Raw genomic sequence first — 278,980 nt, forward strand, 5'->3', positions numbered from 1 at the left:
AAGTGACAAAGGAACAGGAGGAAGCCGAGTGGAACACAAACTATTGAGACCATTTCACCGGTCATTTCCACAAATTAACTGGGAGAAGGAGAGGAAGCATGGGAAGAATCTTGTTCTGCTGATGTTTAGCAGTTCGTAGCAAAAATATTGATGTAGACCTCAGCTGGGTAATGATAAACGGCTTCAGTGCAGCATGCAGAGTGGCACCATCCCTTGGGTTATTACATTCCCTGAAATATAAATATATGTTATTGATTACAATAGATGAATCCAAATAGATTCAATTGAAATAACTATATGACGCAATACATTTTTTACATATATTTTGTGTGCTTTGTTCTTCATGGGGCTTGATAGTCCTACAAATTAAATCACTTCCTGACCAATAGACAGGATGCTGTTTAAGCCTGCAACTGTGCTGTGTGTGCCTGCAGGCAATGAACGTCTTTTTTTAAAGTAAAGCTGTAGTCTTAATACTGCTGAAACAAATATAACTTTTTAGGTTTTATTGAGAATCTTCAATCTATTTATTATGTGCTCAGCAGTAGGGAGGGGCATTGATTAGGGGAGAAGGGACATTGATTGGTGGAGAAGGGGTATTAATTGGGGGAGAAGGGACATTGATTGGGGGAGAAGGGGCATTAATTGGTGGAGAAGGGATATTGATTGGGGAGAAGGGGCATTGATTGGTGGTGAAGGGGTATTGATTGGTGGAGAAGGGGCATTGATTAGGGGAGAAGGGGCATTGATTGGGGGAGGGGGGCATTGATTGGGGAGAAGGGGCATTGATTGGTGGAGAAGGGGCATTGATTGGTGGAGAAGGGGCATTGATTAAGGGAGAAGGGGCATTGATTGGGGGAGGAGGGGCATTGATTGGGGGAGAAGGGGCATTGATTGGTGGAGAAGGGGCATTGGGGGAGAAGGGGCATTGATTAGAGGAGGGGGCATTGATTGGGGAGAAGGGGCATTGATTATGGGGGGTTGGGGATTGATTGGGGTGTGGGGGAGAGACTTCAGACAAAAGAGCTGAATATCTGGAAATACTAAAATGAAACATGGCAAAGCAGCAGAATCTGAAGGAGACAGCATATCCCTTTCTGGAGGGGCAGGTTTGCTTCGTGCTTTTTAAAAGTGTGGAGAGTTTATTTCTCTCTGTGCGTTTTATTTGTGCTGTGTATCAGGAATTCTGTGACTGTACTGTCTAATCCCTGAACACTTCCACGTACAATTCTCAAATGTTTTTTTTTAATGCATGATTATTTTTGGAGAATTCTGAACACAAAACATTTCCATGTTTAGTTCGGATTTAAGTTGCTGCAGCATTAAAAGTCCAGATGAAGATTTGCAGCAAACATTATCAACTGGACCTAGCAGGACTTTTGCCTTTTTTTTTGGGGGGGGGGGGAGGAGGAAGAAATCAGATGGTATCAGATGGTTCAATAAATCAAATTGATTTCATTATATCTTACAAGATCCTTTAGGGAAGATAAACAAATATGAGTGTAGCAGGTGTTTCATAGGGTGTGCAAGCACCAGCTGGACCAGTTCACTTGAACTCCCATTGTAAAAATGCTGCACCCTCAACAGCTGCTTTGTATTTCTCAGCTGAGGTTGAGATAACTCTATCTCTCTGCATCCTTTTTAATGAATGATGCAATAGATGTGAGAAGTGCCCTGAAGTTAGAAGTGGGAGTAGCCACCTTACTCCTTCCGCTCGTTTGTCCATTCAATAAAATTCTGTCTGGCTTCTTCATCCTCCATACTAACCTCATCCTCCTTGGTATCCTTGAATCCTTCAGCCTCTGTCTTGAATCTACTAATCACTAACCTTTCAGAATATTTGCAGCTGTTTGAGTAACAAAATCTCTCTTTTACATTCTAAACAACCAGCCCCTGTTTCTGAAACTAATCACCTTGTTGCATGCTCCCCAGTCAGAGACAGTAAGCATTACCCCCATCAAACCATCAGAAAACATTGTGTCTCAAATCAATCATGTATTTTTTCAAAATTCCAGAAGATACAAGCCTTTCCCATTCTGCATTACCTAATGGATAGTTGCAACTCAACCTTGCTATTGGAAGCAGATATTTCTTAGGAGATCCAGGACTATCCTTCATAACTGCAATAAATACAGTCTATTCTAATCCCTTTAATATTAAGAATTGTTGGCCCTCCTAATTGCTTTCTGAGTATGGATATCAACTTACCTTTATTCAATTATTGAGCAAAAAAATTCCTCAGAATATCAACATTCCCCCATTCCCCAGTTTCCCATCATATTAAAAGGCACCTCCTATTTTTCCTATCAAAGTAGATAAAATTTCTGTATTTTAATAAGGAGTACAATATATACAGTGTGTCTGTGTATGTATATAAGTACAAAATGTGCAGTGTGTGTGTAATGTGTGTATTTACAGGTAGTCCCTGACTTGCGACCTTTGCAACTTGCATTCATCTGCACATATGACCAAATTTGAAAAAATATAAAATTTACGCAGTTTATTTTGTATTTGACAAAAACAACAAGGATACAGGGCATGTAAGAGCATGTGCGTACTTACCTTGTTAGTCAGTATCCCGGGGTCCATGAGCTGAACGTGGCCATTTTGATTCCTGGGCGAGTCCTCCGTTGGCACATTCATAAGAGTTAAGGGTGCAAATTCAATGTCATCAGGGCACTTAAATCTCATGCATGTGCCAACTGAACTCCAATATGTGAACCCACCACACATATGCCAACTGAATTCTTCAACATACGCAAAGGAATCAAGATGGCTGCTCCCAGCCTACGGACACTGGGACGCCGACTAACAATGCAAGCATGGACCAGAATGTGGAAAGATTTGCCACGTTTGATCAACAAATTCAGGAAGCTTTAAGTTGTTATCATCAAATCCTCAATGAAAAGAAAATTGCTTTGAGACTCTTCACGTGCAGAGGCAAAATTCCAACTTGCATCCATTTCGAGATACGACTGATTTTTCAGTCCCAATTACAGTCGTAAGTCAGGGAGTACCTGTATTTGATATTTGTTTATGTGTAGGTACACTCACAATGTACAAATGCACTGAAGTTCCTGCGTGTTTGTGTGTATATACAGTATATATAAAGTACACACACACACACACACACACACACACACACACACACACACACACACACACACACACACACACACACACACACACGCTCATACACACACACCATATGCACTGAAGTTCTTGCAACTGAGCAGGTACTTTGTTTAAAAAAATACAAAAACATCTAAACAAAATGATAAAAGAGAAAATAAATAGATTAACATAGCACAAAAAAGTGACTTTGCAATAGTGCAGACAATTATTTGTATCAGAGCAGTCCCTGATTAATGTAACTAGGGGAAGTCTTGTACTATCTGGCATTTACTCAGCCTATCTGTTTCCCTTGTGGATCCTCAATGTTCACTTTTCCATTTAGGATTTTAATCTGATCAAACTCTGATTCATACCATTTCCTTTTCTAAGTGACCAAAATAAAATTTAAATATTTTAACCCAAGCACTAGTCCTCATGGTGGTTCACCGGTGGTAGCCTGGCAACAACAAAAGTATTCATTAATCAATACTCATTCTGTGTAAAAATAATTAATCAACTCTATCCTACATGTTCTCACTTTGTGCAATAACCTTTTATCTGAAACGTACTCATAAAGGCAAAGGAGGAAAAACCCAACACCCAACCCCAACCAACCAATTTTCCCCTGCAGCCGCTGCAACCGTGTCTGCCTGTCCCGCATCGGACTTGTCAGCCACAAACGAGCCTGCAGCTGACGTGGACTTTTACCCCCTCCATAAATCTTCGTCCGCGAACCCAAGCCAAAGAAGACTCATATTTCTTAAGGACCCAAACATATTGTATCTTCACATCTTCAAACTGCAGTCCAAAATGATCCAATGAATTTATTAAACAATGTTTTCCATTTCTAAAAGTGTGCTTGTACTGCCAAAAATTATTACGATTTTACAAGTTCCTTGTAATCATCTCCCTGATAGTGACTCCAACACATTCCCTACAATTAGTCATTGTCTAATTAGTCTTCAGTTTTTATTTTTTCATTCTCTCCTTTCTTACATCGCACAGTTATTTGTTGATTTCCAATTCATAGCAATTGTTCTAAAAGCTGGGAATTTTGGACTTTCAAACCAATGCACCTAATATCTGGGATGTAGGGAAGTGGGTTTCAGAGATTTTCCACTTCACAAATGCAAGCAACTAGGGAAAGGCTTCACACTCTTTAGATTAGCAAGTAGATCCTGTGTTGTGTAGAGATGTACCTTACTATTTTCAACTATTGTGTGTTTCTGCCATCTAGAGGTAAGATGTGTTTATTTGGTCACAGTGTAGCGATGTGCTATACACAGAGCTAGAACAGACGTGCTCAGTCAGAGCTGTAGTTCAAACAGGTTTAATCAATATTCACTCGACTGGCTTTTACACACTTCCAGTTCCCAGCACTCTCGCCAGAAGTGACATCACCTGCTAATACAAAAGATTCTTCACGCGGATTTTGCTCCGCGATGAAGAGGAGGGGAAAGACCAGCACCATTTTGAGAGCGGATCTCCTTAGTCGCATGCGGCCACCATTTTCGTCAGTTTGACCACGTATTTAGAGGGCCACCACATGACCTCCACCCCCCACCCCCCCACCCTGTCCTTCCTAGAACCAGTGCTACAGTCCCCAGTGGCCAAGATCTGAATGAGTCTCTGGTTGGGCGGTCTGCCCCTGCGCTGAGGTGATTGGACCTCCACCGGTTGAGTCAAGTCTACATGGCTGGCTTGAATTGGTCTATCGTTAAAAACCTCCTTTACCCCCAATGTCCAGGATGTACGTGGACCCCTTATTCTTGATCACCTTGAATGGCCTTTTGTACAGCCGTTGTAACGGTGCCTGATGCACCCCCCATCACCCCCCCCCCAATTCTGACAAACTCAAACTCACAGTTCTGTAGGACCTTGGGTACATAGATCCAGTTTCATCTAGGTTGCTGAGCCACTCATGAAACCTGACCAGGACTGCTGCAGGTTCTTCTTTCTGCCCCTACGGGCTGGTATAAACTCGCAGGGGATGACCAGGGGTGCTCCGTAGACCAGCTCAACTGACAAGGTGTTCAGATCTTCCTTGGGGGCTGTGCAGATTCCCAGAAAGACCCAGTTGGGCCCCTTCAGGTAGGCCATGACCGCCGACTTCAGGTGACTGTGGAAACGCTCTACTAGCCCGTTTTGCTGCGGATGGTATGCAGTCGTGTGGTGTAGCTGTGTTCCCCACAGGCTGGAGGTGAATTGTGTGCCTTTGTCGGATGTTATGTGGGCCAGTAGTCTGAAACGTGCCACCCAGGTTGTGATCAGTGCTCGGGTGCAGGATTCGGCAGTCGTGTCAATGAGTGGGGTTGCCTCTGACCATCTGGTGAAGTGGTCCACTATGGTGTGGAAATACCGTGCTCCCTGTGATACCAGGACGGGACCCACAATATCCATGTGGATATGGTCGAACCTTCTGAAGGTGGGTTCAAACTGCTGCGGCAGGGCTTTGGTGTATTGCCTTCTGGCACTGTGTGCACGTTTTTGCCCAGTTGCTGACCTGCTTCCAGAAGCCATACCATACGAACTTGCTGGCAACCATCTGGACAGTTGTCCTGATGGAAGAGTGAGCGAGGTTGTGGATAGAGTCAAACACTCAGTATCTCCAGGTTGCCGGTGGCCACATTGCACAGGAGAGTGTCGCCGCCAGGTCCTAATGGGATGCCTGCAGCTGCAGCCCTGAGATTGTGGTTCTATAGCTAGGTTTCTTGCAGTCCTCACTCTGTGCTTTCGCTAATGCTGCATAGTCCACACCCTGGGAAAAGGCCTGAATTGTTGGCCTGGAAAGTGCATCCACCACAACATTGTTCTTCCCCGAGACATGTCTGATGTTTGTTGCCATACTCAGAAATGTAAGACAGATGTCGCTGTTGGCAGGAGGACCAGGGATTGGACCTCTTGGCAAACGTGAAGGTCAGCGGCTTGTGGTCCGTGAAAGCGGTGAATGCCCTGCTCTCTAGGAAATAGCTGAAATGGTTGATGGCCAGGTACAGCGACAACAACTCCTGGTCAAAAGTGCTGTACTCCAGTTCGGGTGGCCTCAGTGGTTGCTGAAGTATGCCAGGGACTGCCATGTTGTAGGCATCGACAGTGAGAGGGTTGGAACATCTGTCCTGGGGTGCGCAAACAGCGTGGTGTCTGCCAAAGCTTCCTTTGCCTTCATGAAGGCAGTCACGGAGGACTCATCGCGGGTAATATCCTTGATCTTTCTCTTCATTAGGGTGAACAGAAGGTGCAGGATTCAGGCTGCTGAGGGGGTTGGCTGTAATAGAAATTCACTATGCCGATGAACTCATGCAGGCCTTTGAATGTGTTGAGCCTGGTTAATTGGCGGATTGTGTAGACTTTGGTAGTGGCGATGCGTCGTCTTTGGTGATCCTGTGACCCAGGAAATCGATTGAGTCCAGCCCGACCTGGCACTTGGCCAGGTTGATGATGAGACCAAAATCGGACTGTCAGGTGTGGAGTGCGAGAGGAGGGACAGATGCTATTGACGACTGCAGCTGGCAATCAGGATGTCATCTAAGTAGATGAAAACAAAGTCCAGGTCATGCCCCATGTGTCCATCAGCTACTGGAAGGTCTGTGTAGCATTCTTCAGGAACTCAAACAAGCCAAGTGGGGTGATGATGGTGGCCTCATTCAGCCAGCAGAAATCACCGAGGGTCTCCAGCCCCCTTGGGCACCATGTGAAGGGGGGAGGCCCATGGGCTGTCGGATCGCTAGATGATACCCAATTCCTCCATTCTCTTGAACTCCTCCTTTGCTACACAGAGCTTGTCTAGGGGGGCAGTCTGCAGGCTCTGGGTCAGTATATAGTGCTGCACCCCAAGTTTGGGCATGGTTTCCGTGAATTGTGGGGCTACCACTGACTGGTAGTCTGCCAGGGCTTTGGAGAACTCGTCCCCCGAGAGTATGACAGAGTCTAAGTGTGGGGCTAAGAGCTTAGCTTCACGTCAAGAGAATGTTTAGAATGCTTTAGCGTGAACCAGTCATTTCCCCTATAGATCCACCAGCAGGCTGTTGACTCGAAGAAAGTCTGCCCCCCAGAAGCAGTTGGTCCACGGCAGCTATATGAAATCCCACATGAAACAGCTAGTACTAAGCTGCAGCTGGACTGTGCAGGTGTCGTAGATGTGTATCGTGCTGCTGTTTGCCGCTCTCGGGGTGTGTCCTGCCTTCCTGTTGTGGATGTCATGCCCTGTCAGGGGAATGACACTGATTTCTACTTCGATGTTGACCAAGAAGCAGCAACCAGACCTGTCTGTCTCAGATATACAGGGGTTGCCCTGGTGGCCAGCTGCCATAGCCATTAGGGGCAGCTGGCCCCGGAGTTTCCCGAAAACGTGGGTGGGCAACAGCGGTGGGCTTCTGTGCCCCATCTTTAGTGGTAGAAACACCTTTGCTTGTTGGGTTGCGGATGTTCTGCTATTGGGGGTGGTTGGGGTTTCAGCTGGTGGTGGTTCCTAGTAACCTATGTGAGGGGCACCGCAGTTTCCACAGCATGTCTGCTTGAGCTGCCACCTTATGGGGGTCACTAAAGTCTGCATTGGCTAGCAGCCAGAGTATGTCTTCTGATAGTTGTTCCAGGAATGCCTGCTCAAACATGACATAGAAAGAGTGGCCTTTCATTCATTCATTAGCGCTGACAGGGATATCTCCCCTAGACCGTCTAGGTAGAGCAACCGGGTGCCCCGTTCATTTCATGAGAGGCTGAAAGTTCTTATGAGGAGTTATTTGAATGCTGTGTACTTGCTCTCTTCCGGAGGCATCTGTATAAATTCTGCAACCTGGCTCGTTGTTTCCTCATCAAGGGAGCTGACTAGGTAGTAATAGTGCATGGAATCTGACGTTACTTGCCAGATGTTGAACTGTGCTTCTACCTGGTTGAACCACACACATGGTCGTGACATCCAGAAAGTCGGCAGCTTCAGTGAGACTGCAGGTACCAATGAAGCGCCATACATCTTTAGTCCGAATATCGTTCGGGCTGACGGGGTCACCAATTGAAGTGATGTGCTACACACAGAGTTAGAAAAACTCGGTCAGAGCTGTAGTTCAAACTGGTTTAATCAACGTTCACTCAAGCAGCTTTTACACACTTCCCATTCCCAGCGCTCTCACTGAAAATGTTGTTGCCACTGATACAAAAGATATTTCGTGCACACGAGTTTTGCTCCACAATGAAGAGGAAGGGAAAAGCCCGGCGCCATTTTGAGAGCAGATCTCCTTAGCCGCATGCGGCCGCCTTTTCTGCCAGTCCGACCGCTTACTTAGTAGGGCGCCACAACAGCTTTATTCCACAGACAGAAAGTATAAGATACTAGTGAAGATTTTTCAGAGGATTTCCTGCAATTGTTCTTTTTTTACCACTTATTTTATGTTTGCAGAGGAAGCTGTAATGAAGAGGCAGTGTCCACCACCGGGTGGCACTGCTGCGGTCCTGTTCGGAGGACACACCACCTGTCAATCAAGGTCAAAGACACCCCAAGCCATCAAGGTGACCCTTATGATTGGCCCACCTAAATCACCAGGTGCTGCAGTCCAGGCAGCCTGCCCAGACTCAGCCCTGACCTTCACCCAATTGGCCCAGGTGAATCACCTCAGTTCACCCCTGCTGAGCCCCTGCACTTGGCTTCGAGCCATTGGCCACAGCAACCAACTGACCGTTACGATTGGCCCCCCCAGCTTTGCCTCCAGAAATATAAAGGACCATGTGCCCCTTCGTTCTGTCTCTTTGGACTCCTCGTGGCATTTAAATAGCACCTTTCACATTGGGTTGGGGTGAGTCTCAAGGCCAGGTAGCAAGAGCCGTGTCTGTACTGGTCACAGGATGGGGACACATAGTATCACCTTGATCTTGATTATTGAATGTGCATGCTCTTGTAATTTCCCCAGTTTCTGTTGGTTTCTCCCTCGTCCTCCAAAGTATATATTCACCCCCTGCGTATTTTGTGTGTGTATGGGCGTGTAGAAGTTGGCTTAACAAATGGACCGCTGTCTCATTTCCAACCCTGAAATAAATGTGAGCTTTCTATCTCTATTTTGGTCTGGTTCTTAACCTGTGGGACCCACACGAACCTAAACAGAAGCATAGGAGGACAAGAATAGGAAGCTATGCCAGATAAATGTGTGGCTGAGAAGTCATTGCAGGGGGCAAAGGTTCAGGTTTGTGGATCATTGGGATCTCCTTTGGGAAAGGTCTGATCTATATAATAAGGGCAGGTTTCCCCTGAATTGGAGGTGGAGGTGCAGGCAGATTTGCTAGAGCTGTTCAAGTGCTGTTGGGGAGGGTTTAAACTCGCTAGGCAGGGAGATGGTAATCTTAGTATTAGGACAGATAATGGAGCAGCTAGTGATATGGTAGATGCTATGTGGTGGATGGTCCATTAATGCAATAAGTTGGATGGGTTGAAATGTGTGTACTTTAATGCAAGGGGTATTGAAAATAATGGCAATGAATTTAAACCATAGGTAAGTTCATTAGATTTAGATTTCAGATTTATGGTTAGAGTACGTACATGGCATCACATACAACTCTGAGATTTTTTTATCTGTGGACGACACAGAATTACCACTTATTGGTAGTGAAAAAAAACTGTATACATGTAAACAAATAAAGAACTGTAAACAGATAATGAATATAAACAAACTGTGCAATAAGGAGAGAATAAAAAAATCAATAAAGTGCACAAGTAAGAGTCCTTAAATAAGTCCATTTTTGAGTTTGTTGTTGAGGAGTCCGATGCAGGATTGGCACCAGAGTGAGTTTTAGTGAGGGGGCATTGGGAAACTGCAGGGTGGGGGGGACACACTTCACTCTAAAGCTCGTTGTGGGGGGGAATTGCGGGTAGTGATTACCTGCCTCCATGCACTGCTATGGATGCCCCTCTGATGACATCACCCACAACCCCTGGTGCCGCTACTGCTGGGGCACTTGGATCCGCAGACAATGAATGAATGAATCTACAAAATGGAACTATAGAAGCTTTCATGAACATGAGAGTTCAATGTTATAAATACAAGTTAATGCAAAAAGAAACATTAGAATATTCACCTGTGAATATTCCGATTGCATCGGAATGGAATATTAAAAACTGGTAAACTAAATTACGGAAGTATATTTTAAAATATTTGATACAATATTGAAGCTTAAATTGATTTAAAATAGAATTTCTATTTGATATTCTAGTTTGTGTTTTTAATCCCAGATTTTAAAATGATGTGTTGTTTCTGCAAAGAGAATGTGTCCATTACAAATTTTATGGTTATAGACCTGATGGGTCTGGAGCTTCTGTCAATTAGTGAGCTAGGAGCAAAACTGATGGAAAAGGAGAAAGGGTGAAAGCAACATGGCTTCACATGTGTTTATCATAAAATAAATTAAACACACGGCTTAGCTTTAGAAGAGCTGCAGGCGGCAAGTGTTGGTGCTGAATCTTCTAAGAATGGTGTCCTTCCACTCATTTGTGCATTGTCGGATTAGGACCCTCTCAAACACTAGCTGAATCAACCAGCCCTTTCCTTTGTGGAGTATTACGCATCTGAGGTCTGAAAATAAGTTCCTCAGAGTGGAGAATGAATTCTTACATGTTGCTGTGGAGACACCAAATGTTACAGCACATTTAAAGGCTTTCAGTACACTGGACATTCTGATCAGATGTGTGTGGTACTTTGAGAGGATGTGCTGTATGGTCCAATCTCCCTCGATTGGCTGTGACTGTTTTTGCGACCCGAAAAATTGTTTAGCAACTTCAAACTCTGTCTCAATTACAGGCAATTGTGACAGGTCCATAATATGTTTCACAGGCTTTACATCAAGAAATGTAGCACTTTCTGGATTCAGTGCAATAAGTGCACGAGCCAACTGTGAGTTGCACTCACTGAGTCTGTGATCTCACTCTCTCTCTCCAAGCAATGGTGTTGTAGCATACTCTCCAAAGTTGCTCATCCCTGTGTCCTGTAGTTCCCATAATGACGTAATCATCCATAGTTGTGTGCACTTTGTGTCTCTGTTTGATCACGGTTCTTAGCGATGCACTGGAGCTGTGGCCATAACCCACACCTTATTAAACTCCTTGTCACAATGGAGCCTCCATACACAAGCATTGGACTAGCCACGATATTTAAACATGTCATCAAATCAGTGTCCTCTTTATACAGAAGAAACCAAAAGGGCAAGTACTGTGTGCATTAACTTGGCAATGAATGAGAAACTGGCCTGGGTCATCACACACAGCAGGCCCACAACTTCCATTCGTGCATCCATGCTATAGACCAGGAAAGAGTCAATCCCACTAGTCAAAAGTGAAGAGATGTCATCAAAGGAGTTTAGAATGACACAATGGAAAGATGTCCTCTCTATCTCTGTTCCAGAATGCATTTAAGATGCACACCCTTATAGCAATTGTGGGCTTCCTGAAGTATTTGTAGAAGGCATCACACACATGAAAGAAGTCCGCTATAGCTCACTCTGCTGACTAAGTGTAGCACATAAGGTATCTCACGTCCAAATATCTCTTGTAGTAGCTTCTGGATGCCACCATGCTTCCCAGACATCAGAGCAGCCCCATCAAATACCTGGCTTAGAGTTTTTGATGTGTCCAGTCCAACTTCATTTAGCTCTGCCAAAATGGTGTCTGTTAATGTCTGTGTGTCACCTTTGCCAGGCGGTCTGTGACTTCATATGATTCATTTACAAACTGAATAATAATTGATATATTTTCACACTCATTGGGGTCACTGGTTCCATCTACTTTCAAAATGTAATAGGAGTCTCCTATTTCCTCCACTATAGCCTCTGTCACCACACTGTTGAGTGTACTTATGAGTTCATTTTGTAAGTCGTAACAGGTGCACGTGGCATTGTGAGGGATCATTTTCACAACATCAGCCAATTCAGGATCCTTTTTAACCATACTGTCCAGTAATGAGAGAAAAAGTCCACTCCCCTCACCCCCCCCCCCACCCCAGTATGTTATCAAAACCCTCTATTTTCCCTTGTAAAGGCAATTGGTTTTCCATCAAAAATCTGAGAATATTGATGACAGAGGAAACATTAATACCTGCTCTTTTGGAGGTGGTCTGTGTTGACGTGTTGAAATGTCTTTTCCAGTACTGACACACATCTCCCACTCCTTCCACAGTGTATACCAAGAGATAGACTCCTTTGAGGATTCATGTTTATGAAATCCCTCTCCCTCTCCAAAGCAGGTTTTCAGTTAAGAAAGCCCACACTCACAATGGCATCCAGTGTCCGAGACCTCTGAGTGGTGCTGGGGAGTCAACAGCAAAAACAAAATGCTGCATCAGCCATGATACTGTATTAAAGCTAATCTTGGTTGGGAAACAAACAAAGACAAATGAACACTTCCTACCACTGAAAATGCTGGCAGGGAACCTCTGTAAGATGATCTGGTTGGGCTGGTCATCTACAGCTAAGGGTCATCTTTCACAGCTAGCACTTACTTCAGCATCATAGCTGCTGCTCACAGGACTAAGAGCCTCTGGCTTAGAGGTGGCTGTGCTGGCCACTGGTGGAGCTGTGGGATGCTTTGAAGAGGAAAATATATCTAGCCATCTTCTTACATCCATTTCCTTTGATTTCTGTTGGGTATGTTTCTTTAAGGGAAGAACAGTAAGCACACTTTCTTCAAGATTAAATGTGGCACGTGCACATGAGCATTACATGCCTTAGAATGCAACTTCCCTTCTGATTTCACGAGCATAAGTATTTTTCCTTTCTGTTTGTGTTTCATTTAAATTCATTTAGCAAATAGGTAAGTTTTAATATTAAAAATGTCTTTTAATGAAAAGTGTTTGGGTGTTTTGTGTTGAAGGCTTAGCCTGTGGGAGTGCGGGTGGACATGTAACTGTGCGTGGTGGGGGGGGGGCACAAGACCTCAGATGGGAGAGTAATGCTCACGGATGCCCCCATCACTAGTCCAATGGTGGAGGGACAGTAGCTCTTCCTGAACCTGATGATCCAAGCCTTGTGGCACCTATACCTCTTTCTTGATGGCAGCAGCGAGAACAGAGCATGTGCTGGGTGGTGTGGATCTTTGATGATTGCTGCTGCTCTCCAACAGCAACGATCCCTGAAGGTGTTTTCAATAGTCATTAAGTTATGATGTTACGTCCATTCTTTGGCTTGGCTTCGCGGACGAAGATTTATAGAGGATAAAGTCCACGTCAGCTGCAGGCTCGTTTGTGGCTGACAAGTCCGATGCGGGACAGGCAGACACGGTTGCAGCGGTTGCAAGGGAAAATTGGTTGGTTGGGGTTGGGTGTTGGGTTTTTCCTCCTTTGTCTTTTGACAGTGAGGTGGGCTCTGCGGTCTTCTTCAAAGGAGGTTGCTGCCCGCCGAACTGTGAGGCGCCAAGATGCACAGTTTGAGGCGATATCAGCCCACTGGCAGTGGTCAATGTGGCAGGCACCAAGAGCTTTCTTTAGGCAGTCCTTGTACCTCTTCTTTGGTGCACCTCTGTCTCGGTGGCCAGAGGAGAGCTCGCCATATAACACGATCTTGGGAAGGCGATGGTCCTCCATTCTGGAGATGTGACCTACCCAGTGCAGTTTGATCTTCAGCAGTGTGGATTCGATGCTGTCGGCCTCTGCCATCTTGAGTACTTCGATGTTGGAGATGAAGTTGCTCCAATGAATGTTGAGGATGGAGCGGAGACAACACTGGTGGAAGCGTTCTAGGAGCCGTAGGTGATGCCGGTAAAGGACCCATGATGTTACGTCCATTACAGAGACTTGGATAACACAAGGACAAGATTGACTGATGCAAGTTCCCGGATTTAGATGTTTCAAGAGTGATGGGGTGGGAGATAAAAGAGGACGAGGGGGTGGCATTGCTAATCAGGGATTGTTTCACAGCTGCGGAAAGGGAAAACAGTGGAAAAATTGTCCACTGAATCATTGGGGTGGAAGTCAAAAACAGATGGGAGCAATCACTCTATTGAGAATATTCAATAGGCCTAAAATAGCTGCAGGGACGCTGACTAAAACTCAAAAATGCTGGAGAAACTCAGCCAGTTTCACAGTGTCCCTAGCAGACAAAGATTTATAACCAATGTTTTGGACCAGAGCCCTTCTGCAAGGTTGGAAGGTATGAGGGAACTTCGAGAAAGGGCCCAGACCCGAAATTTTGGTCAGAATCAGAATTAGGATTATTGTTATGAACAACATGTGTCCTGAAATTTGTTGTTTTGTGGCAGCAGAACAAGGTGAAAAAAATTGCAATGACATAAATACAAGATTTTTAAAAATGAAAAAGTGCAAAAAATAAAAAGTGGGCTAGTGTCGATACGTTAATTTCCCAAACAGAAATTTGATGGTGGAGAAGAAGCTTTAGTTTATAATGTTGAGTCTTCAGGCTTCTGTACCTCCTTCCTGATGGTAGCAATGAGAAGAGGGCAGGGCCTGGGTGGTGAGGGTTCTTGATTTTAGAGGCAGCTTTCTGAGGCACCACTTCTTAAAGATGTCATTAATGGATGGAAGACTAATGCCCATGATGGTGCTGGCCGAGTTGTGTAAGGTAAAACATCATGAGATGGGAATGTGTAGGGAGTTACCCTGTACAGGGCAGTAACAAGAAGGGGAGGTGTCCTTGTACTCCTGTTAGGTAAAACATCATGAGATGGGAATGTACAGGGCTGTAACAAGATGTAAATGCATCCTTGTACTTACAAGATAAGAGAGACATTGATGGATTGAGAGGCAGGAAGCTAGCAGGGAAAGGATAGCAACAGTTTTAGTCATTGGACAAGTAATGATATGATGATGTTCTAAGCACATATCCAAGGGTATAAAAAATCACCATTTTGCTGATAACGGCAGAATGCATTCTCCGACTAACTTTGTTAGTCGCAAGTGTTACAATCCGGTAATAAAGAACAAAGAACCCTGATTTCGACTCAGTCTGGTGTTTGTCTCACTCATTCATGAACAAAGCAGACCTAACAGTTGATAACCATCTGTAGTCTATTCTTGTCTCCATACCTTACGGTGATGCAATTAGTCAGTATTGTCTCCACAGTACACCTGTAGATGATTGCAGGAGTCTTTAGTAGCATACCAAATTTCTCAAACTCCTAATGAAATCTAGCTGCTGGCGTACCATCTTCATAATTGCATGGACATGAAGGTTCCATGACAAGTGTCTAGAGTGTTGATACTCATGAATCTGACATTTCTTACCCTCTCCACTACTGACCCCCTGCCTCCACCCCCCCCCCCCACCCCCCGCCCAGTGAGGAGTGGTTTGTGATCTCCTGGCTTCCTCTTCCTGAAGTCCACAATCATTTCCTTTGTTTTTCTGATGTTGAATGAAAGGGTGTTATGACACCACTCAACTAGCTGATCCATCTCACTATGATACATTTCCTCATTGCCATCTGTGATTCTGTGGTGTCATCGACAAATTTGATGGTATTGGAATTGTGCCTGGCCCCACAGTGATGGGGTGAGCAAAGCAGAGGGTTAAGCATGCATCATTGAGGTGCCCTGTGTTTATTGTCAGTGAGGAGGAGATCTACACTGACAGTGGTCTTCCAATGAGGAATTCAAGTATCCAGTTGCTAAGGGAGGTGCAAAGGCCAGGTTTTGAAGCTTTATAACCAGTATTTAGAGGATGATGGCATTGAAAGCTGAGCTATAATCAATGAAAAGCAGCCTGATGTAGATATTGCTTTTGGTTATATATTTTACATTTAATGGATACTGTGAGACCTGCTGAGATCCTCCAGCATTTTTGTGTTTTTATTACAATCTCAGCATCTCCAAACTTCTACGCTTCATTCTACAGGGACACTGAGGAGCAGATAAGTAGACATATTTTGGAAAGTTGCAAAAATAATAGGGTGTCGTTATAGGAAATTTCAACTTTATTGACTGATATCTCTTTAATGCAAAGGTTCAGATGGAGGAGAATTTGTCAGGTGTGTTCGAGAAGGATTCCTGACATGGTATGTGGAAATGATGACTAAAGGAGAGGCCATAATTAACCAGGTCAGAGCATTTCAGTGAAAGTGACCACAACTCCCTGACCTTCAGCTATGAATTAAGGATGTGTTTAATTGGGGAAGGGCTCGTTATGATAGGATGAGGCAGAAACTGGGGAGAGTAAATTTAAATTCTTGAGAGACATTATCTTAGATCTTTCCTGGACCCAATGCACTAATGGCATTGTGAAGAAAGCATGTCAGCTTCTCTACTTTCTCAGGAGTTTGCAAAGGTTTGTTATAACATCAGAAACCCTGGAAAATTTCTCTAGATGTGTGGTGGAAATTGTGCTAACTGGCTGTCTGGTATGGGGAGACCAAACCCCTGAGCATAATGCTTACAAAAGGTAGTGGACACAGCTCAGGACATCACTGGCAAAACCCTCCCCACCATCAAGAATATCTACAGGGAATGCTGCTGTGGGAGAGCAGAAACAATCATCAAGGATCCACACCACCCAGCACACGCTCTACTCTCACTGCTACATCAGGAAAGAGGTCTAGGTGCCACAAGACTCACACCACCAGATTCAGGAACAGCTGCTACCCCTCCACCATCAGATTCCTCAAAGAGAAACTCAATCAGGGACTCGTTTAAGGATTCTTACTTGTGCACTATTATTTCCCTCTCGGTATTGCACACTTTGTTTACATTTCTTTATTTGTACATGTGTTCCAATTTTTTTTTGCACTACCAATTTGGTAATTCTGCCTCACCCATGGGGGAAAGCACAGATGTTATGTGGAGGATTTTTAGGGACCATTTTGCATCTGGTTCTGGATGGGTTTTTCCCACTGAGATAGGGAAAAGATGGTAGGATAAGGGACCTGTGGTTGACAAAAGAGATGAGAGAGCTAGTAAAGAGGAAGGTTAAGAAAGAGGAATTGCTGGAATTTATTAAAAATATTAGGATAGAAAAGTCAAGTTTATTGTCATTTGATTGCACAAGTGCAGCCCAATGAAACAGAGTTCTCCGGTCCTCAGCAAACAGACAAACAATATATATGCAGGGTAAGTATTCATATATACAAATGAATAAATTAATATTGGTTCATGAATAGGAGAGTCTTGGATGGTTGGTGTGAGCAGTTCCTTTTTTCCTGTGGGAAGAATCTGTTCCTCAGACTGTTGGCACTGGCTCTGATACTCCTGTATCTCTTTCCTGATGGGAGTAGCTGAAAGATGCTATGTGCAGGATCAAAGGTCCCTCAATGATTGTGGGCACCCTCTTAGATCACGTCAATAGAGGGGAAGGAAGTTTTCAGTGATCCTCTCTGCCTCTTATAGTCCTTTGGATTGACCTCCTATCCATTTCTCTGCAGCAACCATACCACACAGCGATGCAGATGACCAGCACACTCTCAGTAGAGCTCCTGTAGGAAGATGACAATGGTGATTGGTAGCATTGCCCATTTCCATCTTCTCAGGCAATGCAGTCATTGTTATGCCTTCCTGACAAGTGAAGAGTGCTCAGGATGGGACGGGATATGCCCCAGGTTATTACAGGAAGGGAACAAATTGCAAGAGCATTGACGATAACTCTTGTATCTTCTCTGGTCACAGGACGTACCAGAGGATTGGAGAATGGCAAATGTAGTCCCCTTGTTTAAGAACGGCAAGAGGGAGAATTCTGGGAATTAAAGACCAGTGAGTGTTATGTCAGTAGTGGGGAAACTATTGGAGAGGATTCTTAGGGCATTTAGAGAAGCATAGTCTTCTCAATGATAGTCAGCACTGCTTTGTGAGAAGCAGGTTGAGCTTCACAAGCCTAATTGAATTTTTGAGGGAATAAAAAAGGAAATTTATAAAAGTAAGCCATTAGATGTAGTATATTTGAATTTGAGTTAGGTGTTTGATAAGACCCCCATGGTAGGCATATTCAGAAGTCATGAGGCATGGGATCCAAGGAACCTTGGCTCCTTGGATTCAGAATTGGTTTGCCTGCAGAAAGCAGAGAGTGTAATTAGATAGAATGTATTCTGCCATGAAGTCCGTGACTAGTGGCGTTCAGCAATGATCTGTTCAGGAAACACTCCTTTTTTTGATTTTTATAACTGATTTGGATGAGGAAGTGGAGGGCTGAGTCTTTAAATTTGCAGAAGATACACAGGTTGCAGATGTTGTGGATAGTGTTGAAGATTACAGCAGGATATTGACAGGATGCAGAGTTTGACAAAGCGGCAAATGGTGTCAATTTGGATAAATGTGAAGTGATGCACTTTGGAAAGGCAGAGTATGTGGTCATTGGCAGGATTCTTAATAGTATGGAGGAACAGAAAAATCTTTGCGTGCAAGTCCATAGATCCCTCAAAGTTATCACACAAGTTGATAGGGTGGTTAAAAAACTAGTAAGTGAATTGAGCTCAAGAGCCATGAGGTAATGTTGCAGCTCTATTAAACTCTAGGTAGATGGATCTTAGAGTATTGCATTCAGTTTTGATCACCTCATGGCAGGAAGGATGTACACAGTTTGGAGAAGATGCAGAAGAGATTTACCAGGATGTTGTCTGGATTGAAGAACATGTCATATGAAGCAAGGTCTTTTCTCTGAGAGTGATGAAGGATGAAAATTGACTTAATAGAAGTATATAAGATAATGAGGGGTTTAGATAGGGTAGATATCTAGCACCTTTTTTTCTAGGGCGACAATAGCAAACACCAGAGGACATGTGTTTAAGGTGAGTGGAGACCCATTAGTGGAGATGTCAGATGAAAGCTTTTTACATAGAGACTGGTGGGTGCCTTGAATGTATTGCCGGAGGTGGTGGTGACTGGTACAATAGGGAATTCAAAAGACTCTTAAGCCCTTTCACACTTGCATCCCAGTAAATCGGCTGTTCAGTGACCCGGGATAGGAATGAGGGTTTGGCCTTTCACTCTAGACCACTCCTAACTGGACACTGAAAGCTTTCACACTTGCAAGGGTTTATCCCTTGTGTTTGGCCTGTCCTACCTTTAATAGGGAGTGCCTGCGATGCAATTTCCCATTTCACACTTGCTTTATCTCAAACCAGCGTCTGCAGATGCTGGGGATTGTACTAGGGTTCGAGGCCGGCAATCCCAGGCATTTGATGATGTCATCTGATGCCAGCATTGAGCAGATTTTGCTTTCACACTTGCCACTTTAAAGGCCAATTAGCGTTCAATTCCTGGGATCACTGGCAAGTGTGAAAGAGGCTTTAGATAATCATATGGTTGCTAGAAAAATAGGTTCTGATTCTGAGGTAGAGAAAGATAGATTGCTGAATGGTAGAGTTCCATAGAGTAGCTCAACATTGTAGGCCGAATAGCCTGCATTCTGCTGTAATGTTCTATATTTATTGGTTGAAGGACATTGTGGCAGTTTATCCTGTGTTACTTTGTAAAATCCAGTAACAATTTTGACTAATTCTTAAAAGTCCTCCTTAGCATTCACTGATTCCCAGTTCTAGCCTCTCCTTCCAATCAAAACTCAGCAATCCAGGGTTGGATTCTACTTCATTTGTAAGAAGAATAGGCTAACTTCTCGGTGCAAATATGTACATGTATATATACACAGAGTAACATATAACCTGTATCTGCAAATGGATTGTGTTGATGTTTACCCTTGGTCTTAAAGCTACAGCTATATGCAAAGCATTTGAATGAAATTTGAAGGAAATACTACAGCACTACATATTTCAATGCTTTAAAGTATAATTATGCCCAGACTCATTTGATCATGCTAAACATGTCATACAGTTGATTCAGCTTGCAATATGATCTGATAGAATTAATTTTTGAGATATCACAACACACTGATACGACTATAAACTGATTTTAGAGCTACTGATATAGTATAAATCACTTGGGTATATAGTTTTTTAAAAAACTTTATCCTTGTTTTTCATTTGGATGGTTGGAAGTTCAAGTCTCACTCCAGAGATGAGCACAAAATGTCAATCCTGTGGAGCCCTGAAGGAGTGGGACTTCCAGGAGATCTTTACATAAAGAGTACTTCTGCAAAATTGCTGGGTTGAGACAGACCTCTACATTTTCCACTTTACAACAAAGAGAGTTTCTTATCTTTTTTGTTTGTCTGTAGCTTATTTAGGGACATCCAGAGATTATGGAAAGCTCTATACACATTAAAGTCTTTCTCTCTTAAATTTTTCTCCATCAGCAAAACAATCTGGGCAAGCAAAGCAGTGTTGAACAAAAAGATTATTATTATAAATGTTATTTTGCAGATGAAACATTAATTTGAAGTCACTTCTACTTTTTCTGGAGGATGTAAAAATCATATCTCATTATTGTGAAGGGAAGGCATGTTACCTAATGTTGTGAACAATTTTTACCCTCTAATCACAATTTCTAAGGGGATATGGTGGCACAAAGGCTGAATTACTGAAATTAACATTTATTATCAGTGGTTCAGAGCAGCCTGATTTCTGGACCACTGATCCAGAGATCCCAACATCATAGCTGAGGAACTTAAATTTAAACAATTACATAATTGTATTGAGGAAAAAAGGAGCATATTGTAAAGACTAGTTTGCTGCAAATTGTATCCTTCGGGAAAAGTAATCCATCATCCATGCAGTCTGGCTGAGATGTGACTCTTGTCACAGACTGGATGACTTGTAGGTGCTTCCTCATTTGAGAGTCAGATAGGTAAGTACAAAAAATGCTAGCGTTTTCAGCAATATCTGCTCAGAATCAGAATTTATTATCATGAAATTCAGTGTTTTGTGGCAACATCACAGAGCAAACATTCGTATTATAACCATCTTACAACATTATTATAAAAAATTTAAAAAAGAATAGTGCACCAAAAGTAAGGCAGTACCTTTGGTTCATTGATTATTCAGGGACTTGAAGGCAGAGAGGAAGAAGCTGTCCTAGTGCCACTGAGTGCTCATCTTTAGGCTCCTGTACCTTTTTCCCTAATGGCAGCAGAGTGAAGAGGGCATGGCCTGGGTGGTGGGGGTCTTTGGGGATAGAGGCTGCTTTTTTTAAGATACCGCCTCATCTAGATGTTCTCAGTGGAGCGAAGTCTGGTGCCTGTGATGTTGCAGGTTGAGTTTACAACCCTCTGGAGTTTATTCTTGTCCTGAGAGTTAGTGCCTCCATACCAGACAGTGATGCAATCAGCCAGAATGCTCTCCACGGTATACCTGTAGAAGTTTACAGGAGTCTTCGGTGACATACCAAATCTCCTCAGACATCTCACAAAGTATAGCCGCTGGTGAGCCTTCTTTAATAAATATAATAAAAAGAAGAACCAATTTCTGACTGCAGGGTCTTTTTGAGTGGATTTTGCAATTTTCATACATTACAACACAAATTGCATTTTCTTTCCTGTTGTCCGTTTTGTGAAATCTTTAGCTTAATGCCTGATGTACACCTTGAGTGGCTAATTGAGATGGATCATCCCAACTAGGCACAATGGAAATACTGAGAAATCTACCAGTATAGAGTTGGTTCAGTGGCACATCTAATAGAGTTCCCGTGATCCAGGTACAGTCCTGACCTCCGGTGCTGTTTATGCAGAGTTTGCATGTTCTCCTGGTGAACACAGTTTTCTCCCAGCTGATGATTTCCTCACACCTCCCAAAAAACATGCAGGTTAGTTGGCCAATTAAAATTTCCCTGAGTAGAAAGATGAGTAGTAGAATTTGGCAAAAGTTGATGGAATGCGGGAGAATAAAATGATAAGTAAAGGATTATTGTTGGATGGTCAATATAAGTTCAGTGGGCCAATGGATTTGTATTCAGAGCAGCATATTTGGATTCCTTCATTGACTACTTCATCTTTTCCAAGGATTAGCAAACTTAATTTCAAGATCCGGACAGATATCTCTGGACCATTACAAGGAGCATGGGATTCTATAGAGCTGAGACTGTCGGGAGCCAGCTGGAGGTGTGTATAAAAAGCAAATTAAGGGTTAAATAGAACAGTGATTGGTATAAGGAGTAATTAAGATAAGGGGTAGTGACAAATAAAAGGAGGGGTAGCTCAAGCAGAGCAGCCAGTGAGTGAGTGGCTCAGGATAGGAGTGGGACTTAGAGGCTTTGGCTCATAAGGCTTCGGTGAGCAGAGGACGAGCTTGATTCCAATAAGGTATGATCTTTGAATTTAATTAGGTAGAGTTAATGGAAACAGCAGCTAGGACAGTAGAATGCTCCGATTGCAGGATGTGGGAAACCTGGGACAGCACAATTGTCCCTGATGACTACATCTGCAAGAGGTGCATCCAGCTGCAGCTCCTGGGAGACTGTGCTAAGGAAATGGAACTGGATGAACTCAGGATAATTTGGGAGGCACAGACAGTGATAGAGAGAAGCTTCAATGAGACAGTTACCCTTAAAGATCAAGGAGATTGGTAACTGGGTGTCTGTAAGGAAAGGAAAGGGGAAGAGGCAGATAATGCAGACCACCCCTGTGGCTGTTCCCCCCAAAAAACATGTGTACTGTTTTGGAAACTGTTGGGGGAGGGACAATCTACCAGGGACCAGTTGTGGTGGTCACATCTCTGACACAAAGGCTGGCCCCTTGGCTCAGAGGGAAGGGAGGAGAAGAGGAGAGTTATGGTCATTGGTGACTCATTGGTTAGGAGAGCAGATAGGAAGTTTGGTGAATGAGATCAAGGCTCCTGGATGGTATGTTGCCTCCCAGGCGCCAGGGTAGGAAAAGTCTCTGATTGAGTTCATAGCATTCTGGAGGGGGAGGTGAGCAGTCAGATGTTGTGGTCTACGTGGGGACCAATGACATCGATAGAAGTAGGGATAAGGTCCTGAAGAGGGAATATAAGGAGTTAGGAAAGAAGTTAAAAAGCAGGACCTCAAGGGTGGTAATCTCAGGATTTCTGCCTGTGCCAAGCACCAGAGAGGATAGGAACAGGATGTTGTGGCAGATGAATGAGTGGCTGAAGAGTTTGTGCAGGGGGCAGGGGTTCAGATTTCTGGATCATTGGGATTTCTTCTGAGGAAAGTCTGATCTGTACAAAAAGGATGGGCTGCATCTGAACTGGAGGGGGACCATATCCTCGTGGTCAGGTTTTGCTAGAGCTGTTGGTAAGAGTTTAAACTAGTTTGACAGGGGGATGGAAATCAAAATGTGAGTGCAGAGATTAGGGTAGAAGGAAATAAGCATGATGCTATGTGTTCTGAGTTGGGGAGGAAGGACAAGCAGGGGACAAAACATAAAGGTAGCCAGTTAGAGGGGTTGAAATGTGTCTATTTCAATGCTGGGAGTACTAGGAATAAAGGAAATGAACATGAGCATGGATCAGCACGTGGAACTACAATGTTGTGATTGTTACTGAAACTTGGCTGGAGGAAGGGCAGGATTGGCTGATACAGGGTTTAGGTGTTTTAAAAGCAATAGGATGAGAGGTAGAAAAGTGTTGGTCAGGGATAGTATCATGGCTATGGACTATAAAGGGAGTATCCACTGAGTCGGTGTAGGTGGAAATCAGAAATAGGAAGGGAGCTATCATTGTGCTGGGAGGAGTGTAAAGACCCCAAAATAGCTCTTGGGACACCGAGGAGCAGATAAGCAAGAGGATTTCGGAATGATGCAGGAAATAAAGAGTTGTAGTTATGAGTGCCTTCAACTTCCCTAATATTGACTGGCACCTCATGACTGCAAGAGGGATGGATAAGTATGAGTTTGTCAGGTGTGTTCAGGAAGGATTCCTGACACAGTAGGTGGACCAGCTGATGAGAGGAGAGGTTATATTGGATCTAGTTCTGGGTAATGAACCTGGTCAGGTGGCGGACCTCTTAATGGGAGAGCATTTTAGTGAGAGTGACCACAAATCCCTTTGCTTTTATCTGTTTCCATAACTATGTTGAATCAGACAAAATAAGAAAATAATTAACTGGGGAAAGGTTAATTATGAAAGAATGAGGAAGGAACTAGCGAGAGTAAATTAGAAACAAATGTTCATGGGTGAAAGCATGGAAGTAATGTGGAGGAAGTTTAGGGATCACGTGCTGGGTTCAGGATAGGTTTGTCCCACTGGGACAAGGAAAAGATGGTAGAAAAAGGGAACAGTGGCTGACAAAACAGGTGAGGCAACTAGTCAAGAGGAAGAAGGAAGCACATGTTAAATATAGGAAGCAGGAAGGGCTCATGAGAAGTATATGATAGCCAGGAAAGAGCTTAAGAAAAGACTTAGGAGAGCTTGAAGGGGGATGAGAAGGCCTTGGCCTGTAGGATTAAGGAGAACCTCAAGGAATTCTATGCATTTGTGGAAAAACAGAAAGATAACGAGAATGAAAGTGGGGCCGCTAAAGGATGAGGGAGGCAACATGTGCCTGGAGGTGGGGCAGGTCCTAAATGAATACTTTGCATCAGTATTCACAAGAGAAAAAGACATTGATCATGGTGAGGTTGGAATAGAACAGGCTTGTGTGGCTGGACAATGTGGACATTAAGGAACAGAAAGTGTTGGATCTTAAAAACATCAAGATTGAAGTCCCCTCTTTAGCTGTAGGGGAGATGCTGGAGGATGTCAATGAACAGAGGGACCTTGGGGTTCAAATCCATACATCCCTCAAGGTACTGCAGAGGTTGATAGAATAGTTAAGAAGGCCTACGGGATGCTGGGATTCATTAATACAGGTACACGATACTTTATCGGGACATCTAAAATCTGGAAAGCTCCAAAATCCAGCAAATGTGGACCGGTGGTTGCAGGAGGCGGCCGGGGCACCGCGGTCGGGGGAGGCGGCCGGGGCACCGCGGTCGGGGGAGGCGGCCGGGGCACCGCGGTCGGGGGAGGCGGCCGGGGCACCGCGGTCGGGGGAGGCGGCCGGGGCACCGCAGTCGGGGGAGGCGGCCGGGGCACCGCGGTCGGGGGAGGCGGCCGGGGCACCGCGGTCGGGGGAGGCGGCCGGGGCACCGCGGTCGGGGGAGGCGGCCGGGGCACCGCGGTCGGGGGAGGCGGCCGGGGCACCGCGGTCGGGGGAGGCGGCCGGGGCACCGCGGTCGGGGGAGGCGGCCGGGGCACCGCGGTCGGGGGAGGCGGCCGGGGCACCGCGGTCGGGGGAGGCGGCCGGGGCACCGCGGTCGGGGGAGGCGGCCGGGGCACCGCGGTCGGGGGAGGCGGCCAGGCGACTGGAAGGGGGTGGGTATGGATACGGCAGCACAATTCGGGTGGGCTTTCCGAAATCCAGAAAAATATAACATTTGGAACACACTATCCCCCAAGGGTTCCAGATAAAGGATCATGTACCTGTAGGAGGATTGAATTCAGGAGAGATCATGTTGCAACTCTACAAATCTCTAGTAAGACCACACTCAGAGTATTGTGTTCACTTCTGGTCACCTCATTACAGGAAGGATGTGGAAGCTATGGAGAGGGTGCAGAGATTTACCAGGATGTTGCCCAGATTGGAAAACAAGTCTTATGAGGCAAGATTAGTAGAACTGTGACTTTTCTCTTTGGAGTGTAGAAGGATGAGAGGAAACTTGATAGAGGTCTACAAGATTATGAGAGGCATAGATAGGATGGACAGCCGGCACCTGTTTCCCAGGGCAGGAATAGCAAACACCAGAGGACATAAGTTCAAAGTGAAGGGAGGGAAGTTTAAGGAAAACATCAGGGTGTAGTGGCCTATCTGACGGTACTACCTTATGCAAGTGGCAATAAATGACACTGGAGACATTATAGTCAGGAATCAGTACCTTTATTGTGCTTAACCACAGCTTTTATAGTTCCCTCTGTGCATTTCACTCTGAGCCTTCTGGGATGCAGTAGTGTCGTCACTTTCCAGCCTCAGGTGTTGGGTGCCATAAAAAGCGCGGTTTTCCTAATTGCTGGTGCCTGGCTTGTAGCTGGAGGACTAGGATATTGTTGAAGGCTATGCGCTCTGTTAATGCGCTTGCTAAACTGCTGTGGCTGTGCGTGATTCTGTTACTCGCATGGGGCTCCTGCTACACCACCCCTTCCAGCAGATTGTTCAGACTGGGGAGTCCTCTGGGACGTTTCAGTGGTGACGAGATCAGTCTTGAAAGGTCAGTGTGTGCCGGTTTCATTCGTTCAATTGTGAACATACACTCTTGGCCCCCTATGTCCAATATAAATACTACACCTTCTCGCCTGATTACCCTAAAGGGCCCCTCATATGGGCATTGAAATGCTGAGCCTTTCTGACCTTTTCTAACCATCACAGTCAGTAGGTCGTAGATGTTTGGAGCTCCTGTGAAAAACCATGGGATAGGGTTGTTTTGCCCTATTGCTGTCTCTCACAAGACATAAAATATCCAAGTCAGCTGTCTAATTTATGTCACTACCAAAATGTATGTCACCTGGAATGGATAGTGGAGTTCCATAGATCGTCTCAGCAGTTAAAACTGGCAATCCTTCCTTTGGTGCTGTACGTATTCCCAATAGCACCCACGATAATTCGTCCATCCAGTTCGGCCCCTGCAGTCTTGCTTTAAGTGCCGACTTTAAAAGCCAATGGAACTGTTCCACAAGTCCATTTGACTGAGGATGATAGACAGTTGTGTGGTGTAATTCCACAGAAGTTTGATATCTGTGTCCAGAGGTGGGAAGTAAACTGCGTACCTCTATCTGAACTGATGTGACTAGGTATAACAAATTGTGCAACCCAATTAAAAATAAAGGTCTGTGCACACGTCTCCATGTCTGCTGCCTGCATAGGGATTGCTTCCGGCCAATGACTAAAACAGTCCACAAGAGTAAATAAATATCTCATCCCCTGACAGACTGGCAAAGGTCTAACTACATCCACATGGACGTGCTGAAATTTTGTATCCACCGTGGAGAATCTTTCAGGAGGTCTGTGAATTTTAACGTTTTGGCACTGAAGGCAAGTTTTGGTCCACAGGGTGACACCTCTCTTTAGACCGTGCCACACATAATGATTTGACACTTGTTCAACAGAAGATCTAATGAAAGGATGCAAAGATTATGTATATCATCGAAGATCTTCCTGCGCCAGCTAACCGGTAGAATGGGTCTAGGGTGTCGCAAAGGAGTGTGGGATCGCTTGCCTCAGTAGTGATTTCCTCAACCTGGAGACTTGTAACGGCGGTTTTGTAAGCTTGTACCTCCTCATCCCACTGCTGGTCTTCCGCCAACTGTGCCGTGTTGATTCCACCTTGGACTGCAGACAGTCGGTTTCAATAAGGCATCTGCCACCGGATTGGAAAAACAGGCAACATACCAAATGTCAATAGTGAACTCAGAGATGAATGACAAGTGGCATTGCTGCCTCACGGACCATGGGTCATACTCGTGGCCTGCACGAGGGATTTATGATCAGTAAAGGCCGTAAACACTTGACCCTCCAGCATGTATCTGAAATGGCGCACCGCCAAATACAGTAATTCCCGGTCAAATGTGCTATATCTCATCTCTGTAGGTCGAAGATGTCTGCTATAGAACACAAGTGGCACCCATTGTCCTTTTACGTGTTGTAACACTGCACCAATTGCATGGTCGGATGCGACTGTAGATAGCGAGAGGGGTGCTTCATGATCTGGGTGGGCAGGACCTGCTGAGTTTCTCCAGCACCTTTGTGTATTGCACTGCAACCCCAGCATATGCAGATTTTTCTGCTTAACATTCATCGAAATCAGGCTTGGTTGCTAGAGTTAAAAGCTCCATGATGTGAAATTTTGTTTAGCAGACTGCAAATTGTGCTCATTAATTATTTTTAAAATTTCACCTTCCTATTTTAAATGTTATTAAGCAGCAGGAAATACTTCATAGTCATCTTTTAGACTAAGTTTCCAGACTTTGCCAGTGTTAATAAAAATGCTCTTTGTTTCAAGTGGTTGTTGCTAAACTGTAATGCTTAATATGGTTAAAATGGGGATAATTATTAATAAATTCAATCAGAATTTCACATCTCAGAATGACAAAATCAATACCAATACCAAAAATGTGTGCTGCAGAGTTACAATGGCTCTTTGTTCAATTACACTCACACAATGGGCATCTAAATGTAGGCTCTCTATTCATGATGTTGCATTTACTGGTAAGTGGAATATCTTGGATAAAATCCAAAATATAATAAGACCCTGAAATGTTTCATCCTTCATATTCCTGAGCAGACTACCTGTTTCTACTCCGTATTAATGCCCCTTTTAACCCAGTTTCAACATGTTGTGCACATCAGTTTTTCTAGTTTGAAATAATCAAATCATGCATTCCACTACATTGCTTGGATTTATCCTTGAATGCTTACAGATCTGTCAAGAATGATCTGATTTCATTACCATAAAGTTATATATTCATTTTCTGCATTCTTTCTTTTAAATTGTTCCATTTATTCCCAATTTTAAATTAATTCATTTACTGTAGTCCAGTATTTATCTACAGTGCTTAGGAAGATAATTATGTGTGGTTTTGAAATCCTTGGATCATATCAGCTGTTTGACATCTGTAGCCTTTAAAAAGTTTTGCAAAAGTTCCATCACAACATTTTTTTTCTTCAAACTTCATTTAAGATAGTGTTGTGAAATATCATCTAATAAATGCATGGTGCTTTCATAAATCTTCAAGACTTTGGTTTCTTTTTGTCAATTTCTTTTTTTTTTAAAAAGTAGCTAATTTACTAAAGCTAATGTGTTAAAGAGTACGCATAATCTATACATACTACAAAGTTTGGAAGAAAATTATGTTGTAGAACCTCCTAAAATTGTAATTAGCAGTAGTTGTGGCATAATTAAATACATTTTCTAATTCAGGATCATGGGTCCAAGTGCAACTAGCAGATTATATGGCAAACGTTATAACTAAATAAGCTTACTGTACATCTCATTTAAAAGGCAGGTTGTTCTTTGAGTGTTTAAGTAATTTGTGCAAAAAAAAACTTGATTTAGATGCTCAGCTTTTGTCCTATTATTAATAAACTATATTTCTGGTTCCTTCTAATACTTGAAAGCCAACTTAAATTACTACACATCCTTTTGTTTGCATAATCCTCTCAGTACCTGACTTCTCGTCTGCAACAGAGAAAGGTATGAACAGCTGAGAATCATTAATTCCTACATTATATATGCCTGCCTCTTATTTGCGACCATGCTTGTACTTGTATCTGAATGTTCTCTCTTCTGTTATTGAGGATGCATCTCACTCATTACAGTAGAAAAGGAAAATATCCTTGAGGGAAGGAGTACCAAGGACATGCAAACACATGAATCATCTGATCCTATAGTGACTCCAGCTCCAGAGGTCACTTCAACCCATCAAAATGGCAAAGTTCTTAAAAAAAAAGATACCTGAATTATTATTTAAATACAAGGTGGCTGAATTATTAGTGAACGGTGATTAGACATTTATGTCAGCATTCCTTTGGGTATGGCACACATTCCAAATTTGGCCTCACCAATATATTACACAACTTCACCATAACATTCCAACTCATTTTCACAATGTCAATGTGCCAGAACCACTCTTTATGACCTATCTACTTGTGACGCATGAATCAGCAAAACCGAGATCTGGATATGTTTATCAATGCATCAAAAAATTTCAACCTGAACATCACGTGGCGGTGAGTGGGAGATTTGAGCTAGTGGAGTTGTTCTAGTGAACCGGTGTGGACTTGAAAGGCCGACATGGCCTGTTTCCGCTCTGTAAATGGTTATATGGTTAAATGATGTCACGTTCAGGGAATTACATATTTGTATTCCAAAATCCCGCTGTTCTACCGCACTCCTCAATGCAGTACCATTTACATTGGAAAGACAAACCAAGGTAGGAGGTACAAAAAGCATCATTTTATTTTTCTGCATTAAATTCCATCTGCTATTTTTCAGACCATTTTTCCAGCTGGTCCAGATCCTTTGATAAGCCTTCCTCGCTGTCCACTACACCTCTAATTTTGTCCCATCCTCAAACTTGCTAATCCAATTTACATTATCATTCAGATCATTGATATAGATGACAATCAAACATGGACACAGCACCAATCCTGGAGGAACACCATTAGTCACAGGCCTCTAGTCAGAGAGAATCATCCACTATCACTTTCTGGCTTTTCTGTTAATGCCAATGTCAAATCCAAATTATTAAAAATCATGTTGACAACATCCATTCAACTTTCCTGGCAACATCCTCAAATTTCTAATAAGAATGGTTAAACACAACCAACCACGGACAAAGCCATGTTGACTATCGCTAATCGTCTGTGCAAATACTTGCATATCTGACGTCTTAGAACACCTTCCAATAACTTAGCCACTTCTGACATCAAGCGCACAGGCATATAATTTCCCAGATTATTTTTCAATTTTTTTTAAAACAATGGAACAACATGAGCTAACCTCCCATCCTCCTGCACTACATCTGTAGCTAAGGACATTTAAAATATTTCTGCCAAAGCCCCTGCAATTTCTAAACTAGACTCAAGGTCCGAGGGAATACCATGTCGGTTCCTGACATTTATCCACCCCCTTATTTGCCTTAAGACAGCAACAACCTCCTATTTCATCTGTATAGGTCTCATGAGCTCACTGTTTGTTTGCCTTACTTCCATAGACTCTGTGTTGATCTCCCCATCTCTTTTGGTTCCATACATAGCCAGCCAGTCTGATCTTCAAAAGGACTAATTTTGCCTCTTTTGTTCATAATATTCCTAAATCCCCGAGGATTTTCCCTCAGCTTATTTCTCTCTCTGCCAAAGCAACCGCCATGTCTTCTTTTAGCCCTTTTGATTTTTTTTTCTTCCATTTTTATACTCCTTAAACACCTCATGTGCACCTATTACTTATACCTGCTTTACACCTCTCTCTTAACCTGATCCCAATATCCCTCAAAAACCAAGGATTCTTATGCCTGTTAATTTTGCCTTTAATGGTCAGGAATTTATAAACAGTATTCTCATAATTTCTCCTTGAAGGCCTCCCACTTATCAAGCACTTTCTTGCCAAAAAACAACCTGCTTTCCAGATCCTTTCTTATTTCCACAATTAGAGGGCCAGTATTCTTATCCATAAGTATCATTAAACTAAAGGCATTGTAATCACTTGACCCAAAGTGTTCCCCTACACACACTTCTGTCACCTGTCCAGTCTCTTTCCCTAATAGGAGATCCATTCTCTCTACTTGATACCTCGATATATTGAATTAGAAAACTTTCCTGAACACATTTGATAAACTGAGCCATCCAACACTTTTACAGAATGGGAGTTGCAGTCATAATGTTAAAGTTACCTACTATCACAAATTCATTTCCTACAGCTGTCTGCTATATCTCTGTAGATTTGCTCCTCCAATTCTCATTGACTATTGGGTGTCTATAATATAACCCTATTAATGTGGTCATACCTTTCCCATTCCTTGGGTCTACCCATATAGCCTCAGTATACGAGCCTTCTAGTCTGTCCTGTCTGAGCACTGCTATGAAATTTTCTGTGACTAGCAATGCCACCCCTTCCCCTTTCATCCCACCCCCTCTATCACATCTGGAACATCGGAACCCTGGAACACTATGCACAACCCTTTGATTCCTGTCTTTGTAAGCAGTCTTAACATTTTTTTCCACACTGATTCCACCAACAACTCTGCAGATAAGGCAAAGAAAACCAATTCAACAGCCAAACTTTGGAAGTTTTTATAAGTATAAATTAAATAATTAAGGTGCATGAAAAGAGCAGAGCAACGATTATCAAACCTTCATCTTCACATAGGTTAAAGGAATTGGTAAATATAGCTATCAGAATTATTTAGAGACTGCATATGGGATAGTTTCCCAAAGCAATGCATCAAGATTCTTTGAATATGCTAATATGAAAATGCAATTACTCTAATATAGAGCAAATCACACATTTATCCCGGATAATACAGAAGTGTTATAACACAGTTTAGGAACCCCTGACCCATGACATTTACCTCAACTATTTATTATGTTAACAAACTCTATATTCTAATCACTTGGTAGATGTTTCCCTGAATTCCCCATTGGATGTATGATTAATTTAGATTTATGGAAACTGGAACGCAAAAGAAAACTGTAGATACACATAATCTGAAGTAACAACATAAAATGCCAGCAATACTCAGCAAATCTGGCATCACCTTTTGGAGGGAAAAAACATGACTATTTCAGTGACCCTTCACCTCTGTTTTTCTATTCAAAAATACTACATAATTGGCTGTGCTTGTCATTTTCTGTTTATATATTTATCACAAATATGGTTTCAAAGGTGGTTCCAGAAGGCTAACTGCAAACTGCCAATTTCTCTGCAAGTTAGAAATGTCTGATTTTATAGCTACCTGTCACTACACACACTTTGTATGATTATTTAATTTCCTTGAATAATCATCCCAACATAATTAAACTATTGGAAAATGAACTGTGATGAACACCATGAATGAATATTTTATTAGTATTACTAGCTTGAAAAATGCTTTAAAAATGAAGGGATTTGCAAGAGATTTGCAAGTCAGAGCACAATAACCTGGGAAGACGCTGTACTTGGTTCTCATCTCGTTTGCAAGTTGGAATCTTCTTCCTCATGTCAAAGGTCTCAAACCTTTTCAATGTCTTCGATCAGGTTGGATCACCTCTGCCTCTCTATTTCTAAAGAATGATGTTCAACATGCACTTAATAGGTATTCCATATATTTCAATTCAATCCCATTGGAATTGAGAGTCCGCTCTTTTTTTTAAACATGTCTCTACATTTATCTGTTTGCCTCCACGGGAGTCCTTACTAATATTTAAATTTATTTTGAACAATATATTATGTTTGTTTCTTCCGATTAAAATATATAGCCTGAGCTGTAATGAAACTAATTTAGTAATTAATCATCCATTCTGAAAATTATTAAACCTTGTATATTTCAAAAGTTCTATTTCCATATCTTCCTGTTTAGCATCACCAAAAAAAATTGAAATTGTACTTCTAATTCCCAAGAAACAATGGTTTGATTCTGGATTTCAATAATAATGCCTGCAGACCCCAATTCTCAATCCCTGTCAGTCTGAGGAATGGTGATAATCTCTTTATCGTAAAGTTGCATCCATAAACATAACAATGTTATCTGGCACTCCACTGCAGTTTTGAGGGAGCGCTATACTGTCAGAGGTGATACCTAAAACTTAGACCCTATTTTTAGTTATGCAAAATATCCCACAGCATGAACTCCAATGGAGTCATCCCATGTGTCCTAGCCATAATTGAAAGATAATTTAAAATAAAACATAAAATAGTAGAAGCAGCAGGATTATTGCATGTGGTGCCTTTAAAGTGATCTATCAATTTTATAAGATCCAGGGTGTTGCATTTCCTGCCAACTATTTGGCATCCCTTGATTCATTAATATTCAAATATTTATCATTTTGACATATAATTTATCTACCAACTATTTCCAAGTCTTTGAGGTTCAGAATCTTTAAGGTTTAATACCCTTTGCTTCAATAAGTTTGTCCTCAACTTAATCTGATTCCCTTGTTCAAGATTCTTCAATCTAATGAAAATACAGGTACACAATCCTTTATCCGGAAATCCAAAATCTGGAAAGCTCCAAAAAACAGGCATTTTTTTTTTCCTGGTGCTGGTATAGTGGAGGGAAAGAGAGAGAGAGAGCAGCATGAATAGGTTGGGCAGGGGCGGGGAAGAGACGGCAGCGTGACTCGGGCAGGTGAGGGGGGAGAGACAGCAGCGTGACTCGGGCGGGCGGGGGAGGAGAAAGAGATGGCAGCGCAACTCAGGAAGGTTGGGGAGAAAGATGGCAGCGTGATGCAGGCAGAGGGAGGAGAGAGAGACTGCAGCGTGAATCGGGTGGGTGGGCGAGCGGGGAGAGAGATGGCAGCATGACTTGGGTGGGCGAAGGGGAAGAGAGGCACCAGTGCGACTGGAAGGGGCTGGATACGGCAGCACAATTTGGGTGGGCTTAAATCTGGGGCAGCTGGCTTTTATTCAGAAAGCTGAAAAAATCCGAAATTTGGAACACACTGTCCCCCAAGGGTCCCGGATAAAGGATTGTGTACCTATATCATATACCTATACCTCACTGAATCTTGCACATCAATGTGTTGTCTTCAAACTATAGGCAATTATTTACAATATAATCTGAATGGACAATTTCTTTACACCAGGAATCAATCTAATGATTCCACGTTTCAATGTCTTTAAGACATGGATAACAATATAGTGGCCCACGGCCCACTCTGTCGGCCGACACAGGAAATGGCCGTCGGACACGGCGATCAAGCAAGCAGCATGCGGGATGAGACCCGCTCCCATAGGCAGCAGTAATAGCAGTCGAATCGACCAATCACTGTCAGCAGATCAGAGGGGGTCCAATCTGGACCTGCGGATCCAAGACAGCCAATCGGCAGCCAGCTCCGCTCAAGCCGCACCCAAGTGGTGACGCAGCCAGCTGCCTATAAAAGGCAGACCTGCATCTTAATAAAGTCAGTGTCAACTACACTCCCTTCGTGTGAGAGTCTTCTTTCTTTAACCTCGAGCTACACCAGAACATTTACCATCACTGAGTAAGATTACCAAGTCATTGTCACTTGTGACATCTTGCTATGTGCAAACTGACTGCTGTGGTTCCTGCATTACAAAAATAACTGTAAAAGTATTTTTTAGCCTTGAAGGGATGTGCCACAACCCAAAATGGTAAAGGAAGTGTTGGAGAAAAACTAAGAAGTCTCTTTTTCAAAGTTGCACATTAATTTGATTTTCCACAGACCCTGCTGCAACTAAATGCAGAATTTTACTATGTGGTTTAAAAAAAACCTTATGCAAAGTAATGAACAAGTAAACAAACATATAGTACTCATTTCAATTTCATAATGGTTCATTTATTTTTTTTAATACATTCAAGAAGTTCCCAATAACCCAAACACCCTAATTAAATTCAGGTGAAGTTGTTTCCATTGTCAATCTTCAGTAACCTATTAGTATTTTGCTATGTCCTACTGCACCAGAGCCAGGTGAGATCAAAAAGAAAAACGCTATGCAGATCTTTGCAAAAGATGTTTTTTTTTTGTCAGTTTGCAAAGTGCATAGCCAATCTTCAATGTTCAAAGACAAGTCGTGAGCAAAAGGTTCCAAGGTTGCCAGGCGTATTTAATCATCTGTACAACAGGTTTGTAAAACATTTTAAGAAATGCAACTTGCAAGAAAAAAATATCATTTTCTTTCTCGTAGAAATTCCTTTGTTTTTAAGTCATTAGAAATTGGAATCCTTAAAAATCCTATGAAAGCTCTACATGTAACAGTAAAAATGTAGACTCTTCTGCATAATGTCTCTATAAACTCCTTACACTGTTTATATAATTAGACGCATCTTCCTGATCTGAAAGATAATAGTGCAACATTTAGCTCTGCTCTTGTAATTTGGCCAAAATTTCAGGACTCCGTTTAACATTTAAATGCAGCCTTCATAAACAGATGTTACAGTGACGTGAGCTTCACCATCAACAGCCTTTGGCTCCAATCATTTTGCTATTTTCTTCAAGATTTTTTTTAACTTGGAGGATTTTTTTACTCTGTTGGTATTATAAATCTGATCTTGGGATGCCGATTGTTTCATGGACGTGCTTTTCAGATCCTTCAATGCTCTATTTTCACTCAGGCTGTCAAGCTCTAAGATGCGTCGATCCTGTGATGCTGATAGTTGTCCCATGCTCGACGATTTCTCCAGGCCATTCTGAAGGGGGCGACTGGCCTTCAGAGAGCTCAGAATCAGACTCCTGGTGTCGGCTGGATGCAGGGACTCTGGCGTTACAGTTAACCGCTCTCCTGCCACCGGTGAATCAACAATCGATAGGTCATCTAGGGAGTTCTTAGACGTTCTGAATGAAGGATTACTGGCAGCCTCACAGTTTGAGAAGGAAAACAATTTCTTTCCATTCAGTGATCCAAAGGAAGAGTCACAGTCTGAAGTGGTCTCCTGCATATCCCTGTGTAACAAAACAGAACAGGCAAGCTCACATTTTCTTGTTTGCAAATTGGAGGCAAAAAGGAAATGATGGGGCCAATTTTTCAAAGGACTGTGCGAAAGAAACAGCAATACAATTTTGTTTATTCTACTTAAAGTAAGGGACTATTGCTGAGGTGTACTTGGGGAGATACACTCACCTTGGACTTGTTATTTAAAAGTGCAGGAGATGACAGTGATCACACTGATGAAGCCAAATGACTACCTTCGGTTCCAAACATTTTTGCATTAAAGTGCAAATGTAAATAATCCCAGTTCACCCATACAATGATGTTTAATAAATTAAACAATTAATAGCACTAAGCTGTTTTCAATATCTCTATTTTGGGATTAATTCATGTATGTGTTTTGATATGGGCTTGTGTTAGAGAATGAACATTAAATTTAGTTAAAGTAGATCAAATCCCCTTTGGTAAGGAAACTCCTTGTGTACTTTAAATATTCCACAGTTTGGAATCAGCACAAGCGCTCATTACTTATTTTTCCAATTACATTCGAACTGAATTCAAAATATGTTAAAAATCCAATTTTCAGATAATTCAGATGAACAGTTCCACCAAGCAACCTGAAGGACATACCTTAAAATCTATTCTTGCAATTGGGTGGCAACATCTTTGATAGTCATGAACCATTGTTTGTGACTAATATAAACTATAATTTAGTGCCAATGCCACAACCCTCTCATAACCGAACAATATACTGAACAACCTCCTGCAGGACAAAATGCAATTCAATTTGGTTCAATCCATTCCACAGCACAAAATAATCTATTTACCATTTCTTGTCAGCTGTGAAGAAAATGGCATCTTCTTCCTCTTCACTACGATGAAGGGTGGTACTGCTGTTCATTACAAAGATATCAGTACTGGAGGAAGATGAAACACCAGACGTGACCACATTGGGCCGTCGACAACGATTGCTGCCTTTTGCCAAGTTGTAAGTCAGTTTCCCTTGACCAACCGCTGAAAACAATATGCACAATTACAAAGTTTATATTCACATGTGATTCCAACTCAAAAAAAAGTCAAAATGAATTATTACATGATAATTCAATATATTTATTGGACAATAAAATAATTTACAATTTGAGAGTAAAAAACGTTTTTATCTAGCACCTTGCTTCTTTGTCTAAATATTCCGAATGGTAAAATATTAGGTCTTCAACAGGCTCAGAAATGTCAAGGGAAGTAGATTGGTCAGTAGGACTAGGCTAGTGGTTCTCAACCTTTTCTTTCCCCACTCAAATACGACCCTAAGTAATCCCTTACTAACCATATAGCACCTATGGCATAGGTGGTTAGTATGGGATTACTTTAGGGGGGTATGAGAGTGGGGGGGGGGGGTGGGAGATAGGTTGAGGCCTACTGGACTAGGCATATTAATATTTCGGCATAGACTAGAAGAGCTGAAGGGCCTGTTTTCTGTGGTGTAATGTTCAATACTTGTAATGAAAATGAACAGAGTCCAGCTGCCCTTCTCCTGCTCTTTTGTCTGACTAAAATTTGGAACTGAAAAATGAGGGACTCAGCCAATTGGTTGATTTCCTTTTTCTGCCTGGTCAGGAAATGAGATCTGTAACTTACCATGTAATTGGGAAATGATGGGTGGCGTGTCTTCATCCAAGTCATCTACCCCGCCAGCTATTGGGTATGGTGGGACAGGCACACGTGGCATCACCACCCAGCTGTGCTCTGCGTACAGAACGGAGCTGAGGCTGGACATTCCTGCATTGTGCACAATTGGAAAGCTGCAGATCTTTTCTATCTGCTGCCAGCGATGCAGTCGCTCACGTAGCGCCGCTGTCACCTCAGCCAAAGCTTGCCTGAAACATGGTTGAAAATGAAACAAGTATTGTAAATTGTCTGATTAAAACAACTTAAAATTTCTTCTGTTCCCCTCCAAACTGCAAGGTTTCCAATAGTTTGTGTCCAGTGTATATGGGGAAATAAAAACAAACCCACTAACTACAGCTGGAAAAAAATGTAGTTAATTAAGTTATACTGAAGAAAGCTGCCGTCAGTAATTCTAACCACTGTGTAAAAAAATAGATGTGGTTCTTTCGAGTCTTTCGTTGAAGAAACCCACCAAAATATGGCTGCAATTTGGTGACACCAGAGCCCCAGCAATGACATTAACTCAGAAATCACATGGCAAGCTGCTCCTGTAGAGTTCAGTGTGCATAAAACAGTATAGCCAACTCAAACACAAAAGCAGGCTCATCCTCATTAATCCTAATTAACCTTAACATCTAGAAATGTGTCCCAGAACCATAAACCCATCAACTCCTCGATAGTCCTGCTTACCAAAACATGAGCCAATGTCCCATAATTCTCCACTGGCATTGAAATGGTGGTGGCACTCTGATCTATATACTTACGAGGGAAAGGAATTTCAGTTCTCAAGAAAAGATGAGGCTGAATTGTTTACAAACTGACAATTGAATTATCTATTGCCGTCTCATTCTGATGTAACCGACTTGTTTTTATCCACTTCCATTCCCTTGTGCACTCTTCCCTCCCCACCCATAGCCCACAACCACCCCCCCCTCGGCAGCTTCCAATGTAGTTGCAGGAGGTGTAATACCTGCACCCACACCTCCTCCCTCATCACGGTCCGAGGTCCCAAACAGTCCTTTCAGGTGAAGCAACACTTCACCTGTACCTCCAAAGAACTCATTTACTGCATCCAGTACACCCTCTGTGGCCTTCTCCACATCAGATAGACCAGTCGCAGATTAGGAGATCACTTCACACAGCACCTCCTCTCCGTCCACAACAAAAACGACCCTGTAGCCAACCATTTCAATTCTGAGTCATACTCTCAAGCTCACATGTCCGCTCTCCAATCCCAGGGCATGAACATTGAGTTCACTGCATTCCACTAATCAGCTTGCTTTTTTCCCCCTCCCCCCCACTAACTAGTCATTCCAGTTCCCACTTCCTTTCTCTCTCCACCTAGCCTAGACTCCCCCCCCCACCACCACCTATCATCTTCCACTCTCAGCAAACCTCCCCCCCCTTCCCTTTTGTTCGGACATCTCTCATGCTCCCCTACACCTTGATGAAAGGCTCAAGCCCGAAACGTTGATGACGTATCTTCACCTTTGCTACATAAAGGCACTGTTTGACCTGCTGAGTTTCTCCAGCATTTGTGTGTTTTTCCACTCAATCCATGTTGTGTGACAAAATATTGTAACCAATAGATACAGCAAAGGCTATAACTCTCAACAACTTTCTTAAACAGCTGCACTATTAGGCAACTTACTTTCACTTGGTACAACAATGAGATCTACCCAATAAAATTAAACATTGTTCAGGCTTGTCTTGTCTACAACAATAAGACAAATGCAAACTGGTTGAATCCCACCCCAACAGCCTATTGTCAATCATCAATAAAGTGCTATAAGTCATTGCCACTAAGATTCTGCTGCAAATCAAGAATTTAGTGACATGTTCATGACAATAAATTCTGATTCTTTTCTTTCTTTGCTTGGCTTCGCGGACGAAGATTTATGGAGGGGGTAAATGTCCACGTCAGCTGCAGGCTCGATTGTGGCTGTCAAGTCCGATGCGGGACAGGTAGACACGGTTGCAGCGGAAAATTGGTTGGTTGGGGTTGGGTGTTGGGTTTTTCCTCCTTTGTCTTTTGTCAGTGAGGTGGGCTCTGCGGTCTTCTTCAAAGGAGGTTGCTGCCCGCCGAACTGTGAGGTGCCAAGATGCACGGTTTGAGGCGATATCAGCCCATTGGCAGTGGTCAATGTGGCAGGCACCAAGAGATTTCTTTAGGCAGTCCTTGTACCTCTTCTTTGGTGCACCTCTGTCACGATGGCCAGTGGAGAGCTCGCCATATAACACGATCTTGGGAAGACGATGGTCCTCCATTCTGGAGACGTGACCCACCCAGCGCAGCTGGATCTTCAGCATCGTGGACTCGATGCTGTCGGCCTCTGCCATCTCGAGTACTTCGATGTTAGGGATGAAGTCGCTCCAATGAATGTTGAGGATGGAGCGGAGACAACGCTGGTGGAAGCGTTCTAGGAGCCGTAGGTGATGCCGGTAGATGACCCATGATTCGGAGCCGAACAGGAGTGTGGGTATGACAACGGCTCTGTATACGCTTATCTTTGTGAGGTTTTTCAGTTGGTTGTTTTTCCAGACTCTTTTGTGTAGTCTTCCAAAGGCGCTATTTGCCTTGGCGAGTCTGTTGTCTATCTCGTTGTCGATCCTTGCATCCGATGAAATGGTGCAGCCGAGATAGGTAAACTGGTTGACTGTTTTGAGTTTTGTGTGCCCAATGGAGATGTGGGGGGGCTGGTAGTCATGGTGGGGAGCTGGCTGATGAAGGACCTGTTTTCTTCAGGCTGACTTCCAGGCTTTGGAAGAAATTCTGATTCTAAAAACTGGTAATTACCATTAATTTGCTCACTGATGTTCATTCTGGGTTTGGCTAAATCACATTTGGCACTTTGGTCTTAGCAGGAATAAAGAAGATGAATTCCAAAGAGTGTGAATAGGCTTGACCAGCAGGTTTTGACTGAATCTGATATCAAGGAGACAATGGATATGGAAACAGGAGAAAGTCAATATCATGGGAACCACATCTAGAACCAAAGATAATCATTGCCATTGCTACAAACCAATGTCTCAGCTTCAGAACATCACCGCCACAGTATCTGAGACCGAACCATCATTAATAAGCCATCCTCATCACAAGGTCTAAAGTTGAAAGGTCTTGCGTTCCATTCACAACATAGTGAAGCAGATCCCAATAGCATAGTAAGCAAAACCTGGTCTACATTCTAGCATAAGCTGGGTCACAAAAAGTAACGTCTGCACATTAGTGTCATATGTTGAGTGTCTCAAACAATTACATTACCATTGTTAAATTCCCCCACCATCAATAACTTGGGGTTATGACTTAAAACAACAGAACCAGCTTTTCAAATAATGTGACTGCAAAAGAAGATCAAAGGCTGGGTATCACATAGAGTCTGATCCCCTAAGCTCTTTCACCATCTGTGGAACAAAGTCTTCTAGCTCCAAAACAATATTCAAGAAGTTCAGGGTAATCCAGAAAAAGCAGTGTTCCATCCTCCATCTTGAAGTGTGGTCCTGGAGCCAGGATGATTGACATCCATCTTTCCTTGTGCTTTGTGTGATTTCAACTGCAAGAGCGTTTACCCATTCTTCCAAATGCTACATGGCATCCATAGCATCCAATCTTCCCACACCTGTAGAAATTAGGTCTTTGGTCCATGCTTGGAATCAAATTATTCAGGTGAAACCCACTCTCCATCGCTAAAGCGTTGATTGGAGAGCAAGGGCTGCATGATAGTATTGTCAAAGATTTTCCCATCACTTTGCTGATGACTGAGAGAAGACTGTGGGCAATAATTTTCCAAATTTTACTTCAAACTCCCCAGCATCTTATGTTTTTAATAATTTTCCAAATTAGATTTTGTACAGAAGAAAGGTGGCAATGTAGCATGTGGTCAATGCCAGATTCTGACATACTAGGTGACAGAACTGATAGTTGTGGAAGACAGTCCTCGATACCACATCTGGGATGTGGTCTGGTCCCATAGAGTTTGCGACATCCAGTGCTCTCAAGAGATGTCAAAAGGAACCAAAGTTAACGACAAGACCTCACTACAGATCGTACATTCCATCATTCTTTCACACTCCCAACAGCCTTTTGTCTGTCTTTTCTACCTCATCCTGCTCCCATTAACTAGACAGCTATGTTGACAGTTTATCCCCATGGTTACCCTAGTTTTACCCCATCAAAGACATCCCTAACCCTGCCCTCCCTGCAGTTGAATGAGTTTGTTTTGCATCCTTCCTAGAAGGCCCTTGTCAAAATGTCTGACCTTAAATGTTAGTTCCATTTCTCTTCTCACAGATGTTGTTTTGTTGATTATTTCTAGCATTTTTTTTTGTTTTAATTTAGTTTGTTCATAATTAGTTCAAAAATTGTAGGATAAAATTATTCATTCCCAAATTTATTTTCCAGGAAATTCCACAATGCACATTATTACTGATTTCTGCCTCAAATCAATTACTACTTAAATTCAACAAACAATACACAATGGCTGCGGTTATTTAAAAAAAATTCAAGGTATTCGGTGGCTTGATGATTAGAAACTGACATTGCAAAAATCCCAAACAAACAAAATTTTCATAGCAATTCAGGAAGAGTAGCCTGGATTTCACTTATAGTAAAAACACACAGAAATGCTGGAGGAACCCAGCTGGTCTCGCAGCGTCCATAGGAGGTAAAAATGTTTCAGGCCTGAGGCCTTCTTAAAAGTGTAAACAAAAAGCAAGTAGGTACCTTAATTAGAGATTAATTAATTCTCCATTAACAATGGCGTGAAGCAAGGCTGCGTTCTCACACCAACCCTCTTTTCAATCTTCTTCAGCATGATGCTGAAACAAGCCATGAAAGACCTCAACAATGAAGACGCTGTTTACATCCGGTACCGCACGGATGGCAGTCTCTTCAATCTGAGGCGCCTGCAAGCTCACACCAAGACACAAGAGCAACTTGTCCGTGAACTACTCTTTGCAGACGATGCCACTTTAGTTGCCCATTCAGAGCCAGTTCTTCAGCGCTTGATGTCCTGTTTTGCGGAAACTGCCAAAATGTTTGGCCTGGAAGTCAGCCTGAAGAAAACTGAGGTCCTTCATCAGCCAGCTCCCCACCATGACTACCAGCCCCCCCACATCTCCATCGGGCACACAAAACTCAAAACGGTCAACCAGTTTACCTATCTCGGCTGCACCATTTCATCGGATACAAGGATCGACAACGAGATAGACAACAGACTCGCCAAGGCAAATAGCGCCTTTGGAAGACTACACAAAAGAGTCTGGAAAAACAACCAATTGAAAAACCTCACAAAGATGAGCGTATACAGAGCCGTTGTCATACCCACACTCCTGTTCGGCTCTGAATCATGGGTCCTTTACCGGCATCACCTACGGCTCCTAGAACGCTTCCACCAGCATTGTCTCCACTCCATCCTTAACATTCATTGGAGTGACTTCATCTCCAAAATCGAAGTACTCGAGAAGGCAGAGGCTGACAGCATCGAATCCACGCTGCTGAAGATCAAACTGCGCTGGGTAGGTCCCGCATCAGACTTGTCAGCCACAAACGAGCCTGCAGCTGACGTGGACATTACCCCTCCATAAATCTTCGTCCGCGAAGCCAAGCCAAAGAAGAAAGGGGAAGAATGGGAGGGAGAGGAGTCCAGACCACAGCAAAAAGGTGTTAATTCAAAATGATGAGAAAAGATGAGAATTGATTTTGGCTTTGTGAAAAGAGACAGAAGGAAAGGGGGGGGGGGAAAGAAAGAGAGACAGTCAGACAAAATTAGAGGGAAGAAGTCAGAGAAGAAGGAGGAGGGGGTGAGGTTTCTTAACAGACTCTGGAGAAGTCAATGTTAATGCCATCTGGTTGGAGGGTGCCCAGACAGAAGATGAGCTGTTGTTCCTACAATTTGCAGGTGGCCTTAGTTTGGCAGTGCATGAAAGCATGGCAGACATGTCAGCAAGGGAATGGGATGGAAAATGAAATGGGTGGCCATTGGGAGATGACTATTATAGTGGACAGAGCCAAGATACTCAATGAAGAGTTCTCCTAGTCAGCACTCAGTCTATCTGATGTAGAGGAGACCACAACGGGACACCGGATGCAGTAAATGAACCCCACAAATTCACAAGTAAAATGCTGCTTCACTTGAAAAGACTGTTTTGGGCCCCACATGGTGGTGAGGGAGGTAGAGTGGGTAGAAGTGGAATATCTCCTCTGGTCATGAGGTAGGTGCCAAAGAGGCATTGTTGAGAAGGGAAGAGTGGACAAGGGAGTCATGGAAGGAGTGGTCCCTGTGGAAGGTGGAGAGGAGAATAAGTACCTAGTGGTGGAGTCACTAGGTGGAAATAGCAGAAGAGAATGTGTTGGACTCCAAGACTGGTGGGGTGGTTGGTGAAGACAAGGGGAATCCAGTCCTTGTTGCATGTTGGGGTGGAGGGGGCCAGGGCAGATGTACGGATAATGGAGGATATGTGGGTAAGGGTTGAGTTGATGATGGTGGTGAGGGAAAGCTCCATTGTTTGAAGGACATCTCTGATGATCTGACATGAAAGACCTCATCCTGTGAGCAGATGTGGCAGAGACAGAGGAATTGAGAGAAAAGAATGTGGGAGCTGGTGGGTTTGTAGAAAATATCTGTTGAGAGTTTGTCTCCTGGGATTGAGAAAAGGGAGAATGTTGCTAGAGATGGACTAAGTGAACTTGAGGTTAGGGTGGAAGTTGGCAGCAAAGTCAACTTAGCCGCCAATTTACACCCTGACCTCAAATTTACTTGGTTCATTTCTAGCAACACTACAGACTCATCTACAGACAAACAATGCTAGGCAATGGCCAAGCCACATTTAATCAGTAGACGGCACAGTTAGCATAGCAGATAGGGCAACGTTGTTACAATGCCAGCAATCGAGACCAGGGTTCGAATCCCATGCTATCTGTAAGGAGTTTGTATGTTCTCCCCATGTTTGCGTGGGTTTCCTCCGGGGGGTTCTGGTTTCCTCCCACAATTCGAGGGTTGTAGGTTAATTGGGTGTAATTGGGTGGCACAGGCTCATTGACTGAAATGGCCTGTTACTGTGCTGTATATCTAAATTACAAAAAAAACTTAAGTAACAGGAAAACCCTGTGTTCCAGGGAAGTTGCATTCCTAGAAAAGTGATAACCACGAATCTCCGTATCGCGAAGATGCATTATGTGCACGTATTGAGAAATTAGAGTGGAAACAAAAATTGTTTATTTACATTATTTTACCATAAATTTCATTACGAATTAATTTTACTCTGTATCTCAAATTTAAGGGTTGTATTTTGTGAATTTTGTAAGGGCAAATTTATGTTACCTGAATGGCTGTAATTTGAGGGTCACTTGTACCTAAATACTTAGATACATCTATACTTAAATATTGATGAAGGAATATAGCTCTGGGGTGGGAAATGGATGCAGATTCCAAACCAGGCAGCAGTCCTTCATGGTGTAAGATCAGGAAAATACCTTACTTGAATGCTACAAAGCTGACAATTCAGTTAAGTGAGGAAGTAGAAACAAAAGAAAACTGCATTTCAGGCAAGAAATTCAGGGCAAGGCAGGGAAGACTCGATGGGCTGAATGGCCTATTTCTGCTCCTATGTCATGGTCTTATGGCAAAGACAACACACCAGGTCTTCAGCTTCTCCAGGACCATCAGCATTTAGTGTATTTATTTTTAAAACCGACTATGGGTCCTCCTTGGAGTTTGTCTCCTGCAAAGTCAAAAATCAGCAGCGGCTTTGTTAGCTCACTCTGATTGTGCGTCTCACAGATGCATGTTCACCTTTCATCCCAAACCTTTTCCGATAAATTGAACGTATATGATGTGGGTTCTTCACCATTACTTGTCCATCCCTGTCCTGGTGTCTAATTTTACTATATTTATCTCCATCCTTAATCTGAAACACTGCTATCAAACTACCCCTTCAACTTCTCTGTTTGAACAATGACAGCCCAATTTTTCTTGCTTGCATTTCCTCAGACAAAGTAATATCCAAATGCATCCACGCTATACATTTTGAATTGGTTCAAAATCCTTCCTAAAACACGGAGCTCAGAACGATGAACTGGATTCCATTTGTTTCTTTAACATCTAGTCGATTTACCTTTTGCATATTTGCAAATTCCATGCCTCCCATAAATCCCAATACTGGACTAAATTTATCATTAAATTCAATTGCTGCTCTAAAAAAATGCAGTGTATTTACGCATGTTTTCTTTTAATTTTTAACTTAAGAGATACAGCACCGTAATAGGCCCTTCCACTTGAGCCACTCAAATACACCAATTAAGGTACAAACCTGTATGTTTTTGGGGGGTTGGGAGGAAACCGGAGCACCCAAAGGAAATCGACTTGTTCACAAGGAGAAGGTACAGACTCCATCCATTAAAAGCCACATGTCCTTCCACAACCAACAGAAATCCACCAGTTAAATAGTCCCTTTTTTTATCTATACATTTGTTAATTAAGTAAGGACCCAATTTCATAGCGACATGTCTCTTTCCAGGAGTCTTTAAAACTCATCTCTGATTTTGATGATGTTAAACTTCAATGAGATCAGTGGAGGTCTGCCAGACACTTTATTTTAGAAAACATAAATCTTGGATTCTCGGTTGTCCTCCTAACAGTGGTCATGAATATTTTATCTTCCCCCATGTGCCCATCAATATTTATACAAATGGATAATTTGTCACCATTCTTGTAAAAACTTTCTGCATCATGATATTCTCAACAAATCCACTAGCCATGCCTTAAGGCATGATCACTGCATCACCAATGTAAGGCTGTGCACTTGGAACAAGGAAGTCAAAAGGCGAGCAAACAAGAAACTTACTTTGCAGACAGGATTTTATGATCAACCTCATCCAGGGAGGAACTGTGGGCAACATGGAATGTTCCAAAGACAGTGTTGCGTTTCTTCTTAATTCTTTCTGCCTAAAACCAGTGGAAAAATGTTATACACTCTCACGAAACAACACAGATTTTAAATTATTATTTTTGCAAAGAGATGAATGTGAGTATTACATTGCATTAACTGTACAGGCTTGTCTTGAAAATGCTTTGTTATGAAAATATAGGCATTCTATTATACTCATTGCCTACCTTTTACCTTCATTCCATAATGGTCAATTTCACTGAGCTTCAAAATGCTTCATTTTTGTTCAATTTTATTTTACATGGTCTGTATGAAGAAAACAGTTTAATTCAACAATGGTTTAGACATACCTCCTCCTTTACACCATTGAGCTGTAGCTCAGCACTCTGTTTTTTAATGTTGTAGTACTGAACCTCCACTTCATGCGTAAGCTGCAACCACTTCTGGAGAGTTTCTGGCATTACCCAGCTACTGCGATGCTCTAGTTCCTTCTCTGCATTCTTCAGCGCCATACGAACCTACAAATCGTATGGTAAAATTGGTTACATCCAATGGTACATGAGTTTAGTAAAGATTGAAAAAGCTTGGCATTTCTCCTTCATCACTCAACAGCAACACCATCAATAGCATGCTCGGTGGATCACAGCATGGTATGGGAGTTGCTCTGCATAAGATTGGCAGAATGGGTGAATAACCCTTAGAACAGTGGAAAGAAAAACTTTGAAAACCACTGTTTTAATCATACCTAATTGACTCATTATGTCCAGACTCATTACTCCAAAGGAAATAGGCCAATTTCTTCTCAAGCAAAATATTTCAGTAACAATTGGGTCTAGAGTAGTGATTCTCAATCTTCCCTTCCCACTCACATTCCACCTTAAGCAATCCCTTACTAATCACAGAGCACCTATGGCATAGGGATTACTTAAAGTGCTATGGGAGTGGAAAGAAAAAGGTTGAGAATCACTCCCATTAGAACATAACGTGGACTTCCTTCTCCTCCATCGACTTCAGCTACACCCCACCCCTCCCCCACCACCACTGCCCATGAAGGGTGCTTCACATCCAAGGCACTCTCTTCTCCCTTGTCCCATCAGGGAGAAGACTGTGCAATCATGAACAGGCAGACTGAACACTAAAGTGCTAGAGGAACTCAGCAGTTCAGACAACATCTGTGGATACTGACATATAGTAGCTTTCAGGCCAAACTCCTTTAGGAATAGAAAGAGATGCCCAAATAAAGGAGGAGCACAGGCTGGAAGCAAATAGGTGAATATAGGTGGGAGCGGGAAGTAAAGAAAGGAGCTGAGAGATGTTGGAGGAAAGGGCAGAGGACAGACAATGATGCACTCATGTAGGAGGAAGAAAACAGGCTTACTTCCCAGCAGTCATTAGGCTACTGAACAAATCCCTTAACAGTACTCTCATGCTACCCTTTGTTCCATTTGACTTTTCTCATTGTAAATGTCATGTGCTCTTGCTCTGCTATTTTGAACACTCATGTGAATGGTAAAGTTAACATGCTACATCGCTCTTGGAAGACCCCCCACTACCAGATATAAAGTAATAATAAACCCGAATCCTGAAGGGAACAAGTGAACACAAGAAATTCCATTGCTTCATTCCCATTCTCTTTCACCATCCATTCATCAACTTTGCCAGCCATCACACAACATGGTCCATGACACAGTCATACATGGTAGGAATAGCACTTGTGTACCTTAATGACATGAAAAAGTAAAAAAGCAATATCTCCCTGCTTCCCACCACCACTTCTTTTGTTCAAAGGAAATATAGTTGTGAACAGAAATTGAGCAATGTTGATGAGAATTTAATGATAGAGTGCTAATGATTCTCCTGACCACTAGAGGGAGTCAGAGACTAGTTTGTGGCAACTTCTGTTGATACCAAGATAGATGCCTCCACATGGTCGCATTGTTGTTTTAAAAGAACCTGTTTATTACAATAAAAGAAACATCACATGGTACCAAGAGTGGAAGAAACACCAGGAGTGTGCAGATGAGAACCAGTCAATAGCAGTAGAGAAATGGAAAGTGTGAAGGTCTCTAATGCTGTAAATTGGATTGGAAATGGGGCCCATGAGCGGAGGTTATTCAAAGACTCATTCTGTACCTACAAGCCATTGGACTCGATACCAAATCTGATGCACGGAAGATTGCACTGCTACTTACCATGGCAGGACTTCAAACACTAGAGGTTTTCAACACATTTGTTTTTGCTGAGGCAGATGACCAGAGCAAGTTCGACATAGTTGACAAGATGTTTGATGAACACTATTCACCAAAGAGAAATGAAACCTTCGAGAGGTACATGTTTCGCATATGCATGCTGCTGCAGGGAAAGAGCTTTGATACTTTTTTTTAAACAGACTTGAAATTAAAAGCAAGAACATGCAATTTTGGATTGCTACAAGATTCAATGATCCGTGATCAAATTGTGTTCAGGATTATTGATAAGAAAGTGAGAGAGAGGTTGCTGCAAGAGACAGAGCTTACCTTAGCTGGAGCTGTGAAGATAATCTATGCCAGTGAATTAGCTCTGCAGTACTCAAAAAAGTTTGGTGACAGTGCGAAAGCCAGTAAAAACAAAGGCACAGCCATTGCCACAGTGTGTGTCCACACACATAAACAAAAAAACGAGATATGGGAAACAACATAGAGGTGGAGAGACATTCAAATGCAAACGATGTGGCACTCAGCATTCACCAAAACAATGCCCAGCCTATGGAAAACTCTGTAATAAGTATAAAGGGCAGAATCACTATACAAAGCAATGTTTTTCCAAAGGGAAACAAAACAGAATTGAAAGTGTGCACACTGTTCACACCATAGAAGAAACTGCCCTGTGATACACTTTTCATGAAATTGCCCTGTGATATACTTTTTATTGGCATGGTAGTGCAGAAAGACTATAAATCAATAGACACTAAACAGCCAAGCGTGAACAGAGCCAAGCCGGACAAGGGAACTGTGTCACTGCATACAAATGAAGCAGATATTCCTTTCAAGCTGAGCAGAGGGGCAAAGGTCAGTTTGATCTGTGAGCATGACATCAGGGCAATGAAGATAAAGCTATACATCCATGCAAATCCTGTTCAGCTCCAAGCCTACAGAACATCGACACGAAAGGTACATGTAAACTCAAGGTGAAAGATAAAGATAAAGAGAAACACATCAGGTTCACAGTAGTCCCAGATGGACATGAATCGCTGCTGAGTGGCAAAGCATGTGAAAACTTAAGTCTAGTCAAGAGGGTGTACACACCAGAAAAATCTATGGTGTTAGATGATGCGTTATCCAGGGTAATGATGCAGAATGAAGAACACAATGAGAGTTCTACAGAGATTGATATCAATCTCCACGTGAACCGGGTCACTGAATCTCTTCCCATATCTGATATGAAAGCCAAGCAGATCACAGCTGAAACAGAAAAAGACCCAATTCTACAGAAGGTCATCAAGAATCTGAATGAAGGATGACGAGAGGTGAATGTCAGCCATATCAGAACATCAGAGATAAGTGTTGTCAATGGGCAGACAGAGTAGAATTATCATTCCTCAATCACAGCAACAAGAGATGCTGAAAAGGGTGCTTGAGAGGCATCTTGGAATGGAAAAATGCAAGAGGGTCAGAACTGTTGTTTATGGGCCGGGGATAAATGCTGACATTGACAGGATAGTTTCAAGCTGTGAGACCTGTTTGAAACATCATGTAAAACAGGCAAAAGAACCCATGATAATACATGACTTACAAGCAGAACCATGGAAGAAAGTTTGGACTGATCTGTTCCACATGGATAGAAAGAATTACTTGCTGGTTATTGATTACCTGTCGAACTCTCCAGAGATTATGATGCTTCCTGCTCTGCCTGCTACTTGTGCAATCAAATATATGAAATCGATCTTTGCAAGACATGGAATTCCTCAAACTGTCAACAGTGACAATGGATCATGCTACATGTAAATAATTCCACAACTTTGCAGAAGAGTATGATTTTCGACATGTGACTTCAAGTCCTCTGTATCCACAGTCAAACTGTAAAGCAGAGAAAGGAGCTCACATAGTTAAACAGATGCTCAAGAAAGCACAAGACAATGACTCAGATCCTTATCTAGCTCTACTGAATAACCGAGCTTTACCACTTGAACATGGCATGTCATCCATTTAGCTCCTGATGAGACGTAGACTATGTACAACACTTCCCTGCTCTATAGTCTCAAACAAGAACAGAGATGTCAAACGGAAACAAAAGCATCTGCAAAGAAGACAAAAAACAAACTATGACAAGTCAGCAAGAAGCTTAGGGCCAATGGCACAACATGACACAGTGAGACTCAGAGATTCCTACACTTGAGACAAAAAGGCTAATGTTCCGGAGGAAGTAAATCGAAGAACCTACACTGTCAGAACAGAGGATGGTCAAATATTGAGAAGGAATCAAAAGAGCCTGCTGAAAACGCAAGAGACACTGCAGGAACAGACAAATGCATAAGATCCAGCCTGTACAGCAACAGAGGAAACACGACCAGTGCTAGACATTAGAGGACCAGTAGAGCCAACACAAGCACCTGTGTTAAGAAACTCCACACGTTATAAAAGCATCAGCAGACTGAATCTCTAAAAGAGCTGCACACTTAAAAAGTTTGTGCTTTTAATGTTGTGCTTACGTTTACGTTGAACTTTAAATTGAAATGTTAGTGTGTCAAGTTGTTAGATTAACAAGCTCAAGGAAAGGGGTTGTAATGATATAGTGCTAACGATCCCCCTGACCACTAGAGGGAGTCGGAGACTAGTTGCTGGCAGCTTCAGTTGGTATCAAGATGGATGTCTACACATGGTCATGCGTGTACTTTAGCTAATAAAGTATAGTTGTTTTAAAAGAACCCGTTTCTTGATTACAATAAAAGAAAGATCACAAAGATTACAAGATTTCTCTGAGAATCTAGAATTTAAAACATTTTTGAAACAAAGCATTTGGAGGAAGAATATTTTCTTTGATGGCAAATTGCCACTAAGAATGAGGGGAAAAAAAGAGCAAAATTTCTTTCTGCAATTACACTGCTATATTTTATTTTATGGAAAGAAACAATTATTCAAAGCAAAGAACCATACAAGGCCGCAGAGTAGAATTGTTTTGTTCAAGCAAAGAACCAACAAATACAATTTTATGGATGGCAATTTTTGCAAATCACATTTTGGATAAATATCACTTGTGTTATATCATTGCACCATCTGAGAAGATATCTGAGTCAACAATTCTGGCTCATTTTAGTATACAGGTAGTCCCCAACTTACAATGGTAATGGGGACAGAAGGATTGGTTTTAACTCTGGTTTGGTCACCTCGGGCTGCCACAGGGAACGGTGACCTCAGGCTGTTGCAGGGAACAGGGAGTTCGGGCTGCTGCCAGAAGCGGAGACCTCTGTATACAGTACTTTCAATACAAAATATGAACTTGTACAGTAATTTTAATGAAGATTTTTTTTAAATTTTGGTCGTATTTGTGGATGAATGTAACTCACGTAGATTTGGAGTCAAGGACTACCTGTAGTTCATCACTATGCAGAAATTCATTGAATTCACCAGATATTTTAGATGCTGCAGAGTACCGTAGTAACTTTTGCCTCCATTTGTATGAGGAAGTAGAGACTTTGTTTGTTATCTGACTAATTATCCTTTAAACGTCATATTTGTACCTGCTTCTAGGGCTTCTTCTGGCAGCTCATTGTAGATACAGATTACCCTCTGAGTGAAAAAGTTGACCCTCAGATCCCTCTTTAATCTCTTCCCTGTAGCCTTGAACCTATACTCCCTTGTTTTAGAATCATCTACCCTGGGGAAAAAAAACTGCATTCACTTTATCCGTGCCCATCGTGATTTCATATATTTCTATAAAGTCACTCCTCCAGTTCCTAGGCTCCTCTGAATAAAGACCCATCATAACCATCCTCTTTCTCCCTGTAACTCAACCCCTCAAGCCCCGGTAAGGCTCTGATGACTCTCTTCTGCACTTTCCATCTTAACCTATGTGGATGAGTGCATGACCACGCACACATACCATAAGTACCTCAATCAAAACCTGTGGATGAACCAAAGGATTCGCAACCTGCTGAGGGCTAGATCGATGGCGTTTAAGACTGATAATCCATATCTCTATAGGAAGTCCAGGTACAACCTAAGGCGGCTATCTTAATAGCAAAGAGTGAAGTTAGAAACAGAATTGTCATCTATGGGACGGCCATTACATCCGACAAGGCAATTACGTCTAACATCATAAATGGCTATGATGCTTCACTACCTGATGAGCTGAACTCTTTATGCTTGCTTTGAAAAGGAGAATTCAACTGTACTAATGAGTATCCCTGAAGAAGCTGGCGACCCTGTGATATCTGTTGAGATGCCAACTTCAGAACATTTTTCAAGAGGGTGAATCCTACCTTGATGGCAAGGTACTGAAAATTTATGTCAACCAACTAGCCAGAGTATTTACAGACATTTTCAATTTCTCAATGCTGCAGTTGGAGGTTCCCACCTGGTTCAAAAGGGCATCAATCACATTGCTGCCCCAGAAGAGAAGGATGAGCTGCCTCAATGACTATTGCCCAATGGCTCTCACATCTACTGTGATGAAAACCTTTGAGAGGTTGGTCATGACCAGAATTAACTTACACCTAAGAAAAGACCCAGTGCAATTTGCCTACTGCCACAGTCATTCAACAGCAGATGCAATCTCACTGGCTCTCCACTCAGTCCTGGATGACCTGGACAACAGAAATACCTACATTAGCCAGTTTTTCATCAATTACAGCTCAGCTTTCATCACCAACATCCCCTCAGTGCTGGTCTGCAAGCTTCAAAACCTTGGCCGCTGCACCTCCCTCTGCAATTGGATCCTTGTCTTTCTCATTGGAAGACCCAAGTCAGTGTGAATGAGAAACAACATCTCCTCAATGACAATAAACACATGCGTAGCTCAAGGATATGGGCTTAAGCCACTGCTCTACTCTCATGACTGTGTGGCTAGACACAACTCAAATGCCATCTACAAATTTGCTGATGACACCACGGTTGTGGGTAGAATCACAGTCGGCAATGAAGGTGAGATAGATCGGTTGGTTGAGTGATTTCAAAACAAAAACCTTTCACTCAACATTAGAAAAACTAAGGGCTTCATGAAGGGGAAACCAGAACACAAACTAGATCTCATTGAGGGGTCAACAGTGGCGAGGGCAAATAACTTCAAATTCCTGGCTGTCAACATCTATGAAGATCAATGCTGGGGCCATCACATCGATGCAATCATGAAAAAGGCTTGCCAATGCCGATATTTTGGTAGGAGTTTGAGGAGATTTAGTATGTGTCCAAGGACTTGCAAATTTTTACAGCTGTACTGTGAAAAGCATTCTGACTGGTTGCATCACTGTCTGGAATGGAGGTGCCAATGCACATGACAGAAAAAGGCTACACTGTGTTGTAAACTCGACCATTAGTCCACTCCATTAATGACATCTTTAAGAGCCCATGCCTCAAAAAATAAATCAGCCTCTATCATTAAGAACCTTCACCACCCAGGCCATTCCCTTTTCTACCATCAGGAAGGAGGTAGAGGAATTGAAAACACATTCCTAACACTACAAACACAGCTTCTTACTTCTGCCATTGGATTTCTGAATGGACAATGAACATATAGGTTGATTAGGCAGGGCATAACAAATTATGGCTCGAAAGGTTTTCATAGCTGAAAGGTGGTAGTGGGACGAGCTCCACTGCTACACAAATTCTCTTCAAGTGTCTCAAACAGCCTCTGACAACTAAGTCCAACTCCTGGCCTGCATGTGTGGCATAGTTCTTATGCCTGGCGAAGCTGTTCTCACTGACAGGAGAAAGGCTAAAGTAGGCCACTGATGCCATGAAACCAGTTGCTCCGGACAGATGAGGCTTGTTAACCACGGATGGTAACGCATTGAGGAGAGAGAAAACTCCGATTTGAAGCCTCCGCTGCCTTGTGACTATACCCACCCAATCCTGAAGCCGGCTGACTGCTGTACCCAGCACCAGCACAGCAACTCCTGCGATGCTGCTGGCACCAAACTATATCGACTTTCATCGTTCCTTTGGACCTGTCATTAGCATTGAGAGAGTGGTGGTGGAGTCCCACTACATGGGCAACAGACGGATCTGCATATTAACTCTGCCCTGGCTTGTGCCCTGGAGAAGCCATTCTAGCTCAGTGACTACCAGAGGCGCAGTACCCACAGACGGCCACAACCAACAGAAGCCACACAAAGACACATTATGGAGAGAAGGCTGGGCATTGGGGCGGAAAAATAGATCAGCTCGTTATTAATTGGAGAGGCAGACTCAATGGCTGAATAGCCTATTTCTGCTTCTAATTCTTATGATGTCATAGACAAAACTTTTTACTCTTTTTTGCACTAATTATTTAGTTTTTTAAATCTTGTTTTGACAGAGTTGTAATAAATGGCAATTTTTCATTTGTAATGCACAACACCCGCTGCTGCAGCACAACAAATTTTAAAACATGTTCACAACAATAAACTTGATTCTGATTCTAATGACATCCATGATCCAGCTAAAGATTAATTTCATAGAACTTCAGTTAGACAATAACCAAGATATTTGATATAATATTCTAGAAAATCACATAGACATTAAAAGGTTACTATTAGATTTGAGAAAGTGTAATTATCAACAAAATAACAGGAATGGGGAACAACACGTAATAGACAGCCATGAACCTATCAGCCCCCTTTATACACAATTTGACCTATCCTATCTTCATCTTGTTAAAGGGGTTCACGCCTGAAACAGTGACTGACTATTTATACCCATGGATAGTGTCTGACCTGGTGAGTTCCTCCAGCAATTCTTTATCTGCTTTACTTTCAACCAATTGGATGAAGAACAATTTACACAAATTATACAAGACACACAACTTGGATGTTTCCCCCCATGAGAAATCCCAAAGGTGTCCTCTGAGCACAGAATCCTGTCAGAGAACCCTTCATTAATTCATTTACTGCAGATCACTTTATATGAATTAGAGTTTTAGTGTCTAGGAATGGAGCAATCCAACTGCTGATCATTCTGAAGTAACGCAAAATTAGCTCTTCACTACATGATGCTTCAGTTACACAACTGAATAACTCAAAGTCCAAATGGAATTAACAGATTTAAAAGGAATACAAACAATCCCATAAAAACTCAGAATCTCAGTCTGCAGCACTCCCATTTTTTCCACTCATGGATGAGAATATTTCTGGTTTCTCTTTGTTTGCTTGGAGATATGTTTTGTGGACCTATGTCTTCAATGGCCCCAGGCAACAAATAATATTCAAGCCACCGGTTTCAAAATGATGCGTCCTGCTTCACAGTCTTAATAGAAAACTAGTTTGTAAGTAAATCTGTCCAGAGGCTGTCAGAAAACAAGACGTTACCAGTTATATGACAAAAAAAAGTTCTACCAGAAGGAAGTAACTTTCCCCATTCTGCACCTGTTTGGAATTCACTCAAATATTATCCCACTGGGCACAAAGGAAAAAATACAGCAACGTTTCACAATTGTGTACATTCTTGTGGATCAGAACATGACACAACCTTTTACCTGCTAAATCTTCCCATAATGTGACAGTGATTATTAAGTTGTAAGAAAACTCTGTTCATGGGTAAATATCTAAATGTGTTCCTTCTTCTAAAAGAAATGTACTCTAGTACTTTACAATAAAACATTAAAGAAGCTCTTTTTTCTTTGGCTTGGCTTCGCGGACGAAGATTTATGGAGGGCTATGTCCACGTCAGCTGCAGGCTCGTTTGTGGCTGACAAGTCCGATGCGGGACAGGCAGATACAGTTGCAGCGGTTGCAAGGGAAAATTGGTGGGTTGGGGTTGGGTGTTGGGTTTTTCCTCCTTTGTCTTTTGTCAGTGAGGTGGTATAATAACTTACAAAGTACATCTCAGATCATCTGCTCTCCAATTACTCTGAAATACCGTATATGCCATTATATAGCATGACTCGTGCATAGGATGACTCAAAATTTCAACCTAAAATGTTGGTTTTGAGTGATACACTTTGAATAAGACAACCCTCCCCCAAATCTTGCATTTACCACTGACCAGTGGATGCTGTTGAAAACAAATCACAATATTTTAATAACAAATTAATTTTCAAACGTTTAAATTTTATTTGGATATTTTATAATAAACCACTGTTGGCTCCTGTATTAAGCCATTTACAGAGCCAATGGCAGTCGGAGGAACGCTGAGACTTCGCAAATGTGCGAGATTGCATAGGAGCTAGGGAAGGTGGCGGCAGTGTTGCCACTTTATCGTCAAGGTAAGAATTTTAGTCTCTTTGTATAGGATGACCCCGATATTAGATGAAAAATTTAAGTTTCATGGATCATCCTATACAATGGCATATATGGTAGACTGGCTCACTAAGTGATACACATTCCCTTAAAACTCAGTGAGGCCCATTGCCTGCACTCCTATAATCTCACCAAATACCATTCCACAGTCATTATCAACTCATGTTTTCACACTCTTTTTAAATTCATTGGATATATTTCTCTATAATCCTTTTAAACTCACCATACTATTCCCCATACTATTTTTAAAACCACTTAGGTCCTATTACCACACCCTCTTTAATTTTACCATGGGTCCCATATCCTACACTCCCCTTAAAATCACTTCCATCCGGCACTGGTCGTGGCAGTGTCTTCCACCCGACACTGGCCCTGGCGGTGTCTTCCATCCCGCATTGGAGGTAGTGGCAGTATCTGTGTCATGAGGGTCCTTGAGGATAGAGGTAACTTTTTGAGATACTACCTCTTGTAATGGCGTGAAGACTGATACCCATGATAGTGTTGGCCAAATTCACAACTCTCTGTACCATTTTCTGTCCTGTGCACTATGTTTTATTTACCTCTGACAGGAGGTAAAGTTCTCTTCAGTCTACCCTATTTATATCCCTTACAATTTTAAGCACCTCTGGCAAAGCAGACCATAGTGCACACACAGTACACCCAACACACTAATGACATATATACATAGTGGTCCAAAATAAATATAAATATATATATATGTATAAATAATTGATTTGATTCTAAAATAGATCATGTCTCACTACCTGTGGGAAGAAGCTGTTTCCCTGCCTGGCAGTCCTGGTTTTCATGCTCTTGTACCCCTTCCTTAAAGGTACTGCGGCTGGATGGTAATGGTCTTCAATGATTCCCTGAACCCTCTTTAACCACCGTTCCTTGTAGATACCATTGATAAAGGGAAGGGTGACCCCAGTGATCTTCTCAGCAGTATTAATCACCCTCACATTATCCTCTGATCCGATGCTTTGCAGTTACCAAACTACAATGATGCAATCAGCCAGGACACTCATTATTAGGATATAGGCCAGTAGCCTTGCCCTCCTTAACTTCTTAGGAAGTTTAGATGGTGCTCCAGAAATAACAAACATGGCCCCTCCAGTTTCTCCTCATAACTGAAACACTCCATCCCAGGTAACATCTAGGCGCATCTCCTCTTCACCACTTCACATATTCTTCCCAAGGTATTGTGATCAGAACTGCACAAAGCATTCCGACTGAGGTCTGACCAAGTAGGAGAACAACCTTCTCACTCCTGTATTCAAAGCCCTGATTAATAAATGCCCATATCCCATGTGTCTTCCTAACTATCTGCTTTTCCACCTTCAAGAACCTATGGACTTCCAGTCTCTCTGTTCCTCAATAGACTCTACCACTCCTGGTGTCTGTAATGCAATAATCTGCCCCTTCAACTTACCTGCAGATGCAGCCTGTGATGCAGAGAGCTCGCACCATTATTTAATGTGGGTGATTTAAAATTCACCTTTAGATGATATATTTCACAAGCTTTAACTATGTTACAATACAGGTTTAAAACTGCACCTGGACGAGCTCCTCTTCTGCATATTTCAACCTGCTGAGCTCGGTTTCTGAGCCTTCTCGCAGTTCTCTGAGCCGCTGTGCCTCTCGCTTGGCATCGTTTATTTCTGTTATCATTTTTTGTTCTAAATTTTGCTTCTCCACTTCAACAGTTCTGTTCTCTTCTTGGGCTTTTTGAAGTCTTTATCAAGGCAAGACAAAAAAAAGGCAAGACAAAAAAAAGATGGGTATGAAATGCAATCTTTCTCGGAATCAATGTTCTCAGCTGATTGAGCTACACCATCCTCCAAACAATGGATGTGGGAATCATGAATATATAACTGAACACGATGCATAGAAAGGATAAACAATAAACAATTATATTAAGAACTTATAGGAGCAGGAAATGGCCCCATGCTCTGACCCACCACTCAATATGATTATGGATGATCTCCCTCAGATCTCATCTCCATTTGTGAACCATACCCCACAATTCATTGACCTATCAAACAGATATCTACTTCTGTGAACACCTCCCTCCTAAACAACTGCTGCCTCAACAACCATCTGGTGTAGAAACATCCAGAGATTTGCCATCCTCAGTGAGCAGTCAGCTTTAAATGCTTTCCCCTCATCACGTAAAAATGTCTCCCCCATCCTCATTGGAAATTCTCTCACTGAAGGAAATGTCTCAAAATCTATTCCGTCTTGCTCTCCGAGGGCCTCCAGTTTTCAATATCACCCTGAAATTCCCAGAAATACAACAGTGGAGCAGGACTGGTGCCAGCATGGTCCCTCGGTTAAGGTGTAGCTTCTCAGCGCAAGGTGCTGATAGAAAGTATCTGCTTGGAAGGAGATGAAGTGAGTGATGAGTAGTGTTCGTTTATAGTATTGCCATCTTTTCACTGGGTTAGATAAGCACATCATAATGTTTTCTCAGTTTAGTCACTGAATGAAATCTGACCTAACCACATCCATAATCCAACATGCCAAAAATCATGTGATAATGTGAATGCTTAAGAGGCACCAGGCATTTTTGGGCATCTCATGATCAGAACTAAAAATGGAAAAGGAACATAGAAAAAGCTCAAGTTTTAAGATTTACACTTGAGATTTTGTTTGTTCCTTTCATAGGTGACAGGGAAAATCATGCTTTTCTCCGAGTGTCACTTGTAATTATCTTTGGGAAGGAAATGCTGGACATTTTGGTTGTGTTCCAATTTTCAGTCTGACCTCACCTCTCTTGAAATTCCATCAGAGTTTCCTCAGCTCTGTGGAGACTGTCCAGTTCTTTCATCATCTTTGTAATGTGTTCTTTGGAATTCCTGTTTTGGGCATATGCAAACCAACATCCACCAATACCAACTACCATCGAAATAGCAAGAATGAAGTCCTTCAACCAATTGTGACGAGGACCTGAAAAGCAAAAATCACTTTTGTAAGGCAAAGTTCCATGAGTCATTATGTAAATCAAGTCATTATGTAAATCATGGTTCATGAACTACAGGCGGCTCTTTGACATATAATGTGCGGCTCGCAGAAATAGATTGGCTGAGACCATCCAACCTCCCGACGCCTCATCTGCAGACTCTCGCCTAGGGCCCAGTCGCCTACCCATCGGAGCTCCCGATGCCCTGGCCACCCTCCCTCCGAGCTCCCGACACCCCAGCCATCTGCCCATCCAAGTTCCCAATGTCCCGGCCACCCAACCATCCAAGCTCCAGATACCTCTAACTCTGTTAGGAAATCTGCCCTTGAAATGGTCAATTTCATACACTTAAATGGCAAGACCCACAAACAGTTCAAAAAGTTTATTGAAGAACTGGAACTTGAAAATATACCTAGTGATGTCTCTTTCTACTACAGTGTGAGGTGGCTATCAACCAGCCATGTCTTGAGTAGGTTTATGGATCTGTTGGACCCTATTATTACTTTTCTTGAAGAAGATTCTACACTCAACTGGAAAATGAGGAATGGATGCAAGAATGAATGATCTACAAACTCTCAACTTGGAGCTCCAAGGATAGGATTTTTTTCTGATCTTACTCAATTTTCCGCTTTCAAAATAAGAGAATTTCAAAGAGAGAAACTTCAGTCACTTTTCCAATCTCTAAAGGAGCGTAAATACATTCCATGATATTGAAATAAAAGACCATAAACTGGAAAAACACAATAAAGGGCTGCTTGATAATTTCCTAGCCATGTTTGAGTACTTGTAGAAGCTGAAGTCTTGCTTCCCCTTACTTGTAAATCCATCCATGGTTGATATGATCAATGATGGCTATCCTTTTGTCAGTGCTCTGGTCACAGATTCATCTGATATGGAAATTGAACTAATAGAATTAGAAGAGGTGCTGGGTCTAAAGATGATCTATAAATCCCAGTCTACAATTAAGTTATGGAAGTAGGTTCCAGATATAAAATATCGAGAACTGACTCACTTCAATTTTCAGATTTCAGATCAACATACTGCTATGAATCACTGTACTTTGTAATGAAGTCGAGGCATTGTGAAATTCTTACAAATCAACATCTGACAGAGCTCATTTGTACAGCATTGACAATATATCAGCCGGATTTTCAACAACTCATAGCCAAGCTGGAGACTCAAAATAATCAGTTAGGATTTTGAAAATATTTGGTATGCATATGTTTTAGTCGCATTAGGCTTGCGATGAGTGAAAGAACCCCATAGAGTCCAGTTGAACCAACTGGCTTTAATAGAACTCTCACACGCGCTTAAATGCCTTGGAACCTGATGATGCTTGCAACTCTCAGAACCTTTATGACATTAGCTGCAAGGCTGTGGGCTTGCCCTGCACCCAAAGCTCTCACATCTGCCCGTGGATTTGCCCGTGACTCTGTGAGCCTGTTTGCCTGTTGCATGGGTGAGTCGCCACGTTAGAAGGTGTGGAGTCCATGGCCATCACCTCTTTAGTCCGTTTAGGGGTCCGACCTTGACGACGTGGGAGTGGCACAGTAACAGGGTGTTCCAGTTCAAGGTGCGCCAGCTTGATGCGGTCAATGGTGAAGGTCTCCTCATGGCTGCTCACATCGAGGACGCACATGGTTCTGTTCTGATGCATCACCTTGTACGGGCCCTCATACGACTGCTGGAGTGGAGTCCGATGCATGCCTCCGCGGATGAAGATGTAGTCGCAGTCCCTGAGGTCCTTGAGGACAAAGGAAGATGTCAGGCCATGGCACAAGGTTGGGACAGGAGGTAGTGTTCCTACCTCCTCTCAGAGACTTGTGAGCATTGCCACGAGTGTCTCCTCTGTGCCATGGGCCGCTGGCACAAACTCACCTGAAACTGTCAGTTGAGTGCTGTATACCAACTCTGCTGAAGACATGGTTAAGTCTCCTTTGGGACCCATTCAGATACCAAGAAGCACCCATTGGAGATCATCCTCCAAATCTGGGCCTCGGAGGTGCACCATTAGGGCTGACTTCAGGTGCTGGTGGAAACAATCTGCCAGCCCGTTGGACTGCGCATAGTATGCCATGGTGTAGTCCAGTTGGGTCCCAAGCAGCTGTGCAAGTGCCAACCATAAGCTGGACATGAACTGCAACCCCCCCCCACCAATCTGAGGTGATGTTGATGTTGCCAGGCAGGCAAAAATGTGCAACCCAGTTTGCAATGAGTGCTCTGGCACAGGACCCTGTGGATGTGTCAGTGAGGGGTACATCTTTTGGCCACTGGGTGAACCTGTCAACCATGGTGAACAGATGCCTTGCCCCTGGGAGACTGGCAGTGGACTGACTATGTCCACATGGACATGCTCAAACCTCCTGTGCGTCGGCTAGAAGGGTTGAAGGGGGACCTTCACCCTTCACATCCCATTGGACTTTAGAAGTCTGGCAGTGTATACATGTCCTAGCCCAGAGCCTGACCTGCTTGTGTAGGCTGTGCCAAGCAAATCTACCCGCCACCAGTTGAATAGTTGCCTGAATAGACAGGTGCACCAAACCATGTAGTGTGTTGAAAACGTGATGCCACCAAGCAGCTGGAATGATGAGCCGGGGTTGACCGGTGGACATGACACAGAGAAGCTTGCTGCCTGTTGGGCCAATGGGGATGTCCTCAAGTTGCAGGCCCAAGACTGAGGTCTCCGTCCAGCTGCTGTGTATATGACAGCTGCTGTCATATATTCTGAGATGTATGACAGGTGGGATTGCTGCTGTGCCAACCATCCAACCATCGATCCAACACTTTGATGAATGTGAAGGTGAGAGGTTTGTGGTCCGGGAAGATCATAAACTCCTGCCCCTCCAAGTAATACCGAAAGTGCCAGATGGCAAAGTAGAGGGCTAGCAGCTCCATGTTGAAGCCACTGTGTTTCAGCTCCAGGAGCCCCAGGTGCCAGCTGAAGAATGCGAGTGGTTTCCATTGACCCTCAATTAATTATTCTAGTATGTCGCCAACTGATGAGTTGGAAGTGTCAACTGTGAGGCTGTGGGAATATCCACCAGTGGGTGTATCTAGGGGGTGGCATTTGCAAGGGCGTCCTTGGCCTGTTTGAAAGCCATCGTTGACTCTGCATCCCAGGTGATTTCTTTGGCCTTGCCGGACATCAGGCCGAACAGGAGTTGCATGATTTGGGCTGCTGACCGAAGGAATCGGTGGTAAAGGTTGATCATGCCCACGAATTCCTGTAGGCCCTTAACTGTACTGGGCCTGGAAAACTGACAGATGGCCTCGACTTTCATCGGCAAGATAACCACTCCATGCCAGTTGATGCAGTGCCCATAACCCCAACTGGCACTTCATGGAGTTGATGGCCAGGCCACATTCACTCAGGCAGTGGTAGAGTTGGCGCAGGTGTGTCAAATGCTCTTGGTGAGAGTGGCTGGCGATCAGGATATCATCCAAGTAGATGAAGACAAAATCCAAGCATGCCCCACTGAGTCCATGAGCCACTGGAATGTCTGTGCTACATTCTTAAGTCTTCACGGCATCCGCAGGTACTCGAATAGGCCAAACGGGGTGATAAGGACCGTCTGCGAACATCACTGGGTGGACAGGAATCTGGTGATACCTGAGGACCAGGTCGATCTTGAAGATGTGTGCCCCATGCAAATTGGCCAAAGAATCCTGTATGTGGGGCAATGGGTAGCGGTTGGACGTGGTGGCATCGTTGAGCCTTCTGTAGTCGCCACATGGCCTCCATCCTCCAGCCGACTTGGGCACCATGTGCAGCAGAGAGGTCCATAGAGGTCCATAGGCTGTCTGAGTGCCAGGCAATCCCCATCTCCTCCATTTTCCTAAACAACTCCTTGGGAGATGGAATTTTTTGGGTGGAGACCTGGCATGTAGTGGTGGTCTTTGGGTGGGAACATGGTGCCGTAAACCATGCTTAAGGGTATCTGTGGAGAACTGTGGCATAATAATGGTCGGGAACCCCGTTAGTACTCTGGCAAATTTGTTACCTGGCAAAGTCACAGAGTCCAGGTGTGGGGCCGGTAACTTGGCTTCGCTGAGCAAGAACGTCTGGAAGGTCTTGGTATTCACTAGGCACCGTCCCTTGAGGTCCACTAGGAGGCAGCGCGCCCGGAGGAAATCTGCACCTAATAAAGGGTGTGACACTGCTGCCATTGTAAATGACCAAGTGAAACGGCTGGAACCAAACTGTAGTGGGATGGTTTGCATGACATACGTTCGAATACAGTTGTTGGCAGTGGTAAGTGCCAATCCTGATTTCTCGGCATGGGTCTTGTGGCTCGAGATGGGCAAGATGCTAACCTCTGCCCTTTTGCTGGTTAAAAATGCCAACAGTCCAAACTGGGGTCACTCCCTGCTGCAAGCATCTCCGGATTCATTGGTAGCATGGGGAAGGCCCAGGTTTTAGGGCGTGACACATCAACTTGGTCAATGGAAGCCCCACCATGCTGCTTGGTGTGCCACAGGATATCTGCACGGACCGCTACTTTACGTGCATCACAAAATTGTCATCAGCGATGAGGAGGCTGGTATATTCTGGCATCTGCTCAAGAAAGACTTTATCGAACAGTAAACGTGGCTTATGGCCACCTGCTAGTGCTGCATTTTGTTCATTAAGGCCATTGGCATGCAGTCACCAAGGTCGCCCTTGTGCAACAACCATGCTGGGTGCTCACAGCAGGAGAGGCCAAAAGAATGGATCAGGAATGCCTTAATTGTTTCATACCTGTCCACAACGAGTGGCTGATGTAGGAAGTTGATGATGCGCCTGCTATTTTCTGGTCAAGTGAACTGACCACATAGTAGTACTTCGTGGCATCCAAGACGATTTGCCTGACCTGGAACTGGGCTTCAGCCTGTTCAAACGAGACCTGCGGCTGTGAGGTCCAGAAAGTCGGCAGTTTCAGAGCAACTGCATTTTGCGTGCTTGGGTTGATCATTGTTGGGTCCAAATGCTGTTTGGACAATCGGGGTCACCAATGTAGTTACACTAGGCACGCAGTGAGCGAGAAAACCACAGAGTCGAAAGTGAGTTGAACTAATTGACTCACACATGTTTAAATCCCTCAGAACCCATGATTTTCCCAGGACCTTTATGACATCAGCCCTGCACTAGAGCTCTCACAGTCAGATCTGCCACGGGCTTGCCGCGACTCCGTGAGCCGGTCCACCTGCTGCGTGGGCGAGCTACCACGGTGTGTACTTTCTCTTTGCTAAAATGAATACAACTTAGCAGTTTAAAAACTGCACACATTAATACATATTATTAAGTGCATGTATTTCTTAATATTAATATAAAGTATCATAAAATATGCATGTAAGAGTAAAAACGTGCATGTAATATTTTTTTCATGTCTTGCGGCTCTCAAACATCTAAAATTCATTGTATGCAGTTCTTATGTTAAGCAGATTTGGCCACCCCTGATATAAAGCATCTTAGACCATTCTATCAACATTGCATCTGGCTTTTCAACAGCATTTTTTTTAAAATCACAAATTCTCACAGTTCTTATTCTGAACTCATGAGATATTTACATTCAAATGCAATCCTTGAATAATTACTGCATCATCAACCATATTTATTTCACTGTCTTGCTACAAAGCCAAGAAAATTTCCTGTTTATTTCCTTTACAACACAAGACTTGGATATATTCAAACTATATTTGCCCACAACCTCAAATAATCAGACTTAAAAGAGATTACCATCCTTTATCTAAAGAAAACTAGCATGAACGCCTATGTTTCAATTCCGTGAATGGTGACGCTGGGTAAGCTGTCAATTCATATTCAGCTGCACAATCACCTTGGGAAAGGGGAAAGGTGGTCTTCCTAAACCACTCCAAATGAAGGGTTAATCAATCAGAGCAATTCAGCAACAATTGTGATGTAGGATTTGTGGGAAACAAACTGGGCCTATTAACTTGTTTGCATATAATTTGGTTTTTTTTATTTACACTCTTTGAATAAAATTCTAGGACTGCTATGGTGAGATTTAACTCTATGGTTTCAAAATTCCATCAGGTTCTGCATTACTCATTCATCAGTAGAACAAAAACACTTAAGTTTGTTAATGTTGTGAATTTGATATTATGCCTAATGCTTTAGCAGTGACTCTACCTACCAAGGTTCATTGCCTATTTACCGTGCTCACTATCAATCCTAGTGTGTTGATCTTGCTTGTTATCAATCCTAATGCATTGATCATCCACATCATAACTCCCAGTGCATTTACCCTGCTTGACATTGTCCCCAGCACACTGACCTAGCCCATCATCACTCCCCTTGCACTGACCCTGCTCAGCGCCGTTCACAGCCCATCATTCATGTGTTGCCCTTGACCAACAACACTCACCACGCATGAAATTTGACCATCTTCACCCCCCCCCAGAAATTGCTTCATCACTTGCTACTCACTGACGCCCATCTTTCATCAATCCCCACACATTGATCCTGCTCACGATAATGGTCAAATTGAAAATGTGTAACATTTCATCTGCAAGTGAAGTCCTTAGCAAAAGGCCTGCAATCAGGCGAATGATTGTTATTACTGCTGCTAGGTTCATATTCCAACTAAGAGATGCTGTAATTTTTAGTCTGTACTATACTAATCCCAGACTACAGCATTATCTGGCAATTTGGGTCATTATTAAATCTATGTAGAGGCATTGAGATAATCCAAAATTCTCAATGCTCACTGTATCCAGTGGAGATTATCTTCCATCTGTTTAAATTTTAAAATTATGTGCATTGTGCACAAGAATCTCCAATGTGATTTCCTGTTGTTTCAGCCTCTCTTCCAGAAATAATCAGGTAAATCAGAGTAAAGAGTTGGATAAGCGTCTCTAAAAATGAGCTTTCCTGACTTGTTCACTACTTGAACTCACACAGTAACAGCCTCAGTAACTATTTTAATCTGGAATCTTCCAAAGTCCATTTGGTCAATGTACTACCATGACAGAAACAAATGCTCATTAAGCATCTATTCTTCCAAAGTCATATTGGGGCATTAGTTCAAGTTACTCAAGAAAATTTTCTTTGGCAATATCTGTTCCTTTCCCCTATAAGGAAATGTAGTGGCTTGGGTCCAGTAGGGTGGAGGCACTCTGTGAACCTAGAGGATGTAAGAGGAAACAACCCTACAAGGTTTATATTGGTACATGATCCTTTATCCGGAACCCTTGGGGGACAGTGTGTTCTGAATTTTGGATTTTTCCGGATTTCGGAAAGCACACCCGAATTGTGCTGCCGTATCCACCCCCACCCCCTTCCAGTCGCCCGACCATCTCCCCCGACTGCCGGTCCATCGGCCGCCTGGACGTCTCCCCCGACAAGCCAGTCCCTCGGCCGCCCGGCAGTCTCCCTGGCCGTCAGTCTCTTGGCCACCTGGCCATCTCCCTGACCTCAGTCCCCCGGCCGCCTCCCCCGACCGCCTGGCAGTCTCCCTCGGCCACCTCCCCTGACAGCCCACCAGTCTCCCCCGGCCGCCAGTCCCTCAGCCACCCGCCAGTCTCCCCAGGCCACCTTTCCCAACCGCCAGCCCCTCGGCCGCCTCCCCTGACCGCCAGTTCCTCGGCTGCTTCCCCCGACCGCCGGTCCCCACTTGCCGGATTTTGGAGCTTTCCAGATTTTAGATGTCCGGATAAAGGATCGTGTACCTATAATAACATTTTCTGCTCAAAGAAAGGGAAAGTGCAGGGTTGTTTCCTCTTACATCCTCTAGGTTCATGTTTCCTTTATATTCTCAAAAAGTCCACTGGCAATAGACCCCTAATGACAAAGCAATTATGCATTTTGGTTCCAAGGTCTTTTAAAACTATCCAGTGCTTCTACAAACTATTTCCTGGATCAGAGCAAAAGATCACTGTTATTATTAGCAAGTGATTAAATGTACTCTTCAATGAATAGAACTGAACAAAGTACCAGGAGCAGAATTATTACCTTTGCAATTTATGGCTATAGATTTATGCCCTGAACAGGTCACAAGGATCTGATTTACTTCTGGACTATGGAGGCCAGGATTAAATAGATAAGATCAATCCATTACATATTACAAAGAGGGGTAGCCATTGTTGGTTTTAATATTCTAATCAAATCCATCTCAAACAACTAACAACTTTTGAAAAATAAAAGGACTCCAGTTTCAATGTAAAAATTTATAAATAGCATTTTAGACACATTTCCAAATTTATAATACCCTGTTTCCCTTGCAGGGATGTCAGCATTTATACGGAAGTCTGAGCAGTTTTCATTTCCTCATTTAATTATCTCCTTCTAAATATACAAATATCAACATAATTATTCATCACAAAATGAGTATGTGTTTGTGTGTATGTCTTCTATTAATGCCACACACATACTAAATCATATAAATTATAATAATCTTCCCAATATGCCCCTTTGTCAAAATAGACATTCCATTTTCTTTGGATAATCAATTTTGAGGACTTGGACGCGGATGGGTATTGAGAGGAAAGAATATTATATTGAAGCCGGAGTATTTATAACATTTGAGTGAATGAAGAAATAAATTTAATGTGCCTAATAATTCTTTCCTTTGCTATTATCAAGTTAAGATATTTTTGATTGATAAAATAGGTCTGAGTTTGATGATACCTCGCAGGAGTGAATTGGAATTATTGATTCATAATAGAAATGTAAGTAAATTTATTTCTGTAATGGATAATTTACTTCAAAGGAAAGCCCCCAAAATAGGGGTGTATAAATCGAGATTAAGATAGAAAGTGAATTTAAAACAAACAAATAAATGTAAAAGATTGGATGGAATGATGTAAGGATAATATGACCAAAATTATAAACGTTAGGTAAAGGTAAAATTATAAACCCAATATAATTTTTTGCATCAGTTATATTTGATTCCACAAAAAACTAAACAGATTGAATCCTGCATCATCAGATTTATGTTTTAGATGTGGATGTGAGATTGGATCTTTTTTGCATTCTACTTGGCAGTGTCCTAAATTTCAATATTTCTGGTTGGAAGTAGTAACTTTTTGGAATGAATTAAGGGGGTTAAGTTCCCACAGGATCCAATGTTATTTTTATTGATTAATATTATGGTTATAAGACCCAAATTAAAAATAACTATGTATCAAAATGAATGTGCATAAATTGTGGTAGCAGTTTCTAGGAAATGTAGAGCAATATCATGGAAGTCAGATACAAATTTAGGCATGGAAAGATGGCATGCAGAACTTTTTAGCTCAATACCACTTGAGAAGATTACTTACAGTTCACAAAATTAATATCATGTATTTTGGAATGCATGGCACTCATATTTACAAAATGTGAATTTGTATGTTTAGTAGACTCTCTGAAGACCTCATTTCTTGGTAACCTCCAATATTAGAATTTATGATTTAAATGCTCTTTTCCCTTGGCATTCTCCAGTCCTTCTTTTTCTATTTTCTATCTTTTCTTTTTTTTAGGGGTTTGGGGAAGGGGGGGGGGTTTATATATCACATGTATAACATTTTGAAATAATCTTTTAATGCAATGTAATTATTATTGTGGTTTAAAATTTGTAAATAAAATATTAAAAAGCAAAATAAATCTTCCCAATGTTGGAAAACTAATTGAAATTTAGTTCATGGCAAAATGCATTACCCTTCTACATTATTACATCAGACCTTTAAAGCAGAGTTTGGTGGTTTTCTGTCTATTATCCTCACAATCAAGTCCGCATGGAGCCGGTATGGTGAAGGGCCTGTTTCTGGCCCATATAATTTCATGACTCTAATGGTCTGTTTACCTGGTCGGTTTCTGTGGTTGTCAAAAGCCAGGCACAATCATAATTGCATCTGCATGAGCAAGAGTACTTTGATTTGCAGGAACTAAATTGGCTACATTGCAGAGCAATGCATTTAAAGACTGTTGTGTAACTGAATTGCAAACATTAACACTTTAAAACTATTAAACAAATGAAGAGCAAGTTACAAAAGTGCAATTTAATAGAGCAGCACTTTGATATTAATAATGCTATGTGGGTGTCTACACTCCTTTCTACTGCAGAAAAATAGCATGGTTACGGTTTATTTGTTCACATTAACTACCGAGGATGCCATTAAAAAGTTTCCTGTAGAGCACACTGAAAATTGGTTAGATATTCTGTTGCAATCCACTAATAGATAAGCAATAACTGGGCTATTCTCCAGCACAGGCTGAACTACAACATTTAGCTCTGTAGAATGTTGGGCCTAGGACACTGTGCTAAAAGATTCCTCACGAAGTTCAACATGGCATTATCAATATCTGCAGACCAATAAACATGTGTGTCCCACATGCATCAGGTCAAAACTCGGAACAAATGAATTGAATTATTTAGTGTCATGTCTATCAAGCTACAGTGACAAACCTTATTTTATAGGCTCTCGATCTAGACAATAAGTAATGCAAGAATTAAAAAAACTAAAGTGCAGGGTATAGTGTTACAAGATAAAAGTTCAGGGTTACATGAGAAAAGTGCAATTTAACAGTATAACAGTGATAAAAGCAGGAAAGAAACTGTCATTGAATCTAGAAACTTGAGTTTTCAAACTTCTGTGGCGGGGAAGGGGTTAGAAGAGTATGTGGCATGGGTAGACAATATGTTTCTCAAGGAAGTAGCAGGTAAAGATGGAGTCAATGGAGGGAGAAGTAGGTTTGCCTGAGGCTTGAACTGCATTCAGAAGAAATTGCCTGTCAGGAGAAAAGTAGGTAGGCCTCCATTTAGTTTAATTGTTAATTTGGATGTTATTTTGTTTGTTCCTGAGATGCAGGCATCAATGGTAAAGCTGGCATTTATTATCCATCCCCATCTGCCACTGTACTGAGGCAATTAAGAAACAAATCTCTGACTGAGTCAGGACAGCAAATTTCCTTCCCTGCAGGACATTAGTGAACCAGTTTGTTTAAATAACAGTGCAGTAATTTCATGGCTTAATCTTCAATTGCTAGCTGTACTTAATTCCTCAAATTTAAATTCCCCAGATACTATGGTGGGGTTCAAATTTGTGCCTCCAGGTAACTGGCTGCCAGCCCAGTCATTGAATCACAATGCAACCATTTATGTTGGGTCCTACCTAGTCTCCACCTCAGACCACACTGAAAGAAATAATGCAGGCCAGAGGGTAGTGTGCAGCAACCTTGGGGCAGAAAAATCAGTCCAGTGTTCCAGGACTGTGCTGAGCTGAAGTAGACAATTTTATTGCTCTATATAGTTTAGTTGTCAGGAAAACTGGATGTTCTAAAACACACTTTTACAAATGAAGTTACTTTCTTTTAGAAATATTCACTTCAATTTTAAATTGCTCACTCAAAACCAGCACTAACTGTTAACAGAAACTCCATCTTGGGCCATGCCTGGTGCATTCTCAATGACTGACAACTCGGTAGAAACTCAGGAGAAATGGTGTCCATAATCTCCCATCATCACTACAGAGGAAGACCTGAAGAAATTCTAGCCCATTATAAGTGAAAGATCCAACACCATTAAGGAACAAGACATGTAGCAATTGTGCTAGAATTACCATAAGCCAGATCATTTTCAACCTCTCTCAGGTGAGGTTACATGGAATTAATCTAAACACAGTCCAGAAATAGGCCATTCAAATCAAACAACCTACACCAGGGTTGATGGTTCTCTTCCCATCTTTCTTCATTTCTTTTCTATGAATTTAACTCTAATTTACAAATATTTATCTGGCTTCACCTTGACCAATTGCGAAGATTCGAGTGATCATGTTGCATAAAACTTGCAACAGTGGGAGTAAAATTAGCACTGTTTAAGGGTCTGAATTTATGAACAATAAGTCCATCTTGACATTTAATCAAAGAGCCAGTCCTCAAGAACAGGAGGATCCGGGTTTAAGGCAAAATATAAAGAAGGGGCAGGAACAAGCCATTCAGCTGCTTAAGCCTGTTCCACCATGGAGCATCTCATTGTAAACTCAATACTTCACATCTGACATCCCACCAGTAATTTCTCAATCCCTTGCTTACATACATCTATCTTTCTTTCTTTGGCTTGGCTTCGCGGACGAAGATTTATGGAGGGGGTAAATGTCCACGTCAGCTGCAGGCTCGTTTGTGGCTGACAAGTCCGATGCGGGACAGGCAGACACGGTTGCAACGGTTGCAGGGGAAAATTGGTGGGTTGGGGTTGGGTGTTGGGTTTTTCCTCCTTTGCCTTTTGTCAGTGAGGTGGGCTCTGCGGTCTTCTTCAAAGGAGGTTGCTGCCCGCCAAACTGTGAGGCGCCAAGATGCACGGTTTGAGGCGATATCAGCCCACTGGCGGTGGTCAATGTGGCAGGCACCAAGAGATTTCTTTAGGCAGTCCTTGTACCTTTTCTTTGGTGCACCTCTGTCACGGTGGCCAGTGGAGAGCTCGCCATATATTAAGCTATGACCACTAGTTCTAAATTCACAACATCTGCCGTATAAAGAACTATCTGAATTTTGTATATTTAAGTTGAGTCCCTCCTCACTCTCTATTGGTCACATGCTTAGCTTGCCTTAAAACACCCACTCAGTCCTGCAAACCTTCTCTGAACTGCTTGTCTCCACCTACATTTCCCACTGCCTGGAAAGGCAGCCAGCATACTGAAAAACCTATCATACCTCGGACATACTCCCTCCTCCTGTCAGAGAGAAGGCTCAAGAGAGTGAATGCACACAACAGTCTTAAAGACAGTTTCTTCCTCACAGTCATCAGTCTCATGCATGAACCCCACAACATGCTGCCCTTGTTTGATGTAAATGGATCTTCTTTTTCCATTAAAACTCCATTCTGTAAATTATGTTTTTCACTTGACTTCATGAATGTTAGAGATAACTTGCTAGATTGTACTATGTCAAAAACAAACATTTTTCCTTACATAAAGTGACCAATACTGTGCACAATTCTTAGATGTAGTCTCTCCAATGCCTGTGTATGTGATATTTTGTGAGCTTTCCTGAATGCTTGCAACTAGCTTTTGACAAATCATGTATCAGAATCATCTTCAATCAATGTACAAAGCCAGCAGATGTTAGCCTTAGCAACAGGAAAGACATATGACAACCAACCACGGCTTCCTTCAGTTATATAGGTTGAAAAAAAAAGAGGCCCACTCCAGGCTGGTATCTGCCAACCCAAACGGAGGTTTAAGCTTGGCAATAAAAAAGAATATCTCTCATTAGTCAGTAGGACTTATGCAAAGAGTGGTGATAACAGGTCAACACATAAAAGACTATCGAACATGTTTAAGGAAGTGCACATTTTTGTCCAATACTCACGAATGGGAGCTCCAAAGAGCACAGCATCCAGTGCCTTCAGCTGAAGCTTCTGCCTGTGGCTTCGGTCAGTGATTTTCAAATTAGTTACCATAAAAGGAACCTCATTCACAGCTAGCCTGCAAGACAACACTGCAGTTTTAGAATTACGATGCCTATGAAATATTCAAGAGAACATTGTGGTACAACTTGCTAGTCCATTAGCTTGTTTGCTCTTCTCTTTCCTCATGCTGTGATTTTCAGCGTGCATAACCAGGCCTTCAATCTGTGACTGGTCTTCAGCCAAGATGGATTTTAACAAGTTAATGGAGTGGAGTGCACCATTGCTGGAATTAAGGAACTATCAATACATTAATTATCATTGAAAATAAGTTGATCTTTCGGAATATGATCACACAGATGTATTTTACAGAAGAATCATGAAGTGGCAATCAAAATTCAATACCTCATAATAACTGGAAGGCAAGAACTGCATACGAGGATGGGAAGAAGATCTTCAAAATTCGAGCAGGCACCTGAGTGGGTGGGTGGGGGGGGCTAGATTACAGTCTAGATTTCCCAAAGTTCTATTTTATTCCCCAATCTGCATTCATCACAGCCATTATCTCCAAAGTTCTGTCTGACGTTTTCCGAACTGGCAAAGAGAGACCCGCCATATTCTACTATGTCCTCCCACTCCCATTTATGAACTAACAAATTTTGTTATGAACTAAGGAACAGCAATAGAAATTTTACCAGACAATGGTAAATACAAAATAATAGTTTTTATTAAACTATTAATAACATTTCTTACTTAACTCTAAACTTAACACTACTTTGCACAAATGTAAAATGTATTTGTATGTGGCCAAATCCCAAACTATTAGTTTAGGCATAATTCTAAAAAGTCCATTTTAAATTTCAGCATCAAACACCTTATGTTGAACTTTAAGATTTTTAAATTGCAGTTCAGAGGTAATTATGAAACATTTTGAAACAACATGTCTTCAGACTTCTTTAAACTCTCAAATTTTCTTGATGAGGTGTTTTTCAGAGATATTTCTTCATATGAGTGCTTTCACAAACTCCCTCTCATCTTGCCTAAGAGTTACAGAGTCTATTTTCCACAATGATTTCTTTCTTAATCGAAAGTAACCATTTTTCCATGGCCACGTGAGGGTGCCCTCTTTTCTTAGAGGCAGTCGGAGTGGTTATTTCTTTTAAAATACCATTCTTGGTGTTCCTCCTTTTATTAAAGAGAGCACAAGGCAGGTTTCCTTCTCTAAAGGAAATATTGCTGCTTTCTCAATCCTGTGTCTCACAGGATGGCCAAGTCTCATTTAACTGACTCAAAAATGTCTGATTTCGACATACAGATTTTTCATGTCATATGGTATGACATCACAACATTGTTTGAAGTTTTTCCTGATTTTTTTAACATCTTTATGGTAAAAAAACATGATTTAATCTTTATCCGCACAAACAGAATCAAAGTAATTGTCATTCTTTGATGTTTCTCTCTTCCAAAACATTGCTTCCGAGCTGACTGGGATTGACCAGGAAAATGCTTCTCAAGTAAACAGCCCATTGCTCTTTTTTCAAGAATCATGTATCTGTTGATAATGAGGCCAGCTCCCACCTTCAAAGAATCTCTCTGTTTTTAAAATGCAAATATGTTGTCTTTGTGACCATGAACCCAATCCCACAAAACTTTACTAAAAAATTTACACACACACATAAATCATACACAATTTCATCATACTATCAACTTTCAAGTTTTCAACTTTGAACCATAAAGTTTATTTCTAAATAACAGGTGCATGGATCCTAAAAGTGACAATCAGGTGAACATAGTGATGGTTTTTAACTGAAGAAAGAAAATAGTTTGTGTTGTGCTTCTACCATTTCCCAGGTACCCCAAAAACGTCACGTCAATCAAGTTTTAAACTGTTATTTTCATGCTGTAAACTATACTAATTTGCACACAGCAACATCTCATAAACTGTGATCAATACAAGTTGTATGAGGGTACTAGGTACACAACAAAGTATTAATTGAATGACAAGAACTGAGCTTCAAAACAATCCCATGGGGTCTTAATTCCATGTCACGTGGACTATTGCACAGCTGAGGAGCAAGCACCAATGTAAGACGGGTGAACAAAATGGACGTTCTGTTTTGTAATCCATTTTAATACAATTCTATGTAATTCTTTGATTTTATTTAATAAAACTGATGTTATAAAGCTCATATTTTAAGTGAAAAATTAACACGACAATTTTATGCAATTTTTGCTAGTTGCACGTAAATTCTTAGTTTTATGGCTGTTCATCATTCACTAAGAAGAAAATCAGTGATCAACTTGCAGCAAAACCTACCTGGGTAGACCTGTTCCTCGAATTTTGTTTTCCTGGAAAATCTTTGCATATTGTGGTAGTTCCACAAAGTAAATTAACCAGTCCATTGTTTCATCCACAGTCCAATTGTGTACTGCAAGTTAAACAACAAACATAATGAGGCATAAATAAATGTCCGAGATACAAAGTAACTACAAATGAGACGCTCAGAACCCTTGTAACTTTGTAAAATAAAACATACCCTATTAATATTGTACAGGAAAGGAAACCCTTTGAATGATACAAGTGGAAATTATGCTAACTGATAAAGCTATGTTAATTATCATTGAGTGCTTATAAAGAAAAAGAAATATTCTACTGATTTTGGAAAGAAAGCAAATAAATGAGAGAGAGAAATGAATTTGTTGGAAGCTTCAAGTACTACAGATATTCAAAATCTGAAAAAGAGTGCTGAAAATTACCAGCGCTTAAGGCAGAATTTGTGAAAAAAACAAGCAAATGGAATTCTTGATATGAGGTGGAACAGATAGTTCTCTGAAGTTGCTGAATTCAATATTGAATCTCTGCTTTGTCCTAAGATGAGATATGGCTCCTTGGTCTTACAATAGAACAGTGTCAGAGGCCAAAGACAGAGCTTGGAATGGGTGTGGAATGGAGAATTATACTGAGAGACATCTGGAAGTTCTTGATGGTCATTCTTGTGCAATGCACAGGGGAGATGAACAAAACAATCAGCTAAGCTGCAATTAGTGTCTCCAAAAGAGAGATTGGCCAATTGTGAGCACTAAATGTGGTGTATAAACTAAAAATGTACAAGAATGGCATAGACAGTCAGAATCTTTTTTTCCTGGGATAAGCATGTCAAATGCTGGATGGCATGCATTGAATGTGAGAGGGGAAAGTTTAAAGATGATTAGGGCAAGTTTTTTCTTCCATAGAGAGTTTTGGTGCCTGGAATGAATGCCAGGGAGAGTGGTGGAAGCAGATATGATCATAGCATTTAATAGACATATCAATATGCAGGGAATGGAGGGGTATAGATCATGTGCAAATACTGTTCTATGAATCAATACTTCATTGGGAGGAATTGTTTGGCTCCCTGAGTGGGTAAGAAGGGAAGAGGTAAAAGGGAAGGCACTACATCTCCTGTTGTTGTATGGGAAAGTGCCATGAGATGTGGATTGGGGGTTGGTGGAGATGAAAGGATGAAACAGACAGTGACAGAGGGAATGGGCCTTTCAGAAGGGAAGGAAAAGGAAACTGTGATCACCAGTGGCATCTCATTGAAGAGAGTGGAAGTTCCATGGAACAGCCAGGTTGATACATGGACAATGAGGATAAGGGAAGCTCTACTCTTGATTGAGGTGGGAGGAGAGAGTGAGGACAAAGGGCAGGGAATGAAATAGATGCATTGACAGCTCTGTCAACCATGGTGGAGCAGAAGAGAGGGTTAAGGGGAGGAGATCTCAGAAGCACTGATGTGGAAATAACTGTTTTCTTACAGAGATGTTGGAGCCATAGCAGATGAGGCAGTCAAGCTGGAGACAGACATCTTTAGGAAATGAAAGAAGAAAGGGTGTATCAGCGGGCTGGGAATAGTAATCATAATTCAGTAACTTTAAATATGGAAAAAATAACAAAGAACATAAGCCAACATTCTTATCTGGAGAATGGAGAACTTTGCGAAGAAGAGGACACTAAAGATTGAAGTAGATGGGATCTGAAGCAAGAAATAAATTGGTGAAGGAACTGAGCAGGTCTCAGCATCTGTGGAGGCAAAGGGTTGGTTGACATTTCAGGCCAAGTCATGGCATTCAGACTCAGGAGCTGTTTCTGATTTTACACATGAGGAAAGTGATTAAAAAAAAACTGAAGATGAGTGTGTAATATTGAATAGAATAAATGCAATGCAGAAAGAAATATTAAGGGTTAGATAAATTAATCTCTGCCTATTAACATAAGAAATGGAAAAAGGGCGAAACAATTCAGTCTGCTCTGCCATTCAATAAAATCACAGCTGATCATGACCTCAGTATAATTTTCTTGCACCAAATTCATATCCCTTCATTTCTTTAATATCAAGGAATCTTTTATTTTCTATTTTCATTATACTCAGCATCTGACCCTCCACAAACTTCTTGGTCCCAGAACATATTCCCTGTATATTTGGAGTTAATCAAAAAGTTAACAACCTGCAGATGCTAAAAAATTATCAAAGAAATAGAAAATAAATGAGCCCCAGAAACATCATTTAATCTTCCAACAGGACACATTGCAGCTCAACAAGAAATCTGCTGATGCTGGGGTCTAATGCAGTCCACAAAGTTGCAGGAGAAACTCAGCAGGTCACGCACCATCCACGGAAAGCATAAGGTAGTCGACATTTTGGGCCTCAATGCTCCGGTATACAAAGGCCTCAAGTCTGAAACATCAACTGCCTTCTGCTTTTCACCAATGCTTCATGATCTGCCAAAACTTCTCGACACAATGCAGTCCTTAATTTCTGATTACATTTTCAGACAGCCTACTTTTCAGTTTTGTATCAGAAACTGGACTTCTCCATTGGGTCTTGGATAATTTTGTTTTTTTTTCTTTCTCACATCTCCTTCCAACCTGTCATCTGTGAAGAACTAACCTTCACCACTCTCTCACCCTTCGTCAGCACCTCCACACTTGTTTCATTTCTTCTCCTTTGTCTTTACCCTAGGACAGACATTTCCTTTATTCTCTCCACCCATCCTTTTTTCTTGCTTTCTAAATCTTATCAGATCTAATGAAAGGTCATCGATCTGACGTTAACTGTTTCTCTCTGCATGGTATTTACAGCATTTTCTGTTTATGATTGTGAAATTTCAAATCACACTTTGCTATTACTGAAGTACAAATGACAATGATGAATGTGTAACAAGTGAGAGACGATGGATCCTGCAAAGACAATATGAGAAAGTGGTAGTTGGAGGGTAAAAGGGATAGAGAGTGACATGAATAGTATTGCCTTGAATGCATGAAGCGAGGGCTTTGATATTACTGCTGCTTCAGGAATACAGCTGCAGTAATTAGATGATTTTGGTCAAAGGAAAAAGTTCTGACAGTTCACCTCTGCAAGAAAAGTTGCCTTGATTCTCAGGAGATATGGCAGGCATGCACACACACAGCTTAAACTAAAGAGTGGCAACTTCCGTTGGCAGGAAATGGCTTTGTGTAAAACCTCAGTGCAGATATGAACCAGCAGAGGGAGGCCAATTCCTTGAAAAGCTGTGTGTGCTTTGTTTAAGGTCAAATTCTTTCCCATTCTTTTTCTTAAGTAGAGGAGTAGAGGGTGCCTTTCATTCCATATCTGTGGAGGGGAACATGCGCATGTATGATTTTTTTTTTAATATGGGGTGAACACTGCACACTAACCACCACAAAGGCATGCCAACAATATGGGGGCTCCACTGCAGGTACTTTACACACACCTCACCACAAGTACATATAGACAGGAATATATATGGTTTTGCCCATACTCTGTTTCTCAGATACATTTCCTTGATCCCTTCCTGTTTTAATTCCACCACCCTCTTCCCCCTCTCACTGTCACTAACTGAAATATTAAAGACACTCACTAAAACTTCAAAATTAAAAAGACTCATCTAGCTTACAATTCAGTATCACAATTTACTGTTCAGCTTCAAAACATGTGAATGTGACATAATGGTAGGTTACAATATGTCATTTTAAATAATTGCAGCAAACCTATCACCTGATTTTTATTAATTATTCTTTTTACTGTGGGTTTGATGAACCAAAGACACTGCTTTATTTTGACTTTTCATGCACTATTTTTTATTTATTGTTGTAAGGTGATTTATATGAATGTTTGTGCTGTAATGTTGCCACAAAATAATGAATTTTGCGACTTGTTCGTGACAATAAACTCTGATTATGGATTTCACTGACCATTTTGGGAAAAAAAAATCATTTTATTTCTGTAACCTTAGATTATAACATTTGCATTTCCACAGCTTCTTTTTGTGATCTGTTGAGCGTGAGAAAGAAGAGGCTTAACTTTTCAGTTGCCTGGAGATTGCTATGGCCATTGTTTTGATCATTACATAACCAATAAAGCAAGTTCAAAAAATTTGAAACAGTTTCAAGTTTATTTCTACACAGTAGAACAGAGCAGTTACATCATAAACATATTTTCTGAGGCCAGCACAGCCCCGAGTTCAGATTCCAATTTGTTTTTCTCATTAATCACATGATGTAAAGCTCTGTAACAGTTGTTATAATGACACAAAGCACAAAATCCTGCCATAAAGCACAAGCCTTTTTGTGATTTTATTTAATACCTGATTTAGATCTTCCCAAAACTTTTCCACTTTCTCACATGCCCAAATTCCATGTACTGTTGTTCCCGTTTCCTTCTTAGAGCGAAAACATCTGTCTGATACTGTTGGGTCCCATTTATTTAACTTTTGGGGTGTGGTGTACAGCCTGTGTAACCAATTATATTGTATCATGCGTAACCTCGTGTTTATTGTATTTCTCATAGTTCCTGAGCATAGCTTTTCCCATGTTTCATTCTTTATCTTTATGTTTAGATCTTGTTCCCATTTTTGTTTGGGTTCACAGCTTGTTTCCTTGTTCTCTTTCTCTTGCAGTTTGATGTACGTTTGTTATAAATCTTTTAATTATTATTGTGTCTGTAATCACAAATTCAAAATTACTTCCTTCTGGTAACCTCAGCCTGCTTCCCAATTTGTCCTTCAAGTAGGTTTTCAGTTGGTGGTGTGCAAACATGGTACTGTGAGTTATACTATATTTGCACTTCATTTATTCAAAAGATAATAATTTATTTCCCGAAAAACAATTTTCTATTCTTTTGATCCTTTTCCTCTCCCATTCTCTAAAGGAAAGGTTATCTATTGCGTCAATATTAATTTTGGTAGTTGATTATTTGTTTTATTCCTTTCAACATGAATCTTCTTCCAAATGTTGAGCAGATGGTGCAGTACTGGTGAATTCCTATGTTGCACCAGCTTTTCATCCCACTTATATATGTTCAGGTACCTTCTCCCCTATTTTATCTAGCTCTAATCTGGTCCAATCTGGTTTTTCCCTTGTTTGATAAAAATCTGATAGGTTTCTTAATTGTGCTGCTCTATAATAATTCTTAAAGTTTGGTAGCTGTAAGCCCCCTTGTTTGTACCATTCTGTTAATTTATCTAGCGCTATCCTCGGTTTCCCCCCTTTCCATAAGAATTTCCTTATTATTTTCTTTAGCTCCTTGAAGAATTTCTCTGTTAGGTGAATTGGTAACGATTGGAATAGGTATTGTATTCTTGGGAAGATATTCATTTTAATGCAATTTACCCTTCCTATCAGTGTTAGTGGTAAGTCGTTCCAATGTTCTAAGACAAAATCCAGAGATCTTTCTTCTAAGTAATATAAGAAGTAAAAAACTTGGACTCGATTTGGATGGAGCACAAAAAAAATTTATTATGATAGCCTTAGCTGTAGCAAAAAAATGTATTATGTCAACCTGGAAATTAGAAGATAGCCTGAGAATATAGCAATGGTACATAGAAATGAATAAATGTATCCCATTGGAAAAAATAACATATAATTTAAAAAATAACATCAAAGTATTCGAACAAATTTGGGAACCGTACATGGAACACAACAGAGAAGTCCTACCGCGGACCTCCACCACCTAAAATGACAGAAGGAGAAGAAGACGAAATGAACTGTAAAAGTAGAAGACACAAATTTCTTGTTTATTTTCATTGTGTGATGACATTGTTTTATATGTTGAACGTTGAGTGGGTGGGGAGGGGGGTGAAGGAGGGAGGGAAGGGAGGGGGGAAAAGGGGAGAAAATGACACTATATTTAAGAGGGAAATGTTTGTGTGTATTTTGGTCAGTATGGTTCATAGTGTGAAAAATAAAAAAATTTAAAAATAAAAAAAATAAAGCACAAGCCTGATATGCTGCTTTCACACTAAATAAACAATGCTCTATTTTCATGACCAAACCTTCCTTACAAAACATATTCTCCACAACTAGTTGGACTTTTTTTTTTAAAGTAACTTATCCTTCCAGCATGAACAGTTTTTTCACTTTGTGCTGCAGGCTGCTCTAAACAGCAATATAGTGGTAAATGAGCTTTCAAAATTGTCAAAGAATATCCAAGGTTTTGCTTCTGTTCAAACTAAGTTAACACATTAACTTATTCCAATTCAAACATATTTTGCAAAAATTTGAGGCTAATAATTTTTTTTTCTTGAATGAAAATATTTATTATGATGATCCAAGTAATGGAAATTCACCCTTATGGAATTCACAATTCACTACCTAAAAAAATTGAGATCAGGAATAAAATTTCACCCTTACTGAATTTATCCTAGAAAAAAAACAAAGTAAATACAACTTGTAAAAGAAACAAGATATTTTGTCAATTGTTAGCATTAATAGAAAATCATGGTACAGATTGTTTTCCAGAAATACAATCCTCCTATTTCTGTTTCTTTTGTATTTCTTTTAAGATTTTAAAAATTCCAATGTTTTAAATATTGTGCAAATTAAGTATTGTGTCCCTGGTTATTTGCTGCAATCCTAATTTTAAATTGGTGGTAACATGCAAAAACTAGGCTTGGCACCCAACCTCCCACCGCTCCTGCCCTTGTGCCTTCCCTTCCACTAGGAAACTTTCTTTCTTTGGCTTGGCTTCGCGGACGAAGATTTATGGAGGGGGTAAAAGTCCACGTCAGCTGCAGGCTCGTTTGTGGCTGACAAGTCTGATGCGGGACAGGCAGACACGGTTGCAGCAGCTGCAGGGGAAAATTGGTTGGTTGGGGTTAGGTGTTGGGTTTTTCCTCCTTTGCCTTTTGTCAGTGAGGTGGACTCTGCGGTCTTCTTCAAAGGAGGTTGCTGCCCGCCAAACTGTGAGGCGCCAAGATGCACGGTTTGAGGCGATATCAGCCCACTGGCGGTGGTCAATGTGGCAGGCACCAAGAGATTTCTTTAGGCAGTCCTTGTACCTTTTCTTTGGTGCACCTCTGTCACGGTGGCCAGTGGAGAGCTCGCCATATAACACGATCTTGGGAAGGCGAAGGTCCTCCATTCTGGAGACGTGACCCATCCAGCGCAGCTGGATCTTCATCAGCGTGGACTCGATGCTGTCGACCTCTGCCATCTCGAGTACTTCGACGTTAGGGATGAAAGCGCTCCAATGGATGTTGAGGATGGAGCGGAGACAACGCTGGTGGAAGCGTTCTAGGAGCCGTAGGTGATGCCGGTAGAGGACCCATGATTCGGAGCCGAACAGGAGTGTGGGTATGACAACGGCTCTGTATACGCTTATCTTTGTGAGGTTTTTCAGTTGGTTGTTTTTCCAGACTCTTTTGTGTAGTCTTCCAAAGGCGCTATTTGCCTTGGCGAGTCTGTTGTCTATCTCATTGTCGATCCTTGCATCTGATGAAATGGTGCAGCCGAGATAGTTAAACTGGTTGACCGTTTTGAGTTTTGTGTGCCCGATGGAGATGTGGGGGGGCTGGTAGTCATGGTGGGGAGCTGGCTGATGGAGGACCTCAGTTTTCTTCAGGCTGACTTCCAGGCCAAACATTTTGGCAGTTTCCGCAAAGCAGGACGTCAAGTGCTGAAGAGCTGGCTCTGAATGGGCAACTAAAGCAGCATCGTCTGCAAAGAGTAGTTCACGGACAAGTTTCTCTTGTGTCTTGGTGTGAGCTTGCAGGCGCCTCAGATTGAAGAGACTGCCATCCGTGCGGTACCGGATGTAAACAGCGTCTTCATTGTTGGGGTCTTTCATGGCTTGGTTCAGCATCATGCTGAAGAAGATTGAAAAGAGGGTTGGTGCGAGAACACAGCCTTGCTTCATGCCATTGTTAATGGAGAAGGGTTCAGAGAGCTCATTGCTGTATCTGACCCGACCTTGTTGGTTTTCGTGCAGTTGGATAATCATGTTGAGGAACTTTGGGGGACATCCGATGCGCTCTAGTATTTGCCAAAGCCCTTTCCTGCTCACGGTGTCGAAGGCTTTGGTGAGGTCAACAAAGGTGATGTAGAGTCCTTTGTTTTGTTCTCTGCACTTTTCTTGGAGCTGTCTGAGGGCAAAGACCATGTCAGTAGTTCCTCTGTTTGTGCGAAAGCCGCACTGTGATTCTGGGAGAACATTCTCGGCGACACTAGGTATTATTCTATTTAGTAGAATCCTAGCGAAGATTTTGCCTGCAATGGAGAGCAACGTGATTCCCCTGTAGTTTGAGCAGTCTGATTTCTCGCCTTTGTTTTTGTACAGGGTGATAATGGTGGCATCACGAAGATCCTGAGGCAGTTTTCCTTTGTCCCAACAAAGCTTGAAAAACTCATGCAGTTTGGCATGCAGAGTTTTGCCGCCAGCCTTCCAGACCTCTGGGGGGATTCCATCCATACCTGCTGCTTTGCCACTTTTCAGTTGTTCGATTGCCTTATATGTCTCATCCAGGGTGAGGACCTCATCCAGCTCTAGCCTTAGGGGCTGTTGAGGGAGCTGGAGCAGGGCGGAATCTTGGACTGAGCGGTTGGCACTGAAAAGAGATTGGAAGTGTTCTGACCATCGGTTGAGGATGGAGATCTTGTCGCTGAGGAGGATTTTGCCGTCTGAGCTGCGCAGCGGGCTTTGGACTTGGGGTGAGGGGCCGTACACAGCCTTTAGAGCCTCGTAGAAACCCCTGAAGTCGCCAATGTCCGCAGAAATAATATAGCATTCAATTCTCTCCTGAGCTGATTACCTGAGCTGGCTTCCTCCAGCAGAAGACCCCACATGGTAAAAATCAAGGCAGGATCTAATTCATGCATGGATGTTTGATACTTAAAAGGCCCTTCTTGCTTGAAAGGAACACTCACATGGATCCTGAATTCTCGGAGTAAAAAAAATTATAGTCCAGGAGACAGGATGATATACAGTAATTTCCAATCATTATGTTTATTGGATAGAAACATTTAAAATAAACACTAATATTTCTGATTAAATTATGAGCCTCGGAAGAGAATTCTACCACCTTACTATTCAAATAAATTTGTCTCATTCGTGACTGGAGTCAAAGTCAATACTCCATGGAACAAGTCCTACGGTCAAACTCATGCATGCCATTCAAATTGGAAGACCTCATGCCCAAAACATTGGTTATATATTTCTGCCTCCTATGGACTCAGCAGGTCTTGCAGCATCTTGTTTCTGCAGACTTTGTTGTTTCATGATCTTCTGGGCTAGTCCCAATGCCTTCACTGGGTCAATATCCTTCCAATAAATCCTCCTTACCAACATATCTGTCCAAATATTCAAGTTTATTATCATCTGACTATACATATACAACCAGATGAAACAACGTTTCTCCAGACCACAGTGAACACATAGCACATAATAATCATGCATACAGTATACCGTTCATCAATCTCCCAGCCTGTGGGAAGAAGCATCTCCCAGCCTGGCAGTCCTGATTTTGATGCTCCTGTGCCAAAGATGCCATGTGATGGATAGTAGGAATCCGTGATAATTCTTTGAGCACTAATTCATTTTCAATAGAGGAAACAGAGATTCCAGTGATATTCTTAGCTGCTTTAATGATTCTCTGTGTTAACATCTGATCCCAGGCTTTGCAGCCTCCATGCCAGACAATAGGCCTTTTTATAGTGGGGAAAAAAAACAAGCATAAATGTGGATATTCTCTGCCTTTACAATGCTTAACTTTCCAGCTTAAAACCTCCACGTGCAGGTCCAGCATACAAACTCCGATCCTTCCTGAGGTTAATCTCAAGGGACTCACCATACCTCTCTCCATAAAGGCGCTGAAACTGCAAGCGGCTGTGAAGGGGTGGGCTGATGACATCGCGATGACGTTGTCAGCCTGCAACCCGGGAGCACCATTTTTAAAACCCCATATGCACGTACAGCCCTAATTACGGTGTGCAGGATATCTGGCTGCGCTCTATTTGCATTATATGTTATTCCATAATTTGCTTAATTAAACGAGAATAGTAATGTCAAGTCTTACTTCTATTATCTCAGACCTCAGCCAGTTTCTCAGTCAGCATGTTCCAATCTCTCCAAAGTCTCATCATCTTAAAACTGAGGATTGATACTGCACAACACAGTGAAATCATATGTTATGCAATCTCATCATATCTATCTCATGATAAATACAATTTGAAGTTCAAGTTTCTTGTCACATACACCAAGGTGTAGTGATCAGTTGTTTTGTGAGCAGACGTCTCATACACAGTCGACCAAATACGACGCAGTAGAGCAGCGCAGAGTTACAATGAGAGATTAGTTGGTATGAATAAAGGCATCATCATTTTACTGTCCTGAGGTTTATTCAAGAGTCAGTTGACAGCAGGCAAGAAACTGTCCTTGAATTTAAGGGTGCATGATCACATATTCATACATGTTCTACCTGGCAAAGAGGAGGGTAAAGAGATTGTGCTTGGGATGGGATGTCTCTTTTCATATGCTGGGTTTTTTTTTCCTCAAGGCAACAAGAAATATTGATAGAAGGGGATGCGTTCACAATAGTCTGCAGTTTCTAGCAGTTTTCTGCCTTTCATTTTTATGGCCTTCTCCATGTGTGAGCCGAAATTGAACCTCTACGAAGCTCTTATCTGTCCATGGCTTGCCTGCAGCCAACTTCCATTCCAGATTTAATTAGTTGGGTTTTTTTAAACCAACTTACTGATATCAAATTCCAGCTACTACTTTTAGTCTGTTCTTTATCTTACTGATATCACTTGCAGATTCTTTACGTCTTCTAAAGAAGGTAATCTCTCTTCTATTTTGGTTTATTCTGCAATCTTGACATGAACCTCTCGGAAATAGTGTCCTTTCAGAAAGAGCACCTGAAATGGCCCCAGCAGCAATCCCCAACCAGCTCTAATCTTGAAAAGCCACTCTCCATCCTGCTCTTTCTCTTTTATCCCTTGTAACTACTTTTAAATCAGTTTACTACTCTTTCGCTATTACTGGAACAGTTAAGCTTCTGAAACACATCAGCTTTTTTTCACCCCGACAGCTCTTCCACGTCCCCACACCTCAAGACTACCAAAGATCTGTCTGCTCCTCTGACTCAACTGCTTTTATGGTATGACTTATCCTTTTCTCTTATTATGTGTTGTGTATTTTATGTAACTGGCACAGTACAGTAAGTAAGATTTGCATCTGAACTTACATACATAACACTGGGCAACATTTTTTTTAAATAAAGGGTTGTTTCCCGTGTGACAGAGTATATAGGTATGTTTTTGAGAGATAAATTGGGAAAGGTTTGTTAGAGTAGGTCACATACAAACACTTTAAAACAGATCTTATTTAAAATATTGGAACACTGCCCTATGCTAGACATGTCAGGGCCTACAGTCTTTGCAAGAGTTTTGGAGGGTGCCCAAGAGACTTCACTAATGGATTGTTGTTTACAAAAAGGTAACAGATGAAAGATCTTGTCGGATCCGCAGATTGTCTGGAGCTGTTCTAAGAGGATCATGTGATTTGGCAAGCAGAGAGAGTCAAACAGGCTTTTTTTTCTCAGAGAGAGAGAGGCAGACAGACAAACATCACTTCTACAGTGTTACACCCAACAACAGCAGCTGGGACTGAAACAGGACAAGCTGGCAAGCTTGTGAAAATCCCATTTGGAAGACTGGTTAAGTGCTTAGTTCAGCCTGGTCAAAGCCCTTGTGGTTCATGCAAAAGGAGAGGACTGGCTAATATTTCACTTGGATAAGAGAAACAAAAAAGCACTCTGTGGTGACCGGAAAGAAAGAGGTTATTATCTGGAGAACCCTGAAGGGGCAAATTTCGTCAGCAAGACGCTGAAGTGGCTGATGAAAGTAAATCAGCTGTGCATGTCCTGGAACAACAAATCTCTCTCTGAAAACCGACAAGAACCTTCCTGAGCGGTAACCATTTACCTTTCAAGCACCAAAGCCTGGTGAAATTATAAATGTTAAATTCTGTGTACAGTATAAGAAATACCATACAACCAGTGAACTTGGAGGAATGAGAAGTGTTAGGTCTGCTTTGTTCATGAATGAGTGAGACAAACACCAGACTGAGTCGAAATCAGGGTTCTTTGTTCTTTATTACCGGATTGTAACACTTGCGACCAACCATGTTAGTCGGAGAATGCATTCTGCCGTTATCAGCAAAATGGTGATTTTTTATACCCTTGGATACATGCTTAGAACATCATCATATCATTACTTGTCCAATGACTAAAACTGTTGCTATCCTTTCCCTGCTAGCTTCCTGCCTCTCAATCCATCAATGTCTCTCTTATCTTGTAAGTACAAGGATGCATTTACATCTTGTTACAGCCCTGTACAGGGCAGGGTAACTCCTTACACATTCCCATCTCATGATGTTTTACCTTACAGAAGTGAGATTGGACTGTGAACCAAAGAACTTTTCTGAACTTACAAACACATTACATTCATGCACGCTTAGGATTAGAAGGGGGTTAAGTTAGGTTAGTTAAGTCAATCATGATAAGTTAAAGTGTGATTTTGTTTTCATGTTTAAAGATAACTTTTGTTTATGTAACCATTTGTCTTGGTGAATATCTATTGCTACTTGGTTTATGGGTCCTCTGGGCTCATAACACCCGAAAAATAATTATGATAGACAACTTCAAGCTGAACTCAAATTTCAGATTTGCTTTATCACGGAAGAAGTTGGAGAAACATTGAATTAACTTTTATTGAATTTAGCATGTTTAATTCCATAATGATGCTGACACATTACGTTAGTTCAACTGACCCAAAAATGTTTTGCTGCGGATTTTCATTGGTACCCAGCACCTGATGCCTCTCGTGTCAGCCAGCATTGGTGGATTCCAGTTGCACTGATACTACTTTTCCATGGTCACAATGCCCTGGTGAAACCTTTCACCATGTTTGTCACTGACTGCACCAAGATCAGCAAGGAAGAAGTCCAAGTGCAAATCCAGAAAATGAATCTTCAATGACATGTTAAACTTCATGGTTTTGACGTAGACTTAAAATGACAGGAAATCACAAAAATAGATTATAGCTAAAAAACGGTATACGATAGGAAAGTTTTAAGGTGATTTTCATGATCTGCAGCTCAAAATCTATAAAATACATCAAAGGTGTTCAGGAAGTAAAATCTCCGTTGTCCAGTGTAATGTACAATCCTTATCATTCCATGCAGTGCCTCATTACAGACTTTCCAAAAAGTGCACATTTTTTCAACTTATCCATCATAGCTGCTTCCTTCAGATAAGATTTCCACCTAATTTGTGCTATCACAGTCAGCCTTCAGAAAATACATAACGTGATGCCTAATTTGCAGAAAAATTGTACTCCTTTAGGGAGTAAAAAAAGTGGCCAAAGAAAACCACAAATCATTGATGATGCTGGAGGAACTCAGCAGGTCAAACAGCACTCATGTGTAGAAATTGTCAGTCAAGGTTGAGTCAGGACCCTTTCTTGAGCAGTCCCAAAAAAAGTCACGGGCCATTTCTACTGATGGATGCTGTTTAATCACAGAGTCCCTCCAGCAATTCTTTGTTTGCTCAGTGATGAAGAGAACCCAGTGTCAGCTTATTTCAATCATTCAGACGGGCAACTGAGATGTAATTACAAGGATAAAAGGATCAGCAAACTGCTACCCAGTGCAGAGTGTGAATACTTTCAATCACAAAATGGTTTTCTGGGCAGATAGAGGAGGGTGTGGAAACACAGAATATTTATTTATATCTGATGTCGAAAATCATTCCATTTTTCAGAGCCAGCGTGAGGTTTGTTCATATTTCAGTCAGTGACTTCCATCGAAGCACGTACTCTCTGGTTAACTCTATCATTTCCAGAGTTCATTAAAGGAATGGAACCCTGATTATCACTTTCTGATTTAATGAAAATGTAAGTCCAGTATGACACAAATCAAGTTGACCAATATTATCTTAAAATTATTCACGAAAGATACGAATATCTATCAGAGACATGGATTTCACATTCAATCACTTCACCGGTGATGTTTAACTACAAGCCATCAGAACCAAATTGATCCTGGTACAAGAGACAAATTACATGACCTTTTCATATCATTATTTTCAATTCCAAAATATTTATTTTTGTCTCCAACAAAGTTCCCTGCAATTTTGTTAAAGCTGCTGAGTCACGCTGACCAAGTAGTGAAAGGTTTCAAGCAGACTATTACTATTCTTCCTTGGGGAATCCAAAAAGTAACAGAGGTCATTTGGCCTCTGGGGTGTGACGGGCAGAGATGGTGATGGGGGAGGGGAGTTGGTCATACAAACCAATTCTGCCCTCATTGATGTATACATGCTCAATTGCCTGTGAGGGTCACTGAGCAGTAATCAGGAGTTAATTAAAAAACTGGTTCAAACTAGTTTATATATTCCCACAGCTACACCAGCTGAGATGAAATAACACAATGCAAACCTGTCCTGAAGTTCCCCTTTGGTGTTGTGGCTTTGTCTAATATATTAAACGATCGAGTACCAGCACAACCAACAACACATTGGGGAAAATGCATAACAAGCCAACTATATTAAACATTAACTTAATAAGAACTTTCATGCATTAAAATCATTATCTGGACTTGTATTAGAAATTCCATTCTCTTCATTTATCATTGATATTAGGATCAAGGAATATGTGGGCAGGGGAAGGAAAATAGTGTTGACACGCAAGACCTTCCTGAATGATGGAGACTTGGGTAAGAACCGTCAGGTGAGTGGAATTGCTCACGATTAATATGCAAAAGCATTTCCACCGAAAAGGAGAAATCCGACATTTTGTTGAGTTGAATCAGCCCAAGTGTAAGATTACACATCACCAGATTCAAGAACAGTTTCTTTCCTGCCATCAACCCACTCTCGAATTAACATCACATAAGTGAAATGATGTTGCCTTTGCCCTGCACTATTTGATCTCTCTATAAGTCTATACTTCTGTACTATTTTATTTGCTGTGCTATGTATGGAATGTCCATCTGGACTGTTGCCAAACAAACTTTCTCACTGCACCTTGGTACATGACATAAAATATGAATTTGACTTTCAAAATGGATTCCATCCTTGTTTTCACTCCATATCCATGCAATACAGATGAATGGGTGCATTTGGCTTAGGCATCCCGATACCAGAGTCAAAGGCCTCATAGAGGCCATGCCCCAGCAACATTCTGACAGAAGGCAAAGCTGGCATGCTTTCTGTCAACATTGTTGTAGTTTGTAACAATACAGAAAGACTTGAAAAGAATCAAGATTGCTTTAAATAATTACAAACGTACAAAATAATACCCAATGAGAACACCTTAAAGGACAATGTATCAAAATCTTCTTTCCATCGAAACGTTGACTGACCATTTTTGCCCACGGATGCTGTCTGATCCACTGAGTTCCTCCAGCAGCTCACTGTTGGCTGAACATTTCCCTTCCCACTGGCTGACATAGGATTGTATTAAAAATTTCACAAAGACAGGTGCCGAAAGACAGGTGAACCTTTACTGCTCATCCTGTACCATGCTGGAAAAAGCAGGTCTGGGCATAATGTAGTGCTTACTCTTGAACATGTAAGGTACAATTTATACCCATTTTTAAAGCCACGCATTCAGCACACACTTTCCTATGTTCCAACCAACACTCTCCTTCTCAGGGCCATTGCAGATAATAAATAGCTTTCCCTTATCTACTCCAGACTCCACGATCTGCACTGACCTCTGCAAGGTATTACCGGGCCAGCCTCATCACAATATGACACAGTCTCTCTGCACCAATCCCATCCAACTTACTCTGAACCCCTTTTGGCTAAAACCCCAAGCCCTGCCTTTGTTGAGGAGTGCAAGACAGCACATTTCCAAGCCCTGTTTGAGTCTTATGATTTTTGATGTGGTGAGCTGTGAATGACACCATTATTGTTCCACGACATTAACACCATTCCAGCACATCCTTTAGGCAAATCTATGCAAAGTGAAGTCATCAGAAATAAAATATTTGCTTTTCTACGTTAATTCTTATTTTTGAAATTGTCTATGAAATAATGCAATGTTTGCCATAATATTTTAATTTTTTAAAGTTTTCTGATCCTGCCAAATGAGACTTTTTAAAATCATTTCAGCAGGAATGAGGTCAGATACTATGCTAAATGGTAAGTCTCCAGGTGAAGATTGTTTTCCATCTGAATTTTATAAGAAATTTAGAGATTTGCTAATACCTCCATTAATGGAGGTATTGAAACAATCAATGGAAGTCCATTCTTTACCAGAGTCTTTTTTCTAATGCAATTATAGCAGTAATACCTAAGAAAGATAGAAATTTGTTAAAGACTGAATCTTATAGACCAATTTCATTATCAAATGTTGATTATCAAATTGTAGCAAATTTTAGCAAATAGGTTGACTAAATACTTACCAAATTTAATTCATTTAGATCAATCTGGATTTGTTAAACGATGGTATTCTGCAGATAATATTACTAAGTTAATTAGTTTAATTCATATTTCCCAGAAGAAATCTGATTTAGCAATGGTTTTATCATTAGATATTGAAAAGGCATTTAATAGATTAGAATGGAATTATTTATTTAGGGTGTTAGAAAAATATGGATTAAAACTTTATATAAAAATCCTTCTGCTAAAGTGGTCACCAATGAACATATATCTTCTGCTTTTTCATTAACTAGATCAACTAGACAAGGATGTCCTTTGTCTCCAGCTTAATTTGTTTTAACAATAGAACCTTTAGCACAATTACTAAGACAAGATATTGATATTAAAGGAATTGAAGTTAATACTGATGAATTTAAGGTCAATTTATTTGCTGATAATGCTTTGATTTATAAAACAGATCCTGAAAATTCTTTGCGTTCATTGTATATGAGATTAAATGAGTACGGTGAAATATCAGGTTATAAAATTAATTGGGATAAAAGTGAAATTATGCTTTTGGTTGAGGGCGATTATGGTCAATGTAAAGAGATTGTCTAATTTAGGTGGTCAAATAATAGAATTAAATATTTAGGTATTAAAATTGATAAAAAATTTAGATTTTATATAAATTGAATTTCTTACCATTATTTAATAAAATTAAAGAGGATTTATTTAAATAGATGGTATGATTTACCTATAACTTTAATAGGTAGAGTGAATTGAAATGGAATGTTTGATTTAGATAAATCTTTAATGTGGGCTAAGATATAATTAATTAAAATAATGAAAACTCTACACAAGAATTTATTTTATAAAAGGAACACCAAATTATTAACTGGTCTTAAGGGCCCACCTATATTGAAACACTTAATTGAATTATGTTATAAAATAGATTATGAGTTAGGCAGGAAAGGTATGATTTCTTGTTATATAAAATAAACTCTTTCCTTTTACTGCTAATTATCAATTTTTAAAGATATGGAATCAAATGGCGATTAGAACAATAGATGACTGTTTTGAAGCTGGTTATTTTCTTTTCAACAAATGAAAGAAAAATATAATGTTCCAAATAATACCTTTTTTTGTTATTATCAAGTTAAAGCCTTTTTGATTGATAAATTAGGTCAAAGTTTAAGATTACCTTGTCACTGAAATAGAAATGTTGGTTACAAAAGGAGGTATCAATAAATTTATTTCAGAAATGTGTAAACTACTTCAAAGGAAAATGTCCAAATCAGATATTCATAAATCAAGATTAAAGTGGGAAATGGATTTAAGTAGAACAATAGATCAAAATAATTGGAGAATGTTATGTAAAGATAATATGACTAAAATTATTAATGTAAGATATAGATTAGTACAATGTATATTTTCGCAGATCAAAAATTAAAAAGATTTAATATCTTCAGAGTTATGTTTTAGATACGATAGAGATAGTACACTGCCAAGTCGAATGAAAAAAAATTAAAGTATTTTGGATACAAATTAAAGTATTTTTGGAGAAAATATTGAACGTAAAACTTCTGTGGATCCAGTGTTTTTTTTTGTTGGGAAATATTAAAATGTTTAGTTTAAAATTAAGATGAACTAAGTAACAAATTGAATTTTAATGATTACCTTTAGCTGTTTCAAGGAAAAGTGTAGCTATTACTTGGAAGTCGGATATGGATTTGGGAATGCAAAGATGGCATATTGAAATGAGATCTTGTATTCCTCTTGAAAAAAAGTCTACGTGATAAATATCACTTTTTTTTTGAAAATACGGAGCCCATATCTACAACATGTTGATTTTAAAATTTAATCTCTCAATAGCTCATCCTGGTGTGGTTCTCAGTTTCATGAAAGTTGATTTGAATTTATATACCAATTTGATAATCTCCTTTTCTTCTTTCTTTCTTTTAGGGGCACTTGGAGGGAGTGGAAGGATTAGGTTTATATACCACATCTATTTTCTTACACATATATAATCATTATTAATGGAAATGTATTGAGGTTTTAAAATTTAAATGAAATATTCAAAATAAAAGAAATGTGGTCAGAGTTGAAAGGAAACATCTTAAGTTGTTGTGCAAAGCTGTCGTTATGCTTTTGCCTTTAGATATTTTGGCAAGAACTCTTTTATTACAGTCCGTGGTATAAAACTCAAAACCAGTTCATAGAGATATCTAATAAAAGCTGCTGCGCTGGTCACCTCAAAGATCAATTGCACTGGTGAAATTGGTGGCCTTCGGCCAAAATTTCAATTCCCGCTCCAATCCCTTGTCCATGGTCGGCTATGCACTGCCAAACTGAGACCACCTGCATATTGGAGGAACAACATCCCATCTTCGAACCGTCCAGCCAGAAGGCATCAACATCAACTTCTCCGAGTCCATGAACACCCCACCCAAGTCTTTCCCCAAGTCTCCTTTCCTCTAGCTGTTTCTCTCTTTCCTTTTCACTCCATCTCCTTTACCTCAGCTCTGCATTCAGATACCCCCTCCCCTAATCAATTCTGACCTTTCCTCTCCATATCCAATTAACACCTTTTGTCTGTTCGTCTGTACTCCTCCCCGACCTTTCTTTTAATTCAGACGCCTGCCTGCTTTTTACTCATAATGAAGAAGTGCTCAGGCCCGAATATATTAAACGATCGAGTACCAGCACAACCAACCAACACATTGGGGAAAATGCATAACAAGCCAACTATATTAAACATTAACTTAATAAGAATTTTCATGCATTAAAATCATTATCTGGACTTGTATAAGAAATTCCATTCTCTTCATTTATCATTGATATTAGGATCAAGGAATATGTGGGCAGGGGAAGGAAAAGAGTGTTGACACGCAAGATCTTCCTGAATGATGGAGACTTGGGTAAGAACCGTCAGGTGAGTGGAATTGCACATGATTAATATGCAAAAGCATATTTACTAGGTTTAATTTTAATGCAAGAGAAGGGCCACATGGTGGCATCAAAAATATTAAGTTTTTAAAATTCCCATCCTTGAATGTACTTTCTCAGTGCATTTTGGGTAATGAATCTGAGGCACATCACAACATGGTTGACAGTGCTGCCTAGCATTCTTACAACAAAGTGTAATTAATCTCTTAAAAGAGTCAATACCGATCAGCCACAAAAGTATCCTACCTTGTGATCTTTTCCAATGGTTCCACAGATCTCTCACAGTGATATGCTTGTCTTCCTTATGGAATGTATTGCCTTTACTGGTAGGATCTTTGTCTTTCATATCTTCTTTGATGAACTGCAGAAAATAAAACAAAAACAAAGATGGACATTAAAGCAGATAATGTGGGGCAAAAATACAATACATCGTTCTGGACATTCTATTAGATTATGCTCAGGTGAAGTAAGGTACTTAAACTGCAAGTCATTGACAAGATAGTTACATAAAGGAGGGATAATGCTGGGTTTAATGAGAATCAGCCAAAATAGGGAAAGGTTCCAATAAATTTGCATCACTACTATCTAAATATAAGTGTTTGTTGAGTTTATTGTTACAAAATATGCAGTCTTTGAACAATGTGATTATATTTGTACATATATGGAGCAAGGATGGGTGGAAAGTATTGTAAACTCCAAATAAACACCCAGCATCTTATAAAGACAACTCAAGAGGGTTCTTCTTGCATTTGGAATGAATTATACCACCAGTGTCAAAAGTAAATCATAAATGATGCTGAAATTATATGATAAATTGGTCAAGCCTCATCTGGAATGAGGACATAGTACTTATTACTTTTATAGACAAGATCATTCTGAGTGCAAGCAACAGTGCAAATTGATTGATATGCCAATCATAGTTTTTAAAGATTGAAATAGATTAGGTTTAAATAAATCAAGTCCGATTTATGTTTAGTTTCAACCACAATGCAGAAGTGACAGAACATTCTGTCATCAACTCATATGCCTCCACTGCCTTAGAGTCATCCATGGGGAAATAAGATGACAGTTGTTCCTTCTTGATTTCATTAGACATTAGTATCTTTGGTTTTATGTCATTGTGAATCAAATTCCCACAGCGTTGTTAGAGAACAGGGATCGATGAGGCCAATAAAATTTGCAGATGGCGAGGACTTGTTCAGCAGACAAAAGTGCTGGAGAAACACAGTATTCATAGAAACTAAAAGGCAGTCAAAGTTTTGGGCTCGAGCCCTTCTTTTCATGGGCCGAAAATCATACAGACACCTGAACAAAAAAGGTGAGGGGGGGAGGGAGGGGAAGGAGGAGGAACACAGGCTAACAGGTGAGAGGTGGATGCAGTTGCAAGGGTAGAAGTTAACAAGTGATAGAGGAAAAGGACAGAAGGCTGAGACAATCGCTCTTTGATAGGAGAAAGGAGAGGAAGGGATGGAGAGATGGAGGAAGGGAGATAGAGGGCTGATGGAAAGAGAGAGACCAGGTTCAGGGATTAATGGAAATTGGAGAGGTTGATATTGACACTGTCTGGTTGCCAACTGCAAAGACAGAATATGTGTTGCTCCACCCCTCATGAGTAGAGGTCTGTTTATGAGCAGAGCAGAACTGTCAATCCAATCCACTGCTTCTCATCCACACATGTAAAAGTTACTCTCTCTCAAACATTTAACTAACTTCCTTTTGATGGCACAAGTCAACCTTAGCAGAGAATTCCTGCTCCTATCCACTCCCCAAGTTTCCCTCACATCGTATTCATATCTTCTGATGAAAATCTATGTCTCCCGGTCATTGAACCATCCACTCACAGAATCCATCATCCTCTACTGACCCTCTCTAAACCTGCCATACGCTCCTGCACCTCCTTCAAAGAAACATCAAAAGAAATAACTACCTACAGTCTCTCCTTTTTAACCACAGAGCCATCTCTGGAACCATTGTAACAGTTTTTGTTTTCTGCACACCTTTAATGACAAAAGGGATTAGGAGCTGGATTAGGCCACCAAGCTCTTCGAACTTTCTACTGGCATTCAATATGATCATAGCTGATCTATTCTGGCCTCAACAGCTCCTCTGTGCCATTACCATCAATTCTTCGATCTTTCAAATATTGATTTATCTCCACGTTAAACGTATCTAATGATCTGGGCTCCACCACCCCCAGGGGCAGATAAATCCACAGAATCACTATCCTCTCAGCTCCTCAATTTCATAAGACCAGCTGTTTATTTTGCAACCATGCCCCTTTGTTAATCTCTCTTCCACAAATGAAAACATCTTGACCTGAGTCCTACCAAACCTCCTATTCAGCTGCAAGGAACCTTGTATGATGGACATTCACATTCTCTAAAATGCAGTGACCAGAATTACAAACATTATTACAGATGCAGTCAAAACAGATTTAACATAACCTTTGATTCTCTATGCCTTTAGTTAATGAACCCAAGGATTCTCTATCCTTTAATACCCACTCCGTCAAGATGCAATAACATTTTCCAGGATTATTATAACTGCACAGCCAAGTGCCTGCATACTTGATGACTGGCTAATTTGGTTCATATTGTTTCTTCTTCCTTCAGTTAAAATGCATTACTTCGTATTTCTTTTTGTGAAATTGCATTTACCAATGGACTGCCAATTCATTCTGCCAACCTTTATAGAGTCAGGGAGGTTTAATAGCACAGAAATAGTCCCATTAGCCCAGTTTGTCTATGTCAGCCAACTTGTTTACCCAAACTAGTCTCATTTGCCTGTGTTTGGCCCACATCCTTGAAATTTTTCCTATCTATATACCAGGCGAAATGTCTTTAATGTTTAACTATTCTGAAAATTGTGATTGAAAATGTACCAGGCCTAATCACACACAATTATATCTTAAATTGGAGGACATTGCACAGCAACACTAATAAAAACAGAATAATTAATTGGCCAAATCTGTGGAGCACTTCAGATCAGGCCAATGAGGAAAATCCTACAACCATAAATCTCAGTAAAAATCATTTAAAAACAGGACCTTGTTCTTCTTTGGCTTGGCTTCGCGGACGAAGATTTATGGAGGGGTATGTCCATGTCTGCTGCAGGCTCATTGGTGACTGACAAGTCCGATGCGGGACAGGCAGGCACGGTTGCAGCGGTTGCAAGGGAAAATTGGTTGGTTGGGGTTGGGTATTGGGTTTTTCCTCCTTTGTCTTTTGTCAGTGAGGTGGGCTCTGCGGTCTTCTTCAAAGGAGGTTGGTGCCTGCTGATCTGTGAGCCGCCAAGATGCACGGTTGGAGGCGATATCAGCCCACTGGCGGTGGTCAATGTGGCAGGCACCAAGAGATTTCTTTAACCAGTCCTTGTACCTCTTCTTTGGTGCACCTCTGTCTCGGTGGCCAGTGGAGAGCTCGCCATATAACATGATCTTGGGAAGGTGATGGTCCTCCATTCTAGAGACGTGACGCACCCAGCGCAGTTGAGAAAATTAGGAATGCACATACATTCTCAACCAATTGAACACATAAGCACACACTGTCAATAAAGTATTTCAAAATTTCCAAAACATGTGACAATATACAAGATACCATATTAAAAATGAAATACTTTGGAAGATGGATTGATTGTTGTTTATCCAAGTAGAATATAATTGCAGAGTCTCTATCAGGCTAAAATTTTTCATTTTACACCAGGGGAATCATATTGTCTCCTGAACAATTCAGATTATGAATCTCGGTTTTCAAATTAGAATTGGAACAACACTATTCACTCCAAGTTTTACAAATAGTGCATTAAAAATAGACATTAATCATAGCCTACAACAACTCAGTGGAAAAGTATATCACTCAGAATGCATATGAGCAAGTGGATATCCTTGGATTCTAGTTTCTTCAGAATATGAATATGTCCTGAGAATCCACTTGTTCCACTTAAAATTCTCTTCTCCCCTGTCAAGCCAACTCGCATATACCACAACTGTCCAGCAAGTTTATCAGAAGCATAACATAAAAGTCAATCAGGTATCTTGTGAACCATTGAAGCCGAGATGTAAAGTATTGAAATGTAGGTAAAGCATAAGATTCGGTTTGATTGTGGCATTACCCTAAGTTCGAATACATGGTAGCACTCTCTTTCAAGCCCATCCCTGTGAATTACTCTTGATACTAGATCTATATTTACTAGGTTTGGATGAACCATGCAGCTTGTATTACCTTCAGAGGTGAAAGAGAGGTGACTATGTTGACGATTGGAGTTATGTGCAGACAAGAACTTTAAGTGAAGGGTACATTCACATTGCAATTATGACAGACGCAAAGGGCTAAAGTACGGAATAAATCAACTTCAACAATCAATTAAAAGACAGTTTTGCACGAGGATTGTTCTAACTAGTGTTTGAAAACAGTATTCAAGGTGTAAAAATAAAAAATGCTTTTCAGAGTGTCCAACACATCCCAAGGCAATTAAATGAAGCATCAGCGCTGTCTCCGCTCCATCCTCAACATTCATTGGAATGACTTCATCACCAACATCGAAGTACTGGAGCTGGCAGAGTCCGCAAGCATCGAATCCATGCTGCTGAAGATCCAACTGCTCTGGGTGGGTCACGTCTCCAAAATGGAGGACCATCGCCTTCCCAAGATCATGTTCTATGGCGAGCTCTCCACTGGTCACCGAGACAGAGGTACACCAAAGAAGAGGTACAAGGACTGCCTAAAGAAATCTCTTGGTGCCTGCCACATTGACCACCGCCAGTGGGCTGATATCTTCTCCAACCGTGCATCTTGGCGCCTCACAGTTTGGCGGGCAGCAACCTCCTTTGAAGAAGACCGCAGAGCTCACCTCACTGACAAAAGACAAAGGAGGAAAAACCCAACACCCAACCCCAACCAACCAATTTTCACTTGCAACCGCTGCAACCGTGCCTGCCTGTCCCGCATCGGACTTGTCAGTCACCAACGCGCCTGCAGCAGACGTGGACATTTACCCCTCCATAAATTTTCGTCCGCGAAGCAAAGCCAAAGAAAGATCTGTTTTTTTGTCCTTCTGATACCCCATTGGCCCGAGCTTCGATGCAATACCCTCAGAAAATTGCCCATCTTTAATGGGCAATTAACTCATATCCAGCTCCTTCCTCCAATCTTAGGGTGAGCAGTTCTTGCACCTCCCTATTCCCACAGTTTGCAGAAGCCATTTTTAATATTTGTTTGTGTACGTACCTTTTTTCACCAATTTAAACTACTTTAAAATTACACCAAAGAACAATTGATTTTATAATTCACAGTCTTTATGACCCTCTCCCAATGTGCCTGCTATTTTTATATTAACTTCAAAGGAGGAATGGAGGAATCTGCGTTACCTTAGGACACCAGCACGTCCGCAGGATACTTCCCCACGAGGTTTAACGCGCTCACACAAATAATTGCATCATTTCTATCCTAGAATGCAATTGCCTGGTTGCAACACCAGTGTCTGCAGACACTAGGGATTGCACTAGCGGTCGAGGCAGTCTATCCCAGGTGTGAGATGACTTCATCTCACGCCGGCGTTGAGAAGAATTTCCTTTCACGCTTGACCCTTTTTATAGGCCCATTGGCTGTTAATTCCTGGGACCACTTGCAAGTGTGAAAGCAAACTATTAATTCGCCTGCATACTTAATTTTTGCATTTTAATTAAACTATTAATTTGCCTGCATACTTAATTTTTGCACTTTCATAAACCTCCTATTGTGTGTATTTCCTTTTTTTATCTAAATGAAGCTTTATGTGATATAGGAACATTTATGCAGCAGAATTGGCTGCACATTAAATTTATTTTATGAAGCAAGTCAAGATATCATGAAACACATGGGATTTACTAAATCAGCACTAAATAAAGCATGACCCAGGCTCACTGCAAAGCAAATTCTCGAGCCTTAATTTAACAGGTGCAAGAGATCGGGATCACACAGAACAAGAGTATAAAGAAACACAATAAAGCCCTCAGGCTTCTTTCTGGTTCTAAAGCAGGTGGAGTCCCAAATGCTACACTAGGAATGACAGTTTTGTTGACATTTTGAGTTCAATCAGTTGTTTAGATAAAGACAGTTAATATCATGGGCTAAGAACAGCAGCAACACCATTGTTCTGCAGTAAAGTCAGTCTTCCTGATGTTCCTTGTTCACTGGCCTGATCTAAACAAGATGTGGTATCAAATCTCATGAACAATTTTGCCACCTTAGATGAGGGCAAACTTTAACTCTTGAGTCCACAAATATCAAAACCAATCTTGTGGGCACTTCTGACAGTGAGTGTCAGCATTTGGCTTTAAAGTCATTCACAATTTAAGTGCTAAAACAAAACCCCTGTTATCCTGCAAAATGCAACAGTTCAGAAGAGCGGCACAGTGGTAATGTTTCAACTCTGGACGTACCTCTCTGCAAAAGAAAGACATCGATAATGAAATTCAGCATCACCACCAATTCACCAGCTTATGCTATTGTTCTTGTGGGAAAGGGTATTGAAGGTACACAATCTCTGACCTTGGACAAAATTCGTAGTGTCATGGGGCAGTAGTGCTCCTTGTCATTCTATCTGCTTCTCAGACCTGGACTACCTGCAGCAGACATCTGAAGTTAGTGGAAAAATACTACCAAATTCCAAGGAAGGTTAAATGAATCAACATCTCCCGTATCCAGGCCTTAGCTACGCTCAGTGGGCTCTGTTAGACAGGCCATGATGTTCGCATGCCTGACATCCGACTCTTGAAACAGTTACTCTGTGAGCTAGGCTTTTCGAAGAGAATAGCAGACTGACAGGAACAGATGATTCAAGGATGTGGTCAAAGCTTCAAGAAAAATTGCAACAACCCTCTTTACTCCTGAGAATCTCTTGCCCAAGGGAATTCAAGTCAACCTGTGGTGGGAGAGAATTGAGAAAAAATAAAATTTCATAAAATACTCAAGCATGAGCTGGTGAATTGACAGTGATGTTGAATTTCATTATTGATGTCTGCCTTTGAAGAGAGGTAGCTCCAGAGTTAGGAGTTGCATACCAAATTTTCCAGTTTCTTGACATGAACCTTTAGCGCTGAAGGGCAGTGTGGTGCAGCAGGAGCAGGTTGACAGAGGACCTTCACCTTTGGCTGTTTAATGCAAGGCTAATCTTCTTGAATGCTTCATTGAGAGTGCTGACGATAGCTTGGAGTTCAGCTTCAGAGTATAGGTCATCAACATAATGCAGCACATTACTGATACTTGGGATTCTAACGTTCTGACAAGTAATGATCATAAGTTATACATCAAGATGGACAGAGCAGCTCTTCAGCTGCTGGGAGAAGGTACTTCAGAAGGACCCTGGTGATAACTTTCCTTTGACAGACAGGAGGCAGCTTCCTTTTAAGCTTCCCACGGTCAGACTTGTCTCTTTTCTTAGCTAATCGTGATTAAGACATCAGCAATGTTACAACCTCCTCTTCCTAGACGTGGGCAACGAGGCTTAAGATTTGAGAGCAAATCTCTTCAGTGGCAAGTTGTAAGATTCTAGCAAGAATGTCAGCTGCTGCTAGGTCCTAGTTGTTTATTGGGCACAATATGGATTTGATGAGATATTGTCATAAAAGAGTGGCAGTGCTGGGCAGGAAGATTTTTGTGCGGTGGAGTCAGTCTACACAAATCAATGTGTTCGTCACAGAGGACTTCAAAGAGCTTTGTCCAGCAGCTGTTGACATTTTCTCTGTTCCTGATGAATTTATCTTAGCTCTCGTTGAGAACCAGCCTTTGGTGTTTAGGCTGTGGATGACTTTTACAACGCTGAAGGACACATGTGTGTCACTCATTCAATTTAATAGGGATGGAAAAAAGGAGTCCATCTCTCCATAAAGCATCTGGGTAAGCATTCTGAGTGTGCAGTGGTATACAAGAACAAAACCAGAAAATGCTGGGGACACTCAGCAGGTCAGGCATCATCAGCTTTGTGGCCAAAAAACAGCAATCTGCTGGAGGAGCTCAGTGGGTCAAGTGGCAAAGTGAAATAAAAAGAAATGTCAAAGTTTCAGGTCAGAACCCTTTTATTAAGTTCCTTCAGAAACAGGAAGAGGGCATCATAATCATATTTATTTTATAGGAACAGAATCAAAGTTCAATACAGTACTTGCACAACAGCTATGACTGCAAAAGCCCATTCTTTTCCAGCATGTAGGCACACCTGTAAGCATTTAAATAATTTGAACATTTCAGGCATGCCCATCTGACAGGCAGTGATGAATCAGTCTTTGGATGCAGTGCAAATCCAACCCAATAAATAATGTGTCATAAGAACTGAGAAAAGGGAGGTGTCCAATACACAAAAGTGCTGGAGAAATTCAGTAAGTCACGCAACATCTACAGGAAGTAAAAGGTAGCCAACATTTTGAGCCTAAACCCTATGAGAAAAAGCAGGCAGGATTTTCTTAAAATAGATAACTGCAGACTCTCCTGTTTAAAAGGGAGGAGTACGAGCCTATCTGGCTCTTCAAGCCTGGTCATTTACCAAGACCATCACTGATCTTGTTCCTCAGAGCTATTTTGCAGCACAGCCCCTCAATTGGTTTACTCTCCAGCAATCTGTTGATCTGTGGTTTAAATAGACACAATTACTGAGCCTCCACAACCCTGTGAAGCATAGATTTCCACAGATCACCATCCTGCCTATCCAAAGCCCTACAAGCTGCATGTTTCAATGAGACCTTTTCTCATTCTTCTAAGCTCAGGAGAAAACAGTGCCAATCCACTCAATCCCTCCATCATGACACAGCACTCTGGAACCTTCTCTAGTTGGGTACTAGTGCCAAGCACATGCAGCATAGACTTTCAATCCACTGGTGCACTTCTGGCACAAACTTAACTCCTTCTTTAAGCCTAAACAAAATCTCAATGAAAATGTTTTAATCTTTGTCATAAAAGTGCACCACGGAACAGAAATTTCAAAATACGCAAAATTGAAAACCCAAATATTGATAGAGTTCCACAAGAACAACTCGGTCTTAAAAATAAAAACAGAAAATGCTGGTAAAAGCAAAGAAATGCGAGAGGAACTCACAAGGTCTCACAATGCCCATATGAGGTGAAGAGCCTGAGCCCAAAATGTCAGTTATATAACTTTACTTGCTATGAACGCTCGAGACCTGCTGAACTCTTCCAGCACTTCTGTGTTTTTACTACCATCACAGCTTCTGCAGACTTTAGTGCTTCATAGATAATTCTGTAAACTTTGCACAATCAGGAAGCAAATGTGGAGAGAAAAAAAAACTGACAATTCAGCCTCAGGATCTCTCATTACAAATAATGGATAAACAGGTTTTAAGATACAATGGAGGGGTGAGGGACAGAGAATGGAAGGAAAAAGGAACAGTTATATAGTGTGACAGATTATTTTGTGTTTTTATTGTTTTTGGGAGATAAATTGGGGCAAGTTTTTTTAGTGCAGGTCACATACAAATATTCAAAACAGATCTCATTTAAAATAGTGGAGCTCTGCTCAAGCCAGAAAGGGCAGCTCCAGGGGGCCGTTGCAAAAACTTTGGGTAGTTCTCAAGAGACTTCACTAATGGATTGTTGTTTTGAAAAGCAACAGATGAAAGAGGTTGGAGGAGAAGTTCGGAGCTACAGGTTGTCTGGGAGCAGAACCTGCTATTCTAAGAGGGTCATGTGGTTTTGCAAGCAGAGAGAGAAAAAAGAGAGAGAGAGAGAGATTAGTTCTGCAATGCAACAGTCAGCAGCAGCAGCTGGGATTGGAACAGGACAAGCTGGAAAGCTTGTGGAAAACCCCATTTGGAAGACGGTTTGTGAGTGCTTAGTTCAGCCTGGTCAAAGCCCTTGCGGTTCATGCAAGAGGAGAGGACTGGGAGCCTAATGTTTCTCTTGAAATAAGAGAAACAAAAAGGAACTCTGTGGTGACCTGAAAGAAAGAGGTTATCATCAGGAAACCCCTGATGGGACAAGTTATTTTGGCAAGACACTGGTGTGGCTGATTAAAAGGGATCAGTTTATGACCAGGAACAAAACTCTCTCTGAAAAACAACAAGAACCTTCATGAAATGTAACCATCTACCTTTCAAACACCAAAGCCTGGTGAACTTCATAAATGTTAAATTCTGTGCATAGAATAAGAATTGCCTGCAACCAGTAAACTTGAAGGAATGAGTAGTGAGATTGGACTGTGAATCAAAGAACTTTTCCAAACTTACACACACATTACATGCACGTGCACTTAGAATTAGAAGGGGGTTAAGTTGGGTTAGTTATGTTAATAATGATAAGATAAAGTTTGATCCTGTTTTCATGTATAAAGATCATTAAAAGCAACTTTTGTTTAAGTAACCATTTGTCTTGATGACTATTTATTGCTGCTGGGTTTTAGGGTCCTCTGGGCTCGTAAAATAATGCAAGAGAGATGAAATAATATTAGGGGTAATGCTGCAGTGTAAGGCAGGAAAACCTGAGAGAAAAGTGGATACAGAATTATTATCTTAAATTGTAAGGAGTTTGTATGTTCTTCCTGTGTCTGCATGGGTTTCCTCTGGATGCTCCAGTGTACTCCCACATCCCAAAGATATATGGGGTTAGAAGGTTAATTAGGCACGTGGATGTATTTGGTGGATGAAGGCTCATGGGCCAGAAGGATCCATTACCATCCTGTATCTCTAAAATAAAAAAAGTAATAAAGAAATTACAAAAGACATTTGGAATAAATGCCAAAAAGAGTGATAATATCGATGATAACAAGTTTATTGTCATATACATTCTTCTTTGGCTTGGCTTCGCGGACGAAAATTTATGGAGGGGGTAAAAAGTCCACGTCAGCTGCAGGCTCGTTTGTGGCTGACAAGTCCGATGCGGGACAGGCAGACACGATTGCAGCGGTTGCAAGGGAAAATTGGTTGGTTGGGGTTGGGTGTTGGGTTTTTCCTCCTTTGCCTTTTGTCAGTGAGGTGGGCTCTGCGGTCTTCTTCAAAGGAGGTTGCTGCCCGCCAAACTGTGAGGCGCCAAGATGCACGGTTTGAGGCGTTATCAGCCCACTGGCGGTGGTCAATGTGGCAGGCACCAAGAGATTTCTTTAGGCAGTCCTTGTACCTTTTCTTTGGTGCACCTCTGTCACGGTGGCCAGTGGAGAGCTCGCCATATAACACAATCTTGGGAAGGCGATGGTCCTCCATTCTGGAGACGTGACCCATCCAGCGCAGCTGGATCTTCAGCAGCGTGGACTCGATGCTGTCGACCTCTGCCATCTCGAGTACTTCGACGTTAGGGGTGTAAGTGCTCCAATGGATGTTGAGGATGGAGCGGAGACAACGCTGATGGAAGCGTTCTAGGAGCCGTAGGTGGTGCCGGTAGAGGACCCATGATTCGGAGCCGAACAGGAGTGTGGGTATGACAACGGCTCTGTATACGTTTATCTTTGTGAGGTTTTTCAGTTGGTTGTTTTTCCAGACTCTTTTGTGTAGTCTTCCAAAGGCGCTATTTGCCTTGGCGAGTCTGTTGTCTATCTCATTGTCGATCCTTGCATCTGATGAAATGGTGCAGCCGAGATAGGTAAACTGGTTGACCGTTTTGAGTTTTGTGTGCCCGATGGAGATGTGGGGGGGCTGGTAGTCATGGTGGGGAGCTGGCTGATGGAGGACCTCAGTTTTCTTCAGGCTGACTTCCAGGCCAAACATTTTGGCAGTTTCCGCAAAGCAGGACGTCAAGCGCTGAAGAGCTGGCTCTGAATGCATTGTACAATGTACATATGCACTGAAAATCTTACTTGCTGCAGCAGAACAGGTGCTACACAAAAATATACATTAAATTAAATATTTTTTTCAAGATTTTTTGAACTCAATGTTTAATTCAGAAAGCTACATGTCAGAAGATAAGTTATTATACAAACATTGCATTCTTTGAGTTTATTTTAATGTTCACTGGAACAGTAAGAGCCAAAGCATAAAAAGGTCAGAGAGGGAGTGAGATAGGGAACTAAACCAACAGGCAATCTCGAAGCCCAGGTCCATCTTTTTCACTCGCTCTGTACATTTGGTGTCCACAATACAGAGCAGACAACATCACCTGAAGCAAATACAGTACACCACAATGACTATGGTACAAAAGAATTGTTGCTTCACAAGGAAAGAGATTTTGGACCCTGGATTTTGAAAGGGTGTGGGTAAATTAACAGATGTTACATCTCCTATGGTGGTACCAGGAACGAATGGGAGAAGGGACGTGGATTTGGAGGTGGAAGAGGGAACCCAGCAACTTACAAGGGAAACACAAGCTTACAGGGGAGGTGGAGGTGCCAGATCCTTGGAACAGGAATGCTGGTGAGGTGAAGAACAAAGATAACAAGAATCCTATCCTGGATATGGGATTGGTGAGGAGGAGTGAAAGTATTACTGTGGAAAATGGTGCCAATACTCTCCAGGTTCTCGTTAACTATATTGGGAGAGAAATTCATGGAGGAGCAAAAGGAATATGCACACCAGCGTTCTACTCCATACCAACTGGAGAGCACCGAATCATTATCAGAATACTCACAGTTACACATCACAATATGCATGTTATGCTGGTGAACAAACTCTTTCAATCTCCATAATCCCCTTCTTAGCTGCCTGCCATTTCCCCTAATCACTTCTTAGCTTCTTTCTCTTTGACCCTCCCACCTTTACCCACTATTACCTCTTATTTGTTAGCCTGCGCTCCTCCCCTTCCTCCATCTTCTCTTCCATGCACTCCAACTTCATATTCAGGCATCTACCTGTTTTACCACATTCCTGATGAAGGGCTTAGGCCCAAACCATTGGTTACTTTTTACTGCCTATGGATGCTGTGTGAACTGCTGAGTTTCTCCAGCAGTTTTGTTGGTGGCACTGCAGTGTTGGGACCTAGTATGAACAAGCCTTTCCAATGCCATGATGGGACCACGAGTGCCTGGCACGAGCTCCTGCCTCTGCTGGCCTTCCCAAGAGCTCAATATGGATGTCCACCCGTGAAGGTTATTGCTGGCTGGGGAAGGACAAGTAGTGCAGCTGCTCGGCACTGAGATACGGGGCTGGGCCTGCATTCTGGCCACTGCAGCAAGTACAATCATCGCTGGAGTGTGGTTTCACCTGCACCAGGTGTTGACAAGCCAGTCTGAAACTCCGATCTCTCTCATCACCTCCCATTAGATCAGCTGCCTCCCCTCCCTTTGTTTGGCTGCACAGCTCCTCCCCAAACCTGAGATTCCCCACATCAAAACTGTTCTGAAGTGGTTGCTGGCCTTAACTTTTTTAGCACAGGGAAATCTCTGGGCTATGGAGAGCTGTGCATGCAAACTTGGGCTATCCATTGCTGGATTTTGCCAGGTTCCTACCTCAGCAGTGCTTTGTTTAATCGACCTCTAAATGTAAAATGCCTTAATGATGCTTGTTCATGCTGATTCTACTAACGCTCTCGTCCTTGAAACATAATTTCAAGTCCCATCACGCTGAGCGCTGGCACACCACAAGGCTGTGTGCTCAGCCCACTACTGTTCAAGCTGATGACTCATGACTACAGTGCCAATTTATGTTCCAACAGAATCATCAAGTTTGTGGATGATGAAAGAGCAGTTGGCCTCCTCGGCAACAATGGTTGGTCGTCTCACAGATAGGAGGTTGAGTGGCTCATAAAATGGTCTGAAAACATCAGCCCAAGTCTTAAAGTGAACAAGACAAAGGAGATAATTGTGGACCTCAAGAGAATGAAGGTTGTCCATTCTCCATTACACACTCTACATTCGTAGCGTAGAGACTGGCAGTAATAATGTTCATGAGTGTGCTATAAGGATGACTGATCCTGGACCCTCAATGGCAGCGGGGTCAGCACAGCAGTTAGTGCTATACTAATAGAGCACCAGTGACCTAAATTCAAATCCAGTGCTATCTGTAAGGAGTTTTCTGTTCTTCCCATAATTTGTGTGGGTTTCCTCCAGTTTCTCTGCCTCTTGCCACCTTCCAAAACATATGGGGTAATGGTTTAATTGGGTAGCACACAACTCAATGCCCAGAATCAGCTTCTACTCTGTTATAAATAAAAAAAATTAAAATAAAAAACCTCCTCATTAGTCAGAAAGACACAGCAGGACCTACATATTTCACTCTCCAGAAACAAAGGCCCACATCCTACTTACCACAGATGACAAGCAATTTAAATTCAGTCAATTAAACTGTTAATTGAAAAAAAGTATCAACAATGATGACCAAAAACCCACTGAGCGGTTGTGAAAATGAAAATATAAAAATAATATCAATAGGTCAGGCAGCATCTTTAGGTCAAGTGACAGAATCTGATGAAAGGTCTTCAACCAGAAATGTGACTCGGTTTATATTCCCATAGATTCGGCCTGACCTTCCAGAACTTTCACACTTTTATTTTAGATTTACATCATCTGCAGTATTTTTGTATTTTCATTCACTGGTTGTTAACAAAACTAATTCACTAATGTTGTTTGCAAATCTACAGCAGTTACAGCTGTTTCTGACTTCAACCTAATGTGATTGACTGTCAATTATCAACTGAAATCGCCAAGCAAGCCAGGCAAATGGAGAATGACTCAGATGGATTACAAACTCTACATTTGTCAGCCCCTAGGTCAGTGGTTCTCAACCTTTTTCTTTCCACTCACATACCACTTTAAGTAATTCCTTTGCCATCAATGCTCTGTGATTAGTAAGGGATTGTTTAAAGTGGTATTTGTGAGTGGGAAGGTTGAGAATCACTGCTCTAGACCCAATTGTTACTGAAATATTTTGCTTAAGAAAAATTTTCATTGGCTCATTTCCTTTGGAGCTATGAAACCGTGTACATAACGAGTCAATTAGGTACGATTAAAACAGTGGTTTTCAAACTTTTTCTTTCCACACACACACCACCTTAACAATCCCTTACTAATCACAGAGCAGTTATGGCATAGGGAATACTTAGTGGTATATGAGTGGAAAGGAAAAGGTTGAGAGCCTCTGCCCTAGAGCAATAACAAAAAAAAAGCAGATGCTATACTTCTAACTGCATCAACTCACTTAAGAAAATGCTTTGGGATATCCTGAGGTATTGAAGGGTGCTACATACCAGATAATTACAGAGTTAAACAGGAAAGTCTGCAGATGTTGTGATTACACTGTAGTGCAAATCACAAAAGTGGTGGAGAAACTTAACAGGTCATGCACCATCTACAGAAAGGAAAGGATAACCAACCTTCAAAGGCCTCAGGCCCAAAACACTGGTTGCCTTTACTTCCCACAGGTGCTGTGTGACCTACTGAGTCTTTCCAGCACATTTGTATTACAAATCCTCCTTCCTTAAATCTAACTCCTCCACAATGGCAGGGCAGGCAATGACAATCGAAAAAGCTCGCAGCACAGTTTTTTGAATCAGTCACTGGTCCATTCTTTTTTTTAAATCAAGTTTGAAACATCATCCAAAGGAAAAGAACTCCTATTCGCACTCAGCAAGTTCCAAGTCCAGATCCCTCCTTTGCACTTAAGGGAACAAAGCAATGCATGATGGGATCCAGAGAACCCCATCCTAAGGCCTTCAGAGTGCTCAGAAATCTTTTGAGTCATACTCCAACTGTGCACCTATGTGCATGTAAAATAATCCTCCATCGTCCATATGCATACAAAACAAACAACCTACCACTGGGCTATCTTTAGATGGTTAGCAGTCAAGCAGTTAAATATTGTATTGAATATGTAATATTCCTCACATGAGAAAGGGGAAGGGAGATGGATGTTAAATGGGTAACCAGGTACAAAGGTGACTGGTGAGGGTAAGGATCTTTGGCTTGGCTTCGCGGACGAAGATTAATGGAGGGGTAATGTCCACGTCAGTTGCAGGCTCGTTTGTGGCTGACAAGTCCGATGCGGGACAGGCAGACACGGTTGCAGCGGTTGCAAGGGAAATTGGTTGGTTGGGGTTGGCTGTTGGGTGTTTCCTCCTTTGTCTTTTGTCAGTAAGGTGGGCTCTGCGGTCTTCTTCAAAGGAGGTTGCTGCCCGCCGAACTGTGAGGCACCAAGATGCACGGTTTGAGGCGATATCAGTCCACTGGCGGTGGTCAATGTGGCAGGCACCAAGAGATTTCTTTAGGCAATCCTTGTACCTCTTCTTTGGTGCACCTCTGTCTCGGTGGCCAGTGGAGAGCTCGCCATATAACACGATCTTGGGAAGGCGATGGTGATGGTCCTCCATTCTGGAGACGTGACCAACCCAGGTAAGGATCAATAGTCAGCAAAAAAAACTTACATGCAGGTGAGGGAGAAAACAAAGGGTGAACATTTGATGATGGGGTAGAGTCTGGAGATCAGCATTTGTGAGCAGCAGAGGGAAGTGAGCTGGAGTGGTGGGGTGGAGGAGGGGTGTCAATGCTGCGAGATGTGCTAATATGTTAAACATTTAATTTACCTGTAGGGCTACCAGTTGACTGATACAGGATTAAGATCATCTTATCCCACATAAAGAGCATTCCCCCAGACAATTTGGACCAAGAAGCACCACATGAGAGATGCCATCATCCTGAGCATCCCTGAGTGTTACAATGTTACAGAGTTATCCCTGAGTGTTACAATGCTGCAAGGATAACTGAAGACATTAAGTTCACAAGTTTTGCAATTTGAACTAGAAAGAATTGGAGATGCAATTTGCTCTAATTATTTGGGTCTTCAATCAACGTAGCTTGCAAAAAAAAATACAGAGCTACTTCATCCCATTTTTAGTTGATTAGATTAAAATATAACAAATAAAAGAAACAAACGATTTTAAGCAAATACCAACAGAAAGAAGTTTTCTTTTGCAAACATTAAGAAAAATACAAGTAGGAGCAGGAACTGGGAAAGAAACAAAGACAGAATTCCCAGAACCAGCCATTTTTTTTTGCAGTGAGGTATGATAGGTGTAGCTAGGGTGGTTCTCCTGGTAAGAGTGAAAGATTTGACCGAAGAGAATAAGTTCTTGACAGGTTTTAAAGGAGTAAAAGTGGGGAACTAATAACCTTTTGTCTTATTCATTTAAGAAATGCGAGTTTTGCCATCTGAGCCATTATTTAATTGTCTAATTTCATTGAAAATGTGCTGATGAGCTGTCTTCTTAAAGCACTGCAGTCCTTGCAGTGTGGGTATTATCCACAATGCTGTCCGGGAGTCCATTCCAGGATTTTGACCTAGCAATGTTAGTTATACATTTCCTAGTCAAAGTGGAGGGTGGATTGGAGGGCAACATCCAGGTGGTGATAGTCCCATGTTTTTGCTGCCCTTTCTAGCTAGTTAGAGGTCATAAGTATGGAAGGTGCTTCAGACAGACAGGATGGTAACAGGACCTTCGGATCCAAAAGCCTGTGTTCCCCTCCTCCATGCTCTTTAGGGATTCCTCGTGAGTGGCTGCAAACGCATCCTGTAGATACGTAGAAACTGCTGCTCCTCTGCACTGGTGGTGGAATGAGTGAATTGTTGTGCGTGGGGTGCCTATTAAGTGGATTGCTATACCCTGTATGGTGTTGAGGCAAGTGGACAGCATACACTTGTTGAGGTGTACGAGACAAGTGAAGGCCATTCCATTATACTTCCAGCTTGAGCCTTATAGATAGTGGATAGACTTGGGTAGGGGGGGTGCTCACTGCACGATTCCTAGCCTCTGAACTGCAAAGTAGCCAAGTTAAGTATTGGCAACTCCAGTTCAGTTTCTGGTTGATGTAACTTTTTGGATATTGATAGTGGGGGATATCAGTGATGGTAAATGCCATTGATCATTAAAGGGTAATAATTGGATTTTTTTCTTGTTGGAGGCCATCGTTTGTGTGGCTTAAATATTACTTGCCATCTATCGGATCAGGCCTGGCTGCATTTGAACGCTGATTGCTTCATTATCTGCAGAGACATGAGTGGTGCAGAACACTGCAATAATCAGCAAACTTCCCATCTTATGACTTAAGGAAGGTGATTGGTGAACAGCTGAAGATGTTAGGGCATAGGACACTATTCAGATGCCCTGCAGCTGAGATGATTGACCTGGGCACATGCTTAAAGCTTTGAACAAAAAGCACAAAGTGGAAATGATGCAAAGTATTTTCTTTAAGCACAGAGCATAGAGAAGTCACGATCATTGAAAATGGAATTTGAGCTTTCAAAAAGGAACAGGATAACCCCTCAGGAAAATAGGCTGTCACCAGAGAGCCACTGGTCCAACAGTCCAGGTTCAATACTCGCAATGGATCCCCCCTGAGTCTGCCAACAGTCTTACACTCCCTAAATATGTGCTAGAATCAGTGGAAGAATCAGTTTTCTTAATTGCGCCTCGTGTGTGTGGGTGGTAGGAAATTAGGGGAAGATTAAAGGACACGTCGGGGAAGATAGGTGACAGGAAAGTAAATGAGAGGAGAGGATTGATCAGATTGTTTTGAGAGCCAGCATACACTCAGGCTGAATTTCCTCCATCTATATCATGAGAAAAAAAAATGGAGAAAAAAAAGACAATTTGCAGGGAAATGAGGAAGGGTGCAAAAATATGCCTGGAAGAATTGGTCTCGAAGGAATTCACAGGGAGATGATGGGCTGAATGCGTAACAAGTTTGTGACGATCACACAGCAAGTCAACCAGGAACAACTTTTCCATGTCTTACATTGCTCATATTTACAAAAATCGGCACAAGTGCCTGTTAAAAACCATGAAAGTTCTCCATCTCTTTTCACTCTGCCTCAAAAAAATACTTCCAAATGCAAGTAGTAATGCTATTCCAAAGTTGTAGACGGACTTTAGGAAATACAATACCCAAGCGATGCTGAACTTGGCAATTAGGATGTCACTGTATCCATTGATTCCAGTTGCCAGGTTTCACAAATCAATTTTGGCAAGGATATTTTGCATGATAAGCCAAAGACAAACTTAACTACTTCCTGTAATCTTGATAACCCTTTAGTAAACATAATGGGGCGGCATTCAGGTATGAAATTATTCATACCAGCCTCCACTGAAACAAGTATTGTGTTACAAAGCCAGAGATGCATATATTGTGCATAAACCATGTCTGGAAAATGTGTTTCTGGATATTTCATGTGGGGTGAACTGTCCAAATACTGGGAAATTCAAAAGCCTGAGGCACTAATCTACCTCTGCTTTGTGAACTTGGCTGCTGAAAGATAACCCAGACTAAAAGACCTCAGTGGAAGTCGAGAAATGTACTCATTATTGCACATGCACATATACAGGTTCATGTAAATAAAACATGCAAATTTCCTATCATAGCAAAGTGTGACCAGATGGGTTTTGCTGTCCTGTCATGTGGCAGCACAAGTTGGAAATTCGAGGTTTCAAGTCATTTAATTTGAGAAGAAATTGCAAATATTGGAGCATTTGTGTTTCTGTGCTTGTAGGTTTTGTACCAAGGACTGAAGAACACTGTTTCATCAGGCTGTACTTAAGCAATTGGATGATAAATAAACTTGATCCATTAAACATAAAGCAGAAGTCCTGATTTATGAGTTTTGGTGATATAAAAATATCTTAAGATAAAGGTATTATTTCTTGAAAAAATCATATTAAGTCCTTGATATTAGTGAGAGACATTAGATGCACACTTCATGCTACCCTACAGGGCACTAAGCCATTATTGTACTCTTGATCCTGGAGTCTGTAACATTCAAGAATATGCATCCAGCTTGTTATAAAAAGAAATGACTGGGCTGGGAAAAGTCACGTAGCCAAGCAAAGAGACAGAGAGAAGGCACTTCATATAGCAGGTGCTGAGAGAGAATGCAGGATCTAGATAATCTATCAACATGTAGGAGCTACAGTCCCCAGTAACGGCCACACACCTCATGTTCGAGCTGCAGTCCCCAGTAATGGCGACACACCTCATGTTGGCCAGACTGTAGCCTTCAGCCCTGCACAGACACACTACTCCCCCTGCTTACCTAGCATCAACTCTCACACGCGGCTTCTGTACATTTCCTCAGAGACCACAATGAACAATCACTTTAACCAATTCAATGCTGCGGGAGGGCTAGAGAAGGAGTAAGCCTGGAATCCTGATTCTATCACAATAGTATTTAGCAATAAGGAGGGCTGAGTGTCCTGCCAAGTAATATCAGAAGCAATCTGTCCATTCATAATGCTGTAAATGACTCCTTGGAGCAGTGATTCCATTTGCCCTCTTGTTCCTGATTGCTGAGGTACCAGTAGAACAGTGTCCTTTTTTTAGGATTAAACTAATTATTGTTTAGAGCAAAAGAGTGGTAAGGCACAAACTTTGTCCCTTTGAAGATCAGAGTGGTCAGCTTTGAATGGAGCCAAAAGAGATGGGGGAGATCTTAAATATTTTTACATCAGTATTCACTCAGAAAACTGGCAGAATCATAGGAAATAAGGAAAACAGGCAGTGAGGTCATAGAACCTATACAGATTAAAGAGGGGAAGGTGTTTGCTGTCTTAAAGCAAATAAGAGTGGATAAATCCTCAGACCCTGACATGATATTCCCGCGGACCTTGAGGAAGGCTAAAGTAGAAATTGCAGGGCTGAAGTATTTAAAATATCCTTAGCCATGGGTGTGGTGCCGGAGGATTGGAAGGTAGCTTACATTGTTCCGTTGTCTGAAAAAAGGCTCCAAAATTAACCCTGGAAATTATAGGCAGGTGAGCCTATAATGGACAGTGTTCTAAGAGATCAAATATAGAAGTATTTGGATAGGCAGAAACATGGCTTTGGTTGGTTGTGTATAACCAATTTTATGGAGTTTTTTGAGAAGGGTGATGAAGGAAAGGCTGTTGTTGTTGTCTACCCAGACTTTGGTAAGGCCTTGGACAAGGTCCCACATGGGAGGGAGGTTAGTCAGGAAGATTCACAAGCTAGGTATTCATGGTAAAGTAGAACTGGATTCAGTAATGGCTGGACAAGAGAAGCCAAATAGTGGTGGATGATTGGTTCTCAGACTGGAGGCTTGTGACTAGTGATGTGCCCTGAGAAATCGGTACTGGGACCATTGTTGTTTGTAATCTATATTAATGATCTGGATGATAATGTGGTAATTTGGATCAGCAAGTTTGCAGATGACACTAAGATTGAAGGTGTTGTGTACAGCGAAAGGGTTTCAAAGCTTCCAGAGAGTTCTGAACCATCTGGAAAAATGGGGTGAAAAATTGCAGATGGAATTTAATGCAGACAAGTGTGAGGTGTTGAATTTTTGAAGGACAAAACAAGAAAGGACATACATGGTAAATGATAGGGAACTTAGGAGTGCAGTAGGACGGAGGGATCTGGGAATACAGATACAAGATTCCCTGAAGGTGGTGACACAGGTGAATAGGGATGTAAAGACAGCTTTTGGCAAATTGGCCTTCATAAATCAAAATATTGAGTTTAGGAGTTGGAATGTTATGGTAAGGTAATGGTAAGGTCATATTTGGAGTACTGTGTCACCCAACTACAGGAAAGGTATCAATAAGATAGAAAGAGTGCAGAGAAGATTTACAAGGATGCTGCCTGGACTTCAAGAACTGAGTTACAGAGAAAGGTTAAACAGGTTAGGAATTTATTCTCTGGATCATAGAAGAGGGGAGATTTCATAGAGTAGTTATTTAAAAATTATGATGGGGATAGAATAGGCTTTTTCCACTGAAGGTGGATGAAATACAACCAGAGGACATGGGTTAAGGGTGAAAGGGGAAAAGTTTAGGGGAACATAGAGGGAACACAGAGAGTTGTGGTAATATGGTATGAGCTGCCAGCTGAAGTGGTGAATGTGGGCTCAATTTTAAGATTTAAGAGGAATTTGGATGGGAGAGGTGTGGAAGGGCTATGGACTGGGTACAGGTCAGTGGGACTGGGCAGAAAAATGGTTCAGTACAGACTAGAAGGGCCAAAAGGGTCTGTTTCTGTGCTGTAATGTTCTATGAAATGAAATTATGTTGTGCTTGTCCAGCATATGCTGTTTCCTACATTAAATCAGTGATGCTTTCTAGTGTTGATAAATGCCAACCAGTCATTGTTGATTTCCACTTACATGTGGTTCTTATTTTGTGAGGTGCTCTAGTTCATATCCTTAAGTATTTCCATCCAAGACTCTTGAAACATTTATTTAACGACGATAAAACACACAAAATGAAAACCGGATCAAGGCAGCTTTATCATGGAAAAAGATCAGTGGTGATCCTATACTCAAGCCCATGTTCTTTCCAGACCCCATTCTGTTTTCTGATGTTCAAACACTGTGATGTCAGCTTTTTTTTACATACTCAAGGCCCGAAAATCTACACACAGAAATAGTGAATTCCAAATCTTTATATTCCTTTCAAATCATTATTAATCTTGGAATTATCAATCCAACATAACAAACCCCCATGATATACCTTGATGTTTCCTATAATTTTTTATTATACAGATAAGCACTACAAAAGGCCCTTCCGACCCATGACCTCAAGCCATCGAAATGCAACCATGTGACCAATTAATCTACCCTGTCTGGCTTTGGAACATGGTTGGGGGGGGGGTGGGCGAAACTGGTGCCCCCAAAGGAAACCCATATAGTCGTTGGGAAAAACATACAAACTCCTTATAGTGGCAAATTCGAATTTGGGTCATCAGCACTGACTGCGCTAACCACTATGTTAATCATACTTTTAAAAGAAAACAACTTACTTGTATTTGGAATGTTTTTGGTTCACGTTTTATTTACATTAATGGACAAAGATAAGAAAAACATTCCACTTAATTAAACTTTTACAACAAACAATTGTCAGCTTTTTATATTCTGAACTTCCTGAAAGTTTGAAAAATTTATCTTTCAAATTTCAAATGACACAATGGAAATGTGCCGAGATCTGGTTCAAATTTACACTCTCAAATTACACTAAAATCAACTCCCACGTTCCCATTAAAAAAAAGAAGCTACCACTGTCAGAGCCTGAAACTTTAGAATGCACCTTACCTTCTCTTTTCCTTCATGCAACTACCTATCAATCTCTTCTTTGGCTTGGCTTCGCGGACGAAGGCCTATCAATCGCATTATTGACTTAATATCTTTTAAACAGTGCTGTGGATCAGCTGAGCATTATTTGTTAAGTTTGTTAAGTTCCTTAAAGAACAAGAAAGGATTCATAGAGCAGCAAAGGTCAGGTTTTCCCATGCAGCATGGCACTGTCAGTCTCATAACAGAGTGTTGCATGTTCACATGGCTGCCAGCATTTAGCTCCACAGCTGTGATCTCAGCAGCCAACTCTCAATGAGGCACAATGCATGCAACATGAATGAGTGTTTCCTGGGGGTGCTAGGCCAATGGTCCCAGAGGAACCTGCACAGATTGGTGAAGAACAGTACTTACAGGAGGTACATTCTTTGTGAAAGAATTAAAGGGATCCACCAGGATGTAATGCAAGGCCCCCAATGGGAAGTTGTTAGGAGAAACACATGAATGCAGCCTAGAAGTTCCTACACTTTATAGAATCATGTACTGCAGATTAATTCTTGTGTCCATCATGCCCATCCCTTTGGAGATAAAGTAAGCAAAGCCTTCTCCCGTTGAGTATGGAGTTTGACAGACTTCCCTAGTGCAGCAATGAACAATGATATCCTAGAGATTAACAGAAGACGGCAAAATGATCCTGAGGCTTGAAAGCTAAGTGTTTGGGGCCTTAACATCAGGGAGAAAGCAATTAAAACAAACTTGAGAAGATAATGGAGGTTCATAGGTGGTTACCATTCTGTGAGATGGAAAATGCTGTTTGTGTGCTACCAGTTTAAAAGAGTTTTAAGGAAACTTGGTTGCTCAATGTATAAATGAGAACTATCATTTATCAGATCTGTGAGATTAAAAATCAAGTTGGAAATGAATTTGGGGTGCAACAGTGATATCATTTAAAGAACAGAATCGGAATAATTTCTTCCTCACTGACAAGCAAAGCAGGCACACATTAAGGGTGTGTGCTTAGCTCATTGCTCTTCTCTCTCTCTCTCTCCTCTCTCTCTCCACCCATGACTATGTGGCTAGGCATAATTCAAATGCTATCTACAAATTTGCCAATTACACCACGGTTGTCAGCGGAATTCCAGACAATACTGAGGAAGCATACAGGAGTGAGATAGATCAACTAGTTCAGTAGTGTTACAACTTTGCACTCAATGTAAACAAAACCAAGGAACTGATTACAGACTTCAGAAGGGGCAAACCAGGAGAACACAAACCTGCTCTCATCAAGACTCATCAGTGGGAAGGGTTAAAAATTTCAAATTCCTGGGTGTCAAAATCTCTGAAGATCTACCCTGAATCATCCACTTAGATGCAATCACAAAGAAGGCTTGCCAGGGACTATACTTCGGGATGGGGTTTGATGAGATTTTGTATGTCACAAAAGACTCAGGCAAATTTCTAAAAGTGTACCATAGAGAACATTCTAACTGGTTGCATCTCTATCTGGTATGGATATTCCAATGCACAGGACAGAAAAAGGCTACAGAAAGTTATGAACTCAGCCTTCACTCCATTAAAGACATCTACATGAGGTGGTGTATCAAGAGAGTAGCCTCTATCCTCAAGGGCCTCATCACCCAGGCCATGTCTCTTCTCACTGCTACCATCAGGAAGGAGGGACAGGAGCCTGAAGAAGAACATCTAAATTGTACAAAAACAGCTTCTTCCCCTCTGCCATCAGAATTTTTAATGGACAATGAACTACAGACACCACTGCACTTTCTCTTCTTTTGCACTAATTTATTGATTTTTGTAACCCAATTCATAGCAACTTTGTGCTTATAATGGAGCCACAAAACAATAAATTTTGTGACATGTTCATGACAATAAATTCTGATGCTTCAGAATTTTATGCTGGAAAAATTATTAATGGGAAAAATAAAAATCCCACTGAAAAGTTAGGAGTCAAATGTCCTGGAGCGAGGACACACAGAAAAAGTTGCAAGGTTGTTCTGCTCCTGGTTAAGCTCATTTTCACATGCATCAGACTTTTTGAGTTGTATGAAAGAGGGAAATTCCAGAGAATTTGCAGACCACTATTGGAAACTGACAATGCAAGGTGATGTTCTGCCAGCAAAAAATTCTTAGGGCAAGGTGGGGAGATGCAGAGGCAAAACAGTTCACAGTGGAATATGGTCTTTACACCATCCAGTGAAATAGATCACTTGGCTGTATTACTCCTTTATACTGCAGTGTTCTATTGTTCTATAAATAAAACAATCATTACCATCTATAAACGGTTCTACAATTGTTCACCTAAACTATTCCATAGATCCTATTTTGCACAATAATCAAATGATTCAAAATATAACTCTCACTATACTGTTCATTTTCATTTCAATGCTGTGATAAGGATGTCCACTGGGGTTTTTTTTTGGGGGGGGGGACAGATTACAATATATTTCCAAATTCTTTATCGTTAAAAAATAAAATGTCCTGTAAAAAAGAAAACACCACTAACTTTACCAAATTATCTAATTTATACATACAGCTTTGTAGAAGGCTCTTCTGGCCCAAATTTCACAACATTTGTTGAGTTTTCTTCCAAGTAATTCCAATCAAATCTAAAATCTCTGGTTTTAGACTTCTGTGCTATAAACCAGCTCAATTATGTACAGTCAGGTCTCTCGTGAAAGAGAATTTACTGTGATTTTCCTACCTCAGTAGAAGTCTTGTAAAGAAAAATTAACACTTTGACCTAAATATAATGTACAAGATGGTACTTTGGCTCTGTTTTCCTTCCATTTGCACACTTATTTATTAGCAAGCACAGAAAAAAAATTGAAACTGTTTTTCTTCTTCAAATCTTTACAAAAGTACATTGAATAATCTATTTGACAAGCAGTATCATTAGGCATCAATATCCTTCTGCCCAAGTACATGGATTAAAAAAAAAATCAGAAATTACTAATGACTTTACAAAATAGTTCAAAACATTTGTCTAGACATTTACTTTCCTTTTAACTTTGTTACAACATCACCCACTGAAAAACAACTTTGCCAAGGAATTAGATTTCACCACTAAACAGGTGCATTAAACAGTTGCTGTGTATAACCCAAACTACACTGACCATCCCAAAGTAAATAACAAAACCAAATAAACCACATTTAACCATGATGCCCTTCGTTGCTATATTGAAACATGACAAGTATGATTTCCAATTGGAGTAATGTACAGAGATTGCCTCAGTGGTACTCAGAATCAAATAAGTGTGTGAACTTAACGTGTGTAGTGTCTAAGGACATCATGGACATGCATGAAAATCCAGAGTAGGAGGGATGCAGGCCTTTGGTGAGTGTCTCTCCCCAAGCCCTATCCATGGTAGAAGTTCCCAAGTGGTCACTGGCTCATTACACTGCTTAGACAGCAGCATGCTTCTCCACTGAGAGTGTAGCCACAACTATTGGCAGGTCTTAAAGGATTGCTCCTAGCCAGACCAGGTCATTCTGGGCTGGTTGACCTACTTGTGATATGCTCCAGTCTTTTAGTTAATAAAAGCCTTGGTTTGGATCAACAAGTCTTTGGTTCTTTCGACGCGCACTACAATTTCATTAACTAAAAATTTTTGAAGAGATGGAGCGTATGCTAAGGCTGGAACACCTCGACATCGACCCACAGTCAACTACAGCCTCGAATGACTTTAAGCACTGGATGAGATGCTTTGAAACATACTTACAGCTCTCTGATCCTGCCGTGATAGAGAACAACCATCGACAACTAATATTGATGACTATGGTGTCCCCAAGAGTCTACCAGTGTCCAGGATGTGACCACTTATGCTGCAGCCATGAAGGTGCTGAAAGGGCTCTACGAGCGACCGGTGAACAGGGTCTATGCTCGGTACAAACTTGTTACAAGGAGGCAACAGCCCGGTGAGACCTGTAAAGTTTACATTCAGGCACTAAGGGCAATGGGCAGGGACTGTGCCTGCACAGACAGAACTGCTGCGGAGACCACAGATTATCTCATTCGGGATGCCTATGTGGCCGGGGTTCGATCGAATGAGGTCAGGCAGCGCCTGCTAGAGAATGGGGGAGAAAACCTAGAGGACGTGATCCAGATCGCAGAGACGATGGAGGCTGCGGTCTTAAGTATGAACATGTACTCTCGGGGCTGGACCCCACACACTGATGTGAGTAGGATGCCCTCCTTCTACCCTACTACTGCCACTACACTGCCCGATGCAACCCCAAAGTGTTATTTCTGCGGGAAGAACTAGCACAGCAGGTCTCAGTGCCCGGCGAGAAAAGCCAGGTGCCAGAAGTGCCTTAAAAACAGCCACTTTATTGTGATTTATGGTGTGAAAAATAAAAAATTTAAAAAAAAAAAAAAAAAAAAAAAAAAAAAAAAAAAAAACAGCCACTTTGCTGTAGTCTGTCACTCCAAAATGCCGCCGTCAAACACAGTGCCTCGTGTGAAGCCAAATCGCCACTCTCCATTTCAAACACTTCTTCCTCAAAGCTCTCGCGCAATGAGAGCGAGGACTCCACTGCGCGGTAGCGCCTGACGTCACGAGGCAGACGCCGAGCGTGGAAGCTACAACCCACCCTCGCCACAATGACGTTCACCCTCCCTCATGAAGCAACGTCCGACCAGGCCCCAGCCCCGACCTCAATGGCCACCGCCACTGCCGACCAGGGACCCGCTGCCAACCGGGGACATGCCGCCACCGCAGCTGCCGACCGAGGACACGCCGATGCAGTCGACCTGGTACCTGCCGACGCTGCCGACCGGGGACCCAACGCTGCCGTCCAGGGACCCACCACCGCTGACCGCCCCACCACTGACTGCCCCACTGCCGACGGCAAGCAGCGACCCCCAACACTTACCTTTGACTGCAGGCAGCTACACCAACACCCCGACACGGTTTTTTCAGGACCAACTGTTTGCGTGATGTCATCACGCACATGTTGCGTGACATCATCACGCAGGAATCCACTATCTACATCACAAGTCTCTGCATCAATAACCCTTGACCAGGACTTCGCCCAACCCCTCACAAAAACAATGGAACTGATTAAAGTGCATGGACACTATACCACTTGCTTATTTGACTCAAGATCAACTGACAGTTTTATTCATGCGGTCCTGGCCCACCGTTGCGGACTACCCGTTCTCCCCACTACACAGAGAATTTCATTGGCGACCAGATCGCTCTCGACTGGGGTAAGGGGTACTGGGAGGCGACCCTGTAAGTCCAGGGCATTATGTTCACAGACTTCAAACAATTAGTCCTTCCCCAATTGTGCGTCCCTGCTCTGCTGGGACTGGATTTTCAGTGCCAGTTTCAAACCATTTCCCTGCACTTTAGGGGGCCTCATGCTCCGCTCTCTTTCTGTAACCACTCCATCCCGGAAACCTCCTGACAGCGGCAGCCCGAGCCACCCGCCCCCGCGCCCCGGGGCCTCACCTGTAGTCTCTCCACCCTCCGAGTTGCTCCGCCAGCAGTTTTCGCAAATCTCACCCCTGGCTGGAAGCCTGTGGCCACCAAAAGCCGGCAATATAGTGATGAACACAGGAAATTTATCACAAGCGAGGTGCGCAGACTGCTGGATGAAGGCATTATCGAACCTAGCTCAAGTCCATGGAGGGCCCAGGTAGTGGTTATTAAAAACGGGGAGAAGCTGTGGATGGTGGTTGACTACAGCCAGACAATCAATCACTACATGCTCCTGGACGCGTACCCCCTTCCACGGATCACAGATGTGGTAAATCAGATCGCCCAATACCGTGTATTTTCCACCATAGACTTACGTTCGGCCTATCATCAGATCCCAATCCGCCGAGACCAACCTTTCACGGCCTTCGAGGCGAATGGGCAGCTGTATCAATTCCTCAGGATACCCTTTGGGGTCACAAATGGCATCGCAGTCTTCCAGCGGGAAATGGACCGGATGGTGGACCAGAATGGGCTGACTGCTACTTTCCCATATCTGGACAATGTCACCATCTGCGGCATGACACGGAGGATTACGATGCCAACCTTCAGAAATTTTTTCAGACTGCAACTCGGCTGAACTTGACCTACAATTTCGACAAGTGTGTCTTCCGGACCACTCGGCTCGCAATTCTGGGTTGTGTGGTGGAGAACGGGGTGGTCATGCCGGACCCTGACCATATGCGCTCATGGACTTGTCCCCCCACCCACACACCCAGAAGGCACTCAAACGCTGCCTGGGTTTTTTCTCTTACTATGCCCAATGGGTTCCACACTATGCCAACAAGGCACGGCCACTCATCAAGACCACCTCCTTCCCCCTATCAACCAAAACCATAGCGGCCTTCGACCGCATCAAATCAGACATTGCTGCTGCAACGCTACACGCCATCGACGAGTCCATTCCGTTCCAAGTCGAAAGCAATACGCCTGATTTTGCACTGGCTGCCACTTTGAACCAGGCCGGCCGGCTGGTAGCCTTCTTCTCCAGAACCCTCCAGGGTCCTGAGAGCTGCAACTCCTCTGTCGAGAAGAAGGCCCAGGCCATAGTCAAAGCAGTACGTCATTGGAGACACTACCTCACTGGCAGGCGCTTTACGCTGCTGACCAACCAACGTGCGGTCTCCTTCATGTTTAGCAATACCCAGCGAGGTAAGATCAAGAACGACAAAATTGCCAAGTGGAGAATCGAGCTCTCCACCTTTAATTATGACATACTGTATCAGCCGGGTAAACTCAATGACCCGCCAGATGCGCTCTCCAGGGGAACTTGCGCCAACACACAACTGGACAGGCTGCAGAAATTCCACAAGAAGCTCTGTCATCCAGGGGTCATTAGGTTCGCGCACTTTGTCAAAGCTCGCGACCTGCCCTACACTGTCGAGGAGATTCACTCCATGACCTGAGCCTGCCCAGTGTGCGCTGAGTGCAAGCCCCACTTCTTCCGTCCGGAGAACACCCATGTCATCAAAGCCACCCGCCCCTTTGAGCATCTCAGCGAAGACTTCAAGGGCCCCTACTGTTGACCAACTGTAACACCTACATCCTTACGGCCATCGACGAGTACTCCCGCTTCCCTTTCGCTGGGCCCTGCTCGGACGTGACTGCCTTCTCAGTTATAGAGGCCCTGCACAGCATCTTCACCATTTTCGGGTACCCCAATTACATCTACAGTGACAGGGGGACCTCGTTTATGAGCGCAGAGCTGCGGCAGTATCTTCTGGAGCGTGGTATTGTTTCAAGCAGGACCAGGACCACCAGCTATAACACACGCAGTAATGGGCAAGTCGAAAGAGAGAATGCCACCATCTGGAAAGCGGTTAGACTTGCCCTCCGGTCCAAAGGTCTCCTCACCTCTCGCTGGCTGGATGTGCTCACTAGTGCCCTACACTCCATCCGCTCCCTCCTATGCATCATGACCAATGCCACCACCCCATGAAAGGATGTTCTCTTTTCCAAGGAAATCCGAGTCGGGTACAACCATACCAGCATGGCTCACAGTTCCCGGTCCAGTCCTTTTACAACGCCACGTCCGGTACTCTAAGAATGAGTGACTCCATGCGAACCCACATTATGCCTATGTTGAGTACCCGGACGGACGGACGGGAGGACACAATCTCGGTGAGGGACCTAGCCCAAGCCAGATCAGGCACAGCAGTGTCTTTAACCCAACCTCCCCCTATTCCTTCTCCCCCAGGTCAAGTGCTTGAACAGAGGGGCTAGCACCACCTCACCAGCTCAGGCCAGACTGTTGACAACGCCGTTGGGGAATTGAGCGAAGCAGTGGCCGCACCCTACGAGCCTGCCAGCGACATGACTCCGGAAACCCCAATCTCGGCGCCACGGCGGTCACGCCAGATGGTCAGGCCCCCTGACCGGTACAGCCCCTAACCTCCATCCACCCTGGGGTCGGTTCTCAAAGAAGGGGTGAATGTGATAGTACAGATTCTATCACCAATGTGTATATGTACATATGTACAGATGGTAGTGTAGGATGACTGTGATTGGCTGCGAGTGTAGCCACACCTACTGGCAGGTCTTAAAGGATTGCTCCTCGCCAGACCAGGTCATTCTGCACTGGTCGACCTACTTGTGATATGCTCCAGTCTTTTAGTTAATAAAAGCCTTGGTTTGGATTAACAAGTCTTTGGTTCTTTCGCACATTAAAGAGATGGTGCAGGGGGCAAGGGATAAGATTTCTGGATCATTGGGATCTCTTCTGGGGAAGGTCGGACCTGTACAAGAGGGACGGACTCCACTTGAACTGGAGGGGGACCAATGTGCTGGCAAGCAGATTTGCTAGAGCTGTGGGGGAAGGTTTAAACTAGTTTGGCAGGGGGGTGGGGAACAGAGTGTGAGAGCAGTGTCCAGGGAGTATGGCCACCTAGATAGGAATAAAAAAGATAACAAAGGTAGGATGGAGAATAGGGTAGAAGGTAAAAAAGAGAATATATGTGAGGGTCATTCTCTGAGATGCATATATTTTAATGCAAGAGGCATAGTGAACAAGGTAGATGAGCTGAGAGCATGGATAGATACTTGGGGTCACGATATTGTGGCAATTAGTGAGACCTGGCTACAGGAGGGGCAGGACTGGCAATTTAATATTCCAGGATACATTTGTTTTAGATGTGATAGATCAGGGGGTAAAAAAGGAGGAGTTGCTCTGCTTGTTAAAGAGACATTACTGCCGTGAGGTGGCAGGATGGTATGGAGGGATCGACCAGTGAGGCTGTTTGGGTGGAATTGAGGGGTGGAGGAGGCAAGAGGGTGCTAATAGGGGTGTATTACAGACCACCAAATGGGCCAAGAAAATTAGAGGAACAAATTTGTAGGGAGATAACGTATATGTGTGAAAATCATAAGGTAGTGATCATGGGAGATTTTAACTTCCCACACATTAATTGGGATACCCATACGGTTAGAGGGCTGGATGGGCTGGAGTTCGTTAAATGTGCTCAGGATTGTTTTCTAAATCAGTTAGTAGAAGAACCGACTCGGGACGGTGTAATACTGGATCTCCTGTTAGGGAACGAGCTAGGTCAGGTAGCGGACATTAATGTTGGAGAACCAATTGAGTCTAGTGATCATAATTCTGTTAGTTTTAGGGTAGTTTTAGGGAAGAGCAAGGAGAGGCCTAAAGTTGAGGTTCTGGATTGGAAAAGAGCAAATTTCGAAGGAATAAGAAGGGATTTGGGGAGTATTGAGTGGGCCAGGATATTTTCAGGTAAGGATGTTAATGAAAAATGGAGGATATTGTAAGGTAAAACATCATGAGATGGGAATGTGTAAGGAGTTACCCTGTGCAGGGCTGTAACAAGAAGGGGAGGTGTCCTTGTACTCCTGTTAGGTAAAACATCATGAGATGGGAATGTGTAAGGAGTTACCCTGTGCAGGGCTGTAACAAGATGTGAATGCATCCTTGTACTTACAAGATAAGAGAGACATTGATGGATTGAGAGGCAGGAAGCTAGCAGGGAAAGGATAGCAACAGTTTTAGTCATTGGACAAGTAATGATATGATGATGTTCTAAGCACGTATCCAAGGGTATAAAAAATCACCATTTTGCTGATAACGGCAGAATGCATTCTCCGACTAACATTGTTAGTTGCAAGTGTTACAATCCGGTAATAAAGAACAAAGAACCCTGATTTCGACTCAGTCTGGTGTTTGTCTCACTCATTCATGGACAAAGCAGACCTAACAATATTCAAAAAAGAAATTTTGAGGGTACAGAGTAGTTATGTCCCAGTGAGGATCAAAGGAAAGGCTGGAAGTCATAGGGAGGCTTGGTTTTCGAGGAATATTGGAAACTTGGTTAAGAGAAAAAGGGAGGTGTACAAGAGGTATAAAGAGCAGGGAGCTGAGAATTTGAAGGAAGACTACAAGGAGTGTAGAAGGAATCTTAAGAAAGAAATTAGATAGGCCAAAAAAAGGCATGAAGAGGCTTTGGCTGACAGAGTAAAAATAAATCCAAAGGGTTTCTATAAGTACATTAAAAGTAAAAGATTAGTGAGAGATAAAATTGGACCCCTTGTAGATAGCGAGGGTAGGCTGTGAGAAGTCTGAGGAAATGGGGGAAATTTTGAATGATTTATTTGCCTCGGTATTCACTCGGGAAAAAAATGTTGAACCAGTTGAAGTAAAGAAAAATAGTGGAGAGGTCATGAAGCATATAAGGATAACCGAGGAGGTAGTGATGGCTGTGTTAAAAAAGATAAAGGTGGATAAATCTCCCGGACCGGACAAAATATTCCCTTGGACACTCAGGGAGGCTAGTGTACAGTTACTGGGGCCATTAACAGAGATATTTAGGATGTCACTGGCCACGGGGGTGGTGCCAAAGGATTGGAGGGTGGCGCATGTGGATCCTCTGTTTAAGAAAGGGTCCAAATGCAAACCTGGGAATTATAGGCCTGTAAGTCTGACGTCTGTGGTGGGCAAGTTGATGGAAAGTGTTCTGAGGGATGGTATTTACAAATTTTTGGAGGTACAGGGATTGATAGGGAGTAATCAGCATGGTTTTGTCAGGGGTAGACCATGCTTGACAAACCTGATTGAGTTCATCGAGGGGGTTACAAAAAAGGATGATGAAGGGAAAGCTGTGGATGTTGTCTATTTGGACTTTAGTAAAGCTTTTGACAAAGTTCCCCACAGGAGGTTAGGAAAAAAGGTGGAGGCATTAGGTATAAATAAAGAGGTAGTGAAATGGATTCAGCAGTGGTTGGATGGGAGGTGTCAGAGAGTAGTGGTAGAAAATTGTTTGTCCAATTGGAGGCCGGTGACTAGTGGAGTTCCTCAGGGTTCGGTCCTGGGTCCACTATTATTTGTTATATATATTAACGATCTGGATGTAGGGGTGGAGAATTGGATAAGCAAGTTTGCGGATGACACAAAGATTGGTGGTGTTGTGGACAGTGAGGTAGATTACCGTAGATTAAAAGGTGATTTAGGAAGGGTGGAGGTGTGGGCTGAGAAATTGCTGATGGAATTTAATACGGATAAATGTGAGGTGCTACATTTTGGAAAGGCAAATTTAAATAGGTCATATACATTGAATGATAGACAATTGAGGAGTGCAGAGCAACAAAGGGATTTAGGAGTGATGGTAAATAGTACCCTCAAGGCTGATACTCAGGTAGATGGTGTGGTGAAGAAGGCATTTGGAATGTTGGCCTTCATAAATCGGAGTATTGAATTCAAGAGTAGGGAGGTTATGATGAAATTGTACAAGGCATTGGTGAGGCCAAATTTGGAGTACTGTGTACAGTTTTGGTCACCAAATTATAGGAAAGATATGAACAAAATAGAGAGAGTGCAGAGAAGGTTCACAAGAATGTTGACAGGATTTCAGGGTCTGAGTTACAGGGAAAGGTTATGCAGACTGGGGCTTTTTTCTCTGGAGCGTAGAAGATTGAGAGGGGACTTGATAGAGGTGTTTAAGATTTTAAAAGGGACAGACAGAGTAAATGTGGATAGGCTTTTTCAATTAAGAAAGGGGGAGATTCAAACAAGAGGGCATGGTTTAAGATTGAAGGGGGAAAATTATAAGGGGAACATGAGGGGAAATTTCTTTACGCAGAGGGTAGTGGGGATGTGGAATGAGATTCCGGCAGACGTGGTCGAGGTGGGATCATTGGTTACATTTAAGGAAAGACTGGATCGTTGCATGGATAGGAGGGGACTAGAGGGATATGGACCGGGTGCTGGTCAGTGGGACTAGGAGGGTGGGGATTTGCTACGGCATGGTCTAGTAGGGTCGAACTGGCCTGTTCTGTGCTGTAAGTGGTTATATGGTTATATGGTTAATGATGGAATTCATTCATGCACAGTAAGTAAATCATACAGTGAAATACCACATCTTATTTTACAATTAGCAAGATATGTAAAATCTTCACATTCACATTAAAGCGTCTATAATTTTTTTTATGTGCAAGCTGATCAAAAAAGTAGCACACTACTGTGTGCGCATCTGAATGTAAGGAAAGGTAAGATTAGAATTTGAATGACCTATTTAGGAGTATCAAATATCTGTCAGCATTAGATCAGTACTTATGAGCACACAGTCAAGATATCGTATACTGCTGAACATGCCATACATTAGTAATCACTTTTCCTTTGTACCATTTGTGACTGTGAAACACAGGGATAAAAAACAGTGAAATACAGGGTCAGATCAGGTCCACAGGTCCTTAGAAAGAAACTGAACACTGGAAATACTCAGCTGGACAATCAGCATCTGTGGAGGCAAAAATGCTGATCATCATTTCGAGCCAAGACCTTGCATCAGGACTCAGAACAAAAAGGAATGACAGTTGGCCCAGCTGAAAGAAGGTGGGGGGAGGAGTGCGATTGAGGCTAGTTGGGGATAGATGGAACCAGATGGGGAGCAGATGGAACGAAATGGAGAAGGGAAAGGAAGGATGAACCAAGGGTGAAAAAAACTAAAAGGACAGGGGCAGTGTGTGCAAGAAGAGAACAAAGGGCATAGTCCACCTCAAATTAGAAAATCCAACTTTGGGTTGTCAGCTGCCCGAGCAGAAAACAGGATATTGCTCTTCCAATTAGTTTTCAGTTTCTCCCTCCTTCGCTATAGAGAAGGCCAAGGTAAAACAATTTGGTGTATGTGGGAAGAAGAGTTAAAATGACAAGCAATCAGAAGCTCGAGATGGCCATTGTGGACAAAGCACAGGTCATGTCATCTAAACTTGGTTTCGTTGGTGTAAAGGAAGCCATATAGCAACCATCAAATGCAGTAGACTAAGGTTTGAGGAAGAGCTTCTGTCTCACCTAGAAGTTGGTTTCAGGTCCATGGATTGTGGAGTTGGGGGGCGTTAAGTGAAAGGGCAGGTATTATACCTACTTTGGTTACAGGAGAAGTGCCAGGAGTCAGGGATGAGTGGTCCTTATGAAAGCAGGAGAGGGGGTAGGGGAAGAAGAGAGGATGATGCAACTCATAGTGAGATCATATTGGAGCTGGTGGAAATGGTAGAAGATAAGGTATTGGATGTGGAGGCCAGTAGAATTAGAAGAGGACCAAGAGAACCCTTTTGCAATTCTGCCAGGGGAAAGGGGGGAATCAGGACAAGGATTGCAGGGTAGCTCAGGCCAAGATGACCGAGGGGAAGATGTAGGAGAGAAAATCAGTGGAGAGGAGGAGATATTCTTTAATTAAAAGGGCACAGCAATGGACTTCAAAAGGTATGGATCTGTTATTTTAACTATAAAATATGCCTCATTTTGCCAGAGTGATGAATCTCTGGCATTCTCTGCCTAAGGAAGCAGTAGAGGCTGCCTCATTAAATATATTGTATTTAAGAAAACAAAGTTAGATAGATTTTTGCATAGTTGGGGATTTAAGGGTCACGGGGAAAAGGCAGGACTGTGGAACTGAGCCCATAGACAAATCAGCCGTGATCTTATTTAATTGTGGAGCAGCCTTGATGGGCTGGTTGGCCTACTCCTGCTAAAGTTTCTTGAGCATGGAATAAAAATTGTGAACCATGCAGCTCACAGTCATTTATATTTTTCATTGAATCCTCGCACCCAATCGTAATGTTGCATGATTCAATTTCTGGGAATGTATAACCTCAGAAAAAAACTCAACATAAGGTAATGCATGCATACAAATTTGAAACAAATTATAAATTTGTTTTGAAATTTTGCCATGAAAATCCCTCATTATGAAGGCAAATAAGCAAGTGAAAGTGCTTTCATTCGCAAAACAGTTTCCAGAATACAATTATGTAGTAAATCCACTTCAATGAATTTGTACAAGACTCTATGAGATAAATACTTCGAATAGGATTATAAAATTCTACGCAATGAAAGGCATGCAATTTCTAGCCTAACCCAGCCAAAGAATAAACAAATCTGATTGTGACAGGTATCATTAGCCTTCCAATAAAAGTAATGAAAAGTTCTTATAAAAAGAGCTTCATTTTCCATTTAAACGAGTAATTTTACAATCAGATCAGGGCGAGTTTTATTTTCAGGGAGGAATGTTGTTTGGCAATAATGTGAGGTATGCCAATGGCAACTAGTTTTTATCTAACATATTCTATTAAAGTCACCAGTATAGGTCAGCAACTACACAGATGACTAAGGGTGGTGAAAAACAGGTCTTTTGAACAAGTTTTGATAGTGTTCTCAGAAGAATTCATGTTCTGTTCAAAGTATTTTAACCAGACAAGACAGCACTGCAAGTGCAGGTCAGGAAGTTAATACGAACAGAAGTTTGAACAATAGACTGACTGTGACAGAGAAATGAATCATGTTAACCTGACTGATGATCGAGTAGACTACCATAGTTACCAACTAAATGAAAGAATGTAGGGAGAGTATTTCGAGTCATGTCAAGGATACAGTTTTGTTACTTCGACTGGGAGGTACACGCAGATTATATTTTGTACTTCAAAATGAGAGCCCAAAACCAGGCCTGCAAAGATCAAGGGAGAGGTAGGCGTTGGACTTGGGAATAGCAATCGATGAAGAGTATTGGTCAAATTTAGGCAGGATGAGTATGACATCAGTGATCAACACCAGATTGGTACAATACAATTTCTTACACCAACTGTAAGACAGAGATTCATCACTCTGGCAAAATTAAGCATATTTTATAGTTAAAATAACAGATCCATATCTTTTGAAGTCCATTGCTGTGCCCTTTTAATTAAAGAATATCTCCTCCTCTCCACTGATTCTCTCTCCTTCATCTTCCCCTCTGTCATCCTGGCCTGAGCTACCCTGCAATCCTTGTCCTGATTCCCCCCCTTTCCCCTGGCAGAACTGCAAAAGGGTTCTCTTGGTCCTCTTTTAATTCTACTGGCCTCCACATCCAACACCTTATCATTTCCACCAGCTCCAATATGATCTCACTATGAGTTGGATCTTCCTCTCCTCTTCCCCCACCCCCTCTCCTGCTTTCATAAACACGACAAAAATTATATAAGAAAAACCAAGGGTATCAGAAATTTGCTTCAGGCATGGGTTAGAAATTGGTACTTTTATACACTGCACATGGACCTACGTGAAGGTGAGACGCTTTTGGCTTGAATTAACTAGGATTATGGGAGTAGACTTCCCACTGGACCTGGAGTTGTATTTACTGGAAAACCTGGGCAGAAAATTAACAAAATTCTAAATTAAATTTGTAGATATTGCCCTGTCAGTAGCAAAAAAAAATGTATTGCGATCACCTGGAGGTCCAACTTCCCCCCGGCTTGAAGGTCCATGGAGAAGCACAACTGTATGCATCTTTGAGCCACCATTAAAAATCTAATAATCTGACAAAACATAAAAACTACAGCAGTGAAGCACCTCAAAGAATGAAAGCAGATTAGAAAGACTGGCAGGATGCTGAATTTTTCTTGAATTTTTTCTCCCTTTACTATCTTCTGTCTTTTCAGTTGTTTGGTATTCTTCTGATGTTTGAGGAGAGAGGGAGGGGAATTACAAGTATCAATTACAAATTGATATTATATTCAAACCACAGAAACAAAGTGTACTAAAAGAAAGTGTAAATATGTTAAAAATTACTCTTTTTTTTAAACGTGATGCTATGTTTGTTTTGAAAAGTGGAAAAATAAAATTTTCAAAAAAAAGATACAGAGTTTGAGGAAGGGGTTAAAGGATCACTTGGAGATTCAATTGCAAGATTCTATAACAGAGCAAGTGGGAATGCAAGTTTCATCAGTGGAAAAAACTTCTTCAAGAGTGCAGTGCAGAAACAACTGCTATTGCATTATTTGACATTATACAAATTCAAACAAAGCACAAGAAAAATGAGAACTAGATACCAGAATCTTCAACATAACAAAGGTGCTAGTCGCTCGGCAGATTAGGCAGCATCTTGAGAAAGAGTGTCTTGGCTCAAAATGCCATCTGCCTGTTTCTATTCTCCCAAGTCCCTCCAGCTTCTCTTTACTTCCTAATATATCTCCCTTGGCCAGCAAATGCAATTTTCATATCCATTATGTGAAATGCAATGTTCGTCACTCTTCAGTGTTGCTGCAGAACTTCAACATGATCATTTCAAGTCAAGTTAAGTTTATTGTCATCTGATTGTACAAGTAAAATCTGACGAAACAGCGTTCTCCAGTCCTCGGTACAAAACATGCATACATACAACCAGATATAACAAAATATACAGACAAATAACACATATGCAGGACAAGTATTTATTCTATACAAATAAATAAATATTGCTGTGTACAGTACATGAGAATTAGTGCCTAGTGTGAGCAGTTCCTTTCGATGGGAGCAGCTGAATAATGCTGTGTGCAGGGTGGAAGAGGTCCTCAATAATTTTACATGCCCTCTTCAGACAATGGTCCTAGTTGATAATGTTGATGGGGGGGGGGGGGGGGGGGGGAACTCCAGTATTCCTCTCTGCCACTCTTATGGTCCTGTGAGGGACCTCCGATCCATTTTTCTGCAGTAACTGTATCACACTGTGATGCAGCCAGCCAGGACGCTCTCAATAGAGCTCCTATAGAAGGTTGACATAATGGTGGCCAGTAGCCTTGCCCACTTCAGTTTCCTCAGGAAGTGCAATTGCTGTTGCACCTTCCTGTCAAGTGAGGAGATGTTGAGTGCCCACAAAATGTCACTTGTTAAGTGAACCCCAAGGAACTTGATGCTCTCCACTCTCTACTACAGATTTGTTGATGTGTAGTGGAAGGTGGTTGTTCATGGTTCTCCTGAAACCCACAATCATCTCCTTCGTCTTGTCCACGTTGAGACTTGGGTTATTACTCTCGAACCATTTCATGAGATTTTTCAACTCTTCTCTGTAGTGTGACTCATTGTTGTTGCTGATGAGGTCAGCTACTGTCATGTCACCGGCAAACTTGACAACACTATTGGGGCTAGATCTGGCGATGCAGTCACGGTCAGTAGCATAAAAAGGAGTGGGCTAAGCACATAGCCCTGAAATTTCTAGATAACTATGTTTTAGTTACACAATACTGGATTGGAATATCTGTACGGAATTCCTGATGATATTTTTAGTCCTCATGACCACCACCTAGATGGCAATAACCCTTCAATATTCACCAGCCTTGCTCCCAAACCCAAAAGCCAGTATCCAGGCCCTGAGCACCCTAATTCTAAAGCTATATCTCCAACTTACATCCAATTCTCCACAACCTCACAGACCATCTTCCAACTCAGATCGCTGAAACTCCAAACTCCAGCCCTCGTCTCAGATCTTCAATGAAGTATCATAACCACACACATCCCTCTCCTATCCCCACAACTGGCCTCCTACATTTCTCAATATCAATTCTCATCACTGACCCCCCCCCCCCAACCCACTCTCTCTCTCTCAAACACCCCAACCCCTATCTTTGAAATGCAATATCAAGGGAGCCATTGGGTGCACTGGAATCTCTTGTGCCTTAATCAAGTGTTCCTAATGCTAAACGAAGAGAGTAGAACCTTCTCTAGGAATTACCTGGACAGGTGTGAAAAGAGTAACTGATAGTACAGGGCGACAGACACAAAGAAATTGGGCCCTTCTCTTTAAAAAAATGATGTCAAGGGGCAGCTTGACAGAGACATGACTCTGGTGCAAGGATTAATATTTTCTGGTTTCAAAATTTATGAAAGCCATTTCAATGAAGTCTAAATGCAAACACAGCTCAGATCAATACAAAACAGGTTAGGTCAGAATAAATCCCATGAATAACTGTCCAGCCACAAACACGCCACTTTCTAAATAGCATCGCCAATGAAATAGCGTTTCATTTTACTTTCTCACATCTCAATGGTATTTCTTTTGCCCTCCTATATAACACAGCTAAATTATTTTCTCAATATAAGCTTGTGGTAACTCAAACATGTACTGGACAGAAGTAAAGTCAGGAACTCTATTAGTAACCGTATGACTTCACTCAACTTCACTTGCAGAGGGTGCAAGCACATATTTCTGCTCTACAATTCACGACTCCTGCATTATTTTGTCTATTTCCTTTTGTCATCATTGAACTGTTCCCATTCACTCATTAACCAGATAATACTGTAGGCTATTTCAGGTGAACCCTTCACCTTGAGGCCGGTGACAGGAGCAGATTGAAAATTAAGAACTCACCTATCAGGCAGCAGCCCTGAAAGGCTGCTCCAGCATCCCATTCATATCCAGAGGTGCCTTGTAGCGCCCTCCGGATCTGATGGAGGCAGGGTGACTAGTGCCGTAGTGCCACCCGTCATAAATATGCGGCATAGCAATGGCCGTCTTCCTACCCATAATCCTCCTCGCAGGTAGAATTGCTCTGTGTTTCCCAGATCAGCTCCAGCTGCTTGGGGGGTTATGGGTAGGAAGAGGCCATTGCTCTGCTGCGTTTTTTGCTGCAGAGAGTGGCCAAGAAGACCGAAGCGCCCACATCAGCCGCCGGCATTCCCAGCCAGCCACCCCTGCCCCAACGGCCCCCGCAGACCTCCCCTGCCCTAGCGACCCCCGCCGACCTCCCCTCCCCAGTGGGGTGGTGGGCTCTCAGGTAGCGGGACGGGGGTGCTGTCAAGCAGCTTAGCGCAGCTCCATATTCAGGTGTGTTGGCAGAGCCGATTATCCCTCCCCGAGGAGCGTTGGCATTGGCGCCTTGGAGGTGTTCTGGGGATATTCAGGTAAGTAGGTTCTTAGCCAGGGGGGGGATAATCTGTGGCTTTACATGGGGGGGGTTTGGGCCACCTGAAAGGGCCTTGCGTTTACTTGTTTATCCCCATAGTCACCTGGTTTTTACTTCATCAGAGACATTACAGCCAAAAAAGCTGATTATTTTACTCCTTCTCAGTTCTCGATGAAAGGTCTCTAGCCTGAAGCATTAACATTATTTCTCTTTCTGGAGTTGCAGCCTGATTTGCTGAGTATTTTCGGCATTTTCTGTTTTTATTTTCAAATTCCACCCTGATGCCTGCTCAGATCTCGATTTCACACTTTGGCCAATTTGCTTTAGCACCTGATCCCACTTTGGGAATTCTCTACCTTCTAAATGGAGAAAACAATGGTTTTGACTGCCAATCAAACAACCCATAATAGGGTGACCAGATGTCCGGTTTTAGACCGGACAGTCCAGCTTTTGAATAATCTGTCCTCTGTCCGGTGGCACCTACAGCTGGACATTAATTTGTCCTCTATTTGGCGGTGTAGGGGCAGAAAGGGGGGCATTTACCATGTTATATGCAGCATCCCGGGGTCTGTTGGCCATACATGGCCATGTTTCTTCTTGTGCGCATGCGCAAGAGATTGGAATACCGGAGGCACTAGCATCACTCCTATCAAAGGGAGGAGGAAGTGACATGAGTGGCATTAGAGGCCCTGGTACTCCAATCCATTGTACGTGCGCCAGCCGGCACTAGTGCATGCGCGCAAGAAGAAACATGGCCATGCACAGCCTACAGGCCCTGGAACGCCGTTTTTAATATGGTAAGTGCCCCCTTTTTCTCCCCCTGCCTTGCTGAGATAGTTTTCTCATGCTGTCCCTGCATGTCCTCCATTTTGGAAATAGTCCTCATCTAAAATGATATTTTTAGAACATTATATCTGTGAGCACAAATGCATGATGTGTTTCTTGAATAGGTAATTTGCTTGCCACAAAGAAAAAGAAACTGCAACTGCTGAAGCCCCCTGGGATCACAGAAGGGCTTTGCAGATAAACCCTCACAGTACACATCACCAGCATTGGATGCAAAAGTTTAGTGGTCCATTTATTCTGAGCTGTGTGACCAACTATGCATTAGTTCTTTGTTAGATATTCCACCTCTTCTAAACAGAACTGTGGAAGTGTTTCTATCAGATATTTTTATAAAAATCAAAAGACAACTAAATTAAAAAGCAGAATTAAATGCAGCTCTTCTGAAGAAAATTGGAGCTACTTTGCAATCAGAAGCTTGAAATATTTGAGCCAGACCTGAATATCTGTGTTAATCTCACATGCAAACAACATTTAGCAGTTCAACCAGATAATTATTCACAATTCCAGTCTAAACAGGCAAACCCAAAATGGTACAAGGCTTAAAGAGTGAAAACTAAAACAAAAAAATGTAAGAACATACTTTCATAAAGCTTTTAGAAGGGCTATCTCTTATAAAGCACCACAATCCATTTTCAGTTTTGGTCAAAGCAGAAGAGCTGGGGAGAATAAAGCCACAAACCAAAACGTTGAGTTCAGCCAACATGAAAGAGATCTTTGGGTGCCTGCAGAGGTCGACAACTAAACTAGCGCAGCAAGAAACTGTTGCAAGGGCTGTTTGCAAGGAATCTTGCTGTCTCTACCTTCCATTCTCACCAATCGGCAATTCGCACCAGGTTTTAGTTCACCACAACAAACTTTGCTTATACTTTTCATCTGGTGAATGTCAGTTCAACAAATCAGGTAACCTGGATTTTGTCTCTTCCATTAAATGAGGACTCTGTGAGGCAATGGTCTTATCACTGACCAAGACTTACAGGGCTATAGGTAAAGGGGCAAAACCAGCTCAGGGATCATTATGAGATGCCTTTCACTATCCTCATCATTTAAACAAAATCTTGTTTATCAGAGGACTCCATAAGGTCTTTCCAACATAATAATTAGCTAGGAAATCCCATTCATTAGAAATTGGAAGATGTCCATTTTCCTAAATTATTTCCCTTCCTCTGGTTATTGACTGGATTGCCCTCAGTTTGGAAACAACAGGAGCCTGAAAGATTTCAAAGTCAAAGGCATGGCTTGTGTGGGCACCAGCTGCTGCAAGATCTAATTGCAGGAGGCTCAACATGTCATACACCATAGAATTGCCTCACGCAACTATGTTCCTCAATTAATTTTTAAGTAGGACATAGGTTGTTGATATAGATTCAACATGGAGAGACCCATGGTGGGGAGGTGGAGTAGGAGTGGGAAGAAAGAGGAATCCACATGAAAGGCAAAAGGATAGTAAGTTTAAGAAAATTTCATGACAAGAAATGTTGTTGAATCAATAAAAAAAAGGAAGCATGTACAAGGTTTAAGAAGCTGAAATCAGTCAAGGCCCTTAAATTTCACAAGGAAAGCAAGAAAGAGCTTAAACTAAAAAAAAAAATCATGCGGGATAAAATGGGCATGATTATGTCCCATTTCATAGGATACAACAGAATCCAACACCAATATTTAAAACAAGAAGCGAAGGAGCAATCCAAGAACAAAGGAGAAAACTTATGCGTGGAGCTAGAGGAAGTGTGCATGGTATTATATAAGCACTTTGCATCACTATTCAACATGCAAAGAGTTATGAATGATTGCGAGGATTATGTTAACATTCTAGGGCACATTGACATTGAAGATAGATGAGGAGGGAAGGCAGAAGATTGCTAGAATCTTGACAGAGTTCTTTCTATCCTCTTAATCACGGATGAGTTCCCAAAGAACTGAAGCATAGTTAATCTTGTTCCTTTGCTTAAGAAGCACAGTAGAGATAATCTAACAAAGTATAGACTAGTGGTAGGGAAATTATTGAAAAAATTTTCCAAAGTATAGGAAGTATTTATATTTGAAAAGGAATGGATTTATTACGGATAGACAGCATGGCTTTGTGCCAAGGAGGTCACAAGACTTATTTTGAGCTTTTTTGGAGGCAACAAAAATGATTGAAGAGGGTAGAGCAGTGTATCTAGTCACCATGGATTTTAGTAAAACACTTGTCAAGATCTCTCGTGGTAGGCTGATCCCAAAGATTAAAATCACATGGGAGCCAAATTGAAAGGAGAGGGGCGCTATGAGGACTGGAATTTTCTGACCATTGGTATCCTGCAAGAATCAGTAATGAGACCTCAGTTGCACATATACAAATGATTTCGTCTGATTAGCAAGTTTGAACATTACACAAAAAAAGGGTAGAATTCCAAAGATTGTCTAGGATACAGCAAGATACAGATTAGAGAAATGGAATATGGAGCTCAATCTGGACAAGTGTGAGGTGGGGCATTTTGAGTGGCCAAATACAGAGTAAAGTACATAGTAAATGAGAATGAGTTTATTGTCACATATATTGTACATATACCCAAAAATTCTTTCTTACTGCAGCCAAACACATACTTGTAAAGAAAAACTAAAATAATCTACATTAAATTAAATTAAAAAGGGATAATAAATACAAAATATACAGTAAACAATAAATATTTACAGTTGCCATAGTGGAAGAAAAAAAGTGGCAGTACAAATATGCAGAGGCCTACTGCCCGATCATGATGTCCACGGCTCCATTCAGGTTTTAAACAGCTTGTTAACAGAGCCAATGGTAATTTTAAAAAAATTTTAAAGGTCAAGAGGCTGATGGCTGTTGGAAAGAAACTGTTGTTGGACCCAAAACTTAGTGCTGGTCTTCAAGCTTCTGTCCCTTCTCCCTGAAGAGAGCAGTAAGAGGTTGTGACTAGGTGACGGGGTCTTTATGATGTTGACTTTCTTCTTGACACTGCCTTTGATGGACATGCCTACATCTGCTACCTTCCGTTGCCTTCAGTGGTCATAGGAATTTGAATTTACATGTATTTACATGAATTTACATGTCCAATCTCCTCTGACTCTTTAGAAAGTTGAGGCATCGGTGTGCCAGAATCATTAGGAGCACTGATATACTGGAATATTGGGGTGCAGGTCCATAACTTCCCAAAAGTGGATAAGATGGTAAAGACAGTGTAGAGTAAGTTTGCTTTTATCTGTCATTGGAAAATTATATTGCAGTTGAATGAAAGTTTAGTTAGGCAACACCTTTTACCAGAACTGCTCGTAGGCCAGTTACAGTGCATCTACTTGTAAAATTACAGGTTTCCTTCTTGTTATAGTCCAGGTCACCCTACCCCTTCAAGCCTGCTCCACCATTTGTAAGGATCATGGCTGATCCAAAACCTCAATGCAATTTTCAAAGGCTCCTTATATTAATACATTAATATCCTTTGACTATTGTCTGCCATTAGGCAAAGAAAGAGTCATCATGAGCATTGCCCGGTGCCCCTCACAATAGAAGAAAGAGAATCAAAAGAAAATCCCATCAGAGACACTGATTGTCAGTAGATTCGCCTCCAACTCCAATTCAAATCATTAACAACCCAAGCATCAGATCCAAACCTCCAATAAGATCAGGAAGCCCTAAGTGCCTGAGGCTCTTCAGGAGTCCTTCTTGCTCTCAATACCCTCTTGAATCCTGGTCCTGATACCAGTCTCCATCAACTCACAGCTACGAGGGTGCTTTGACTGCAAATCGGTAACAGCCTGGAGCCTGTGAGCCATGTGCTGGTCCATCACTGCGATCATCACCCCGTAGGGTCATCTCCCATGCTTCTCCTTCTCAACTAGGGAGGAGGGTTCTCTCCAAGTGTGGTTCCCATGCAGTCTGCTGCCCCGCTGAAATTTGCCGGCCCTCGTTGTACGCTACCCAGCACAGTCGCCACCATCTTGGGCATGGTCACCGTGGATGTAGAAATTTCTATTTATTTATTTATTTTTAAATCGCCATCGACTCCATTAACAGGCTGTTTAAAACCTGAATGGAGCCTTCAACATCATGATCGGGCAGGAGTCGTCTGTGGAGCAGCACTGTAGCTCCTCTCCCCACTCTCCTGGGTTAACACAAATGGCAGCGCTGGCGTTACAGCAGCTCCGAAAGCTCTGCCATTTTTTCTTGCACCTTCCCCATTTGTCTCAATTCCCCTAACAACCAAATATATCAATCTCTGGTCTGTTTGTATGATCAATAACTGAGCCTCCATAGATCTCCAGTAGTTTCAAAAGTTTTGCATTAAAAAAATTCTCATCTCAATCCTAAGTGGATGGCCCCTTATTCAAAGACCGTGACACCCCCCCCACCCCCCCCCCCCCCCGTGCCCCCAAACCTATTCACTCCACCGGTTTTGGATCCTCAGCTGAGAAATATCCTTTCTGCATCCAACCTGTTGAGCCCTCTACAAATATGACGTTTCAATGAGAGTTCATTTTATTCTCCTGACTTTAGAAAGACCAGTCCGAGTGTATTCCATCGCTCCTCCAGTGCCAAGCCCTCTTTCCCAGGATCTATACTATGCTTTCTCTATTGCAAACGGACCTTCATCAATAAGGTGACCAAAACTGTTCACAATTCTTTGGGTGGGGTCTCATCATGATCCTGTATATATGCAGTGCAACATCTTTACTCCTGTAATCAAATCCTTATTTCAGCGAAAGCCTGTAAAGCACTGGCTGCTTCTGAATGTAAGCTTGCTATCATTGAACGTGGACAGTCAGGTTCCTTTTACATCAATAGATCCTAATCTATTACAATTTTAAAAATACTCCACATCTCTGTTTTGTACATAATAGTGCCAGACATCTCATTTTCCACATTATATTCCAACTATCATGTTCTTATTCACTCACTCAGCTTGTCTACATCTTCTTGAAGTCTCGGTGTACTATCTATGCTCCACACTCACAATCTGTCTACCTTAGAGGTGCAAACTTGGAAACATGGCATTTGGCTCCCTTAGCCAACTCATCAGAGTATAAATAGTTTAAATATTAAGTTTAAGTTTATTTATATCAAGTACTATGAGAAGGGTTCTTCTGCAAGCACACTAACAAGCTGTCTCTAACATACAGTGTTTGGGCCAGACACTTTTTTCCTTTCTTTGCCCCTGTACTCAATTCACGTGTAATTAAGGTGCACGTTCCAGATTTTATTCAAGGTTATTTATGTACATTAAGGTTTGACCCTGTAGAAATTACAGCTCTTTTTATATTTAGTCCCCTCATTTCAGAGCACCATAATGTTTGGGACATTTGGCTTCACAGATATTTATGAGCACTCAGATATTTTTAATTGCTTCATTGGTGCAAGTACAAGAGAACTAGGCTTGCTTCTAAGCTTTGGAGTCTGTAGTTGCCAATTAGCATGAGGGCCAGACTCGTGCTAATGAAAGTCAAAGGTGTCATTATGAGGCTGAAAATCAAGAATAAAACAGTAAGAGATGTTGCCCAAACCTTAGGATTATCAAATTCATTTGTTTGGAACATCATTAAGAAGAAAGAGCCAACAATTGCAAAAGGGCTGGTATTCCAAGGAAGACCTCCACTGCTGATGGCAGAAGAATTCTCATCCTAATGAAGAAAAATCTCCAAACGTATGACCGACAGATCAGAAATACTCTTCAGGAGGCAGGTGTGGACACGTCAATGACTACTGTTTGCAGAAGCCCAGGAAAAAAAGAGGCTAAACTGCAAGATGCAAACCACTAATTAGCCACAGAAAGAATGAACAGATTACTGTTTGCCAAGAAGTATATAAAAGAGCCTGCAGAATTCTGGTAAAAGGTCTTGTAGACAGATGAGACCAAGATTAACCTGTATCAGAGTGATGGGAAGACCAAAGTGTGGAGGTGTAAAGAACTATTCAGGATCCAAAGCATACCACCTTTTTCAATGGTTTGCAACTTGCAGTGCAGCCTCTGTATTTTCTTTTCATTAAGTCTTCTGTGGACAACAGTCATTGACATATTCACACCAGCTCCTGAAGAGTATTTCTGATCTGTCGGTCATACATTTGGGGATTTTTCTTCATTATGATGAGAATTCTTCTGCCATTAGCAGTGGAGGTCTTCCTTGGAATACCAGTCCCTTTGTGATTACTGATGTCACCAGTTGGCTCTTTCTTCTTAATGATGTTCCAAACAATGATTTTGGTAATCCTAAGGTTTGGGCAATGTCTTCCTGTTTTGTTCCTATTTTTCAGCCTCATAATGGCTTCTATAACTTTTATTGACACAATTCTGTTCCTCGTGTTGAACAATGGCAATACAGACTCCAAAGATTTAGAAGCAAGCCTAGCTCTCTTATACCTGAACAAAAGAAGCAATTAATCAGACCTGAGTACTCACAATCACCTGTCCAAAACATTATGGTGCCTTGAAATGAGGAGACTATATAATCTGTAATTTCTAATGGTGAAACCAAAAACTATATACCATATATTTTGGTGCACAAATTGACCTTCAGATAAGCCGGGTCGCCATTTTCAGCCAAATTTTCATGCTTTTCATATATAGGGCATATAAGCAACAACCCATACTTTGTTACAACACCCCAATCACCAAGTAACAAATCTGTAAATTAAGTAAGCAAGTTAAAAAAAATTTTAAGCCTTTGCTTCTGGCTGGAAAGATGCCAAACGGTGCTCGGTCCAAGTCTTCAGCATCAGCTGCAGCCAGAGTCGGCGACAGCGACTCCATTCTCAATATCAGGTGCAGTGCCAACTGCATCAAAGAAGTCACCTCACTGCCCAAGTGTGATCAGTGCAGGAACCACATCTGGGACCTCTAGCTCCCACTCAGGAGCATGGACCTTGGGCTCTACCATTGTCTGGGTGGGTTATGGAAGCACTCGGTGGTGGGGTGATGTCAGGGAGTGGTGGCACCAGAGGTGGAGAGGTGCTTCCAGGGTCATCTTATACGCTGAATCTACATTGAGCGCTTTTTTTTTTAGTTGAATTTAAGGTCTTGATTTTGTATCTGGTGTAAAAGTTGACCCCTGAATTTTAAGTGTTTTTTGAGAGTTTCAAAACTCGACTTATACGGCAGCACAAATTGGGTGGATTTAAATCTGGCTTTCCAAAATACGGAAAAATCTGAAATTTGGGACACACTGTCCCCCAAGGGTTCCGGATAAAGGATTGTGTACCCGTAGCCCAAAGAAAGGTTTCCTGCCAACGCTACAGTGTGTTCATTCAGGCAGCAGGGAATAAACTGACTTTAGCTTGTTGCTGTGTCCTTTCATACTGGGTCAGGGAAGAAGAGTATACATCCGAGGTGAGATTCATCCTCCAGTCTGTTGGCTGTCTTTCCCTAGCAACGAAGTAGATCAGTAGTTTTCACACATTTTCTTCCCATTCACATGCCACCTTAAGTAGTAATCCCAATGCCATAGGTGCTCTGTGATGGTATGTGAGAGGAAAGAAAAAATTTGAAAACCACTGATCTACTTCACTAATTGTACCTAATTGACTCGTTTTGTGCACGATTTCATAACTCCAAAGGAAATGGGCCGATGACAATTTTTTTCAAACAAAATAGTTCGGTAACAATTGGGCCTACTGCAGTGGTTCTCAAACTTTTTTCCCTACTCACATACCACTTTGTAATCCCGTACTAATCACAGAGCATTATGGCATAGGGATTACTTTAAATGGTATGTGAGTGGAAAGAAAATGCTTGAAAACCACTGATGTAGATGGAGTCCATGGAGGGGAGGAGTGTTTGCATTCCCAATCACTAATCCCTTCAGTACCCATTAATCACAACCTGACAAGGTAAAAGTCCAGTTTATTTGTACTCATTGCTTTTTGTTTACTAACCAATTCTTCATCTATGTCAGTGAATTATATCCACAATTTCACAGACTATAACTTTGACTCAAAGACTATAACTTTGACACAATTTCCTTACATATATTAAAATTCATCTCATGGGATGGAAACAATGGTTATCACATCTCATTTCAAATGTTTGCCATAAGTTCGGAGATATGAGAAATGGAAGAGTCCATGTGTGGAATTAATTCGTGAAAAAGGTTAGTTCAATCTCATCCTTCCAGGTTCCCACTGCAGTTTTTGCTTCAAATTTTCCTTTGATCTGGACTGCTTGAATTTGATGCACACCTCCCCCTTTTTCCTGATCAGTCTCTCAAAATTCCTCGCTTTGCCCTTCACCTGAACGGAGACACGCTGAGCCTGAACTCTTGCTATCTCACACTTTCCAGCTGGGAAAGTGTATACCATTCCAAATAACAAAGATAATTCCCCTGTCATCATTCATTTTGAGCCTAGCCATTCAGGTCTTATTGCCTTGTGGCATTGACTCTTATGTGCTTTATCGTCTTCTCCATAGACCTCTGGGTTGATTGCTATGTCTGCTGTTGTTTGAAACTGCTGGAGGATTCGTCTATTTTCTTCTGAAATGTGCCATGGTTTACTCCAAGATCAACACTGGAATGTACATCTTTCAAATACTATGTTAAATGTGGTTAACAGTGAAGACTCTTCATCAAGCTTCACATTCCAGTACGCATTTCTGGCATCAGATTTGCTGAAAACTCGGCCTCTGCTATTACTGGCTTTATTCCTTCCAGAGTTGGACTGGGCTGTGGTTCATTCTGATTGCTCATTATTTTGGTTTTTGTATCCCTGAGCCATTTATTAATTTTCTCCCTCACCACAGTGGATTTCACCCAGCCATTCAGGTTAGTGACATTGGCCATCATCCTTTTTTGCTCTTTCTCTTGGATTTTATTTACAAGCTTCAGCTCAACTCATCCTTTTCATGGCTGTTGCATCATTGGCTTTGCTGAGGAATCAATATTGACACAATATTCAACATCTTCAACGCATCCAAACACTCCATCAAGATGTTTCATTTGGATTAAGTCAGTTCTGATTCTCATAGGAGGGGACTTCTCAATTGATATATTACTTTTAAATTTCACTGTGGTGAAGAGTGAATCTTCACAATCTCTCAAAAGCTTGCAGTTACATGGGAAAGTGCCAAAAAAAATTGGTTAGTGGGAACACAACAACAGTCCTGGGAGTTTCAAATGGCCGATGTATTCTCGACCATGCATTTTTATTTTCAATTCAGTAGTTCGAATTTTGTTCTGTACATATTTTGTTACAACCACAAAATATATGTGGCACAAAGGTCAGAGTCCATCGAAGTGAAGCAGAAATTCACTTGCACTTGTTTGTGCTCTAGGGCACTGCTGGTTATTTGGAACTCCAGAATAAGATCTAAAAACAATCCGCTGAAGAAACTCAATGGGTCAAACAACATCATAGGAAGAAAAGAATCAGCAACATTTTGGATCACAATCTTCAAGACTTAATGATGGGTTTCAACCCAAAATATCAACCATTCTTTTTTCTCCAACTGATGCTGCTCGACCTGCTGTTCCTCCAAGTTTGTTTTTATGCTCCAGATTCCAGCATCTGCACATGTCACCACAATGATTGTAGTTTTCTTTCAAGATCTAGGATTGCTGTCAAAGCCAGCATCTATTTCCCATTGCTAAATACTCTTGACAGGTTGAGGGGGGTGGGGGGGAAAGAAAGATGGTGAGACATTGAACTGCTGCAATTCTTCTGGTGAAAGTATCCCCACACTCAGATCAGGTGATGAGGTCCAGCAATGGCACTCAGCAATTATGGAGGATTGATAACAACTGGCTAAATCAAGATGCTATGCAAGTCAGAGGGGAATCAATAGGTGGTATTTTTCCCATCATCCTTCATGGTAGCAGAGGTCATAGATTTGGAAAATAGAGCTGCCTAGCTGAGTCAGTCTGCAGGTGGTGGGGAGGATGAACGTTTCGGATGTCAGCAGGATATACGAACCATCATCAACATTTTCTCTCAGACCAATAGTCCCAAAATTGAGAATCTAGTTACATTCAACTTCTTGTCATGTGCAAGTCACATCTCTGGCCATCCCCAAGCAGGTGCTTCACTCCAAGATCTATCAAAGAAAAAGGTTAAAAAGAAGGACAGAAGAAATGGTTCAAAGATGTTCTCAAGACTCCTTGGAAAATATGTACCCTCCTTGTCAAGTCATGAGAATTCACGGGCTTTGACTAAGCTCACACTTAGAACCCTGATTCTTCATGTACAGAACATATGGAAACCCAAATTGCTCTCTCCATTATGCACATAATGTGGCAGGTCCCCATAATGATCTCTTCAGCCACCTCATTACTCAAAGATCTAGAGTGAAAGAGAATCAATATCAACCCCAAGGGACTACATAAGAATAGAAGGATGAATCAGAAGACTGATATTACCATCATGATAACACGCCTCTGACATGCACTCTCCTTTGGTTTGATTCTGCTGGCTAAGTATAATCTGACTAAATTTATTGGGATCATCCCATACCATGTGCCTCATTTTTTTTAAACAAGTGTTCTTGAGAGATGGGTGACCACATATATTGGCATTCTTAGAAGCCTTCAATTGAACCGGAAAGATCTTACTGACTGTCTGAAATCTTTTGTGCAGATGATGCTCCCTCGCATACATGAAATCAAAACTATCCAAGAACTTCAACCAGCAATAGAATTGAAGGTCCTGTAAGGCAGTGTCTGAATCATGAGCTTGGTTGAATTTGTTACATGTTCCACAGCTCAGCTTGACAACTGTTGCTTCTATTTTCAGTGCAGTTTCTCTGATCAGTTTTGGAATGTGATGCTCTAAGAGATTTCTTTAGACATGATCATCAAAGTGCGAGATACCTGAGAACTACAGGAGGTTTTGTTGAGCTCAGGCAGCCCCATTTGGTTATCCTTTTTGTAGTTGCCTAGATATCTGGTGAGTTGGCAGCTCCGATAAGTCACTAGTAGATCAATAAATTAACCCTTCCAAATGGATTTAAATATTCATAGTTTATAATATAGAACCAAGTATTTGATTCCCCAGTTGCAAACGAGATACTGGAATAACTACCAAAATTTAGAAAATGATAAGCTTTATGCTCCGTACCTTGGTTTCTATTGCATCATTGAATTAAACAATTAAATGTTGATTTCTAAAATATGAATACAGTAATATATCTCAACTTGAAAATCATGGGTTCTCAAATTCTTTAGTGTTTTGTGATATTTGTAAACATTGCACAATGAGATTTGACAAGGAAATTGCACCATATGCAAATTTAAGTCATTTCCTTTTTGGACTGCCTTAAAAATGTACTGTTGAACTTAGTGAGAGACGTGGCCAGCATTTGGGAGCAAGCTGAATGTAACCAGAGTCTCCATGCTGGAAGAGTTGGCCTGAGAGAAGATGTTCATTTACCCTACCAGTGAATTTGGAGGCTGTTGTGAACTCAATCCTGAAAATATCTCTCCAATCTTTAAGGTGGCTGCTGTAGGTCATCTCCGAATCTTCCAGGGTTGGGAGGGGTTGGGGAGGAAAACAGTAAATTGGCATTGACCTGGGTATTGTGCTGAGATTAAGGTTTAATCTTCTGAAGGCTATTGACCCTGGTCTTTGCCAAGAGGTAGTTCCCAAGATATAGAAAGCAATTTACCTTTTCCAAGGTCTTGTTATAACCATATAACCATATAACCACTTACAGCACAGAACAGGCCAGTTCGGCCCTACTAGTCCATGCCATAACAAATCCCCACCCTCCTAGTCCCATTGACCAGCACCCGGTCCATACCCCTCCAGTCCTCTCCTCTCCATGTAACTATCCAGTCTTTCCTTAAATGTAACCAATGATCCCGCCTCAACCACGTCTGCCGGAAGCTCATTCCACATCCCTATCATCCTTTGCGTAAAGAAATTTCCCCTCATGTTCCCCTTATAATTTTCTCCCTTCAATCTTAAACCATGCCCTCCAGTTTGAATCTCCCCCACTCTTAATTGAAAAAGCCTATCCACATTTACTCTGTCTGTCCCTTTTAAAATCTTAAACACCTCTATCAAGTCCCCCCTCAATCTTCTACACTCCAGAGAAAAAAGCCCTAGTCTGCACAACCTTTCCCTATAACTCAAACCTGTCAACATTCTCGTGAAAATTCTCGTGTTGTGGACTTGCATTGTCATTAACTGCCCATCAGTCATGTTCTTGAATTGGGAATATTCTCCCAGGGGTGGAGTGTCACAATTTTTTCTCTAAACAGGTTAGTTTGCATTCTAATATATTACATGGTCACATCGTAAGGTTTGGGTTTAATTGTTTTAACTGATTCTATTCACCTTAGAAGAATAAATATATTAAGTGTGGAGCTCATTCTTCTGCTTGTAGATTTTCCACAGGCCCAAAATACTACCAGACAGTAGTGTCCTCCATCAAACAGCCACAATATGTTCAACACTGACAATGTTTAGTGTTTCAAATATAAACCATTAATGGAAGAATTGGTGAATTGAGCTGGAAAGCCAAGAAGCTCAGTACAAAACAACAGTAACTGGAGCAAAGCGTCAGGCAACCACCCCTAGAAACATCATCAGTATAAGAAGCTAACTAACAACATTACAAAGCTCACACAATTTGATATGACAGTCAGAGAAGTCTTTTGTTGCAGTAGGAGAGTGATGAAGTTTTCACATTAAGTGAGAAATGTATTTACTATAAATAAACTGACATGGTATTGGGAGATGAAGATAAGCCTTGCATAAATTATTGTACAGTAATATTGGCCAGTCACAAGGCATCCTTAATCAGTCCCTGACTATCAAAATACTTGTACATCTGCCAGCATACAAAAAAATTGAGTTCCAAATCATGGGTTGGCAATCAGCAACAAGGAAGAGCAAATAACTAGGTATACAATAGTCACAAGGTTCCACATTGGGACAGCTGCCATTTAGAATTTTCATGAGCCAACATGGCCAGACTTGTAATGAATATCAGAATAGAGAGATAGCAATGGCTGGATATACATGAACACAAACTTTTAAGGATCTTGACTAGCTCAATTTGCAGGCATAGAGATGGAAGAAGCAATCTTATAAAGGGAGCTACAAGGTTATGCGATTTACCAGGTGAAATGGGAATATACTTTCAGATTCAGAGAGAGAGTTTGTGTTTTATCATACAATTAATGTTCCCAGGTTATTAAAAAGCCAAACAGAAATAATCAAAGATAAAGCTTGGGACACAAAATGCAAAGTTATAGGAGTAATTTTTAAAATATATTTGATTATGGCAAGTCTACATCTCAAGTAATTGCATGACCTTCATAGTTCACATTTATTGGTAGGCTTGTCTGTGAAACAGAAAAGGGAAATATGGGGGAAATAATTGATCTGTGTCTGCTAGTTTGACACTAATAAGGGAATACCATAGAACTATTAAAAATTATCAGTTCTTTTGGCAACTTAAGTTGAAGTAGACTTGTTTGATATGCAAAGAATACAAGGGATTGTATTCACAAAAAAAAAGGAAGGGCATCTGATTTCTGGATCATTGGGCTCTCTTCCAGGGATGGGACCTGTACCAGCAGGACCGTTTGCCTCTGAACTGGGAGAGGACTAATATTCTTGCAGGAAAGATTGCTAGTGATACTCCAGAGTGGGTAGTTAAACTAGATTTGCAGGGAAATGGGAACCAAAGTGTCAGAGCAAATAGTGGAGTGGAGGAGGAAAAGATGATCAGAGAGGTTGGCTATGAATGGTTCCAGAAGAGATGGGGGAAGATCTATAAATGGATTTTCTGCATCTGGAAACTGACACAAAGTCTGGGGAAGTGAGGCATACAAGAGTGAGGTTATGGAACCCATACAGATTAATGAGCAGAAGGTGCTTGCTGTCTTAAAGCAAAATGATGGATAAATCCCCAGGGCCTGATAAAGTACCCCCTTGGACCTTGAGGGAGGTGAATTGCAGGGCCCCTTGCAGATGTATTTAAAATGTCCTTGGCCACAAGTGAGGTGCCTGAGGACTGGAGAGGAGCTCATATTATCTCGTTGTTTAAAAAAGGCTCCAAAAATATCCCAGGAAATTATAGGATGGTGAGCCTGACAACAGTATAGCTAAGTTGTTGGAAGGTGTTCTAAAAGATCAGATGTACAAGTATTTTGATAGTCAGGAACTGATTGAGGATGGTCAATATGACTCTGTGCGTGGTAGGTTGTGTTCAACAAATCTTAATTTTTTGAGGATGTTACAAGGAAAGTTCATGAAGGAAAGTCTGTGGATTTTGTCTACGTGGATTTTAGTCAGGCCTTTGACATGATTCCACATGAGAGGTTAGTCAGAAAGCTCAGTCGCTCGGTATTCATGGTAAGGTAGTAAACTGGATTCAACATTGGATTTATGGGAGAAATGTAATGTGTAAATTGGATCTGTAAGTTTGTAAATGACACAAAGATTAGAGGTGTAGTTAACAGTGAGGAAAGGTTTCAAAGCTTTCAGCTGGAAAAAATGGGCTGCAAATTGGCAGATGGAGTTGAGACAAATCTAGGTAGAACATTCACCATAAATGGTAGGGCATTTAGGAGTGAGGTAAAATCGAGAGATCTGGGAATTCAGGTACATAATTCCCTGCAAGTAGCCTCACAGATAGATAAGAATGTAAAGAGAACTTTTGGCACATTGGCCTTCACAAATCAAAGTATGGGAGTTGGGATGTTATAGTGAAGTTGTATAAGACATTAGTGAGGCTAAATTTAGAGTACAGGTTGTACCTTTTTAATCCAGCAACATTTAGACCTGACCATTGTCAGTCCACAGAAAATGCCAGAAAACAGAAAAGGTAGAACAAAGTTTAAAACAGGAAAAATAGTGTGGGATAGCACTGTTAGTGTAGCAGTTAGTGCAATGCCTTTACAGCACCAGTGATTGGGACTGGGGTTCAAGTCCCACGCTGTCTGTAAGGAGTTTGTAATAATGGCGGCAGATTCAAACATGGTGGACCACGGGAGTTGCCAGACCACGAGAGTTGCCAGACCAAACAGAGCACTGGATAAGAGAGTTATAACCTGTACTTTATGCAGTTTTGGTCACTTAATTACTGTAAAGATAAATAAAATTGAAAGAGTGCAGATCAGATTTACAAGGACGTTGGCAGAATTTGAGCAACTGAGTTACAGGGAAAGGTTAAATAGGTTAGGACTTTATTTCCTAGAGTGTAGAATAATAAGGGAAGATTTGATAGAAGTATACAAAATTATAAATGGTATAGATAGAGTAAATTCAAGTAGGCTTTTTCCACTTAAGTAAGATACAAACCAGAGGATATGGGTTAAGAGTGAAAGAGGAGAAGTTTAGGGGAATATTAGGAGTAATTTCTTCACATAGAGATTGCTGGGAGCATGAAACTAGCTGCCATCTGAAGTGGTGAATGCGGACTCAATTTTAAGAAAAATTTGGAGAGGTGTATGGATGTGTGGATCCTTATATGGACTGGGTGCAGATCAGTGGGATGACGCAGAGTTATAGTTTAGCACAGACTAGAAGAGCTGAGGGGCCTGTTTTTATGCAGAAGTGTTCCAAGATTCTATGGTTCTAAAGCAAAATAGGAAATATATTAGGAATTTTGTTAACAAAGTAGTTAACAAGCAAAACAAATGAATGGAATGGAAAATCAATTTATTTTGAGGAATTCAACAGGTATTCACCAACAAATGAGAATCAGTCTCATTACAAAATACATTGAATAATGTTGCACATCATGGACTAGGAAAAGCAAATAAATCACCTGAAACGTATATTAATTTTCCCAAATCCTGGCACTGCTCTGTTCTCACATGAACCAAATCCTATTCCCCCTCCAATTCTCAAAGTTTTTTTTTAAAAAAGGTACAAATATCAGGCTTCTTCTTAGCCTAAGAAAAGCTTATGCATCAAAAGATGTATATGCTTCAGCAATACACAGTGGAACTCCATTATAACGCAATGGTTTGGGTCCAAAAAAAAGTCACATTGCAAAAAAAGCGGGGTCGCGCTAAATCGGGGTTTCAATAAATCATTGTAGTTACAGTTGAAATTAAAACAGAAATTAATTTTTAGTTAACCGACCGTCCCCGCTGCTCACGGCAGCCCCAGGTCCCCGCTGCTCACGGCAGCCCCAGGTCCCCGCTGCTCACGGCAGCCCCAGGTCCCCGCTGCTCACGGCAGCCCCAGGTCCCCGCTGCTCACGGCAGCCCCAGGTCCCCGCTGCTCACGGCAGCCCCAGGTCCCCGCTGCTCACGGCAGCCCCAGGTCCCCGCTGCTCACGGCAGCCCCAGGTCCCCGCTGCTCACGGCAGCCCCAGGTCCCCGCTGCTCACGGCAGCCCCAGGTCCCCGCTGCTCACGGCAGCCCCAGGTCCCCGCTGCTCACGGCAGCCCCAGGTCCCCGCTGCTCACGGCAGCCCCAGGTCCCCGCTGCTCACGGCAGCCCCAGGTCCCCGCTGCTCACGGCAGCCCCAGGTCCCCGCTGCTCACGGCAGCCCCAGGTCCCCGCTGCTCACGGCAGCCCCTGGTCCCCGCTGCTCACGGCAGCCCCAGGTCCCCGCTGCTCACGGCAGCCCCAGGTCCCCGCTGCTCACGGCAGCCCCAGGTCCCCGCTGCTCACGGCAGCCCCAGGACCCCGCTGCTCACGGCAGCCCCAGGTCCCCGCTGCTCACGGCAGCCCCAGGTCCCCGCTGCTCACGGCAGCCCCAGGTCCCCGCTGCTCACGGCAGCCCCAGGTCCCCGCTGCTCACGGCAGGCCCAGGTCCCCGCTGCTCACGGCAGGCCCAGGTCCCCGCTGCTCACGGCAGGCCCAGGTCCCCGCTGCTCACGGCAGCCCCAGGTCCCCGCTGCTCACGGCAGCCCCAGGTCCCCGCTGCTCACGGCAGCCCCAGGTCCCCGCTGCTCACGGCAGCCCCTGGTCCCTGCAGCAGCCCCAAGTCCCAGATGCTCGCAGCAGCCTCAAGCCCCCATCTGCCCCAAGCACCCATATTCACTCCTGGTGGCAGCCCAATGACTCAACTGAATTCAAGTTAAATCAGGGTTCCACTTTACAGTTGATTCTGGCCATCCATGTAGCCAGCAAAGCAGATAAGAAGCAGAACTTGTCACTTTATACCAATCTCCAAATACAGCAGATATAAATGTGGGGTGTCATGTTTTTGGCTTTCGTGTTTGAAATTTTAATTATCTGCAAAAAATGTAAAATCTGTAAATTACAGCAATAGGTTACTAGAAAGACCAAGAGTATGAAACTTACAGACTAACTTCTAATCCTTCCTGGTCCTGCTGCATTATTGATGATGTTGAATTGGGCAGGATGAGGGAGAGGGAAGGTGTCTGTTCTGTTTTTTGCCTTGCAAAGTAGAATCATCAAAGAACAGAATTAAGACAAAGTTTTATGGTGCCAAAGTGGTAGAAAAGAAAGAAATGGGGGACCCCTTAATTGTGGTCAATAACACAGATTTCGCACAAGCGCAAAGATTAAAAATAAACAAATAGGTCAATGTAAGATTCTGTACATTGTACTGCATTGACAGACTCTGCATTTCCCTCTTTATTGCTGGCTACTTAGATGGGGAAATTAGACAAAGCAAAAATTTTTCCCAGTTTGATTCTGAAGGGGAATAAAGATACTTTGTGTGCTTCGACCAAAATTTCTCTCTCTCTCTCTCTCTCTTTAGTAACACAAAAATATAATCAGGGAGTTATCCTACTGTTGCATGTTCTTTACTCCACAGGAAATAACTCATTTGCTATGAGTTGGAATGGGCTGGAAACCTGTAAATGCAAATCTTCTTAAAATATCAGAGGAGACTTGGGTGATGACATGGCTTATTCATGGAAAAGATCAGTCTGAAGTGCCCAATAATGGGATGATGGGGGAAAAAGGGAAATGGAAGAGCTCAAGGTTATCCCACAAATGGACGCAGTGGATTAGAAGCACATGGGCAAAGTGATCACAGCTGCAGTAAGACTTGCAACAGCTCCCAAAGTTATCTGCTGTACAAAGAAAACTAAAACTTGCTACCTAATGTACTGAGGTTAGGATATGTAACAGAAATCTAATTACAAATACAACATTTTAGACTTACATTTAATCAGACCAAACGTACAAGTAATTTGCAATTTCTCTATCACCAAACTCTGCTACGCTCTGAAATGGGTTCCGGTTAATAAGAGCTATCTTGTTTAACAGACTTTATTGACACTTACTTTATTATTGCTACGCATCAAACTTACATGTGCCCATGTCATCTCCATGGTAACTGGGTACTCAGTGTCCAAAGCACACAACCAATGTGCACAGAATCCACAACCTATCTTTAAATGGTGTTTACTGCTGCTCAAACTGGCGTCAGAGTACTTGAAGTGTTAAGGCCGTGTAATCACTCATGTTGAATTATGGGTTTTCCCATAGAATTTAAGCGGCACTACACATCACCACAAAATCCAGAATGGTTATTCAGCAGAAGCCTTGCCAGTTAAAAACATTATTAGAGGAAGTCTTGATGTTCAAGCTTAAGATTTTTAAAAATCTTAAAAATTTAAATATTATTCAGAAAGCAAGACTAAAAACAAAACCTTGAATGTTTTAAGTTACAGTCCATTCTATAACCTCATAATGCAGGCATCTATGGGGATGACAGATAAGTGAATTTTCAGGTTGCTTGAGATAGAGTGTGCATGGATTGGCAAACTAACTGCTGGGGATGCCAATTTTAAACTTTTTTTTAAACCTCTTTATTTTCCATGATTCTTTTGCCAGTTACTTGAAGCTGCAGATTGCTTGAATTCTGGATAACGAGGGTTTTACTGTGTAGTCAAAAATTATACACTGCAGATGAACTCAGCAGGTCAAGAAGCATCAGTCTTGGTAGAGTTCTGGCTCAAAACATCAACCATTCTCACACTGATGATGCTTGATCTGCGGAGTTTCTTCAGCAGTGTGTTTTGCCTCAAATTCCTGTATCTGCAGTCTCCTGTGTGCCTACAAAATGTATTAATTTATTTCAAAGTTGATTTACAATGTGTAATTTTAAAAATGAATTCTGAAAACAAAACATCCTTTCAATTTCATAATTCCCAGAAAGACATGCAAATGTCACCTAAAGAAGATACAAGTCATTGAAAGTCAAGAATTACTTCATAGTCTCAAAACTGGAAATAACAGCAAAATGCAGAAATACATATAATCTAGTGCCATGTTAAAGACAAAAAAAAATCATTGTGCTTTGGATCTACAGCCACACAAATTATATCATTTAAACAGTAGGATAAGAAAATAATGATAACTGGGTCATTTTGTGTGCATCTCCTGGCTATAAATTACACATCACAGAACAAATGGAAGTGGATGGGCAGGCTGGAAAAATCCCAGAGGTTTCTTGTTTGGGCTAAGAGCAGTGGTGGATTAGCCATTAAGCTGAGTGTTAATGTGCAGAATTAAGTTTTATTAATAAATGAAAGCCTAATTCATTCCTTCGCTGCAGGGATATTTATTTGGTCAGTTATTATTCGTGCAATAGTTGGAGAAAATGTGTAATGTATAATGTATTCAATTGTTTTGAATGAAATTTCATCAAAACAAAAGGGGGAGACTGAACTCAGGTTTATAAATGAGTGGCAAAACTACAATGCCACTGGAGGAACTCAGCAGGTCTCGCAGTGTCCAGAGGAGGTAAGGATATATTATCGACGTTTTGGGCCTGAGCCCTTCTTCAAGGTATTTTCACCTCCTGTGGATGCCATGAGGCTGGCTGAGTTCCTCCAGCATTTCTGCGTTTTATCACTTTCACAGCGTCAGACAAAGGGTGGGGGCCGTGGGGCAGGGTCAGGTCAGGGGCGTCCTTACTAAAGCTCAGCTGAGGGCACGGGTGGTAGTTAATCCGCCACTGGCTAACAGTAATTTCAGTTCAATCAGCAGTTGGGCTGCTGACCCAATTCATCTAACCAAGTTCAGTGCTTTCCAAACAGAGTCAGAAATTAACTGATCCTACAGGAATGGAGCCATGCTCGTCCTAATCAGGTAAGAACAGAATGACAGTAAGCTACAATCCCCTCTATGATTAAAGCAAACACAAAACACTCTTCCATGCTTATTTTGGATATTACAGGACATCAGCCAATTGTAGATATAAACCCCAGTAGGAGTTCAGAATAGGAAATCGATTAAGCAAAAGCCTGTCACATAAAATACTCAAAACTTTGAATTTAAAATAAAATAAATGAATTAAATAAAATAAATATTTTCTGATTAAAATAAAATATTCAAAACTTTGTCTCATTTTCTCTTTAATATTTGAAACCTGCTGTATTTTTTATATTTACTGTACCTCCTCTGACAGATCAGGATAATGAAATTCTGCAATAAAGATGTGGGGGGCACAGTTAGCACAATGTTGCATCAGTACCAGCGACCGGAGTTTGAATCCAGCGCTGTTTTTAAGGGGTTTGTACGTGCATCTGAGTGGGTTTCCTCCAGGTGCTCAGATTTCCTCCTACCCTTCAATACGTACCAGATAGCAGGCCAATTGGACGTAACTGGGGGGCACGGAGTCAAGGGCAGAAAGGGCCTGTTTCCGTGCTGTATGTCTAAATTAAATTAAGTGCAAAAAAATGGATGATGTATTGAGATGAATTAAGGAAAAGGCCACTGATATTAGATTTCTGTTACTGGCCTGGAAATAATTCAATTTTCCTGTCTCTTCATTTCCCAATTTAGTGATGCTAAAGCCAAATGTAAAAGCCCTGAGTGACCCAGGTCTTTTGGAGCATTATTACTACACTTTAGGTTCAATTTTTATATCCAGTCAGTGAGCGATCAAAAAAATGCCAAGTTCTGAGGTGACCTACTTTTTCAGAACTTGACATTCTAACACAAATGTTATTCCAAATGCTGGCTCCAAATATTTGGAAGAAGGTCAACCAACATTTTTTTCTTTTTTGCAGCTTGCAAGAATTTTGCAAGACAGATGTTGAAATGATATTGATGGAATTAAATGTACAAATATCATCAGCCAAGTTATGAAAGACATTATTTATTGAATTAGTGTTTTCCTGAGTCAGTGCAAGAACAATGTAACTAAACGTGGCAACATGAGAAAGGCAGCTGGAGGTGAAAACACTATCAAATGAAACAAGAATGGATGAAAGAACTTGTAAACTAAAAAAGGATGCAAGAGTAAAATTGTGGCTGATCTTTTCCACAACAACTCTTTACCTCTTGATCCCCTTAAAATTCAAAATTAAACTTGTTTCTGTTTTGAACATAATCATCATCTAGCCCTCCTCTTAAGATGAGTATTCCAAGGGTTTATTACCTTTCTGGGTGGTAAAACATTCTTTTCATCTTCCTCCCCACTGGCCTATGGCTTATTTGAGAATGTGATTCCTGAGAATGTGACAGCCCTTCCAGGTTAATCATCATTCTAGCTACACCCCTAAGAATTTTGTATGCTTCAAAGTGATCACCTTTCATTCTTCTGAACTCTGTCTGCTTTATTCTCTCTCCAAAAGACAAAACTTCTCCCAAGAACCTTGGTTACTTTCATCCACTTTACTCACTAAGTCTCCGGCTGATGAGAGGACCAAGAAGATTTCTGATGTGCATGATTCAGAACTGGGCGCTTTAATTAGTCACAGGGCTATCAAAATCTCTTAATGACAAAAAACCTTCAAGTTAGTGAAACTTATCGACTGGACAACAATATCCATTGTTTAGCAGCCTACATTAAATTGTTCTGTATTCACTTCAAAGAAAATGAAGCACAAGTGGGGTATGAAATCTACATTATAAAAGCATAGCAATGATTACTTTAAGCTAGTCCATGCTCAAAATTACATCTTACCTCATGACTCTCCTCCACATCAACGTCCCCATCTGCATCATCATCCATCTGTTTGTGTATCGTTCGAATAGCCTCAAGAGAATGTCGGTCATCTTCATTCAGGCAAGCTGGGTTCAATGTCGTGCAGTTATCTTTAAGAAAAGGGTTTGACATTAGAATGTGATCTCAAAACAAAGAGTTATAAGAAGATCCTCATGTTATGGAGGTAGAGGGCAAAAGTGTGTTCCTAGAAATCAGACCACATCACATTATTCAATAATATGAAGCAGGATCATCGAGAAGTGTCAAGTAAAGATTCTCAAAAAAAAGTGCAATACATTTTTCTGCCAGATAAATTCCATCAGGGTAAATTGTATTCCATCTCTCAAATTTTTTAGAAGTAATTTATGAGTTCTATAAAATTAAATATCCATTAACTCAAACAGCCAAACATAGGGGTTATCTGTGATCAATGTTTCATTCTGATAAATATTTACACATTGAATTTCAAAGGAATTAATTTAGAAATCAGAAAACAATACCTTGCAAATATAATTACAGTAATTTGTCATTTTAAGACAGCTTATTTTATCATTTTTAATATCAAATTTTATCCAAATTTATAGCAGAACTTGGCAATGTAAACACTTCACATCTTTCTGAAATAGAATGATATAGTTCAAACCAGATATGCAAACTTTTCAATTCAAAAGGAAATTAAAAATAAAAAAGATATGACAAATTAAAAATCTACTTCATGACTTTAAGATTTAAATGCATCATATGTACAATATCAATAAAACAAAATGATTGTTTGGGAAATTCAAGGACTAACCATCAGCCCCATAAAGTCCACAATTTTTCTGTCTATTCCTTAGTTTGTCTCATCATTCCCTTTGAGAACCAAAGTCCGCACCTTAGTTGCAGAGCCACAACACAGTCCAAATCCTTATGCAACAGCCAACCACATCACCTCTCTGTCCTACTCTCCCATCCAATCTTGGTCCCCCACACCAAACACAAAGTGCGTGTTTCTACTGGGACACCTCGTATCACCCCGCATCACCGCGAATTTTTGTCCCTCGCATCACCGCGAATTTTTGTCCCCCGCATCACCGCGTATTTCACAACTACCCGAACTGTTTCTACTGAGCGATAAATACGCGGTGATGTGGGGTGATGCGGGGCGATGCGAGGCGATGCGGGGCGATGCGAGGTGACCAAGAAGTCGCATATTTTAAGGTCACATATCAGGTCGTTTTGTTTTCCCATCCAAAATGCCCTTCACCATAATTTCCTGCCATTTTGTGATCAAGAATCGCTGAAGATCAAATATCCAGTTGATACTGTCCGACATATTCCAACGAAGAAACAAAAAAGTTATTATAACGACAGACAAGCTTGATATTTGTCCAGGGAAATTACTCCAATTTAACGATACACAAAGGAACAGCGGAGGCGATATGAACGCAGTATAGCTAGCTAGTAGGTAGCTTGTGCAGTATATATACGCAATAAGATAATGCACTGTGCCGGTGCGTGCATGCGATGATCAATTGAAAAGCGCGGGTGAAAAATCGAGACTTCCGGTACACCACGAATTCGTTACTCGCTGTGTTTCTACTGAAAAATCGTCCCTCGCATCACCGCGCATCGACCACCTCAAAAGGTGGACGATGGTGCACCTCGCATCACCGACTACCCAATGTGTTTCTACTGAGGAAAAATTGGAGGTGTTACCTCGCATCACCGCGCATCACCTCGCATTGCCCCGAATTTTCATCGCTCAGTAGAAACACGGCCAAAGTCACTGATCTCCCATTGACTGAAGGGCTTTATGCAACGTAATTTTATTAATTATGGACTGAAATGTAAGGGCCAAGATCTCCCTGTAAATCAAAACACTTAAAGGACCTACCTTATACTGTATTACTTTCCTCTTGCATTTGACTTCCTTTAAGTGCAACACCTTACACTTGTCTGGATTAAATTCCATCTGTTATTTCTCCACTCATATGTCCAAATAATCTGTACTGTATCCTTCTTCAATCTCCACACCTCGATTAGTTTCCGCAAACTTGCTTATCAGTTCATCCACATTTTTGTCCAAATCACCTCCATCACCACTCTCAGTCTTCTATGACCAAGTTGATTTTGAATCCAATCAACAAGGTCACCATAGCTTCCATGAGACTTGACCTTTGGGAACAGCCTACCATGAGGGAACTTGTCAAATATCTTACTAAAGACCAACTCAACAACATCCACTGTCCAACTTCATCTCCTCAAAAACTCAAATTTATAAGCAATGACCTGTCCTATACAAAGCCATGATGGCTCTTCCTAACTAATCCATGCTTCTCCAAATGCAAGCAAATCTTATCCCTGGGAATCCTCTCCAATAACTTCCCTACTACTGCACATTAGGCTAGAATTTGCTGGATTATTCCTATTGCCCTTAAACATTAGCTCATCACTAATTCTCTGGGACTTCATCTATGACTAGAGAGGTAATAAAAATTTCTGTGAAATGTGAAAGTCTGCAAAAAATCACTAAAGATTTTATAAAAATCTCTATCAAGGCTCCTATCTTAACTTCCTCAATAATCTGGGATACATCCCTGGGTATGTATCCACCTTAATGTTCTTCAATAGACCTAACACCACCTCCCTATTGATATCAACATGTTTTGGAACCTTTTTTTTGGCTATGGTCCCCTTCGGACTCTGCTTCAAGTTTATGGGGCCCCCTTCCCTATGAAGCAGTCAAGTTTTGGTTTCTTCCGTACTCCTCTCCTACCAACTACATTTTTTTTAATTATGTCACATGAGGGAAAAATAAATCATGACTTTTACTTAAATGTGCTGTGCCCCCCCCACAGAAAAGGAGGGGGATGGGGTGGTGGGGGTAGGAGAGATAGGACCCCATTAAGAATTACTGCACTAGAATATTAGTACTGATCTCACTATTCACCATGTCTTTACCCTTGGTGAATAACAATGCAAAATACTTCACCCATTTACTTTTTCTCTGGGCATAAATTCCCTTCTTTTTCCTAAAGCATCATTTGTTACCTCTTGTTTTTAGTTTACGTATAAAATGCCTTGAGATTTGCCTTAATTCTACTAAGGACATCGGTAACCCTTTTTTGGCCCTCTTTGTATTCTTTAGAGACCTTGTTTCAAATTCTTAAATCTTCCTTTCTCTCCTCAACTAAATTTATATCTCAGATCATCCAAGGTTCCCAAACTTTGCCATCCTTTTCTTTCTTCCTCACTGGAACACGCAGGACCTGAATTCTGACCAGCTCGTCTTTAAACAACTTCCACATCAGATGTGAACTTCCACAATAAGAACTGGTCCAAAGCTTACTCCCCAGTTCCTGCTTAATGATATTCTCATAACTTGCCTATTCCCCAATGTTAAAATCCATCTTTATCCATAAATGTCTTAAAATTATGAAGTTGATTGATCTCTCCACTGAAACACTATGTCAACTGGCCAGACTTATTCCCAGTACAAGGTCTAGTGTGGCTTCTTCTGTGGTTGCACTATCTGCACACTGTTTCAAGGTAACCTCTTGGAAGCAGAGGAGACTTTAAGTGCATGTCCTCAGGAAGCTGAATGTAGGTAACAGGTAAAAAAAAAAGTAGTTAAGAGAGATTGGGGTATTGGACTTTATCACCAAATTAGGTCGGTCAAGGTTGTGGTAACACCAGAAAGAATGATCTCAGAGAGAATTTTCTTCAGGTTGGATAGCAATTCATCCTGTTTTATCACTCTGTAACAAATGTAATACAGGTATAGGAGGGTTTGAATTGCATACAAAATTTTGAAAAACAAGAGTGAATCAACTCTTTACAGATTATAATCCGAAAAGTGACAGATCAAGAGCTTGGAAATGGGAATAACCTCAACAGCTCCATTTATTGATGTCTGGGACATAAAAGCCTCCCCTTGAGCCATAATGTCCATGGTTCTTTTCCAATGTTTCCAGCTAATTAAGTCCCTGCCAAGCACAATAATTTCTGACTAAAGCATTTTTCATATTTCACAACCAGTTTTTATCATAACAAATATATTATTCCACTTTTTGTATTAAGCAACATAAAATGATAAGAAAGTTAGAATTTTAGTGTCTCAATGCTTGCAAACATTTCATTCCACGATTACAAGTATAGCTGAGAGAATTATTCACGAAGGCTTTGCTAAACATTTTGAAATTGCATAAGAACCAAGCCAATCACATTCTTGTAATTCAGCTAATTTGAAACTTCCTTCAACTCTCCCCTTCCTTTTATTGCATATTTTTGGTTACTTCAATCTAAGGCAAGTGTTTTTCAGCACTCTGCTATTCAAGTTCCTTCCTACCACCTTCCTCTTCCCACCTAATATAGGTACATAGGAATTATAAGATCAGAGTTTTACAGCATGGAAATAGGTCCTCCAACTCAGCTTTCAAAATGGTGGCCATGTTGTCAAACCAAGCCAGAGGTCTTTGCAGGCATTAAGACCATATCATCTATACCTGTCCCATTTATGTACCTATCTAAATCTCTTTTAAGCATTACAAGAGATCCACATCTCTTGTTCATAGCTTACATGATGTTCTTTACCCTGAATGTTTATTAAATATTCAATAATTACAAGTTCTACATGAATGTTACTTCTTTTACACGGTTTCTGTCCATTGTTTTGTGTTGAACAGTGAATTTCCCTCAAATAAGTTCTGTTTTCTGCCTATTTCTAGACAAGGATAAGCAAGAAAAGAAATTTCACAACAAGAATCTGAAGGCCTTTATCAAAAATTCTATTTCAGATTTTGTGGAATGGATTTTGTGCCAGGGTAACAAACCAACCTCAATGAACCATAATCCAGTTCATGAGTGTTCCTGGCTCAGAATCCAGTTCAATTGTGTTCCTGACCCACTCGACGTTCCTCATCAACTATAATGGGACATAGAAAGTTACAAATTAGATTTTTAAGACAGTGCCGTTTTTTTTTTGGAGTAGGAAACAATCCACTGAAGGAACTCCGTGGTCAATCAGCACCAGCGGGAGGAAAAGAATGGTCAACGTCTCGTGTCAGAATCCTTCAACCGAGAGTCTTGATGAAAGCTTTCAACCTAAAACTTAGATTACTCTTTATTTCTCCAACAGATGCAGCTCGACCTACTGAGTTCCTCCAGCAGGCTATTTGTTTTGCTCCAGATTCTTTTGAGTGTTGCCATTTTTCCTCAAACCAGGTGTTATGTGCTCAAAGGACTCGAAAACCAGCAGCAACAGAAATTCACCAAGACAATGGCGACTTAAACAAAAAATAGTTTTATTTTCTTAACACAGAATAATAAGATCAATATTTAACTTATTACTATTAATCCTTCGAATTCTAAGCACACGTGTAAGCAATGTTTGTGTGTTCAGGAAAGTTCTTTTTCACTGTCCAAACATTCATTTTTCATTTCTCCAAGTTTACTGGTATCAGGCAATCTTCCATACTGTGCACAGAATTAACCAGTTTTTATCTTCACCAGGTTCTAGTACTTTAACTTAAGTTGTTACTGCTCAAGAAGGTCTTTGTTGGTTTCAGAGAGATATTTATTGTTTGTTGGACACACAAACTGATCTCCTTCAAACAGCTACTGCAATGTCTTGCCAAAGAAACTTGCCCCCTCTTGGGTTTTTCCAAAAGGTAACCTCTTCTTCCAGGTTACCACAAAGAGCTCTTTTTCCCCTATTTCAGGATAAACACATTAACTAGGCACAGCTTCTGCAATTGACGGCAGAGATTTATAATAGGCTAAACTCAGAACTCAAAACCCACCTTGAAATGGGATCTCACAGCAGGTCTGCAAACTTGCAAGTCTTCAACACCAACTGCATGACCCTCTTGGAACAGCAACCTTCAACTAGCAATTTAAACTTCTGGCACCAGTCTTGAGCCTGGGCATTGCACAAACATGCTGATCCATTAACACCTATTTGTAAAACTCTCACAAGTACTATCCCATTGTCACAGGAAAGCCAATTGGAGACATGAAGCCTATCCCTGCATGGCACTTGAGATGTTTGTGAAATGTAATCTAATAACTAAACCTCACAATTTTACCCTTTTTAAAATGTATTTTATCATAATTTTATTAACCCATTCCATATCACAGGATACATGTCCCAAAAATATCTCCTTTTTATCCAAGTAATTGATCCAAATCATCTAAATCAAGGATTGGGAGGTCGCTGTTTAAAATAAAAGGGCTGACCATTTAAGATAGAGATGAGGTTTTTTTTCCTCACATAGACAAAAATGTTTGGAACACTGAAGAGGGTGGTGGAAGTAAAATTGTTGAATATTTCAAGTCAGATATAAATTAATTCCTGATAAACAAGAGGGTGAAAATTTTCCTCATGTAAACAAGAATGCAGACCCAAGGTTTTAACCAGATCAGTCATGATCTTAATGAATGGCAGAGATGGCTCAAAGTGCTGAGTGACTTACTCTCTTTCCTAAGATAAATGTTAAATTGTTGCATCCCTAATGACCCTTGTATCAATCTGCCACCTCCCATCAACCTCCACACAGCCCATCAAAGCTTTGCTTTGACAGGTTTTAAATTAAGTTGGCTTTTGGTGACCTGGGCTTATCTGATCTCAAGTCATTAATTGCCACATCTACTGAGATACAGTGACAATGTTAATTTGCAACTGATTTAATCCATACATGATACAACAGTACAAACACCGCACAGACTCAGAGAGAAATCAATTGGTACCGCACAAAGCCAATATTATTTTGCTGGAGTGAGGTTTATTCAGAGTCTGACAACAGTGAGAAAGAAACAGTCATTGAATTTGGTGGTACTCGATCTCACAGTTGAACTTGGGCCCTATCAGGTCTCCAAAACCCAAGGACCATATTTACCTCATTCCATTTTTATGGAAATGCTCTCAAAGTGTATGAAGCTTTCAAAAAAGGTTCAAGCACGGGTCAGGCAGATATCGATTTTCAAGAAAGTCTTCCAGCACACCAAATGAAGGCTACTGAATAAATAATATCCAGCCAGGTTGTTATATTTATTTGCAGGTTGTATTACCTTCTCCGAAACAATATGGGCTAAAAATACCGTTGCACAACCCTGGAAGATTTTAAAACATATTGAAAATCAGGTTAGCCAGGAGACATTCTGGGTACTTTCTGAACATCTTCCCATACATGGTTTTTTATTCTTTTTCACAGTAAAACTTCCTGAAATGACATAATCAGAAATAAAACATGCCAAATTTCTCAACCTCGCTGGTCTGAAAAGCAATCATTCTTATTTACTCACAGAACAACCCGATTCATTAATCACCCAGCCCCACCAAACTTACTGACAAAGAACTACAGCATTAACTGCATTCTTTGCTCTCTCGATTTCTTGGACATCACTTCAGATGCTCCCTGAATCGCTTTGCCTCAGACGTCAGAGTCGTGATCACTCTCAGTATGCTAACTTTGACATCACTCTAGACTGCTGCTTCTGATCTCACTGCTGCATTGGGGATGTTACCAAACACCACACTAAAGAAGAGAAAATTCTTCTTCATCAGGCCAGAGGAGCAGGCACAACAGGTAGAGTCATTTCCCTGTAATGCAAGTGGCATGTGTGAACACTAGCATTTATATGTTCACGAATGCCTCTCATCAGCTTCCTGCTAAGAGCTGGAGATCCCCTAAATGGTTCTTCACCAGCTCATCTGGGCCTTTCTGACCCCTTGGAGCACTCTGCCACCTCCCACCATCCTCCACACATCCTATCATTATGGTACCAGCTGTGTTATAACAAGGTGCAGAAACATACAATCATCCGACAACTCAGAAATCACTACAGCAGTGTTACATTCAACAACACTTCAGTCAAAACCTCACATTTTAATCTATTGTTCTTCATGCAACTTCCACAAACAATAAAGGTTGATTCACAGTAAAAAAAAAGTAGAGCAATGTCCAGACTCATTAAAATTAAAATCTGCTGCAGTATGGCTGTGGCAATGTTTAGACCGCTGGGTAAATGCTGATTAGCGAACTTGCTTTGGACTGAATGATAACCACAAGTAACCTCGATTTTAACTTTCGCAGCTGAAATATTCATGTTCCTGCTCAGTTCAATTTCAGATCAATTTTAAAAATATTCAATCATACACTATGGATATGCTGGCAATTCTAGCATGTATCATTAACACTAGTTGCAAATGAATGGATGAAGCAGTTATCAACCAAATTGGTAGGCCTGGATTCACATACAAACCAGAGCAGGTTAAGAAAGCAGATTTCTTTTGCTTAAGGAGAAGAGTGAACCAGACGGGTTTATGCAATCATCTGCTCGTTTCAAGGTTAATTTTGCAGTTTTTTTTAAAGCAAGTAATGAAATAAATCTGGAATGTAGATTTCACAGCTTAGACCATAACGCATAGGAGCAGAATTCAGCAATTTGGCCCAACGAGTCTGCTCTGCCAATCAAATCATGGCTAATGTATTTTTCCTCAACCCCATTCTCTTGATAATGCCCTTACTAATCAAAAATCTCTCAACCTCTGCTTTATATATACCCAATAACTTGACCTCAATAGCCATCTGAATTCTCCCTAACACAGATTAGTGTTATTACAAAACCAGGTGTTGGTACATATGTAAGAGAGAATAGGTTTGAAGGAATTAAGTGGGGAAAGAGATCGATGGAAATTCTGAGATGCAATGGATTGAATGCCTCTTTTGTTGATACAAAATATTAAAATATGCAAGTTGATAAAGGATGAAAGAGCAAGTGTTGTTGATAGGAGAAGCTGTTACATGGCCAGGAACACCTGGTGTGGATGTGAGTACAAACAGGGATCATAGCCTCTCAATTGGAATTTTAGCTGCACAACTAAATCCTGGGATAGATCACAAATGGCTCAAATTTCCTAGCAACCACATCCATTTTAACCAAAACATCCTCAAATCATGTAATGCACATCTGTAAATATTGTCTCTTTGGCCTGTGAAGGAGATTAGGAATGTTCAGTTCCACTCATGGTTTAGGTTTATGAAGAAAATACAATCACTTCAGTCACCAGGACAAATTGTTAGTTTTAACCATGGGGTACTAGGGATGTGAAAAAGGGAAAGACTGAATTTGGGGTTTTGTAACTGATCAGCAGTCGATACATCCAAACCAGAGAACAGACATACAAGTAAAACACAGGGGCTCTGCAAATGTTTATACTTGATGTTCTGTAAAAGCTATGAAGATTATCAACTTTTTTGTGAAGAGACTTCACAGGATGTTCCTATGGCAGACAATAGCTATGCTACTGTAGGTGAGTTACTAGGACTATCAGTTTTCATTTTTTTGCTAAATGTTGCTAATTTTAAAGCGATGAATTGGAACATTACTCTTGTTTTTAAAGAAGCAGGGGAGTTGCATAAAAAATGTGGAGGCAATATCTCCAACAGGACCCCACTAACAGACACAATCCCTCCCTCTCTACTTTCATTTGGGATCTTTCCTTCCATATCCACTTGCCTTTCCCACTAATCACCATCCGATACTTATCCCTATGATCGCATCCACACCTCTTCACAGACCACGATCCAGATCCCCAAACAATCCTTCTGAGTGAGGCAACACTTCATCTCTGAAGCTGCAGGGGATGTTTACCGCATTTGCTTGTCCCCAGTGTTGTTGCCTCTACATCAGAAAGATCAGGCAGAAGTTGCGGCATAGCTTCGCTGAGCACCTTCGCTCTGTCTACTGTAACATTCAGGACATTCCAGTATCCAGCCACTTTAATCACACTTCCCATTCCTACACCAATAGACCTGTCCATGGCTGACTGCAGTGTCAGGTTGAAGCCTTACACTAATTGGAGGAGCAACCATGTTACAACTAGACGGCTTTACCATCAATGTCTCCAGTTTCAGATAAACTCCCCTTTGTTTTCCCAAGACATTCATCCCCTTCCTTTCTCCTATCTCCCTCTGTCCCTGTTCCCTCTCCTCCGTCTCCGCACCACACCGGGTGACATCATCAGAAAGGATGAGTCCAAAATGACTGTCTATAAAATTTTTGTGTAGTGTATCCGCAGAAATTTATTATTTTTTATAAAAATATTCCTGTAGCTAGTTTTAACAACAAAAAAAAAACATTTTTCGTAACCCCAGCTTACATGTATCAATATACATACAAGGCTAATTTACTTTTCAAACCTTCTAATGTGCTCTGGTCAGAGCTGTCAATATTACCCAATTACAATGACACTTCAAATCACGTAGTTTTGTCTGTACATGCAACCAGCACACACTGTTGTTTTCTTTGCTGCTAATATTTTTGTCAAATTTTCTGGTGTAATATTGTGGTAAATAGTAATGCATCTCATGTAACAATAAAGTTTAACATTAAAATCAACATAATTTTGATGTAGTTTTTAATGTTTTTATTTCAAATTCTATTGTTTTCTTACCAATTTTCACTTTAACCACATGAAACTATGTAAACATAAATACATTTAGGCTGTGCGTATGATATTGTAATTTAAAGGTCTAATTTTAACTTTGCTAGTGGTTTATCTCACCGTTACATTCAGTGATATACAAGAATTAAAATATACAATAAAAATTACTATGATCTGGTACGGGTGGGGGGGGGGTGACACCATGAGTTACTACACTGGGTGACACCAACCCTAGTGATGGCAATGTTCTCCTTTCCTTCTCTTTCCCCTCTACCCTGCTCTTCTTGCTTGTAACCAACACGAAGGTTCCTTCCTTCAGCTCCCCACCACATCCCTCCATTCCTCCTATCAGAATGCATCTTCCTCAGCCCTCTGCTTCTTCCTCATGTCACCTCCTTGCCTCTTACCTTCCCCCCCCCCATTTCCCCAACACCAGTATTTTTCTATCACTTGCCAACCTATCCTCCCTCCCCACCCTCTTATTCAAGCATCTGATCATTTCTTACTATTCCTGATGAAAAGTTTCAACTCAGAACACTGAGTCTATTACCTTCCATGAATCCTGCCTGGTCCACTGAGTTCCTCCAGTTTCCCAATCTCTCTTGTTTAAACAATTCATTCATTCTTCAAATGGCCTATTTTAATGCTCTTATTAAAAAAAACCAGCTATCTTGCTATTGGGAAACAGAAATGTGTGTCTGTGTGTGCACACATATGCATGTGGTGTTTAAATATCAGTTTCTAGGAGGAAAGAAGTTTGATCAGTGTTGGGGTGGACATTGTCTGATCAAAAATGTTGCAGATTAGGCATTCCTGATGTAGATTTCTCTATCAAGACCTTAACCACAAGACAAATCTCCTGAAGATTAAATTAGTAATCTGTCAAGATTTCCTAGGCCCCAGAACTGGTCTGCTAAAAGGCCTTTTTACTGTGGGGGATAAAAAGAGAACATAAAGGTAGATATTCACCTACCTTTATAAAAATGCCGACAGCGGATACTGGATGTGGACTCTGATCTGTCCAGGGAGGTAATCCTAGAGGTGAAGCAAGTCACTCCACTTTGCTCCATAAAGGCAATGGTGTTGAATGCGGCTACTTAGGGGCAGGCTGATTATGTAAGGACACCATCAGCCCGCGACCCAGGAGGCACCACCAGGGCTCCCTCAGTGATCTTGTTGGGGTTAGGACCCCCTCCTGCCACCTGAAAATGTCCTCTTCCTGTTCTCCCTCCACCCTACGCTCCTTCACCAAGGCCTCCAAGACTGAGGAGCAGAAGGGCAGCAAGGTGAGGCAGCAAGGTGTCTGGCCCGAAGAGCATGGAGGTCCAACAGAGGCAAGGAGAGTCAGAGCCCAATGAGCCACTGGGGCCAGAGGGCAAAGGGACCCGGGTGCTGAGCTCCGTGGCCCAGAAGGAATTAGGACAGATACTGAGGAGAGGACATGGCGAAGCAGAGCCAGGGAGTCTGATGGATGAAAGAGCAGGGGAGCCAGGCTCGATGTGCCAGAGGGGCAGCGCCGGGCAGAAGAGCTGGACGGAGGAGCCTCAGGTTTTATAACGAGAACTTCTTTTTTGTTTTAATGTGGGATCAATGGCCGTCTTTGTTACTCATAATCCCCCACACAGCGGGAGCTGCTCTGCATTTTCAAGAGCGGTTCCAGCTGCTTGGAGGATTATGGGTAATGAAGATGGCCATTGCTCAGCGCACATGTCTAACCTCACGGCATCGGGCAGCGTTATTGCACCACTCATCCTCAGCTCCGAAAGATGCTTACCTACACCACTCTCCATAAAAGCAACGCTGGAGCAGCCTTGTAGGCCTTCTCCATAACAGGTAAGTCCGCCTTTTTTCTTTCCTTGTTGAGCCACTTTCAATGTGGCGTCGCTCCATAAAAAGGACTACTGACTTTTCCAATTTAATTAAATTAAAATTCAGTGTTGAATTTGCCAGTCTGTCACACTGGGTTCAAATGAAAGCTTCCCCTTCCTGTTTGGTTATTCTGACTGTTGTCAAAACCTAAGTCAGAATTCTGCATTAAGGTTCCATGGTGGGGATTATTATACATTTTTATTTCAATGTTTAAAAATGTGATTTTTTTTTTAACAGATCAGTAATTAGACTTAGATTTTGATTCAGAAGACTCAGCCTTTAAGTATGTCAATAAAAAATGAAATGGGAATTTTTTTTTCCCCACTTTCCCATTCAGTCTTCCAGACCATTCCACGCACTGAGAAAATTACCTAAATATGTAATTTCCTCAAAGCTGAGCCACATTTGTCTTTCACCATCTTGAAAGTTACACAAAATGTACAAATACAAATGTAGTTTAATATAGCAAAGACTTTGTGACATCTTGGCAGCCATTGGAGCTTAGATTCAAATTTGTTATTGGACAGAATTATCTCAGAAAATACACAATGCTAATAAATTGCATTCGGTCTACAGCAATAAAACACATTACATCTAGATTTCCTAGAGATAAAATAATGTAAATATAAACAAAGACCAACAGACATGAATTCTGATTATACACTCAATTTAATTACTGTAATTGAACATCAAACATGGACTCTCCAACCATGTACGATGAACCATGTTCAGGCTTTGAGTTATCAATTAACAAACCAACCTCAGAAGTGAAACAGCATCTGGCAGGAGATCAGAATTTCAGCCTGTGAGAGTTATGTCTATGGTGAGCCAGGGCTGCATTGAAAACAAGGGACCATGGAGGAAGCAGCTGGTGCAGAATAATGGTGCGAATCATCAAAGATCCAGTATTTCAAAGCTAAAAACCTCTGAAGTTGCATTCAACGGACAGTACAATTTGACAACCCAACAAACCAAGAACATGGTCACTGTAGGAACAAGAATGTTTTTCTCTCTTTAAAAGTTGGTTCCTTTTTGTATTAATCAAGAACAAACACATCAGTGCACTTCTCATCAAAACTCTCTTTTGGCCTCACTTAAATGCTTAACTAAAATACTCGAGAATATCTTGAAAGCATCAATTCTCTTATATGCTACAAATCTGACATTGACATTTCTGTGCTAATATTGCCAATAATGTACTGATTTTGCACAAAATAATTTCAAAATTCAGGAATGTCACACAATTCTAATCAAAGAAAATATATTTTGTTTTAGACATACAGCACGGTTACAGGCCCTTTCGGCCCACAAGCTTGTGCAGTCCAGTTACACCTAATTGACCAAAACGCCAGTACGTTCTGAAGCATGTAAGAAAACTGGAGCCCCTGGGGAAAACCCATACAGACTTGGGGTAATGTAGAAACTCCTTACAGACAGCACAGGATTCGAACCCAGTATCGCTGCTGCTGTTACAGCGTTGCGGTAGCTGTGCCGCCCATGATGGGCAAGAAAGGGTTGGAACTCAACATTCTGACTTCCCAGTGTTAATACTGCCTCAAACAATGCACTTGGCTGGAATGGCAACATGAAGGCTAAATCAGCCATTCTCAGTGAGGGGGGGGGGGGGGGGGGGGAGAGAGAAATGCCCCAGGTAGCCACAGCATATTCAAGGGGATCCATGGGCTGAAATCATAGAAAAATGTAAGGTTTTTTTTTCCAAATGTAGTTTATACAGAAGAAACCAAATAAACCTGACTGTTTCACAGGAAAGAGGGTCCATAAACTTACAGCAGAGTCCTAATGGGCCCTGAGCTAAAAAAAAATGGCTGGGATAAATGGCCTCACTGCTAATGTCATGCACATTTTGACCTCCATATAAATTGTACATAATGTCAATTTGTCTCAGTGGTAGCACACACCTCCCATTTGTGTCCAGCATCATTCCTTTTAAAATTTTATAGGCTTGAGCAATTCATACATTTTTATTTAGCTCTGAACTGGTAATCTTATTGTTCATTTCCCATTAATGATCGTATCAAATTCCATAGAAGCACTGACAGGTATTTCAAAATAGTGGAGTAGATTTTCAATATAATTGTGCTTCCAGGAAGGCAGAAAACAAAGTAGGCATGCACTAAAAGCCAAAAAATGAGTAAACACAGTTGTGAAATATGGCATGTAACAATCAAGTCAGTAACTATAATGAGGAAACAGAATTTTATTTTTCTCTCAGTATGCTACATATTGTGCACTCATACTTGTGCCTTGGAGATCTGTTTAATTATGTAATTTGCAAATAAAACTCCACCTATTCTCCGAAACATTGACCTGCACAATAAAATAGTGGTTACTGTTAAGTACTGTGCTTGGCCTCTGTAAATGTGGAATCTTGCAAACTATATTTTATGAAAGATAATCAACAGAGATAGTGTAATAAAAACTAATTAGAAAGTGTTTCCTCTAATCTGGCTGCTCCAATTCCATCCACATCAATTGAAGATGTTAAAAATCAAGTTAATTGATAGCAGAAATGGGGAGCACATGTTTCTGAACATAATAGAATGCGATCAATGGTGCTTTTACCCTCCTTCATCTCTGCTTCAAATTTCTCATTAGTACAGTTTAAATGTTACCAACTGTTTAATTGGGCTTATACCTGCAGGGATGAAGAACACTGTAGGGAAAGCTTTATTGTTTTGCTATTTTGCCATGAGAATATTCAATGCTTGTACCATGGAGATAGTATTCAACTTCTGATTCTCAAACAAATGGTTGTGAGTCAGCCAACCATTTTAAAGTTCTCAATTTTGTTTCTCAAAGGAATACCACAATTTGCTGACTAATGTTGAATTTTAATCCCCATAGTCTATGCTCACTTTACGTTAACAATGAAAACATCCACTGAAAAGTTCAAGATTCACTTTACAGGACACCCAGATAACGAACAGATACCATTCTTACCGAGACAGTCATAAGTTGGAAAAAACACACACACAATAAAAAAAAATCAATTGATATGATACCAATCCTTCCACAGCAATTTAAATAATGAAATTAAAAGCACACAAGATTGATATCAGGGGATATCAAAGTCAGGCATTCATAACTCAGGGATGGAGAGTATTTGGATTTAAGGCCTGACATGTTCACTTCCCCCCTCCAGACAATTCTCATCTATGATCTCATGGGTGGCAATGCAAAATGTCAGTGAGAATGTAAACAGAAAATAAGACTTAACCCAGGTCAAGAATCTTGCACAAACTGAGAATTATCCTCAGCATTTAAATGCTGAGGAGGAGAGACAAGGATTGGAATGCTAAATGATTAAGACTTGTTCAATAAATCTTCACATCAAGTTAGAAATGCAAGTGGATTTGATTTGATGCTCTATTGGTAAAAGGCACCAATAATCACTTTGCATTACTTGTCTCAATATTACCTCCCTTTCTTCATTGACAACATTTGATAATCGCTTCAAGGTTAATGGGCAGGGAATAATGATGGGAGCAAATGAATGGAAAATTCAACAGGATTTCTATCCTGGTGAAAACTAGCAGAGGCAGGATCAGCTATGCAAGATGCAAAAGCCCAAGGACATTCACAGTTTTCCGGACATAACAGAAATCCAGGATCAGCTATGCAAGATGAAAAAGCCCAAGGACATTCACAGTTTTCCGGACATAACAGAAATCCATCTTTAATCAGATTCACATTGTATTTAAGCAAGGATTGCTTTTTTTTAAAGTGCAATTAGTAAGCGAATTAAAATGAACTAACCTGAGAAAAGATCAAGTTCAAGTTACAACCCGACAAAACAATGTTTGTCTGGAACTGTGATGGATTTATGCTAAATTATGATCTTCAAAGTCACGTGTCATGTGATGAGACATTTCAGAAAAACATACTACCGAACCAGAGGCATTTTGAAATCAGAAGAAGTTGACGACGCTGTGGGGAAGACAGGATTGACAATACAGTAGCTAGAAAAGGTACTGTTACATGTTACTTCTGGTCAAAGGAGCACACAGAATAAATGGTTTTGAAGGAGAAAGGCCACTTCTGACTGTCTATTTAAAATAAAGAGGGCAACCTTGCATCCATGGAAATGGTCACTTTTGATTAAGAATGCAAAAGTAATCTTTCATTTGAAACTTAACCATTTTTAGATAGTTACTTCATGTAATCCTTGCCTGGGTTTGTGAAATCATAATTGGAAACACAGATAACAATCACATATCGTATATACAGAGATAGAATTTAAAATTTAGCCCCATGGTTATCAATTTTATACGGGAATTGGACTGGGTCTTACTGAGATTCAATTCAGGTAACAAAAGACACTTGTTATGAGCCCAGAGGACCCCAAAACCCAGCAGCAATAGAAATTCAACACGACAAATGGTTACTTAAACAAAAGTTGCTTTTAATTCACTTTAAACATGAAAATAGGATCAAACTTCAACTTATTACTATTAACAACCACCTTCTAATTCTAAGTGCACGTGTATGTAATGTGTATACACGTTCAAAGAAAGTTATTTAATTCACAATCCAATCTCACTTCTCATTCCTCCAAGTTCAATGGCATCAGGCAATTCTTATACTGTGCACAGAATTTAATATTTATGAATTTCACCAGGCTTTGGTGCTCTGGAAGGTTGTTGTCGGTTTTCAGAGAGAGATCTGTTGTTTGCTGTACACCCACAACTGATTCCTTCTGATCAGCCACTTCAGTGTCTTGCCGAAGAAACTTGCCCTATCAGAGTTTTCCGGATGATATCCCTTCTTTCAGGTGTTATATTATGTTATCCAATTAACATTATATATGTTTTAAAGGAGATAAATTGTGGCAGTTTTTTTTGTTTCCCTTATTTCAAGTGAAACATTATGCAGCCAACCATCTCCTCTTACATGGACCACAAGGGCTTTGACCAGACTGAAATAAATGGGGTTTTTCCACAAGCTTGCCAGCTTGTCCTGTTCCAGACCCAGCTGCTGCTGCTGAACTATAGAACTGTAGAACAGAATTCTCCCTCTCTCTCTCTCTCTCTCTCTCTCTCTCTCACACACTCAGAGAAAAATCACATGACCCTCGTAGAGCAGCCAACTGCGCTCAGACAACTGCGGCTCTGGGCCTAATCTTCTGAGTTCATTCCTTTGTTGCTTTCCAAAACAATAATCTATTACTCCACAGCATGTTCAATTAACACCTACTTGTGAAGTCTTTATAGGCATCGTTCAAGTTTTTTCAAAGGCACCCAGAGCCTGGACTGTCTATATTGAGCAGAGCTGACATTTTAAATGAGAACTGTGTTGAAGTGTTAGCATGTGACATAAACTAAAAAAAACTGCCACAATTTATCTCCTTTAAAACATATATAATGTTAATTTGATAACATAATATGTAACATAATCCATCACACTTTGCCCTACAAAGGAATTTTAACTCAGGTTAAAATTCAGTTATAACCAAACTGACTTTAAAAATCACTAAAGAGATAACAATAGTCAATACATAACATGTTATAATAAAGTAACCCAATGTTGAGTATATTTTTCTATACATGATGAATTTAACATCTTGACAAACAATTTGCTACCACATTATTTGTACCTCTGATATGATTAATTTGTAGATTATATTCTTGCAATATTAAACTCCAGTTTAACAATCTTCTGTTTTTATACTTCATTTTATTCAAAAACACCAGAGGATTGTGTTCGGTAAATATCATAAATGGTTCATGAGAGGTACCAAGATACACATCAAAATTCTGCAGAGCAAATACTATACACAATTCCTTCTCAATAGTGGAATAGTTCCTTTGATGAGCATTGAATTTTTTTTTGAAAAGTAGTCAACTGGATTGTCAATTTCATTATGTTTTTGTAATAAAACCACGTGCTGCCCTCTCACTGGCATCCACTGTTAAAGAAAATGGTCTGTCAAAATCAGGAGATTTTAAAACAGGGTAATGGCCTAGCATCTCCTTTAAATATTCTAAAGCTCTCCGATAAACTTTAGTCCACACAAATTTCTCCCCTTTCTTCAAAAGATTGGTTAAAGGAAGAGAAACCTCAGCAAAATTTCTTATAATACCCTGCCACTCCAAAAAACATTCTCACCACTTCCTTGCTATTGGGAATAGGAAATTCAGAAAATCCATTTTCCTTAGCTTGAATAGGTGCAACTTTGCCATGACCAACTACATGACCTAAATATGTTACAGTAACATGTCCAAATTCACTTTTTGCTAAATTAACAGTTAAGTTTGCTTTGGATAATCTGGCAAACAATTTGTCCAATTCTCTTAGATGTTCTTCCCATGTATCACTTTTTGTGACCAAGACATCAATATAAGCATCTGTATGTGTTAACTCTTGGTTTGCCAAATTAATCATCCTTTGGAATGTTGCAGGGGCATTTTTCATGCCAAAAGGTTACCCATTATATTCGTATAAACCAGATGGAATTACAAAAGCCAAAATATTCTTTCCTCTCTCAGTTAGAGGCACACACCAGTAACCCATCAATAAATCCACTTTAGTAAGAAATTTAGCTTTCCCAATTTTATCAATACAGTCACCTATTCTTGGAATAAGATAAGTATCTGTTTTAGTTACTGAATTAACCTTCCTGAAATCTGTACAAAACCTAACAGTTCCACCTGGTTTAGGAACCAGAACACAAGAAGAACTCCAATCTGGGTTTGAAGGTCTAATAATATAATTTCTCAACATGTATTCCACCTCCTGATCCATATCTCCTTTAAAACATATCTATACATAATATAAAATATAACATAATCTGTCAACTACCTCATTTGAACTTGATGGCCATGAACATCCAGACCCTTACCACGAGGCCTGCAAGGTGCTAGGAGAATCAGACCACAACTCCTCTGAAAATATTTGACAGTTGGGAAACCTACACCTCTCAGCTTTGCCACCTGTCATTGGTGTCAGTTTTTTTTTCTTCCAATCTCAAACTTCCAGTGAAACAAACCTGCAGATGCTGGAGGGACGCTGTAGGTCAGGCAGGATCCAGGAGTTGAAATGATAGTCAACACTATGTTCAGACAACATTGAGTTCCAACCCACAACATTAACTGGCCATTTTTCCCCATGGATGCTGCCTGACCCACTGAGCCCCTCCAGTTCCTCTTTGTTCACCGAAGTCCCCATCTTGCAGGCATTTCAGCAAGTTTCAGTTCCCCCCGAAAAAAAGCAAGTATTTCTGTCCCTAAATTCAGAGCTTCCTGAATTGTGCAATTCTCATATAACTGCAGGAGACATGACATTCAACAGATTTTCCTCCAAGTGAAAATAGGGTAATTTTGCATTTCCAACATGGAATTGTTTAAGGGGTAATACGCTATGGCAACTGTCACGTGTAACTCTGCAGTTACCACTGGTGGGATGTGGATGTTCTGCGCTTTGTACTGGTTGAAGGATTATTGGTTGTCTGGTGAAGATCCACAAATGGCCCAGGCCTCAATATGGAACGCTCTGAGCACTTCACACAGACAAGATTCAGACCTCTGCACTTAATTGTCAAGGAAAAAGGCAATCAACAAACAACGAGGGAAACACGACAGGCTGCAGATGCTGTGATTGTAGTAAGCACACCGAAATGCTGGAGGAACTCAGCAGGTCTGTTAAGCATCTATAGGGGACAAAGATATATTGCTAACATTTTGGGCCTAAACCCTCCTTCAAGGCAAAAAAAAATCAGAAAACGCAGAAGCAGGATATATCAGAAAGTCTCAGAATTCAAACAATGGGGGAAAAATCCAGACCAACAAAAAAGTGTTAATTGGATATGATAAGGGACCACACGAGAAGTTATCATGTCTGTGTGAAAGGAGACAGGGAAAGGTGGCACGACAAAGAAAGAAGGGACAAAAGCCAGAGAAGTCAATAATTAATGCCAGCCAGCTGGAGGGTGCCCAGTCGGAAGATGAGGTGTTGTTCCTCCATTTTACGGGTGGTCTCAGTCTGGTAGTACATGAGACCATGGACTGACATGTCGGCAAGGGAATGGGATGGAGAATTGAAATGAATCGCCACTGGGAGATCCACGTCATTGAGGTGGACAGAGCCGAGGTGCTCAAAGCGATCTCCCTGTCTGTGTCCAGTCTCTCCAATCTAAAGGGAGACCCACAGGAGGAGCACCTCCCCCATTTTTTGAATTCTGAGACTTTCTGATATATCCTTTCCTGATTTCTCCTTGAAGGACTCACGCCCGATGCTGAAAGGACTGGCTGAGCTCCTCCAACAATTCAGTATGTTTACTTAAATCAACTATCAACAAAACCCTGGAATGAAAAATTACGGTTTCAAAAGCCGCTTTTAGGTGTTCCGAAGAAGATTAGGCGCCTGCAGGCGCGGCTAGCGGAGTTCAGCTGGCACGTTTAGGTGGCCACGGAATTGATGGCTTTCTGGCACTTGAACGTGCCAGCTGACTGCTAGCCGTCTAGCAGCGAAAGCCGGCTACTCAGGTCAGTGACCTAGTCCCACCCACGCTGGCTTGATGTCATTTACAGCACATCAAGGCATGCCTAACAAACAATTCAGGCATGACTTGACTCATGCTGCCGGTTTCACCCCCCTCGCCCGCCCGATTCCCACTGCCAGTCTCTCTCCCCCACCCCCCCACTCCCTCGCCAGGTACCAAATACTGCCAGATCCGGAAAAGTTAACTCCACAATGTCCTTACACAAGCCCCGGCTCAATCATTACTTTCCGGTTACATCGTTACTTTGAGGGGTTAGTGCCGGTGTCCTGCTCGAAACGGTGCCCCACATCAGCAGCAGGAGGGGTTGTTTAACATCACGCTCACGAGGAAGCGCACCCCCCACCCCAACACCAGGAGCATCAAAATACGGATCAAAAATCAGTAACTGCGCTAGTTTCACAGAAATAGACACCAGTCATTTCGGGACCGAATCGTCCTTACCCTGGCAGTGACACTGGATAACGAGGAGGGACGGAGACAAGAGGAGAGAGGCTGGATGCTGCTTTTAGTTCTTTTTAAAAAAACTGACTTTCAACTGAAACTAACAAGGGCTGTGGAGAGTTGCATTAAACAAACACATCATGTGAGGGGAAGGGAGGAGGATGGGGGGGTGTGTGTTGAGGGAAATGATTTTTAACCGCCTTAAATAAATATCTAGATACCAAATACTTTTAAAACACATGCACGCATTCAAAATTTTAACAAACCATTAGTGTACAGACGCAAAGCAGTTCTCTCTCCACCGATCTATCTCCCTCAACGCTTTCAAGAGTCGATGGCTGATGACATCACTGCGACATCATCAGCCCACCCCCTGGCAGCCCGGCCGCTTTCAGCTGCAACAGACGAGGCTCGAAGCAGGATATTATACCTCCTGGAGGAGGGTTAGGTAAGTAAACCTCCTGGCCGGCTTTTCCGGTTTCAGATGGCCACCCAACAGACGCACAGGAACATAATGTGCGGCTTTACAGTCGGTATTGTGGCCATCTGAAAGCAGCTAAAGTTAAGGTGCAATCTGATCAGCCATGATGCTCTCAGAAGGTGAAGCAGGTTTAAGAGGTCAATATATCTAGTCCTGATCCTGTTCCCAATTCCTGAGTTTGGATACACATCAACAGCTCCAGATGTCAACTTCTTGTCACCTCAAAGCTTAATAAGTTGTGTAAAGATTCAAAAAGTTCAAATTTTACTAGATCCCAGAAGAAGGTAACTACATTCATAATTTCTCCATTATTTACAGGTGAAAATAACAGAAATATAACAATTCTCATGTTTTTATAAAAATTATATCACATTGTTTATTATGCTAATACTGAATTAAATTTTCCTTTAACCTCCATGATTATGTTACTTTCAGTTTTGCTGAATTTTTGCAAGTATTGTTTCATTAATTTTACTGATTTATATCCAGCTTCATTCATCATTTTTGTACTACTCTCAAAATTGAATAACCTCTTGTAAAGTTACTGCATGGTTAACTGCCATTTCTTTAATAAAATTGTTCAATATCAGAACCATTCTTCTTGTGAATAATTTATTAATTCAGATATAATCTAAACAATATATTGCACACTAACGGTTCCTACTCCTACAGAATTCTACAAAAGGAATCAAATAACAAAATCCTCCTCAGGAGATCATTTGCATCACTTCTCAGAAATGATCTCATTTCATTCCGGTTTCCCAACAAGGATGTACCTGCACATCTTCCATTTACTTGAGAAAGTCCATTTCGCTATCTGCAGAAAGTAATGGAAGCCAGTGGAGGGAGATTCCACTACACTGAACGCTCCTCGATTCTAAAGCAGGTCTTTTGTGAAATATTCCTATCATCAGTATGCTGCAAAATGTGGATCAGGTAAATCAAGGAACACTGTTGTTGGTGACACTGCAACACTAACTGAGGAGCTATCATTCATCTGGGCCATGGAATGAAAAACAAGGATTCACTTTGATCGACTTTTATGATCCAGGGAAGACTACAGCACAGTACGGCCCTTCTAGTCTGTGCCTAGTCCCACTGACCTGCAAGTCCTTACCCCTCTCATCTATGTGCCTTTCAAAATATTTCCCAAATGTCCAAACTGAGCCTGCCATCACCAGTTCAGCTGTCAATTCATTCCATACTGCCACCAATCTACGTGAAGAAGTTCCCTCTAACGTTCCCGTGAAACTTTTCCCCTTTCACCCTTAACCCATATCCTCTAGATTTTATTTCTGCTAACAGTGGAAAAAGTCTGCTTGCATTTAGTCTGTCTATACCCATCATAATTTTATATAGCTCTATCAAATCTCCCCTTTCATCTATGCTCCAGGGAATAAACTTCCCCTGTAACTCAGTTCTTCAAGTCCCGGCAACATCCTTGTAAATCTTCTCTGTACTCATTCGATCTTATTGATATCCTTCCTGTAGTAAGGTGACTAAAACTGCATACAATATTCTAAATTTGGCCTCACAAATGTCTTATACAACTTCACCATAACATCCCAACTCCTATACTCAATATTTTGATTAAGGCCAATATGCTAAAACTACTCTTTACAACCCTATGTACCCTATGTATAACTTTCAGGGAATTAAGCATCTGTATTCCCAGATCCCTCTGTTCTACAGCACTCTTAAGTGTCCTACCTTGGTTTCTCCTTCCAAAATTCAACACCTCACACCTGTCTGCATTAAATTCCATCTGCCATTTTGCATCCCATTTTACCAGCTGGTCCAGATCCCTCTGCAAGCTTTGAAAGCCTTTCTCACTGTCCAATACACTTCCAATCTTTGAGCCATCTGAAAGGTTGTTAATCCAATTTAACACATTATCTTGGCTTATTTCTCTGGATATATTCACACGTGAAAGACCAAGAAAGGAGCAGTGTTCTTAAGGAAGCTGAAGGTTTTCTGCAGCCACTATGCACCTGAAAGACTGGAATACGTCATCCACCAAAACACCCACCCTCCCTCATCACCCCATTCAGGAATAATGATGTTGTACATAGCTTCTCCTCTGTCTTAACCTGCTTTCAGGTGGAATAGATGACAGCGACGGGTGTGTGCAAAGCAACATTCATGTGGCAGCACTGAAGGCGCTGTTCTGGCACCTGAAAGATCTGTAGCAGGGAGAGGTGCCGCGGAGTAAACGCCGGCTCCTGTCGACTGTGGCCGTAGTCGCTTTTTTCAGTTGCCTGGGGGAGCGCTCGGAAGCAGAGAATACACCTACCCGAGGAGGGTTGGGTAAGTACTCCTCGGAATAGGGTTCTCCACTTTCAGGTGGCCTCCCAATAGCCACATTCGGGTATTTTAGGTAGCTTTACATTGGGGTCCTCTGCCGGCACCACCTGCAGCTCCTGGAACGCTTCCACCAGCGTTGTCTCCGCTCCATCCTCAACATCCATTGGAGCGCTCACACCCCTAACGTCGAGGTGCTCGAGATGGCAGAGGTCGACAGCGTCGGGTCCACGCTGCTGAGGATCCAGCTGCGCTGGGTGGGTCGCGTCTCCGGAGTGGAGGACCGTCGCCTTCCCAGGATCGTGTTGTGTGGCGGGCTCTCCGCTGGCCACCGTGACGGAGGTGCACCGGGGAGGGGGTGCGGGGACTGCCTGGAGAAATCTCTTGGTGCCTGCCACATTGACCACCGCCAGTGGGCTGATAACGCCTCGGACCGTGCATCTTGGCGCCTCACAGTTTGGCGGGCAGCAGCCTCCTTTGAAGAAGACCGCAGAGCCCACCTCACTGACGGGGGGCAGGGGAGGAGGGGCCCGGCGCCCAACCCCAACCAACCAATTTTCCCTTGCAACCGCTGCAATCGTGTCTGCCTGTCCCGCATCGGACTGGTCAGCCACAAACGAGCCTGCAGCTGACGTGGACTTTTTACCCCCTCCATAAATCTTCGTCCGCGAAGCCAAGCCAAAGAAAAGAACATTGGGGTATTCTGACCACCTGAAAGCAGAAGAAAACCAAAGTCTAAACTTATGATTAATTGACCTAGTGTGCATAGGAAAGGGTGGGGGGGAGGCAAAGACAAATCTTTTGGTTGTATAACTGCAGATTCCTTAAGATTTTTTTTAAATCAAAACCATGAAAGATTGTGAGTAACAAAACTATCTGTGAATTTTTATTGTGAGGCCTAAAGGTTCTGCTGCTTAACAGTTAATATCTGCAAGGCAACTAACAAATATTGTACAATTATATATGGCATTTTAAGCTTAGACAGAGCTTTGACTTCCAGTAGGGCAAGTTTTATGTTAATGTTTTCAAGTTGTATATTTTAATAACTTTCATATTCTCTGCTTTGTAAATAAGAGATAAACATCATGAATGTTTAGTGATAATACTGCAATGCAACAGCAAAATTAAGTTTTATATATTATTAACAAATATAAATAAGCAAAAATAAACAAACTAATAATAGATACTAACTAATAAATATTATGATTTATCTGAATGTGGAAGAAACTGATGATTAAAATCAAGAAAAACATTACAGTCCTAATCTTTCAAACATGAAAACATGTCGCAAAACAGCCAATTTCTTGATAATTCAAGGAAGCATATGTCTTAATCTTCAAGTTTGCTTCATGAGAGGAAAATGATATAGCAGAAAAGGTCATTGTTGCACACAATATTTTTAAACAAAACAGACTGTGAATAACAAATTTCATTACAAATTTCAAACAACCAACCAATCTAATGAGAAATGCTTTGCTCATTTTTTTAAAAAATGCAAATCATGCAAAACCCAGAGACTTAACTCATGTTACAAGGTAAACAGTGGCCCAATTGTATTGGAATATAACAGAGTAGTGGAATATATCAGTCTTAAACAAAACTAGCTTTGTCATTCATGAAGCCAACAGCTCTTCAGCAGCAAAAAGCTGCCAGAACACTTTAGTCAACACTTTATTTCAAACCAATATGAGCAGAGTAATTTTCTGTACCCCTGCTGAGATGCTGAGTAGGTACCCCTACTGAGTAGGTACCCCTACTGAATAAGTACCCTTACTGAGTAAGTACCCCTATTGAGTAAGTACCCCTACTGAGTAAGTACCCCTACTGAGATGCTGAGTAGGTACCCCTACTATACCCCTACTGAGATGCTGAGTAGGTACCCCTACTGAGTAGGTACCCCTACTAAGCAGGTACCCCTACTGAGCAGGTACCCCTACTGAGCAGGTACCCCTACTGTACCCCTACTGAGATGCTTTATTTGCTCGGAGCTCATTCTGGAAATACCTAGTTGCAAAATCGTGCATAATTTACTATTAAATGGATAAGAGGGTTTTTCCAATGGAAAGAAAAGCAAATGTCATGAGGTGCCCATGCGAAACCTTTACCATGGTACCTCCACCATTTTGCCACCTTTGCATGTAAATTAAGATTGGTTGTATATTATACTGTGGGCGCAGGAATACACCAGAAGTGTACCTGTGCATTTCTACATGTGACCAGCATTCAAACTTGGGCCTATATTTGATTAATTTGCCATTCCTGTCATACAGTTTTATAACAGGAACACAGGCCCTTTGGCCCAACTTGTCCACACCAAGCTAGACACATTTGCTTATGTTTGGCAAACCTTTTCTATACCAAAACCCTTCAGAATGTTCAAATTTATTTCCAACCTCATCAGAATGCAGAAGAACCTGCTTTAATGCCTTCTGCTGTTTCTCATGAAGCTTTCAGTAAGTTCTACACTGACTTTTCTCTTGACATTCCATGATCACAAATATTATGAGCAACTGTTTCACCAGATTTTTGGGTTGGTTAATACTACTTCAAATGTGCTCGTCATTATTTCATTCAGTTTAAAGTGGTAACATTGGGCTCATATTTGGCCCGAATTTTTTTCTAATGTTATTCAGCACCTTCACCATGTCCAGGTTCAATCAGTTGGTTGAAAACTCACTGCTTGGATGGTGTTTCCTGGGATCTTATTAAACCACTAAGTCTCTTATGTCAAATTTTACTCCATTTTCCACACCTAGTATCAAGCATAAATGTACTTTACATTTCTCTATGTCCAAAACTGAAATCAATTCTGAAGTACACACCAATGGCATCATGAAGAAAGCCTCTACTTCCTCAGGAGCTTGCGGAGGAGCTAGTGGAGTTGTTCCAAGTGAACCGGTACAGACTTGAAGGGCCGACATGGCCTGTTTCCGTGCTGTAAATGGTTATATATCTGCCCAAATGCCTCTTAAACATTATAATTATACCAACCCCTATCATTTCCTCTGGCAGTTCATCCCATATGCCCACCAAGGCCTATGTGAAAAAGATCCCCTCAGGCCCCTTTCTGTTCTGAGAGACCAATCAGAAAACAATGTAACCAAGCCCCCAACTTTAACAGCAGAGCTTTCACCATATTCCTCAACCAACATCCACAACTTCAATGCCCACGTAAATATTGTAAGAAGAGCTATTTCAAGCTTCTTGTAGTTATAATAGTGAATCATTTTCTGACACTCTAAAGTTTTTTTCCAATTTAGACCTGCCAGAATCTTCCATGCTAAGTGGACTTGCAAAGATACTGGCAAAACACAACATTCAGGCCAAAACAGCTTGTTTTTTTGCCAATTCATCCTTAACATTAAACATCTATTCCTGCAACATTTAATAGATATTCTGCAGATACATCGCTAGGCAACTCCAAATCTGCAGCTTCACCCAGCAATCATGGGAACACTTTGGCTTGGCTTTGCGGATGAAGATTTATGGAGGGGTATGTCCACATCTGCTGAAGGCTCGTTGGTGACTGACAAGTCCGATGCGGGACAGGCAGGCACGGTTGCAGGAGTTGCAAGGGAAAATTGGTTGGTTGGGATTGGGTGTTGGGTTTTTCCTCCTTTGTCTTTTGTCAGTGAGGTGGGCTCTGTGGTCTTCTTCAAAGGAGGTTGCTGCCCGCCAAACTGTGAGGCGCCAAGATGCACGGTTGGAGGAGATATCAGCCCACTGGCGGTGGTCAATGTGGCAGGCACCAAGATATTTCTTTAGGCAGTCCTTGTACCTCTTCTTTAGTGTTAAGGATGGAGCGGAGACAGTGCTGATGGAGCCGTTCTAGGAGCCGTAGGTGATGCCGGTAGAGGACCCATGATTCGGAGCTGAACAGGAGCGTGGGTATGACAACGGCTCTGTACACGCTGATCTTTGTGTGTTTCTTCAGGTGGTTGTTTTTCCAGACTCTTTTGTGTAGTCTTCCAAAGGCGCTATTTGCCTTGGCGAGTCTGTTGTCTATCTCTTTGTCGATCTTTGCATCAGATGAAATGGTGAGATCCCTCCAAGCTGCACAGCTTCCTGACTTGGAAATATCCAGATATTGAATAATACATAAATTCTGCTGCTCGTTGTGCATCTTTGGTGCACTTTGACTACAGTACACACCTATTTATTGACTGGACATCAAATCCCCAAGTTCAATCACTGAGAACAAAAGAACCAGGTGAAGGGAAATATCATTATTTTCAAAATTCCCTCCCAAGTCATATACTACCTCAACCTTATGTTTGTGCACTTTCTGTGACTGTAGAACGGTGCAGTACAGGAATAGGCCCTTGTGATGTGCCAGATCAAATGCAGTGTACTTAAACACATATCATGGCTTTTATTAGTAGAAACTCAATAGTACAATAATGAATGATAATGGGTGTGTACACAGTTATAGTCAAGGGGAGTGCCCTTGGTGGTAGAGATAATACACGTCCAATGCCAGTAGTGCAGACTAAACACAGATTTACCACATCTTGGGTCTAGGATAACTGTACTGACTGAGATGACACTTTAACCTAATCTCACTATCAAACCCACAGTCAAGGATGGTGCTGTTGTAGTCTGGCGCATTACCTCTACCTTGCTCACACACCTCCTATCAACCCCTCCCACAGGACCCCACCATCACCCATCAGGCCACCGTCTCCCAACATCATCTCTGACCTAATTGAATCTGGGCACCTCCAACCCCCCCTCCCCATGGCCACCAACTTGATTGTCTCCCATTCTTGCACCGCCCATTTCTACCTAAGATATATAAACCTAACCATCCAAGCAGACCCAATGTCTCTGCTTGCTCTTGCCCCACAAAACTAATTTCATCCTACCTTGACTCCATCTTTTCTTTCCTAGTCAATCCCTTCCCACCTACATCTGCGACACCACACAAACCCTCCACCTCCTCCAAGACTTCAGTTTCCCCGAACCGGACCACCTCATTTTCATGATGATGTCCAATCCCTTTACACCTCCATTCCCCACACAGAAGACCTCAAAGCACTTCGCTTTTTCCTGGACCTCAGACCTGAGCACTCACATTCCATAACCACCCTTCTCCACCTGGCAGAACTTGTCCTCACCCTTAACAATTTTTCCTTTAACTCATCCCACTACCTCCAGATTAAAGATTGTTTGTTAAAATTTGGGGAGTTGTCTGAATATAAAGTAAATTGGGATAAGAGTGAAATACTGCCAGTTGGGGATGGAGATTATTCAGAATTATAAAAGTATTATAAAATTAAAGTGGTCAGATAGAATTAAATATTTAGGGATGGTAGTAAATGCAGATTTTCAATCTTTATATAAATTAAATTATGTTCCTTTATTAAAAAGGATTAAAATGGATTTGACTAAATTGAAAGATCTGCTGTTAACATTAATTGGTCGAGTAAATTGCATTAAAATGAATATTTTTCCTCGAATTCAATATTTGTTTCAGTCGATACCATGTTTACTTTCAAAGGGTACTTTTCAGGATCTGAATAGAGTAGTGCGGGAGTTTTTATGGAAGGGAAAATTAGCACGAGTAGCTTTGCATAAACATACTAGGAAATATGCATTAGGTGGATTGCAGTTACCTCATTTTCAAAATTATTATGAAGCAGCTCAGTTGAAATTTGTTACTAGATTGATGGATATGGACCAACCTCCGAGTTGGGCAAAGGTGGAAATGGCTTGTATATCTGAAGTTGAGATACACCAGCTTATATTTAAGTGGAATGGGAATTTATTGCGAGAACGTAATATGCCGGTACTAAAACATTTGTTAAGGATATGGGTTAAATGAAATATGGTTTTAGGATCAAAGGGTAAATTATCAATCCAAACCCCATTATATCATAATCAGCTTATTCCTTTTTCAATGTTTAATAATCATTTAAAGAGATGGAATTCTAAGGGTATTAAGATAGTTCAGGACTGTTTTGAAGAAAGCCAGTTTCTTTCCTTTAACCGACTGAGGGAGAAATTTGATATAGCTGTAAACTCTTTATTTGTGTATTATCAACTTAGAGTCTTGATAAAAAGATAATTATGGTAAAGAGATAAATTTACCCATGTTGATGAAATTTGAGTCTTTGATTTCTTCTGTGCCTAGGAAAGATTATATTTTGGGTATGTACCAATTGTTACAAGATGAGATGGATAAACCAGATTAGGAGAAATCTAGACTTAAATGGGAAGGTGATTTAACATATTTTTCCCGAAGATAATTGGGAGGCTATGTGCCATGATAGTGTAACTAAAGTGACAAATGTACGATATGGAATGGTTAATTATAATTTTTTGCATCAGTTACATTTGACTCCAGAGAAATTTAAAAAATATGGGTTTAGTTATTCAGATTCTTGTTTTAGATGTGGATTATGTATTGGAACTTTTTTACATGCTGTCTGGTCTTGTGTTAAAGTACAACCATTTTGGGAAGGAATTAGATTAGTTTTGGAAAAATTATTTAACATTAAATTGCCATTAGACCCATCGATTTTTTTGTTGGGATATATGGTTTCTTTGAAAGGACGAGGATTGGATAAATTTCAAATTGCATTTGTATGTCTAGTGCTGTCTGTAGCATGAAAATGTGTAGCTAGTATTTGGAAAGATAATGTAGAGATTAACGTAACTCGCTGGCATAATGAATTGAGAGCTTGTATTATTATAGAAAAAATTACATATAATTTACATGATAATTATTCATTTTTTGTTAAAATGTGGTCTCCTTATTTGGAGTATATGAATTTGGAAATACTTTGAAATATTCTTTATATTAACTGTATTGTTTTTATATTTGGCTCCCCTTAAGGGAGCTGGCTGAAGGGGTGGGAGGGTGGGTGAGTTTTTTTTTATATATAAAAATTTGTTCTTCACTTTTCTTTGTTATGTTTAACTGTACTTTTATTAAAGTTTTTAAATAAAGTTTTTTTTAAAAAAAGCCTAGCCAGGCAAGGACTGCCCCACCACCCCCCACCACCCCCCACCCCGCCCCAACTCTTCCTCCAGGATATTGCGTATATATCAGGGCAGCCTTGTGCACCTGTGATGAGGTCATCAATTTCAGTTTCCACCCTGACCTCAAACTCACTTGGTCCATCTCTGATCACACTCTCCCTTTTCTGGATCTCTCTGTCTCCATCTCAGGAGACAGAATCTCCACCTCAGGAGACAGAATCTCCACTGACATTTATTACAAACCCTCCAACTCCCACAACTATCTTGACTACATGTCCTCACACCCTGTCCCCTCCAAGGACTCCATCCCCTTCTCTCAATTTCTCCATTTCTATCGCATCTGCTCCCAAGATGAGACCTCTGAAATGTCTGCCTTCTTCCACCATTATTAACTTGGCCCTCAACCGCATCTCCTCCATTCCCTGCTCATCTGTCCTTGCCCCCCTGGCCCTAGAAACAATAAACACAGAATCCCCCTCGTCCTCACCTACCACCCCACCAGTCTCCGTATCCAACACATTATCCGTCAGAAATTCCAGCACTTACTACAGGACCCCACCACCAGACACATTTTTCCTTCTCCATCCCTTTCAGCCTTCCGCAGGGACTGCTCCCTCTGTGACTCCTTTGTGCACTCTTCCCTCCCTACCCATTGCCCCCCCCCCCCCCCGGCACCTTCCACTATGGTCGCAGGAGGTGTAATACCTGCACCCGCACCTCCTCCCTCACCACAGTCCATGGTCCCAAAAACACCTTTCAGGTGAAGCAACACTTCACCTGTACCTCCAAAGAACTAATTTACTGCATCCAGGGCACCCTCTGTTGCCTTCTCTACATCGGAGAGACTAGTCGCAGATTAGGAGATCGCTTCGCCCAGCACCTCCTATCTGTCCACAACAAAAGTGACCTTCCCGTAGCCAACCATTTCAATTAAGTCACACTCTTAAGCTCACGTGCCTTTCACACTACCATACCCTGACCACCCGCAGATTGGAGGAACAACACCTCATTTTTCGTCTGGGCACCCTCCGCCCCGGCTATGAACATTGAGTTCACTGCATTCCACTAATCAGCTTGCCTTTTTACCCCTTCTCCCCCCCCCTTAACTAGACATTCCAGTTCCTACTTCCTTTCTCTCTCCACCTAGCCTATACTCCTCCACCCCTTCCTGAGGTCCTCCCCCTCCCACCCTCACCAACCCCCTCCCTTTTTGTTCAGATATCGCTCATGTTCCCCCACACCTTGAAGGGCTCAAGCCCAAAATGTTGGTGATGTATATTTATCTTCATATATAAAGGCACTGATTGACCTGCTAAGTTTCTCCAGCATTTGTGTTTTTTTTTCCCTTTAACCTAATCCCATCTGCCTACACATGATCTATATCATTCTATTGCCCAAAAGCCTCTACATCTTGCCCGTAATGTGGCACCAGCAATGAACACAATCCTCTATATGTAACCTAACCAACATTTTATACAACTACAATGTGAGAGCACCTTCACCTCATTATAGGAAGGATGTGGAAACTATGGAGAGGGTGCAGAGGAGGTTTACCAGGATTGAAAAATAAGTCTATAAGGAAAGGTTAGCAGAGCTGGGATGCTTCTCTTTGAAACTAAGAATGATGAGAGGTGACTTAATAGAGGTCTATAAGGTTCAGAGAGGCATCGGCAGGATTGACAGCAGGTGTCTTTTTTCCCAGGGCAGAAATAGCAAACACCAGAGGACATTGAAAAAATTGAAGGAAGAAAAGTTTATGGGAGACATCAAGGGTAAGGTTTTTCATGCTGAGAGATGTTGGTGCCTGAAATGCTTTGCCAGTGGGGCGGTGGAGGTTGAAGCATTAGGAGCATTTAAGAGACTCTTAGGGACATGAATGAAAGAAAACTAGAGGATTATGAAGTAGAGAGGGTCTAGGATTTATTTTATTAGGAATATATAGGTCGGCACTACCAAGGTCTGTACTGTGCTGTAATGTTCTGTGTTCAATGTAGAAAATGAAGCAATTCAAGAAAGGTGTTCACCATGCACAAAATAAATTCAGCTCTAGGACAACAAATGCTGGACATGCCAGTAGTTACATGTTACAAATTCATATGAAAAAAAGATAAAAGTCTAAAGTCCTTCATGGTCCATTTCCACTTCACTCTTGGCTCTTTCTCTCTGTCTTTTTTCTCATAGCCCTATTTTTGGCACCCATTTAAAGCATAGTATTATGAACTCCCATTTCATTTAGTGAATGTCACTTTAAGGGCTAGTATTGGCTGTGACCATTCACAACTGCAGAGAGAAGTGAGTGGCACCTATCAGGTACAGACTGTGCCCAAAGTTTATCCTCTGAAGGAAGAGAGAGAGAACGTTTGCTGCTTTATCCAGGGACAGGTGGGGAGACAGACATGTGAGAGAAACATTTAAAGAGACAGCACACTTTGTGATCAGCAGCCATCTCATGAATATGTGTGAAATGGACAATTTGGCTGATTCTCCCTGTCAGGGGAATTATCAAACCCCACCATGACCAAAGAAAAGATCATTTTGAAGGGGAATTATTGAACCCCACCGTGATCGTGGCGGCATTTCAGGACAAAGTTCAGATGATTTCAGAGTTTCCCATTCCCAAGGGTAAGAAAGCTGTTAGGAGGTTTTTGGGAATGATAGGGCATTATAGAAATTTTTGAAAAATTTTTCTGATATTGCCCTTCCTTTGACTAACCTTCTGAAAAAGGTGAAAAGTTTGTGTGGACAGAACTTTGTCAGGAAGAATTTGATAAACTACGTCATTTTGAAAAGCCATTTCCTTTAGCAGTAGATGCTAGTGATGAAGCTGCGAGAGCAGTGCTACTACAAAAGAATGGTGGTGATGATATTGACCATCCAGTGGCTCACTTATCCAGCAAATTCAATGAACATCAAAAGAATTATTCTACCATAGAGAGAGAATTATTCCCCCTTGTACTTGTTTTGCAACATTTCGATGTTTATCTGTCCACAGCTCAGGAACCACTTGTGTATACTGACCATAATCCCTTAGTGTTCTTGAGTAAAATGAAGATCAAAAATAGACCATTGTTAAACTGAAGTCTAATTCTGCAGAAATATGATTTAATGATAACTCATATCAAAGGCAAGGATAATGTACTTGTAGATTGCCTTTCAAGATGTTAAGTTTGCAATGTTGCGGAAAATGTTATATTTGTCTGTATTATATCATATAACAATACTGAATGTATTACTTCAAACATTGTAGCTTGCAATTAAAATTTTGCTCTTACAGCTCAAATTTTTCTTTGTTGAGGAGAGGTATTAGTAGCTCCCATTTCATTTATTGACTGTCACTTTAAAGGCAAGTACCAGCAGCAACCAGTCACAACTGAGTGGCAACAATCAGGTACAGGCTGTGCCCAAAGTTTATCCTCTGGAGGAAGTGAGAGAACATTTGTTGCTTTATCGAAGTATGACATGTTAGAGAAACATTTAAAGGAACAGCACACTTTGTGATCAGCACCCATCACATGAACATGGCATTGCAGTGACTTTGTGTGAAATGGACAATTTGGCTGATTCTCCCTGTCAGGGGAATTATTGAACCCCACCATAACCAAAGGAAAGGTCATTTGAAAGGGGACTTATTGAACCACACTGTGGTTTGACTGACCCATGCTGGGGTTTTTGGAAGCATAGTGGAAGTCACATTTTGTTTCCCCTATGCAAGGAAAAGGGGTTGTGACAACCATTCGTCCAAAAGGATATTTCTCAGCAAACAACTCGACAAGGATTCGTGAGTTTTCGGCAGTCCGGTCACTCAGTCTCTCCCACCTTCTTCATGATTACTTCTGTGCATCAATTTAAGAGTCTGAATCTCAACATTGAGACTGACTTTCCAGAATTGTGTGTAAGCTGAAATGACTTAAACACACACACACACACACACACACACACACACACACACACACACACACACACACACACACACACACACACACACACACACACCATGCAGAGAGTGTGTGTATGAGAGAGAGAGAGAGAGAGAGAGAGAGAGAATATAAGATAATTCAAGTGTTATATTATTGGTAGTTATTAACAAAAATATTGTTTTTAATTAACAATAGCAGTCTCTTGACGATTTTCTATTGCTGTTGGTCTGTGACGTAACAATAACTATTGAGTGAAAAGATTGTGATCTGCCTCAAGCTGCCTAGGAATGGATAGAAAGGGCTTGTGGCAAAAAATTAATTGCAAATTAAAAAGACTTCTCAGTTATTGCAACACTTGCCTTGTATTTATCAGCTGTGAAAATTTGAAAAGAAAAGCTTCCAGAGCTTTACATAAATTCAGGAAATTAGTGAGGGAAGAATTGTAGTCAAAAGACCATACAACAGAGGTGCAGAAAAAGGCTATTCAGCCCAACAAGTCTGCCATGCCATTTAATCATGAGCTGATCCATTTTCCTGCTCAGCCCCACTCCCCAGCTTTCTCCCCATAACCTTTGATGCCTTGGCTAAACAACAACCCATTAATCTCTGCCTTAAATACATCCAATGACTTGGCCTCCACAACTGCCTGTGGCAACAAATTCAACAGATTCACCACCCTCTCCCACCATGGGAAACAACCTTTCTACATCTACTCTGCCCATGCCTTTCAACATTCAAAATGTTTCAATGAGATTCTCCTGAATTTGAATGAGTAGAGGCCAAGAGCTATCAAACATTCCTCATATGATAACCCTTCCATTCCCAGAATCATCCTGGTGAACCTCCTGCGAACCCTAACGTCAGCTTATCCTCTCTCCAATGAGGAGCCCAAAACTGCTCAAAATACTTCAAATGAGGTCTCACCAGTGTTTTATAAAGCCTCCCATTCCTGCTCTTGTATTCTATTCCTCTTGAATGCCAGCATTGCAATGATGATGGATGGTATTATGAGAGAATGAGATGTTTAAAAATTCCATAGGAGGAGGACACAGAGGAAATCAGGCAGACACATATTTGTTGGATTTGGACTGTATGTGGAATCAATAGGCAATTAAAGATGGAGCACAAACCATCATATCCTTGCCAGCTTTTCAAAGCAGCCGTTATTAAATCGGTTAAATCTTCTCCTAGTCTTCTCTGCTCTGAGAATAATTCCAATTTCTCCAGTTCCTTTTTTTCCGCTATTAGTGGAACAGAAAAGTCAAGTTGGAAGGGTTAAGGATGCATATCAGAATGAAGGAATGAACAAAATTCTAGTGCAAGGGAAAGCCAAGGAGGATTTGATTAAATTTATTAAGCGATCTAAGAGCAAAGGAGGGCAGAAAAAAGATGAACCTGAGTGACTGAGGAATAGATATGAGAGAAGCAGAGTGGTTGTTTCTATTGGTAGGATATGCTGAAATTAGGAGACATAGCCTTAAGATTTAGGGGAGTAGATTTAAGCAATGAGGGGGATCTGCTTCTCCCAGAAAAATCTATGAAATTCTCTGCTGAATGATGATGCAGAAATTGCCTCATTAAATGTATTAAACACTCAGATAGATTTTTAAGTGAGAGGGAAATTAAGGATTATGGGGAACAGATGGATAAATGGAACCGAGTCCACAGCCAGGTCACCCATAATCTTACTGAATATCTTATTAAATGGTGGAGAAGACTCACTGGGGCAGGAGGCCTACTCCTGCTTCTATTTCTTATGTTCCCATGTATAGTGCAGTGAACAAGATGTTGTTGCATGACAAACACAAGAATGCAGATGCTGGAATTGTGAGCAAACAAGGGGAAGCTGGAGAGATGCAACGGGTCAGGTAGCATCCATAGAAAGAAATGGGCGGTTAACATTTTTGGTTGGGAACCTTTCACATTCGAAAAAGAGTATCAAAGTGTAACATTAACTGTTCAGTTCTCTCAGTGGCTGCTGTGTGACACAGGATGCTGTTAAACTTTTCAGCTGTATTAAAAATAAAACTGAAGCTGACAAAATAATGCTGTGGAGTAGAAGTAGGGTTTCTGGTTAAGAAGTGCAAAAGCAGAATTGTGTTTGGATGCTGGCCTTGGGCCTTATGCTGCCAATGGTCAAATCTACCCCTTCCTCACCAGATTCAGATTGTTATCCTGAAGGAAGTTTAAACTCAACCAAAATTCCACTAAATTCATCCTGTCTTTCCTAAAACCTCATTTTGGTCAACTTCTTTTGCTTTCCTATCTTCGTCTGCTTTGAAATTACATCCTCATCCATGTATTGGCCTCATTGTTTCTCTGCAATCTCATGCTCTAAATTCTAAATGCAGCCTTAGCATATATACCCTTGAATGAGCATTCATGGATGATGAAAGCAATGGAGATAAATTAAATAGGAAGCTGATTTTATATATGCAATTCTCGTGCATGTAGATGAGTAGGTGCCATGTCAAAGTTTTTATGCACTACATTCAAAAATAGAATGTGCTGCTGGTAAAATAAATCAATCCAAATAATTTGGATCATCCACTTTTTGACTACAGAAGCAAAAAAAAAGATACAAATAAAGGCTATGGGAAAACATTTGAAGAAAACCATCCTCTAATACAAGTGTTCCAGGTGACCATAAAAAAGCTAATGCCTAATCTACTGTTTTGAAGGCAGCAAATTTCACATCAGTGAGAAACCCACAAGTGGAGCTAAATCCTGCATTCAAATGATTTATACTCGAGTCTTGTAGCAGCAGCTGTGACCATTACAATCATTTTTACAAATTTGCCAAAAGGCAAACAAGCCCACTGGTAGGCATTACTGATAACAGCAAAAGAAAATAGTGGCACAAATTGTTTTTACCCTCAACTTTGAGCTATAAATAAACTCAATTTTAAATCTCTTCCTTTCCGTATTTTGGTCAAGAGGATTAATTTCACTCATTGACACGTTATTTTTTTTAATGTGCTTCAACTGTACCACTTTACAAGTTCCATGAAAAAATTGAACCATAAAACATTGAAGTACAGAAAACAGGGCCTTCAGCCCTTCCCGTCTTTATTCTGCCTAGTCCCACTGACCAGCACCCAGTCCATAGCCATCCATAACCCTCCCATCTCATCTGTCCAAATTTTTCTTAAATATTAAAAATTAGTCATTCACCACTTCAGCTGGTAGCTCATTCCATACTCCCATCAGTCTCTGTGCAAAGAAATTCCCCTTAATGTTCCCCCTAAACATCTCCCCTTTCACCCTTAACCCATGTTCTTCGATTTGTACCTCACTGACCCTCAGTGGAAAAAGCCTACATGCATTTATTCTGTCTATACTCATCATAATGTTGTATACTTCTGTCAAATCTCTCCTGGTTCTTCGACGTTCCAGGAAATAGAGTCTTAACCTGTTTAACCTTTCCCTTTAAATCAGTTTCTCAAGTCCCATCAACAGCCTAGCAAATGTTCTCCTGAACTCTTTCAATTTTAATGATATCTTTCCTGAAGTAAGGTGTCCAAAACTGACCATAATCCTCCAAATTTGACCTCAACAATGTTTTATACAGCTTTGCTATAACATCCCAAATTCTCGACTCAATACTTTGATATATGAAGGCCAATATACCAGAAGTACTTTTTATAACCCTATCTATCTGTGACACCACTTTCAAACAATTATGTATCTGAATTCTCAGATCCCTCTATTCTACACCTCTCTTCAGTGCCCTACCATTTACCATCTATGTTCTATCTTGGTTTGTCCTTCCAAAATGCAGCACCTCACACTTGTCTGTGTTAAATTCCTCATGCCATTATGCAGCCCACTGTTCCAGCTGGTCCGGATTCTTCTGCAAGCTTTGAAAGCCTTCCTCACTGTGCACTTTTTGTGTCCAATCTTTGCATCATCTACAACTTGCTGATCCAATTTAGCATATTATCATCTCGATCATAATGTTACTGAAAGTAATAAAGCTGTTAATTGTTTTTATGTACATTGCAGTAACTCAACATTAGTTTCAATGTTTGTGGAGAGCCACAGATATTCCAGGCTTAGGATGAGAAATTTTGTACATATGCTTGTGGATCTCCAATGATCACTTTCACTGGAAGAGCTGTATTTTAACTACCCTGTAATGGTACCCACAAACACTTTACAAATCGTCCCAATGTTAAAATATAGTTCTAATTCTGAGAACTGTTCTTAAGTCAGAAATAAACAAAGACAATGCGTGAGAGCAGATTTCAGACACGTGACAGGGAAGCAAGCAGACACAGGAAGTGGTAGCCAGCTGAACTCCTGAGAGAGACAGTTCAGCACTCCCCAATTCTGCTACCCATCCCCCAACTGTCATGGCTCAGAGAGAGAGGGGGGAGAGTAAGCACCCATTCCCACCTGGCAGAAGATATCTGGAGTACCACAGGAGCCACAACTCATCCCCATCCATCCCGCCGATCTCACAAATGTATGGGATGTCCATATGTCAGACGACCATAACCCATGGAGGACCTCTAGTGTTCCTTATTTTCACCATTTACAACCTACATATCTGCATTCAAAATGCATTGTCAGATGACATGGATTTCTGCCACGATAGTGTTCTGTTGAACTTTAAAGTAGGCTGTCATCATCCCTGTGGTCATCCCCTAAAATTCAACACAGTGATCTCACTACAAAAAAAATTGGAAAAATTATAGCTTAATTGATAATTTCTGAAATAATAATTTAAATAAACAGTAATAGTAATAGAATACATCTTCATGTATTCACAGCAGGAGGACATTTTGATTGTAAAAGTTGAAACATTTTGTAGGAACCTCAATATGCACGGTTAGCGCCAGCAATCGGGACGGGAGTTTGAATCCAGCCCTATCTGTTAGGAATTTGTATGTTCTCCCCATGTCTGTGCATGGGTTTCCTCCAGGTGCTCCAGTTTCCTCCCAGCGTTCAAAAACATACCGGAAATTGTAGGTCATTTGCATGTAATTACACGACATGGGCTCATGGGCTGAAAGGGTCTGTTACCATGCTGCATGTCCAAATGTACATTTAGAATATAATCATCTCTTCTTCAAATGAGACTTTAACATAATATATTTCCACAAGTGCTTCAGAACTGCTTTGCAATGAACTGCACACATTCAGAAGATAAACCTAATAGCAATAAAAATGTGACATGAACTTCCTTCAAAAATTTAGACTTTTGCTTCCCAAACTTCCTAATTGAATCCTCTTTATTTTGCAAAGCTTAATCCAAATCAACTAGATACACCAATAGCCAAGTTGACCCAGCACCAGTCCTTTGATGGCACCATTCCAATTCCTGGTCAATGTTTATCCTAACTTCTTCATACAACAGCAAAAGCACAGGATGCAGATATTGTCATCCAAGACCATTTTCCATAAGAGCACATCCTTAATGTAATTTTCCATTGTTTTTGCTCCATAGCCCTTACCCATCTCTTTTGGAAACTACAATTTTAATCTGCCATCAAAATACTTTCAGATAGAGCATTCCTATTCATTACCAATCACTTTAATTGAAGCGTTCCAATTTGAAATGTCGCCAATTCCTTTTCTCCCTCTGCTACTACTTGAAGTGCTGAGCTTCTGCCTCAGATTCCAGCACCTGCAGTCTCTCATGCCTCCACTTTAATTCCCTGCTTCTCGAAATTTCCAACAATGAAACAGTTTCTCCTTAAGTTACACAGACTTTCATAATTTCTTCTTTGAAATATATTGCATTATTTTCAATTGCAATATTGGTTCTGTTTTTACTGGGCCCCTGCTACTCTTGCCCATCGTCAATTTCCTAGATAATAAGTTTGAGACCATTTGCAAGTTATCTTAAATTGTTCTTTTTTTGACAGCTCTTACTATAACATCCAAGTGAAATTTCTACACCAAGAGGAGATTAAATCTTTGGCATTTTTAACCCAAGATTATTGAGTTTACGTGGAATATATTTAGCAAGTTAATTCCACCAGATTTTCTTTTTGTAGATATAAAGAGGGTTTACACAGGAAAATGGTGCTCAAATTAAACATCTATCATTTGATTAAATAGTAGGCAAGAGATGATAATATGGTCTACTCCTGTTTCTATTTCTTTGTATATTCTTTGGAAGGCAGTGAACTTGCTATCAGAAATATAAATTGAATCTGCATCAGATTAAATGATCATTGTATCTCCCAATAATTAATTGTGATGCTTTGTCCAGTTAACGAGAGGCAGCTCCGTGCCTCCCTTCATTAACCAATAGACAACAGGTGCAGGAGTAGGCCATTCAGCCCTTCAGGCCAGCACCACCATTCACAGTGATCATGACTGATCATCCACAATCAGTACCCCATTCCTGCCTTCTCCCCATAATCCTTGACTCCACTTTCTTTTAAGAGATCTATCGAACTCTTTCATGAAAGCATCCAGAGAATTAGCCTCCACTGCCTTCTGAGGCAGAGCATTCCACAGATCCACAACACTCTGGGTGAAAAGGTTTTTTCTCAACTCTGTTCTAAATGGCTTATCCCTTATTCTTAAACTGTAGCCTCTGGTTCTGTATTGTCTGTACTTTGTACTGTACTCTCAATTGTCTGTACTTAATACCAGATTTTATCTAACACCACATGTGTGCAATTTCCTAACAAATCTCCTGTTGGACCAATATCAAAGTCTTAGTGGAAATGTGAACATTCATCCAGTACATTCCTTCAATAAATATCATTACCATGAAGAAAGTTTGTCATGCACAACTCAGCTTCAACCAATCCACTCCAGTGTTTCTTGATTTACCCATGTATTTATTGAATATATATTTATAGTATTAATGTATTTATAGTATCCCAAACTATAAATTCCAAGGTTTTATTCATAACCAATGCTACTGCAATACATTTATGGATACATAGTTTTCCCTTTGCTTCTTTTTTGTACAAGTATGCCACATTGACTAATTTCCATATTCTTGGCATAATATACATTTTGAAGACATTCACAAGATTCGAGATTCCTTTACTGTCAACTACTAATATAAATATTAGAATACACAAAATTTATCAACTTTGGCCATCGTAAAGGCTCACAAAGAGGTGCCACAAAACATTGCCTGGTACCTTAACAATGAGAGAATGAGAATCTCTTCAGAGACACTGAGAGTCCATGGATTCTCACCAGAGCTTCCACAGTCTCTGCAGCTACACAGCTTCCCGTTCAACCCACTGGCAAACCCAAAACTCCAATACAATCAGGAAGCTTTCAGCATCTGATGCCCCTTCGGGAGCTCTCCTTGCCTTTGAAAGCTTCTTGAATCCCAGTCATTGCTTCTCACAAACCAGTCACCAGTAACCCACAGCATGTTGTGAATCCTTCAGCCATTGAGCTCCTCGCTGGTCCGCTGGCATGGTCATCTTTCCTGATAGGTCGTCTCCCAGGTTTCTCCTTCCCAGCAGTGGGAGAGGGAAAGTGACTGCTCTCCAACTCTAGTGCCCTGCATTTGTCCCATGATTTCCCCATCACCCCTCCCCCTCAAATCTGCAACCCCTCATGCTCTGCTGACAACCATGGATGCCACCATTTTGTGTGCAGACCTCCATGGTTTTCAAGGTGTTTAACAAAAAAAGTTTCCCCCTTTAACAGACCATTTAAAACCCGTATGTGGTTGTTGACATTATGACTGAGCATTAGGATCCAGTGGAGGACCACTGTGTTCCCCCTTCTCCTTATTTCACAACTGAACACAGAAGCGGAGACTCTGCTATTTTATTTCTGACCTTGAATCAAATTATTTACCTACCTTTATCCATACACATCCATAACATTTTTAGAACAAATTCTCAGTATTCTCAAAGAAATGTTTGACACAGAAGCAGGTTAATCAGGCCACTGTGAGAAAGAACTATTTAAGCTTCTCACACTTCCTAGAAGATGGTCTATAGCCACGTGGTTAAGGCTTTTCAAGTATTCAGCCAAGTATCCTTTAAATGTGATGTGGATTTCTGTCTCCATCACCCATCCACCATACTTATGATGAAAAAAAATCATCTGCTTCCCTCTAAACCTTCTTATCAATTTAAATCCACATTTCCTTGATATCTATCAAGTCAGCAAAACTAGACCCCAGCCCAGTTTTTGTGCAACTCCAAATTTCCCCTAGTGGGGCTCTGTAGAGTGCTGCTGAACACAAGAGAACACAAGGGGTATATTTAAGGTATTTATGTCTTAAGAATGTCAGCACTTTAGGCAAAAAGATAAATTGGGAGAAGCCAAATTACATTATGACGCAGGATGTGAGCAGAGTAGATTTGGAAGAGGGTTTTACTAAGCAAGTCTAATATGCAACTTGCTTCAAGGGCAGGTGGACAGAATTCAGGACCAACATATTTCTGCAAGGATGCAAGTCAAGGATGGAAAGATTTAGGAACCCAAGACCAGGCATTCTCAACGGGGGCCACACCACATTTAAGCCACGGACTGAAATCATAATTTTTGTGTGTGTGTGTGTGTGTGTTAGCTGGCAGGCGAGAAATAAGGAAGAAACTAATGATTCACAGGAAAGGGGGCCCATAAACTTTGAGCAGAGTCCTAAGGGGGCTATAGCCAAAAAAAAGGTTGTGAATGGCTGCTTTAGATAATGAGTTGTTATGAATTTAGTTAAAAAGCAAAAGGAACCATATTAAGGTTTTGGAAGCAGAAATTGGGAAAGCCCCTTGAGGAATATAAAGGAAACAGTAAAGAACTTAAACAAATGGGTTAAAGGGACCATAAAATATCCTTGGCAAAAGAAATGTACATACAAAATAAGAGGGTAGCTGAGAAGGTAGGAGCACTCAAAGACAAATGAGGGAATTTTGACTGGAGCTTGAGGAAGTGGGTGAGGTACTAAATGAGTACTTTGCATTAGTAATTAGCAAGGTGAAGAACATGGAGGATAGTGACATCGAGAAGTATGTGGATATTCAAGAGTAAGTTGATATCAAGAATGAGGATGAGTTGGGCGTCCTGGATAAGTTTCCAGAGCCTTATAAGATCTATCTCAGGTTATTATGAGAGACCAGATAGGCTACTTTTAGGACCTTCGCAGAGATCTCTGTGCCGCCTCTAGCCACAGGCGAGCTCTGGATATTTAATAGTAGAGCAAGAGATTATATATAGTCTACTCCTGCTTCTATTTCTTGTTCTCTTGTATGAAGTATTCTTTACTACCTATATCTACCCATATCCAGCAAACTGTAGACAGAGTGGCAAGGAAATTATTGGAAAAGATTCTATGGAAAAGATTTACTCAAGTCTGGAAAAGCATGGCCTTATTAGGGGATAGTCAGCATGGCTTGTATGGAAGGGGTCATGTCTTACAAATTTACTTAGGAGGTGACAAAGTTAATTGATGAGGCTAAGGTAATGGATGTTGTCTACACAGACTTTAGTTAGTGTCCTTCACAGTAGTCTGATCCTAAAGATTAAGCCACATGGGAGCCATGGTGACTTGGTACATAGCTCGGTCACAAAAGAGAGGGGTGCTATTCAGTGAGCAGTGGTATTCTGCAAAGAAGTTCCAGCACTGATCTGTTGTTTGTGATCTCTCATTGATTTGGAGCAAAACATAGGTGGTCTGATAAGTACGCTTGAAGACGGCACAAAAAATAGCAGACTTGCGAGAGTGAGGAAGGTTCTCAATGTATAAAGCAGGATATAGACCAGTTGGAAATCTGGGTGGAGAAATAACAAATGGAGTTCAATCCAGGCAAATAAGGAGTGCTACACTTAGTCAAATGCAAGAGGAAAATAAATAGTAAATGGCAAAATCTTTAGTAGCAATGAGGAATAGAAGGATTTTGGAGTGCAAGCCCAGAGTTCCCAAAAATGGCAGCACAAGTAGATAAGTGGCTAAAGAAGGTGAATGATATTCTTGGCTTCATGAAAGTATGAAAAAAAGCTAACACTGCTCAGCTGCTGTAACGGCATCACTACCACTGGTGCACACCCAGGACAGCAGGGACCAGAGACACAGCACTGCTCCACAGAGTCTTACCGCCTGGTTCTAAAGTTGACAGATCCATACAGGCTTTAAACGACCTGTTAAAGGAGCCAAGTATTTTATTTTAAATCCTGCAACCATGGGGTCTGTGTCCAAGATGGCAGCACCCAAGCTGGGCAGTGTACCCCAAGGAGTTATAGACTCTGGGGGAGCAACGGACACGCACAGGGCACCAGAAATGGGGAGAACAGCCCCCCCCCCACCACCACCCCATTTAGAAGCATGAGAGGTGACCCTGCAAGATGGTGACCACGAGAGTGGACCAGCGAGGATTCAGTGGCTGAAGATCCAATAAAGGCTGTGGGTGACTGGCAACTTGCAGTCAAAGGTCCATACAGGCTGCTGGAGACTGCCTCATGGGATCCAGGTGTCAGAACCAGATTTCAAGACGATGCTGAGGTAAGAAGGGCCCCTGGAGGGCCTCAGGTCCTGAAGGCTTGCCTGAACGTATTGGAAGTTTCGTACTGGAGTCAATGCAGCTGCAAATGATGCAGGAGCACTGGAGGTGTATCTGAAGGGACTCTCTTTCTCCTATTGCTAGGGGTGACAGGCAATGCTCATGGTAACTCTGCCTTACGGCAGACAAAAGTTGAGCTATATCATAGAAACATAGAATAATGAGATCATGGCTGATCTTAAAGTTCAGTACCCCGTCCCCGCCTTCTCTCCATAACCCCTAATTCCCTTATAATGAAGAAATATATCCAATTCCCTCTTAAATATAATCAATGAACCTACCTCTTCTGCCCTCTGTGGCAATGAATTCATCAGATTCACCACCCTCTGGGTAAAGAAATTCCTCCTCATCTCGATCCTAAATGATTTGCCCATTATCCTCGAACTATGGCCCTGGGTTCTGGATTCCCCCGCCATTGGAAACATCCCTACCGCATCCATTCTGTCCAGTCCTGCCAGAATTTTATATGTCTCTATGAGATCCCCTCTCAATCTTCTAAACTCCAGCGAGTACAATCCCAATTTGCACAATCTTTCCTCATAAGTCATTCCTGCCATTCCAGGTATCAGCCTGGTGAATCGCCTTTGCACTCCCATCATTACAAGAACATCCTTCCTCAGATAAGGCGACCAAAACTGCACACAATACTCCAGGTGTGGTCTCACCAAGGCTCTGTACAGCTGCAGTAAGGTATCCTTGTTCCTATACTCAAACCCTCTTGATATGAAGGCCAACATACCATTTTCCTTTTTAGCCGCCTGCTGTACCTGCATGCTCACCTTCACTGAATGGTGCACAAGAACCCCTAGGTCTCTCTGCACTTCCCCATCTCCCAATCTATTGCCATTCAAATAGTAATCTGCCCTCCGGTTTGTATTACCAAAGTGGATAACCTCACATTTATCCACATTGTAGTGCATTTGCCATGTATCTGCCCAGTCCCCCAATTTATCCAAATCACACTGGAGCTTCCTGACCCCCTCTTCAGTACACACAACCCCTCCTAGCTTAGTGTCGTCTGCAAATTTGGAGATATTACAATCAATCCCCTCATCTAGATCATTAATGTAAATTGTGAACAGCTGGGGCCCCATTACAGATTCCTGTGGCACCCCACTGGTCACCGCCTGCCACTCAGAAAACGAGCCATTTATCCCAATTCTCTGTCTTCTATCTGCCAGCCAGTTCTCAATCCACATCAATACCTTGCCCCCAATGAGCCTTGATTTTGCATGCCAGTCATTTATGTGGGACCTTATCGAAGGGCTTTTGGAAATCCAGGTACACCATATCCACTGGCTCTCCTCCATCTATTTTACCTGTCACCATCTCAAAAATTCCAATAGATTTGTCAAGCACGATTTACCTTTTGTAAATCCATGTTGACTCTGTCCAATCCCTTCTCTGCTAGTCATATGCTCCGCTATTACATCCTTAATAATGAATTCCATCATTTTGCCCACTATTGATGTATAAGGCTCACCGGCCTATAATTCCCCGCTTTTTCTCTACCCCTCTTTTTAAATAGTGGGGTAACATTAGCTACCCTCCAATCCATGGGTACTGATCCTGAGTCTATAGAGTTCTGGGAAATAATTCTTAAAGCATCTGCTATCTGAATGTCCACTTCTTTAAGTACCCTAGGATGTAGATTATCAGGCCCTTGGGATTTATCGGCCTTCAATCCCTTCAATTTCCCCAAGACCATGTCCATAGAGATACTGATTTCTTTCAGCTCCTCCCTTGCATTAGTCCTTATGTTCCCCAACATCCTTGGGAGGTTATATGTATCCTCTCTTGTGAAAACAGAACTAAAGAAAGAATTTAATTGGTCTGCCATTTCCTTATTCCCCATTACATATTCCCCTGATTCTGACTGCAAGGGACCTACTCTGGATTTCACCAATCTTTTCCTCTTGACATATCTATAAAAGCTTTTGCAGTTGGTTTTTATATTTGCCGCAAGCTTACTTTCGTAATTTATTTTTGCCCTCTTGATTAATCCCTTTGTCCTCCTTTGCTGCATCTTGAACTGTTCCCAGTCTTCGGATTTGGTACTTTTTTTGGCCAATTGATATGCTCTCTCTTTGGACCTAATGCTGTCTCTAATTTCCCTTGTTATCCACGGTTGAGTCACCTTTTTTGGTTTATTTTTATGCCAAACCAGTATAAACGATTTCTGCAATTCTTCCATTAGATCTGTGAATGCTATCCATTGTCTATCCACCGTCAACCTCCCCATAAACACCACCCAATCAATCTTACTCATCTCCAGTCTCATACCATCATAATTCCTTTTATTTAAATTCAGGACCATAGTCTCGGTTTTAATTTCTTCACTCTCCATGTCGAGTGAGAATTCGATCATATTGTGATCGCTCCTACCCAAAGGGCCTCGTACAACAAGATTGCTGATTAGCCCCTTTTCATTGCATAATATCCAGTCTAAAATGGCCTGCTCCTGAGTTGGTTCCTTGACATATTGGTCTAGATACCATCCTGTAAACATTCAAGGAAATCCTCCTCCTCAGTATTTATACTAATTTGGCTAGTCCAATCTATATGTAAATTAAAGTCTCCCATGATGACAGCTGTTCTCTTATTGCACGCTTCTCTAATTTCTCTTTTTATCCCTTCCCTCGCCTCTACATTACTATTTGGAGGCCTATATACCACCCCCACTAACATTTTCCGCCCCTTGCTATTCCTCAGTTCTACCCATATATATTCCGCATCTTCCAAGTTACTATCCATCCTGTCAATCGTGTCGGTCCCTTCTCTCATCATCAATGCTACCCCACCCCCTTTTCTTTCTTGCCAATCCCTCCTAAATATTGTATACCCCAGGATGTTAAGTTCCCAGGCTTGCCCACCTTGCAGCCATGTTTCTGTAATCCCAATCAAATCGTATTTGTTTGTCTCAATTTCCACAGCCAATTCTTCTACCTTGTTCCGAATGCTAAGAATAGAGTGCATGTGGAGATGTTTCCAGTAGTGGAAGAATCCAGGGCTCAATGACACAGCCACAGAATAAAAGCATGTTCCTTTAGAACAGAGATGAAGAGAATTTATTCAGCCAGAGGCTGGTGAATCTGTAGAATTCTTTGCCACAGACGGCTGTGGTGGCCACGTCACTGGCTATATTCAAAGCATTATTAATCAAAGCATTGCTTAGTAAGAGTGTCAAAGGTTACAGGGAGAAGGCAGGAGGATGGGGTTGAAAGGAAAAATACATCAGCCATGACTTGAATGGCAGACCAGGCTAAATAACCTAATTCTGCTCCAGTCTTATGGTCTTATAGGTTGAAGAAGAGTTCACCAGGATGTTGCCTGAATTAGAGAGTAGTAAGAGCAATGAGAGGTTGGTCAAACTTGTTTTCTCTGGAGCACCAGAGGTGGAGGGACGATCTAATAGAGATGTATAAAATTATGAAATGCCTAGATATGTTGGCGAGACGGAGGCTTTTTTCCAGGGTGGAGATATCAAATACTACACAAGATAGGTTTAAGGTGAGAAGGAAAAGCTTAAAGGAGAGAGTATGATGGTGCCTTGACCTCATATTATCTTGACAACATTTTACAGGAGCACATCTGAGAGTGTCCTGTCTGGCTGCATCGTTGTGTCATAGGGTAGCTGAGAAGCATCAGACCGGGAGTAACTACAGAGGACTAATAAAAGTGCCAAAAAGATCACGGGATCTTCCTTTCCTCGATTGACAACATCCACTGGGAGTGTCCTTAAATAGGGCTCAAAGAATTATTCAAGATCCCTATCATTCATCATACAGTATCTCTGACCTACTACCATGAGGAAGGACATACAGGAACACCAAAAATCAGATCTGCCAGGCAGGGAAATAGCTTTTCCCACAGGCTGTAATATTGATGAACATTATTCTGTTAGCTTTCTCTTACAAATGAAACTGAGTCAATTATTCATACATAATTATTTTCTATTATAAGTTAAGTTTGTATGTGGTTACATTGTGCTGTTTGAGAAATGTATTATGCGTGCAAAAAAATGTACAGATGATAATAAACTTAAACTTGATATTCTTGTAAACCAATCACTGAAAGCAAGCATTCAGGGCATCAGTAGCGAGAAAGATAAATGGAAGGTTGGTCTTCACTGCAAGAGAATTGGAATATGGGAACAATAATGTCTTGTTGCACCTATGAAGACCTTGGTAAGGCCTCCTCTAGAGTTTTGTGCTCATTTTTCATCTCCTGACACAAGGAAGGACATTCTTTCCATCAATGAAATGCTAAACTTGGGATAGTAGAAATGACATACATGGACAGATTGGGTCTTTTGGCCTATATTCACTGAAATGCAGAAGTATGAGGGAATTCCATTGAAACCTATAAAACTGGCAAAGACTAGAGTAGATGCATTGTTTCTGATGTGCAATTCACAAAAGTTCTGGAGAAACTCATCAAGTTACGCAGAGTCTATAGGAAGCAAAGGGAATATAATCAGCAAATATACCGGTAGTGATTATGTGTTGTGTGAAAAATAAATTGTGTGTGCATTGTGGCCCACAAAAACACTGTTTCGTTGGTTATACATCTTCACTTCCTATTGAGACTGCATGATCTTCTGAATTTCTCCAGCACTTTTGTATATTTCATTACAATCCGAGCGTCTGCAGACTCTCCTGTTTAACAGCATGCTCTGGATGGCTGGAAACTCTAGAACTAAAGGTCTTAGGATATAGGGTATGTGATTTAGAACAGAAATTAGGAGAAATTTCTTTACCTAATGGGTAGTGAACCTGTGTAAATCTTGACTATAAACAGCACTGGAAGCCAAGTGGTTAAATAAATATAAATATCAAATGATACAATTTTTCTCAAGAGATTCAAAGGATATGGAAAGAAGGTAGGAACAGGGCACTGAAATCTATAAATCAGTTGTAAATCTTGATTGGTAGGATGGGCCTATTCTTGATCCTATTTTCTATGATTTGAAGTGATGCTATTCAGGCAATGCCAAAACTGTGCTGAATGGTTGCCAGTCATGTCCATTTGCCTGAATTGATTTTGCGGCATTCTTAGAGAAGAAATAGGGCAGCTTTTCCAGTGTCCTGCTCAACATTCATCTTTCATATATTACAAATCAGATTCGCTCTGTATGTGGGAAATTTTTAGCTGAAGGCAGAGTCTGTGCTCATCATAAACCCGCTGTGCCCCCCCCACCCCACCACCCCCCCAACCCAGCAGCCATTTAACCTCACCAACCAGCAGCCGGAGGAAATCCACATGATTACAGGAAGAACACGTAAGCACTATGGCACCAAAGGTCAGCAATGATCCAGAAGACTACAATCAGACTGGACCAGTGAGGCAGCAGTTCTACTGGTGACCCCACTGTGCTAAGCCAGTTTCTTTATTTTGAAACTTCAAGACATTCCAACATTAAAAGTTTTCCATGGATTGTAAATAATTTAAGATGTTCTGCATTCATGTTGAATACAATAAAGATTCAATTCTTCCAGCACCTCACACCCTTACTTTCCTTTTATCCTGATAACATGTTCTCAGCATTTATTTCAGCAATCACATCTTCTAATCAAAAACATTTGTGACACGCCTATTCTTTGACATTTTCAAGTCAAAACTTTTCCACCCTTTGCCATATTTAGTTTATCCTCCAGTTTTCAAATATCCCTCTGCAGGAACATTGACGGTATTTTAATTCATGTGAATGTCTTGTCCTTCTATATAGCCTTCTCGTATTACAGAAATCATTCCCTTATTGCCAAGAAAAATGCATCACACCTTAGCAATCCTTCTTTTTACTTCTTTATCCTATACAAAGAATAGCAGAAGATGTAATTGGGAAATTAGCATCTTTGTGAAAATATTTCACAATTTGGTGTGTAATTCTTTAAGCGACTGCAAGATTTTAAATGCATTTAATTCTTTCACTGGTTCCAACATCCTTTTTCTCAACAGGCAGCACCTCAGAATTGAGAATCACTTGCTTCTACTCCCGACCCAATATTTTGTTTCTGACATTAAAATGAGCGGAAAAGCAAATTGCCTAGAGAACATAAAGCATCTGCGGAGATAATATAGATTAAGAAACTTCGATGCGTTAGAAGGCTACCATCAGACAGGGCCCTGGATGAAGATAAAGATTAGAAGAAGGCTCATAACCAGGCATTAGGAAGGCTAAGGGGACCATAAAATGCTGTTGGTGAGCAGAATTAAAAGAGAATCCCAACCATTTTATTTGTTAAAAACAAGAGAGTGACTGGGGAGAAAATTGGACCACTCAAAGTCAAAGGAGGGAATACATACTTTGAATCAGAGGAAATGGGCAATGTGCCTCACAAGTACTTTGTGTCAGCATTCACTAAGGAGATGGACATGGAGGACAGTGATAAGGAGCACTCTGAGACCAAGAAAGAAATGGAACTGGATCCTTTCAGGACCATTAAAGAGGATAAATCCCCAGGCCATGGATGGGATACATCCCAGGTTATTGAAAGAGGCAAGTGAAGAGATTTCTGGGGCCTTGACAAAAACCTTTAAATTTAAATTTTTTAAACGTAGACTGTAAAAGGCACTTTTGGCCCATGTAGATTTACTCGATGGTGGGAAGAGTTTTTGTCCGATGTTCTGGGCTGCATCCACTATATTTTGCAAGGCCTTCCATTCAGAGGTATTGGTGCCCCCATACCAGGCCATGAAGCAGCCGTTCAACATATTTTCCACAATACATCTGAAGAAGTTTGCAAAAGATTTTGATTCATATCAAACCTCCACAAATTCCTGAGGAAGTAGAGGCATTGACATTTTTTTTTCATATAACCAAATAACCACTTACAGCACAGAACAGGCCAGTTCGGCCCTACTAGTCCATGCCATAACAAATCCCCACCCTCCTAGTCCCACTGACCAGCACCCGGTCCATACCCCTCCAGTCCTCTCCTCTCCATGTAACTATCCAGTCTTTCCTTAAATGTAACCAATGATCCCGCCTCAACCACGTCTGCCGGAAGATCATTCCACATCCCTACCACCCTTTGCGTAAAGAAATTTCCCCTCATGTTCCCCTTATAATTTTCCCCCTTCAATCTTAAACCATGCCCTCTAGTTTGAATCTCCCCCACTCTTAATTGAAAAAGCCTATCCACATTTACTCTGTCTGTCCCTTTTAAAATCTTAAACACCTCTATCAAGTCCCCCCTCAATCTTCTACACTCCAGAGAAAAAAGCCCCAGTCTGCACAACCTTTCCCTGTAACGCAATCCTTGAAATCCTGTCAACATTCTCGTGAACCTTCTCTGCACTCTCTCTATTTTGTTTATATCTTTCCTATAATTTGGTGACCAAAACTGTGCACAGTACCTCAAATTTGGCCTCACCAATGCCTTGTACAATTCCATCATAACCTCCCTACTCTTGAATTCAATACTCCGATTTATGAAGGCCAACATTCCAAATGCCTTCTTCACCACACCATCTACCTGAGTATCAGCCTTGAGGGTACTATTTACCATAACTCCTAAATCCCTTTGTTGCCCTGCATATCTCAATAACCTACCATTTAATGTATATGACCTATTTAGATTTGCCTTTCCAAAATGTAACACCTCACACTTATCTGTATTAAATTCCATCAGCCATTTTCAGCCCACACCTCCAGCCTTCCTAAATCACCTTTTAATCTACGGTAATCTTCCTCACTGTCCACAACACCACCAATCTTTGTATCATCCGCAAACTTGCTTATCCAATTCTCCACCCCTACTTCCAGATCGTTAATATATATAACAAACAATAGTGGACCCAGGACCGATCCCTGAGGAACTCCACTAGTCACCGGCCTCCAATTGGACAAACAATTTTCTACCACTACTCTCTGACACCTCCCATCCAACCATTGCTGAATCCATTGCACTACCTCCTTATTTATACCTAATGCCTCCACCTTTTTTCCTAACCTCCTGTGGGGAACTTTGTCAAAAGCTTTAATGAAGTCTAAATAGACAACATCCACACCTTTCCCTTCATCAACCTTTTTTGTAACCCCCTCGAAAAACTCAATCAGGTTTGTCAAGCATGATCTACCCCTAATAAAACCATGCTGATTACTCCCTATCAATCCCTGAACCTCCAAATATTTGTAAATACCATCCCTCAGAACACTTTCCATCAACTTGCCCACCACAGACATCAGACTCACAGGCCTATAATTCCCAGGTTTACATTTGGACCCCTTCTTAAACAGCGGAACCACATGCGCCACCCTCCAATCCTTTGGCACCAACCCCGTGGCCAGTGACATCCTAAATATCTCTGTTAATGGCCCCACTATCTGTCCACAAGCCTCCCTGAGTGTCCTTGGGAATATTTTGTCCGGTCCCGGAGATTTATCCACCTTTATCTTTTTCAACACAGCCATCATTACCTCCTTGGTTATCCTTATATGCTTCATGACCTCCCCACTATTTTTCTTTACTTCAACTGGTTCAATATTTTTTTCCTTAGTGAATACCGAGTTTGGTCCAAGAAAGGTCCGCCAAGTTAGGGATTCCCAGGAATTTAAATGTGCTCGTCCACTCCACCTCTGATCCACTAATAATCACTGGATTGTATACACCTGGTTTTCCCTTCCTGAAGTTCAGGTGACATTGTGTGCAAGATTGTTGTTCGTACAGCATTCAACCAAGTTTTCAACCTTTCTTCTGTCTGCTGACTCATTATCCGTGATATTGTCAGCAAATTTTTAGATGGTGTGGTCACATTCACAGGTGTAATGCAGTACGATTAAAACTAGTTTTCAAAATTTTTCTTTCCATTCACATACCACCTTAAGTAATCCCTATGCCATAGATGCTCTGCGATAAGTAAGAGATTACTTAAGGTGGTATGTGAATAGAAAGAAAAAATTTGAAAACCAGTTTTAATCGTACCTAATTGACTCGTTATGTGCAGGGTTTCACAACTCCAAAGGAAATGGGCCAATGACAATTTTTCTCAAGCAAAATATTTCAGTAACAATTACATACCATCTTAAGTAATCCTTTACAAATGACAGAGCACCCATAAAATAGCGATTACTTAAGGTAGTATGTGAGTGGGAAGAAAAAAAGTTTGAAATCCCACTGATGTAAAGTGAGTGGAGCAGGGGCTAAGTTAGCAGACCGATGGTGCTCCAGTTTTGATGGATATTGTGGAGGAGATAAGGGAATCCAGAATCCAATTACACAGTGGGGTATTGAGGCCCAGGTCTTTGAGTTTGTTCAACAGTTTTGAGGGGGTGATGGTGTTAAATGGTGAACTGTAATCAATAAAGAGCATCCTAATGTGTGCATCTTTGCTGTCCAAGTGTGTATGCTTGACTGGATACAAATGGAAGGTACATTGTTGCTATTAAACTTTGGTTAGGCTGCAGTTGAAATACTGTATGCAATTCTGGACACCCCATTGCAGGAAGGAGACTTTGAAAAAGGATAGAGAAGAGGCTTGTCAGGATGTTACCTGATTTAGAGAGTACGAGTTTTGGGGAAAGGTTGGACAAACTTGGGTTGTTTTCTCTGAAGCGTCAGAAGCTGAGGGGAGTCTTGATACAAGTTGATGAAATCGTTAAACGTCTTGATATGATAGATAATCTGACTCTTAACCCCAGGGTAAAAATGTCACACATTAGAGGGCATTTGTTAAAGGGAGATATGTTGGGCAATTTTTTTTTGTTTTCACAGAAAATGGTGGATGCCTGGAAGGGGCTGCCAGAAGCAATGGTGGCAACAGATTCTATAGTAGTGTTCACGAGGTTCAAGAATGACAAATAAGAACGTGAGAGCATATGAAATTTGAGCAGGGGTAGGCCATCCGGCCCTTTGAGCCTGCTCCGCCATTCACTAAGATCACTGCCAATCTGATCATTGGCTCAACTCCACCTACCTGAATATCCCTTAATTCTTTCTTTTAATGTAGAAATCTATCTAACTGAACATTAAATATGTTTAATGAAGTAGCCTCAACTGCTTCCCTGGGTAGAGAATTCCACAGATTCACTACTCTCTGGAAAAAGGTTTTTCCTCATCTATGACTATGAAGGGAATATGGATCATGCCAAGCAACAGAATTTTAGCTTGATATGGACATCATGTTCAGCAGGGACAAATAGGCCAAAGTACCTGTTCCTGTGCTGTACTGTTCCACGTTCATGTGAATGGACATGGATTTGACAAGTGAAGTGCTACAGGGTTAAATTTTTAAGTTTAAATTTGGACATACAGATGGTAACAGCCCATTTGGCCCACGAGTCTGTGCTGCCAAATTTACACCCAATTAGCCTACACCCCCAATATGTTTTGAATGGTGGGAGGAAACCAGAGCCCCCGGGGAAAACTCATGCAGACATAGGGAGAACGTACAAACTCCTTTCATACAGCAAGAGATTCGAACACTATCAATGGTGCTCCAAATGCACCGCGCTTACCGCTACGCCAACTGTGCCGCCCCGAGGTCACCCACTTTGGAAGGGAAAATAGTAAATTAGACTGTTATTTAAATAGTGAAAAAATTGCATCATGGTGTTGTGAGATCAGAGAGTTCTTGTAAAAGAATCAGAAAAAGTCAGTTTGCAGATGTAATAGGTAATCAAGAAGGCAAATGGAATGTTGGCCATTGGTTGAGGGATTGAATTTAAGTAGCAGAGAGGTTGTGCTACAACCGTATAGGGTACTGGTGAGGCTACATCTCAAGAGCTGTGTGCAGTTCTGGTCTCCTTACCTGAGAAAGCATATACTGGCTTTGGAGGTGGTACAGAGGAGGTTCACCAGGTTGATTCTGGAGATGAGGCGATTAGCCTATGAGGAGTGACTGAAATGTCTGGGTCTAAATTCAGTGGAATTAAGAATAATGATGAGGATCTTGGAGAAACATATCAAATTATGAAAGGGATTGATACAATAGAGGCAAGAAAATTGTTTTTCACTGGAAGGCAAAACTAGAACCTCGAGATAGCCTCAAAATTCAGGAAAGGAGATTTAGGATGGAATGAGGAAGAACTACTTTCCCCAGAGAAGAGAATCTATAAAATTCTCTGCCCAATTAAACATTAGACATTGCCTCATTAAATGTGTCTAAGTGCAAGATAGATTTTGGAAATTAAGGGTTATGAAGACCAGACAGGTGAGTGAAGCTGAGTTCATAACCAGATAAAGCAAAAATCTTATCGAGCAGCAGAGCAGACTTGATGACTCCAGCTTTGTGAGTCTTAAAATGAGTTCAATGCAAGAAGTGCAGATTCACAGACTGGGCGGGAAGCTGATAGGGTGGCTTCCTTGCCTATCTGGTCACATGTCCTCCCTGTCTGAAACTTAATCAGAAGTTTATCACCTGTCAATCGACGTTAGACTCCAGCATACCTTGCCATTGACAGTCTAATTTAAATCATCTAGGGTCATTATTGGCTAGAAGCACAGATTAGCACTATATATGTGAAATAAAACACAAACATACACCTTCTTTCTCTCTGCCTTGTGGTCCAAGACCCGAACATCACTCCATGCCAGGTCACTACTGTGGATATCGCTGAAAGTGTCACGAGTAAAGTGTGCACTACACTGAAGCTGAGCTGTAGTATTGCGAGAGAGCCTCAGCCTCATTGGAACAGGGAACTGGGTGTGTGTAAGAATTCCTGTTTGAAGTGTGTGTACTTAAGTGTGTAAGCATGTCGAGTATATGTTCACTATTGATATCCAACCCACATCCGAGGTGAATGTCTATATTGTTACTTAAGTGAACCATTTAATGTTCTCCACTGTTTGTCTCCTGTATGTTAATTAAAGTTACGTGTGATTGTAGCACTTGTGTCCAGACTCATTCCTCTGTGAACCCACATCTGATACTCTTCCCAACATGATAGGTGGGTGGGTATATAAATACTTTGTACGGTAGTGCAACACTCCTCCAGCAACTTCTGCGGAGCCTCTGTGTTCCTGATTCATGACTTCGTGGTTCTCAATATCATCCAAAATGATCTTTTTCCACTTGGATGATCACAGGCCAGAGTTTTCCAGGTGTCAATGAACAATATTACATTTATTCTTGGAGGTTTTGAGTTTTCTCCTCTATCTTCTTGTAACTCATTACCATGATGGACCTCAAAATTAAGTGGCTGTTTTGGACATGTAACAAATGTAGCCTAACCAAGATAAGGACTGTCTGACAGCCAGCACACAGCTGAGCTTCCTGCACTCACTCACTCTCTCTCTCTCTGCCATTTGTTCTTAAAGTCACAGATTTCCAGCTGGACTACTGCCTTTTAGTGATCTCTTGTTTTCCCTTGAATAAAGGTGGAGCTTCCAATCAAGGAATGCCTTCTATTTGCAAATGATTAGTTCCCAAGTCTTCTGCTCATTTTCATCAAGCCAGTCTTAGTTCTTCCAGGTAAAGAAACTAATAATATTTTTTAGGTGCTAATTACAATGGATTTCAGGGCAGTTGAAAAGCAGTGGGGACTTAGAATTTAGACATACAGCACAGTAGAAGGTCCTACTGGCCCACAAACCCATGCCAACTAATTACACCCAATTAACCTACAACCCCCCAATACATTTTTTGAATGGTGGTAGGAAACCAGAGATCCTGGAGAAAAACCACATAGACACAGGGAGAAGGAACAAATTCCTTACAGACAATGCAGAATTTGAATACCAGTCCCAATCACTGGTGCTAACTGCTACACTAACCATGCCACCCCAATGGAGCTCTTTTTTTTTTAACCATATAACCTTTTACAGCATCTTGTAAGCTTAAAGTTGACAGGTTATTTGAGTGGATCTGAAAAGAGCTAGCTTTATGAAGTCCTTATGAGTTTTGTTTTGTTACAGAAATTCTACTGTAGACGATAATGTTTAGAGGCCAGGTTGATTGAGAAAACAGAGTAGTTGATTTAGATGGACAGTCCAGCAGTCACAAGTGCATGTCATACCACAGAAGAAGCAGACATCTCTGCAGGATCTTCTCAGACAATGACATAATCCACCAGGTTGCTCCAACATATACCACGACCTTGACTACTGACTGAATATTACTTTCATTCATGTAAGTCATCCACCTTCTAAATTATGAATGATTTTTAAGTTGACTTTTCTTCTTATATTTGAAAGAATTGTCTTTTGGCTAATCGTGGCTCAAACAAGTGTATGTATAATTTATTTTAATCTCAATTGACCAAATACATCAGACAAGTGCAATCGCAGACTGTATTGCTATATGGCTATTCTCTCAATGTTGAAACAAAAAAAGTTACCAGCACTTAATTTCATTCAAAGCCCCACATTTAGTGCACATCAAAAACAGCACAGTACCTTTAGTGTAAACAAACTTCAAATATTTCACAGCAACATCAAACAAAAATTGACAGGAAGCGACAGACACCTTGAATTTATAATTTTTCACCCTTCACTGGAACTGGAAAATAGAAACAAATCACCAAAACGCAACTCAAATTTTCATGCAAAATGTATGGCATCATGAAGTACAGCTCATAACCACAAATGCCTTGTGGCTATAGAAATATAGTAACAAGAATGGGTCATTCAGCTTGTTCAAAAGAAATTAAAGGTGATCTGTAACCCAGTTCCATAGAACACCACAACATTTGGCCCAGATAGTCTGTGCCGAACTATTATTCTGCTAGTCCCATTGATCTGCACCCAAACCATAGCCCTCCATACCCTTCTCATCAATATATCTTTTCTTAAATGTCAAAATCGACCCCACATTTATCACTTCAGATAGCAACTCGTTCCATACTCTGACCACTCTCTGCGTGAAAAAGTTCCCCCTAATGTTCCCTTTAAATATTACACCTTTCACCCTTAACCTATGTCCTGTGGTTGTTGTCTCACCCAAGATCAGTGAAAAATGCCTACTTACATTTACTCTATCTATGGACTTTTTTCTTTGGAGCACAGAAGCATGAGAGGAGACTTAATAGAGGTCTACAAGATGATGAGAGGCATAGGGTGGAGAGTCAGCATCTGTTTCCCAGGGCAGGAAAATCACCAGAGGACAGATGTACAAAGTGAAGGGAGGAAAGTTTAGGGGAGACATCAGGGGTAAGTTTTCTGCACAGAGGGTTGTGGGTGCCTGGAATGCATTACTGGGGATGGTGGTGGAGGCTGGCTCAATAGGAGCATTTAAGACTCTTAGACAAGCACATGGATGGACGAAAAATAGAGGGTTACAGGCAGGGAGGGTTTAGTATATTACTTATATCAGGAATATACGAGTCGGCACAACATCGAGGACTGAATGGCCTATACTGTGTTGTAATTTTGTATGCCTCTATCCAATCTTTCCTCATTCTCCGATGCTCCAGGGAATAAAGCCTTAACCAATCTTTGTTCCACATTCTTTGATATTCTTATCCGACAAAAGTCTACTGAGAATCATCACATATGTTTTAGGGAAGTGAGTTTCAGATTTCAGCTTCACTCCACACTAAGGAGTGCTTCCTGATTTCACTCCCTGATGGCCAAACACAAATAAAACATTATAGCTTCTTGATCCCATCTTGATGAAGGGCACAAGCCCAAATCGTTGGTTATGTATCTTTATCACTGCTATATAAAGAACACTGTTTGACCTGTTGAGTTTGTCCAGCATTATCAGAATCAGAAACAGAATTTATTGTGATAAACAAGTGATGAAATCCGGTGTTTTGCAGTAGTATCATAGTGTAAATATACATATTATAACCATCTTACGACATTTATAAATAAATAAAAAGTAGTGCACAAAACATAAAGCAGTGTCATTGGTTCATTGATCATTCAGGAATCTGATGGCAGTGGGAAAGAAGCTGTCCTTGTGCTGCTGAGGGCTCGTCTTTAGGCTCCTGTAACTTTTTCCTGATGGTAGCAGAGTGAAGAGGGCATGGCCTGGGTGGTGGGTTCTTTGAGGATAGAGGCTATTTTTTTAAGACACCGCCTCATGTAGATGTCCTCGAATGGAGTGAAGCCTGGTGTCCGTGATGTCGCAGGCAGAATTAACAACCTTCTTGTCCTGAGATTTGGCGCTTCCATATCAGGCAGTGATGCAGGCAGCCAGAATGCTCTCCGCAGTAGACCTGTAGAAGTTCACGTGAGTCTTCGGTGGCATACCGAATCTCCTCAAGCACCTGACAACATACAGCAGCTGGTGAGCCTTCTTTGTGATTGCATCATCATGGAGGGTCCAGGACAGATCCTCGGAGATGTTGATACCCAGGTATTTGAAGTTCTTAACCCTCTCCACTACTGAGCCCTCGATGAGGACTGAGTCGTGCTCTCCTTACTTCCTCGTGAAGTCCACAATCATCTCCTTGGCTTTGCTAACATTGAGCACAAGGTTGTTGTCATTACACCATTCAACGACTTGATCTATCTCCCTCATTGCAATTTGTGATTCTGCTGGCAACTGTGGTGTCATCTGCAAACTTGTAGATAGCATTGGAATTGTGCCAATGGGTGTATCTTGTGTAGAGTAGAGGGCAAAGCACACATCCTTAGGGTGTGCCTATGTTATTATCAGTGCGGAGGAGATGTTTTGTTCCCAATTTGTTGTGTTCTAGTTTAATTATATTCTCTTGTCCAGGATTCCCCATGCCACCAAAATAATTTATCTGCATTCACCCAATTTTTTTTTAATCAGCATCTCCTTTGGATCACAATACAAAAAAACAACTACAAAGGGGATATGGACTGGGTTTTAATCTTTGAATCTCTGATCACATTTAAGAAAACAAGCACTTGTCAAAAGCGAGGTTCAGACAACTGATAGCACCACTGTTTCTGGACTCAAACTAAGCCATTGTGCTTTCCCCCACCCCCACAGATGATGCCTGACGCTCAATCTCTTCAGTAACTCGCTTTTTGCTCATCTCTCACTTCTAAAACCTTTCTTCCTCGAGTTAAAAACGTGCTCTTTGAATGATGAGCACAGAGAACTTGCACCATTTTTAGTCTCTTCATGGTAAGCTAGAAAATATTCTGATTACTTTTCCTCCGAGCCAAGATTGAATCATTGAACGCAATCAGCCGTGTTTGTGCCAAGTGTGCATGTGGGGATAGGTTTCCTCCATTGTAGTTATGATTGACTACTGTATCTATGGAGTTGGTCTTCCCACTGAAGACTCCTCCCCCTTCGTCCTGGGCCATAAAGGTCGAGCCACCTCTCCCTTCCCGCCATTCCTAGAACTGGATCCGAGCCAGTAAGGTTCTTCTGTACATTAAAGCCTCACGTTCCCTCTGCCTGGTCTTTGTGCATCAACTTAATTCGGTTACATTCATTATTGATCAGAAGTCCAGAGTTCAGCCCCCAACATCCTGGTTGAAACAATCCTATGCTCCCACAAAATGAAATCGTCCAATTTATCTCATCAACGTTGTGAAAGGAATGGTTGTGGGCAACACCATTCACATCGTTGTATGGTCATTTAATAAGTTAAATTTACAAACTTAATGCTGCCGACGTCACGTTGTTCACAAACGCGAGATGCAAAGTAATGTAACCGAGTTTGGAATTTACCTGCAGTTGTATCTGGATTTCCGGCTGCGGGCTGCGCGAATTCCTTGGCGTTGGAGTCCTCCGGAGATCCGGCTCCAGAGCGGAGGCACGCAATGGGAATGCAGAAATTAATCCAGATCAGAGACAGCAACATGCTTCGGCTCCAGTCCATTCTTCTCATCACCAGCGAAGGAGCCAGAAATCTGGGGGGGGGGGGGGGGGGAAATAATGTGTCAACAAAGTACCACAAAACTTTTTACGGTGGGAGAATCCGCCGAACGGATCGTCTCTGTAACCAGTTTGCAAACATTGGAGCGTGAAACTGCAACAGTCACCGCTGGATGGAACGTGGCTGTGCTGCGTGTCGACTGCTCGAACGTTACCCGGAGCGTATCCCAGCTCCACAACAACATGACAAAGAGGGCTCCGAATGATCAAGGCTGCCCGCCCGCGACAGGACCAGGCAACCGTGAGAAATAAAGATGGAACGGTTCTCCTCCGGCGGACAAGTCGATGCTAATGAAGATCGGGAGAGGTGAAGAGGAAACCAACAAATCTGATCAATGGTTAAAAAGTCCTCTCATCAATGAAAGTATAAATACTCACCTTTTTTTATTAAAAAAGACCGGGCTGCGGCTGGGTTTCTTTTTTTTTGTAAATTAGCTAATTTATTCTCACTTGGTAATTGTAGGTACAAATCTTCAGTCAGGGGCATTGGTTCCGAAGACTGCGATTTCCTGCTGCTGCTGCTGGGGCTAAATCTATGCGCCCAGCAGGGATCCGAGGAGTTGGAAAGCTGCAGGAAACCTGTTCACACCCTCCCAGCTCAGCCCTGCAACCCCCCCACACGCGACATCCCTGCACTGAGCGCCTCGCCGCCTTCGCCCTCAGCAGAAACATCTGACAAGTTGCTTCTCCCTCCCATCCTCGGCGTCGTTACTTTTCGTGTTCGATTTCTTTGAGTTGGAAGTGTTGGCGGGGGAGGAGGAAGTCGCTATGCAAATAACGTGACATCACTGTCTTTCTCGGGCAGAAGGCGTGACGCTCAGCAAAGTTGACCGCAACTTTATTTTAAAGAGATATCCCTGTCTTCACGTCTTTGCTCGATTTGCCCCCCCCCACCCCCCACCCCCCACCCCCCACCCCCCACCCCCACCCGATGGTGACTGGAGCGGTCTCGGTTCCCCAACCCAGGGCACGGCCCTTCTAACTTGGCGTCGGATCGTCAGTCAACTTCACTCCACTTCTCCTCCGCTCAGGCACCTGCTTCGAGCGGTTCCGGGAAGCTTGCGCGGCGGGCGCATGCGCGCCCCCTCACCCACCGCCAAGGCGGCGGCGGCGGGGGGGAGGCGTGACATTCCTGCCGCTTATCATTGGTGGATCGGTCGGTCGGTCGCAACATGGCATCACCTCATTGGCCTTGCCACTGGTCATTGGCCTGGAGAATTTAAATAGGCACTTGAGGGACGATATGTCCTGCTCTATCTTTCAGCGCAGTGACTGAAAACGTTCACGCTGCTTCCTGCTGGTGACACATGCAAGGATTATGGCCTCTCTGTGTGAAATAAGACGTGCCTCGAAGAATTGTTCTGTCTGAGAAAGACTAGCAATGTTTGTAGTTGTGATTAGAGATGCCTTAAATCAGCAACGTTAAAAAGAGATGTGAAGCAGATGGGTTTAACATGGTTGCATCGATCATTTCAATTAAACTTGAGCTATAAGGAATTACTGATGTAGTTTTGTACGTGCTTGTATTCAAATGAATTATGCCATTGTCAATTCTGTATGCTTGCTTACATGTTAAAGTCAATAAAAAATGTTTTTAAAAGAAAATGAGAGATGTGCTACAACTTGAATGTGACTGTATCGACTCAGAATTTATTGGCATGAACAAGTCATGAAATTTAGTGTTTTGCAGCAAAATCATAACATTCGTAAAACCATCTTGCAACATTAATTAAAAAAATACAGACTGAAGGTATGATTATTGTCTGATAATATAAATGGTGATATTATGGGGAGTGAAGCAAGTTATCTTAAGAGTACAACAGCATAGAGATTGAATGGAACATTGGATGGGATTTAATCCTGACAAGTGTGAAGAGGTGCAGTTTCTAAAGTCAAATTGGGATGGGAAATGTTTTGTAATTGATAGGATAGTAAATGATGAGTTTATTGAAATAAACATTGTTCAATAGACTCCCTGGCAAAGAATTAGCAGATGGAATACAGCATAGGTTCATATTCAAGTTTATTCTCATATTGCACAAGGAGAACCCAACAAAACAAGGTTCTCTGGTCCTCAGTGCAAAACATGCAGACGCACAACTGGACACACAGACAAATAATACATAAGCAGGAGAAATATACATATAAATAAATATTGTTTACTAAATACGAGTCTTGGATGGTTAGTGTGAGCAATTCCTTTGGTCATTCAAGAGTTTCACTTCGTGCGGAAGGAAGCTATTTCTCAGCCTGGTGGTTCGGGCTCTGATACTCCTGTATCTCTTTCCCAATAAGAGTAGCTGAAAGATGCTGTGTGCGGAATGATTTTGTGTGCCCTCTTCCCCCACTTGGGGGGGGTGGTGAGGGAGATCCCAGTGATCCTCTCTGCCTCTTTTATGGTCCTGTGGATTGACCAATCCAGTTCTCTACAGCAACCGTGCCACACTGTGATGCAGCTGCAAGAAAGTTCTCGCTAGAGCTCCTGTAGAAGGTTGATATGATGGTGGCCGGTAGCCTTGCCTGATTCAAACTTCTCAGTCACTGTTACGGCTTTCTGAGAGGTGAGATTATGTATGCCCAAGATAGCTAATTTGTTAATTGCACTTTAAGAAACTTGGTGCTCCCTACTCTCTCTACTACCGAGTTATTAGTGTTGTAGTGGAGAGTGTCCTCCTAACATCCACAAATCATCTCCTTTATCTTGTTCACGTTGAGACTCACCTAACATCCACAAATCATCTCCTTTATCTTGTTCACGTTGAGACTCAGGTTGTTATTCTTGCACTATATCAAGAGATTTTCCACCTCTTCTCTGTAGTCCAGCTCATCATTGATGATGATGAGGACAACTACTGTTGTGTCATTTGCATACTTGACTCTATTGCAGCTGAGTCTGGTAATGCAGGCATAGGTCAGTACCCTGAAATGGAACAGCTGAGGATGCAGTCCTATGGTGCACCTGTGCTCAGCTTAACGGTGCTCAATGTTCTGCTACTGACCCAGACAGACTGGTCTTTCCATTAAGAAGTCCAGAATCTTTTGGTATGTTGCTTTTTGTGATTTTATTTAATACTTGGTTTAGATCTTCCCAAAACTTTTCCACTTTCTCACATGCCCAAATTGCATGTACTGTTGTTCCCGTTTCCTTCTTACAACGAAAACATCTGTCTGATACTGTTAGGTCCCATTTATTTAACTTTTTGGGCGTGGTGTATAGCCTGTGTAACCAATTATATGGTATCATGCGTAACCTTGTGTTTATTGTATTTCTCATAGTTCCGGAGCATAGCTTTTCCCATGTTTCATTCCTTATCTTTATGTTTAGATCTTGTTCCCATTTTTGTTTGGGTTTACAGCTTGTTTCCTCGTTCTCTTTCTCTTGTAGTTTGATGTACATGTTTGTTATAAATCTTTTAATTATCATTGTGTCTGTAATCACATATTCAAAATTGCTTCCTTCAAGTAGGTTTTCAGTTGGTGGTATTCAAACATTGTATCATGAGTTATACCATATTTGTCCTTCATTTGTTCAAAAGATAATAATTTATTTCCCAAAAAACAATTTTCTATTCTTTTGATCCCTTTTCTCTCCCATTCTCTAACGGAATATAAGAAGTAAAGAACTTGGCCTCGATTTGGATGGAGCACAAAAAAGATTTATTATGATAGCCTTAGCTGTAGAAAAAAAAATGTATTATGTCAACCTGGAAATTAGAAGATAGCCTGAGAATACAGCAATGGTACATAGAAATGAATAAATGTATTCCATTGGAAAAAAATAACATATAATTTAAGAAATAACATCACAGTATTCGAACAAATTTGGGAACTGTACATGGAACACAACAGAGAAGTCCTACCGCGGACCTCCACCGCCTAAAATGACAGAAGGAGAAGAAGACGAAATGAAATGACCCAGCATGTAAAAGTAGATGACACAAATTTCTTGTTTATTTTCATTGTGTGATGACATGTTTAATGGGTTTAATGTATCATATAGGTTGAACGTTGAGTGGGTGGGCAGGGGGCGTGAAGGAGGGAGGGAAGGGAGGGGGTAAAAAGGGGAGGAAATGACACTGTGTATATTCAAGAGGGAAATGTTTGTGTGTATTTTGGTTAGTAGGTTCATAGTGTGAAAATTTTTTTTTTATTTTTTTAAAAAGTCCAGAATCCTGTTCCATAGTGTAACGTGATCGATGGTACTCGGAGTACAAACACTCATTTATTAGCTTACAACTAAGTCTATTTACAATAGACTTCAGGTAAATCAGAGGTAAGGCAGGAAAACAAGGTTTATATCAGGACCGACGGGGGCAGAGCCAAGAGAAGAGGTCGGCCGTCTAATCTACCCATAGACAGTGAATTCCATTTCATTGCATTCACCCCTTCGTTCAGAAAAGAACCTTCAGGCAAAAACAGAGACCACGTTCAGCAACACAAATTTTTACAATTATTCTTCACTCAGTGTGTGGTGGCAGAATGGAATGTTCTTCCGAATGAGATAGTTGCAGCAGGGTCCCTTCTGTCATTTAAGAGAAGGTTGGATGTGTACATGGAGGTGAGGGGGTTTGAGGAATATTGGCGGAGAGTGGGAGGATGGAGCTAGTGGATTTGTTCTAGTGAACCGGTGCGGACTCGAAAGGCTGACATGGCCTGTTTCCGCTCTGTAAATGGTTATATTTACAAGTTGAGTCTGTCTGGGGCCCTGATTATTCTGGTCGAGCACCTTAGTATTGGTGCCATCCATGGTTCTTGGATAGTGGGACTCAAAGGAGGACTTGGGGGTGGGGGGCGGTGGTCCCAGATTCAATGGTAACTCTGTTGGAACCATGTCATCTGGAACCCTGCGCAGGGTGTTTGGAGGTTCCAGGCCTATTGTGGACATCAGGACCTCAATTCCTGAAGGTGAGAGATCTCTGATCGAGACCATGTCCTCACTGCCGTCCAGGTATGCCACATAGGCATACATCGGATTTATGTGCAATAGGTACATTTTCTCGACCAGGGGGTTCATTTTGCTTCTCCTCGCATGCTTTTTCAGCAGGTCCGGTCCTGGTGTTGTTAGCCATGCTGGAAGAGTGACCCCTGATGTGCATTTCCTCAGTAATGCAAACATTAATTCGTGAGGAGTCACATTGGTTGCAGTGCAGAGAAGTGATCTTATGGAGTGGAGTGCAGTGGGAAGATCCTCTTGCCAGCACAAATCTGGAAGGCCTTTAGACCAGAGGGCCAATTTTACAGCCTTCCAAACTGTTGCATTCTCCTTTTCAACATGTCCATTCCTCCAGGGGTTTACTGGTGTACTGGTGTAGCTCTTTGCTCATAAACGATTATCCACAGTCGCTATGAATATAGCCGGGATATCCGAACATGGTGAAAATGGAGTGCAGAGCTCTGATAACTGTGGCAGTGGAGGTGTCTGGGCAGGGGATGGTGAACAGAAAACACGAGTACTCATCGATAATGTGAAGAAAGAACATGTTTCCATTGGTGGAAGGTAAAGGCCCCTTGAAATAGACGCAGAGTCGTTCGATGGGGGAGGAAGCTTTTATCAGGTGTGCTTTGTCAGGGCAGTAGAAGTGCGGTTTGTACTCAGTGCAGACCTGGCATGACCCAGTCATCTCCCTGATGTCTTCAATAGAGGAGGGCAAGTTCTGTGCCTTGACGAAGTGAGCCATGCAGGTGATGCCCGGGTGGTAGAGCTTGTCGTGAAGTGACCGCCTCTGACTGGTGTGTGCAGCAGCATATCTTCCTCGGGTTAGGGCATCTGGGGGCTCATTGAGTGGACCTGGCCTATACACTATCTCATAGTTATAGGTGGAAAGTTCGATCCTCCACCTCGCAATCTTGTCATTCTTTATTTTACCTCTATTCGTATTATTGAACATAAATGCTACAGATCACTGATCAGTGAGCAGAGCGAATTTCCTGCCGGCCAGGTAGTGCCTACAGTGCTTGATGGCCTCCACAATGGCTTGAACCTCCTTCTCCACAGACGGGCTTCAGAACTCATGGCCTTGCAGGGGTGCAGGAAAAGAAAGCTACTGACCTGCCTGCCTGGTTAAAGGTCACAGCAGACCTACATCAGAGGCATTGCTCTCCACCTGGAATGGTGCATTTTCGTCCACTGCATACATGGTGGCTTTCCCGATATAGCTCCTGACATAGTTAAAATCCGTCTGGGCTTCAGCCGATAATGGGAAGGAGATGGATTTTAAAAGGGGGCAGAACTTGTCAGCATAATGAGGCACCAACTGGGTGTAGTAAGAGAAGAAGTCCTTGGGATAGGGAGGTCTAAGAAGGGGTGTATACACTCAGGGTCTGGGCAAATGACGCTATTCTCCACCACATAACCCAGGTAGCTAGATGTTTGGTCCTGAACATGCACTTATTGACATTGTATGTGAGGTTGAGAGATTTGGCTGTGTGGAGAAATTTCTGGAGATTGGCATCGTGGTCCTCCAGGTTATGTCCACAAATGCTGATGTTGTCGAGAAATGGGAAGGTAGCCCTTAACTCGTACTTATCTACCATTTTGTCCATCTGCCTCTGAAAGACCAAGACCCCATTCATAATATCGAAAGGGACCATCAGGAACAGATAAAGCCGTACATCTGCCTTGAATGCTGTGTAGGGACTGTCCTTAGAACAGATTGGTAACTGGTGATATGCAGCTTTCAGGTCAATGGTCAAATAGACCCGATACTGTGCAATTTCATTCACCATGTCTGTCCGAGATTCGGGGGAGGGGTTATGTGTCCAGGAATGTAAAGCGATTAATAGTTTGGCTATAGTCAAATTCTCCCCCTCTCATGACTACTACCTGGGCTCTCCAAGGGCTATTGCTGGGTTCAATTATTTTTTTCCTTATGCAGCCACTGTGTTTCGGCTTAATAAATTCTTGGTCCCCTGCACTGTATCACCTGTGGCTATCAGCTTACAGTCAGGAGTTAGGTTCTGAAACAAAAGGGTGAGGGTTCGATATTCAGCATGGAGAGATCGCATGTAGTGTCTGGATTTTGAGACCTTCCATTCCGCACCGTGATTGGGGTAAGTGGGCCTGAGTACTCCATGGTCACACTTTTCAGGTGACACAGAAATTCTAGACCCAGCAACACAGAAGCACATAAATCCTCCAATACATACAGTAGGAACTTGCAAAATTCCCTACAGTTAAGTGCATAGTACAATACCCTTGAATAGTCACCAAATGCAATTGCGACACTAGATAAATATGGAAGTCCATGGGGTAAAACTTTAAGTTGCACTGCCAAGCAGTTGTAGAGTTTATAAAGCTCTCCTTCAAGCCAGTGTCTATTAAACAATCTGTCAGGTGTCCATTTACCCTCACCTCCATCATCAAGTTGCTCAGCTGATGGGGTTTTGCTTGGTCAAATATGACTGATGCCAGTACTCCGGAGGCTGCATCATTCCCCTGCTGGAGTCATCTTGATATGAAGACCAGAAAGGTGGCATCGACCATGAGTGGCAAGATGGCTGCTGTTCCCACCATTGCTTCTCTTCCAGTAGTGGCGATTGCTGCTATTTCCGCCATTGTGTCCCTTCTGGTAGTGGTTCCTGCCACGGGGCGCAGCAAGATGGCAGCAGCGAGGAGCATGGAGAGGCAGGGGCCTGCACTTCTGAACTTGGGCCACAGGCTGTATGACTCTTCAGGGGCCAAACATGAGGTAGCCTTCCTGGGGTTCCCCTTTGCCCGACAGACTTTTGTCCAGTGTCCACTCTTACCTCATCCAAAACACACAGAGTCTTTTGTGGGGGATCTGGCATGGGAGTGTTTGGCCTGTCCACAGAAGTAGCACTGGCAAGGTCCTTCTTTCCCAACTCTAGCAGTTGCTGCCTCACGTACCTCAAACTCACTTAAGCCACGAGCGTGTCCCAGATTTTCTCTTCTTCCCTTATCCAGGCTGAGACTGCTTCGTAGCGGCACTTTCTCGTCAGCGTCCATAGTTCCAGGACTGGTTCCAGTGATTCAACCAGTTGGTTCCAGTTGGTTCCAGTGATTCAACCAGTTGCTGAGGTTGTGAGAATCGGTGTCTCACCAGTACATCGTTCTGGGGCCTCATGTAGTGGGCCTTCAGACATTTGATGGCCGTCTCATACATCGCACAGTCCCTGATATCTGTGTATCCTTTGGGGCCGACTCAAGAGAGGAGGGCTGATCTCTGGCGGCTGACGGAATGGAAGACTTCTTGGGTGTCCACAATGTAGGACTGGAAGCACTCCAAACAGTAGGTGAATTCTTCCAGGGCCTCTGTGGACTGTGGGTCAACATGGAGCATACCTGGCTTCAATAGGACTTCCATCCCATCTTCAAAAGGAAGCTAATAAAATTGTAACATGATCGATAGTACTCGGAGAGTTGTGAGGAGTACAAACGCACTTTTATTTACATACAACTAACGGCTGGTATAGTCTTCTAGGAAAGTGTATGATCATGCACTTTGGTAGAAGGAAAAAAGAAGTAGACTATTTTCTTAATGGGGAGAGAATTCAGAAAGTAGAGGTCCTAGCACAGGATTCCCTCCAGGTTAATTTGCAGGTTGATTCAGTAGCAAGGAAGACAAATGCAATGTTAGCATTCATTTTGAAAGGACTAGAATATAAAGGGAAAGATATAATGCCTTGTCTTTACAAGGCATTAGTCAGACCACATTTGGAGAAATTTCAAGCAGTTTTGGGCTCATATCTGAGTAGGGTGTGCTGGTATTGTATAGGGTCCAGTGCAAGTTTGTGAGAATGATCCCAGGGATGAGAAGGTTAACATTTTTTTTGTAACATTTTATTTATTGCACTAATAACCATATCAACAACAATATGTACAAATGTTCTTCATTAAATATACTCAAAGACATTTTTCCTTTTTTTTCTCCCTCCTACCCTCCCTTCCCAACCCCCTCTAAAACCAATAAATATTAAACATAAAAAATACAAGAAAACAATGTCCACACAGAAAAAAAAACAAAGAAAAGTCGTGTCGTCTACTTTTACATATTTGCGTCTAATCATGCTTATCTTATTATCACTTTATGAGATGGAGGTCCAAAGTCGGCATTTTCTGTCAAATTTCATATATGGTTCCCAAATTTGTTTGAACAATATATATTTGTCTTTTAAATTAGATGTAATTTTTCCAATGGAATACACTTATTAATTTCCATATACCATTGTTGTATTTTTAGGTTCTCTTCCATTTTCCAGGTTGTCATTATGCATTTTCTACTGCTAGGGCTATCATAATAAATCTTTTTTGGGCTCTATCTAATTTGAGACCTAGTTCTTTGCCTCTTATATTATTTAAAAGAAAAATTTCTGGGGTTTTTTGGTATCTTATTCTTTGTGATTTTGCTTAATATCTGACTTAATTCTTCCCAGAAAGTATTCACTTTTATTCATGCCCAATTTCTTGTTTACAGTGAAAGCATCTATCTGATATTTGTTGGGTCCCACTCTTTTAATTTCGGAGGGGTGATATATAGTCTGTGCAACCAATTATATTGTATCATGTGTAATCTTGTATTTATTGTATTCTTCATAGTTCCTGTACATAGCTCTTCCCAAGAAGGTTAACATTTGAGGAGCATTTGATGGCTCGCTGGAGTTTAGAAGGATGAGGAGGAGAATTTCATCAAAATATTCCCAATATTGAAAGGACTGGATTGAGTTGACATGAAGGAATATTTTTAGTTGTGGAAGAGTCATGGACCAGAGCACATAGCTTCAGAATAAAAGAATTATTCTTTAGAATAGAGATGAAGTGAAGGTTCTTCAGTCAGAGGGTTGTGAATCTGTGGAATTTGTTGCTATTTTTGGGTATATTTAAAGCAGAGGTTGAGAGGTTTATGGGGAGAAGCAGGAGAATGGGGTTGAAAGGAAACATGCATCAGCCATGACTTGAATGGTGGAGCAGAGTCAATGGGCTGATGGCCTGACTCTGCTCATGTTCTATGTAATACTGCAGCAAAATTCTTACTTGCTGTTGATGAACATGGAAAAAATTACAATAGCGTACATTAAATTTAAAGATAATAAATACAAAAGATAGACAATAAATATTCAGTTACCAAAGCGCAAGAAAAAAAGAGGAGTTATCGTGTAGACAGTCTTTTTGTGGTGCGAGTTCATGTTACAAGGGGTGGTTCAAGAGCCTTAAAGCTATTGAAAAGAAACTGTTCTTGAACCTAGAGTTTCTGGTCTTGAGAGCAAGATTGTTGTTCTGGCACCACCCAACCAGATTCTCGATCTTCATCCTGTATTCTGACTCATTATTTCAGCCAACTATGATGGTGTCATCAGCGAATTTGTAGATTGTGTTGCAGTGGAACTTGGCTATGCAGTTTAGAGTGCACAGGGAATAAAGGCAAGGCACTAAACCCACACCATTGAAATGCCCCTGTGTTGATGGTCAGTGAGGAGGAAGATGCAAAAAAATTGGGGTCTGCTGATGAGGAAGTTGAATTTCCTGATGGACAGAATCCCAAGTCCTGTAGTTTGGTTATGTTTTGCTAGTATGATGGTGTTAAGTGTCAAACTGTAGTTACTGAACGACAGTCTGACGAAGGTGTTCTTTTGGTCAAGGTAATCTAATGCAGAATTGATGGCCAGTAAGATGGCATCTGCTGTTAACCTGTTGAAAATGTTGATATTCAGAGGGACCTTGGGGCCTAATCCATAGTTCCCTGAAAATGGAAACACAGGTGGATAGGATGATGGAGATACAGTAGGCTTACATTTATGGGTAGGGACATAGAATATAATAGTTGTGATGTTCTGCTATAATTTTGCAAAACACTTATTGGACTGCATTTGAGTGTTGTGGACAGTTCTGGTTAGCGGGCTATAGGAAGAATATGGTTGTGCTGGAGATTGTTCAAAAGAGATTTACCAGAACGTTTGCCTAGATTGGAGGACTTTCATTATGGGGAGATTGGATAGACTTCGTTTGCTTTCCCTGGAGTGGTATGGGTATCAAAAACAAGAGGGTATAGGTTTAAGGTGAGGAAAAAGGAGTTTTGAAGGGGATTTGAGGGAAGTATTTTTTTTTACAAGCTAAGTGGTTGATATCTGAAACTTACTGCTTGAGAAGCTGGTGAAGTCAGGTACAATATCTGTATTTAAGAGATATTTACATTGACACTTAAATAGACCAGGCTTGAAAGGGAATGGACCTCATGTGGAGAATTGGGATTGGTGTAATTTGACAAAAAGATCAGTTTGAATGTTATGGTCTGAAGGACCTATTTCTGTGCTGTACCACTCTATGGCATGACTATATTCTGTGTCAGCTACAACAGCAAATATTGGCCCCCATGTGGCAAAACATGCAACCTGCTTAGCCTACAGTAGGCTCATTTGTCTAAAGTACTGCTTTCTGTTCTTCAAAGCCATCTGTGTTGCAATTTAACTTCTCCACGTAAGTGACTTTATAAAGCAGTGTAAAGTCCTACCATTCTGGTGTCTTTTTTAAAATGTTACAATGGTTTGGGAAAGGGAAGGACTCTCTGCTGTTCTTCAGTGCTTGAAAATAATTCAGTTAAAATTTTATTGTAGTATGAAACTCCTATTTAGTCATAGATTGATTTTAAATAAAGCAAGCAATAAATTCAAGCCACTGATCCTAAAGTTTTTGTTCAAACCTGAGTCAGTAAAAGCTTTGTCACATAAACTGTATTTTCCTTCAGATTCTTAATTATTTTTTAAGAGATACCAAACCATTTTCTCATTCATTACATGTCAGATTTAAAAACATCAGCCAACTTCATGCATGTATTATAGAGTGCATCCACACCCGCACCCACACAATGGAGAAAATGTGGAAATATACAACACAGATCCCTCTGTCTGTGTGGTTTTCCTCCGGGTACTCTGGTTTCCTCCCACTGTCCAAAAACATACCAGGGTTGTAGATCAATTGGGTGTAAATGAGCGACGGGCTCATGGGCCGAAAGGGCCTGTTACCATACTGTATGTCTAAATTTAAAATATAAATTTAACCAGCATCTGTTGACAAAAAAGAAGTCATTATTTCAAACTGAAATCTTTTATCAAGATACTTTATTAAAAGGGTTTGGCTCATGTAGATCATTCTTTTTCTCTTAACTGATTCTGCTTGACTGGCTAAGTTTCTCCATCAGATTGTGTTTAGCATCTGTTTTTTTCCTGGTTGTTTTCTTTTACATAATCAATTCCCATATTTCTTCTCTCCTTATTATGTCCCTCAGATTCAAAAATGGCATGCTTCCACTCCAATGAGGCAAAACTGAATCTGACAGGCTCTACCACAAATCAGCAGTTTGCAAGATGGTATATTCCTTTTGCTACTTACACTGGGCATCTCTGTGCACCACACACATAGACTTAAGGGTCTCAATATCTTCCTGTGTATTCCTTCATTTTTGTGGGTATATTACACATTCTCAGGGATCCTTAGAGAATATGCTCGGAAATGAAAACATGTGCTGACCAACTTACCAATGTATTCACACAAATCTTCAACTTTATATTCTGGCAGGGCGTGGTATCCACCATTTTCAAACATGCCCTAATCATACTGGTTCCCAAGAGGTGTGTGGGAACCTGCCAAAATAATTTCCAACCAATGCCACTAATATCTATAGTTAAATGTTTTGAGAGGCTGTTGTGGAAGTATGTCAGCTCCTGTCTGGGCGGCGACATGTATTCGTTCCAATTTGCCAACTGCAGTAACAGATCTATGGCAGAATCCATTTCAATGGCTCAAAACAAAGTCCCAGAACACCTGAACATCAAAGACACATACATCAGGAAGCTCTTTATTGACTACAGTTCAGCATACAACACCATCATCCCCTCAAAATAGATCAGCAAACTCCAAGACTGGAGCTTCAATTACCCACTATGTAATTGGATCCTGGATTTCCTCACCTCCAAATCCCAATCAGTGAGAAGTGGTAAGAACATCTCCTTCACAATCTCCTGGAGCACCACCACAGGGCTGAATTTTTAGCCCCCAGTTTGACTCGCTTTACACCAGTGGTTCTCAACCTTTTTCTTTTCACTCACATACCACTTTAAGTGCCATCGGAGCTCTGTAATTACTAAGGGATTGCTTAAGGTGGTAAGTGAGTGGGAAGATAAAGTTGAGAATCACTGCTTTAGACCCAATTGTTACTGAAATATTTTGCTTGAGAAAAATTGTCGTTGGCCCATTTCTTTTGGAGTTATGAATCCGTGCACTTAGCGAGTCAAGGTACGATTAAAACAGTGGTTTTCAAACTTTTTCTTTCCACCCACACACCACCTTAAGCAATCCCTTACTAATCTCAGAGCACCTATGGCATAGGGAATACTTTAAATAGTATGTGAGTGGAAAGAAAACTGTTGAGAACCACTGCTTTACACCTATGACTGTGTGACTTAATACGACAACATCACCATCTACAAATTTGCTTAAGATACCAGGGGAGTGAAATGTATAAAAATGGATGATGAGTCAGCATTCAGGAGGGAGATTGAAAACTTGGCTGAATGGTGTACTAACAACAATCTTGCACTCAATGTTACCAGAACCAAAAAGCTCATTGTGGACTTCAGGAAGGGAAAACCAGAGTTGTACGATCCAGTGATCATTGGGATAACAGAGGTGAAGAAGGTGAGCAAATTTAAATTGCTGGGAGTCTCTGTCCCAGAGGACCTTTCCTGCACCCAACACCCTAATGTAATTGTGAAGATAGCATGGCAGTGACTCTTCTTCCTCAGGAGTTTCTGGCGATTTGACATGACATTGGCAAACTTCTACAGAGATGTAGTGGAAAGTGTGCTAACTGGCTGCATCACAGTCTGATTTAGGGGCATTAATGTCTCGGAGCAGAAAGCCCTGCATAAGGTAATGGACACAGTCCAGTACATCACAGACAAAATTCTCCCCACCATCAAAAAAATCTACATGGAACACTGCCATTGCACTCATCTCAGATGCACACCACCCAGGACATGTTCTGTTCTCGCTTTTGCTATCAGGAAAGAGGTATAGGTGCCACAAGACCAGTTCATACCACCAGGTTCAGAAACAGTTGCCACCCCTCTAAGAGTAGACTACTAAACCACAAATTCAATCAGAGACTCATTTAAGGACTCTTACCTTTATTCAGTACTTTTTTGGGTATTGCATAGTTTGTTTACATTGCTTTCTTTGTTTACATTTCTCCATTTTGTATATGTAGCTTGAGTACAATCTTTGCATTACTGATAATTAGAAATTCTACCTTTGCCACAGGAAGAAGAATTTCAGGGTTGATATATGTGATGTATTCTAACAATAAATCTGAACTTTCAACTTTTTTGAATGAAATTTTTACAAATTCTTTTTGATATTAATTCAGTTTCAATTTTGGTCTTATCCCTGAAATATTACCCAGTGGAAATCGCATTGGTTCCCATTTATAGATAAAATCTTCTGGTGTTTTCTCTCCTATCTTTTCCATCTCTATCTTAATCCATGCTGGTTTTCCTCCCTCTTCAAAAAAAGAAGAGAGATATCTTATTTGTGTTGCCTTATAGTAATTTTTAAAATTTGGAAGTTGTAGACCTCCTAGTTCAAATTTCCATGTTAATTTTTATAAAGAAACCCTCGACATCTTGCCCTTCCAAAGAAATTCCCTTACATATTTCTTTAATTCCTACAAAAAAATTCTGTGGTAAAAATATAGGCAATGTTTGAAAAAAGGTATTGTGCTCTAGGAAATATATTCACTTTAATAAAATTAACTCTTCCTAGTATTGTTATTGGCAATTCCATCCATTTTTTCAAGTCTTCATCAATGTTCTTAAGTAAAGGGAAATTATTCAATTTAAGCAGATAATTTAAATTGTTATCTACCCGTATTCCTAAATATTTTATTCAATTTATCATCCATTTAAATTGGGTATCACTTTGACACTGAGAATAAGAGGCATAATTTCACTTTTATCCCAATTTACTTTATAACTAGATAATATTCTTTTCATCTTAAATATAATTTATGTAGTGAGCCTTCCAGATCTGTCAAATAAATTAATATATCATCTGCAAATAGATTAATTTTATATTACTCTCGGTTAATTTTAAAACCTTTAATACCATGGTCAGATGCATCAGTTCTGCAAGTGGTTCTATTGCTAAAATAAATAAAGCTGAAGATAATGGACACCCTTGCCTACTAGCTCTAGTTAAGTGAAAAGGTGCAGATATTTGTCCATTTGTGATTACTTTAGCTTTTGATCCATTAAAGCTTTAATCTAATTTGAAAATATTTGTGCCAACCCAAATTTGTCAAGCACTTTAAACAAAAAGTCCCATTCTAATCTATAAATGCTTTTTCTGCATCTAAGGCCACTGCTACACTTAAGTTATTTTGTGCTAGATTTATTATACCAAATAATCTGGTCACATTATCTACTGATTTTCTTTTGTAAACAAATCCAGTCTAATCCATATTTATTGACTTCAATAAAAATTTTGCCAACCTATTCGCTAATATCTTTGCTACTATTTTATAATCTGCATTTAATAATGAAATAGGTCTATATAATTATGGCTTTAAAGGGTCCTGATTTTTTTTGGTATTACAGTTATTATTGCTGTGTTAAAACATTCTGGTGAAGTGTGTGTTTCCGCCGCTTGTCTTAATACCTCCATAAAAGAGGAATTAATAACTCTTTAAACTCTTTATAAAATTCAGACAGGAAACCATCTTCTCCCAAGACTTATTACTTTGTAATAAGCTCAATGCTTCCCTCACCTCTATTGGGGTTAAGGGGGCCCCAGTTCTCTTTGATCTTCCAAATTTAATTTTTGGTAAATTTATATGTTTCAAAAAATTATTGATTTTATTATCATCATTTTGAGATTCTGATTGATATATCTTTGTATAAAATTGTTTGAAATTTTCATTAATTTCTTAAGATTTATAAGTTAATTAATTAAGTTCAGTTTTAGTTACAATAATTGTTCTCAATATTTGTTCTGTTTTTAACTGCCATGAAAGAACATTGTGTGCACTCTCACCTAATTCATAATATTTATTTAGTTCTCATTATCACTTTCTCTGTTCAATATGTTTGTATTGAAGTTTCATTAATATGTTGTCTCCATTTCTCCTCATTAATTTGTCTTTGCATATCTTCTTATACGTGTGTTATCTCTATCTCCAATTGTTCTACCTCTTTCATATAATCCTTCTAATTTTAGAAGTGTAACTTATTATTTGACCTCTTAAATATGCTTTCATCTGTTACAAGCCCAGAGGACCCCAAAACCCAGCAGCAATAGATATTCACCAAGACAAATGGTTACTTAAACAAAATTTGCTTTTAATTATCTTTAAACATGAAAACAGGAACAAACTTTAACTTATCACTATTAACTTAACTAACCTAACTTAACAACTTTCTAATTCTAAGTGCATGTGTAGGTAATGTGTGTGTAAGTTCAGAAAAATTCTTTGATTCACAGTCCAATCTCATTTCCTCCAAGTTCACTGGTTGCAGGCAATTCTTATACTGTGCACAGAATTTAACATTTATGAAGTTCACCAGGCTTTGGTGCTTGAAAGGTAAATGGTTACCACTCAGGAAGGTTCTTGTTGGTTTTCAGAGAGAGGTTTGTTGTTCGCTGGACACAAACTGATCCCTTCTAATCAGCCACTTCAATGACTTGGCAAAGAAGCTTGCCGCGTCAGGGTCCTCCAGATGATAACCTCTTTCTTTCAGGTCACCACAGAGCTCCTTTTTGTTTCTCTTATTTCAAGTGAAACATTAGGCAGCCAGTCCTCTCCTCTTGTATGAACCACAAGGGCTTTGACCAGGCTGAACTAAGTACTCACAACCCGTCTCACACAATCGTTTATTTACAGCAGCAAGTGGATCCATTGAGTTCTCCATTCTATCCATCTGTCTTGAGCCATTTCCATATCAAATTCCACATTTTTGACTCTTTCCTCCATATCTTCAAATCTTTTTGGTATTCTATTCACTATTTCATAATATTTCTTTGTTTTTTTCATCTGATTTTTTAATATCCCATCTTACTCTCTTCAACTCACTCATTAACATTAAACCTTCAGTGATTAACCCCTGTGGTCTTACTTGCATTTTAAATTTGCTACTTCCTTTAATACCAATCGGTTGTATAATTTCTTCTTCTTCTTCCTCTTGATTCTCTTCATCACCTTCAACGCTAGCCCAAAGTTCAGTCTCATCTTCTCCTTCTGTTGGTAGCATTTTCAAAAAAGCTACCTTCCCCACCGACTTCTTCATACTCGATTGATCTGCGCATTAGCAGTACTGCTTCTTTATCCTTGTTGACATCTCTCCGTAACTGCAGCTGGGATGGTGCTACAGAGCGCTTTGTAGCAGCCTTAGGAGCCCTCATTGTTCAGCTGGGAGCTCGTACCACAGCACCCAGATCCATCTGTGTGGAGGCCTTAATGTCCTTGTCATTTTTCTTGGTGCATTTCCAATGGGCTAGCAATATTTTTCCTGCTCTTTAGTGACATTGAAAAAATACTTTCTGTTTGTTCTTTAATAGTTTCCAGTACTCTGGTTTCAGTCTCTTTGCCAATTTTACACTTTTTAAACTAATTCCTGGGAGAGTCAGATTTCCACTTCCTGACTCTACCTCATCATGTGAAGTCCCCCAGAACTTTGAAGTTTGATCCAACAATCGTTTCCTCAATCCACTTGCTCATCTCTTCCTGTGATAGAGCTCAGAATGGCCTTTTTTTGGGGAATCTTGTGTCAAACATATAGTATATTTTGGCATATAAGTTAACCAGTGTATAAGTCAACCCCAATTTTTCAGCCTCATTTTAAGGGTTTTATGGTATATCTAGCATATAAGTTGACCCAAATTTTCTGGATGCCTGAGTTGGCCCGTTGATTGGCGTATAATTCAATCCCCCCCAAAGATCGTGATGCCTGAGATGGGCCATTGACAAGCTTATATGTCAACTCCCAAAAATCACAGAGATTGATCTGCTGGGCGTTGGCTGGAAGGATTGCTATCATGGAGGTTCCATCGACTCAATGTAACTCACAATGAAAGTATGAAGCGAGTTTTAAGATAAAAGTGATAGAAATGGCCAAGAAAACCAACTGCACTGCTGCAAGAAAATTTGATATATATGAGAAGTTGGTAAGAGATTGGAGGAAGAAAGAAGAGACTTTAAGAAAAATATCAAAAAAGCAATGTTTGTTGAGAAAAGGAATCACTCATTGGCCAGAGTTAGAAAATCAGGTTGCAGAATGGGTATGTGAACTGAGGCCAGATTGCTGCATGGTCACCCAAAATAAAATAAGAACATTTGCATTCTAGTGGGCAAAGTCAAACCCAGAACTCAGTAATGGTTTTGAGGCTACTGTCGGCTGGTGCAACTTTTTTATGAACACGAAAAATCTGGTATTATGACAAAAAAATTGCACTGAAACTATTAAAAGATCTTGATCATAAAGTTGTAAGTTTTCACCCAACACCCAACCCCAACCAACCAATTTTCCCTTGCAACCGCTGCAATCGTGTCTGCCTGTCCCGCATCGGACTGGTCAGCCACAAACGAGCCTGCAGCAGACGTGGACTTTTTTACCCCCTCCATAAATCTTCGTCCGCGAAGCCAAGCCAAAGAAAAGAAAAAAAAAAATTATACATAACCAGCAGAAACACAGGTTGTACTGGCAAATATCGAAAACATGGACAGCCCCTCATGAATTTCAACATGATAGGCAATAGAACAGTGGAGTAGAAAGGTGTTTAAACTGTGCAAACCGGAAGTTAAAGGCCACAAAAGGACATGGTTAACTGTGGTGTTACTGTAATGGACAATGGGACAAAGCTAAGACCCATGATAATCTTCAAATGAAAAATTAAACTGAAAATGAAATTCCCTGCAGGTATTATTGTACATTTTCATGAAAAAGAATGAATTGATGAAAATGGTGTAAAACTATGGATAGACAATGTGTAGTGGAACAGGCGGCCAGGTGGTTTATGCAAAGAAAGGAGTTTGCTAGTCTGAGATATGTTTCGTAGCCACTTAACTGAGAACACTAAAAAGTAGATTAACACTACATAATACTTACATGGTGGTTACCCCAGGTGGTTTGACATCTATATTGCCACCTCTCGATGTCTGTTTGAATAAGCCATTCAATAATCATGTGAGCGAGGAATGGAATACATGGATGTCAAGTACAGAAAAGTTGTTTACAAAAGGTGTGCTATGTAACCTTGTGCTCAAGGCATGGGACAAAGTTAAAATAGACTGTGATAAAATCATTTGAAAAATGCATTATCTCTGGTGCAATTGATGGCACAGAAGATATGTTATAGGGCACCAATGTTGAAGCTGAAACCCCTATATGATCTGTCTTAACAGTGAGAGTATGGATGTGCTTGCTGTGATCTTTGCCTCAGACGATGATAGAGTGATTTTGAAGGATTCTAAATGTGTCGTTGTTTTCAGATGATAAAAGACATTTTGAAGAATTCTAATTGTGCTGTTTTCAATAAAAATCTGTCGCTGTTGGTTTTTCAAGGGTCGACTTATACACCGAATTGGTTTTTCATGGGTTGACTTATACGCCTTCTGGAAATGTAATACAGCATATTCGATAGGGAACTGCTGGGGCTGTACCTAGTGGTCAGATACTTCTGCTATTTTTTGGAAGGCAGGGACTTCACCGTTTTTACTGACCACAAACCATTAATGTTCACCTTCACAAATGCATCAGATCGCTGGTCAGCCCATTAGCAACACTACCTATCTTATGTATCCGAGTTTTCAACCAGGATTAAACATATCTCCAGTAAGAGTAATGTAGTGGCTGATGCCCTGCCTTACTCATTTTTTCAAGCAGTACGTGCCCTCTCTCCTGGGTGCTCGCCAAAGCTCCCAGCTAACAGAACTGTTGTCATGAGCCTCCAACTCAAGGATGTAGCCTTTGGGCTGCAAGGTACCACTCTCCTGTGCGACATTTCCACAAGTCAGCCTCGCCCTATCATTTCTGCTGTGTGTAGATGTTGCATTACAGACTGTCCTACCCCTCCATTTGAGCGATAGTCCACCTGAGAGCCAACAAGTTTGTATGGCATGGACTCAAAAACCGGGTCACATACTGTGCAGACTGCCAATCTGAAAAAGTACGAAGGCACATGAAGATGCCACTTCAGCCTTTTCAACCATCACAGCGCAGATTCAACCACATGCATGTCAATATTGTTGGCCTGCTTTCAGCATCTAGGTACTTGTTAATGGTCATCGACAGATTCACTAGGTGGCCGGAGGCAGTTCCTATGACAGACTCATCGACGGATTCATATGCCAGTGCTTTTATTTCTGCCTGGGTATCTCTGTTCGGCCTATCCACACACGTCTTTCTGACAGAAGCCCACAGTTTACCTCCACTCTCTGGAACATTTTGTTGTGATTGCTGGGAATGCAGCTCCACCACACAACAGCCTACCATCGACAGCCAAATGACCTGGTGGAGCAGTTTCATAGGCACATGAAGGCTGCACTGATGGCCCGCCTCTGGAGACCTGATTGGGCAGACGAGTTGCCCTGGATCCTCCTGGGAATAAGAACAGCACCCAAGGAGGATCTCAACTCCTCATTGGCTGAGTTGGTTTATGGAGCCCCATTCTTTGTACCTGGGGAGTTTGTGCCTGCAGCACGTGGACAAGAGGTTCCACTGACTGAAATCTTAGGCAGACTGCTTGGAAAATTGGCCCTAGTTCCTGTGTCAAGGCATGGAACAACAAACATTTTATAATGTTTGACTATTTAACCATTTTAATGCGCAATGAAAGCCATTCATTTAGATTTGCTCTGAGCAAATTGTCATTCTGCAAATAATCAATTGCCTTGGTTATGATTGTATAAGTTAGTGTATCTAGTTAACAGCAGGTGACAGATAGTTTTACAGTACTGTGATAAAAATAATTTTATTGGGTTCAGCACAAGTGGAGCTCCTGGTTGATGGTTAAAATTACCAGTAAACTGTAGAAGATAAATAATAAGGCAGTATATATTACTATTATTAGAGCAAAGGCAATTCCTCTGTGAACAATTACTGATAACAACTGCATTAATTTCCAAGTAGATCTACTTCATCGTCTAATAACCCCACAATTTTACCAGAAAATCTTGATCATTATTTCCATAAATCTTTCATTGAGACTGGAACTACCTCATGAAAATTTAATGATCAGAATGTTTCTGTAAATATTTCTTTCTGTTGTACATCAGATTTAGAATCAGGAAGAGCTACAGCAAGGGGTTATTGTCATCAGCATTGGATGTGTGGGCAGCACGGTTAACACAGCGATTAGTTCATCGCTGTTACAGCACCAGTGATCGAGGTTCAAATCTGTCTGTAAGGAATTTGTAAGTTCTCCCTGTGCCTGCGTGGGTTTCATACGGGTGCTCCCACCATTCAAAATGAACCGGAATTGTCGATTAATTGGGTGTAATTAGGCAGCATGAGCTCATGGACCAACAAAACCTGTTACTGTGCTGTATGTCTAATTTTTTTAAAAATTGACACATTAATTTCTCTATGAAAAATGTAAAATCCCCTTTACCTCATTTAACCAAGTCATAATCCTGCAATTTGTTACTCTATAGATACTTGAGAGCGTCTTCATTGAGGTCTTTCATGGCTTGGTTCAGCATCATGCTGAAGAAGATTGAAAAGAGGGTTGGTGCGAGAACGCAGCCTTGCCTCACGCCATTGTTAATGGAGAAGGGTTCAGAGAGCTCATTGCTGAATCAGACCTGGCCTTGTTGGTTTTCGTGCAGTTGGATAACCATGTTGAGGAACTTGGGGGTGGCATCTGAGATGCTCTAGTATTTGCCAAAGCCCTTTCCTGCTCACGGTGTCAAAGGCTTTGGTGAGGTCAACAAAGGTGATGTAGAGTCCTTTGTTTTGTTCTCTGCACTTCTCTTGGAACTGTATAAGGGCAAAGACCATGTCAGTAGTTCCTCTGTTTGCGCAAAAGCTGCACTGTGATTCTGGGAGAACATTCTCGGCGACACTAGGTATTATTCTATTTAGGAGAATCCTAGCGAAGATTTCGCCTGCAATGGAGAGCAGCGTGATTCCCCTGTAGTTTGAGCAGTCTGATTTCTTGCCTTTGTTTTTGTACAAAGTGATGATGATGGCATCACGAAGGTCCTGAGGCAGTTTTACTTCGTCCCAACAAAGCTTGAAAAACTTATGCAGTTTGGCATGCAGAGTTTTGCCGCCAGCCTTCCAGACCTCTGGGGGGATTCCATCCATACCTGCTGCTTTGCCACTTTTCAGTTGTTCAATTGCCTTATATGTCTCTTCCCAGGTGAGGACCTCATCCAGCTCTAGCCTTAGGAGCTGTTGAGGGAGCTGGAGCAGGGCAGATTCTTGGACAGCGGTTGGCACTGAAAAGAGATTGGAAGTGTTCTGACCATCGGTTGAGGATGGATATCTTGTCGCTGAGGAGGACTTTGCCATCTGAGCTGCGCAGCGGGCTTTGGACTTGGGGTGAGGGGCCGTACACAGCCTTTAGAGCCTCGTAAAAACCCCTGAAGTCACCAATGTCCGCGCTGAGCTGGGTTCGTTTGGCGAGGCTAGTCCAACATTCATTTTGTATCTCCCGGAGTTTGCGCTGAAGATGGCTGCATGCGCTGTTTACATCCGGTACCGCACGGATGGCAGTCTCTTCAATCTGAGGCGCCTGCAAGCTCACACCAAGACACAAGAGCAACTTGTCTGTGCAGATGATGCCGCTTTAGTTGCTCATTCAGAGCCAGCTCTTCAGCGCTTGACGTCCTGTTTTGCGGAAACTGCCAAAATGTTTGGCCTGGAAGTCAGCCTGAAGAAAACTGAGGTCCTCCATCAGCCAGCTCCCCACCATGACTACCAGCCCCCCCACATCTCCATCGGGCACACAAAACTCAAAACGGTCAACCAGTTTACCTATCTCGGCTGCACCATTTCATCGGATGCAAGGATCGACAACGAGATAGACAACAGACTCGCCAAGGCAAATAGTGCCTTTGGAAGACTACACAAAAGAATCTGGAAAAACAACCAACTGAAAAACCTCACAAAGATTAGCGTATACAGAGCCGTTGTCATACCCACACTCCTGTTCGGCTCCGAATCATGGGTCCTCTACCGGCATCACCTACGGCTCCTAGAACACTTCCACCAGCGTTGTCTCCGCTCCATCCTCAACATTCATTGAGCGACTTCATCCCTAACATCAAAGTACTCGAGATGGCAGAGGCCGACAGCATCGAATCCATGCTGCTGAAGATCCAACTGCGCTGGGTAGGTCACGTCTCCAGGATGGAGGACCATCGCTTTCCCAAGATCGTGTTATATGGCGAGCTCTCCACTGGCCACCGTGACAGAGGTGCACCAAAGAAGAGGTACAAGGACTGCCTAAAGAAATCTCTTGGTGCCTGCCACATTGACCACCGCCAGTGGGCTGATATCGCCTCAAACCGTGCATCTTGGCACCTCACAGTTCAGCGGGCAGCAACCTCCTTTGAAGAAGACCGCAGAGCCCACCTCACTGACAAAAGACAAAGGAGGAAAAACCCAACATCCAACCCCAACCAACCAATTTTTCCCTGCAACCGCTGCAACTGCGCCTGCCTGTCCCACATCGGACTTGTCAGCCATAAACGAGCCTGCAGCTGACGTGGACATTTACCCCTCCATAAATCTTCATCTGCGAAGCCAAGCCAAAGAAAGAAGATACTTGAGAATATTATGGCAACAAGGGCTGACATGGCCTGTTTCCGTGCTGTAAACGGTTATATGGTTATAAAAATAGTCTAGTAACTTCTCAGTGGTATTTAGAGGTGTGTGTTGTTGTGTTGGGTTCAAACACACATAATAAAAACTACCCTGAGCCCAGAGTTACATTCATAACTTGCTTTATTTTTTAACATACCCTTGGTGAATACCTACATGCTCCTCCCGACCCCACCAGACACATAACTCTTTGGGATGCGGAAGTCCCTCCCCGTGATAGGGTTACACCACATTCCCCTTGCTTTGCGTTCAAAGCCCCCTTTTCTGTGGCTTTGCGCATTACAATTACCTTTATTCATTCAGGTACAAATACACATAAAACATTTACAATACACTAAGTTCTTCTTGACTCTTTTTTACAGTCTCTACAGATTCATTCTCTGTGGTCTCTTTACTTCTTGGCCTGACCTCATTCTTATTATGCCAGGTGAACTCTGTGTTTCAGTCGGCAGAGTCTCTGATCCTGCCTTTGCAGGAGTGTCCATTTCTGGCCAGAGCTCTTGTCACTTTTCACCTTGAGAATCTGGTATGGGAACGAGATGTTGGTGATTCTGTCTCAGTGTTCCTTGTGGTCCGTTAATCATGTATGACCGTGGGCTGTGGTGCACGGAAGTTACTGCCTTGCATTGGAGATCCACACCTCATCTCCTGGTACCAGCTTTTCCATGTCACTCGTTCTGTGTCTCTCATTGTACCACTTCGCGTTTGTACACCTCTTCTCCTCTCCTCATTCTGGAGTTGTAGCGGGTCTGGGAGTTCCGGCTGCAACCTCTCTGAAAGGGTCAGTAGAGTCATGCGAAGGCAACATCCTATTAGCAACTGGGCTGGGCTGTAGTTGTTACTCAGTGGTGTTGCTCTATACACCAATAGTGCACAGTAAGGGCCTTCTGCCTTCTTGAGCAGTTCCTCACTGTTTATTCTGCTCGCTCTACCTCGCCATTGCTTTGTGGATATTTAGAGCTACTGGTCACATGCTCAAACCCATAATCCGTTATGAAGGCTTTCATGTTTTGTCCAGAGAATTGTGGACCGTTGTCGCTTGCTGACATCTCTGGATTGCCATGCCATGTCAACATCAATTTTAAATGAACAATTGCATCAGTAGTTCATGTCAGACTGAGTTGTGCTATTTCTATGAATCTAGAGAAATAGATGTGTTCTCTCCAAGAGTGAATAAATCTGTACCAAGTTTTTGCCATGGCCTGTCAGGGAATTTACTCAGCATCAGCGGTTCTCTTATGTTTGTCCTTTCCTGGATGCATTCTCTGCACCTTAAGACAATCTCACTTACTTGATTACTCAGACCTGGCCACCACATTGTTTGATTGGCATGATCCCTGCACTTTACAACCTCCTGTAACCCTCGTGTATTTTCTCGAGTACCTTTTTCCGCATGTTAGCCAGAATAACTAATCTCGTACCACGCAGGTGTAGTCCATTGTGCACCCTCAGATCGGCCCTCTCTTGCCAGTAGTGTTTGACTGATCCTCGTCACTGGTTTCTGTCTGGCCAGCCTCAAGTGCAGTATTTCATGTCCTGCGCGCACACACTGTCAGTGCATAGTTGCTCTCGGTGGTCTGTCAGGTTTCTTGTTGGGAGGTTTTCCATCACCATTTTGACATAAATATTGGTGTCCTCCATGAGGTCTTTGTCAGTACTCGTGGTTCCGTCTTGTAGTGGGGAGCGAGAGAGTGTATCCACATTTGTGAGGTTTTTCTCAGTTGTGCGTGAGATCATGTACGATTATCTCATCACCCTCAACGTGTATCCATAGCGGCAACAAATCCAGCGCTTGCCCACCTAGCAGACTCACAAGTAGTTTGTGGTCCATCTCCAACACGAAATGTAGTCCCAAAATAAAATCATTGAATCTCTCGCAAGCCCAAGTGAGTGGTAATGCCTCTTTTGCCAGCTGTGCATACTATTGGTCTGTTTCTGTTAGTGATCTGGAAGCATAAGCGAATGGTGACCAATTGTCTCCATCCCAGTCCATATGATGAAGAATCAGTTGATATTCTCATTCGGCTATTTGGATCATACAACTGAAGTACTGGTGTGGATGATAGCTCTCACTTGAGGTTACTAAGTATCCTCTGTTGCTCATGTCCCCAGCTCCACTGGTTTTTCTTGGACAACAGGTCTCTCAGTGGTTTGTCCTTTTCACCCAGGTTTGGTATGAACTTCCCTAGTTGGTTCATCATACCGAGGAAACTTCTGAGCTCATTAATGTGGCTCCTTCATGTCCTGCACAGCTCTTGTCTTGTCTGGCTCTGGTCTCATGCTGTCTGCTGAGATTATGTACCCCAGAAATTTCACCTGCCTCCTTCCAAACTCATAGTTCACCATGTTGAGAGTGATCCCTGCCGTTCCTGCTCATTTTAGGATTTCATGGACATTCGCATTGTGTTGGTCCTTCCAGATCCCCCAGATGAGAATATCATTCATATGACAGACAACTCCTTCCAGGCCTGTGGTAACCTCATCAACATTCTGTTCTGGAAGTGTTCAGGGGCAGAGGAGATACAAAAGTATAGGCAGTTGAAATAATAATGTCCAAATGGTGTGATAAATGTCTTGTATAGAGCTGATCCTTTGGACAAAGAAATTTGCCAAAATCCCATGTTCACATCCAACTGGGTAAAATATTATGCCCCAGTGAGCATGCCTAGGGTATGATCCACTAAAGGAAGTATAAACTTTTCTTGGCCCTCTAATCAAGGGTGTGAAGTCCACACAAATGTAAACATCTTCTTTATTCTATGTTAGTGCTACCACCATGCTGCAACACCATTCAGTAGGCTCCTCTACACGACTGATAACTCCAAGGTTCTCCATTCTTTCAAACTCTCTCTTCATTTTGCCCATAAGCGGCAATGTGACCCTTCAAGGTACTTTCAGTGAAAATGGTTTCACACCAGGGTTGAGTTTAATGACTACGGCTTCTGAACTAGCCCAACTCCATCACAAAGTTTGAGGTATGCCTTACTGACTCTCTCTTGGTCTAGGATGTCGAATCTGGCCACCAGCTGGAGTCTCACCGATGCTAGTCTGCTCAACAGTGTGTTTATAAGTCTCTCACCACATATCCTTTTTCTGTATGAGAGCGCTTCTTTCACTGATCCCAGGACCATTAATGTCACTCCCCCTAGACCGTTGAGTGGTTTCTGTTCTTTTCCTAGTTTGCTGTGTCTGGATATAATTCTTTTAAACACCTGCTCGGGAATGGCTGTAACATCGGCCACTGTGTCAATTTTGAAAATCACTTTGCTACCTCCTGCGTTAATGTCGGCCATCCAGGCCTCCTTACCTGATGCTATTTCTCTGAGGAACAATCTATCCATGTCCTCCACTACCTCATTCACCATGCAGGTTGACCTACAGACTTTTCCGTAGTGTCCTCTTTTGCCGGCGTTGTGGCATTCTGCACTCCTGGCTTGGCATTGAAATGCTGGGTGGAACGGTAGTTTTCCACACTTCGGGCATGTCTTGCACTCTACTTTGCTCTGCATCATCCTATTAACTTTTTGCTGTCCTGGCGTCTGCCCTTTGCCTCTAAACCTGCTGTCTTCCTCTCTTAAGCTGCACTGAGTCTACAGCCTGTTTGCTTGCACACATTTCTCGCAAGTCGGTTTGCTGCTGCTTTATGGCCTCTGACTGTCTAGCCATTGTGACTGCTTTCAGGAGGGTGAGGTCTTTGTCGAGTTGCATCCTTTCTGGCAGTGACGAATCTCTTAGACCCAGTGCGGTGATACACCACTAGCCTACTGCAGTAGGCAACCTGTGTACTTGCAGAAGAGCACTGGAGGACAAGGCAACACCTGGCTGGCTGTCATCAGCTGACCTGAATGGACCAAGCCCCACCCGGTCAATTGCCAATCACTCTACGGGCTGTAAGCTAGATCCGGCCCCTCGAGGTCAGTCTCAGAGCTTTGCACAACACTCTCACAGCCAGCTCTGTGGAAGTTTATGTCGAATAAAGCCTGTTGAACAGACTTTATGTTTTGTGTCTGCTTTCTGATCAATAGCGCATCACACCCAGCACTAATCTGTTGCATAGAAGTTCATTGTGCAGATCCCCATATTCACAGCTCCCTGCCAGTGCGAACAAGGCTGTAAAGAACGTGATTACTGTTTCTGCAGGCCTGCTGCACTCTCTTGTCAAATTTCACCCATTCATAAATTACATTCTTCTTAGGCACAAAATAATAATCAATCCCTCTCCGTAATGCATCGTACTGCTACTGTTGCATGCCCGTTAAGTCTAGGCCCAGTAGCATGTCGTCAGCCTCATCCTCCATACAGTTTACAAGTGTATTCACCTGGTTAACTTCAGAGGAGTTATTCAATTTACTTGCCAATCTGAAGTGCTCAAATCTTCTTATCCACTTCTCACACTCCTGTGGCTTTGAGAAGTAGAAGAGTTTTGGAGGTTTTATCGTGAAAGTTGCCATTGGAGGTGCCACCACTCCTAATCGGGGTGACTCCACACGTTCAGGCTCATTCTCCATCGTAGCTCATCTCTTTCATAGCCCGTCCTCCTCTCTGTGGCTCAAAGCTCTACCTCTGACACCACGTCATGTGGGGTTCAAAGACGCTTGTAATAAAAGCTACCTTGAGCCCAGAGTTGCATTCATAACTTGCTTTATTTTAACATCCCTTGGTGAATATCTATATGTACAGGCATCAGCTGCTGCTCCCGAGTCCGCCAAACGCATAATTCTCTCAGATACGGAAGATGCGGAAGTCCCATCCCATGACGTCATTGGCCACTCGATGTCCCGCCAATAGTGTTACACACATGTGTGTATGTGTGTGAGACTCGTTCTTATGTATAATATCCACATCTATCAAATAAAGAAAAGAACCTGCATATTCAGTTGTCATAATATTTGTTCATTTTGCTCGGTATGAATTGTAATCTGATGTGCTCATTTGAAGCTCTTTGGAATGTTAAACATTCTGAACAAATGCAAGTTGATGGTATTTTAGTCGGGACTCCTGCTGCCAGGTCTAGAATCCAGCAGTTGAACCATTTCTCTGCATTCCCACTCTGTAACCACACAGCTCCATTGGTCTTCCCTGATGCTGGCCTCAGTACTCTGTAAGAATCTTAGATATTTTTTTCTGTTTAATGGCTTGGTAAGCTGGCTATCACTTTGGTATTCTATGGCAAAGGTCTATATGTACATCTAAAATTTGTTTCCAAATTTACTGAATCGAGATCTGCCAGTTTAACTGAAGGGATACAGACTGTATTTCACACAGAGGCGCTGCCTTGCTGACATGTCTGTCCATGATTTCACGCACTGCCAGACTAGACTACCTGCAAATTGGAGGAACAATGCCTCATCTTCCACTGGGGCACCCTTCAACTGGATGGCATTAACATCAACTTCTCCGTTAAACCACATCCCCCTTCTTCTACCCCCCAAACCACCCCCCCCCCATTGGCTTTCCCCAGGCTCATTCTCGCACTCTCTCTCTTTCTCTCCGTCTCCTCACAGGGCAACATAGGAGGTAAAGGTGTATTACCAATGTTTCAGGTCCAAGTCCTTCCTCAAGGTATGAATGATAAAAGACAGGTGTCCAAATTAAAGGCTGGGGAAAGAAAAGGGAAAGAATGAGAGGGGGGGAGAAGTACAGACCAATAGATAAAATGAGTTAATTGGATATAATAAGAGGAAAGATGAGAATTAATTTTGACTCTGTTAAAGGAGACAGGGAATAGGGAAGAGAGTGACAGACACAGAGCTAGGGAGCTTAAGATTTGGTGAAGGGGAGAGAAACCAGAGAAATCAACACCATCCAGTTGGAGTGTGCCCAGATAAAAGATGAGGTGTTTTTCCTCCAATTTGGGAGTGGTTTCATTCTGCCAGTGCATGAGACCATGGACAGACAGATCAGCAAAGGAATGTGATGGGGACCTGAAATGGGTGGCCACTGGGAGATCCACACTATTGAAGCAGACAAAGCAATGAAGGTGCTCAATGAAGCAATTTTCAGGACAGTGTCTAGTCTCTTTGATATAGAGGAAGCCACAATGGGAGCATTGGATGCAGTAGATAACCACTGCAGATTCATGTGAAGTGATGCTTCACTTGGCAGGACTGTTTGGGGCCCCAAATGGTAGTGAGGGAGGAAGTGTGCATGCAAGTTCAGAATTTCCTGCAGACACAGGGTAGGTGCCAAGCGGGTGATTGGTGGGGAAGGAGGAGTGGAAGAGGGAGTCACAGAGAGAGCCTGTGGAAGGCAGAGAGGGGAGGAGAGTATGTGTCTGGTGGTGAGATCACATAGTAGGTGGTGGAAATAATGGAGGAGGATACGTTGGATGCAAAAGGTGGTGGCGTGGAAGGTGAGGACATGGGGAATCCTGTCCTTGTGTGTGGGGACCAGGCCATATGTGCAGGTAGTGGAGGTTATGCAGGTGTGGCCCAAGTTGATGGTGGTAAATGTGAAGCCACATTGAATGAAAAAGGAGCAAATCTCTAATGATCTGACATAAAAGACTTTATCCTGGGAATTGATGCATCGCAGATGGAGGAATTGGAAGAAAGGAATCAAATCCTTGCAGGGGACAGGGTGGGAAGAGGAGTAATCGAAGTAGTTGTGGGAGTTGGTGGGTTCGTAGAAGATGTCTGTTGAGAGTCTGTCTCCCGAGATGGAGACAGGCAGATCAAGAAAAGGAGGAATATTGCTCGAGATGGACCAAGAATTTGAAGTCAAGGTTGATGTTGGCAGAAAAGTGGATAAAGTCAATGAGCTCATCATGGGTGCAGGAGGCAGCACCAAATTAGTCACTGAAACAGTGGAGGCAGAGCTGAAGGGCCTTGCCTGTGTCAACTTGTAACATGGATTGCTCCATGTAGTCAACAAAAGGCAGGCAAAGCTGGGACCCATACGGGTACCAATGGTTACCCCTTTGTAGTGTGAATAAAAGCTCTCACTGGTGGGAGAACATACACTTTTATATGCTATAATTGAGGGTAAGGTCTTACAGTGATCTTCAGAGGGGATCAGAGTTTAGGCGGGAAACCAGGGTTATATACGGGTAGATGGGGGTGGAGCCAGCCATCAGTATAACACACCACCAGTGAATCTCAGTTCACTGCATTCACCCCTTCCTGCAGGATTTAGGGACTGTGGATGAAGACAGAGAACATTGATCCACAAAAGGAATTCAAAAAAATATACAATTATTTACAAATTTAAGTGGTCTGGGGATCTGGAGATCCTGGTGGAGACCTAAGCACGGGAAGGCCTTGGGCTCCATAAGTTTCCTGGCCCCTTGTGAGGGAGGAGTGGCAGGCTGGGCCTCTGCCTCAAAGGTGGAGGGGGAATGCATTTTCCTCCTGAATTGGATTCCTTGAGGCCCTAACTGGGGGCGTTGAGTCTGAGGTCCATAGCTCACAGGGCACTTGAGGAATCGGACCCTCCATTCAGGCGGGTGACAGGACCCTGATGGAGATGGTGTCCTCCCTGCCATCCAGGTACTCCACATAGGCATATGTGGGATTGGCATGGAGCAGTTTCACCCTTTTTACCAGGGGGTCGCTCTTGCTTCTCCTCACATGCTTCATGAGAAGGACTAGACCAGGTGTTGTAAGCCAAGTTAGGAGGGTGGTTCCCAATGCTGCCCTTCTTATGAAATTGATTAGGAGCTCGTGAGGAGTAGCGTTGGTCGCAGTACATAGTAGCAAGCGGATGGAATGGAGTGCAATAGGAAGGAATTCCTGCCAACATGAGGCTGAAAGGCCTCTTGACTTCAAGGCCATTTTGATAGCCTTCCAGACCATGGCATTTTTCTTTTCAACCTGCCTGTTGCCCCAAGGGATGTAGCTAGTAGTCCTGCTGAATGCGATGCCTCTCATCAGCAGGTACTGACATACCTTGTCACTCATAAAGGATGAGCCCTGGTCGCTATGAATGTAGCCGGGATATTCGAACAGGGTGAAAATGGAATCTAGGGCCTTTATGACTGACAAATTGGGCGTGTCTGGACACAAAATGGTGAACGGGAAGCGGGAGTACTCATCAATGATAGAGAGGATGAAAGTGTTCCTGATCATGGAGGGGAGAGGTCCCTTAAAATCAACACAGAGCTGTTAAATGGGCCTGGATGACTTGATCAGGTGCACCTTTGTGGGGCAGTAGAAGTGCAGAAGTGATGGATGGCCTATGAAGTGTCCCGGATGCAGTTGGAGTGGGATTGGATCGGGAGGGGACAAAATGGAGTCAAGGTTAGTGAATACCAGTTTGGAGGGGCAGGAGTACACTGAAATTATGGGTCTGCTGGAAGAATTTGTGGATCTTTGGTAGGAGGTAGAAATGGGTGGGGCAGGGTTTGGAAACAATGAGGTTCGAGGCCGTGCTATGTAGACGACCGGAAGTTATGAGTTCAGAGATAGAGATAGTGCACGGTAAAGTGGCTTGATGAGTTTTAGTGGGGTTTTGTTGAAGGGGTAAGTAAGAGGTGTCTGATAGTTGTCATCTGGCTTTAGCCAGATAGAGATCAGTGGGCCAAACCACCACCCCACCACCCTTGCTTCCGGATTTGATGGTGAGGTTGTGATTGGTGCGGGGAGGATGGTTGGGAGAGTGTTCCAAAGGGATGAGATTGGAATGAGTGAGGTGTGTGGTGAGGCTGATATGGTTGATGTCTTGGCGGCAGTTCAATAAAGGCCCAGAGCAGGCAGGAGACTAAAACAAGGTGTCGAGGAGGAGAAAGAAGGTTTAAAGTAGGAGAAGAGGTCTGTAAAGAGGGTAGAGAATTCTGGTTGTTGAAGCGGGCACATAAACAGAGCTAACAGAAGAAGAGTTCAGCATTGCAAAACTTGAGGTTTAGGCAAAACGGGAAAAAGATGAGGGCTCTCCTGAGGACAGAGGATTCCATCTCCGGGAGAGGGTAAGGTTGGAAGGGATTGTGGACAACAGGCAGGGGTAAGGGGGGGGGGGAGGATCAATGGGGTAGAGGATGTCAGGGGTGGGAGGAGGATTGGGTGGATCAGGAGGTGGAAGGAACCAAAGGAAGGAGGAGAGGGTTGGGGATGTCAGAGGGTGGGGGGGGGAGGGGGCCAGAGAGAGAGTACATGACAGAGGCTCAGTTATGTGGCCTGATGGGGCCAGGTTGAGTGTCCTTGTTTCTCATACAAATAATTATGACGTATCCATCAGCTGGCTGGGTGCGTGGTAGTTTGAGATGTTGTTCTGGGAGAGGAATCTGCTGTTGATTCCCTTAATTCCACTGTTGGATTTGGAGGATACAGCATTGGTGTCATCTCTGCTGTGGTCAGAGCTGCCTGCTGTAGGTTGCACATGTTTCAGAAACATACAGTATGATCACTACCTGTTAGACCTTGTGCCTCATGCTAGGTTTGAAGTTACTCTTTGCCTCAGGTGCTCTAAGGCCATGCCAGTGCATTGAAGTGTTGGTGAAATTCATCCTTTTATCAGACTTAAATGGATCTCTCACTGCTAAAAGATGATGTCCTTTCTTTTTTAGCTGTACTTTTTCTCTACCCCATGTACTTTTTCTCTTTAGCAATATACCCTGCACCTTTGACTTGGTGTAAACACTACACTCTTGCACCTTTGACACTTTTATTTTATTGCACTACCACTGTACTTAAGAATGAGTTGTCTTGCCTGGATAACTTACAAAACATAGCTTTTTAGTGTACCATGGAACAAGTGACAATAAGCTATTCAATGCCTGTTTTCAGTAAGAGTTGACACCCTTAATATGTAAAGAGATTATGTTTGTAACGGTCATGTCATGAACTTTGACCATTGGAGACAAGTGCTGTGCAGTAAGGGAAGGTAGACGGAGGATCTTTGATTTGTTCATGTTAAATGGAAGGCCTACACCTTTTGTGCTTCCTTAAAAGTTAACAATGATTTGCAACTCTTCTACAAATGTGAGCATCATCTTCAAACACCTGAAGTTTTCAACAGAAAACCATTAACCAACACATTGCTGATGAAACACTGTTCAATGACAGTCAAGTCTCAAACATCTTGGGCTGTGTGATATCCTTTCTGTAGCCTTTGAAGAAAGGACCTTCTGTGTCTCGATAACCCACTACTTCATACTCTGAGATCTAAATGTTTCCAAAAGATGAACTTCCTAAATTTTGAAAAAATCCTCAAGAAGACAAAGATAAAGCTTACTTAATGGAGTCATAAAAACTGCCCTCCTAAACTCACATTCCACTTTAAGTAATCCCTATGCCATCAGTGCTCTGTGATTAGTAGGGGATTGCTTAAGGTGGTATGTGAGTGGGAAGGAAAGGTTGAGAACCACTGCTCTAGACCCAAATGTCCAAGAAATGTTTTACTTGAGAAAAATTGTCATTTGCTCACTTCCTTTGGAGTTATGAAACCATGCACATAACGAGTCAATCAGGTACGATTAAATTTCAAACTTTTTCTTTCCACCCACATACCACCTTAAGCAATTCCTTACTAATCACAGAGCACCTATGGCATAGGGATTGCTGAAGATGGAATGTGAATTTCGGGGGGCAGTTTGAAAACCATTGCTCTACAGCATGGAACAGGCTTCAACCCCCAACTCATCCTTACTGATCAAGTTCCCCGAAGCTAGTTCTATCTGCCAGTATTCAGCCCATATTCCTCTCAACCTTTCCTCATCCTATCCCTATCCAAACATCTTTTAAATGTTGTAATTGTACTCACTTATACCATTTTAACTGGGAGTTCATTGCAGAAAATCCACTCCTGTCCATTTAAAACCTCTTCCCCCATTACCTTAGACCTAAGCCCACTAGTTTTACACTGTCTTACTCTGGGGAAGACTGTGACTATTCACCGATTATTATATCCCTGATAACTCTGTACACCTCAAAAGGTAACCACTTAAAATTCTACCTTCCAGGGAAGATAATCCTCGCTTATCCAGCCTCTCCTTGTAACTTAATTCCCTGACTCCCAGAAATATTTTGGAAATATTTTTTTCACATTTTCCAGCCTTTAGATAGCAAGTTCACCGAAACTTCATACAGTATTCCATATTTGACCATACAGATACACAATCCTTTATCTGGAACCCTTGGGGGACAGTGTGTTCCAAAATCTGCCTGTTTATCTGCTCCTCAGTGTCCTTTTGGGGCCTATAGAATACTCCTTTCCTATTTCTGACTTGCACCCACACCGTCTCAGTATAAACTCCCTCAACAACATCCTCCCTTTCTATAGCCATGATACTATCCCTGACCAGTAATGCTACTCCTCCCCATCTCTTACCATCCAATTCTTTTTAAAAAACCTAAACCCGATACCTGGATCAGCCAATCCTGCCCTTCCTCCAGGCAAGTCTCTGTAACAGCCACAACAATGTAGTTCCACGTACTAATCCATGTTCTAAGTTCATTCCCTTGATTCCTAATACTCCTAGCACTGAAATAGAAACATTTCAAACCCTCTAATGAGCTACATTTATGTTTTGTCCCCTGCCTGTCCTTCCTCATCAACTCAGAACTTTGTCCTTCTGCCCTAATCTCTGCACTCACATTCTGATTCCCACTCCCTGCCAAATTAGGTTAAACCCTCTCCAACAGCTCTAGCAAACCTACCCACCAGGATATTGGTCTCCCTTCAGTTCAGGTGCAGCCATTCTTTATTGTACAGGTCAGAGATTCCAATAATCCACAAATCTGAACCCCTGCTCCCTGCACGAACTCATCAGCCACACATTAATTTGCCACAATGTTCTGTTCCTACCCTCTCTATTGCTTGACACAGGCAGCAATCAGGAGATTTCCACCCTTGAGGTACTGCTTTTCTAATCTCTTTCCTAACTCCCTATGTTCCCTCTTCAGGATCTCATCCCTACTCCTGTCTATGTAATTGGACCCCATGTGGACCACAAGATCTAGCTGTTCACCCTCCCCCTTCAGAATACTGTGAACTCGATCAGAGACATCCCTGACCCTGGCATCCAGGAGCCTCAATCTCAATCTCATTCACAGAACCTCCTTCTTCTTTCTTCTTCTTTGGCTTGGCTTCGCGGACGAAGATTTATGGAGGGGGTAAATGTCCACGTCAGCTGCAGGCTCGTTTGTGGCTGACAAGTCCGATGCGGGACAGGCAGACATGGTTGCAGCGGTTGCAGGGGAAAATTGGTTGGTTGGGGTTGGGTGTTGGGTTTTTCCTCCTTTGCCTTTTGTCAGTGAGGTGGGCTCTGCGGTCTTCTTTGAAGGAGGTTGCTGCCCGACGAACTGTGAGGTGCCAAGATGCACGGTTTGAGGCGATATCAGCCCACTGGCGGTGGTCAATGTGGCAGGCACCAAGAGATTTCTTTAGGCAGTCCTTGTACCTTTTCTTTGGTGCACCTCTGTCACGGTGGCCAGTGGAGAGCTCACCATATAACACGATCTTGGGAAGGCGATGGTCCTCCATTCTGGAGACGTGACCCACACAGCGCAGCTGGATCTTCAGCAGCGTGGACTCGATGCTGTCGACCTCTGCCATCTCGAGTACTTCGACGTTAGGGATGAAAGCGCTCCAGTGGATGTTGAGGATGGAGCGGCGACAACGCTGGTGGAAGCGTTCTAGGAGCCGTAGGTGATGCCGGTAGAGGACCCATGATTCAGAGCTGAACAGGAGTGTGGGTATGACAACGGCTCTGTATACGCTTGTCTTTGTGAGGTTTTCCAGTTGGTTGTTTTTCCAGACTCTTTTGTGTAGTCTTCCAAAGGCGCTATTTGCCTTGGCGAGTCTGTTGTCTATCTCGTTGTCGATCCTTGCATCTGATGAAATGGTGCAGCCAAGATAGGTAAACTGGTTGACCGTTTTGAGTTTTGAGTGCCCGATGGAGATGTGGGGGGGCTGGTAGTCATGGTGGGGAGCTGGTTGATGGAGGACCTCAGTTTTCTTCAGGCTGACTTCCAGGCCAAACATTTTGGCAGTTTCCGCAAAGCAGGACGTCAAGCGCTGAAGAGCTGGCTCTGAATGGGCAACTAAAGCGGCATCGTCTGCAAAGAGTAGTTCACGGACAAGTTTCTCTTGTGTCTTGGTGTGAGCTTGCAGGCGCCTCAGATTGAAGAGACTGCCATCCGTGCGGTACCGGATGTAAACAGAACCTCCTACATCTTCACCTAACCAACGAGTTCCTAATCATCATAGCTTTCCTCTTCTCCCCCCTTCCCTTCTGAGCTGAGGGGCCAGTCTCTGTGCCAGAGACGTGACCACTACAACTGGTAGATCATCCCCCCCTCCCCCTAACAGAATCCAAAATGGTATAGTTGTTGTTAAGAGGAGCAGCCAAAGGTATGCTCAGCTTGTCTTCCTATTCCCTTTCACTTTCCTAATAGTCTCTTAGTTACCTGCCTCTTGACTTTTGGGGGTGAGTGCCTGCCTGAAGCTCCTCTCTATCACTGCTTCTGTCTCCCCAATGATCCAGAGTTCATCCAACTCCAGTCCCCTTACTTGGTCTCCCAGGAGCTGCAGTTGGATGCACCTCTTACAGGTGTAGTTATTAGGAACAATTGCGCTGTCCTGGATTTCCCACCTGCTGCATTCTGAGCATTCCGCTGCCCTAGCTGCTTTCTCCATTATATATTCCTAGTTTAAATACAAAGGTCTTACCTGGCCTTGCCTTACTGGATACAAGCTTGTCCTCAGTCTCTGCTCACCGAAACCTCATGAGTCAAAGTCCCACTCCTACTCTGAGCCTCCCATACACTTGAGCTTCCTTCTTTTAATTTGTCACTGCTCCTTATCTGTAGTATTCACTCCCACCAATCATTGTTCTGCTTAACCCTTAAATTGCCCTCTGCTCCCTTTTTAAACACACTCACCAAAGCTGGTTCCCCATGCTCATACCTTTCCCAAGTCCAAAGCTCCTACTCTTCCAGAGATGGTCGAGAAATTACAATGCCCCGAGTCCCTACTCCTCTCCCTTTTTAAACACACTCACCAAACCTGGTTCCCAACACAGCTTTCCCGAACCCGAAGCTCCTCTTCTTCCAGCAATGGTTTCTGAAACTAGCCTATTCCAACAGCAGTTCCTAAACCTGCAACCTCTAACAGGATACGTGGAAACATGCCAGTTGTGCATTTCCTATCACCATTGTCTGCTAATGAAGGCTGCAAAACATCAGACCAGAAGTCAATAGAGGATTATCAAAACAACCTAGAATATCACTGGGGTATCAACTTTCTCTATTGATGACAGTGACTGGGAACATTACTGAAACAAGGCTCAAAAAAACTATTGAGGACCCTTTCCATCCAGAACACAGTATCATTGACCCACTACCATCAAAGTGGTGATAAAAGAGCAAAAAAATCAGGACTGCCAGGCTGGGTTATAGCTTCTTCCCTCAGGCTGTGAGATTAATGAACAGTATCCACTAACGAAGTAAATCATCCCAAAAAATTTATATACTTATTTTAAAGGATATCTTTATTGTATATATATATGATTATTATGTAAATATGAAGATCCAGCTGCGCTGGATGGGTCACGTCTCCAGAATGGAGGACCATCGCCTTCCTAAGATCGTGTTATATGGCGAGCTCTCCACTGGCCACCGTGACAGAGGTGCACCAAAGAAAAGGTACAAGGACTGCCTAAAGAAATCTCTTGGTGCCTGCCACATTGACCACCGCCAGTGGGCTGATAACGCCTCAAACCGTGCATCTTGGCGCCTCACAGTTTGGCAGGCAGCAACCTCCTTTGAAGAAGACCGCAGAGCCCACCTCACTGACAAAAGGCAAAGGAGATTTATGGAGGGGTAATGTCCACGTCAGCTGCAGGCTCGTTTGTGGCTGACAAGTCCGATGCGGGACAGGCAGACACGGTTGCAGCGGTTGCAAGGGAAAATTGATTGGTTGGGGTTGGGTGTTGGGCTTTTCCTCCTTTGTCTTTTGTCAGTGAGGTGGGCTCTGCGGTCTTCTTCAAAGGAGGTTGCTGCCCACCAAACTGTGAAGCACCAAGATGCACGGTTTGAGGCGATATCAGCTCACTGGCTGTGGTCAATGTGACAGGCACCAAGAGATTTCCTTCGGCAGTCCTTGTACCTCTTCTTTGGTGTACCTCTGTCTTGGTGGCCAGTGGAGAGCTCGCCATATAACATGATCTTGGGAAGGCGATGGTCCTCCATTCTGGAGACGTGACCTACCCAGCGCAGTTGGATCTTCAGCAGCGTGGATTCGATGCTGTCAGCCTTTGCCATCTCGAGTACTTCGATGTTGGTGATGAATTCGCTCCAATGAATGTTGAGGATGGAGCAGAGACAACGCTGGTGGAAGCGTTCTAGGAGCCGTAGGTGATGCCGGTAGAGGACCCATGATTCGGAGTCGAACAGGAGTGTGGGTATGACAACGACTCTGTATACGCTAATCTTTGTGAGGTTTTTCAGTTGGTTGTTTTTCCAGACTCTGAACAGAAAGCTGAGAAAAACAGCCTGTGAAAATAATTGTCCAAGTACTCTAAAAACACAATGAAAATATTGCATTGGAATATTCTAAATATAGAAATTCGGCATTTGTATTTGAAACTGCTAGATTAAATTATTTATATTTTCCTCATAAAATAAATAATTTAACTTATTTTCTGAGAAATGGGTATTTAAAACATAATATTTTATGTTGAGTAAGAGGATTGGAGCTACTTCATTTGTTTACTAACTTACTAAAAAAAATTTCGTTACTCACAGCAGAATTAGTTTATGGCATAAAAATTAAATGGCAGAACATTTTCTCTAGTATTATGCCAGTAAAAGTTATTTTTCCCCAGAGTAGAACCTGATGGTAACCAGTTTCACATCACATCAGAAGTTCATCACATGTGGAATATCCATTCACACTTGATGCAGTTTTAAAGTCAGTGAGCAATAGGATGACATTATTTCCCCATGTAATGTTCCTTGAACATATCAGGGGAACTTGGAGCAGGTTGACTGAGAGGCACCCCAATTTGGCACTTCTTGTACAACACAGATTTCCCAGGTTAGCCCTCCAACAGGACCCCACCAAAACTCATCAAATGACTGTATCACACAGCCTCTCTGAATTCATCATTACCAGTCACTTCCCTAACACAGCATCCAACCTTATTGTTTCCTATCTTGTACTACTCATTTCTACATCCTAACCAAGATCCACAAACCCAATTGTCCCAGTAACCCATCGTATCCATGTGCTCCTGCCCCACCAAATTATCTCAACTCAATTTCCATCCATCCATCCTTTTATTGAAAATGTATAAAAATACCTGCAGGGAATTTCATTTTGGGTTAATTTTGTGTTTAAAGATTACCATGGGTCTTAACTTCATCCCGTTGGCCATGTACGATAACACCACAGGAAACCTGGTCCTTTTGTGGCCTGTACTTCTAGTTTGCAGTTTTCACACCTTTCCATTCTACTGTTCTATTGCCTTTCATGTCAAAATTCATGGGGATTTTGTCCATTATTTGCCAATGCAAACTGGTGTTTCTGCTGGTCACATATAATAAATTGGTGAAAATTTACCACTTTATGATCAATATCTTTTGGTAGTTTCTGAGCAATTTTTGTTTTTTGTCATAATACCAGTTATTTCCTTTTCATGAAACAGTTGTACCAGCCTACTGTAGCTTCAAAATCACTATAGAGTTCTGGGTTTGATTTTGCCCACTGCAGTGCAAATGTTCTTATTTTATTTCAGGTGACGATGTAGCAATCTTACCTCAGTTCACGTACCCATTTTGCAACAAGATTTTCCAACTCTGGCCAATGAGTGATTCCTCTTCCCATGAAGAAAAGTACCAAAAAGGCAATGCTCAAAGTCTCTTCTTTCTTCCTCCAATCTCTTAACTTCTCATATACATTAAAGTTTCTTGCAGCAACACAATTTTTGGCTCTCTTGGCCATTTCTACCACTTTTACTTTAAAACTCTTGTCGTTTTTATCATTTGATGGAGCCTCTATGATAACAATCATCTCCAGGCAATGCACAGCAGATCAGTCATCATGATTTTTGGGGATCAACTTATATGCTGACAAATGAACAACTCAGGCATTGCAATCTTTGAGGGTAGACCTATAAACCTGATATATGATAAAACCCTTAAAATGAGTGGGGGGGGGGGAATCGATTTATTTGCCGGTGGACTATGAGGTATATATTTATATATATATATATATATATTTATATATGGGTGTAGAGCGGTGTGTGTGTGCGCGTACATCAAATTCCTTTATTGTTATGTAATAGTACAGAATGTATATTACACAAAATTGCCTTCCTCCTGTAAGGCAGCCAAAAGTCATCATTAGTGTTGCCCATCACCGTCAACAGTGAGAGAAAGACAAGTAAAAGAGAGTCCTTTCAGGGTCACTGAATATCTCTGGATTCACCTTCAGTGCTCCCATAGCTTCTCCAGCCACACAGAAACCTTCAGAGCTGTTCTGTTCTGGGTGGGCCCTGGTGGCAGTGCTGCCATTTCATATGTACACACATGCATATACTGTATACACACACTTACATATACACACAGCAAAACCCCTCAAGCAACTGGCAACATCAAGCAACCAACAAAAATAGGTAACAAATATGGAAGTTTAAAATTGGCGTGCCTCGACATTAGTTCACCAATCAGGCAACATGCAATCTTAAGCAATCAGAAAATTCATTTATCCACATCTACCAATGCTCATAGGTGCCAAATACCAGGGGTTTTACCGTATATGCGTGTGCACCCACATACACACGGTTAGCCAGCGATCAGGACCGGGATTCAAATTCCATGCTGTCTGTAAGGAGTTTGTACATTCTTCCAATGTCTATGTGGGTTTTTCCTGGCGATTGCAGTTTCCTCCTACCGGTTGAAATGTTCTGGGGTTTGTAGGTTCATTGGGTGTAAATTGTAAATGCAAATTAGATATACTGTACAAATTTGTCAAAAATAGCATGGCAGTGGGTTGTATAAAGGAAGGGGATAGGTCAGAATACTGGAGGGAAATTGAAAACTTGGCTGAATGGTGCAGCAACAACAACCTTGCACTGAATGTCACCAAGAACAAGGAGCCAATTGTTGACTTCAGGAAGGGAAAACCAGAGATATATGATCCAGTGATGACAGGGGGATCAGAGGTGAGCAATAAGTTCTCATGAGTCACTATCCCAGAGGATCTTTCCTGGAGCCAACACACTAATTGCATCATGAAGAAAGTACGTCAGCACCTCTACTGCCTCAGAGTTTGTGGAGGTTTATTATGACATCAGAAAACCTGGCAAATTTTTACAGATGCTTGGTGCAAAGTGTGCTGACTGGCTGCATCACAGTTTGGTATGGGAACACCAATTCCTCTGAGCTAAAGCCCTCCAAAAGGTAGTGGACACATTCCAGGACTTCACAGGCAAAACTCTGCCTACTATCAAGAACATCGACAGGGAACACTGCCGTTGGAGAACAGAAATAATCATTAAGGATCTACAACACACAGCATATGCTGTGTTCTCACTGCTACCATCAGGAAGGAGGTATAGTTGCCACAAGATTCACACCATCAGGTTCAGGAACAGTTGCTATCCTTCCACCATCAGACTCCTTGTAAAAGTCAAAACCTTGTGTTTTTGATTCTTTTGTTAATTTTGTGCCCATCCCTTTAGAAAAATTGTTTGTGGTGTTACCATAGTTACTATGACATCATGTTGTAATATCTGAGTGGACCAAGAATTTGCATCTCATTCTTCGAAGAATAATGACAGAGATGTAAGCTCGATATACTTTGAATTCATCTTCATTTCATCTTATTTTGTTTATTTATTTTATATTTGTTTAAAGTTAAATATTGTTATCATTGTACAGTATGCTTTGTTAGTCATCAGTATGAAAATCTTTATGTGAAGTTATGCAAAATGTTTATTTATTTTATCAATTCATTAAAGCAATTTAAAGCTTCATCTTATTGGATTAATAAGATAGTAATTCGGAATATCGTTGCTTACGTTTCCTAGAAGATGACATAGGGCACTTTTCTCACAAAAGTATTAAATTTAGTTTGTAATGTTGCATTCAACAGTAATTACTTGTTTTCTTCCCTTAATGTTGAACAACACACCTGAAAGCTAATATTGGTGCCATGACATACTACAGCTCATAATTAACTGCAGTTGGCAGTCTTGAATTTTCATTGCAGAAATTTGTGTCAAAAAATTAAAAGATTGCGTCTCACTGTCCACATACATTGTAATTTGCTGCTGGCAACAAGTCGCTCATGTTCCCTGCTGATCTGTGGGTAAAAGACATTTTTGGGGCTATATATTGAATTCCTTTTCCAGATCCAGTTGTCCACACTGCTGAAACTATCCCAATCCTAAAAGGCAAGGACTTTCAACCCCTGGGTAATGCAATGTAGTCACATGTTCAGACCCGAACACCACTGACAAAACCACTGATAAAAGCATTAGCTATCAAGAAGCATGTTCCTGCATATCTTCCAAACACATGTTATATGTGTGGCTGCCATCAGAAAAAAAGCTATAGATGCCACAAGACTTGTACTTGCAGGTTCACTTACAGTTGCTCCCCATCCACCATCAGACTCCTCCACAACAAAATCAAAGACTCATTTAAGGACTCTTACTTTGCGCATTATTTATTTTCTCTACTGAGCAGTTAGTTTGTTTGCACTTTCTTTTTTTACATTTGTCATTTTTTTGCAACTCAATTAAGTAGAAATTTTGCCTGGCTCATAGGAAAAAGAATCTCATAGTTGTATATAATGTCATGTACGTACATTGACCACAGATCTGACCTTTGAACTTTACATTTCAAATGAATTCTAATGCATTGAACATGAATTTGCTCCTTAATGAAGGCTTGTAAAAGTTGGAGTCACTTTGGCAGACCTGGCCTACATGATCAGAGATATTCCCTTTGAGCAATCTATCCCTCCCCACCATTCCTACTGTTTTCTTATTTGAGCTCTGACAATAAGTCTTCAACCTGAAACAATTCTGCTCTCTTTCCAAAGATGCTGCCTAACATGCAGAGTGCTTTTTTTTGGTTTGAGATTTTCAGCATTCAGTTTTTAATTCTATATTTGAGGATGCAGATGAAAACTTCATGTAAAAATTCAGCTTCCTATCCCTGCTACAAGTCCAAGCTAAGTGCTCAGGTTCAACCTGAGCCAGGTGCAGGACCTCAGGCCTCATCTATTGCTAGGCAGCAGGAGCCAGTCTGGTCCAGGGAGTGTTCCAACAGACAGATCATATATGCATTCAAAGGCTTTGGCTTCAAATTCAATCATCTCCAATGAAGCTGTTATTGATTTTAATGAAAATGTTATGAGATACTCTTGGATAGGCAAAGAAAATCTAGTGGCAAAACATAGTTTACCTTGATCGCAATCTAATGCTTGTCCACAGATGACAGATATCCAAAGGCACTCATTCCTCCATTTAGTTTTAGGAACCCACAAGTGAAAAAGGTTAAGAGCTCTCTGATAGGAGATGGGAAGGGGTGGCAAGCTGGAGGTAGGGAGGCAGAGCAGCAAAGATAAAAGAGCCCAAGGAAATTAGAGTAGTAATATCAGGTTGTAAATGTCCAAGTACAAGGTGCAATTCCTCCAATTTGCAGGTAGCCTCAGTTTGACAGTACATGATGCCATGGACAGACATATCAGTGTGTCAATAGTATATGCAGGTGGCCACTGGAAGGTCCTTGCTGTTGCAGTGAACAAAGAAGCCTATCTCTCTGTCTGTGTCCAGTCTCCTTGATGTAAAGCAGGGGTGTCAAACTCAAATTCACGGAGGGCCAAAATTAAAAACTTGGACTAAGTCGAGGGCCGAACTAAATATTTATTGAAAATTTTCAACAACATCTGCATGTTTTCTCTTCTTTCAACATATGTAATGTTAAACTTTAGGAGGATAATGTTACAGGTCAGGAGTAGGTAGCTCAAGTTCACCCTTTGCTTGACCTGAGGGAAACATATTTGGTCCCTGTGGAGATGTAGTCAGCATTCACAGGCTGTGTCCATTTTGGCCTGCATCAGGACTCAGCATTTCCTGCTCACTCCTCAGGCTCTAGGCCTCTATTCACCCTCGACCCACCATCCCTCTACCTGACCAGTCCTTTACCCAACCTCTACTCACCCCTCACTCCACTTGCTCTGCCTCTACCCACCCCATCCTATACTCGCCCCTCTACTGCCTCTCCCCTCAACCTGTTCCTCCCTCTATCCGTCTCTCACCCTCTAATCACCCCTCCCCTACTCGCCCTGCCCCTCCCCTTTTACCTCTTCCCTATCCACCCCTCCTTCTACTCATCCCTCCCTCTAACTGCCCCTCGCACCACCATAACTTCCCCTGCCCATTACTCCTCACCTACACCCTCTGCCCACCCCTGCTTACCCACCCACTCAGGCCCAGTGCACTGCCGATCAGCCTTTGCGGACAGCCACCATCTCTCTCTTCACATGCAGGGCCGAACCAGCCATCCCTGTGGATGTGTGAGGAAGTACGGGTGCAAGTGTAGCATCCCATGTGAATAGGTACCAAGGGGGCAATTAGTAGGAAGGGATGAATGGACAAGGGAAACATGGAGGGCATGATACCTATAGAAAGCAGAGAAGAGAGCAAGTGGTGGGATCCTGCTGGAGGTGGCAGAAATTGCGGAAGATGATGGGATGGTAGGCAAGGACAAGGGAATCCTGTCCCTATTGTGTCTGATGGGTGGTAGTGGGAGTGGTAGCAGGACAGATGTGCAGAAAATAGAATGTAGGTGAAGGTTAAATTAATAGCAAAAGAGTGGAAGCCACATTTTTGGAAAAGGTGAAGATCTCGGATGTCCTGGAATAGAAAGTAACCTTGGGAGCAGATACTGCAAAGACAGAGAACTGCAGAGTGTATATTCATTCTGTTATAGATCACACAGTTTTCATCAAAGCCTGTGGAGTACAACCAATATCAGAGAGTCTGGTCTCTGATCTCTGTTGTGATCTCACTGTTCTTGAACAGTAATCTGCTTCCACCTGACTTTGTGCAGGATCTGAATGCAAAGGACTGTAATTCAATTAAGTTAGGAGCTCTGCTTGTTGCCCTTTGGAAGTTTTCAGTAGTGCAGTAACTTAAAAGGGTGTCTTTTAAGGGCTAGATGACTAATGTAACTTAGCTTAGGAATGTACTGGCAGTTGTGTTAAAATGGAGCACTAATTGTTGAAACTTTGAAGATAGCCATTTAAGGCACTCCAAACTCATCTGTATATTGCAATTGAATTTCAAACCTTTAAATATGTGAAGTATGATTGCACAATACAGGATTAGCTGTCATACTGAGGAATTCGTTTTCCTGTGCAATGTGCTAAGAGGAGAAAACATTAGCAGATTCATGGAGAATTAATGATCAGCTCTTGTGGAAAAACTGTTTTAATTGCCTGGTTCTTTAAAAACAAGTTTGCCAAGTAATTCCATATTAAGCCCGTTAAAGAAGCCAAGGGTGTATTTTTAATATCTTAAAACCATGAAGGTTCACATCCAAAATGGTGGCACCCATGCTTAGCAGTAGACTATGAGGGGTTGCATACTCCAGGGTGCAGTACATCAGAGTGGGAGAACACAACCAGCTGAGATGGAGAAGCCCGGGAGATGACCTTATAGGGAAGGAGACTGTGGCCCATCAAGGATCTCAGTGGATGAAGGATTCACACCAGGCCACAGGCTGCCAGAGATTGGCTGGATGGAACCAGACATTAGGAACAGGATTCAAGAAAGTTTCCTGATTGTATTGGAGTTTAGGATCTGGGAGGTTGGTTAGCCAACAGATCAATGAGGTCATGCGGCTGCAGAGACTGTGGGAGTGCTGGAGAGGAATCCACGATTAGTGGTTGCCTCTGAAGGTTCTCTCTTTTGCTTATCTTTCTCTTTCCTAATGATACCTCTGTGTTCCTTTACAGCAGGCAGACATTGGCAAATTTTGTGCATCATAGAACATTACAGCACAGTACAGGCACTTCAGCCCATGCTGTTGTGTTGATCTATGTAAAGCTACTCCATAACAATCTAATCCTTCACTACCTCACATGCATAATCTTCTATTTTTTTATCCACATTAGTTTCCTTTTTTTAATAATTTTATATTTTTCACAGTGAATCATATCAACCAAAATATGTTCAAACATATCTCATTAAATTTACACAGTGGTCTTTTCTCCCCTTTTCCCCCCCCCCCTCTACCCACCTCCCTCCAATACCCATAAATATTCAACATACAATACAATAAAACCATAAAACAATATCTTCACACAAAGAAAAATAAACAAGAAAAATGTGTCATCTATTTATTACACACTAAATCTAGTTGTTTTGTCTTCTTATCATTTTCATTCTCATTTTAGGGGATGGAGGTCGTAGGCAAGCTCTCTCTGATATGTTCAATGTATGGTTCCCAAATTTGTTCAAACATTGTGACTTTATTTTTTTAAATTATGTTATTTTTTTCCCCAATGGAATACATTTATTCATTTCCATGTACCATTGCTGTATACTCATGCTCTTCCATTTTCCAAGTTGACATTATACATTTTTATTGCTATTGCTAAGGCTATCATAATGATTTTTTTTTTGCACTTTATCCAATTTGAGGCCTAATTCTCTACTTCTTATGTTGCTTAAAATAAATGTTTTTTTTGGTATGTTATTTTTTGTAATTTTATTTAGTATCTGATTTAATTCTTCCCAAAACATATTTAATTTCATACATGCCCAACCAAGTTGCATGTAATGTTGTTCCCATTTCCTTCTTACAGCGAAAATATCTATCTGATAATGTTGAATCACATTTTTTTAATTTTTGAGGAATATATAACCTGTGTAACCAATTATGCTGTATCATGCATAACCTTGTGTTTATTGTATTCTTCATAGTTCCAGAACATAACTTTTCCCATACTTCATTTTTTATCTTTATGTTTAGATCCTTTTCCCACTTCTCCTTAGGTTTATAGTTTATTTCATTTTCCTTATCTTGTAACTTAATGTACATGTTTGTTATAAATCTTTTAATTATCATTGTGTCTGAAATCACATATTCAAAGCTACTTCCTTCAGATAATCTCAAGCTGTTTCCCAATTTATCCTTTAAATAAGCTTTCAATTGATATACAAACATTGTACCATGAGTTATTCCATATTTGCACTTCAACTGTTCAAATGTTAAATTATTTCCCAAAAAAGTTTTCTATTCTTTTGAGTCCTTTTCTCTCCCATTCTCGAAAGGAAAGGTTGTCAATTGTAAAGGGGATAAGCAGATTTTGCATCAATAGCAATGTTGGTATTTGATAATTCATTATTTTCCTTTCTAAATGGATCTTCTTCCATGTATTAAGTAAATGATGCAGTACTGGTGAGTTTTTATATTGCACCAGCTTTTCATCCCACTTATAAAGTATATGTTCCGGTACCTTTCCCCCTATTTTATCTAGTTCTCTCTTAGTTCAGTCTGGTTTTTGCCTTGTCTGGTAAAAATCTGATAAATACCTCAATTGTGCAGCTCTATAATAAATTTCTAAAATTTGGTAACTGTAAACCACCTTGATTATTCCTCTCTGTTAATTTATCTAATGCTACCCTTGGATTCCTCCCTTTCCACTAGAATTTCCTTATTATTCTCTTTAGTTCCTTAAATAATTTTTCTGTTAAGGGAATTGGTAATGTTTAAAATAAGTATTGTATCCTTGGGAACACATTCATTTTAATGCAGCTTACCCTCCCTATCCACGTTAGCGGTAATTCTTTCCATTGTTCTAAGTCTTCCTGCAATTTCTTTATTAGTGGCTGATAATTTAGTTTGTACAAGTGGTTTAAGTTATTATCTAACCTGATTCCTAGGTATCGGATTGCTTGTGTTTGCCATTTAAATGGTGATTCTTTTTAAAATTCTGTATAGTCTGCATTACTCATTGGCATCACTTCACTTTTATTTGCATTGATCTTGTACCCCGATATTTCTCCATATTCCTTCAATTTCTTATGCAATTCTTTTACTGATACCTTTGGTTCTGTTAGGTATACTATGATGTAATCTGCAATAAGCTGATTTTATACTCCTCCTCCTTTTTTATCCCTTTTATTTTATTTTCTGTTCTTATCAGTTCTGCCAAAGGTTCTATTGCTAGGGCGAACAATGAGGGGGATAGTGGACATCCCTGTCTAGTTGACCTACTTAATTTAAAGTGACTCGAGTCATATTCATTTACTGTTACCTTCGCCAATGGTCCATTATACAATGCTTTAATCCAATTTATATACTTTTCTGGTAGATTGAACTTCTGTAATACTTTAAATAAGTAATTCCACTCTACTCTGTCAATGGCTTTTTCTGCATATAGAGCAACAGCCACTGTTGGTTTCTTATTTCCTTGAACTGCGTGGATTAGATGAATAAGTTTGCAGACACTGTCCGCTGTTCATCTTTTCTTAATAAATCCAGTTTGATCTTGTTTTACTATTTTAGGTACATAATCAGTCAATCTGCTTACTAATAATTTCACTATCATCTTATAGTCTGAGTTAAGTAGACATATTAGTCTATATGATGCTAGTGTTACTGGATCCTTCCCCGTCTTTGGTATTACTGTAATTATTGCTGTCTTACATGAATCTGGCAAGTTTTGTGTTTCTTCTATCTGCTTCATTACTTCCAGGAGAGGAGGAATAACTCTTTAAATGTTTTATAAAATTTTATTGGAAATCCATCCTCTCCTGGTGTTTTATTGTTCAGCAGCTTTTTTAATATATCCTGTACTTCCTCTATTTCAAATGGTTTAATTAATTTGTTTTGTTCCTCTTCTTGTAACTTTGGTAGTTCAATTTTAGCTAAAAGTTCCTCTATTTGATCATCTTTCCCCTCGTTCTCAGTTTGATACAATTGTTCATAAAATTCATTAAAAATTTCATTAATCTCTGTTGGATTATATGTAATTTGTTTGTCCTTTTTCCTTGATGCCAGTATCATTCTTTTAGCTTGTTCTAAGTTGCCAGGCTAATATTTTATGTGTTTTTTTCTCCCAGTTCGTAATACTTTTGCTTTGTTTTCATTATGTTCTTCTCCACCTTGCACATTTGTAATATTTTGTATTTAATTTTTTTTGTCTGCCAATTCTCTCCTTTTTGTTATATCATCCCTTTTTACTAATTCCTTTTCTGTACTTACTATCTCCCTTTCCAACTGCTCTATTTCCCAATTGTAGTCCTTCTTCATCTTAGTTACATAACATTATCTGCCTTCTGATGAAAGCTTTCATTGCGTCCCATGATATAAATTTATCTTTCACTGATCCTGTTTATTTCAAAATAGGTTTTAATTTGGCGTTCAATAAACTCCTTAAATTCCTGTCTTTTAAGTAGTACGGAGTTTAACCTCTGTCTATATGTTTTTGGTGGGATGTCCTCCAGTTCTATTGCTAATAATAGGGGTGAATGATCTGATAGTAGTCTAGCTTTATACTCAGTTTTCCTAACTTTCCCTTGAATATGGGCTGACAACAAAAACATATCAATCCTTGAGCAAGTTTTGTGCCTACTCAAATAATATGAAAATTCCTTCTCTCTTGGATATTGCCTCCTCCATATATCCATAAGTTTAATTTCCTGTATTGATTTAACCATAAATTTGACTATTCTTTTTACTTTTCTTTTGTCCAGTTTTATCTAACATTGGGTCCAAATTAAAGTTAATATCTCCTCCTATCAATATATTTCCTTGTGTCTGCCATCTTCAAAAAAAAATATCCTGCATAAACTTTTCATCCTCCTCGTTAGGTATGTATATAGCTATCAAGAAGCATAAAGTTGATTTCGCTGTATTAAATTCCTTCCTTAAATCAACCTTTCCAAAAATTTTATACATCCTTATATAGTACAGAATCCCCTCAAGACCTTAGTAATATGTTTAATTTTTTTAGAACATTTGAAACTCCCAAAAGTATTACCTCAAGATAACTTAGAATTAAGTAAACCCATTACAGATTCGGAGATCAATAATACTATTTTCTCACTGAACTCGGGGAAAGCACCAGGTCCTGATGGATATTCTGTGGAATTTTATAAAGCTTTTTCTTCTACTCTCTCTCCCTGGCTGATTAAGATGTTTGATGAATCTATCACATTGGGTAAACTACCACAATCATTTTACAGAGCTACGATTTCTCTAATCTTGAAAAAAAATAAAGACCCGACCGAATGTTCTTCTTATAGACCTATTTCTTTGTTGAATGTTGATTCTAAGATCTTCTCTAAAATTCTAGCGACAAGGCTAGAGAAGATATTACCATATATTATCTCTGAAGACCAGACTGGATTCATTAAAAATCGTTATTCCTCCTTTAATATTAGAAGATTGATTAATATTATTTACACTCCTTCACATAAGTCTTCAGAATGTGTTATTTCACTAGATGCTGAGAAGGCCTTCGATAGAGTAGAATGGCCTTATTTATTTACAGTTCTTGAAAAATTTAATTTTAGTCCGATATTTATATCTTGGATTAAACTTCTTTATAATTCCCCAGTTGCCTCGGTTTTTACTAATACCCAAAGATCGCCATATTTTCAATTATTTCGGGGCACCAGGCAAGGGTGCCCCCTTAGCCCTTTATTATTTAACTTAGCTTTAGAACCTTTGGCAATTGCTATCAGAGAAGCACCCAATATTACTGGTATTATTTGTTGCAGGGATATTCATAAAGTATATGCAGATGATTTATTGTTATATATTTCCAATCCTGAAAATTCTATTCCTGCAGTTTTATCTTTATTAGCCCAATTTAGTAATTTTTCGGGATATAAACTGAACTTAAATAAAAGTGAATTATTCCCTTTTAATGGATGGGTTCCTATTTATGATAGTTTGCCTTTTAAAATAGCTAGAGACCATTTTATATATTTAGGGATTAAGATTACTAAAAAGCATAAAGATTTGTTTAGGACTAATTTTTTCCCTCTATTGGACCTGATCAGCAGTTTACTTACCAATTGGTCACCATTATCCCTATCCATGATAGGTCGAATTAATGCTATTAAGATGATGATCTTACCTAAATTTTTATATATATTCCAAGCTATACCTATTTTTGTTCCTAAATCTTTTTTTGATAAGGTCGATTCTAAATTGTCCTCGTATATCTGGCAAAACAAGAATCCTAGATTGGGGAAAAAATATTTACAGAAATCTAACTAGAGGGAGGGTTGGCATTACCCAACTTTAGAATTTATTACTGGGCAATTAATATTAGTTACTTAAGGTATTGGTTGAATTATTCAGAATTATCTCTAAATCCCCATTGGGTAAATTTAGAAATTAAACCGATACAAAATTTTTCAATTAGCTCTATTTTGGGAGCTGCTCTCCCTTTTACTCTTACTAAATTATATAAACAAATTGATAATCCAATGGCTAAACATACACTACGTATATGGTTTCAATTCCGGAGATTTTTTGGCCTAAGTCATTTTATCTTGGAAACTCCTATTGTACTAAATTTCCTTTTTCATCCCTCTCTAATTGATCAAGCTTATTTACTCTGGAAAGTTAAAGGTATAACATGCTTTTCGGATTTATTCTTGGATAACTCTTTTATGTCATTTGAACAATTATCCATGAAATATGATTTACCTCGATCTCATTTCTTTCGATATTTGCAGATTAAGAGTTTCTTAGTTTCGACTTTACCCTCTTTTCCCAATCGGGAGACTACGACTGTTTTAGAGGATATACTATATTCAAAATTCCCTCCAAAAGGTGTGATATCTAAATTATATAATATAATTACAAAAATAAATTCTGGGACTTTAGAAAAGTTTAAAAATGATTGGGAAAGAGAACTCAACCTTCATATTTCCAATGAAAATTGGAATAAAATTCTGCGACTGGTAAACTCTTCTTCTCTATGTGCAAAACATTCACTAATACAGTTTAAAGTTGTTCATAGAGCTCATATGTCTAAAGATAAACTCCATTGCTTTTATTCTCATATCGATCCTATATGTGATAAATGTCAATTGGAAATAGCTTCCCTTACACATATGTTTTGGTCCTGTCCCTCTTTACAGAATTATTGGAAGGAATTTTTTTCCATTATATCTACTGTTTTGAATATTGATTTACAACCACATTCCATTACTGCAATTTTTGGATTACCTATGATAGATTTGACTTATTTATCTCTTCCTGCGGATCGTATGATTGCTTTTCTTACACTAATGGCTAGAAGATCTATACTATTGAATTGGAAAGAGGTTAATCCTCCCACTGTTTTCCAATGGTTTACCCAAACTATACTGTTTAAATTTAGAGAAAATTAGAAACTCTGTCTATGAATCCCCTTCTAAGTTTGAGTTAACCTGGCGACCATTTATTCAATATTTTCATTTGTGGTGAGTTGATCTGGCTCTGTTTTCTTTCTATGATTATGTATGATAATTGGGCTGTAAGATGAGATCAGAGTGATCAGCGTGGTTTAGCTATATCTGTAGGTTTTTTTTTAAGTTTTTTTAATTCAGATTTGTTTTTTCTTCTTTTTTGGGTTTTTTTTTTCACTTTTTTCATATATTGTTATTAATTATATCTTTTTTTTAGAGATAGTTCACACCCTAAACTGATCTAAAATTTTTTTATGATATATTTTTATTCTGTAATATTATTGTTTAATATCTCTGTATTAATTCATTACTTACTATGTATTTTTTATATCTCTTTGAACTGTATGTGTTTATAAATTATAATAATAAAAAGATTGAAAAAGAAAGAAAGAAATTCCTTCCTCCTCTTTAAGAGTTCAAAACATGTCTGGGTAAAAAATTTTTTTGACCCTTGTATTCCAATGGTTTATTATCTTCTCTAATTTTATTCCTTGACCATTCCAATGTTTTTTCTCTTGTTGTGTATCTGAAAAATTTTACTAAGATGGATTTTGGCTTTTGATGTGCCTGTGGTTTCAGAGCTAATGCTCTGTGTGCCCTTTCTATTTCCATTTCTTCCTGCATTTCTGTCATTCCCAGGACCTTCGGGATCCATCCTTTTATAAATTCCTTCATGCCTGTGCCTCTTCACTCTCCTTCAGGCCCGCTATTTTTATGTTGTTCCGCCTACTATAATTTTGCAACATATCAATTTTCTGAAATAACAACTCTTGTGTCTCTTTTTTTGTCACTTTCTTCCAATTTTTCTCCTAAGTCATTCACTTCTATTTCTACAGCCATTTCTCATTCTTCCACATTCTCTACTCTTTTCCCTATTTCTGTCATTACCAGTTCTAACCTTTGCATTTTATCTTCTGTTCTTCTCATTTTCCATTTAATTGCATTAAACTCTAATGATGACCATTCTTTTCGTGATCTCATTTGTTCCTCAAAAAAAGACTTTCTATATTCTGTTCATCAGTTTTACCTTTGTATTTCCCTTTGTCCATCAGTTTTACCTTCTATTTCTCTGTGAAGATCTTGGTCGTCTTCTTCCTCTTCTTTCTGTCTGTATCTGTTTGTGTCTTCTTCTCTTCTTTGTGTCTGTGTCTCTTCTGTTTTTCCTGATGAGCTGCTTGTATCTCTTTGTCGGGCCTTTTCTTGCTGGGCCTTTTGTTGCTATCCCTCCCCTCTTCAGCTGCTCATCTGTTGTGCTTCTTGACGTTAGTCTTCTTGTCGATCTTCCCTCTGTCTGTCTTCCATGTCTGTTTCATCACACCCTCTTCTTATCCTCCAGCTGAGAGCCCTGGTGTTGGGTGTCTCTCAGCTGCTGTCTGTGACAGCCCACTCCTCTGCTGAACCCCCCTCCCACCGGTGTCCTCCCTTTCTTCTGATTGCGCATGCGCCGTTGCGCACTTTTGTCTCCAAGAGCCATTTTTGTAGTGCACCGACTCTGGGTCGCGACTCTGTAGGGCAGGTACTGACCTCGAGGGTCAGGCACTCCTCGTCAACACAGCGTCCTGTTCCTTCCTGCAGGTAAAGGCCTTCTTCCTTCTTCTCCGGCGACTTTTTAACTTTTTTTTTCCAGCTGTCCTTACTTTCTCCTTCTTGGAAATCATCTTCTTTCTCTTCTCCGTATCTTTATCTTCTATTTCTTGTCTCTATTTTTGTTATACTTTGCTTTTTCCTAACTTTTTTTTCCTATTTTCCTGGAGAGGACTGGTTTTCCCGACTGGGCACTACTCCATCACGTGACTCCTATCCACATTCCTTTCCAAGTGTCTTTTGAATATTCCTATTGTACCAGCCTCCACCTCACACCCACAGTGTTAAAGAGTTTTGAAAGACTGGTGTTGAAGCATATCACCTGTCTGAGTGGCGACATCGATCAGTTCCAATTCACCTATCGTAGCAACAGGTCTATGGCGGATGCCATCTCACTGGCTCTACACAAAGCCCTGGAACATCTGGACAGCAAAGATGCATACAGTTTGGAATTTAACACCATCATCCCCTTAAAATTGATCAAAACTCCAAATTAGGATTCAACACCCGCTGCATAACTGTATCCTCACCTTCAGACAACAATCAGTGAGGAATGGTTAAGAAAATCTTCTCCACAATCTCCATCAGTACCAGAGCACCACGGGGCTGTGTTCTTGGGCCCCTGTTCTACTCACTTTACATCTATGACTGTCTGGCTCAGTACGATAACAACATCGTTTACAAGTTTGGTTGTGTAAAAAAAGGGAGATGAATCAGCATACAGGAGGGAGATTGTTGAAAACTTTGATGAATGGTGCATCAACAACAACCTTGCACTCAAAGTCACCAATATCATAGAGCTGATTGTTGACTTCAGAAGGAGGAAACTAGAGATAAGAGTATGCAAATTTAATTTCTTGGGAGTCACTATCTCAAAGGATCTTTCCTGGACACAACACACAAATGGCATTGTGAAGAAAACAGCTCAGCACCTCTACTTCCTCAGGAGTTTTAAGACGTCTGGTATGACATCGGAAGCCCTGGCAAATTTCTATAGATGCGTGGAGTAGTGTGCTGACTGGCTGCATTATGGTCTGGTATGGGGACACCAATGCCCCCGAGTGAAAACCCCTGCAAAAGGTAGTACACACAGCCTAAGACATCATGGACAAAACCCTTCCCACTATCAAGAACATCTACAGGGAATTCTGCCATCAGAGACAAGCAGCAATCATCAAGGATCCACACCACCCAGCACATGCTCTGTTTTCACTGCTGCCATCAGGAAAGAGGTAAAGGTGTCACAAGATTCTCACCACCATGTTCAGGAACAGCTGCTACCCCTCAACCATTAGACTCAACAAACTCGATCAGGGGCTTGTTTAAGGACTCTGACTTTCGCACTTTATTGATTTTTTTTGCTCTTTGTATTGCAGTTTGCTTACATTTCATTATTTGTTTACATGTGTATGATGAGTCAGTTTCTTTTTTTTGGAAATTCTACCTCGCCTACAGGAAAAAAGGAATCGCAGTGTTGTATGTGATGTCATGAATGTACTCTGACAATAAATCTGAATATGTTCAGTAATGAATTCCAGGCACCTACATGACAATAAAAATTAAACTCAAGAAATCAAGTTGCTCTCCTGTTCAAAAATTTGCTTTTAAATTGCAGATCTTATGCCAAGATATTTGAAACAATTTCAGAGTCTCTCATTTTATTTTTATCATTCAAGACAGCACAGTTAGCGCAATGCTGTTACAGTACCAGAGACCCAGGTTCGAATCTAACACTGTTGCAAGGAGTTTGTACATTCTCCCTATGTCTATGGTGGGGTTTCCTCCCACATTTTAAAGACTTACAAGGTTGGTAGGTTAATTTGGTGTACTTGGGCCACATGGGCTCGTGGGCCAGAAGGGCCTGTTACTGTGCTATATCTCTAAAACATTAATTGCCAAGATTTTACCATGCACTCTAATTACTTGACAACTTTTATTCTTACCGTTCTTCCTCACACTGTAAAATATGGTCTGAAAGGGATGCTCTGGCAGATCTAATTCAAAATGCACATGTAGATTCCCTAGCAACAACACAGCAGATGAAAATGTGGTTTGAGGTTGGGAGAGAGAAGAGATTCAAATTCCTGCAACTATTCTGGAGAAGTCAAGACCAGTACAAACCTTCAGGTATAACCAAAGTCTTTGGGTGTTAGGGAGGTATTTTCTTGTGTTACTTGAGTACAGAGGAGGGGACCAAGCTGAATTGGAAGGCAGTGAAAACAAAGTTGAAAACTAGAAGGACAATACATTTCTTCAAAAGGTTTGCTTTCAGAGGAAAAAAAATTAGGGATTTTGATAGACAATTTCAAGCTAAACACAAAGATAATATCAAATTTGCTGTATCATGTAGGAAGTTGGAGAAACAGATGAACTCTTATTGAATTTAACATTAAGCATATACTCACAACAAATGTAATAGATTGAATCTTCCTGACACAAAAAAAGCTATTGTTAAGTACACTCACTATGCTATTGCCTAAAAACATGTGCATCAATACGAGTTCAATCTATATCAATGTAATGTATAGCATCTGTATATGAGCTGCTTTTATAGCCTGTCTGCAACTATCCTGACAAAGCATGCTTATACCCAAGACAACATTTGCATAAAACATGCCCAGGCATACTTAGACTGACCAAAACATCTACTCCTGGTAAAATAGAGCGAGTACTCATATACAGTACAACTCCGATTATCCTAAATTGGATTCTCTGAAATCATCAGTTATACAATATGTTTTGGAGTCGAACTGACCTAGGACGTTGGGTTCCTGGCAGTGGCAGCAGTAGTAGCGGACTTCGGGCTCCTGGTGGCGGCAGCGCGGGGATCTCAAGCTCCCGGGCAGGGGAGGGACCCTCAGGCTCTTGGCATGAACAGAGCCTCAGTGGGGAGGTATCGATGTACAGTGATGGCTAGCATTTTTTTGGTGAGAATTAAACATGATTTTAATGCTTAAAAAAACTGTACCTTGTTGTTTGTTG

General features: G+C 41.5%; 1 protein-coding gene across 1 annotated transcript; it reads right to left on the reverse strand.

The window, feature by feature from the left end:
- Window positions 1-34,867: 34,867 nt before the first annotated feature.
- Window positions 34,868-222,107, reverse strand: stim2b (stromal interaction molecule 2b). The gene is made up of 13 exons (XM_069925002.1): window positions 221,590-222,107; window positions 221,005-221,186; window positions 159,009-159,139; window positions 95,093-95,207; window positions 75,537-75,648; window positions 73,183-73,298; window positions 59,707-59,884; window positions 58,493-58,670; window positions 46,878-47,045; window positions 46,486-46,586; window positions 37,615-37,853; window positions 36,807-36,993; window positions 34,868-35,993 (listed from the first exon to the last, which is right to left on the reverse strand). The coding sequence occupies exons 2-13, from the start codon at window positions 221,162-221,164 to the stop codon at window positions 35,528-35,530; spliced, it is 2,151 nt and encodes a 716-aa protein (XP_069781103.1). The 5' UTR covers window positions 221,165-221,186; window positions 221,590-222,107; the 3' UTR covers window positions 34,868-35,527.
- Between the last annotated feature and the right edge of the window lie 56,873 nt (window positions 222,108-278,980).

Source organism: Narcine bancroftii, chromosome 3 (assembly GCF_036971445.1).
Source record: "Narcine bancroftii isolate sNarBan1 chromosome 3, sNarBan1.hap1, whole genome shotgun sequence".
NCBI lineage: Eukaryota > Metazoa > Chordata > Chondrichthyes > Torpediniformes > Narcinidae > Narcine > Narcine bancroftii.

Excerpts from the sequence above, each read along its gene's own strand:
- stim2b (XM_069925002.1), bottom strand. The coding sequence starts at position 221,164 with ATGAGAAGAATGGACTGGAGCCGAAGCATGTTGCTGTCTCTGATCTGG. Across the intron at positions 159,140-221,004 it reads AAATCCAGATACAACTGCAG|ATAACTGCACGACATTGAAC; the intron begins GTAAATTCCAAA and ends CTTTTCTTAAAG. Across the intron at positions 75,649-95,092 it reads CCATTGGAAAAGATCACAAG|TACACAATTGGACTGTGGAT; the intron begins GTAGGATACTTT and ends TTTAACTTGCAG.